This window comes from Aegilops tauschii, chromosome 4 (assembly GCF_002575655.3).
Source record: "Aegilops tauschii subsp. strangulata cultivar AL8/78 chromosome 4, Aet v6.0, whole genome shotgun sequence".
Lineage (NCBI taxonomy): Eukaryota > Viridiplantae > Streptophyta > Magnoliopsida > Poales > Poaceae > Aegilops > Aegilops tauschii.
Window position 1 is genome coordinate 58,456,147 of NC_053038.3, and position 288,358 is coordinate 58,744,504.

The following is a 288,358-nucleotide window of genomic DNA, read 5'->3' on the forward strand; positions in this document are numbered from 1 at the left end:
AACCCTCTCACTCGGGAGGCTTAGCTGCGGTCCTGTACTCGCCGAATTTACAAAAATACTCCGTGCTGCGTCACAAGTACAACGTCCGCTCCATCCTGATCCGCAAGGACGACGAGTTGCAGGTCGTGTGCAGCACCCAGTGCTCATATTCGTGGCCCTCTTGTTGGAGCTGCGTCACAAGTACAACGTCTGCTCTATCCCGATCTACAAGTACGACGAGGTGCAGGTCACGCGTGGCACCTAGCGCTCATGTCTGCGACCCTCTCGTCGGAGCTGCGCCACAAGTACGACATCTATTCGAGTGAAGAATCAAGTTTCACTCGGAGTTAAGAGATCTTATAGTGGTAAAGGAAAAGCAACCATATTCAAAGAAAAACCAAGTTCAGATAAATCCAGCAAGGTTCAGAACCACGAACAGAAGTACTCGGGCGTCAGGCCCGAAGGAGTTTAACGGTTACAAAATCACTCAGCATACTGAGGAAAATAAAGATAAGGCATCAAGTTTTTTCACTCGGCAAGAGGAGGGCTAACCGGCTCGACGAACTCGTCCAGGTCGATTCCATCTGCAATAGGAGTGGCAGCGTCAATGAAGGTTTCCATGAAGGATTGGAACTGAAGCTTCTTGGTGTTGGCAACCTTGATAGCCGCCAGCTTTTCTTCTTTGACTTCTTTGCAGTGGACGCGGACCAGAGACAGGGCCACTGATACGTCTCCAATGTATCTATAATTTTTTATTGTTCCATTCTATTATATTATCTGTTTTGGATGTTTAATGGGCTTTAATAAGCTCTTTTATATTATTTTTGGGACTAACCTATTAACCGAAGGCCGAGTGCAAATTGTTTTTTTGCCTATTTCAGTGTTTCACAGAAAAGGAATATCAAATGGAATCCAAACGGAATGAAACCTTCGCGAGGATCTTTCTTGGAACAAACGCAATCCAGGAGACTTGGAGTGGAAGTCAGAGACACAACGAGGTGTCCACGAGGCAGGAGGGCACGCCCAGGGGGGTAGGCGCGCCCCATCCTTGTGGGCCCCTCGTAGCTCCACCGACCTACTTCTTTTGCCTATATATACTCTTATACCCTGAAAACATCCAGGGGAGCCATGAAACCACTTTTCCACCGCCACAACCTTCTGTACTAGTGAGATCCCATCTTGGGGCCTTTTCCGGCGATCTGTCGGAGGGGGATTCGATCACGGAGGGCTCCTACATCAACACCATAGCCTCTCCGATGATGTGTGAGTAGTTTACCACAGACCTTCGGGTCCATAGTTATTAGCTAGATGGCTTCTTCTGTCTCTTTGGTTCTCAATACATAGTTCTCCTCGATGTTCTTGGAGATCTATCCGATGTAATACTCTTTTGCGGTGTGTTTGTCGAGATCCGATGAATTGTGGGTTTATGAATTTGATTATCTATGAATATTATTTGGTTCCTCTCTGAATCCTTATATGGATGATTTTATATCTTTGCAAGTATATTCGAATTATCGGTTTAGTTTGGCCTACTAGATTGATCTTTCTTGCAATGGGAGAAGTGCTTAGCTTTGGGTTCAATCTTGCGGTGCTCGATCCCAGTGACAGAAAGGGAACCAACACGTATTGTATTGTTGCCATCGAGGATAAAAAGATGGGGTTTATATCATATTGCTTGAGTTTATCCCTCTACATCATGTCATCTTGCCTAATGCGTTACTCTGTTCTTATGAACTTAATACTCTAGATGCACGCTGGATAGCAGTCGATGTGTGGAGTAATAGTAGTATATACATAATCGTTTCAGTCTACTTGACACGGACGTGATGCCTATATTCATGATCATTGCCTTAGATATCATCATAACTATGCGCTTTTCAATCAATTGCTCGGCGGTAAGTTGTTCACCCACCGTAATACATGCTATGATGAGAGAAGCCACTAGTGAAACCTATGCCCCCCGGGTCTACTTTACATCATATAAGTTTCCGATCTACAATTCTAGTTTACTATTTACTTTGTAATCTTTATTTTCCAATCTATACAACAAAATACCAAAAATATTTATCTTATTATCTTTATCAGATCTCACTTTTGCAAGTGGCCGTGAAGGGATTGACAACCCCTTTATCGCGTTGGTTGCAAGGTTCTTAATTGTTTGTGCAGGTACTAGGTGACTCGCGTGTAGTCTCCTACTGGATTGATACCTTGGTTCTCAAAAACTGAGGGAAATACTTACCGCTACTTTGCTGCATCACCCTTTCCTCTTCAAGGGAAAACCAACACATGATCAAGAGGTAGCAAGAAGGATTTCTGGCGCCGTTGCCGGGGAGATCTACGCTCAAGTCAAGACAAACCAAGTACCTATCACAAACTCTTATCCCTCGCATTACATTATTTGCCATTTGCCTCTCGTTTTCCTCTCCCCCACTTCACCTTTGCCGTTTTATTCTCCCTTTTTCGTTCGCCTCTTTTCGCTTGCCTCTTGTGTGTTCATGTGTTAGATCATTTATTTCGCCGGCATGGCTAGTCCTTCTATCATTGTTAATACTCCCGATAATGAAGTTCTTAATTTTAAACAAAGGGAGGGAGAAAATCTAAAAGATGCTTGGTATGGAATTTGCAATGCTCAAAATAGATCTACTAGGAAGCAATCTACTTCCATTCTTTCGCAATTTTTACGTGGGCATCACTCCTTGGATTAGATATATTCTTGATACCATTACCGGAGGGAATTTCTTGGGTAGCCATACTTTTTATTGTTATAATGCTATGATAGATTTGTTGGGCCCACCACCTCTATTGATTAATGGAACTATTTTAACTTTGGAACATGTTATGCAAAGGCTTGATATTATTGAAAATAAAATTGCCACTGTAGAGTTGATCGAGAATTTGAGTAAAAAGATCCACAACCAAATTACCCAATATGGATCTAAGGTAGGAGTTACTCTGATTTTTTTAGAGAAAAGGAACCCATAGTTAATGAAAAAATAGATCAAGATTCCACTAGAATTGATAAACTTGAGGATATTATTATCAACTTAGGGTCTGCCTTTTCTACTGTTAGAAACACCTCAAACCTTCCTCCTACCAAAGTTGCCAAGTTTATGTATGTTCCTAAAAATAAGGGTGAATCTTCTAGTAAGGAGAATGAAGATCTCAAATCAATAAGTATTCACCCAAACTTTTTCACTATCATTAAGGAACCTTTTGTTCCAAACAAATCTCTTGACTTCTTGCCTAAGAGTTTGATCATCAATAAAAAGAAAGAATTTCCTAAGGGTTATAAGTGTTCAATTGAAGAATTGCCTAGTAAAGATGACAATACCTAGATATATTCTTGTTTTTATGCCTAGCTAGGGGCGTTAAACGATAGCGCTTGTTGGGAGGCAACCCGATTTTATTTTTATTCCTTGCCTTTTGTTCCTGTTTAGTAATAAATAATTCATATATCTTCTGTTTAGATGTGGTTTTATGTTTTAATTAGTGTTTGTGCCAAGTAGAACCTTTGGGAAGACTTGGGTGAAGTCTTTGCGATCTTGCTGTAAAAAACAGAAACTTTAGCGCTCACGAGATTAGCTGCCATTTTTTACTGGAGAGTGATTTTAGGTTGATTCTTTTTGAATATGATTAATAGACAAATTCCTCACGTCCACCAATTTATTTCAGAATTTTTGGAGTTACATAAGTATACGTTTGATACAGATTTCTGCAGACTGTTCTGTTTTTGACAGATTCTGTTTTTCGTGTGTTGTTTGCTTATTTTGATGAATCTATGGCTAGTATCGGGGGGTATGAACCATAGAGAAGTTGGAATACAGTACGTTTAACACCAATATAAATAAAGAATGAGTTCATTACAGTACCTTAAAGTGGTGATTTGTTTTCTTATACTAACGGAGCTCATGAGATTTTCTGTTTAAGTTTTGTGTTGTGAAGTTTTCAAGTTTTTGGGTAAAGATTTGATGGATTTTGGAATAAGGAGTGGCAAGAGCCTAAGCTTGGGGATGCCCAAGGCACCCCAAGGTAAAATTCAAGGACAACCAAAAGCCTAAGCTTGGGGATGCCCTGGAAGGCATCCCCTCTTTCGTCTTCGTCTATCGGTAACTTTACTTGAGGATATATTTTTATTCACCACATGATATGTGTTTTGCTTGGAGCGTCTTGTATGATTTGAGTCTTTGCTTTTTTGTTTACCACAATCATCCTTGCTTTACACACCTTTTGGGAGAGACATACATGAATCGGAATTTATTAGAATACTCTATGTGCTTCAGTTATATCTTTTGAGCTAAATAATTTTGCTCTAGTGCTTCACTTATATCTTTTAGAGCACGGTGGTGGTTTTATTTTATAGAAATTATTGATCTCTCATGCTTAACTTATATTATTTTGAGAGTCCTTTAGAACAGCATGGTAATTTTCATTGGCTATAAAATTAGTCCTAATATGATAGGCATCCAAGATGGGTAAACTTCCATATAGAGTGCATTGAATACTATGAGAAGTTTGATACTTGATGATTGTTTTGAGATATGAAGATGGTGATATTAGAGTCATTCTAGTTGAGTAATTGTGAATTTGAGAAATACTTGTGTTGAGGTTTGCAAGTCCCGTAGCATGCACGTATGGTAACCGTTGTCTAACAAATTTGAAGCATGACGTGTTCTTTGATTGCTTTCCTTATGAGTGGCGGTCGGGGACGAGCGATGGTCTTTTCCTACCAATCTATCCCCCTAGGAGCATGCACGTAGTGCTTGGTTTTGATGACTTGTAGATTTTTGCAATAAGTATGTGAGTTCTTTATGACTAATGTTGAGTCCGTGGATTATACGCACTCTCACCCTTCCATCGTTGCTAGCGTCTTCGGTACCGTGCATTGCCCTTTCTCACCTCAAGAGTTGGTGCAAACTTCGCCGGTGCATCCAAACCCCGTGATACGATACGCTGTATCACACATAAGCCTCCTTATATCTTCCTCAAAACAGCCACCATGCCTACCTATTATGGCATTTCCATAGCCATTCCGAGATATATTGCCATGCAACTTTCCACCGTTCCGTTTATTATGACACGCTCCATCATTGTCATATTGCTTTGCATGATCATGTAGTTGACATCGTATTTGTGGCAAAGCAACCTTCATAATTCTTTCATACATGTCACTCTTGATTCATTGCATCCCGGTACACTTCCGGAGGCATTCACATAGAGTCATATTTTGTTCTAAGTATCGAGTTGTAATTCTTGAGTTGTAAGTAAATAAAAGCGTGATGATTTTTATTATTAGAGCATTGTCCCATGTGAGGAAAGGATGATGGAGACTATGATTCCCCCACAAGTCGGGATGAGACTCCGGACGAAAAATAAAATAAAATAAAATAATAAAAGAGGCCAAAGAAGCCCAAATAAAAAAATGAGAGAAAAAGAGGGAAGGGGCAATGCTACTATCCTTTTTCCACACTTGTGCTTCAAAGTAGCACCATGATCTTCATGACAGAGAGTCTCTTATTTTGTCACTTTCATATACTAGTGGGAATTTTCCTTATAGAACTTGGCTTGTATATTCCAACAATGGGCTTCCTCAAATGCCCTAGGTCTTCGTGAGCAAGCAAGTTGGATGCACACCCACTTAGTTTCTTTTGTTGAGCTTTCATACATTTATAGCTCTAGTGCATCTGTTGCATGGCAATCCCTACCCCTCGCATTGACATCAATTGATGGGCATCTCCATAGCCCGTTGATTAGCCGCGTCAATGTGAGACTTTCTCCTTTTTTGTCTTCCCTACACAACCTCCATCATCATATTCTATTCCACCCATAGTGCTATGTCCACGGCTCGCGCTCATGTAATGAAAAAGTTTGAGAATACTAAAGTATGAAACAATTGCTTGGCTCGTCATCGGGGTTGTGCATGATGAGAACATTTTGTGTGACGAAAATGAAGCATGGCCAAAGTATATGATTTTGTAGGGATAAGCTTTCTTTGGCTATGTTATTTTGAGAAGACATAATTGCTTGGTTAGTAAGCTTGATGTATTATTATTTTTATGTCAATATTTAACTTTTGTCTTGAATCTTTCGGATCTTAACATTCATGCCACAATAAAGAGAATTACATTGAAAATTATGTTAGGTAGCATTCCACATCAAAAAATTTGTTTTTATCATTTACCTACTCGAGGACGAGCAGGAATTAAGCTTGGGGATGCTTGATACGTCTCCAACTTATCTATAAGTTTTGATTGTTCCATGCTATTATATTATCTATTTTGGATGTTTAATGGGTTTTAATATGCTCTTTTATATTATTTTTGGGACTAACCTATTAACCGAAGGCCCAATGCAAATTGCTGTTTTTTTTGCCTATTTCAGTGTTTCGCAGAAAAGGAATATCAAAGGAATCCAAATGGAACGAAAACTTCACCCTTGTGGGCCCCTAGTAGCTCCACCGACCTACTACTTTTGCCTATATATACTCTTATACCCTGAAAACATCCAAGGGAGCCACGAAACCACTTTTCCATCGCCGCAACCTTCTGTACCCGTGAGATCCCATCTTGGGGCCTTTTCCGGCGATCTGCCGGAGAGGGATTCGATCACGGAGGGCTTCTACATCAACACCATAGCCTCTCCGATGATGTGTGAGTAGTTTACCACAGACCTTCGGGTGCATAGTTATTATCTAGATGGCTTCTTCTCTCTCTTGGGTTCTCAATACAAAGTTCTCCTCGATGTTCTTGGAGATTTATCCAATGTAATACTCTTTTGCGGTGTGTTTGTCGAGATCCGATGAATTGTGGGTTTATGAATTTGGTTATCTATGAATATTATTTGGTTCTTCTCTAAATCCTTATATGCATGATTTTATATCTTTGGATGTCTCTTCAAATTATCGGTTTAGTTTGGCCTACTAGATTGATCTTTCTTGCAATGGGAGAAGTGCTTAGCTTTGGGTTCAATCTTGCGGTGCTCGATCCCAGTGAAAGAAAGGGAACCGACACGTATTGTATTGTTGCCATCGAGGATAAAAAGATGGGGTTTATATCATATTGCTTGAGTTTATCCCTCTACATCATGTTATCTTGCCTAATGCGTTACTCTGTTCTTATGAACTTAATACTCTAGATGCATGCTGGATAGCGGTCGATGTGTGGAGTAATAGTAGTACATGCATAATCGTTTCGGTCTACTTGACACGGATGTGATGCCTATATTCATGATCATTGCCTTAGATATCATCATAACTATGCGCATTTCTATCAATTGCTCGTCAGTAATTTGTTCACCTACCGTAATACATGCTATCATGAGAGAAGCCACTAGTGAAACCTATGGCCCCCGGGGCTACTTTACATCATATAAGTTTCCGATCTACAATTCTAGTTTACTATTTACTTTGCAATCATTATTTTCCAATATATACAACGAAATACCAAAAATATTTATCTTATTATGTTTACCAGATCTCACTTTTGCAAGTGGCCGTGAAGGGATTGACAACCCCTTTATCGTGTTGGTTGCAAGGTTCTTGATTTTTTGTGCAGGTACTAGGTGACTCGCGTGTAGACTCCTACTGGATTGATACCTTGGTTCTCAAAACTGAGGGAAATACTTACGCTACTTTGCTGCATGACCCTTTCCTCTTCAAGGGAAAACCAACGCATGCTCAAGAGGTAGTAGCCACATCAGCGCCGCAGCGAGCGGATGACTTCTTCCACGCCTGCACTCGACCAGGGATGTCATTAAGTCGAGTCATCAGAGACTTAAGGTCATTCTGGAATGTGATGCCTGGCCGGAGCTCCGTGTCGATCCGCAACACCGCCACCTTCAGTCGAGCGAGGTAATCCATAACATTGGTGAGGCGAGATTCCAGTCGCATCATATTCATCGCAGCTTCATCCTTGATGGGGGATTTGATGGGGTCCAGATTTGTCTCAATCCGCCCAGTCTCTTCCTCGAAGTTTTGGCAGAATTATGCACGCACAGAAAAACAATGAGTCGACCGTCATACGATGAATCGACAGTCGCAGAGCAGTCAGAAAAGGGAAAGTACCTTCAAGCATGAGGAACATCTTCTTAGCAAGGCCCCCCAGATAAGTCTCCAGTTCGTCCCTCCTCCGAGTGAGATCTGGGACTTTGTCAGTCAAAGCCACCTTGTCCTTCTTCAGCTGCACAACTTCCTTGTTTGCTTCACTAACGACAGTCTTGAGCTTGGCATTTTCTTCTTCTAATTTGCCGACTAAAGCCAGCTTCTTGTCGGCAAGATCAGTTTTCTCCCGCGCCGTCTTCTGAGCTGCTGCGAGGTCGAGGTCCTTCTGCTCCAGAGCCTGCTTCATTTTGTCTAAAGAAATAACATTCTTCAGACGAGCTTGGAGTTGTCTGTTTCCACTACATACATCTGTTCGAGTGGAGTCACTCGGTTCAAAAGGCAAAAAGAAAAGATGGCAAAGCAAACAGTCGACAAGTTGTTACCTCCCATGGCAGTTGCTTCATCCTTAGCTTTCTGCAAATTCTGCTTGGCCAGTTCCAGATCAAGGTTGAGCTGAATTTGTTTTTTCTCAAATTCAGCGAACTAGGCCCCGAGCTCACAAGATTTCTGCAGTCAGCAAATAAGACACGTCAGTCGACACAAACAAGGATCGATTGCTTCCGAGAAATAAGATACAAGTTCTAGTCATATGGCAAAAAGAGTTCTAAGACTACTGCCGAATCAAACATTCGACAGTAGTCTCGGGGACTACACCCAGTGGGTGCACTTGCCGTGCCCCCACTGGTTCGACTTTCCACTCGACATGGTCCGCCCAGTCGGAGTAAAAAAAAACAGCAACACTTATTCTCAGACCACCGCCGACTGCCCGCAGTCGACCGCGGTGTCGGGGACTACACCCAGTGGGTGCACTCGGCGTGCCCCCACTGGTCCGGATCCCACTTGGCACGAGCTGTCTAGACCGAGTGGAAGAACGGTAAAGAGACATTTGACAAAGACCCCCGCTGAATCAAACATTCAATGATGATCTCGGGGACTACACCCAGTGGGTGCACTCTGCGTGCCCCCACTGATTCAAGGATACACTCGACGCGACATAGTCGACTCAAGTGAAAGAACTATTCCGCAAAAGTTAAAGCACCCAGTGGGTGAACGGATGCAAGGTGCAGACTCATGATAGATGCACATTAAAGGTTTCAAAACGCTCATCCACAGACATCTTATGAGTAATAAAGCAACAGTTTTCAAGTACCATATCCTAACAGAGCAAAGATCAAGCTGAAAGATCAGTCGAAAATCAACTCACCTGGACATTGGTTTGAAGAGCAGAGCTGGCATCGTAGGCAGCCTTGCTAGCTTCGTGCACCACCTTCATTTGCTCCATCATAAGGCCTGCTTGGCGTATAGCTTCCTTAGCAGCGCTCACTGGGTCCTCTGGGACATGATGGGTAACAAAGAGCGGAGTTGGTGGGACAGTCGAAGCAGCCAGGGGATCCGAGGCATGGAGTTGCACGGACGGGGCAAGGACTTGGGCGGTCGATGCCGAAGGACGATCAGTCGACACACGATCGACAAAAGAAACAGAAGCCCGAATTGGATCTTCGGATTGCTGGATCACTGGTTCTGGCACTGATGTCGACTGAGGTACCTTGCTGGTAGGCACCCTCCTGCTCGAAGTCCTGCCCTTTCTTCCCGTGGTCTTCTGAGGTACATCTTCATCGTCACCTAGAAGATCAATGACATTTGGTGGTGCTGCAAAAGACTCGACCGCAAGAGATCAGTTGACCGATAGTACAATTGACAAAATGAGGGTAAGATTGTAGAGTTGTACCCGCGTTGGAAGTGGCCGCGTCTTCAGTGTCCTCATCATCATGATCCTTGTAAATGTCCATGGAGGTCCCAGAAGTAGCAGCGCTGAAAGTTTCAGAACTCACTCGGTCAAGCGAGAGAATGAGTCGACGGTAACATAGAAGTTCCCAAACGACGCTAAAGCAAAGAGAGAAAGCAAAACACCTACGCAGAAGTGACGGGAACATTGATGTCGCTTGAAGCTACGTCGGTTTTTCCTCAAAGAGGAAGGGATGATGCAGCATAGCGGCGGTAGGTATTTCCCTCAGATATGAAACCAAGGTTATCGAACCAGTAGGAGAACCAAGCAACACAACGTAAACAACCCCTGCACACAGATAACAAATCCTCGCAACCCCGCGTGTTAAAGGGGTTGTCAATCCCTGTTGGGGAACATAGTAATAATTCAGAATTTCCTACATGTCACCAAGATCAATCTAGGAGATACTAGCAACGAGAGAGGTAGTGCATCTTCATACCCTTGAAGATCGCTAAGCGGAAGCATTACAAGAATGCAGTTGATGGAGTCGTACTCGCGGCGATTCAAATCGTGGAAGATCCGATCCAAGCACCGAACGGACGGCGCCTCAGCGTTCAACACACGTACAACCCGGGGACGTCTCCTCCTTCTTGATCCAGCAAGGGGAGAGGAGAAGTTGAGGGAGAACTCCGGCAGCACGACAGTGTGGTGGTGGACCTTGCGGTTCTCCTGCAGGGCTTCGCCAAGCACTATGGAGGAGGAGGAGGAGGTGTTGGAGGAGGGAGGGGCTGCGCCAGGGGAAGGGGTGCGGCTGCCCTCTCTCTCCCTCACTATATATAGGGGGAAGGGGGAGGAGGACGCACCCCAGGGTTTCCCTAGGGGAGGGGCAGCGGCCACAGGGGAAACCCTAGATGGGTTTGGGTGCCCCCACCCCTAGGAAACTTGCCCCCAAGCCGGGAGGGGCGGCTGCCCTAGGGGAGGCGCCCCCACCTCTCCAGGTTACGTGATATGGGGTGGGAGGGGCGCACAACCCCTTAGTGGGCTGGTGTGCCCCCTCCCCTTGGCCCATAAGGCCCCCAACGCTTGTCGGGGCCTCCGAAACTCCTTTCGGTCACGCTGGTCGTCACCCGGTACTCCCAAAACAATTCCGGACTCCAATACCCTTCGTCCAATATATCATTCTTCACCTCCGGACCATTCCGGTGTTCTTCGTCACATCCAGGATCTCATTCGGGACTCCGAACAACCTTCGGTAACCACATACTATTCCCATTACAACTCTAGCGTCACCGAACCTTAAGTGTGTAGACCCTACGGGTTCGGGAACCATGCAGACATGACCGAGACACCTCTCCGACCAATAACCAATAGCGGGATATGGATACCCATATTGGCTCCCACATGTTCCACATTGATCTCATCGGATGAACCACGATGTCGGGGATTCAATCAATCCCGTATACAATTCCCTTTGTCCATCGGAATGTTACTTGCCCGAGATTCGATCGTCGGTATCCCCATACCTCATTCAATCTCGTTACCGGCAAGTCTCTTTACTCGTTCCATAACGCATGACCCCGTGGATAACTCCTTAGTCACATTGAGCTCATTATGATGATGCATTACTGAGTGGGCCCAGAGATACCTCTCCGTCATACGGAGTGACAAATCCCAGTCTCGATTCGTGCCAACCCAACAGACACTTTCGGAGATACCTGTAGTGCACCTTTATAGCCACCCAGTTACGTTGTGACGTTTGGTACACCCAAAGCATTCCTACGGTATCTGGGAGTTGCAGAATCTCATGGTCTAAGGAAATGATACTTGACATTAGAAAAGCTCTAGCAAAACGAACTACACGATCTTGTGCTATGCTTAGGATTGGGTCTTGTCCATCACATCATTTTCCCAATGATGTGATCCCGTTATCAACGACATCCAATGTCCATGGTCAGGAAACCATGACCATCTATTGATCAACGTGCTAGTCAACTAGAGGCTCACTAGGGACATGTTGTGATCTATGTACTCACACATGTATTACAGTTTTCGATTAATACAATTATAGCATGAACAATAGACAATTATCATAAACAAGGAAATATAATAATAACCATTTTATTATTGCCTCTAGGGCATATTTTCAACAGACTCCCACTTGCACTAGAGTCAATAATCTAGTTCACATTGCCATGTGATTAACACTCATAGTTCACATTGCCATGTGACTAACACCCAAAGAGTTTACTAGAGTCAATAATCTAGTTCACATCGCCATGTGATTTAACACCCAAGAGTTTACTAGAGTCAATAATCTAGTTCACATCACCATGTGATTAACACTCAATGAGTTCTAGGGTTTGATCATGTTATGCTTACGAGAGAGGTTTTAGTCAACGGGTCTGCAACATTCAGATCTGTGTGTTCTTCGCAAATCTCTATTTCATATTGTAGATGTTGACTATGCTCCACTTGGAGCTATTCCAAATGGTTGCTCCACTATACGTATCCGGTTTGCTACTCAGAGTCATCCGGATAGGTGTTAAAGCTTGCATCGACTTAACCCTTTAGGCCAAACTCTTCATCACCTCCATAATCGAGAAACATTTCCTTATTCCTAAGGACAATTTTGACCGCTGTCCAATGATCCACTCCTGGATCACTCTTATACCCCCTTTGCCAGACACGTGGCAAGGCACATCGCGGTACACAGCATGGCATATCGTATAGAGCCTATGGCTAAGGCATAAGGGACAACTTTCGTCCTTTCTCTTTCTTCTGCCATGGTCGAGCTTCAAGTCTTAACTTCACACCTTACAACTCAGGAAAGAACTCCTTCTTTGACTAATCCATCTTGAACTCCTTCAAGATCATCTCAAGGTATGTGCTCTGTGAAAGTCTTATCAGGCGTCTTGATCTATCTCTTATAGATCTTGATACCCAATATGTAAGCAGTTTTACACAGGTCTTCCTTTGAAAAACTCCATGCAAAACAACCCTTTATGCTTTCCAGAAATTCTACATCATTTCTGATCAACATTATGTCATCCACATATACTTATCAAAATGTTGTAGTGCTCCCATTCACTTTCTTGCAAATACAAGTTTCTAGCAAACTTTGTATAAACCCAAATGCTTTGATCACCTCATCAAAGCGTATGTTCCAACTCCGAGATGCTTGCTCCAGTCCATAGAAGGATCGCTGGAGTTTGCATACCTTTTAGCATCCTTAGGATCGACAAAACCTTCTGGTTGTATCACATACAGCCTTTCCTTACGGAAACTGTCAAGGAAACTTTGTTTTGACATCCATTTGCCAGATTTCGTAAATGAAAATGCAGCAAGTGCTAACATAATTTTAACAGACTTTAGCATCGCTATGATTGAGAAAGTCTCATCATAGTCAACTCCTTGAACTTTTTGGAAACTTCTTTGAGACAAGTCGAGCTTCATAAATGGTGACATTACCATCAGCGTCTGTCTTCTTCTTAAAGATCCATTTATTCTGAATGGCTTGCCGATCATCGGGCATGTCCACCAAAGTCCATACTTTGTTCACATACATGGATCCTATCTCGGATTTCATGGCTCCTAGCCATTTTTTGGAATCCTGGCCCACCATCGCTTCTCCATAGCTCATAGGTTTATCGTTGTCCAACAACATGACCTTTAAGACAGGGTTACCACTCAGAAGTTGTACACACCCTTGTCGACCTATGAGTTTCGATAGTAACTTGATCTTAAGCTCCATGATCATCATCATTAGCTTTCACTTCAACTGAGGTAGGTGCCACAGAAACATCTATCTGTGCTGCGCTACTCTCTGGTTGAAGTAAAGGTTCAACAACCTCATCAAGTTCTATCTTTCTCCCACTCAATTATTTCGAAAGAAACTCTTTCTCGAGAAAGGACCTTAGCGACAAACACTTTGCCCTCAGATCTGAGATAGAAGGTATATCCAATCTGTTGGGTAACGTAGTAATTTCAAAAAATTTCCTACGCACACGCAAGATCATGGTGATGCATAGCAACGAGAGGGGAGAGTGTTGTCCACGTACCCTCGTAGATCGACAGCGGAAGCGTTATCACAACGCGGTTGATGTAGTCGTACGTCTTCACGATCCGACCGATCAAGTACCGAACGCACGGCACCTTCGAGTTCTACACACGTTCAGCTCGATGACGTCCCTCGAACTCCGATCCAGCCGAGTGTTGAGGGAGAGTTTCGTCAGCACGACGGCGTGGTGACGATGATGATGTTCCACCGACGCAGGGCTTCGCCTAAGCTCCGCAACGGTATTATCGAGGTGTAATATGGTGGAGGGGGGCACCGCACACGGCTAAAATATCGTATATCAAGTGTGTCCTTGGGGTGTCCCCCTGCCCCCGTATATAAAGGAGCAAGGGGAAGAGGGCCGGCCAAGGGGAGGTGGCGCGCCCAAGGGGGGAGTCCTACTCCCACCGGGAGTAGGACTCCTCCTTTCCTTGTGGGAGTAGGAGAAGGGAAGGGGGAAGGAGAAAGAAGGAAGGGGGCGCCCCCCTCCCTAGTCCAATTCGGACTAGCCCATGGGGAGGGGTGCGGCCACCCTTTGAGGTCTTTCCCTCCTTTCCCGTATGGCCCATTAAGGCCCAATACGAATTCCCGTAACTCTCCGGTACTCCGAAAAATATCCGAATCACTCGGAACCTTTCCGAAGTCCGAATATAGTCATCAAATATATCGATCTTTACGTCTCGGCCATTTCGAGACTCCTCGTCATGTCCCCGATCTCATCCGGGACTCCGAACTCCTTCGGTACATCAAAACTCAATAAAACTATCATCGTAACGTTAAGCGTGCGGACCCTTCGGGTTCGAGAACTATGTAGACATGACCGAGACACCTCTCCGGTCAATAACCAATAGCGGGACCTGGATGCCCATATTGGCTCCCACATATTCTACGAAGATCTTTATCGGTCAGACCGCATAACAACATACGTTGTTCCCTTTGTCATTGGTATGTTACTTGCCCAAGATTCGATCGTCGGTATCTCGATACCTAGTTCAATCTCGTTACCGGCAAGTCTCTTTACTCGTTCCGTAATACATCATCCCGGAACTAACTTATTAGTCACAATGCTTGCAAGGCTTATAGTGATGTGCATTACCGAGTGGGCCCTGAGATACCTCTCCGACAATCGGAGTGACAAATCCTAATCTCGAAATACGCCAACCCAACAAGTACCTTTGGAGACACCTGTAGAGCACCTTTATAATCACCCATTTACGTTGTGACGTTTGGCAGCACACAAAGTGTTCCTCCGGTAAACGGGAGTTGCATAATCTCATAGTCATAGGAACATGTATAAGTCATGAAGAAAGCAATAGCAACATACTAAACGATCGGGTGCTAAGCTAACAGAATGGGTCAAGTCAATCACGTCATTCTCCTAATGAGGTGATCTCGTTAATCAAATGACAACTCATGTCTATGGCTAGGAAACATAACCATCTTTGATTAACAAGCTAGTCAAGTAGAGGCATACTAGTGACACTCTGTTTGTCTATGTATTCACACATATATTATGTTTCCGGTTAATACAATTCTAGCATGAATAATAAACATTTATCATGATATAAGGAAATATATAATACTTTATTATTGCCTCTAGGACATATTTCCTTCAGTCTCCCACTTGCACTAGTCTCAATAATCTAGTTCACATCGCCATGTGATTTAACTTCAATAATTCACATCACCATGTGATTAACACCCATAGTTCACATCTCTATGTGACCAACACTCAAAGGGTTTACTAGAGTCAATAATCTAGTTCACATCGCTATGTGATTAACACCCAAAGAGTACTAAGGTGTGATCATGTTTTGATTGTGAGATAATTTTAGTCAACGGGTCTGTCATATTCAGATCCGTAAGTATTTTGCAAATTTCTATGTCTACAATGCTCTGCACGGAGCTACTCTAGCTAATTGCTCCCACTTTCAATATGTATCTAGACCGAGACTTAGAGTCATCTAGATTTAGTGTCAAAACTTGCATCGACGTAACCCTTTACGACGAACCTTTTGTCACTTCCATAATCGAGAAACATATCCTTATTCCACTACGGATAATTTTGACCGTTGTCCAGTGATCTACTCCTAGATCACTATTGTACTCCCTTGCCAAAATTAGTGTAGGGTATACAATAGATCTGGTACAGAGCATGGCATACTTTATAGAACCTATGGCCAAGGCATAGGGAATGACTTTCATTCTCTTTCTATCTTTTGCCGTGGTCGGGCTTTGAGTCTTTACTCAATTTCACACCTTGTAACACAGGCAAGAACTCTTTCTTTGACTGTTCTATTTTGAACTACTTCAAAATCTTGTTAAGGTATGTACTCATTGAAAAACTTATCAAGCGTCTTCATCTATCTCTATAGATCTTGATGCTCAATATGTAAGCAGCTTCACCGAGGTCTTTCTTTTGAAAAACTCCTTTCAAACACTCCTTTATGCTTTGCAGAATAATTCTACATTATTTCTGATTAACAATATGTCATTCACATATACTTATCAGAAATGCTGTAGTGCTCCCACTCACTTTCTTGTAAATACAGGCTTTACCGCAAGTCTGTATACAACTATATGCTTTGATCAACTTATCAAAGCGTATATTCCAACTCCGAGATGCTTGCACCAGTCCATTGATGGATCGCTGGAGCTTGCATATTTTGTTAGCACCTTTAGGATTGACAAAACCTTCTAGTTGCATCATATACAACTCTTCTTTAATAAATCCATTAAGGAATGCAGTTTTGTTTATCCCTTTGCCATATTTCATAAAATGCGGCAATTGCTAACATGATTCGGACAGACTTAAGCATAGATACGAGTGAGAAACTCTCATCGTAGTCAACATCTTGAACTTGTCGAAAACCTTTTTGCGACAATTCTAGCTTTGTAGATAGTGACACTACTATTAGCGTCCGTCTTCCTCTTGAAGATCCATTTAATCTTAATGGCTCGCCGATTATTGGGCAAGTCAATCAAAGTCCATACTTTGTTCTCATATATGGATCTTATCTCAGATTTCATGGCCTCAAGCCATTTCCCGGAATCTGGGCTCATCATCGCTTCCTCATAGTTCGTAGGTTCGTCATGGTCAAATAACATGACCTCCAGAACAGGATTACTGTACCACTCTGGTGTGGATCTCACTCTGGTTTACCTACGAGGTTTGGTAGTAACTTGATCTGAAGTTCCATGATCATCATCATTAACTTCCTCACTAATTGGTGCAGGAGTCACAGGAACAAATTTCTGTGATGAACTACTTTCCAATAAGGGAGCAGGTACAGTTACCTCATCAAGTTCTACTTTCCTCCCACTCACTTCTTTCGAGAGAAACTCCTTCTCTAGAAAGGATCCAAACTAAGCAACGAATGTCTTGCCTTCGGATCTGTGATAGAAGGTGTACCCAACTGTCTCCTTTGGGTATCCTATGAAGACACTTTTCTCCGGTTTGGGTTTGAGCTTATCAGGATGAAACTTTTTCACATAAGCATCGCAACCCCAAACTTTAAGAAACAACAACTTTGGTTTCTTGCCAAACCACAGTTCATAAGGCGTCGTCTCAACGGATTTTGATGGTGCCCTATTTAACGTGAATGTAGCTGTCTCTAATGCATAACCCCAAAACGATAGTGGTAAATTGGTAAGAGACATCATAGATTGCACTATATCCAATAAAGTACGGTTATGACGTTCGGACACACCATTATGCTATGGTGTTCCAGGTGGCGTGAGTAGTGAAACTATTTCACATTGTTTTAACTGAAGGCCAAACTCGTAACTCAAATATTTTACCTCTGCGATCATATCGTAGAAACTTTTATTTTCTTGTTACGATGATTCTCCACTTCACTCTGAAATTCTTTGAACTTTTCAAATGTTTCAGACTTGTGTTTCATCAAGTAGATATACCCATATCTGCTCAAATCATCTGTGAAGGTCAGAAAATAATGATACCTGCTACGAGCCTCAATATTCATCGGACCACATACATCTGTATGTATGATTTCCAACAAATCTGTTGCTCTCTCCATAGTTCCGGAGAACGGCGTTTCAGTCATCTTGCCCATGAGGCACGGTTCGCAAGCATCAAGTGATTCATAATCAAGTGATTCCAAAATCCCATCAGTATGGAGTTTCTTCATGCGCTTTACACCAATATGACCTAAACGGCAGTGCCACAAATAAGTTGCACTATCATTATTAACTTTGCATCTTTTGGCTTCAATATTATGAATATGTGTATCACTACGATCGAGATCCAACAAACCATTTTCGTTGGTGTGTATGACCATAGAAGGTTTTTATTCATGTAAACAGAACAACAATTGTTCTCTAACTTAAATGAATAACTGTATTGCAATAAACATGATCAAATCATATTCATGCTCAACGCAAACACCAAATAACACTTATTTAGTTTCAACACTAATCCCGAAAGTACAGGGAGTGTGCGATGATGATCATATCAATCTTGGAACTACTTCCAACACACATCGTCACCTCGCCTTTTACTAGTCTTTGTTTATACTGCAACTCCCGTTTCGAGTTACTACTCTTTAGCAACTGAACCAGTATCAAATACCGAGGGGTTGCTATAAACACTAGTAAAGTACACATCAATAACATGTATATCCAATATACCTTTGTTCACTTTGCCATCCTTCTTATCCACCAAATAGTTGGGGTAGTTCCGCTTCCAGTGACCAGTCCCTTTGCAGTAGAAGCACTTAGTCTCAGGCTTAGGACCAGACTTAGGCTTCTTCACTTGAGCAGCAACTTGCTTGCCATTCTTCTTGAAGTTCCCCTTCTTCCCTTTGCCCTTTTCTTGAAACTAGTGGTCTCGTCAACCATCAACACTTGATGTTTTTCTTGATTTCTACCTTCGTCGATTTCAGCATCACGAAGAGCTCGGGAATAACTTTCGTCATCCCTTGCATACTATAGTTCATCACGAAGATCTACTAACTTGGTGATGGTGACTAGAGAATTCTGTCAATCACTATTTTATCTGGAAGATTAACTCCCACTTGATTCAAGCGATTGTAGTACCCAGACAATCTGAGCACATGCTCACTAGTTGAGCGATTCTCCTCCATCTTTTAGCTATAGAACTTGTTGGAGACTTCATATCTCTCAACTCGGGTATTTGCTTGAAATATTAACTTCAACTCCTGGAACATCTCATATGGTCCATGACGTTCAAAACGTCTTTGAAGTCCCGATTCTAAGCCGTTAAGCATGGTGCACTAAACTATCAAGTAGTCATCATATTGAGCTAGCCAAACGTTCATAACGTCTGCATCTGCTCCTGCAATAGGTCTGTCACCTAGCGGTGCATCAAGGACATAATTTTTCTGTGCGGCAATGAGGATAATCCTCAGATCACGGATCCAATCCGCATCTTTGCTACTAACATCTCTCAACATAATTTTTCTCTAGGAACATATCAAAAATAAACACAGGGAAGCAACAACGCGAGCTATTGATCTACAACATAATTTGCAAAATACTATCAGGACTAAGTTCATGATAAATTTAAGTTCAATTAATCATATTACTTAAGAACTCCCACTTAGATAGACATCCCTCTAATCATCTAAGTGATTACGTGATCCAAATCAACTAAACCATGTCCGATTAACACGTGAGATGGAGTAGTTTCAATGGTGAACATCACTATGTTGATCATATCTACTATATGATTCACGCTCGACCTTTCGGTCTCTGTGTTCCGAGGCCATATCTGTATATGCTAGGCTCGTGAAGTTTAACTTGAGTATTCCGCGTGTGCAACTGTTTTGCACCCGTTGTATTTGAACGTAGAGCCTATCACACCCGATTAACACGTGGTGTCTCAGCACGAAGAACTTTCACAACGGTGCATACTCAGGGAGAACACTTTATCTTGAAATTTTAGTGAGAGATCATCTTATAATTCTACCGTCAATCAAAGTAAGATAAGATGCATAAAGGATTAACATCACATGCAATCAATATAAGTGATATGATATGGCCATCATCATCTTGTGCTTGTGATCTCCATCTCCGAAGCACCGTGTTCGTGATCTCCATCTCCGAAGTACCGTGTTCGTGATCTCCATCTCCGAAGCACCGTGTTCGTGATCTCCATCTCCGAAGCACCGTCATGATCACCATCGTTACCGGCGCGACACCTTGATCTCCATCGTAGTATCGTTGTCGTCTCGCCAACTAATTGCTTTTACGACTATCGCTACCGCTTAGTGATAAAGTAAAACTATTACATGGTGATTGCATCTCATACAATAAAGCGACAACCATATGGCTCCTGCCAGTTGCCGATAACTCGGTTACAAAACATGATCATCTCATACAACAAATTATATCACATCATGTCTTGACCATATCACATCACAACATGCCCTGCAAAAACAAGTTAGACGTCCTCTACTTTGTTGTTGCAAGTTTTACGTGGCTGCTACGGGCTTAGAAGAAACCGTTCTTACCTACGCATCAAAACCACAACGATAGGTTGTCAAGTTGGTGCTGTTTTAACCTTCGCAAGGACCGGGCGTAGCCACACTCGGTTCAACTAAAGTGAGAGAGACAGACACCCGCCAGTCACCTTTAAGCAACGAGTGCTTCGAACGGTGAAACCAGTCTCGCGTAAGCGTACGCGTAATGTCGGTCCGGGCCGCTTCATCTCACAATACCGCTGAACCAAAGTATGACATGCTGGTAAGCAGTATGACTTATATCGCCCACAACTCACTTGTGTTCTACTCGTGCATAGCATCAACGCATAAAACTAGGCTCGGATGCCACTGTTGGGTAACGTAGTAATTTGAATTTTTTTCCTACGCACACGCAAGATCATGGTGATGCATAGCAACGAGAGGGGAGAGTGTTGTCCACGTACCCTCGTAGACCGACAGCGGAAGCGTTATCACAACGCGGTTGATGTAGTCGTACGTCTTCACGATCCGACCGATCAAGTACCGAACGCACGGCACCTCCGAGTTCTACACACGTTCAGCTCGATGACGTCCCTCGAACTCCGATCCAGCCGAGTGTTGAGGGAGAGTTTCGTCAGCACGAGGGCGTGGTGACGATGATGATGTTCCACCGACGCAGGGCTTCGCCTAAGCTCCGCAACGGTATTATCGAGGTGTAATATGGTGGAGGGGAGCACCGCACACGGCTAAAATATCGTATATCAAGTGTGTCCTTGGGGTGCCCCCCTGTCCCCGTATATAAAGGAGCAAGGGGAAGAGGGCCGGCCAAGGGGAGGTGGCGCGCCCAAGGGGGGAGTCCTACTCCCACCGGGAGTAGGACTCCTCCTTTCCTTGTGGGAGTAGGAGAAGGGAAGGGGGAAGGAGAAAGAAGGAAGGGGGCGCCCCCCTCCCTAGTCCAATTCGGACTAGCCCATGGGGAGGGGTGCGGCCACCCTTTGAGGTCTTTCCCTCCTTTCCCGTATGGCCCATTAAGGCCCAATACGAATTCCCGTAACTCTCCGGTACTCCGAAAAATATCCGAATCACTCGGAACCTTTCCGAAGTCTGCATATAGTCGTCCAATATATCGATCTTTACGTCTCGGCCATTTCTAGACTCCTCGTCATGTCCCCGATCTCATCCGGGACTCTGAACTCCTTCGGTACATCAAAACTCAATAAAACTGTCATCGTAACGTTAAGCCTGCGGACCCTTCGGGTTCGAGAACTATGTAGACATGACCGAGACACCTCTCCGGTCAATAACCAATAGCGGGACCTGGATGCCCATATTGGCTCCCACATATTCTACGAAGATCTTTATCGGTCAGACCGCATAACAACATACGTTGTTCCCTTTGTCATCGGTATGTTACTTGCCCAAGATTCGATCGTCGGTATCTCGATACCTAGTTCAATCTCGTTACCGGCAAGTCTCTTTACTCGTTCCGTAATACATCATCCCGCAACTAACTCATTAGTCACAATGCTTGCAAGGCTTATAGTGATGTGCATTACCGAGTGGGCCCAGAGATACCTCTCTGACAATCGGAGTGACAAATCCTAATCTCGAAATACGCCAACCCAACAAGTACCTTTGGAGACACCTGTAGAGCACCTTTATAATCACCCATTTACGTTGTGACGTTTGGTAGCACACAAAGTGTTCCTCCGGTAAACGGGAGTTGCATAATCTCATAGTCATAGGAACATGTATAAGTCATGAAGAAAGCAATAGCAACATACTAAACGATCGGGTGCTAAGCTAACGGAATGGGTCAAGTCAATCACGTCATTCTCCTACTGAGGTGATCTCGTTAATCAAATGAAAACTCATGTCTATGGCTAGGAAACATAACCATCTTTGATTAACAAGCTAGTCAAGTAGAGGCATACTAGTGACACTCTGTTTGTCAATGTATTCACACATGTATTATGTTTCCGGTTAATACAATTCTAGCATGAATAATAAACATTTATCATGATATAAGGAAATATATAATACTTTATTATTGCCTCTAGGGCATATTTCCTTCACAATCGTCTTCTTTGGGTATTCTATGAAGACACAATTTTCCGCTTTGGGTTCGAGCTTTTCTGGCCGAAGCCTATCGACATAAGCATCGTAGCCCCAAACCTTAAGAAACAACAACTTAGGTTTCTTGCCAAACCATAGTTCATACGGAGTCGTCTCCACGGACTTAGATGGTGCCCTATTTAAAGTGAATATAATTGTCTCTAATGGGTAACCCCAAAATGATAGTGGTAGATCAGTAAGAGATATCATAGATCGCACCATATCCAATAGGGTGCGATTTACGACATTTGGACACACCATTACGCTATGGTGTTCCAGGTGGCGTCAACTATGAAACTATTCCACCTTGTCTAAAGTGATTGCCAAACTCATAACTCAAATACTGTCCCCTTGATCATATCGTAGGAACTTGATCTTCTTGTTACGATGATTCCCAACTTCACTAAGACATATGCTTCATTAAGTAAATATACCCATATCTACTCAATTCATTGGTGAAGGTGAGAAAATAACGATATCCACCGCATGCATCAACACTCATCGGACAGCACACATCAGCATGTGTGATTTCCAACAAGTCACTTGCCCATTCCATTATTCCAAAAACGGGGTTTTAGTCATCTTGCCTATGAGGCATGGTTCGCATGTGTCAGGTGATTCAAAATCAAGTGACTCCAGAAGTCCATTAGCATGGAGGTTCTTCATGCGTTTTACACCAATATAACCTAAGCGGCAGTGCCACAAGAAAGTGGTACTATCATTATCTATTCTACATCTTTTGGCATCAATGTTATGAACATGTGTAACACTACGACCGAGATTCAATAAACCATTCACATTGGGTGCATGACCATAGAAGGTGTTATTCATGCAAATAGAATAACCATTATTCTCTGACTTAAATGAATAACCGTATTGCAATAAACATGATCTAATCATGTTCATGCTCAATGCAGACACCAATGCAGACAACATTTATCTGGGTTCAACACTAATCCCGAAGGTAGAGGGCGGGTGCGATGGTGATCATATCATCCTTGGAAAAACTTCCAACACACATCGTCACCTCGCCCTTAGCTAGTCTCTGTTTATTCTATAGCTTTTGTTTCGAGTTACCAATATTAGCAATTGAACCGGTATCTAATACCCATGTGCTACTAGGAGTACTAGTAAGGTACACATCAATAACACATATATCAAATATACTTTCATTGAAGTTGCCAGCCTTCTTATCTACCAAGTATTTGAGGCAATTCCGCTACCAGTGACCGTTCCCCTAATAGAAGCACTTCGTCTCGGGTTTGGGTTCTTGGGCTTCTTCACTGGAGCGGCAACTGGCTTGCCTTTCAGGAAGTTTCCCTTCTTGCCCTTGCCCTTCTTTGAAACCAGTGGTCTTGTAAACCATCAACACTTGATGCTCCTTCTTGATTTCGACCTTTACAGCCTTAAGCATGACGAACAGCTCAGGGATCATCTTCCCTTGCATGTTATAGTTCATCACGAAACTCTAGCAGCTTGGTGATAGTGACTGGAGAACTTTTGTCAATCACTCTCTTATCTGGAAGATTAACTCCCACTTGATTCAAATGATTGAAGTACCCAAACATTCTGAGCACATGCTCACTAGCCGAGCTATTCTCCTCCATATTGTAGGCAAAGATCTTGTCAATGGTCTCAAACCTCTCAACACGGGCATGAGCCTGAAATACCAATTTCAGCTCTTGGAACATCTCATATGTTCCATGGCGTTCAAAATGCTTTTGGAGCCCCGACTCTAAGCCGTAAAGCATGGCGCACTGAACTATCAGGTAGTCATCAGAACGTGTCTGCCGGATGTTCACAACATCCACAGACGACGCCAGGGGGGTTGGCACACCGAGCGGTGCATCAAGGACAGAAGCTTTCTGTGTAGCAGTGAGGACAATCCTCAGACTACGGCCCTAGTCCGCACAATTACTTACAATATCTTTCAAGTTAGTCTTTCTCTAGGAACGTATTAAAACAAGGAGCTAAAGCACGAGCTATTAATCCACAACATAAGTTGCAAAGACAATTTAGACTAGGTTCATGAGAATTAAGTTCATCTAATCAAATTATTTAATGAACTCCCACTCAGATAGACATCCCTCTAATCATCTAAGTGATACATGATCCGAATCGACTAGGACGTGTCCGATCATCACGTGCGACGGACTAGTCATCAATGGTGAACATCTCCATGTTGATCGCATCTACTATACGACTCATGTTCGACCCTTCGGTCTCTTGTGTTCCGAGGCCATGTCTGTACATTGTAGGGTCGTCAAGTCAACCTAAGTGTTTTGCATGTGTAAATCTGGCTTACACCCGTTGTATGCGAACGTTAGAATCTATCACACCCGATCATCACGTGGTGTGTCGAAACAACGAACCTTTGCAATGGTGCACAGTTAGGGGGAACACATTTGTTGAAATTTTAGTGAGGGATCATCTTATTTATGCTACCATCGTTCTAAGCAAATAAGATGTAGCCATGCCAAACATCACATGCAAATCATAAAGTGACATGATATGGCCAATATCATCTTGCGCCTTTGATCTCCATCTTCGAGGCGCGGCATGATCCCCTTCATCACCGGCATGACACCATGATCTCCATCATCGTGTCTTTGTGAAGTTGTCTCGCCAACTATTACTTCTACTACTATGGTTAACGGTTAGCAATAAAGTAAAGTAATTACATGGCGTTTTTCATTGACACGCAGGTCATACAATAAATTAAGACAAGAGGCGGCATATTCAGTATGTGGCCGTATTTACCTTATAACAGTTTGGAAGTAAAAGTAGCTAATTTAGCTGTGATTGCAGGTATATTGACGGGCTGTCCCGAAGAGGAGGTGTCCGGGTCATCAAGTGATCTTCTGCAAGTGCTGTCGCAATTGCACGAGCAAGCTCGGCAGGCAATGCGGAGTGTAGCCAAGGCCTTATGGCCATCCGCCTCCCCTCCAGGGAGTATGGAGAAGCTTGTAGAGCTGTTCATAGGGAGCGCGGCGGCGTATCCGACTATGGAAGATATCGGCCTGCGGAGAGGGTGTGCGAGAGGCTTGGGCCATGGTAAAAACGCGGTATACCAAGCTGGATCCGAATCACATGGCCCGGGTCGGACCGCTAGGGTCAAATGGGGAAGAGATTCCCGTTAGTTTAGTATATGACCATGTAGAGGTGGCTGCTAGATATTCCCAACAGGATTGTAAATTAGACCGTTTGGACGGCATAGAGGAGGAAGTTTTTAAGTCCTAAGTGACTATGTACTTTCCTTCTAGCTGGATTGTAAAACATTGTCATGGCCGACCTTTTCGCTTCGACCTCTCGACCCGAAGGTGCGGAGTGTTTCCGAATACCTAAGCGGCAAAATAAACCGAGGTATGCGTGGAAACCAGGCGTAGGGGTCATAGTTGCTTGAACAGACAAGTTGTATCCGGCTAGTTATGTTATATTACATTAAAATTGTAAGAAACATCTTCCAGAGAGAATAGTTCCATTAAGGGTTCCTTTCCCTGGGTGTGCATGCATTTATGTGCATGTCCGGACTGTGATGAGAAAATCACAGTGTGTATAACTTCTGGGGGTTCACAATGGAACGAGTGCAAAAACATCTTTAGTCCACCGACCGAATATTCCCTTAATAACGCTAGCTTTCGGCTTCACCCAGTCTGAGGTACACATCCGGATGACCCGGCAGTAACAATCGCAGAGGTGCTCCCTTTATGCCCTAGCCGAACTAACGTGAACGTAGGGCATAAGCACAAGAGCCAGGCAACCCAGCTTGGCCAAAACTTAAGTCATATCGATGCATATAATGGCAAAGAAAAGGTACATATGGGAGAAAATGCATATGTGATGAGCTTGATGCTCAGAAAATAGTAACAGCAAGCTTCTGTCCAAGAAGCCCCCAGGTATAATGGACGCACATACTTGAAGATGTATGCGTCAGGGGTGCATGGTCTAACCGCACGAAAGCTTTTAAGGCTAAAGAGAAAAAACAAAAAGAGAGAAAAAATGATGCAAACAATAAGAGGAAGGAGACGAACAAATAGTTCGGTGCTAGGCATACAATCTTCGGAGTCTGGCCGCATTCCAGGGGTTCGTCTCTAGTCGATTGTCTGACGCATCACGCAAGCGGCACGCCCCTCCGATGAGAACTTCGTCGGTGATGAAGGGACCCTCCCACTTGGGCTTGAGTTTGTCCTTTTTCTTCTCCGATAGGCGTAGAACGAGTTCGCCGACGTTGTAAGTTTTGGCCCGCACTTCTCTGCTTTGATACCTGCGAGCCTGCTGTTGATAAAATGCGGAACGGGCTTTTGCGACGTCGTGCTCCTCCTCCAGGGCATCTAAGCTGTCCTGCCGATCGAGCTCGGCCTCTCTCTCTTCGTACATGCGCACTCGAGGTGAGTCATGAATAATGTCGCAGGGTAATACTGTCTCTGCGCCGTACACCATGAAAAAATGTGTGTATCCGGTAGTGCGATTGGGCGTGGTCCGCAGCCCCCAGAGTATGGAGTCGAGCTCCTCAACCCAATGTTTGTCCGATTCCTTCAAAGACCGCACTAGTCTGGGCTTAATGCCGCTCATAATGAGACCATTGGCTCTTTTGACTTTACCGTTTGTCTGTGGGTGATAGACAGAGGCGTAATCGAGCTTGATGCCCAGATTGGCGCACCCGGTTTTCACTTCGTCGGCTGGGAAGTTGGAGCCGTTATCGGTGATGATACTGTGCGGAACACCATAACGGTGTACAACGCCGGGTATGAATTCCATCACCGGCCCAGATTCGGCCGTTTCAAATGGTTTGGCTTCTGTCCACTTAGTGAATTTATCCACGATGACCAGCAAATATTTTTCTTGTGCCTTCGTCCTCTAAGGGGTCCAACCATATCCAGTCCCCAGACCGCAAACGGCCAAGTGATGGGGATTGTTTGTAGGGCAGTGGGGGGGGCATATGGCTTTGGTTGGCGAAGAGTTGGCATCCAACGCAACGTTGGACAAGGTCCTGTGCATCTGCTCGGGCCGTCGGCCAATAAAACCCTGTACGGAAGGCCTTGCTAACAAGGGCCCGAGCTGCGGCGTGGTGCCCGCCAAGACCGGCGTGAATCTCAGCCAGGAGCTGCCGCCCCTCCTCCTCGGAGATACATCTTTGAAGGACTCCGGTATCACTTTTCTTATAGAGTTCTCCGTTGTGATCCTCAGGAAGTTCCTTCCTATTAAGGTAGGCCAAGAAGGGTTCGGTCCATGGGGCAATGACCGCCATAATGAAATGGGCCGACGGTGTTATTTCGGTGGCTGAGCCGCCAATGATATCTGTGTGTTCGGAATCTGGAGCTGTCTTCGGATCCAGACTAGTGTTGACGCCTTCCCCCTGCCACACCACGGATGGCTTAGAAAGTCTTTCCAGAAAGATATTAGGTGGGACCGGGTCGCGCTTGGCGCCAATACGAGCGAGAACGTTCGCCGCTTGATTACTCTCTCGGGCCACATGATGAAACTCGAGCCCCTCGAACCGAGCCGACATTTTTAGGATGACATTACGATAAGCTGCCATCTTTGGATCCTTGGCATCGAAATCTCCATTTATTTGAGATATTGCCAGGTTTGAGTCGCCGCACACCTCCAGGCGTTGTATGCCCATGGAGACAGCCATCCGGAGACCATGCAATAAGGCCTCGTATTTGGCTGCATTGTTCGAATCTGTGTATAGTATTTGGAGTACGTACTGGACGACGTCTCCAGTAGGGGACATTAAAACGACGCCCGCTCCTAGCCCCGCCAGCATTTTGGAGCCATCAAAATACATAACCCAATTGGAATATGTGGTGTACTCTTTAGGGAGTTCGGCCTCTGTCCATTCGGCGACGAAGTCAGCCAGTACTTGGGATTTAATAGCTCGACATGGTTTGTATGTAATATCAAATGGAAGGAGTTCAATGGACCATTTGGCAATCCGGCCCGTGGCATCACAGTCGTTTATAATGTCGTTAAGTTGTACTTCGGAAGCCACCGTGATCGAACACTCCTTGAAGTAGTGTCAGAGCTTTCGGGTTGCCATGAAGACCGCGTATGATATCTTTTGATAATGGGGGTACTGGGATTTGCATGGTGTAAGGACAGTGGATATGTAGTATACTGGCTTCTGAAGAGGGAGTTTGTGTCCGTCCTGTTCTCATTCAACGACGAGCACGGCGCTCACCACCTGATGTGTTGCCGATATGTATAATAACATGGATTCACCGACGTTTGGCGCGGCCAGGATTGGGTTGCTCGCTAGAAGGGTTTTTATCTCCTCCAGTCCGGCTGTTGCCGCATCCGTCCACTCGAAGTGATCGGTTCGCCGTAGAAGGCGATAGAGTGGCAGTGCCTTTTCTCCCAATCTGGAGATAAAGCGGCTTAGAGCTGCCACGCAACCCGCGAGTTTTTGGACTTGTTTGAGGTCCGTTGGCGTGGCCAGTTGAGACAGAGCTCGAATTTTGGCTGGATTTGCTTCAATTCCTCTATTGGAAACGATGAAGCCCAGGAGTTTTCCAGCGGGGATGCCGAAAACACATTTTTCCGGATTGAGCTTAATGCCATACGCGCGGAGGTTGTCAAATGTGAGACGTAAATCGTCTATTAGTGTTTCGACGTGCCTAGTTTTGATGACGATGTCGTCCACATAAGCTTCAACTGTCTTGCCGATCTGTTTCTCCAGGCATGTTTGAATCATGCGTTGGTACGTGGCGCCGGCGTTCTTGAGCCCGAAGGGCATGGTGTTGAAGCAGAATGGCCCATATGGGGTAATAAATGCCGTTGCAGCTTGATCGGACTCCTTCATTTTGATTTGATGGTATCCGGAATATGCATCAAGGAAACATAGTGAGTTGTGTCCCGCGGTAGCATCGATGATTTGATCAATGCGGGGGAGGGGGAAGGGATCCTTAGGGCAAGCCTTATTGAGGTCTTTAAAATGGACGCACATGCGCCATGATTTGTCCTTCTTTCGTACCATCACCAGGTTTGCCAGCCAATCCGGATGTTTTATTTCTCTGATGAATCCGGCCTCGATTAGCTTGGCCAGCTCCTTCCCCATAGCTTGGCATTTGGGTTCGGAAAAGCGCCACAGTGCTTGTTTGACTGGTTTGTATTCCTTTAATATATTGAGGCTATGTGCGGCCAACTCGTGTGGGATTCTGGGCATGTTAGAAGGGTGCCAGGCGAATACATCCTAGTTTTCACGAAGGAAATCCCATAGTGCGGCGTCGACCGCTGGGTCTAGTTGTGCTCCAATGGATGCTGTCTTCTTGGGGTCCGTTGGGTGGACCTGGAATTTGACTATTTCTTCTGCCGGTTTGAAGGAGGTGGATTTGGGTCGTTTGTCTAAGATCACATCGTCCCTATCCACCGTAGAGCGCAATGCGGTTAATTCTTCGGCCGCGAGGGCTTCAGATAATGCCTCAAGGGCCAGGGATGCGGTTTTGTTTTCGGCGCGGAGTGTTATGTCTGGATCACTGACAAGAGTGATTATGCTGTTTGGTCCAGGCATTTTGAGCTTCATGTACCCGTAATGAGGTATAGCTTGGAAGCGTGTAAAAGCGTCTCGCACCAACAAGGCGTGGTATCCGCTGCTGAAAGGAGCCACTTGGAAGGTGATTTCTTCAGACCGATAATTCTCCGGCGTGCCGAATACCACGTCAAGTGTGATTTTTCCCGCACACCGCGCCTCCCGACTGGGAATGATTCCTCGGATGGTTGTGCTGCTTTGCTCGATGTGGCTTCTGTTTATTTCCATCTTGTGGAGTGTATCCTCATATATGAGGTTTAGTCCGCGGCCGCCGTCCATGAGGACCTTGGTGAGTCGAAAGCCGTCCATGATGGGACTGAGGACTAATGCGGCTGGTGGTCGGACTGTCCTGTATTTTGGTTCGTCACCGGCATGAAAGGTTATAGCCGTGTCATTCCAAGGGTTTATCGTGGCGATTCGACAGACTTCGGCGAGGTCGCGTAGTGCCATTTTGCACTTATTGTTTGAAGCGAATGTCTCGAAGACCGTCAATACTCTGGGTCATCGTCTTCTGGAGGGTGTTGCTCTGGGGTGTTTTTGGTAAGGATGTCCTCGCCGCTCTTGGCTACCTGCCGGAGTATCCAACATGCTCTAAGGCTGTGGGTTGGTATGGTGTCCGGTGTTGTGTGTATTTTGCATGGGCCATCGAGCCATCCCTCCAGAACGGTTCCGTGCCGCGTAATGGGTTTATATTTCTTGGCTATTGGACTGGGCGTGTCGCGGGGATACGCCATTTTCTATTGGACCAGCGGTTGAGTTGGGACCGATGGCGCCCAACAAGCTGCCTGATCCCTCTAGGCGCTTTCTATTATGCTGTAATTCTGTATGATAGTTGCCAAGTCACCGAAGTGTAGTATGCGGCGACGATTAATGGCGTTGAGGATTCCTTTGTTCATGCAATTGTTGCAGAACGCTGATATCGCGTCCTCGTCGCGGCAATCTTTAACCTTGTCCTTGACAAGGAGGAATCTGGTCCAGAAGTGGTGGACCGTTTCCTGAGACTGCTGTTGTATGCTCATGAGAGCGCTTATGTCTGGGTGGGTGGGTGGAATTGGATCCGGACCCTGACCCGATCAATGATCCGGAGACTGAAGGTTTCCCAGACTTAATAGTCCGGGCCCCGGAGTATCTTCTGGTTGCTTATGCCCCCATCCGATCCTATGTTCGGAAGGCCGGTCACCTCCTTTTGCTGATGGGTATCCGGCTCTGCGGGGTCGGTGATCCGAACATAGTCCGTCTTCAGTATAGGGGAAGAGTCGCCGTCTTGCTCCTCGACTACCGCTATCTGGTGGGTGACCGGTGGAGATTTGATTTCTCTTTGGTCGGGTTTAAGCCCGATCCGATCGTAATCTGTGGCGATTCCCAGGACGGCGATACGATCAAGGAGCTTGTTTAAAGACCAAAACTCCACCGGATCCATCTGCTTGGAGTGCTTGGGGTCGATAAGAAGAGGATTTTCGATGGCCCGAGAGGTCATCATTGGCTTAACGGCCGAATGGGCGGTCATGGTAAAGCCGCCCAGCCGGAGGGTTTGGCCTGGGGCCAGTTCTCCTCTGGCGGTGATATTGTCTTTAAGGACGAGGCGAGTCATCGATCCTGTCGTCGACGGCACAGTGGAACTCTCAATGAAAGCACCAATGTCGGTGTCAAAACCGGCGGATCTCGGGTAGGGGGTCCCGAACTGTGCGTCTAAGGTCGATGGTAACAGGAGACAGGGGACACGATGTTTACCCAGGTTCGGGCCCTCTCTATGGAGGTAATACCCTACTTCCCGCTTGATTGATCTTGATGAATATGAGTATTACAAGAGTTGATCTACCACGAGATCGTAATGGCTAAACCCTAGAAGTCTAGCCTATATGACTATGGTAATGATTATATCTCCCCCTCCGGACTAAGTCCTCCGGTTTATATAGACACCGGGGGGATCTAGGGTTACACAAGGTCGGTTACAAAGAAAGAATCTACATATTCAGTCGCCAAGCTTGCCTTCCACGCCAAGGAGAATCCCATCCGGACATCGGTGCAGTCTTCGGTCTTCGTATCTTCATAGCCCATCAGTCCGGCCCATGGCTAACAGGCCGGATGCCCGAGGACCCCTTAGTCCAGGACTCCCTCAGCCGTTACCCCCAAAATTTGGCCATATCCGCCCCGAAGGTTCGGCGGCTCTGATCATCGATCCAATTATTGATGGGTTCCATCTCACGAAAGTCCTTGTGGACGGCGGCAGTAGCCTTAATCTAATTTACCAAGACACTGTCCGCAAAATGGGCATCGATCCTTCAAGAATCAAGGCCACCACAACTACCCTCAAGGGAGCAGCACCCGGCGTAGAAGCTCACTGCACGGGCTCCATCACATTGGAAGTTGTTTTCGGTTCGCCGAACAACTTCCGAAGCGAAGGCTTGACCTTTGATATTGTCCCGTTCCGCAGTAGCTGCCATGCACTTCTGGGGCGTACCGCTTTTGCTCGTTTTAACGCGGTCCCACTCTACGCCCGTGCAAAACTTAAGATGCCCGGTCCATGTGGTGTCATACCAATAAATGGAAATACAGAACACTCCCTCCGTACAAAGGACCATACTACGGCTACTACAGCCGAAACACAAAGCGGCCTCATCAAGTCGCATATCTCATCGGCCATTAAGCCGCCGGTCTCTATTAAATGGAACCGAACAACCTCAGAGCTGGATTAGCAGTTCGGCCTCCGTCGTTCGCCTCATATACCCGCGAAGTTTGTACCGCGCATACATAATTATGTACTTAGAATATCCTGGTCATCGGCGGAGGCACAATACGGGCAGGCCTACAAACACTCCCAATAGCCTCCTTTTCTTTTCTAACTATTTTTTATCTTTTACCACAGGTGGCTCAAAGACTGGTCATCTTACGGACTCTTTCGGAGTTCGGCTTCGTACACTTACCCAAAGGCTATTCCTGTTAAGGAGTCCTTTCACCGAGGCAGGGCGGCGCAGACGTGCGAACAGGAGGTCCAATTAATTTTTCATAGACTGCACTCTCTATTTCGAGCCTGGAAAGTGCCTTCTCCCTCAGCCTTCGACCACCGGCATGTCAAATAGCCTTGGTCGTGGCGTTATTATCTGTAAAATGGCAATTGACATATCGATCAGGTTCCAGTGAGCATAATCCGTATTCAGTATTCGCTTTTTCTAAAGAACTGAATTTTGCTTCTTCGGTTGTTTCACACACGCACCTCGGCACAAATTGCCAGGGGCTCAATATAGGAACAAATGAATTGCCGGCAAGTCCGAACAGCTTCATAGCACACTTCGGCGTCACGAGTTTGGCCTTATATGCATCAGCTTTGAATCATGTCTTTGGTCAATAGTTGGGTTGCCCGGCTCCTGTGCTTACTACCTTACGTTCCGCTCTATCGGCTAGGGTAGTAAAGGGAGAACTACTGCGATTGTGTCCTGGTTTATGCGGATGAGCACCTCAGTAGAGAAAGCTGAAAACTGACTGTCATGATGCGGCTAGAGCTGGTCAACCACTCGATGACTTATCAGAATCTTTCGCGATTCCTTCCGTATTACACGAAGGACCGTTCTTCTGGTCACCTATGTAATGCACCGTATTCGGATAACTGCGTACATACCAGGGGCTATATCGTAGACCCACCATCAAACTCCTATGGCTAAGTGAAAGTGTTAAAGCCCTATGGTCCGATTGCCTAGTTCGCCGCATTGACACCTCCTTCACGGAACAAAACATTGGTTCAAGAGTGATCAAGTGTTTTTCCGAACACCCCCGTATTTTATGCGAGGGGGCTGAAGCCGACGATTGGAAAACTTTCAGATCATACAAAAACGGCCGCACAGGAGGAGCCAAAATGTTTAGGCATAGCCTTAAAATATATTTACATTGTTTTTACAATTTCAATACATTTCACTCGAATATCATATCTTTCGAGCACTGACCCTCTATCAAGCGGGCACCCTCTAAGACATCCTCAAAATAATGCTCTGGCGTGTGATGGTCCTTGCTCTTGGTGGACTTTTCGCTGCAATATCGGTGGCCTTCATCTTCGCCCAGTACGCCTTGACGCGGGCAAAGGCCATCCGTGCACCTTCAATGCACGTTGACCGCTTAACGGCGTCGATACGCGGCACCGCATCAAGTCGCTGCACCAAACCGACATAACTATTCGGAATTGGCTCAGTCGGCCGCAGCCGGACCACGACATCCTTCATGGTAGAACCGGATATCTTGTGGAGCTCGGCCCACTGGGCCATCTGTTAGTTCAGCAACAGTGGGTGCGTTGGCGTGCCGAATTGTGACCAGAAAAGCTTCTCCATTGCATACCCTTCCTGCGCTTGGTAAAATTGCGCCGCATCGGAGGCGCTCTTCGGCAAGTCCAAAAATGCGTCTGGAGAGCTCCACATTTGATTAAGCGGGGCATACTTCGGATCACCAAATTTAGTCTGTAATAAGAAAGGCTTACTGGCTGCTATCTCCCCAGCTTGCCGGATCTCCTCCCGGGCCGCCCTAGACTCGGATCGTGCTTCTCTCGCCTCTTGTAAGGCCTTGTCGAGATTGGCTGCTTTGGCTTTGTTATCCCCTCGAGGAATTCGCACCGGACAGTGGCTTCCTTTAGCTCGCGCGCCATAGTAGACATTCTCTCCTCGCACTGGCGCCGAGCAGCCTGCTCGGCTTTTAACTCATCAGCTGCCTTCTTGGCAGCCACATTACTCATCCGGGCTTGCTCCTTGGCTCGGGCAAGTTCAGTCTGAAGGGTCTCCACTGCGGCAGCACTATCTGCAGTTACACATGTCTCAGTATATAATTCTAGCTTCGTGCTCATGTTATTACACATACACACACTGACCGCCCCAACATACCTTGTGCCTCGTCGAGCCGCCTAATAATAAGCATGATGTCGTCATCCGCCACATCAAGTTTTTGCTTCAGACCTGCAACCTCTGTAGCGTGGGCAGTCGTCATGGAAGTAACAGATCGTGTTTCAATTCATTAGATTATTTCCTGGGCATATCTTTTTCGATCCTCTGATTGCCTCCCTTTGGACACCAACCAGAGTCTCAAGGGCTACTATCTATACACAGGTGCATCTTGCGTGTAGAGCACAATCGAAAATATAACATTACGTACCTCGAAGCCTCTTAGCAGGCTCATGAGGGCTTCATTCAATCGGCTTTTCGCGGACGGAATCCTCTCAACCACTGTACCCATTAACGTATGATGTTCCTCTGAGATGGACGAATATCGCAACATGTCCATCGGTGTATCCGGCGCCTCCGGATTCCTGGAAGCAGCTGTGGGAGTATGGACTCCCTTTGAAAGGATAGGTTTGCTCGACCCTAGAGTCATCTCCGACTGTAAACTGGATAGTCCGGGGCCTGTATTGTTGGTCCCCGTAAGGACCGCACACCCCTGACCCCGGGCGGCCAAAGTTTCACCTTGGGGCGTTGTCTTCATTATCCTCGGTTGATCGGGAGAGACCCTCCGGGACGACACCTCGAAGTCGTCCGCCCTATTGGGCGAGGATGCTTGTGGAGGTGTCTCGCTTTCCATCATCTCCAGAAGAAGATCCCCCGAGGAAGAGGATTGTTGAGGAAGACTGTGTGCCGGACTGCAAAACATATATTCTAAATGTTACCCTTGTAACAGGAAAAGGAATGGGATATGTTTAAAAGACCTTTATTCACTTACGGAGGAACTATGCGACAACGTCGCCTTCCGAGCCCGAACCGCTTGACAGTGGCGTCTTACCTCGCTTAGGAGCCTTCACCTCCCAACCTTCGGAGGCGGCCCTTTTCTTACCATGGGGAGAAAGGATGTCAGCTTCTCCTTCTCTTTTGTCTTCGAAAGAGGGAGCCTTAATCTCCCCGGACACAGTGTTTGGTGTACCTTCGGAATGGAGGCTACCTTTGGCCTTCCTACTCTCCTCATTGTCCTCTTTCACCGGCACCTGTTATGGTGCCGGGACCAGCATCCTTGTTAGCACAGGACTAGCTGAGTCTTCGGGAAGAGGGGCCGAACACCTAATTCGCTCTGCCTTCTCTATCCAGCCCTGGAAGAAGATGGTTTTCTCAGTATCTTATCACGGGATATTCAACTAAGCTGTGTTCAGGAGTCAAGTGCTTACCGAGCTATCCGGATGGTTGCAGTCGAGGCCGATGTCCTCGGTGGTGTCCGGTCATTGTTTTCGTGTCCCAAAAAATAACTTCCACATTCCTCTGTGCGTCGCGCCGAAGAAGTGCGGAAAGGTTCGTGATCCTTCTGGATTAAACTCCCACATACGGAGGGGCCGTCGCTGGCACGGGAGGACCCGGCGGACTAACATTACTTGAATCAGGTTGATGAGATCAGTGTCCTTCTCAAGGATACTCCGGATGCGGCTCTGTAGAGTCTGCACTTCGTCGATTGATCCCCAGTCCAACCCCTTATTGATCCATGATGCAAGCTGAATTGGAGGGCCAGATCAGAACGCAGGTGTAGCTGCCCACTTGGTACCACGGGGTTCAGTGATGTAAAACCACTCCCGCTGCCATAAGTCGGAAGATTTTGTGAAGGATCCTTTTAGCCAAGAAGTGTTGATGAGTTTGCTCACTGTAGCACCACCGCACTCCGCTTGTTTCCCATCAACTACCTTCGGCTTCACATTAAAGGTCTTGAGCCACAAGCCAAAATGTGGGGGAATACGGAGGAAGGCCTCGCACATGATAATGAACGCCAAGACATGAAGAAAGGAGCCCGGAGCTTGATCATGAAAATCTAGCCCATAAAAGAACATGAGCCCTCGAACAAAGGGGTGGAGAGCGAACCCTAGCCCTCGGAGAAAGTGGGAGATGAATACGACCCTCTCGCTGGATCTGGGAGTAGAAATAACCTGCCCTTGAGCAGGAAGCCTGTGGGGGATTTGCGCGGTCAGGTATCTTGCCGCCCGGAGCTTCGCAATATCCTCCTCTTTGACAGAGGAAGCCACCCACCGACCTTGAGGGCTGGGTCCGGACATGACTGGGAAGCTCGAAGCAATTAAATTGAACCTTGGGTGCTAGAGCTTGAGGTTGGAGAGGTTGAGGAAAGGGTTGGCGTGAAGAAGCAAGACGGGTCTTAGTCCCTTTATAAAGGCGATGAATATCGAACGCCTCCACTACAAGAAAATACACTTCCGTGATGATACGTGTTTGTCACAGTAGGTCGCGTTTTTTGTCATGCATGTACATCCATGACGATTTTATGACAGAATCAAGATAGTCATACCTGTGCTGTCGTAGAAGTGTTCCATGACATTACCAAAATTATCATCACGGAAGTGCCCACTTCCATGATGATAAATCGCGCGTCACAGAAGTGCTTTCGTCAAGGGTGACTGACACGTTGCATCCACCGTAACGGAACACCGTTAAGCTATTGGGTCCGGTTTTGGATCCGATAACCCGTTAACAGCCCGGACCAATGGGGATTTTCCACGTGTAAAATCATCATTGGCCGGAGGAAACACGCGTTGCCTCACCGTTGGGACAGATGTCATACACTCATTGGACAGGAGGCGCCTATGATAGGTCGACACGTGGCATGGACCAACAGTGGCCCATTCCGGTGAAAAAGGCCTGCCTAGTAAAAATTAGCAGGCTGGCCCATATAAGGCCTACTTGTGTCAGGTCCATTTAAGCCCACGGCCCATACGAGATGTGCCAATTCGGCCTGTCAACGGCCCGTTAAAGATTTGACACCATTGCAGCCCATCGTCAGTTCGAGCCCGTTAACAGCCCGCTATATATTTGGGCTCAATATCGACCCGATGAGATTTCAGCCTGTTAACGGCCCATCCAGTGGATGGGCCAATTTTCACGGTGTACATCTTTCGGCCTTTTAGCGACCCATTTAAGTGTTGGTCCAATTTCCGGCTCGGTGTGTCTTTCAGCTTGTTGACGGCCCATATATCTGTTGGGCCATTTGCAGTCGGACCTGAGTTTTTGCCTTTTAACGGCCCATGCCCTTCATGGTCCAATACCAGCCCGGTTTCTCTTTTGGCCTGCTAAAGGCCCACAACACAGTTGGACCATTTACAATACGACCTGACTTTCGGCCTCTTAGCGGCCCATGCTCTTCATGGTCCAGTACAAGCCCGCTGTCTCTTTCGGCCTGCTAAAGGCCCACAGTATAGTTGGGCCATATGTAGCCCGAACTTAGTAACGGCCCGTGAAATCAATTGGGCCCACCTGTTGCCCGCTTCGATGTCGGCCTGTTAACGACCCGGGAGTTAAGAGGGCCGACCATTTACTTTTGGCCTGGTAACGGCCCATTAACTTAATGGGCCCACTAAAGTTCGTACATGTCTTTAGGCCAAATTAGATAATTTGAGCCCATTACGACGAGCAATTATGCACAGGACCAAAACCGATCAAGCAAAGGTACGACATATAGGAAAAACGTTGCACATCCAGCATATATTACAGGAAATTACATCCACTGGGCAATCAAAGATTGATGCCAGTGCAAATAAATGAACAGAACCTAACGATCTAGAACGTCACAATCTGCAACCTCAGCACGGATGACGCCCATAACATGTGGGCAAGTTCTTGCTGCTTTGCTACACTGTCTCTGAAAACATTGATCAGTTGTTGTGTTGCATGAATCTGCACCTCTGATTCCTCCACCATTTCCATCATTCCTTCAAACATTAATTGGTTCACAAACATACATTTTCTCTATTGCATTCGAGACAGAGGATACTAAACAGATTCAGATGGCGATTTTGGCAAGCTTGTATTATTGATAGCGGAGAGTGTCTGGACCACTGCATCATAACATAAATTAGGAGGGGAACCAAATAGATTAATCATGAGTTAGTGCCATATTACCTAGCCTAGATTTATTGGAAAGAAACAATGGGGTTGCCTTGCTGCTTTCAGAGTTTGTCTTCTTAGCTTCAGCAGCCTGCACCAAATTAAGACACTAGCATTGCTATCATTAACCAAGTCAGATAACAGGAAAGCAACATTGGCACAGCGAACGTTTGGGCAACTAGCCAACACCAAATTAACACAATATGGCACAACTATCATGAGCCAGGTAGGGTAATACAAAAGCAACATTGACACAATGAATGAATGGGCAACCAGAGCAGCACTACAATTTGGTAATGTGCATGATATGAGATAGTACACTCATGCAGCTCAGTATGCAAAACTACCAGGCAGTTTTCTTTACAAAAATCAACATTGGCGCCTTTAACATTTCGCTACAACTAATTTTAGATCAGATAAAGGTTGGATTCACGCCGATTAACAAAATACATGCTGATGTAAAAATATAGTGATATACAACAGGTACTTACATCAGCATTGGAGCACAGAGAATTCCCGCAAGATATTTTCCTCGAATACAATCCCAATGAAGGAAGTCTTCTATCATTTAACCTTATTTTCTAAAAGAGAGATGGGTAAGAAACATGTAGAAAATATGATCAGAATGCTATAAAATTTCATGATGCGAGGATATGCACACGCTTCTTAGAATGGAGTTGTCATTCTTTTGCTGGACTAGAGTGGACTAGTTCTTTGGCCACTGGAATCTGCTTATTATCAGTGGGAGTTGGATTTCTCTGTGCTGGAGCAGTATCTATGAAAAATGGAGTTGGTTTATTATCTCCTGGCGTTTGGATCTTTTGCAAAGACCTAGTTTGTAACCCTTTAGATTCTAACATAGCCATCTTCCCCTTGCATGCCTTATATAGAAGAATGGTGCTTCAATTATAAAACATGCTACATCAGAGATGGAATAGGTACTGAAGAATAGAAAGGCATGACATATTGACATGTATTCCCTCCATCCGGAAATAAATGGATGGGTCTAGGCGTATTGCAGTTCTAGATACATCCAGTTTTATCCATTTTTGCGACATGTAATCCAGACGGAGGGAGTATGATGTAAGAGCTAGGGATACGACAGGACAACACAGTAAAAAAAACTAAAAACCCACTGCAGAACCAAAGTAATCAAACCCACTGATATGACATAGTACACTCATGCTGCTCAGGATGCAAAACTACCAGGCAGTTTTCCTTACAAAAATCAACATTGTGGCCTTTAATCATACATTTTGCTACAACTAAATTTAGATCAGATAAAGGATGGATTCACGCCGATTAACAAAATACATGCTGATGTAAAAATATAGTGATATACAATAGGTACTTACATCTGCATTGGAGCACAAAGAATTCCCGCAAGAATCTTTCCTCACAGACGATACCAGTGCAGAAATTCTTCTATCTGTTAAGCTTATTTTCTAAAAGGGAGATGGGTAAGAAACATGTAGAAAATATGATCAGCATGCTATAAAATTTCATGATACAAGGATACGCACACGCTTCTTAGAATGGAGTTGACATATTTTTGCTGGACTGGAGCGGACTAGTTCTTTGGCCACTGGAATCTGCTTATTATCAGTAGGAGTTGGGTTTCTCTGTGCTGGAGCAGTATCTATAAAAAAATGGAGTTGGTTTATTATCTCCTGGCGTTTGGATCTTTTGCAAAGACCTGGTTTGTAACCCTTCAGATTCTAACATAGTCGTCTTCCCCTTGCCTACGTTGTATAGAAGAATGGTGCTTCAATTATAAAACATGCTACAACAGAGAGATGGAATAGGTACTGAAGAATAGAAAGGCATGACATATTGACATGTATTCCCTCCATACGGAAAAAATGGATGGGTCTAGGCGTATTTCAGTTCTAGATACATCCTTTTTATCCATTTCGGCAACATGTAATACAGACGGAGGGAGTATGGTGTAAGAGCTAGGGATACGATAGGACAACACAGTAAAAAAACACTAGTTGAATGTAAAACTGTATGCTAGCGGAATACGTACAGAAAAAACTATGGCAACATACACGTGTATGATTGGGAAATTAAGATGGCATTGCAACAGAGCACTAGAACAACACTTCAATGTAAAAAAAACATGGTATGCTAGACAGATGAAGTACATACTGATGAATAACAATGCATAAGATATTCAAAAGCATGATGTCCAAATTAAGCAGATGGCACTGCGATAGAGTAGAATGACAGTACTTGAATTTGAAAACATGTTATCATGCATGGAATAGGTACTGAAAAACAGGAAGGCATGTGATAACCCACAAGTATAGGGGATCAATTGTAGCCTCTTTCGATAAGTAAGAGTGTCGAACCCAACGAGGAGCTAAAGGTAGAACAAATAATCCCTCAAGCTCTATCGACCACCGATACAACTCTACGCACACTTGACGTTTGCTTTACCGGAAACAAGTATGAAACTAGAAATACTTTGTAGGTGTTTTTGGATAGGTAAGTGATACGTCTCCAACGTATCTATAATTTTTGATTGCTCCATGCTATATTATCTACTGTTTTGGACATTATTGGGCTTTATTATCCACTTTTATATTATTTTTGGGACTAACCTATTAACCGAAGGCCCAGCCCAGAATTGCTGTTTTTTGCCTATTTCAGAATTTCGTAGAAAAGGAATATCAAACGGAGTCCAAACGGAATGAAACCTTGGGGAACGTGATTTTTAGGAAGAATATTATCCAGGAGACTTGGACCCTACGTCAAGAAACAAAAGAGGAGGCCACGAGGTAGGGGGCGCGCCTACCCCCCAGGGCACGCCCTCCACCCTCGTGGGCCCCCTGTTGCTCCACCGACCTACTCCTTCCTCCTATATATACCTACGTACCCCCAAATGATCAGATACGGAGCCAAAAACCTAATTCCACTGCCGCAACCTTCTGTACCCATGAGATCCCATCTTGGGGCCTGTTCCGGAGCTCCGCCGGAGGGGGCATCCATCACGGAGGGCTTCTACATCAACACCATAGCCTCTCCGATGAAGTGTGAGTAGTTTACCTCAGACCTTCGGGTCCATAGTTAGTAGCTAGATGGCTTCTTCTCTCTTTTTGGATCTCAATACAATGTTCTCCCCCCTCTCATGGAGATCTATTCGATGTAATCTTCTTTTTGCGGTGTGTTTGTTGAGACCGATGAATTGTGGGTTTATGATCAAGATTATCTATGAACAATATTTGAATCTTCTCTGAATTCTTTTATGTATGATTGGTTATCTTTGCAAGCCTCTTCGAATTATCAATTTGGTTTGGCCTACTAGATTGATCTTTCTTGCAATGGGAGAAGTGCTTAGCTTTGGGTTCAATCTTGCGGTGTCCTTTCCCAGTGACAGTAGGGGCAGCAAGGCACGTATTGTATTGTTGCCATCGAGGATAACAAGATGGGGTTTCTATCATATTGCATGAATTTGTCCCTCTACATCATGTCATCTTGCTTAAGGCGCTACTCTGTTTCCATGAACTTACTACTCTAGATGCATGCTGGATAGCGGTCGATGAGTGGAGTAATAGTAGTAGATGCAGGCAGGAGTCGGTCTACTTGTCTCGGACATGATGCCTATATACATGATCATACCTAGATATTCTCATAACTATGCTCAATTTTGTCAATTGCTCAACAGTAATTCGTTCACCCACCGTAAAATACTTATGCTCTTGAGAGAAGCCACTAGTGAAACCTATGGCCCCCGGGTCTATCTTCATCATATTAATCTTCCAACACTTAGTTATTTCCTTTGCTTTTTTACTTTGCTTTTATTTTACTTTGCATCTTTATCACAAAAATACCAAAAATATTATCCTATTATATCTATCAGATCTCACTCTCGTAAGTGACCGTGAAGGGATTGACAACCCCTTATCGCGTTGGTTGCGAGGATTTATTTGTTTTGTGTAGGTGCGAGGGACTCACGCGTAGCCTCCTACTGGATTGATACCTTGGCTCTAAAAAACTGAGGGAAATACCTACGCTACTTTGCTGCATCACCCTTTTCTCTTCAAGGGAAAACCAACGCAGTGCTCAAGAGGTAGCAGTAAGCAAGAAAGTAAAGAGCGACTAAATAAAAGCTAGGGGCTGTTTAGATGAAGACACAACTAAATTATTTTTAGTAGAGAGCTTTTTGTTACGAGAAAGTTATTTGTCCCTAGGCAATCGATAACTAGACCGGTAATCATTATTGCAATTTTATTTGAGGGAGAGGCATAAGCTAACATACTTTCTCTACTTGGATCATATGCACTTATGATTGGAACTCTAGCAAGCACCCGCAACTACTAAAGATCATTAAGGTAAAACCCAACCATAGCATTAAAGCATCAAGTTCCCTTTATCCCATACGCAAACAACCTACTTACTCGGGTCTGTGCTTCTGTCACTCACGCCACCCACCATAAGCAAATCATGAACATATTGCAAACCCTACAGCGGGGATCCCTCACGCTTGCGCGACACGGAGAGCACCATAGGACAACACCAATAATAAAACATGCAACTCAAACCAATCTTGATTATCAAATAACCCATAGGACAAAACAGATCTACTCAAACATCATAGGATAGCCATACATCATTGGGAAATAATATATAGCGTTGAGCACCATGTTTAAGTAGAGATTACAGCGGGTAAGAGAGAGGTTACACCGCTGCATAGAGGGGGGAAGAGTTGGTGATGATGGCGGTGAAGTTGTTGGTGAAGATTACGGTGATGATGATGGCCACGGCAGCGTTCCGGCGCCACCGGAAGAGAAGGGGAGAGGGGGCCCCTTCGTATTCTTCTTCCTTGACCTCCTCCCTAGATGGGAGAAAGGTTTCCCCTCTGGTCCTTGGCCTCCATGGTGTGGGAGGGGCGAGAGCCCCTCCGAGATTGGATCTATCTCTCTGTCTCTCTCTGTTTCTGCGTTCTCATCTGCTGCCCTTTCACCGTTTCGTATATATATGGAGATCCGTAACTCCGATTGGACTGAAACCTTCGCCGTGGTTTTTTTTACCAAAAATTAGCTTTCTTGCGGCTGAAGAAGGGCATCAACCACCTTACGGGTGGCCCACGAGGGTCAGGGGCGTGCCCAGGGGGGCAGGGGCGCCCCTGCCACATGGCCACCTCGGGCACCGTCTCGCGTGGATTTTTCTTCCGGAATTTTCCAAATATTCCAAAAATAAGCTCTGTCCGTTTTAATCCCGTTTGGATTCCGTTTGATATGGATATTCCGCGAAACATAAAACATGCAACAAACAGGAACTGGCACTGGATCAATATGTTAGTCCCAAAAATAGTATAAAAAGTTTCCAAAAAGTATATGAAAGTTGAATAATATTGGCATGGAACAATCAAAAATTATAGATACGACGGAGACGAATCAACATCTCCAAGGTTAATTCCTGCTCGTCCTCCAGTAGGTAAATGATAAAAAAGATAATTTTTGATGTGGAATGCTACCTAGCATAATCTTGATCATATGTCTAATCATGGCATGAATATTAAGACATGAGTGATTCAAAGCAATAGTCTATCATTTGACATCAAAACAATAATACTTCAAGTCTACTAATAAAGCAATCATGTCTTTTCAAAATAACATGGCCAAAGAAAGTTATCCCTACAAAATCATATAGTCTGGCTATGCTCCATCTTCACCACACAAAATATTCAAATCATGCACAACCCCGATGACAAGCCAAGCAATTGTTTCATACTTTTGACGTTCTCAAACCTTTTCAACTTTCACGCAATACATGAGCGTGAGCCATGGACATAGCACTATAGGTGGAATAGAATATGATGATGGGGGTTATGTGGATAAGACAAAAAAGGAGAAAGTCTCACATTGACGCGTCTAATCAACGGGCTATGGAGATGCCCATCAATTGATGTCAATGTGAGGAGTAGGGATTGCCATGCAACGGATGCACTAGAGCTATAAGTGTATGAAAGCTCAGACTGAAACTAAGTGGGTGTGCATCCAACTTGCTTGCTCATGAAGACCTAGGGCATTTGAGGAAGCCCATCGTTGGAATATACAAGCCAAGTTCTATAATGAAAATTCCCACTTGTATATGAAAGTAATAACTCAAGAGACTCTCTATATGAAGAACATGGTGCTGCTTTGAAGCACAAGTGTGGTAAAAGGATAGTAACATTGCCCCTTCTCTCTTTTTCTCTCATTTTTTTTCTTATTTTGGGCCTTCTCTTTTTTTGGCCTTTCTCTCTCTCTTTTTTATTTTTTTCCGTCTGGAGTCACATCCCGACTTGTGGGGGAATCATAGTCTCCATCATCCTTTCCTCACTGGGGCAATGCTCTAATAATGATGATCATCACACTTTTATTTACTTACAACTCAATATTACAACTCGATATCTAGAACAAAGATATGACTCTATATGAATGCCTCCGGCGGTGTACCGGGATGTGCAATGATCTAGCGTAGCAATGACATCAAAAAAGGGACAAGCCATGAAAACATCATGCTAGCTATCTTACGATCATGCAAAGCAATATGACAATAAATGCTCAAGTCATGTATATGATGATGATGGAAGTTGCATGGCAATATATCTCGGAATGGCTATGGAAATGCCATGATAGGTAGGTATGGTGGTTGTTTTGAGGAAGGTATATGGAGGTTTATGTGTGATAGAGCGTATCGTATCACGGGGTTTGGATGCACCGGCGAAGTTTGCACCAAATCTCGAGGTGAGAAAGGGCAATGCACGGTACCGAAGAGGCTAGCAATGATGGAAGGGTGAGAGCGCGTATAATCCATGGACTCAACATTAGTCATAAAGAACTCACATACTTATTGCAAAAATCTCTTAGTCATCGAAACAAAGTACTACGCGCATGCTCCTAGGGGGATAGATTGGTAGGAAAAGACCATCGCTCGTCCCCAACCGCCACTCACAAGGAAGACAATCAATAAATAAATCATGCTCCGACTTAGTTACATAACGGTTCACCATACGTGCATGCTACGGGAATCACAAACTTCAACACAAGTATTTCTACAATCCACAACTACCCACTAGCATGACTCTAATATCACCATCTTTATATCGCAAAACTATTGCAAGGAATCAAACATATCATATTCAGTGATCTACAAGTTTTATGTAGGATTTTATGACTAACCATGTGAATGACCAGTTCCTGTCATCTCTCTAAATAGATATAAGTGAAGCATGAGAGTTTAATTCTTTCTACAAAAGATATGCCCACGCTGTAACAAATATAATTGAAGCAAAAGAGCATTCTACAAATGGCGGTTGTCTATGTAAAGAGAAACAGGCAATCCAAGCTTCAAATGATATAAGTGAAGCACATGAATCATTCTATAAAGCCATACTCAAAAGATATAAGTGAAGTGCAATGAGCATTCTATAAATCAACCAAGGACTATCTCATTCCAGCATGGTGCATAAAATAAAAATGAAAACTAAATGCAAAAGACGCTCCAAGATTTGCACATATCACATGAATGAAACGAATCCGAAAACATACCGATATTTGTTGAAGAAAGAGGGGATGCCTTCCGGGGCGTCCCCAAGCTTAGACGCTTGAGTCTCCTTGAATATTTACTTGGGGTGCCTCGGGCATCCCCAAGCTTGAGCTCTTGCCTCTCTTCCTTCTTCTCACATCGAAACCTTCTCGATCATCGAACACTTCATCCACACAAAACTTCAACAGAAAACTCGGTAAGATCCGTTAGTATAATAAAGTAAATCACTACTCTAAGTACTGTTGCAAACCAATTCATATTTTGTTTTTCATTGTGTCTACTGTAATATAACTTTTTCATGGCTTAATCCACTGATATAAATTGATAGTTTCATCAAAACAAGCAAACTATGCATCAAAAACAGAATCTGTCTAAAACAGAACAGTCTGTAATAATCTGAACATTCACCATACTTCTGGTACTTTAAAACTTCTGGAAAAATTAGGAAAAATAAACAATTTGTATATAAAGACATTGCAAAAATAATCAGAACCATTTGACGTTCCAGTAAAAAATTAAAAATCGCGCACTACAGCCAAAGTTTTTGTCCTGCACCGTACAAACCAACAAGTATTGTAAACATCCTAAAGGCAAACCTTGGCAAATTATTTTTATAATACAATGGAATTGTACATGGGGATAATTATTTTTGTTGAAAATTTTCTGTAATCAAGATTCACAAAGTTGCCGTGAGCATGAACAAAGTTCAAGGAGCTCTCCCACTTCAACAATGCTTGTCTTTCTCACTTTCACTTTCCTTTTGGAAAAGTTTTGGGTTCCCGTCTTTATTTTTGTTGTTTTTAAACTATACAAAAGAACTCAACAGAAATAAATGACTCTCTAAAACTTCCGGGTTGTCTCCCTGGCAACGCTTTCTTTAAAGCCATTAAGCTAGGCATATAGTGCTCAAGTAGTGAATCCACCCGGATCCCAAGGTATATCAAAGCCAATTTTAATTAGCAATGCTTTGGCATTTAGTAGTGAGCACAAAGCAACATATATCAAGCAATGACAAAGTCTAACTCTCTTCCTATGCATCGGCATGTCATAAAAGAACAATTCATGCACACAAAGTAAAGGCCAACGCATAGTATAAACAGTTTCTTGCCATTTTATCGTGTTGGAAACATGGAGAGGCGGAGATGTAGTTCCTCTCTCATAATAATTGCAAGTAGGAGAAGCAAGCACATGCATATTATATCTATCAAAATCATCATGTGCAACGGTAAAAGGCAACCCATCAATATAATCCTTAATAAAGGCAAACTTCTCCGATATAGTGTACTCGGGAGAATTCAAGAAGATAATAGGACTATCATGCGTGGGTGCGATAGCAACAATTTCATGTTTAACATAAGGAACTATAGCAAGTTCATCTCCATAAGCATAATACATATTGGCATCTTGGCCACAAGCATAGCAAGCATCATCAAAAAGGGATATTTCAAGAGAATCAACGGGATCATAACAATCATCGTTGCAATCATCCTTCGGTAAGCACGAAGGGAAATTGAACAATGTATGAGTTGAAGAGTTACTCTCATTAGTAGGTGGGCACGGGTAGCTAATCCGCTCTTCCTCCTTTTGTTCTTCGCTCTCCTCATCATCTTTTTCATCCAACGAGCTCACAGTTTCATCAATTTCTTCTTCCATAGACTCCTGCAAAATATTAGTCTCTTCTTGGATAGCGGAGTAGTCCTCAATATATGGTTCAACATAGGCATTAGAAGCATAATTGTCATAGCAATATTTAAGAATGGCAAAATTTTCAGATTTGTAAAGAGTAGCATCATACGTTTCAATCAAAGAGGCAATTTCATAAGCACCCTTAAAAGCAACAAATTCTTCAATTTGTTCAATATCATAGTAATTATAAACACCCTTAGCATACGAAGATAGTATTCCATTATCAATAAACTCACATTGGTAGGGGAGGTGTTTCTTAGGGTTTTCAGAACAACAAGTAACATCATACATATAACATAAATTCCAAGCATAGCATTGTAAACGATGAATTTGACCCAATAGAATTTTCCCCTTTTCAGATATTCGGTGTCGTGTATAAGAAGCATGCTCATCTAAAGATTTGCCCTCAACTAAGCTAGTTGGGGTTTCAGCACGAGTACATAGGGATCGAAGATGATCCAAGTAAAAAGCTTCAGGAGTGTGATAGATTTTGAGTGGTTCTTCAACCATTGGTTCAGTAGGTACAACTAATTTTTTGGTATTTTGCGTTTCCTACCCATAACTAAAGATATAAAACAACTAAGAACAGCAAATAAAAATTACATAGTGATAAAGCAAACAAGCACACACGAGAATATTCACCCCACGCTATTGCTCCCCGGCAACGGCGCCAGAAAAAGGTCTTGATAACCCACAAGTATAGGGGATCAATTGTAGCCTCTTTCGATAAGTAAGAGTGTCGAACCCAACGTGGAGCTAAAGGTAGAACAAATATTCCCTCAAGTTTTATCGACCACCGATACAACTCTACGCACACTTGACGTTTGCTTTACCGGAAACAAGTATGAAACTAGAAGTACTTTGTAGGTGTTTTTGGATAGGTAAGCAAGAAAGTAAAGAGCGAGTAAATAAAAGCTAGGGGCTGTTTAGATGAAGAAACAAATAAATTAGTTTTAGTACAGAGCTTTCTGTTACGAGAAAGTTATTTGTCCCTAGGCAATCGATAACTAGACCGGTAATCATTATTGCAATTTTATTTGAGGGAGAGGCATAAGCTAACATACTTTCCCTACTTGGATCATATGCACTTATGATTGGAACTCAAGCAAGCATCCGCAACTACTAAAGATCATTAAGGTAAAACCCAACCATAACATTAAAGCATCAAGTCCCCTTTATCCCATACGCAAACAACCTACTTACTCGGGTCTGTGCTTCTGTCACTCACGCCACCCACCATAAGCAAATCATGAACATATTGCAAACCCTACAGCGGGGATCCCTCACGCTTGCGCGACATGGAGACTACCATAGGACAGCACCAATAATAAAACATGCAACTCAAACCAATCTTGATCATCAAATAACCCATAGGACAAAACAGATCTACTCAAACATCATAGGATAGCCATACATCATTGGGAAATAATATATAGCGTTGAGCACCATGTTTAAGTAGAGATTACAGCGGGTAAGAGAGAGGTTACACCACTTCATAGAGGGGGGGAAGAGGTGGTGATGATGGCGGTGAAGTTGTTGGTGAAGATTGTGGTGATGATGATGGCCACGGCAGCGTTCCGGCGCCACCGGAAGAGAAGGGGAGAGGGGGCCCCTTCGTCTTCTTCTTCCTTGACCTCCTCCCTAGATGGGAGAAAGGTTTCCCCTCTGGTCCTTGCCTCCATGGTGTGGGAGGGGCGAGAGCCCCTCCGAGATTGGATCTATCTCTCTCTCTCTCTCTCTCTCTCTCTCTCTGTTTCTGCATTATCATCTGCTGCCCTTTCACCGTTTCGTATATATATGGAGATCCGTAACTCCGATTGGACTGAAACCTTCGCCGTGATTTTTTACCAAAAATTAGCTTTCTTGCGGCCGACGAAGGGCATCAACCGCCTTACGGGTGGCCCGACAGGAAGCTTTTGAAAACGCAGTGCACCCAGGTAAATAAGGAACAAGATGAATACAGAAGTTAAACGAGCATCCCACACCCGAAAGGTACCCCACATAGGCCTTCCCCGAGCTAATGATAGAGGCAAGAACACTTTCCGGCCAAGTCCCATTAATTGATCATAACGATATCGTGGAAATGCTGAACGAGGGTCAGGGGCGTGCCTAGGGGGCAGGGGCGCCCCCGGCCTCGTGGCCACCTCGGGCACCGTCTCGCGTGGATTTTTCTTCCGGAATTTTCCAAATATTCCAAAAATAAGCTCCGTCCGTTTTTATCCCGTTTGGATTCCGTTTGATATGGATATTCTGCGAAACATAAAACATGCAACAAGCAGGAACTGGCACTGGGCACTGGATCAATATGTTAGTCCCAAAAATAGTATAAAAAGTTGCCAAAAAGTATATGAAAGTTGAATAATATTGGCATGGAACAATAAAAAATTATAGATACGACGGAGACGTATCAGCATGACATATTTACATGCATGATCAGCATGCTAAGCACATGGCATTGCAACAGAGTAGATACACTCCAGGACATTATATGCATGTTGTACCCATATCACGAGCCAAGTTAGAGCAAGGACCTTGTGGGGTGAAGAGGATTCAACATCTTTCTGCAAGTCTTCTGAAGAACTGTCTTTACATGTTCCATCATATTGGGTATCATTGACATCAAGTTTATTGGCCTTTACATTGCTCCGTGAGGTTCTTGTGGATATATCAGTGTGTGCAATTATATCTGACATGCATGGAAGACAACTAGTAGTTAGATTTATGTAATGAGTGCCTGTAGGAGACGACATAAATAGTAGGACTGGGGTTAACTAGCAGCAACAAGTCTCAAAAACTAAAGGGAGAACACGGATGAAAGCTACATAATATGTATCGTTTGTACTCGAGATTAACTAGATGGCACACAAAAGTATTAAAGAACAACATAGGTAATACTAGAAGTGGTATAATACTATAATCACCAGCCTGTGGGATAGCATTGGCTGATGGATGATAACAATGAACAGCGTTACCTAAAGAACAAGCATCTTAGCTGAACTATGGAACAGCGTTAACTCCTGAACAAGACCTGTAAGAGATCAGCATGAATATACAGTGAAATGTGATAATCTATTTTCCATGCTTAGATGAATAACAAAGCCGTAAATGTTGCACACAAGTAAGATGAGGGTACAACCTATCTGGCCGCCATCCATAGGAGTGAGCATCATGTGCTGACTTGTCGATGGCCCTGCAGTTGTTGTGGCTGTCCATGTCGGGCTTGCGCATTCGATGCAGGGAACTGTTGAGTGGGGACTATAGCCCCCTTCTGGTGTATGCTTCCCTTGTTGGAGCAGCTGCGGTGAGTCGGAAGACGGTGTGGTTGAAGATGCAGATAACGTATAATGTTAAGAACGACACTTCTCTTTGATCTGAAGAAATACACTAAGAGATCAACAGCAAGGTACGAGAGTGGTCACACGTCGGTTGACTGAAGACTAAATTGGGGTCACGCGATTTCATTTTATTTTGGTACTGTCCGATCTACGCCGGATGGCTTGATGGCCGTCTTGTGCCTCCCGGCTGACACTATTAGGAATCTTCCCCGAAGAGCCAGCGACCAACGGCAGAGCAGCCTGCCTCCGCCAAAACCCCGCTCCAATGCAACTCTAAAACGACCAATGGCTTGGTGGCCCCAGCCAAAACCCCGCTCCCCGCCCCACCGCACTGCCGTGGTTGCGCCGCCCCCTGGCCAATCCACAAAGACTTCCCGTCATCCAGATCCGGCGGCGGCAGTACCTTCAACCCATGCAACTCTAAGCTAGCCATCTAAGCACTGCTTCCACGGCGAACTTGCGGCAACGCACCCTTACATTAGACACCAGCCAACCGGCAGCCTAGGAGCTCCGCCGCCTCGAGGGGTGCTGCTTCCCATTGGGAATCGATTGGCCCATAATAAAAATTCAGACAACTGACGCCTAAATAAAGTGATTTGAGATGAGGGTGCAACCTAACTGGCGGCATGGTGAAGTAGGCAGGTCCAGCTGCCGAGTCGGTGAGGCCGGCACGGTTGCGGTGGCGACCGGCTGCAGGGAAACATCGATGTCGCGACGGTCGACGGCTACGGGGAAGCAGCGCCGGGTCTCTGGACGGATCCAAAGTTGGAGCCGCTCCGGTGCCGTGAACAACGGCGGGGGTGAATCGGCTCCAGTATGGTTCACGCGGCCGTCGTCGAGGCAGCTCCACAGCATGGAGTAAGAGGCACACGACCCAGTGCATTACGACAAATGGACAGCGTCTCCGGTATTAGGGAGGAGGGCGGCTGTGAAATTGGTGCGGTGGGGGCGCCATGGAGGAGGGGCTGAGGTTTCGCGGCTCGGGAGAAGGGACCTTCCAGCGAGAAGGTGATTTGGCGCCCACGAGATATGAATGGGGGGATTGGGAGGGGAGTGGAACCATGTTTTACAGACGAATTTGTCTGAAATGTGAGAGGGAGTTACAGTTCTACCCCTGCCTTTAGGCTTCTCGGCTTGGGTCTGTGTACTGAGGGTCGGGGATAGTAGAGTAACTTTGCTTCTCCCCAAATAGTGGGCGGGAGTGATTTCGGGCAAGGAGGGCGTGTTTTGAAATATAGTGGGCGCAAGCGATTTCAGGCGAGGAGAGCGTGTTTTGAAATAGTGGGCGCGAGCTATTTCGGGCGAGGAGAGCGTGTTTTGCCGACCATGGTTTATGAATTATTCAGCACATGTCATTTCGGCCGAGGAGAAGGCGTGCTTGGATGAAGTTACGAACCTACCCTCGATGTACAACGGGCCAATTGATGCGTGTCCCACATAGGACGGTAATTTCGTGTCTCCCATTTCTTTGCTCGGGCGAATTCCACCGAGCAGAGGATGTTTAACGGTTCGTTCAAAATTTGGGAGAACGAGCATCCACGTCTACCTTACCAAGTCGATTGGAATCAAATTTTGAAATATGAGCTTGCCACACTACAAAAAAAGACACATCCGTGACATTTTGGGCCGAACGAACATTTTTTCTGTCATACTTATGACACTTCTATGACGATAATTGTGAAAAAAACCCGGTATCATCATAGATGTGGTGGGGTCATACTTCTATGACAAAAAATCATGACAGAAAATGGGCTTTTTGTCCTGGGCGGGCCGGAGACGCAGCTGCATGACATTCTTTGGGCCGTCCATGACGGAAAAAACCGTGTAGAAGCGAGGGTGAGGAAAATATCGGGGTGTTCCCGGTTACGGTGGGTGGTCGCGGCCGTGCGATGCGCGTTTCTCTCGTACACGCACACGCGTGGGTGCGAGGCGTTGGGCTCTAACTGAACCTGAGCGAGGCGTTGGGCTCCAACTGAACCCGAGCGATTGCACTGCAGGCTACGCGTTACTGAACCCGAGCGATCGATCGATGGCTGTTAACTGAACCCGATTGAGCGATTCCTTCGCTACTGTTGCTAACTGAAGCCGATCGATGCTGCCTCTGGATGAACAGTGAGCGTTGCTGGGGGTTTGGATGAACAATTCCCAGTGGGGGTGGATGAACAGGACCCCATGGTGTTGCCTCTGGATGAACAGGACCCCGATCGATCAAGCCGGTTGGGGCTGGATGAACAGGACCCCGTGGAGGGCAGGATGAATAGGACCACCCCGTGGAGGGCAGGATGAACAGTAGACGGTGGAGGGCTGGATGAACAGTAGCCCGTGGAGGGGTGGTTGAACAGGAGCCCGTGGAGAGGGCTGGTTGAACAGTAGCCGGTGGAGTAGCGGGCGGTGGAGGCTGGATGAACAAGAGCCCGTGGATGAACAGTCGCAGGTGGAGGCTGGAGGAGGTCGACGGTGGATCAACAGTAGCCCGTGGAGGCTGGAGGGGGTCGACGGTGGAGAAGAACAGTATCCCGTGGAGTCCCGTTTTGCGGTACGCCACACCCCTCCCGATGAACAGGACCCCCGTTTCGACCTTAGCGCTCCAACACAAGTCCGTTTCCTCCGTTTTGCGGTACGCCACACCCCTCCCGATCAACAGGACCCCCGTTTCGACCGTAGGAGGTCCGTTTCCTGCGTTTTGCGGTACGCCAGACCACTCCCGATGAACAGGATCCCGTTTTGAACGTGGCCGGTCGAACACAAGGCCGTTTCCTCCGTTCCGCAGTACGCCAGGCCTCGTTTCCATCGGCTGTTCCGTCCAAGCCCTCTTGATGAACACGACGACGCATTCCGTTCTGACCCAGCCGGTTGGCTCCCCATGAACACGACGGCGACGCTGTTTCTCCGTTCCGACCTAGCCATGTACACGAGCCCTGGCCGTACGTATGCGCGAGTAGGCGTTCGAGACCCTGCCCGTATGTACGTACGTGGCCATATTTTCTTTCTTGCACACTGGCCGTTGTACGTACGTGTACATGCTACGTGCGCGCCTCTACATCGACCAGTATGTACGTACACGTTCGCGACCAAAATGACAATGGTACGTACGCTTCGACCAGGTGGGTCCTGAATGTCAGGCACTTCCTTGCGTGCGCACATGTAGCTGGTGGGTCCTAGTAGTCAAGGGGGCGAATCGTTTTTTTTACCTGCACGCACTTCCTTGCGTGCGAAGATGTAGCTGGTGGGTCCCAGCAGTAAGGGGGAAACGTTTTTTTGCGAGATACAGTGGCCCGTCCGGTGGGTCCCCGCTGTCAGGTGGAGGAATATTTATTTTGTGTGTAATAAGGAGGCATTTCCTTGCGGCGGCCGTGGACCCAGCTGCCAGCCTTTCCATGTACAGTACTCTTCCGATGGAAGTCGGTCATTGACCACATTGACCATGCCGTGCCAAGAGCACCAAGGCGGTGGACGACGGCGAGGCCTAGGAAGGGGACGACGCGGAGCCAGGGAGGACGCGGCAGTGGAAGCCCGCGCGGAGAGGAGTACGAGGGTTCACTGGTTCGGCTGCGGTGTGAGGCTGCCATCGCCGCAGGGCCTGGGCAGCGGTAGGAATAGTAGGGGGCGGTGAGGCCTCCGCGGCAGCACAGCCGGCCACGGGAGGTAGGAGCATGCGGCACGACCGGCGCTGCTTTGGGCGGCTGGAGCAAGAAGACCAGAGGTTGAAGAAGCACAACGACCGTTGGATGGACATCATACGGTCACTGGAGCTAGAATCGTTCATATTGACTAAGTTGACAAAGCACTCCTCCCCGTCAACTTAGTAGGCCCACAAGTCAGCCACCCACCAATGTGGGTCCCAACTAGCAGGGGGAGTATTCATTTTTGTGTGCGTAATAAGGCGACACTTCCGGTGGGTCCTAGCTGACAGCGGGGGAATGTTTTTTTCGTGAAATACGGTGGCCCGTCCGGTGGGTCCCAGCAGTCAGGGGGAAACGTTTCTACGCCAAATACGATGGTCCGTCCGGTGGGTCCCTGCTGTCCGGTGGAGGAATAATTATTTTCCGCGTAATAAGGAGGCACTTCCTTGCGGCTGCCGTGGACCCAGCTGTCAGCCTCTCCACGTACAGTACTCTTCCGATGGAAGTCGTTCCTTGACCACGTTGACCACGCCGTGCCGAGAGCACCAGGGCGGTGGACGATGGCGAGGCCTAGGAAGGGGACGACGCGGTGCCGGGGTAGATGCGGCAGTGGATGCCCACGCGTAGAGGAGTATGAGGGTTCACTGGTTCGCTGCGGTGTGAGGCTGCCGTCGCCGCAGAATAACAAGGGGTGTGGGTGAGTACAGGGATGGTCTGGCCAGCGGTGGGAGTAGTAGGGGGCGGTGAGGCCTCCGCCGCATCGCAGCCGGCCTCGAGAGGCAGGAGCACGAGGCACGACCGGCACTGGTTTGGGCGGCTGGAGCAAGAAGACCAGAGGTTGAAGAAGCACTACGGCCGTTGGATGGACATCGTACGATCACTGCAGCTAGAATCATGCATATTGACTAACTTGACAAAGCCCTCCGTCCCCGTCAATTTAGTAGGCCCACAAGTCAGCCTGCCACTATACTGGGTCCCGGCTAGCAGGGGGGTATTCATTTTTTGTGCGTAATAAGGACGCACTTCCTTGCGTGCGAAGATATAGCTGGTGGGTCCGAGCTGTCAGCGGTGCTAACTTTTTTTGCGAAATACAGAGGCCCTTTCGGTGGGTCCCAGATGTCAGGTGGAGGAATCATTATTTTGCGCGTAATAAGAAGGCATTTCCTTGCATGCGACCGTGGACCCAGCTGTCAGCCTCTCCAGGTACAGTCCACTTCAGACGCATGTCAGTCGTTGACCACGTTGACCAGGCCGCGCCGAGAGCACCAGGGCGGTGGACGACGGCGAGGCCTAGGAAGGGGACGACGCGGAGCCGGGGTAGATGCGGCAGTGGATGCCCACGCGTAGAGGAGTATGAGGGTTCACTGGTTCGCTGCGGTGTGAGGCTGGGTGAGTACAGGGATGGTCTGGCCAGCGGTGGGAGTAGTAGGGGGCGGTGAGGCCTCCGCCGCATCGCAGCCGGCCTCGAGAGGCAGGAGCACGAGGCACTGGTTTGGGCGGCTGGAGCAAGAAGACCAGAGGTTGAAGAAGCACTACGGCCGTTGGATGGACATCGTACGATCACTGGAGCTAGAATCGTGCATATTGACTAAGTTGACAAAGCCCTCCGCCCCCGTCAATTTAGTAGGCCCACAAGTCAGCCTACCATTATACTGGGTCCCGGCTAGCAGGGGGAGTATTCATTTTTTGTGCGTAATAAGGACGCACTTCCTTGCGTGCGAAGATATAGCTGGTGGGTCCGAGCTGTCAGCGGTGGTAACGTTTTTTTTGCGAAATACAGAGGCCCTTTCGGTGGGTCCCAGATGTCAGGTGGAGGAATCATTATTTTGCGCGTAATAAGAAGGCATTTCCTTGCATGCGACCGTGGACCCAGCTGTCAGCCTCTCCACGTATAGTCCACTTCAGACGCATGTCAGTCGTTGACCACGTTGACCAGGCCGCGCCGAGAGCACCAGGGCGGTGGACGACGGCGAGGCCTAGGAAGGGGACGACGCGGAGCCGGGGTAGATGCGGCAGTGGATGCCCACGCGTAGAGGAGTATAAGGCTTCACTGGTTCGCTGCGGTGTGAGGCTGCCGCCGCCGCAGAATAACAAGGGGTGTGGGTGAGTACAGGGATGGTCTAGCCAGCGGTGGGAGTAGTAGGGGGCGGTGAGGCCTCCGCCGCATCGCAGCCGGCCTCGAGAGGCAGGAGCACGAGGCACGACCGTCACTGGTTTGGGCGGCTGGAGCAAGAAGACCAGAGGTTGAAGAAGCACTACGGCCGTTGGATGGACATCGTACGATCACTGGAGTTAGAATCGTGCATATGGACTAAGTTGACAAAGCCCTCCGTCCCCGTCAATTTAGTAGGCCCACAAGTCAGCCTGCCACTATACTGGGTCCCGGCTAGCAGGGAGAGTATTCATTTTTTCTGCGTAATAAGGACGCACTTCCTTACGTGCGAAGATATAGCTGGTGGGTCCGAGCTGTCAGCGGTGGTAAAGTTTTTTTTGCGAAATACAGAGGCCCTTTCGGTGGGTCCCAGATGTCAGGTGGAGGAATCATTATTTTGCGCGTAATAAGAAGGCATTTCCTTGCATGCGACCGTGGACCCAGCTGTCAGCCTCTCCACGTACAGTCCACTTCAGGCGCATGTCGGTCGTTGACCACGTTGACCAGGCCGCGCCGAGAGCACCAGGGCGGTGGACGACGGCGAGGCCTAGGAAGGGGATGACGCGGAGCCGGGGTAGATGCGGCAGTGGATGCCCACGCGTAGAGGAGTATGAGGGTTCACTGGTTCGCTGCGGTGTGAGGCTGCCGCCGCCGCAGAATAACAAGGGGTGTGGGTGGAGTACAGGGATGGTCTGGCCAGCGGTGGGAGTAGTAGGGGGCGGTGAGGCCTCCGCCGCATCACAGCCGGCCTCGAGAGGCAGGAGCACGAGGCACGGCCGGCACTGGTTTGGGCGGCTGGAGCAAGAAGACCAGAGGTTGAAGAAGCACTACGGCCGTTGGATGGACATCGTACGATCACTGGAGCTAGAATCGTGCATATTTACTAAGTTGACAAAGCCCTCCGTCCCCGTCAATTTAGTAGGCCCACAAGTCTGCCTGCCACTATACTGGGTCCCGGCTAGCAGGGGGAGTATTCATTTTTTGGGCGTAATAAGGACGCACTTCCTTGCGTGCGAAGATATAGGTGGTGGGTCCGAGCTGTCAGCGGTGGTAACGTTTTTTTGTGAAATACGGAGGCCCTTTCGGTGGGTCCCAGATGTCAGGTGGAGGAATCATTATTTTGCGCGTAATAAGAAGGCATTTCCTTGCATGCGACCGTGGACCCAGCTGTCAGCCTCTCCACGTACAGTCCACTTCAGACGCATGTCGGTCGTTGACCACGTTGACTAGGCCGCGCCGAGAGCACCAGGGCGGTGGACGACGGCGAGGCCTAGGAAGGGAACGACACAGAGCCAGGGAAGACTCGGCAGTTGTTTCCCACGTGGAGGGGAGTACGACTGTACGACGGTTTACTGGTTCGTCTGCCGTCGCCGGAGAATAACAGTAGGTGTGGGTGAGTAGAGATATGGCTAGGCCAGCGATGGGAGTACGGTGGGGCAGTGAGGCCTGCGCGGCAGCACAGCCGGCCGCGGGGAGGAGGGAGCAGGCAGTCCCGCTGGCGCTTGTTTGAGCGGCTGGAGCAGGAAGAGCAGAGATTGAAAAAGCATGACGACCGTTGGATGGACATCCAACAGTCACTACTTGTGCGTCAACCTTTTTTTAGGAAAGCCTCAAATCTGTGGAAAATAGCATACAGCCCATCTGCCATTATTTCTAATAATTTATAGCCCGTTTGCTAATTGTTAAGGTTTTTTTGGAGCCCATATTCTTTTTGTTAGCATTACAGCCCATATTGTGGCCACGGTTAAAAAATTATACGAAATATTGCATATTTCGGTGCGGTCCGAACTGTTTTTAATCCCGAAATTTCGAGACACATTCAAACTGATTTTAAAAATAAATGTATATCAATATAAAATCCAAGAAATTATCCACGCATAAAAATTAATGCTATTTAAAATCTTGAAATGAAAAAAAGAAATTTGAAAGTAATTACCGGTTTGATGTGTTTTAAAAATGTACAGCCCATTTCTCATTACTGATAGGCCATTTTCTCGTCCAGCCGAATGAAGCTCTCCTCGTCTTGAAAGATTTGCAGCCCAACAGGCCTGACAAAGCGACTGACTTGGCAAATCACAAAAAACTGGGTTAGCCATTTTCAGAAAGAAAGAAAACTACTGGGCTGGTCTGTGGTAAATATAAAAGAGAAGGCTATCTAGACAAGCCATAGTGCCCCGCACAGCCCAGTTGACACCCTGCTTCCGTCTGAAAAACAAATTAGATAAATGCCACAACAAATATGGCGATTCATAAAAATGCCACTGCAATTTCCAAACTTTGAAAAATGCCACTGCAATTTTTGCAAACTTTGGAAAACGCCACTGCAATTTGCAAACTTTGAAAAACGCCACTCCAGACTTCGAAAAATGCCACTGGAAATGGCATGAAATGGCATTTTTCAAAGTTTGGAAATTGCAGTGACATTTCTCAAAAACACCAGATTTGGAGTGGCATTTATCAAATTAACCCAAAACAAAAATAACTGGGCGAGCTGCTGGGTCCCTGGTGTCAGCCGCTCGTTGTGCAACTCTCTCGTTTATTGACTACGTTGACAATGGCATGGTACCCAGATGTCAGAAATCCATTAGGAGGAGCCATTTTTATTGGATTGAAATAAGGAGGCACTTTCTTGCGTACTGCCATGACCTTGGCGGGTCCCTGCTGTCATCCTCTCCACGTACAATCATCTCCTGATTGTGTACGCGTCAACTTGGTAGGCCCACAAGTCAGCCTCTAAACCCGTGGAGGACAAATACAACCCATTTAAAAAAATAACAACCCATTCCATATGTTCAAACGGAAAGTTCAACATTCAGAGCAAAGTAACAGGTCTGATCCACATATAGAGTACTGAACTTCCACGTTGACAACCATCATAGCCAACTTAACTATCTACTCCCACTAATACTCTAGTAGCATACAAGTACTAACTTACTCTTAGCTAACTAGACGATGCCGGCCGCCATCTGCGGTACACGCTAAACGCCGGCATCGGCGTCCTCCGCCTCGCCTCGGACTTGCCAGAGGTGCGATAGGGCGCGTTTCTCGCGCGCGTTGGCCCTTTCCATGCCGGCATGGTCCACCGAAGCTTCGGCTTCTAAGCGGGAAACCCACTTGACGACCTGGTAGTAAAAATCAGCGTCGCGAATGCGTTTGTGCCCGACAGCCTCCAGGGCTATTTGCCGGGCGCCGGCCTCCATGTAGTTGGCCCAGTTGCGGGCACTCTGCTCACCACTCAGAGCGTCGGTGCACTGGTGCTCCATGTCCCGCTGGTGGCGCAAATCGGCGATACGCTGGTCCTCCGCCAAGCGGTCGCGCTCCAACAACTCCTGCTCCTCCGCCAGGCGGTCGCGCTCCAACAAGTCCTCGATCTCCGCATTGCCATCTAAAGACCAATAGAATGCCTCCTCCCTCCGTCTGCCTTCCGGTGAAAAACCGAATACTAGTTCCGGCGGTGACCGCCTCCGGCCTCGTCTATCGCGGACGGGTGGGGGCATGGCGGACGTGGCGAGAGCGAGGATAAGTGGCGAGCGACGTCGGACCGGTGGGGGCTTATGAGGATAGGGCGAGTTGGGTGATGGTGCCACCATAGAAGGCTTGGAAATAGTACTTATAGGCAGAAGGTAGCGCGACAGTCATTGGAATTCAATGCATAATTAAGCAGGCATGGCTTAGCGCGCCAGCTTGCCCTGGAAAACTAGAGAAACTGAAATTCTGACGGTGCCGTCCTGTCCCGTCCGTGCTGGGTCGCACGTCGGCATGACGGTCAAATGAGTGCACTCAAATCATCTCCCTCCTTGTCAATAATGATTCCAAGGATTTAAAGCACATCTTTTTTCGCATCAGTTAGCTGCCTCAATTACGGCCGGCTGCATGTAGGCACTCAAAATCGCTCGCAGCCAGTACGCGGAGCAACATGCAACGAGTCGCAGCCGAGGGCATTAGTTGATGGACTTTAGCTGGGAGATAAGGCATTTGCGAACGTTTTCGCTGGCAGTTTCTTCAGATCCGCATGGCATTTTATTTAGAGCAGCTTGTTAGTTTCTTCATAGGTAGGCATTTTTATTCAAAAAACTGCCACTTTGGATCTTGCGTCGCAACTAAAACAGCTAGGAGCGCATTAGTAGGCTAGCTAGTGATCGATCAGTAACTTGGAAACACTGAGTGAACAAATATAAGGAACTATTAATGCATCTCAATGATTCACAGATCATATACAAATATGTAGCTCCAAAAGCAAAGGTTAGCCACACCTAGAACCAACTAGTACGATTCCCACACATAAGATCAACATGTTAATGCATCTCAATGATTCACAGATCATATACAAATATGTAGCTCCAAAAGCAAAGATCTAGAAAAAACATATGTTCTTCCTACTAACATGGATGCTTCTCTTGGCCAAAATTCAGTACAGACTGAAAGACAAATTTGTTTGTGAAGTCTACAATTCCTCTTGCAAACGTAAGTGGTTTCACCAACAGCTGGAACCATGAGAATGAACCACACATGATGGAGGAACATCCACTGCAATATGATTTGGTCTTCTCTTGAGCACACGGCGAGACTATATTCGGAATACAAACTTTAACTTAGGAAAAATGATGCCCATTGTATAATCATACCAAAGCAATGAAGCACCTAATGTTGGCCAATAAATAGTACAGTACTGCTTTTCTGCAGTCCATGAAGTGACTATCCAATCTTTCTGTGTCTATTTTCAAATGGCACTGCATGCAGTGACTATACTATTCTCTTGTGCAGTTCAACCAAAATTGCGGTCACTTTGTGTGTTTGCCAAATAGCAACGGGCAGACACCTCTGTCTGCACAAATATCAAGCAGCTAGTAAACATATACCCCACCTTGTATTTTTGGTTTAAACATGTCTCTTCCGCTTAGCATCTGTCATGTTTTGCACTGGACAATTTGTTACAGTCATGTTTTGCCCTGGACAATTTCATACTGAATTGATTTGCTTGTTCAGAGCAAAAATATCGCGCCTATTCTTCATCAGACCAAGGATATCCATGTTCGCAGTGATGGAAGAGGTGAAATCGATCAAACCAAAATTGAGCATCCAATCATTGAATCCTGTCCTGCACCTCCAATTTAGGTCCACCCTGCCAATAAATTCACATGCAAACCACTAGTATTACTATCTAATGACAGTACAAAAAGAGTAGCAAGATAGTAGCAAACAATGTACCTTCTTAATGAACAGCTCATAGTGCCAGCAATTGGATATAAAGGTTTGGAAGAAAACATGCTCCTAATGTTGAACCAGTTGGAGTTTTTGTGCAGTTCCACTAAAATCGAGCATCCCAGTTTGCATAGATATTGGAAGTGTGATTACTATAAAAGTGGCACTAGTTGAAGCATAGACTCACAAATATAAGCATTCCAATTTCTTAATGGGAAAAGGTAGCAAGACTGTTTCTAACCACCCGTTTGAAGGAATAAATAAGGCAACAGAGGCTGATGTCAGAAAGGCATATATAGTTCTTTCTAAAAGACTGATCGATTCCTGACCTTTCCTCTTCTTTTAAGCATATTTTGTGCAGTTCAACTAAAATAAAATGCCATCACCGCCTTGACAATTCAGTGACACTGTACAAAAGGAAATGACTTAACATTACATCATGATGTCAGGTATATAGTCGACAAGCATTAGAGACAAACTTACAGACCTCCTCCGATAACATAATGAACATTAATTTTAACAAAGGTGTGACTAGCTTTACCGGGATAATTTGAGTGAACTCTACACCCTCTATTCCTTAATACAAGACGTTTTCGCAGTTCAATTTAAAGTACCCAAACATTTACTAGTATTTACAAAAACAGGTAGTAGTTTTCTTGAGCACATATCTGGGAAAACTTGACACTGTACAAAAAAATTAACTTATTTCATGAAAGTGAGGTATGTAATCTATAAGCATTAACAGTGCAAAAATCTGAAGGTAGTAACAAGTTTCATCGTTGGTATACTGGCTGTGCAACAGCATTAGAATGCCTTAGCTGAAAAATCTTTAATACATCCACAATCAACAGCTAACCCTCAAACAATCCAGTGACTTTAAATGACATTGCTTAAATTTATCGGTGGCATTAGACTGAGTGCGGCATTAGTTAAATGTGGCATCACTTTAGAAGTAGCATTGCTTGACTTGACTGCTGGTGTTATACTAACAGCAAAAAAGTGACACTAAGAGCATGGGAGGCCCATTTGGACAGTGGTCGCACCAGTACGATGTACCTCCACGGACGCATAGAGTGGTGAGGTAGGTATGGTTTCCCAGAGCAACAAATATCCAGACAGCACATGTGGATTACGTCCCATTTTTGTTATGTTTAGCCACCTTTTTCCTATGTGAGGACAACAAACCGATCGACCTGGTCATTCTCTATTGCGTTGTCATGCCTTTCTACCCTTCTTCAACCAAGAGACACGAGACTCATTCCTTAGCTACTGATTTTCCCCTTTTCAACCTAGATGCGGGTTCGATGCCTACTCTCTTGGACAGTACAGTCTCCCTTCCTTTCCTTATTCAACCCAGACATGGATTAGTCTGCATGAAGTAGGGTTTCCTTTAATAGTGCAAATTAAGGTTTTCGTCTGCGTGACCAGCAGAGCAGAGGATAGCAAATTGGGAAGATGGTGGAGTGGAAAAAGATCCACATGCAGCGACATGGCAGATGGGGCAATAGAACAAGGGTATGGTTCCGAAAAGAGGTAGCATACCTGAGGGTCGGCGGGAAGTGGCTTCGCTCGTGGTCCTTGTCCTCCGCACGCACTACGGCGGCGAGCTTGGGGACGGAGGCCATCCCGCGCGGGCGCTAGGTCCGAGAGGACGGCCTTGTCGTCAGTGCGTGACCTCGCTCGCCGACGACGAGTGCGTCAACACTGCACGTCCTTTTCTTCCCCGGCGGATCTGTGACCACCGGGGAGGAGGGAGAGAGAGAGGCCGTCTTTTTTAGATCTGGAGAGATGGTGATAGTGTGAGAAGCAAGTGGGCAGCCCTTAGCAAGAAAGCTCTGAAGCTCCAGCCTATATATCTTTTTTATACTACTAGTACTAGAGGTGGAGTAGTGGTAGAGTAGTTTATGTTTTCTCTACAAACAGTACCAGTTAGTCGTGCTTCAAAACTAAACGACACGCCATTAAAAAAATAAAGTCGAGAAATAATGCGGCACCTCGGGCCAACGCGGCCAGATCGCGTTTTGCACGAGAAATTACACACCATGTCTCGTTGACATGTGGTCCCGTTCCAACATGTCAATGAGACGACGGCGAGTCCTTTTGTACAATTTCCGAAAGGACGTGTAGGCCGGGGCGCCACTTCGTGTACCGTGGCAAACTGGCAACCGTCCATCGACTCTTCACCTTTCCCTCTCGATTTGGAACTGTTGTCGCACGCTCTTCCTCCCTCCTCCATTTGCCTTCACCCTTCCTTCTGCCATTGTTCGATCGTCTTCTCCATGGAGGGAACAAGCCAGAAACGACCCCGTTATTCTTGCCCCGATCTGAAAGATGACGTGGTGGGGGAACTCATTGATCGGTGCGACGTCATTACCTCGGCTAGGATGGCAGGTTCGTTCAAGCCCATTCACGACTGAGCAAATAACATCATTACAAGGAACCCAAGGGTCCAGGAGCGGTTTGATCTCCCTTATCTTCTTCGCTATAAGCCTGTTCGCATGGGCGCGGACGACGGAGGCCTCGCCTTGTGAAAGTTGATGCCGCTTGATAATGATACGTGTGATGTCAAGATGCCATCGCTTAAGGGTAAGTCCTGGGCTGGCGCAAATGGAGATTGGTTTGTTTATATTGGGTACAATTGCGAGTGGGAACTTGTGAATGTGTACACTCGTCAGCGGATTCCACTTCCAAAAATCTCAGAGTGCCCTGAGGTTGAGCACACAGATGATCTACGTACGTTCAAATACGATCATGGTGACTGTCGGCTACTGAAGATCGCAATTTGTCGAGTTCCCAACCGCTCTTGGAATTACAAGAACTATCAAGTTGTTGCCATCTTCGACAAGCTTGTTGCCGTCCTTCGTGGTTCGACTGGATGGATATTGCTCAAAAATCAGTTTCTATACACGGATGTGTACTGTGATGCAATTGAATACGAGGATCTTGTGTTTGCTGCCACCACTCGTGGCACTGTTTTTGCATGGGATCCTCGTAGTTTCGGTACGTTTGTCTTCCACCGTAATTATAATTGTTTCATCGACATGCATGCGGGTTAGCAAGTTTCCCTTTACTAATTAACCTTCTTCTTGTGTTTCCAAGGTCCTGTGAACATTCCACCACCTATACTTGAAAAAATTTATAAGCAAGGGGGAGATGACGATGGTGATGATCACGAGCATGAGGAGGAGCAGAACTTATATACTCAGTGGCACCTGGCAACTAATTCCGATGGATCACCTCTTCTTGTCTGTATACAGTGCACTCAAACTGTTACTACTAAGGAAGCAGGTGTTGTCTCCCATGGTCGCCCTCTCCTAACCTATTCCAACACCCGTTGCATGGTATTCAGGACGGATACTAGCGTGCTAGCGCCAACACCTTCTCCCTAGTTCAGTATTGATAGTCTTGGAGCAAACTCGCTCTTCCTTGGACCAAACTATCCAATGATGGTGAAAGGCGATCCAATTGTTGTTGACACAACGTTACTACCATTTATGAGAAGCAACTGTATCTATACCTTGGACATTTCGGTGGTTCCCTACCCTGGTAATGATATATGCCGCTTCAGCCTGGATGATCAGTCCAGCGTTGCTCTTGATATTGACAATAGCTGGCCCTTCCCAGAGCACCTATGGTTCAAAGCAAGCGTTTGCAACGCCGAGGATTGGTTGAGTTGAAGTTCATTTCATTGCTTGTTATTTGTTGTGTGATGAAAACTTTAGTATTTGCTAGAATGTTTTGTTGGAAATAATCTATAATCCAACATGTATCCTCGTTGTCTTTGTGTGTTGGTGACTTATTGTATTTAATGAATGGTACATTTCAGTTGGAAATGCATGTCATAGACTCAATTTATGAATGGTTTTTGAGTCACTTCTTGGAGTGTGAGTACCGTAGTAGTATAGCCAGCATCCGGTTAGTATATGAAGTTGCCACATCACGTAGAGCCAACGTAATATTGGAGTATGCTAGCCCTCCACCGACGCGCCGCTTCAAATGGCGGAGGAAGTGAGAGGTCGCGTCACCTTGTGTCCAGATCTGAGATGCCACGTGTACCAGATGAATGACTCCAAGTTCGACCACCGTGATGCTAGGTGCGAGCCAAGGAACACTGTTGGAGAGACCGCCCTCATAATTTTCCTACATTGGTCGTTTGATTCATAGGATAGAACGCTATAGGATTTTTTTCCTATGTAATCATGTTTTAATTGGCAATCTGGCATCCACTCCAACTTTTGTTTCACTTCCTTTGTTCCTACGAAGAGAGTACTTGCTCTAAATGATGTGCTGCTGCAAGAGCCGCCTATATTAATTAACCATGCTCTAAAAAGGTGGACCAGCTTTGGCTATAGTAGTACTGTACTAGGTTAGTAGGTGACCTTGCGCTTGGCTCTTCTCCTCTTCCGGAAGTCGAACAATAATGATGGTACTACAGTAGTACTTCTGGCAATCTGACACCAAATGAACTGCTGCACGTCCACCGCTTGTAAGCAAAAGTTTCTCCTCGTGCTGCGAGCCACCGCGCACGCGTTGGCAAGGGAGAAGGCGTAGTAAGCAAGCTTCTCGTCGTTCTGCGAGTTACCGAGACACATCAAAGTTATTTATTAGTACTCTCTTCAAAAAGGGCCAACCATGTCCATGGCTACCATCCCGTGCTCTGTCATTGAGTACGTGCACTATTCACTTGCCATCAAGGAGAAAAAATATTGCGTAGTACTAGGTGCCATCGAAGTGCACGACTCACTTACGCACTGCATATCTCCATTTTCTTGCATGACACGCCACCTTGATGCTAGATGTCCCGCATGTCATGGAGGCATATAGTATGGTTTTGTAAAATGGAGGCATATAGATGTCCCGCGTGTCGGCAACAGGATGAACAAAGCTCATGTCTTAAACGAAAGAGTGGAAGAACATAGATTCCCGACGATCGAGAAGGAGCTTCAAACCTCGGGGTGGAGTGTCTGCACTCATAATATTTTATATTATTTAAAATCAACCAAATCTTTCCACGTTCCTATACCATTCTATAGTATGAGAATAACTTTGAACGTAAGCCATTGATTCACTCTATCCAATTGTCATAGTTGGAAAATCCAAACAAAACCAAGCATTGGATCAACTCTTTTTTCGAGATCAACTCTTTTAGCACTTAGATTGTTGCCGCCTGCCCACCTAGCCCACCTATATATCTGCTCACGTGTGATGACCACTGGAGCTATCCACTCAGATTGTATGTAAAAAAATAAAGGTCGATAACTAATGCGGCACCTCGGGCCAACGCGGCCAGATCGCATTTTGCACGAGAAATTACACACCATGTTTTGTTGACATGTGGTCCCGTTCCACCTCGAATCCTCGATACTACTACTACTATAAGGGGGTGTTTGGTTCCAGGGACTTTTTTGGGACTTTTTGCTAAAAGTCCTCAGAAGCACCTCCTTGAGAGTCTTTTTAAAAAAGTCCTAGGACTAGAACCAAACACCACCTAAGTAGTAGGAGTAGTAGGGTTGCATGGGCCAGAACAAGCATTCACGTCCAGGAGTACGACACACGCCACCAGCACGACTTCCATCTGACACCATATTTCTTGGAGTCCGTGCTACAGCAATCTCTTCAACCTCGTCGTTTCTCTAACTCAGCCATCGCGCGGCGGGCGAGGTGGGGGTTTGCCGATAGTTGGTTTCCTCAACTGCGGTCCCACTTGTAAGGCCAACTCCAATGCACGACCCCAAACGGACCTCCGTTTTGCCCAGATTATGTCCGTTTGGGTAGGGCAATGGGGTCGTGTCCGGGCGATTTCTCGGATGCGGTGGTCGTGCGCCGAACACGCGACCGCATCCCGGCCGCGTACTTTTTTCTTTGCAAACACATATCTTTTTTTCATCATTGATTTTTTGGTACATGGAAATACATCACCTTTTGACTAGAAAAGCAAGACCAAAGAAAACAAGAACCACAAGAATACATTTTAGAAGATATCCAACCTCCATAACTGCTCTTGTAAGTTGGATTATTGCCTTCTCGATGCATTCATTGTTGATCTGCGGAGGCTCGATCTTGCGTGCTTCTTTCTTCTTCGAGTGTAAAGAAGTAGACGTGTCTAGCCTCTATTCTATCGAAAAGTGCACTAGTCCCATCTCTAGCCTCTATGCTAGCTAAAAGTGCTAGAACATCTACTAAATTGCGCTCTATCAATATATCGTTGTACTCTTCCCAATACCAAAACTTGCATCCATTCTACACAATAAAATTTTAAGTTAGCACAACTAGTCTAATCCGAGAGCACAACCGAAGATTTGGTCAAGTTCTTCCTCCTTTTGCTGACACGTGGGACATCCAGCATCCGGGTCGTGTTATGCAAGAAAATAGAGTGGTAGGTGAAGCCACGTGATGTGCATCTTGGGTTAAACTATAAATAGAATCTTACTACTGTTGAGTTACGCCAAAAGCGGCCACCGAAGATCTTTATTGGATTTGTTTTTCATCACCAGCACGCCGAGGTGAAATATGTGCAGGTTCAGTGGGTCCTCTTGCGTTTTCACTGACATGTGGAACGCATATGAGCAAACAGACGATGGGCTCGGCGCGTCTGCTGGCTGGCTGAGAAGAGAGATAGAGGAGGGCTGAGCACGGACTCTAGGAAATTTGTTCTACGTAACCAGCACCTCGATATAGTGGGGTGGCATGGGCCATAACTAGCATTCATGTCTAGCAGTACGGCACACGCCACCCACACGAGTCCGATCCGGCACCAATTTTCTTGGAGTCCGTGCTAGCTACAACCATCTCTTCTCCCTCCTGTTTTCTCAGCCATCGCGCGGTGGGCGGGGTGGGGGTTTGCCGATAGTCGGTTTGCTCAACTGTGGTCCCACTTGTAAGTGAACGCATTCCCCCTTGGGCGGCGTGCCGGACAAACCGTGTGGGGGTGCGGCGAACACGGCAGGCTTTTCCTTTTGAACTTGTAACTTTTAAAATTTGGTTCTGCTCCCTGGGGCGACCGATAGATAGAAATAACGATTTTCCCTAGAGTAATGAGAAGTTTGGTTCTGGCGCGGTTCATGCATGGAGTACGTAGGAAAATTATGAAGTTGATACGAAAGGTAAAATAATTACTAGTAGTACCATATACTACTACATGGATTTGACGGAAAGATAAAGATACATACGGATCCATCAACGACATCCTCACGCCCTAGAGCACCGGGTCACCAACCGACGTGTGAGGAGCAGCGGCATTGGCGGCAAGCTCAACGTGCTTCTGAACAATGTCGTCCAAGGTTGCCCTGCGGTCCAAGAAGGCCAGTGTCCTATCGTCCTCCTCTTGCATGTAGTAGTCCTTGTGGACAATTTGTGCGTAGACGTGGGTGAGTATGTCGATGGTGTCTTGCTGCGCCAGGCGCTGCACGGCGAGCGCGACCTCGAGGTGGACATTCTCCGGCGCGACGGCGGGCAGTCGCAAGGCCACCAGTGTGTCGAAGAGGTTGTCACTATAGATGCCGTTGAGAGTGGCAGGCATCGCAGAGCCTGGGCGCGTGGGTTGGAGGCGTACATCAAGGTCGTCCGCGAGCTTCTTGACGACGGTGAACTTGTTGAGGAAGCCAACGAGTACCTCGTCGAACAAGGAGACGAAGCTGTCGTCCAAGCGGCCCCTCGCCCTGGCGGCCTCAAGCACTACCTGGAGACGTTCCTCGGTGCCGGGCCGCTGGCCGGCGTCGTGGACCATCTGGCACAGCCGGCTGATGCTCGCGCTCATCGCCTCCATGGGTCTAGCTTCTAGTCAACTGATCTTGCGATTGGAGTGATCACTCTTGCCCTTGGGTGCGTAGGTGCGTAGGATTTCGTAGATTGGACTGGCGGGAGCCTTTATATGAGAAGTGCAGACTGCGTTGAATTCACGTGTGTGTTGGCCATCTACTCCTCGCCCCTCTACTACACCCGCCTTTGGCTGTATGACAGGTTGGCCAGCCACTTGTTGGGCCCACGTGTCATACACCCAAAGGCAGGTGCAGTAAGTCAATGAAGTTGCGTCCTCCTCCGTGCCCGTGCATGCTTTCAATGACTTGAGACTACTAAACATCACATGCCGTGGTTAGTTCATTGCATGTAATCCAATTAAGTAGCAAAAAGACATTAAGTTACCTCGCCGATAGGAATAAAACAATACACCATGTATTTATTTACAGAGGGAGTAGTACATTTTTTGTGACATGCATTACTAGATATTGCCAGTCAAATACTAAATCCAGATGGACGTGGTAGTACTTCTAAATCCAGACGGTGGTGCTAGTACTAGTAGTAGTAGTACTACCAATGTAGTAGCACTGTACTACCCGTTGGTCAAATTATTACGTGCTGCTCCTCACAGTGAAGTGACAAGACCCTACGCCAGAGATGACACCTGAGTATAGGCGCCGTGTTCGGCATACCATAGTCAGCCTCACCATTTGCAGTCACTATCATCATGGCTATAGACCTAGCCTGCTTACAACTAGCCGTGTTCGACATAATTTCCCGTGCGTAGATGCCCGTGCATTGCACGGAACACCAAGATTGGGGGGTGGACGGCGCCGGCAGCGGCCATCGCACCAGATTTTTCCATGGCCTTCTAGATATGGTGGGGAGGAGATAAGGCTGATTGTGAGAGACAAGGAGTTGTTTGTAAATAGGGAACAAGTGCGGGCATCTTTTTGCAAAACTGGAGAAGTTTGGTTTGTATGCGTCAGATCTAGATCCGACGGCTATTGGTGAAAGATGGCAGGCACAACATCATCACCAACTCAGGACCTGTTTGATTCGCAGGATTTTGAAAACGCAGGAATAGGACACGGCAATATGACAAGTTTCAAACTGATATTACAAATGTTAGGAGTAATGCTGCACCTACGAAGAGGGAATTACTAGGAAGTTTACGTAAGAACTTTCGTTACTTTAGGTGGATGCAGCATTATCGTACAAACTAAAATCCACCACCTTGACAAGTCACTAATGGGCAAATAAGTTTTCGAGTCTCTGGCCACTTGATGTTTCAAAAACAAATTCAGCTTCTGCAGAGACATTGTCATTTAGGCTTAGATGCTAGCGGTGATCAGCACGCCATTCATTGTTGCGCCAGAGAACGCCAAACCCATTACAATGAGCACACTTGCCTCCAGAACAAAGAACCTGGCCAATTTAATCTCAGATGTGCTGCCTCGGTAGTCAATCAAATCAATTTCTGTAAGATGGAGATCAAGGCATTCGATGAGATTGTTATAGTGCAGCACATTTTTCACTTTCGGGTCTTTTTTTATCTGCAAAAGAAGAGTACATATTAGAGCAGCTGGCTGTATAAGATTGCCGTGTCATCAAGAGGTACCAATATCATTCACTCATACGATAGGGTTGGCTGGCTAGTGATATTTTTTCACTCTCTCTCTCTTTCTCTTTCCTCTCATTTACCTAGGAGTACGTGAAGAGCTTGGGCATTTGTTGCCTTCCGCTATGTGGCCGATGCCATAATACGCATCGATGTCAAATAAAAAGATTTTGGCACCGCTCCCGCGATGTGAGAGAGTTGGCACCGCTGTGCACACAGACCCACATGTATAAACAAATCAATAAAAGCAATTACACCAGCCTCTCACTCTCCCAAACATGTGTTTTTTTATTGCCTCAGTCCTCTCTCTCCCCCACGCAAGTGTTTTTTCATTGCGTGAGTTAATTTGCCACCGGAGCAAAGTAGGTGATCCAGATTGGGGCACCAGGTGAGCAATGGATGGGCATCGATGCCAAATGCATCACAAGTGAATTTGGCACGTGTTTTGCCCTACATAGTGGAGGGTCGTTATAGCCCACTTTTGTACTACCTCTTATTTAGTATAAAATTTTGACCATATATTCATGTAAGAAAATGCCAATGCATGCCACTAAAAATTACACCATTTGAACTTATGTTCAAATACGAATCCAATGATATAGTTCTTAGTGACATGCATTAAAATTTTGTCAGTTAAATCTATGGTCAAATTTTGATACTACAAAATAGGAAGAGTAAACCAGGACAGAGGTAGTACTTGCTCTTAGGGTAACCATAGAGTTACTGGAGTAGTCTAAGTTACTTTCCACTATGACTAGCCTAGGCTACTATAGTAGTACAACAAAAAAATGATGCAGGTGATCACGTGAGAAAAAATACTAAAAACATTTCTTTCGGTGCAGTGCGTAGATGCAGTTTTGAACACTACACTTGTCATCGTAATTTGGGAAAATTACGAAAAATTTGAGCTACGTTGTGATTACCGTTTACTAATAGGAAAGAAGTTTCACCTCGATGAGTAGCTTCTCCGTGCACGAAAAGCATGTAAGGAATCCAACAACTTGATCTAGATTGGGGCCGATAGATTTTATTGCCAAGATCTTTACTGTGCGCATAGACTGGGTCAAGCTTGTGGGAATCATTTTCTGGAAGACGGTCATAAATACATCAAGAAGAAATTTAAAAATGTGAATTTCAAGAAGACACAGAAGAAGATGAGTGTTGTACCTGAACGATTACGGATCCAATAAAGAGTTCGGAGAATTTGGCACACGAGTGCACCAACGCTGTCAATTTCGGCGCATCAATGACCCTGATTTTTGTTGGACCTTCTAGATCTGATACAAGCAATCTCTCAAGGAAAGGCGCATTCTCGATGACCATAACATGGAACAGCTGGAGTGATCTCTACCCAATTGATGTCTTGTTGCGGGGCCACCAAGACACATAAATCCATCGGAGATTCGTCGAGGCGATGTGGAGGCTAATGAACCCGTGGATCTGCTCAAGACGAAGGTACTCGAGCACAGTACAGCTGCGGAGCAGGTGCTCCATAGCCTTCTTCGAGATGACAACGTCGAAGAGGTCGAGCTGCTTGAGTTGAGGGAGAAGAAGGGCGGGCGCGGCATTAATCTGGGGAAGATAGCAGGAGCTGAAGCTGGCGTGGCGCAGCGTTGGCGCGAGGCGGAGCGCGGACGGCAGCAGAGAGCGACATCATCCAACTTCAAAGCTGAGCTCCTCGAGCTGATCTAGGGCGGGGGATAAGAACCACTCGTCGAACTTGGGTTGGACCTTGCAGTTGATACTGAACATGCGGATGTCAAGGCGTCTGGCTGGCCCAGGGTGTGATGAAAGGATCTTGGAGATTGCGTCCATGCGTTTGCAATCCCCGTCGCAGAGGCAGCTGTCGACGGTGAGGTTGAGGGGGACGCGGCGCCAGAGGGGGCGCCACCGCCGGGAGAGTAGGGTGGTCCGCACGGCAGATTTGGTGGGGAGGAGGCCGATGATGACGAGCAGCATGTCGTCGGGGAGGCTGCTGATGAAGTCCAGGCTCGCCGGATGCGGTTTTGGCTCGAGCCGCCTCTGCTTGTCGGCTGCCTCACCGTCCATCTCAACCAGCGGCGATGCCGATGTACACGTCTGCTGGTGTGTGTTGTGTGCTGGGTGTGCGCGAGTGCGTCCTTCTGTGCATGCCGCCGCGCAGTGGTGAATTGTGCGCGAGTGCGTCCTCCACGCGGAAGAAGTGTGTCCTCAATGCGCCCTCAATTTACTAGCGTGCGGGGTGCTACCCCGAGTGGTTTCAACTTTGTTTACTTCACCACGTATCAGATGGGCCTCTAGTTTACTTATTTTCACCCACTGCCACATGGGCCAACACACGAAGATACAGAACACGAGCTGACAAAGCAGCATGTGGACTGGTTGACCGGTCAACTAAAAAATATATGGAGCTATAAGCTGACACAGTGAGCGTATAATCCGTCGGTATAGAGTGTTCATGTGAGAGGGGAGGCCCGTGAGAGATAGCACAGAGAGAGAGAGAGAGAGAGAGAGAGAGAGAGAGAGAGGAAGAGCTACTCCCTCCGTTTGATAATGTAGTTCCAAACTAGAGAGAGAGAGTGAAATAGAAAGAGTGAGTGAAAAAGTGTGTGTGCGTGTGTGAAAGAGACATGGACAACACTCGATAAAAGTCGAGAAAAAACGTGTGTGTCTTATGCAAACATATCACGCATGCTTCTTCGACAACGGAAGCAAGGTGAGGAGATAGTGTGTGGTTGTTTGCAACCGAGAGAGCAAGACCCCTAGCACGTGGCCAAGAGGGGTCTGACAAACAAGGGAGAGAGGTCGAGAGAGACGTACGGAGAAAATGCAGACATGGGGAGGAGAGAGTGTATGTTTGTCATAGAGAGATCCCCTAGAGATCGTGATGGGACTACATGGGTGGGAGATAGAGTGACAAGGTGTGTGCGCGATAGAAGATACCACGAGAGATATCGAGATAGGCGTATGGATGGAAGGAGACAATACGTGTGTTCCTGATGGCTAGTGAGAGATACTCATACTTAGGGGGGGAGTGCTTGCGCCTATGATGGAGTGAGGGATTATGGTACTTATTAGGGAGGTGCGTGTCACATAGAGAGAGAACAAGGGTGAAGAGTGTTGGATGGGTCTATATGTATAGCGCGAGCGAGACATGTGTATGTGTGAACCAGGGAGATATAAAGTTTGAGAGAGATTGAGGAGCCCCAATAAGGCTGAGTGGTGCGTCAAATAGCTGAGAGGGGAAAAGAGATATTCCATCCGCTCGATAATGCAGTGCATGTAATTTTTTAGAAGTCAAACTTTGGAAACTTTGATCAGGTTTACACAAATGTTATTTATATCTTCAATACCAAATATACATCATACGAAACTACATCTCATGGTGAATCTACTGGTATATGTTTGCCGTTCCAGATGTAATTGTTTTTCTCCACGTACATGGTCAAACTTTGTGATGTTTGACTTTTCAATAAATCAATATGCTATGGACCGAGGAGAGTGCCTAAGTCGAGAGGGATCAAGTGCGTGTGAAGGAGAATGAGTAAGTGTGCAAAAAGAGTATGTGTGTGAAAGAGAAAGTGACAACAAACGATAAATTAGAGAGAGAGAGAGAGAGAGAGTGTGTGTGTTTTCGTTTCTTAGGCAAACATATCACGCATGCATCTCCCAAGATAGAAAAGCGAGGCGAGGAGATACATGAAGATAGCTAGTGTGTGATTGTTTGCAACGGAGAGAGACACCCCTATAGCACATGTCCAATAGAGGTCTGGCCAACAAGGAACAAAGGTCGAGAGGGACACATAGAGAACATGGACACATGGGGAGGGCGAGAGGGTGTGTTTGTGATAGAGAGCCCCCTCGAGATCGTGAGGGGACTATATGGGTGGGAGATCGAGGGAGGTGCGTGCGCGATAGAAAGATGCCCCGAGAGAAATCGAGATAGACCATGCACATGTTTGTGATGGAGACTAAGATTAGCTAGTCATATACATATAGGGGGACTACGTGTGCCTACAATTGAGCGAGAGACCATCATACTTGGCTAGCTAGGCATGAGATTGTGTGTGTGCGCGTGTGAGATGGAGAGAGAACGAGGGAGAGAGATAGAGTTTTAGATGGGCCTATCGAGTGCGAGTGAGATATGCATGTGTATGTGTGACCCAGGTAGATGGAGAGTTTGAGAGAGAGAGGGGGAAGAGCTCCAAGACGACAGAGTGCTGCGTGAGAGAGTTACGGGCAACGAGCCAAGGAATTTGTGTGCGTACGATGAGTGCACCCAAGATATCTAGCTTGGACTAGAGAATCATACATAGTGTGCGAGAGAGACCTATAGATGGAGTATATATGCATGCGAACTAGAAAGACCCCCCCCCCCCACGCACACACACAAAGAGATAGAGAGATGGAGAGAAACAGAGAGGACCAACAAGGTTTGTGTGTTGGATGCGTGCGACAGAATTGAAGATTGTTGGCGAGAGAGAGAGAGAGAGAGCAGGAGTCCGGGAGAGGGGGAGGTCGCGTTTTATGCATCAAAGACTGATATAAACCATGTTTCGATATAAACTTGCATTCAAATATTTAAATTGGAGAACATGTTGTCTGTAATCCACACATGAACGGATATATGCGTATATCAAACAAGTTCATTAATTTGACTTTCAACATGTTCATGGAGTACTATAATACTGTACAACATGCTATTCGATTGAGGTGTTCAATTTTTGATTTAGTTCACTATTTTGACCTGGTGAACGAGCTATTTCATTGAATCGAGATATTTCATTTTGGGTTTGATTCCCGTTTTTAGTGGGTCAACTATTTGTCATATAGTAAATCGCTAGCAACGAGCATGTAAAAACAATTACTCCCGAGCATCATCTCTTCATCTAAAAAAGAAGTGGCAAGCTAATATTTCTAAATTTGATTCGAATTGACTTGGTAAGTAGACGTGGATGCTCGTTCTCCCAAATTTTGAGCGAACCGTTAAACATCCTCTGCTCGGTGGAATTCGCCCGAGCAAATAAATGGGAGACGCGAAATTACCGTCATATGTGGGAGACACATTAATTGGCCCGTTGTGCATCGAGGGTAGGTTCGTAACTTCATCCAAGCGCGCCTTCTCCTCGGCCGAAATGACATGTGCTGAATAATTCATAAACCATGGTCGGCAAAATACGCTCTCCTCGCCCGAAATCGCTCGCGCCCACTATATTTCAAAACACGCCCTCCTCGCCCGAAATCGCTCCCGCCCACTATTTGGGGAGAAGCAAAGTTACTCTACTATCCCCGACCCTCAGTACACAGACCTAAGCCGAGAAGCCTAAAGGGAGGGGTAGAACTGTAACTCCCCCTCACATTTCAGACAAATGCGTCCGTAAAACATGGTTCCACTCCCCTCCCAATTCCCCCCCATTCAGACCACGTGGGTGCCAAATCACCTTCTCCCCAGAAGCTCCCTTATCCCGAGCCGCGAAACCTCAGCCCCTCCTCCATGGCGCCCCCCACCGCACCAATTTCACAGCCGCCATCCTCCCTAATGCCGGAGACGTTGTCCATTTGCCATTGTGCACTGGGCCGTGTGCCTCTTACTCCGTGCTGCTGGAGCTGCCTTGACGACGGCCGCGTGAACCGTACCGGAGCCGATTCACCCCCGCCGTTGTTCACGGTGCCGGAGCGGCTCCAACTTCGGATCCGTCCAGAGTCCCGGCGTTGCTTCCCCATAGCCGTCGACCATCGCGACATCGCAGTTTCCCTGCCATCGGTGGCCACCGCAACCGTGCCGGCCTCACCGACTCGGCAGCTGGACCTGCCTACTTCACCATGCCGCCAGATAGGTCGCACCCTCATCTCAAATCACTTTATTTAGGCGTCAGTTGTCTGATTTATTCTGGGCCAATCGATTCCCAAAGGGAAGCAACACCCCTCGAGGCGGCGGAGCTCCTAGGCTGTCGGTTGGCTGGTGTCTAACGTAAGGGTGCGGGGCCGCAAGTTCGCCGCGGTAGCAGCGCTTAGATGGCTATCTTTGAGCTGCGTGGGTTCAAGGTACTGCCGCCGCTGGATCTGGATGACGGGGAGTCTTTGTGGATTGGCCCCGGGGCAGCGCAACCATGGCAGTGCGGTGGGGCGGGGAGCGGGGTTTTGGACGGGGCCACGGACGGCGGAGGCAAGCTGCTCTGCCGTTGGTCGCTGGCTCTTCGGGGAATTTTCCTAACAGTGTCAGCCGGGAGGCACAAGACGGCCATCAAGCCATCCGGCGTAGATCGGACAGTACCAAAATAAAATAAAATCGCGTGACCCCAATTTAGTCGCAGTCAATAGACGTGTGACCACTCTCGTACCTTGCTGTTGATCTCTTAGTGTATTTCTTCATATCAAAGAGATGTGTCGTTCTTAACATTATGCGTTATCTGCATCTTCAGCCACACCGTCTTCCGACTCACCGCAGCTGCTCCAACAAGGGAAGCATACACCAGAAGGGAGCTATAGTCCCCACTCAACAGTTCCCTGCATCGAATGCGCGTGGCCGACATGGACAGCCACAACAACTGCAGGGCCATCGACAAGTCAGCACATGATGCTCACACCTATGGATGGCGGCCAGATAGGTTGTACCCTCATCTCACTTGTGTGCAACATTTACGGCTTTGTTATTCATCTAAGCATGGAAAATAGATTATCACATTTCACTGTATATTCATGCTGATCTCTTACGGGTCTTGTTCAGGAGTTAACGCTCTTCCATAGTTCAGCTAAGATACTTGTTCTTTAGGTAACACTGTTCCATAGTTATCATCCATCAGCCAATGCTATCCCACAGGCTGGTGATTATAGTATTATACCACTTCTAGTATTACCTATGTTGTTCTTTAATACTTTTGTGTGCCATGTAGTTAATCTCGAGTACAAATGATACATATTCTATAGCTTTCATCCGTGTTCTCCCTTTAGTTTTTGAGACCTGTTGCTGCTAGTTAACCACAGTCCTACTATTTATGTCGTCTCCTACAGGCACTCATTACATAAATCTAACTACTAGTTGTCTTCCATGCATGTCATATATAATTGCACACACTGATATATCCACAAGAACCTCACGGAGCAATGTAAAGGCCAATAAACTTGATGTCAATGATACCCAATATGATGGAAAATGTAAAGGCAGTTCTTCAGAAGACTTGCAGAAAGATGTTGAATCCTCTTCACCCCACAAGGTCCTTGCTCTAACATGGCCCGTGATATGGATACAACATGCATATAATGTCCTGGAGTGTATCTACTCTGTTGCAATGCCATGTGCTTAGCATGCTGATCATGCATGTAAATATGTCATGCCTTCCTAATTTTCAGTACCTATTCCATTCATGATAACATGTTTTCAAATTCAAGTACTGTCATTCTACTCTATCGCAATGCCATCTGCTTAATTTGGACATCATGCTTCTGAATATCTTATGCATTTTTATTCAACAGTACGTACTTCATCTGTCTACCATACCATGTTTTTTTACATTGAAGTGTTGTTCTAGTGCTCTGTTGCAATGCCATCTTAGTTTCCCAATCATACACGTGTATGCTGCCTTAGTTTTTTCTGTACGTATTCCGCTAGCATACAGTTTTACATTCAACTAGTGTTTTTTTACTGTGTTGTCCTGTCGTATCCCGAGCTCTTACACCATACTCCCTCCGTCCGGATTACATGTTGCCGAAATGGATAAAAAAGGATGTATCTAGAACTGGAATACGCCTAGACCCATCCATTTTTTTCCGGATGGAGGGAATACATGTCAATATGTCATGCCTTTCTATTCTTTGGTACCTATTCCATCTCTCTGTTGTAGCATGTTTTATAACTGAAGCACCATTCCTCTATACAAGGCATGCAAGGGGAAGAAGACTATGTTAGAATCTGAAGGGTTACAAACCAGGTCTTTGCAAAAGATCCAAACGCCAGGACATAATAAACCAACTCCAGTTTTCATAGATACTGCTCCAGCACAGAGAAACCCAACTCCCACTGATAATAAGCAGATTCCAGTTGCCAAAGAACTACTCCGCTCCAGTCCAGCAAAAGAATGTCAACTCCATTCTAAGAAGCGTGTGCGTATCCTCGCATCATGAAATTTTATAGCATTCTGATCATATTTTCTAAATGTTTCTTAACCATCTCTCTTTTAGAAAATAAGCTTAACAGATAGAAGAATTTCTGCACTGGTATCGTGTGTGAGGAAAGATTCTTGCAGGAATTCTCTGTACTCCAATGCAGATGTAAGTACCTGTTGTATATCACTATATTTTTACATCAGCATGTATTTTGTTAATCGGCATGAATCCAACCTTTATCTGATCTAAATTTAGTTGTAGCAAAATGTATGATTAAAGGCCACAATGTTGATTTTTGTAAGGAAAACTGCCTGGTAGTTTTTCATCCTGAGCTGCATGAGTGTACTTTCTCATATCTGTGGGTTTGATTACTTTGGTTCTGCAGTGGGTTTTCAGTGTTTTTTTACTGTGTTGTCCTGTCGTATCCTTAGGTCTTACATCATACTCCCTCCGTCCGGATTACATGTCGCAGAAATGGATAAAACTGGATGTATCTAGAACTGAAATACGCCTAGACCCATCTATTTATTTCCGGATGGAGGGAATACATGTCAATATGTCATGTCTTTCTATTCTTCAGTACCTATTCCATATCTGCTGTAGCATCTTTTATAATAGAAGCACCATTCTTCTATATAAGGCATGCAAGGGGAAGACGGCTATGTTAGAATCTGAAGGGTTACAAACCAGGTCTTTGCAAAAGATCCAAACGCCAGGAGATAATAAACCAACTCCATTTTTCATAGATACTGCTCCAGCACAGAGAAACCCAACTCCCACTGATAATAAGCAGATTCCAGTGGCCAAAGAACTACTCCGCTCCAGTCCAGCAAAAGAATGTCAACTCCATTCTAAGAAGCGTGTGCGTATCCTCGCATCATGAAATTTTATAGCATTCTGATCATATTTTCTACATGTTTCTTACCCATCTCTCTTTTATAAAATAAGGTTAAATGATAGAAGATTTCCTTCATTGGCATTGTATTCGAGGAAAATATCTTGCGGGAATTCTCTGTGCTCCAATGCTGACGTAAGTACTGTTGTATATCACTATATTTTTACATCAGCATGTATTTTGTTAATCGGCGTGAATCCAACCTTTGTCTGATCTAAAATTTGTTGTAGCAAAATGTTAAAGGCGCCAATGTTGATTTTTGTAAAGAAAACTGCCAGGTAGTTTTGCATACTGAGCTGCATGAGTGTACTATCTCATATCATGCACATTACTGAATTGTAGTGCTGCTCTGGTTGCCCATTCATTCATTGTGTCAATGTTGCTTTCGTATTACCTTACCTGGCTGATGATAGCTGCGTCATATTGTGTTAATTTGTTGTTGGCTAGTTGCCCAAACGTTCGTTGTGCCAATGTTGCTTTCCTATTATCTGACTTGGCCAATGATAGCAATGCTAGTGTCTTAATTTGGTGCAGGCTGCTGAAGATAAGTAGACAAACTCTGAAAACAGCAAGGCAACCCCATTGTTTCTTTCCAATAAATCTAGGCCAGGTAATAAGCCAATAACTCATGATTAATATGTTTGGTTCCCTTCCTAATTTATGTTATGATGCAGTGGTCGAGACACTCTACACTATCAATAATACAAGCCTGCCAAAATCGCCATCTGAATCTGTTCAGTATCCTCTTTCTCGAATGCAACGGAAAAAATGTATGTTTGTGAACCAGCTAATGGCTGAAGGAATGATGGAAATGGTGGAGGAATCAGAGGTGCTGAGTCGTGCGACACAACAACTGATCAATGTTTTCATAGACAGTGTAGCAAAGCAGCAAGAACTTGCCCACATGCTTATTGGCGTCATCCGTGCTGAGGTTGCAGATTGTGACATTGTAGATCGTTAGGTTCTGTTCATTTATTTGCACTGGCATCAATCTTTGATTGCCCAGTGGATGTACTTTCCTGTAATATATGCTGGATGTGCAACGTTTTTACTTGTATGCTGTACCTTTGCTTGACCGGTTTTGGTCCTGTGCATAATTGCTCGTCGTAATGGGCTCAAATTATCTAATTTGGCCTAAAGACATGTACGAACTTTAGTGGGCCCATTAAGTTAATGGGCCATTACCAGGCCGAAAGTTAATGGCCGGCCCTCTTAACTCCCGGGTCGTTAACAGGCTGACATCGAAGCGGGCAACAGGTGGGCCCAATTGATTTCACGGGCCGTTAACAGTCCATTACTAAGTTCGGGCTACATATGGCCCAACTATACTGTGGGCCTTTAGCAGGCCGATAGAGACAGCGGGCTTGTACTAGACCATGAAGAGCATGGGCTGCTAAGAGGCCGAAAGTCAGGTCGTATTGTAAATGGCCCAACTGTGTTGTGGGCCTTTAGCAGGCCGAAAGACAAACCGGGCTGGTATTGGACCATGAAGGGCATGGGCCGTTAAAAGGCCAAAACTCATGTCCGACTACAAATGGCCCAACTCATTTATGGTCCGTTAACAGGCTGAAAGGCACACAGGGTCGGGAATTGGCCCAACAATTAAATGGGTCGCTAAAAGGCCAAAACTCAGGTCCGACTACAAATGGCCCAACAGATATATGGGCCGTCACCAGGCTGAAAGACACACCGGGCCGGAAATTGGCCCAACACTTAAATGGGTCGCTAAAAGGCCGAAACTCAGGTCCGACTACAAATGGCCCAACTGATTTATGGGTCGTCAACAGGCTGAAAGACACACCGGGCCGTAAACTAGCCCAATATTTAAATGGGTTGCTAAAAGGCCGAAAGATGTACATTGTGAAAATTGGCCCGTCCACTGAATGGGCCGTTAACAGGCTGAGATCTCATCGGGCCGATATTGAGCCCAAATATATAGCGGGCTGTTAACGGGCTCGAACTGACGATGGGCTGCAATGGTGTCAAATCTTTAACGAATTGGCACATCTCGTATGGGCCGTGGGCTTAAATGGACCTGACACAAGTAGGCCTTATATGGGTCGGCCTGCTATTTTTTACTGGGCCAGCCTTTTTCACCGGAATGGGCCACTGTTGGGCCGTGCCACGTGTCGACCTATCATAGGCGCCTCCTGACCAATGAGTGGATGACATCTGTCCCAACGGTGAGGCAACACGTGTTTCCTCCGGCCAATGATGATTTTACACGTGGAAAATCCCCATTGGTCCGGGCTGTTAACGGGTTATCGGATCCAAAACCGGACCCGATAGCTTAAAGGCGTTCCGTTACAGTGGATGCCACGTGTCAGTCACCCTTGATGAAAGCACTTCTGTGACGCGTGATTTATCGTCATGGAAGTGGACACTTCCGTGATGATAATTTTGGTAATGTCATGGAACACTTCTACGACAGCATAGGTATGACTATCTTGATTCTGTCATAAATTTGTCATGGATGTACATGCATGACAGAAAACATGACCTACTGTGACAAACACGTATCATCACGGAAGTGTATTTTTTTGTAGTGCCACTTCTTTTTTAGATGGAGAGAAGATGCTCGGGAGTAATGTGTTTTTACATGCTCGTTGCTAGCGATTTACTATATGACAAATAGTTGACCCACTAAAAACGGGAATCAAACCCAAAATGAAATATCTCGATTCAATGAAATAGCTCGTTCGTCTATTGCGTCTCCTTCCATCCATACGTCTATCTCGATATCTCTCGGGGTATCTTCTATTGCGCACACACCTTGTCACTCGATCTCCCACCCATGTAGTCCCATCACGATCTCTAGGGGATCTCTCTATGACAAACATACACTCTCTCCTCCCCATGTCTGCATTTTCTCCGTACGTCTCTCTCGACCTCTCTCCCTTGTTTTTCAGACCCATCTTGGCCACGTGCTAGGGGTTTTGCTCTCTCGGTTGCAAACAACCACACACTATCTCCTCACCTTGCTTCCGTTGTTGAAGATGCATGTGTGATATGTTTGCATAAGACACACACGTTTTTTTCTCAACTTTTATCGAGTGTTGTCCATGTCTCTTTCAAACATGCACACACACTTTTCTCACTCACTCTTTCTATTTCACACCCACTCTCTCTCTCTAGTTAGGGACTCTCTCACGTCCATAAGCATATGGATGTTTTGAAAAGTCAAACCTCAGAAAAGTTTGACCAGGTATATGTGGAGAAAAACATTTACATCTGGAACGATTATTAGATTCATCACAACATGTACTTACTTCATACTATCATTTATCTTTGGTATTGTAGATATAAGTAATTTCTTTATAAACTTGGTCAAAGTTTCAAAAGTTTGACTTTAAAAAAAATGTTGGAACTACATTATCGAACGGAGGGAGTAGCTCTTTCTCTCTCTCTCTCTCTCTCTCTCTCTGCTATCTCTCACGGGCCTCCCCTCTCACTCGAACACTCTATACTGACGGATTATACACTCACTGTGTCAGCGTATAGCTCCATATATTATTTAGTTGACCGATCCACCAGTCCACATGCTGCCTTGTCAGCTCGTGTTCTGTATCTTCGTGTGCTGGCCCATGTGGCAGTGGGTGAAAATAAGTAAACTAGAGGCCCATCTGACACATGGTGAAGTAAACAAAGTTGAAACCACTCGGGGTAGCACCCCGCACGCTAGTAAATAGGGGGCGCATTGAGGACACACTTCTTCCGCGTGAAGGACGCACTCGCGCACAATTCACCACTGCGCGACGGCATGCATAGAAGGACGCACTCGCGCACACCCAGCACACAACACACACCAACACACGTGTACACCGGCGTCGCCGCCGGTTGAGATGGACGGCGAGCCAACCAACAAGCGGAGGCGGCTCGAGCCAAAACCGCATCCGGCGAGCCTGGACTTCATCAGCAGCCTCACCGACGACATGCTGCTCATCATCATCGGCCTCCTCCCCACCAAATCTGCCGTGCGGACCGCCCTTCTCTCCCGGCGGTAGCGCCCCCTCTGGCACCGCGTCCCCCTCAACCTCACCGTCGACATCTGCCTCTGCGGCGGGGATTGCAAACACATGGCCGCAGTCTCCAAGATCCTTTCATCGCACCCTGGGCCAGCCAGACGCCTTGACATCCGCATGTTCAGTAACAACTACAAGGTCCTACCCAAGTTCGACGAGTGGTTCTTATCCCCCGCCCTAGATCAGCTCGAGGAGCTCAGCTTTGAATCTGGACGATGTCGCTCTCTGCCGCCGTCCACGCTCCGCCTCGCGCCAATGCTGCACCGCGCCAGCTTCAGCTCCTGCTATCTTCCCCAGATTAATGCCGCGCCCGCCCTTCTTCTTCCTCAACTCAAGCAGCTTGACCTCTTCGATGTTGTCATATCGAAGAAGGCTATGGAGCACCTACTCCACAGCTGTACTGCGCTCGAGTACCTTCGTCTTGAGCAGATCCACGGGTTCATTAGCCTCCACATCGCCTCGATCAATCTCTGATGGATTTATGTGTCTTGCTGGCCCCGCAACAAGATATCAATTGGGAAGAGATCACTCCAGCTGTTCCACGTTATGGTCATTGAGAATGCGTCTTTCCTTTAGAGATTGCTTGTATCGGATCTAGAAGGTCCAACAAAAATCAGGTTCATTGACGCGCCGAAATTGACAGCGTTGGTGCACTCGTCTGCCAAATTCTCCGAACTCTTTATTGGATCCGTAATCGTTTAGGTAGAACACTCATCTTCTTCTCCGTCTTCTTGAAATTCACATTTTTAAATTTCTTCTTGATGTATTTACGACCGTCTTCCAGAAAATGATTCCCACAAGCTTGACCCAGTCTATGCGCACAGTGAAGATCTTGGCAATAAAATCTATCGGCCCCAATCTGGATCAAGTTGTTGGATTCCTTACATGCATTCCGTGCACGGAGAAGCTACTCATCGAGGTGAAACTTCTTTCCTATTAGTAAACGGTAATCACAACGTAGCTCAATTTTTTCATAATTTTCCCAAATTACGATGAGAAGTGTAGTGTTCAAAACTGCATCTACGCACTGCGCCGAAAGAAATGTTTTTAGTATTTTTTTCTCACGTGATCACCTGCATCGTTTTGTTGTTGTACTACTATAGTAGCCTAGGCTAGTCATAGTAGAAATTAACTTAGACTACTCCAGTAACTCTATGGTTAACCTAAGAGCAAGTACTACCGCTGTCCTGGTTTACTCTTCCTATTTTGTAGTATCAAAATTTGACCATAGATTTAACTGACAAAATGTTAATGCATGTCACTAAGAACTATATCATTGGATTCGTATTTGAACATAATTTCAAATGGTGTAATTTTTAGTGACATGCATTGGCAATTTCTTACGTAAATCTGTGGTCAAAATATTATACTAAATAAGAGGTAGTACAAAAGTGGGCTATAACGGCCCTCCACTATGTAGGCCAAAACACGTGCCAAATTCACTTGTGATGCATTTGGCATCGATGCCCCTCCATTGCTCACCTGGTGCCCCAATCTGGATCACCTACTTTGCTCCGGTGGCAAATTAACTCACGCAATGAAAAAACACTTGCGTGGGAGAGAGAGAGGACTGAGGCAATAAAAAAACACTTGTTTGGGAGAGTGAGAGGCTGGTGTAGTTGGTTTGATAGATTTGTTTATACGTGTGCGTTTGTGTGCACAGCGGTGCCAACTCTCTCACATCGCGAGAGCGGTGCCAAAATCTTTTGATTTGACATCGATGCGTATTATGTGGCATACTTTTGCGAAATATGGAATCGGCCACATAGTGAAAGGCAAAAAATGCCCAAGCTCTTCACGTACTCCTAGGTAAATGAGAGGAAAGAGAAAGAGAGAGAGAGTGAAAAAATATCACTAGCCAGCGAACTCTATCGTATGAGCGAATGATATTGGTACCTCTTGATGACACGGCAATCTTATACAGCCAGCTGCTCTAATATGTTCTCTTCGTTTGCAGATAAAAAAGACCCGAAAGTGAAAATTGTGCTGCACTATAACAATCTCATCGAATGCCTTGATCTCCATCTTACAGAAATTGAGTTGATCGACTACCGAGGCAGCACATCTGAGATTAAATTGGACAGGTTCTTTGTTCTGGAGGCAACTGTGCTCAAGGTAATGAGGTTTGGCGTTCTCTGGCGCAACAATGAATGGCGTGCTGATCACCGCAAGCGTCTAAGCCTAAATGACAAAGTCTTCGAAGAAGCTGAATTTGTTTTTGAAACATCAAGTGGACAGAGACTCGAAAACTTATTTGCCCATTAGTGACTTGTCAGGGCGGTGGATTTTAGTTTGTACGATAATGCTACATCCACCTAAAGTAACGAAAGTTCTTACGTAAACTTCCTAGTAATTCCCTCTTCGAAGGTGCAGCATTATATTTGTAATATCAGTTTGAAACTTGTCATATTGCCGTGTCCTATTCCTGCGTTTTCAAACAGGTCCTGAGTTGGTGATGATGTTGTGCATGCCATCTTTCACCAATAGCCGTCGGATCTAGATCTGACGCATACAAACCAAACTTCTCCAGCTTTGCAAAAAGATGCCCGCACTTATTCCCTATTTATAAACAACTCCTTGTCTCTCACAATCAGCCTTATCTCCTCCCCACCACATCTAGAAGGCCATGGAAAAATCTGGCGCGATGGCCATTGCCGGCACCGTCCACCCCCCAATTTTGGTGTTCTGTGCAATGCACGGGCATCTATGCACGGGAAATTATGTCGAACACGACTAGTTGTAAGCAGGCTAGGTCTACAGCCATGATGATAGTGACTGCAGACGGTGAGGCTGACTATGGTATGCCGAACACGGCGCCTATACTCAGGTGTCATCTCCGGCGTAGGGTCTTGTCACTTCACTGTGAGGAGCAGCACGTAATAATTTGACCAACGGGTAGGACAGTGCTACTACATTGGTAGTACTACTACTAGTACTAGCACCACCGTCTGGATTTAGTAGTACTACCATGTCCATTTGGATTTAGTATTTGACTAGCAATATCTAGTAATGCATGTCACAAAAAATGTACTACTCCCTCTGTAAATAAATACATGGTGTATTGTTTTATTCCTATCGGCGAGATAACTTAATGTCTTTTTGCTACTTAATAGGATTACATGCAATGAACTAACCATTGCATGTGATGTTTGGTAGTCTCAAGTCATTGAAAGCATGCACGGCCCACATCTCTCATTGGTTGATATGTCACGAAATAAGAAACGAGGAGGGAGTTAATGTACCGTGCCTAAGTGTTTTGGGATTATTTGGTTTTTGTAAGGTGACTTACACAACATTTTTTGTTACATGCATTAATATTTTATTAGTTAAGTCAAAGGTCAAAACTTTGCGCAAAATGCAATGGGGCCAATAAACCAGTAAACATCAAAGTTCTCTTGTTTGGCCCCAACTAGAGGTCCGGTGAGATGACTATACTGCACCGGCACGGAGGGGGACGCAGCTTCATTGACTTACTGCACTTGCCTTTGGGTGTATGACACGTGGGCCCAACGGGTGGATGGCCAACCTATCATATAGCTAAAGGCAGGTGCAGTAGAGGAGAGAGGAGTAGATGGCCAACACGCAATTGAATTCAACGCAGTCTGCACTTCTCATATAAAGGCTCCCGCCAGTCCAATCTACGAAATCCTACGCACCTACGCACCCAAGGGCAAGAGTGATCACTCCAATCGCAAGATCAGTTGACTAGAAGCTAGACCCATGGAGGCGATGAGCGCGAGCATCAGCTGGCTGTGCCAGATGGTCCACGACGCCGGCCTGCGGCCCGGCACTTAGGAACATCTCCAGGTAGTGCTTGAGGCCGCCAGGGCGAGGGGCCGCTTGGACGACACCTTCGTCTCCTTGTTCGACGAGGTCCTCGTCGGCTTCCTCGACAAGTTCACCGTCATCAAGAAGCTCGCGGATGTCCTTAACGTACGCCTCTAGCCCACGCGCCCAGGCTCTGCGATGCCTGCCACCCTCAACGGCCTCTATGGTGACAACCTCTTCGACGCACAGGTGGCCCTGCGTCTGCCCGCCGTCGCGCCGGAGAATGTCCAGCTCGAGGTCGCGCTCGCCGCGCAGCGCCTGGCGCAACAAGACACCATCGACATAATCACCCACGTCTACACGCAAATCGTCCACAAGGACTACTACATGCAAGAGGAGGACGATAGGACACTTGCCTTCTTAGACCGCAGGGCAACCTTGGACGCCATTGTTCAGAAGCACGTTGAGCTTGCCGCCAACGCCGCTGCTCCTCACACGTCGGTTGGTGACCCGGTGCACTAGCGCGTGAGGATGTCGTTGAAGGATCCGTATGTATCTTTATCTTTCCGTCAAATCCATGTAGTAGTATATGGTACTACTAGTAATTATCTTACCTTTCGCATCAACTTCATAATTTTCGTACGTACTCCATGCTTGAACCGCGCCAGAACCAAACTTCTCATTACTCTAGGGAAAATCGTTAGTTCTATCTATCGGTCGCGCCATGGAGCAGAACCAAATTTTACAAGTTACAAGTTCAAAAGGAAAAGCCTGCCGTGTTCGCGTCGCACCCCCACACGGTTGGTCCGGCACGCCGCTCAAGGGGGAATACGTGTTGTGTTGCATTTTCACTTACAAGTGGGACCGCAGTTTAGCAAACCGACTATCGGCAAACCCCCACCCCGCCCACCACGCGATGGCTGAGAAAACAGGAGGGAGAAGAGATGGCTGCAGCACGGACTCCAAGAAAATTGGTGTCAGATGGGACTCGTGTGGGTGGCGTGTGCCGTACTGCTAGACATGAATGCTATTTATGGCCCATGCCACCCCACTATATCGAGGTGCTGGTTACGGAGAACAAATTTCCTGGAGTCCATGCTCAGCCCTCCTCTATCTCTCTTCTCAGCCAGCCAGTAGATGCACGGAGCCCATCGTCTGTTTGCTCATATGCGGTCCCACATGCCAGTGAAAACGCAAGAGGACCCACTGAACCTGCACATCTTTCACCTCGACGTGCTAGTGGTGAAAAACAAATCCAATAAAGATCTTCAGTGGCCGCTTTTGGAGTTACTCAAGAGTAGTAAGATTCTATTTATATTTTAACCCAAGATGCACATCACGTGGCTTCAACTACCACTTTTTTTCTTGCATGACACGACCTAGATGCTGGATGTCCCACGTGTCGGCAAAAGGAGGAAGAACTCGACCAAATCTTCGGTTGTGCTCTCGGATTAGACTAGTTGTGCTAACTTAAAATTTTATTGTGTAGAATGGATGCAAGTTTTGGTATTAGGAAGAAGAGTACAACGATATATTGATAGAGCGCAACTTAGTAGATGTTCTAGCACTTTTAGCTAGCATAGAGGCTAGAGATGAGAATAGTGCACTTGTTGATAGAATAGAGGCTAGACACGTCTACTTCTTTACACTCGAAGAAGAAAGAAGCACGCAAGGTCAAGCCTCCGTAGATCAACAATGAATGCATCGAGAAGGCACTAATCGAACTTACAGGAGCAGTTATGGAAGTTGGATATCTTCTAAAATGTATTCTTGTGGTTCTTGTTTTCTTTGGTCTTGCTTTTCTAGTCAAAATTTTGGTGATGTATTTCCATGTACCAAACAATCAATGATGAAAAAAAGATATGGGTTTGCAAAGAAAAATGTACGTGCCCGGGATGCGTCCGCGTGTTCAGCGCACGGCCACCGCATCCGAGAAATGGCCCGGACACGACCCCATTGCCCTACCCAAACTAACGGAATTCGGGTAAAACGGAGGTCCGTTTGGGGTCATGCGTTGGAGTTGGCCTTACAAGTGGGACCGCAGTTGAGCAAACCGACTATCGGCAAACCCCCACCTCGCCCGCCGCGTGATGGCTGAGTTAGAGAAACGACGAGGTTGAAGATATTGCTGTAGCACGGACTCCAAAAAATATGGTGTCAGATGGAGGTCGTGCTGGTGGCGTGTGCCGTACTCCTGGACGTGAATGCTTGTTCTGGCCCATGCCACCCTACTACCCCTACTACTTATAGTAGTAGTAGTATCAAGGATTCGAGGTGCTGGTTACGTACAGCGAACACATTAACATATGGCCCACCTCACATGGTGGTCAAATTTCCTGGAGTCTGTGCTAGGTTAAAAAGTGTTCTTTGTGAGGATGGGTGGCTGGTCTCAAGTTTAAAACTTGTTGTATTACGTACGTCGACGTAGAGATAGTGCAACATGTGAAGCTAGTACAAATAGTGTACTATTGTTGATTGGCCTCATCCGATAACCTGTTGCAATGCACGTACAATTATGTATTCCGAAAATATTTTTTGCCCCGTCGCAGCACCCACTCAGAGAAGCGACTCGAAAGCCATACATAATAGTAAGTTTATCACAGGCATATCATTTTATTACATACAACAGGTCATCAACCCACAACGACAACGAGGATACATTATAAATACTAAGGTTTTCATCCCACAACAAATAACAAGCAATGAAATGAACTTCAGCTCAACCAATCCTCGGCGTTGCAAACGCTTGCTTTGAAACACAAGCAATTCTCTGGGAAGAGCTAGCTACTGTCAATCTCGAGACCAACGCAGGACTGATCATCCAGGCTGAAGCGTCCTACTATATCACGACCAGGGTAGGGAACCACCGCAATGTCCGACGTATAGATACAGTTGCTTCTCATAAATGGTAGTAACATTGTGTCAACAACAATTGGATCGCCTTTCACCATCATTGGATAGTTTTGTCCATGGAAGAGCGAGTTTTCTCCAAGACTATCAATACTGTACCAGGGAGAAGGTGTTGGCGCTAGCACACTAGTATCCATCCCGAATACCATGCAACGGGTGTTGGAATAGGTCCGGAGAGTGCGACCATGGGAGACAACATCTGCTCCCTCAGTAGTAACATCAGTAGTGGGCTGTATACAGACAAGAAGGGGTGATCCATCAGAATTAGTTGCCAGCCGCCAGTGAGCATATGGGCCCTGCTCGTGATCATCACCATCGTCATCTCCCCCTTGGTTATAAATTTTTTCAAGTAAAGGTGGTGGAATGTTCACAGGACCTTGGAAACACAAGAAGAAGGTTAATTAGTAGAGAAGGGAAACTTGCTAACTCGCATGCATGTGGATGAAACAATTATAATTACGGTGGAAGACAAACGTACCGAAACTACAAGGCTCTCATGCAAAAACAGTGCCACGAGTGGTGGCAGCAAACACAAGACCCTCGTATTGAATTGCATCACGAAACTGATTTTTGAGCAATATCCATCCAGTCGAACCACGAAGGACGACAACAAGCTTGTCGAAGATAGCAACAACTTGATAGTTCTTGTAATTCCAAGAGCGGTTGGGAACTTGACAAATTGCTATCTTCCGTAGACGATAGTCACCCTGATCGTATTTGAACGTACGTAGATCATCTGCGTGCTCAACCTCAGGGCACTCGGAGATTTTTGGAAGTGGAATCCGCTGACGAGTGTACACATTCACAAGTTCCCACTCGCAATTGTACCCAATATAAACAACCCAATCTCCATTTGCGCCAGCCCAGGCCTCACCCTGAAGCGAGGGCATCTTGACATCACACGTATCGTTATCAAGCGGCATCAACTTGCACAAGGCGAGGCCTCCGTCGTCCGCGCACATGCGAACAGGCTTATAGTGAAGAAGATAAGGGAGATCAAACCGCTCCTGGACCCTTGGGTTCCTTGTAATGATGTTATTAGTTGAGTCGAAAATGGTCTTGAACGAACCTGCCATGCTAGCCGAGGTGATGACGTCGGACCGATCAATGAGTTCCCCCACCACGTCATCTTTCAGATTGGGGCAAGAATAACGGGGTCGTTTCTGGCTTGTTCCCTCCATGGAGAAGACGATCGAACAATGGCAAAAGGAAGGGTGAAGTCAAATGGAGGAGGGAGGAAGAGCGTGCGACAGCAGTTCCAAATCGAGAGGGAAAGGCGAAGAGTCGGTGGATGGTTGCCATTTTGCCACCGTACACGAAGAGGCGCCCCGGCCTACACGTCCTTTTGGAAATTGTACAAAAGGACTCGTCGTCGTCTCACTGACATGTTGGAACGGGACCACATGTCAACGGAACATGGTGTGTAATTTCTCGTGCAAAATGCGATCTGGCCGCGTGGCCCGAGGTGCCGCATTAGTTATCGACCTTTATTTTTTTACATACAATCTGAGTGGATAGCTCCTGTGGTCATCACACGTGAGTGGATATATAGGTGGGCTTGGTGGGCAGGCGTCAATAATCTGTAAGTGCTAAAAGAGTTGATCTCAAAAAAAGAGTTGATCCAATGCTTGGTTTTGTTTGGATTTTCGAACTATGACCATTGGATAGAGTGAATCAATGGCTTATGTTCAAAGTTATTCTCATACTATAGAATGGTATAGGAACGTGGAGAGATTTGGTTGATTTTATATCACTGAATAATATAAAATATTATGAGTGCAGACGCTCCACCCCGAGGTTTGTTGCTCCTTCTCGGTCGTCGGGAATCTATGTTCTTCCTCTCTTTCGTCTAAGACATGAGCTTTGTACATCCTTTTGCCGACATGCGGGACATCTATATGCCTCCATTTTACAAAATCATACTATATGCCTCCATGACACGCGGGACATCTAGCACCAAGGTGGCGTGTCATGCAAGAAAATGGAGATATGCAGTGCGTAAGTGAGTTGTGCACTTCGATGGCACCTAGTACTACTACGCAATATTTTTTTCTCCTCGATGGCACGTGAATAGTGCACGTACTCAATGACAGAGCACGGGATGGTAGCCATGGACATGGTCGGCCCTTTTTGAAGAGAGTACTAATAAATAACTTTGATGTGTCCCGTCAACTCGCAGAACGATGAGAAGCTTGCTCACTACGCCTTCTCCCTCGCCAACGCGTGCGCGGTGGCTCGCAGCACGAGGAGAAACTTTTGCTTACAAGCGGTGGAGGTGCAGCAGTTCATTTGGTGTTAGATTGCCAGAAGTACTACTGTAGTACCATCATTATTGTTTACCTTCCGGAAGTGGAGAAGAGCCAAGCGCAAGGTCACCTACTAACCTAGTACAGTACTACTATAGCCAAAGTTGGTCCACCTTTTTAGAGCATGATTAATTAATATAGGCGGCTCTTGCAGCGGCACATCATTTAAAGCAAGTACTCTCTTTGTAAGAACAAAGGAAGTGAAACAAAAGTTAGAGTGGATGCTAGATTGCCAATTAAAACATGATTACATTGGAAAAAATCCTATAGCATACTATCCTATGAATCAAATGACCAATGTAGGAAAATTATGAGGGGGGTCTCTCCAACAGTGTTCCTCGGCTCGCACCTAGCATCACGGTGGCCGAACTTGGAGTCATTCATCTGGTACATGTGGCATCTCAGATCTGCACACAAGGTGACGCGACCTCTCACTTCCTCCGCCATTTGAAGCGGCGCGCCGGTGGAGGGCTAGCATACTCCAATATTAGGTTGGCTCTAGGTGATGTGGCAAATTCATTTACTAACCAGATGCTGGCTATACTACTACGGTACTTACACTCCAAGAAGTGACTCGAAAACCATTCATAAATTGAGTCTATGACATGCATTTGCAAATGTACCATTCATTACATACAACAAGTCATCAACACACAACGACAACGAGGATACATGTTGGATTATAGATTATTTCCAACAAAACATTCTAGTAAATACTGAAGTTTTCATCACACAACAAATAACAAGCAATGAAATGAACTTCAACTCAACCTATCCTCGGCGTTGGAAACGCTTGCTTTGAAATATAGGTGCTCTGGGAAGGGCCAGCTATTGTCAATATCGAGAGCAACGCAGGACAGATCATCCAGGCTGAAGCGGCATATATCAGGACCAGGGTAGGGAACCACCGCAATGTCCGAGGTATTGATACAGTTGCTTCTCATAAATGGTAGTAACGTTGTGTCAACAGCAGGTGGATCGCCTTTCACCAGCATTGGATAGTTTTGTCCAAGGAAGAGCGAGTTTTCTCCAAGACTATCAATACTGAACCAGGGAGAAGGTGTTGGCGCTAGCACACTAGTATCCATCCCGGATACCCTGCAACGGGTGTTGGAATAGGTCCGGAGAGGGCGACCATGGGAGACAACACCTGCTACCTCAGTAGTAACAATCACAGTGCACTGTATACAGACAAGAAGAGGTGATCCATCGGAATTAGTTGCCAGGCGCCACTGAGTATATAAGTTCTGCTCCTCCTCATGCTCGTGATCATCACCATCGTCATCTCCCCCTTGCTTATAAAAATTTTCAAGTATAGGTGGTGGAATGTTCACAGGACCTTGGAAACACAAGAAGAAGGTTAATTAGTAAAGGGAAACTTGCTAACCCGCATGCATGTGGATGAAACAATTATAATTACGATGGAAGACAAACGTACCGAAACTACGAGGATCCCATGCAAAAACAGTGCCACGAGTGGTGGCAGCAAACACAAGACCCTCGTATTCAATTGCATCACAGTACTCATCCGTGTACAGAAACTGATTTTTGACCAATATCCATCCAGTCGAACCACGAAGGACGGCAACAAGCTTGTCGAAGATAGACAACTTGATAGTTCTTGTAATTCCAAGAGCGGTTGGGAACTTGACAAATTGCTATCTTCCGTAGACGATAGTCACCCTGATCGTATTTGAACGTACGTAGATCATCTGCGTGCTCAACCTCAGGGCACTCGGAGATTTTTGGAAGTGGAATCCGCTGACGAGTGTACACATTCACAAGTTCCCACTCGCAATTGTACCCAATATAAACAACCCAATCTCCATTTGCGCCAGCCCAGGCCTTACCCTGACGCGATGGCATCTTCACATCACACGTATCGTTAATAAGCGGCATCAACTTGCACAAGGCGAGGCCTCCGTCGTCCGTGCCCATGCGAACAGGCTTAGAGCGAAGAAGATAAGGGAGATCAAACCGCTCCTGGACCCTTGGGTTCCTTGTAATGATGTTATTAGTTGAGTCGAGAATGGTCTTGAACGAACCTTCCATGCTAGCCGAGGTGATGACGTCGCACCGATCAATGAGTTCCCCCACCACGTCATCTTTCAGATCGGGGCAAGAATAACGGGGTCGTTTCCTGCTTGTTCCCTCCATGGAGAAGACGATCAAACAATGGCAGAAGGAAGGGTGAAGGCAAATGGAGGAGGGAGGAAGAGAGTGCGACAGCAGTTCCAAATCGAGAGGGAAAGGCGAAGAGTCGGTGGACGGTTGCCAGTTTGCCACGATACACGAAGAGGCGCCCCGGCCTACACGTCCTTTTGAGAATTGTACAAAAGGACTCGCTGTTGTCTCACTGACATCTTGGAACAGGACCACATGTCAACGAAACATGGTGTGTAATTTCTCCTGCAAAATGCGATCTGGCCGCGTTGGCCCGAGGTGCCGCATTAGTTATCGACGTTTATTTTTTAATGGCGTGCCGTTCAGTTTGGAAGCACGACTAACTGGTACTGTTTGCAGAGAAAATATAAACTACTCTACCACTGCTCCACCTCTAGTACTAGTAGTATAAAAAAGATATATAGGTTGGAGCTTCAGAGCTTTCTTGCTAATGGCTGCCCACTTGCTTCTCACACTATCATCCTCTCTCCAGATCTAAAAAAGATGGCCTCTCTATCCCTCCTCACCGGTGGTCACAGATTCGCCGGGGAAGAAAAGGACGTGCAGTGTTGATGCACTCGTCGTCGGTGAGCGAGGTCACGTACTGACGACAAGGCCGTCCTCTCAGACCTAGCACCCGCGCAGGACGGCCTCCGTCCCCAAGCTCGCTGCCGTAGTGCATGCGGAGGATGACGACCACGAGCGAAGCCACTTCCCACCGACCCTGGGGTATGCTACCTCTTTTCGAACCATACCCTTGTTCTATTTCCCCATCTGCCACGTCGCTGCATGTGGATCTCTTTCCACTCCACCATCTTCCCAATTTCCTATCCTCTGCTCTGCTGGTCACGCAGACGAAAACCTTAATTTGCACTATTAAAGGAAACCCTACTTCATGCAGACTAATCCATGTCTGGGTTGAATAAGGAAAGGAAGGAGACTGTACTGTCCAAGAGAGTAGGCATCAAACCCGCATCTAAGGAACGAGTCTCGTGTCTCTTGGTTGAAGAAGGGTAGAAAGGCATGACAACGCAATAGAGAATGACCAGGTCGATCATTTTGTTGTCCTCACATAGGAAAAAGGTGGCTAAAGAGAACAAAAATGGGACGTAATCCACATATGCTGCCTGGATATTTGTTGCTCTGGGCAACCATACCTACCTCACCACTCTATGCGTCCGTGGAGGTACATTGTACTGGTGCGCCCACTGTCCGAATGGGCCTCCCATGCTCTTATTGTCACTTTTTTGCTGTTAGTATAACGCCAGCAGTCAAGTCAAGAAATGCTACTGCTAAAGTGATGCCACATTTAACTAATGCCGCGCTCAGTCTAATGCCACCGATAAATTTAAGCAATGCCATTTAATGTCACTGGATTATTTCAGGGTTAGCTCTTGATTGTGGATGTATTAAAGATTTTTCAGCTAAGGCATTCTAATGTTTTTGCACAGCCAGTATACCAACGATGAAACTTGTTACTACCTTCGGATTTTTGCACTGTTAATTCTTATAGATTACGTACCTCACTTTCATTAGATAAGTTAATTTTTTTTGTACAGTGTCACCAAAATGCCAAGGCGTTGATGTCATTTTAATTTGGTTAAACTGCACAAATAATTATGAAGACAAGAGGAAAGGTCAAGAGTGGGCACCTCCTCCTCCGGCTGTTCTCTTGATTCGTTCGATCAAGTTTTTATGTTTGATCGATTAACAATATTGGGATAGCAATTTTTAAGGTCCCCCCGAGTTCGAAATGATATTTACTTTAGAGGTACATGGTTTGCCATTTTTTTATACTGTCATTAGTTAATAATGCTAGTTACCTTCAGACTTTTGTATTTGGTTTAATGCTCATGCACAGCTAGTATACCAATGCTGAAACGTGTTACCTTTACATTTTGTATTGTTAATTCTTATAGAAATCTTCCAGTGCTAGAGTTTATTGAAATCTGTTCAGTAAAACCATTGTACTGTACCCTATAATAAAATAACTACTCTACTGTTGCACTAGCCACTGGATTAGTGCATATTTGTAGTATTCGAAATTTCGAATTGTGTTGCATTAGCGTATGGACATAAATAAAGTGTGGCAAGCTTTCCCAGATATGTGCTCAAGAAAACTACTACCTATTTTTCTAAATACTAGACGTTTGGGTACTTTAAATTGAACCGCGAAAATGTCTTATATTAAGGAACAGAGGGTGTAGAGTTCACTCAAATTATCCCGGTAAAGCTAGTCACACATTTGTTAAAATTAATGTTCATTATGTTATCGGAGGAGGTCTGTAATTTTGTCTCTAATGCCTGTCGACTACATACCTAACATCATGATGTAATGTTAAGTCATTTCCTTTTTTACAGTGTCACTGAATTGTCAAGGCGGTGATGGCATTTTATTTTAGTTGAACTACACAAAATATGCTTAAAAGAAGAGGAAAGGTCAGGAATCGATCAGTCTTTCAGAAAGAACTATATATGCCTTTCTGACATCAGCCCCTGTTGCCTTATTTATTCCTTCAAACAGGTGGTTAGAAACAGTCTTGCTACGTTTTCCCATTAAGAAATTGGAATGCTTATATTTGTGAGTCTATGCTTCAACTAGTGCCACTTTTATAGTAATCACACTTTCAATATCTATGCAAACAGGGATGCTCGATTTTAGTGGAACTGCACAAAAACTCCAACTGGTTCAACATTAGGAGCATGTTTTCTTCCAAACCTTTATATCCAATTGGTGGCACCATGAGCTGTTCATTACGAAGGTACATTGTTTGCTACTATCTTGCTACTCTTTTTGTACTGTCATTAGATAGTAATACTAGTGGTTTGCATGTGAATTTATTGGCAGGGTGGACCTACATTGGAGGTGCAGGACAGGATTCAATGATTGGATGCTCAATTTCGGTTGTATCGATTTCACCTCTTCCATCACTGCGAACATGGATATCCTTGGTCTGATGAAGAATAGGCGCTATATTTTTGCTCTGAACCAGCAAATCAATTCAGTATGAAATTGTCCAGGGCAAAACATGACTGTAACAAATTGTCCAGTGCAAAACATGACAGATGCTAAGCGGAAGAGACATGTTTAAACCAAAAATACAAGGTGGGGTATATGTTTACTAGCTGCTTGATATTTGTGCAGACAGAGGTGTCTGCCCGTTGCTATTTGGCAAACACACAAAGTGACCGCAATTTTGGTTGAACTGCACAAGAGAATAGTATAGTCACTGCATGCAGTGCCATTTGAAAATAGACACAGAAAGATTGGATAGTCACTTCATGGACTGCAGAAAAGTAGTATGTACTATTTATTGGCCAACATTAGGTGCTTCATTGCTTTGGTATGATTATACAATGGGCATCATTTTTCCTAAGTTAAAGTTTGTATTCCGAATATAGTCTCGCCGTGTGCTCAAGAGAAGACCAAATCATATTGCAGTGGATGTTCCTCCATCATGTGTGGTTCATTCTCATGGTTCCATCTGTTGGGGAACCCACTCACGTTTGCAAGAGGAATTGTAGACTTCACAAACAAATTTGTCTTTCAGTCTGTACTGAATGTTGGCCAAGAGAAGCATCCATGTTAGTAGGAAGAACAGATGTTTTTCTAGATCTTTGCTTTTGGAGCTACATATTTGTATATGATCTGTGAATCATTGAGATGCATTAACATGTTGATCTTATGTATGGGAATCGTACTAGTTGGTTTTAGTTGCGACGCAAGATCCGAAGTGGCTGATCTTTGCTTTTGGAGCTACATATTTGTATATGATCTGTGAATCATTGAGATGCATTAAAAGTTCCTTATTTCTGTTCGCTCAGTGTTTACAAGTTACTGATTGATCACTAGCTAGCCTACTAATGCGCTCCTGGCAGTTTTAGTTGCGACGCAAGATCCAAAGTGGCAGTTTTTTGAAAAAAATTGCCTACCTCTGAAGAAATTGACAAGCTCCTATGAAGAAAATGCCATGCGAATCTGAAGAAACTGCCGGCGAAAACGTTCACAAATGCCTTATCTCCCAGCTAAAGTTCATCAACTAATGCCCTCGGCTGCGACTCGTTGCATGCTGCTCCGCGTACTGGCTTCGAGCAATTTTGAGTGCCTGCATCCAGCCGGCCGTAATTAAGGCAGCTAACTGATGCCAACAAAGATGCGCTTTAATTGTTACAGGCCTTTTAAATCCGTGGAATCATTATTGACAAGGAGGGAGATGATTCGAGTGCACTCGTTTGACCGTCATGACGGCGTGCGACCCAGCACGGACGGGACGGGACGGCACAGTCATAATTTCAGTTTCTCTAGTTTTCCACGGCAAGCTGGCGCGCTAAGCCATGCCTGCTTAATTATGCATTGAATTCTGATGACCGTCGCGCTACCTTCCACCTATAAGTATTGTTTCCCGGCCTTCTCCGGTGGCACCGTGACCCAACTCGCCCTATCCTCATAAGCCCCCACCGGCCCGACGTCGCTCGCCACTTATCCTCGCTCTCGCCACGTCCGCCATGCCCCCGCCCGTCCGCGATAGGCGAGGCCGGAGCTAGTCACCGCCGGAACTAGTGTTCGGTTTTTCACCGGAAGGCAGACGGAGGGAGGAGGCATTCTATCGGTCTTTAGATGGCAATGCGGAGATCGAGGACTTGTTGGAGCGCGACCGCCTGGCGGAGGAGCAGGAGTTGTTGGAGCGCGACCGCTTGGCGGAGGAGCAGCGTATCGCCGATTTGCACCGCCAGCGGGACATGGAGTAGCAGCACACTGACGCTCTGAGTCGCGAGCAGAGCGCCCGCAACTGCCCCACTACGTGGAGTCCGGCGCCCGGCAAATAGCCATGGAGGCTGTCGGGCACGCACGCGTTTGCGGTGCCGATTTTTACTACCAGCTCGTCAAGTGGGTTTCCCGCTTAGAAGCCGAAGCTTCGGTGGACCACGCCGGCATGGAAAGGGCCAACGCGTGCGAGCAACGCGCCCTATCGCACCTCTGGCAAGTCCGAGGCGAGGCGGAGGACGCCGGTGCCGGCGTTTAGCGTGTACCGCAGATGGCGGCCGGCATCGTCTAGTTAGCTAAGGGTAAGTTAGTACTTGTACGCTACTAGAGTATTAGTGGGAGTAGATAGTTAACTTGGCGATGATGGTTGTCAACGTGGAAGTTCAGTACTCTATATGTGGATCAGACCTGTTACTTTGCTCTGAATGTTGAACTTTCCGTTTGAACGTATGGAATGGGCTGTTATTTCTTTAAATGGGTTGTATTTGTCCTCCACGGGTTTAGATGCTGACTTGTGTGCCTACCAAGTTGACGATTACACAATCAAGAGATGATTGTACGTGGAGAGGATGATAGCAGGGACCCGCCAAGGTCATTGCAGTATGCAAGCAAGTGCCTCCTTATTTCAAGCCAATAAGAAAATGGCTCCTCCTAATGGATTTCTGACATCTGGGTCCCATGCCATTGTCAACGTAGTCAATAAAAGAGAGAATTGCACAACGAGCGGCTGACACCAAGGAACCAGCAGCTCGCCCAGTTATTTTTGTTTTGGGTTAATTTGATAAATGCCACTCCAAATCTAGTGTTTCCGAGAAATGCCACTGCAATTTCCAAACTTTGAAAAATGCCATTTCATGCCATTTCCAGTGGCATTTTTCGAAGGCTGGAGTGGCATTTTTCAAAGTTTGCAAATTGCAGTGGCGTTTTCCAAAGTTTGCAAAAATTGCAGTGGCATTTTTCAAAGTTTGGAAATTGCAGTGGCATTTTTATGAATCGCCATAATTGGAGTGGCAGTTATCTAACTTGTTTTTGAGACGGAAGCAAGGTGTCAACTGAGCTGTGCATGGCACTCTGGCCTGTCTAGACAACCTTCTCTTTTATGTTTACCACAGACCAGCCCAGTAGTTTTTTTTTCTTTCTGAAAATGGCCGGCCCATTTTTTTGTGATTTGCCAAGTAAGTCGCTTTGTCAGGCCTGTTGGCCTGCAAATCTTTCAAGACGAGGATAGCTTCATTCGACTGGCCGAGAAAATGGCCTATCAGTAATGAGAAATGGGATGTACATTTTTAAAATACATCAAACCGTCAATTAGTTTCAAATTTCTTTTTTTCATTTCGAGATTTTAAATTGCATTCATTTTTATGCGTGGACAATATGTTGGATTTTATATTGATATACATTTATTTCTAAAATCATTTTGAATGTGACTCGAAATTTTGAGATTAAAAACAGTTCGGACCGCACCGAAATATGCAAAATTTCATATAATTTTTTAAGAGTGGCCACAATATGGGCTGTAATGCTAACAAAAAGAATATGGGCTCCAAAAAAACCTTAAGAATTAGCAAATGGGCTGTAAATTATTAGAAATAATGGTAGATGGGCTGTATGCTGTTTTCCACAGATTTGAGGCTTTCCTCAAAAAGGTTGACGCACAAGCAGTGACTGTTGGATGTCCATCCAACGGCCGTCATGCTTCTTCAATCTCTGCTCTCCCTGCTCCAGCCGCTCAAACAAGCGCCGGTGGGACAGCCTGCTCCCTTCTCCCCGCGGCCGGCTGTGCTGCCGCGCAGGCCTCACCGCCCCACCGTACTCCCATCGCTGGCCTAGCCATCCCTCTACTCACCCACACCTGCTGTTATTCTCCGGCGACGGCAGACGAACCAGTAAACCCTCGTACAGTCGTACTCCCCTCCGCGTGGGAAACAACTGCCGAGTCTTCCCTGGCTCTGTGTCGTTCCCTTCCTAGGCCTCGCCGTCATCCACCGCCCTGGTGCTCCCGGCGCGGCCTGGTCAACGTGGTCAACGACCGACGTGCATCTGAAGTGGACTGTACGTGGAGAGGCTGACAGCTGGGTCCACGACCGCACGCAAGGAAATGCCTCCTTATTACGCGCAAAATAATGATTCCTCCACCTGACATCTGGGTCGACCCACCGAAAGGGCCTCTGTATTTCGCGAAAAAAATGTTACTGTAGCTGACAGCTCAGACCCACGAGCTATATCTTCGCACGCAAGGAAGTGCCTCCTTATTACACAAAAAAATGAATACTCCCACTGCTAGCTGGGACCCAGTATAGTGGCAGGCTGACTTGTGGGCCTACTAAGTTGACGGGGATGGAGGGATTTGTCAACGTAGTCAATATGCACGATTCTAGCTCCAGTGAGTATACGATAACTTTCCCGCCTGCTTGTCGATGGATCACGCCATGGAGTACTAGCACTACTGGAAGAGATTGACGAGTTGGGAGGAGGATAGCTAGCTGTAGCACGGACTCCCGAGAACGTTTTACATGCATGTTGTGGCCGGCTATTGCGACCTTTGAATGCGGAGGAGTCGCGTGCACCGGGAAGTGACACGGGCGACGCTCTCTTGGCCGGCGCCAGTGAGAGGTCGCGTCCGCTCTGGCCAGGCATGAATGCGGCATTGACCATTTCGGGAGGGAAGCTCGCGCGGGTGATGAAGAGGGTTCGGGTCGGTCAGGCGCGGGCATGGCAGCGGTCCGGACGCCCGCAAACAAGAGATGTTCTACATTAATATTGCTCTGTATATAATTAACAACGTAAATAATGTGCCAGTTGGACAAATATGATTGGAGATGGAGATGGAGATGGAATTTTACGTAAGCACGGATATGCATGTCTATGTCTATGTGTGTGTGCGCGACGACTCTCGCGACCTGGAAGCGAGGGCGTATTTTTTTGATCGAGTTTTCTTTCTCGGTATGTTAAAAAATTGTACGGCACTTTTCGTTTCTTTTTCCCGGGAACGCGCGTATTCTATTTAAAACCACTGCTAAGGAGAGATTTTTTTACTCCATTGTATATATAGCCTCTTGTTGATAGGGTTTCTCGCGTCTCGCTCTCTCACCCTCTCCATATCAAAACAAGATGACAGTGTCCACTCTATCCCTCTCCTCACCGGTGGTCACAGATCCGGCCGAATCCCGTCCGCTGTGGGAGGTGAGGAGGTGCAGCGTTGACATTGTCGCCGTCGGCGATGAAGGAAGCCGATGCGCACCGTCCTCTCGGAGCCGGCGTTGGCACGGACGAAGGTCCTCCACACCCTTGTTCACTGTCGTCGAGTTGGCAGATCCCGCCCGCCCGCCTAAGCGACATCTCGCCCACCTGAGGTATAACTTCTTGTACTGGTCCAGCTCCCCAGGTCGCTGTATGCGGGTTTTTTCTATGCGACTACTCCCCAGCTCCCCATGTATAGTAGCTAGGGTTCGTCGGCTGGTCCAACATCACCTACTATTACAGAGGAAATGCCACTCGAAAAGTTGTCCTGGTTTATGCCTCGGTGGAGGTATACATGTTGTTTCGACCAAAAGTACATGGTGGTTGTGCGGTCATTGTCCATATGCTCCTATTGCTGCTGCTAATCTAATACTATCATTGGTTAAATGAAGAAATGTTTTTTTCTCGGGTATCCCATCAAGATAATCATGATGCTTCTGTTTATTGGTGTAATTTTCATTAATTCTTATTGACAATTGAGATGTCGTTGTTAATATTGTAACACTGCCAAAACAAAGTAACAACACTATATCCCTTTTTTATATTTTTGCAAACAGCGATGCGTATCTCCATACCCAGGCATGTCTTCCTCAATTTTAGTGGAACTGCACAAAATTGGATGGCCATTGTTGTTCCGCCTCACTGTCCTCTGCCAAGTGGTTCTTCCTTCCTCGAGCTTGATTAATGAGAAGAAACAGACCACAGTGAGGATTTGTCAAAATTCTTAGGTGCCTCACCCAAACTTGATGCCAAATGGATGATGCATCACCACGATGACCTATCGATGCTCATGGTTGCGCCTCATGGTTGCGTCGGCTCGTGAAGCTGATCGATTTTCCACGAAAAACAAGTTGTCTTCCATCAGTGCTCTTTGCTTCTTACCCACAAAGATGATATCCTTCATGAGTTCACCTTGGTTGCGTTGGAGACGCAGTCGTCTTTCACGTTGGTGCAATTTTATCATACAACTGTCTATGAACCAAATGTTTCCTCGAAGAAGGAACGACGTTGGTACTAAGGGCATAAGTTTTGTATTGATTTCTAAGCCTTCTCACAACTTTGTCTTCAGCTCCCCTGTAATTTTATTTGTCCAGCTATTAACTTTGATTAAAAAATGGTGTGGACTAAAAACCTGGATGGACGTAGTATCCCTCCATTTTTATTTACTCTGCATATTAGATTTGACTGAAGTCAAACTTTGTAAAGTTTGACCAAGTTTAGGCCGAACACAACAAACCATAATTATTGAGAGAGGGCATATTGTACATACTCTCAAACCTTTCCGATAATTGAAATTAAAATTCTTTATTTGCACACACTCTCACGCGTTTCTGATAATTTGGCGCATGTGTGGTTGTTCAATTAAGGGAGGGTAGTGTACCGCACGTGAAGGACAGGAAGTGCGACCAAGACGTGTGGATCGTTAGTTCATCGGAAGTAGTAGTTTTCTTCACTGGTACGTTAAATAAAGAGTTTGTTTCGTACTTACAAAATTTAAAACAATTGTTATGCAGAGAATAAGAAAACCACTCCGCTATATATTAGTAGTATACACGAGTACTATATGGACGCAGTTTCATGGACTTAGTGCACCTGCCTTTGGGTGTATGACTGGTGGGCCCAAAATGTGGCTGGCCCACCTGTCATACAGCCAAAGGCAGGTGCAGTTAAGGCACCGGAGCTCAGTCCGTAATACAGTATATATGTAGTACACTATATAAGCTGGAGCCTTAGCGCTTGTTCGCTAGGGTTTGCACTCTCCACACTCTCGCCAAACTACATATATATACACGCTGGAGGCTCGGCCTTCCTTTGCTAGGGTTTGCTATATTCACAATCTCTCACCCTCTTCGCCAGATCTAAACAAAATTGCATTGTGGCCTCTCTCTCTCTCTCCCCCTCACAGCTAGGGAAGGAGGCGTCCGGATCCCGTCGCACTGGGAAGGGGAGGAGGTGCAGCGTTCACTCTATTGCCTTCGGCGAGGGAGGAAATCCACTGCCGGCTGCGCTATTCCCTTTCACCCAGCGCATGTGTGGGAGAGCCACCGACCCCTTCTTCCTTGCTGTCGTATGTAGTGTGGGCAGATCCGGCCTCCTGCCGCACGCCTTGCCACATCCCGACGACCCTAAGGTACAAGTTTCTTTGAAACCGTCATTGCTCTAGCTGCATGCGGATCTTTTTTGATTCTGTAGTCGAATCTAGGTCTTGGTTCAAAGAGGAAAGAAGGATGCGGTGGGGTGGAGCATGAATCTAGGACGTGGTTCAATGAGGAAAGGAGGGAGGGAAAGTAGTATAGACTGGCTATCCAGCCGCTTTGTTGGTCGAAAAGGGGAAAAGGGGGTAACCCAGTACACACATCTGTAAGGAACCGATCTCTTTGTTGAAAAGGGAAAGAAACTGGGGGTCGGGTAGTTTGTGCAGGACTAGATTTGCTGCCCTCACATAGGAAAAAGGTTCAAAGAGAACAAATATGGGACCAACGCAGATATGCTGCTTGGCTACATACTCTGCATCACCCATTTGTACGTGTGGACGCACATGGTGCTAGCATGTCCCATGTCCCAAGTCCCATACAACTATTTTGCTGTTGTTAATCTAAGAATGCTGCTGGAAAATTTAAGCAATGCCACTGTTAAAAGTAAATTACATTCTTAACGAATGTTGTTTTAAGAGAATGTCTGTGTTAATATGAATCAATGCAACCGTTTTAGAAATGCTACTGTCCTACTTTGTTTTCTATCAAGATAAGTTAGATGCTTCTTTTTGTCGTCGTTTGTTTCGTCCTCCTTTATTGGCCATTAATTGTTTCCTTTTTTGCCTCTGTTAAAACAGGGATATCTATTCAACTTGTTGCTATAGCAAACTTAAATGTCACACCGGGGATGTTGCTTGATTTCAGTGCAACTGCACAAAACGAGATTGGATTTCCTATTCGTGTTGGCAGATTCGTAGGTGATCTTGTGTGCGTCATGTCAGGTTGGTACTTGCCTTCATCCACATGGTCGTGGAGTGTGTTTTGAGATGTTGTGCTACTTGTATTGGTACTGTTTTAAATAAATGTTGAATTGAAGCTATTGCATTGCTCTCGTTTCCCATTAAGTAGTGAACAAAAATGGTACCAACTCAGACATGATGCTTGTTGCTTTGTTACAACAAACTCTGCATCACCCCCTTTATAAGTAGATGGAAGCACATGGTGTTGTTGCACCCACTCTCCCTGGATCTGTTTATGCTTTTTCTTAATCTAATGCCGCTGGTAAAATTAAGCAATGTCACTCTCAGAATTAACTACTGAACTGTTTTAAGAGAATTTCTCTGTTAATATGAATCAATGCAACCGTTTTAGAAATTCTACTGTCCTATACTTTGTTTTCCATCAAGATAAGGTAGATGCTTCTTTTTGTGGCCACATATTTCATCCTCCTTTATTGGCCAGTAATTGTTTCCTTTTTTGCCTCTGTTAAAACAGGGATATCTATTCAACTTGTTGCTATAGCAAACTTAAATGTCACACCGGCGACTTTGCTTGATTTCAGTGCAACTGCACAAAACGAGATTGGATTTCCTATTCGTGTTGGCAGATTTGTATTTTATCTTTGTCGTCTCATGAAAGGTCAGTACAGGCCTTCATCCACATGATTGTGCAGTGTGCTTTGAGATGCTGTGCTACTTGTATTGGTACCGTTTTAAATAAATGTTGAAATTAAGCTACTGTATTGCTGTCTTTTCCCATTAAGTAGTGAAAAAATGGGACCAACCCAGACATGATGCATGTTGCTTTATTACAAGAAACTCTGCACCACCCCCTTTATAAGTAGATGGAAGCACATGTTGTTGTTGCGCCCACTCTCCCTTGGAACTGTTTATGCTTTTTCTTAATCTAATGCCGCTGGTAAAATTAAGCAATGCCACTCTCATAATTAACTACTGAAATGTTTTAAGAGAATTTCTCTGTTAATATGAATGAATGCAACAGTTTTAGAAATGCTACTATCCTATACTTTGTTTTCCATCAAGATAAGGTAGATGCTTCTTTTTGTGGCCGCATGTTTCATCCTCCTTTATTGGCCAGTAATTGTTTCCTTTTTTGCCTTTGAAAACAGGGATATCTATTAAACTTGTTGCTATAGCAAACTTAAATGTCACACCGGTGACTTTGCTTGATTTCAGTGCAACTGCACAAACGAGATTGGATTTCCTATTCGTGTTGGCAGATTTGTATTTGATCTTTGTCGTCTCATGAAAGGTCAGTACAGGCCTTCATCCACATGATTGTGCAGTGTGCTTTGAGATGTTGTGCTACTTGTATTGGTACTGTTTTAAATAAATGATGAATTGAAGCTATTGTATTGTTGTCTTTTCCCATTAAGTAGTGAACAAAAATGGGACCTACCCAGACATGATGCTTGTTGCTTTATTACAAGAAACTCTGCATCACCCCCTTTATAAGTAGATGGAAGCACCTGTTGTTGTTGCGCCCACTCTCCCTTGGAACTGTTTATGCTTTTTCTTAATCTAATGCCGCTGGTAAAATTAAGCAATGCCACTCTCATAATTAACTACAGAAATGTTTTAAGAGAATTTCTGTGTTAATATGAATCAATGCAACCGTTTTAGAAATTCTACTGTCCTATACTTTGTTTTCCATCAAGATAAGGTAGATGCTTCTTTTTGTGGCCGCATGTTTCATCCTCCTTTATTGGCCAATAATTGTTTCCTTTTTTGCCTCTTAAAACAGGGATATCTATTCAACTTGTTGCTATAGCAAACTTAAATGTCACACCGGCAACTTTGCTTGATTTCAGTGCAACTGCACAAAACGAGATTGCATTTCCTATTCGTGTTGGTAGATTTGTATTTTATGTTGGTCGTCTCATGAAAGGTCAGTACAGGCCTTCATCCACATGATTGTGCAGTGTGCTTTGAGATGATGTGCTACTTGTATTGGTACTGTTTTAAATAAATGATGAATTGAAGCTACTGTATTGCTGTCTTTTCCCATTAAGTAGTGAACAAAAACGGGACCAACCCAGACATGATGCTTGTTGCTTTGTTACAACAAACTCTGCATCACCCCCTTTATAAGTAGATGGAAGCACATGTTGTTGTTGCGCCCACTCTCCCCTGGAACTGTTTATGCTTTTTGTTAATCTAGTGTCGCTGGTAAAATTAAGCAATGCCACTCTCAGAATTAACTACTGAATCTTAGTTCAAAACTGCAACACTTGTTAGGGATTGGTGGGATTACCATTTTTTTGGCCGCATGTTTCATCCTCCTTTATTGGCCAGTAATTGATTCCTTTTTTGCCTCTGTTCAAACAGGGATATATATTGAACTTGTTGCTATTGCGACATTTTGCTTCGCTTAATTTTGGTGGAACTGCACAAAAGGAGACCGGATTTCCATATATGTGTTGAGATCTCTTTTAGGTCTTCCTCGTGAATCTTGGTCTTGAAAGGTCAGTACCGACTTTCCTCAGAATTAACTACTGAATCTTAGTTCAAAACTGCAACACTTGTTAGGGATCGGCGGGAGTACCATTTCTGTTAGGGATCGGCCGGAGTACCATTTCTGTTAGGGATCGGCCGGAGTACATGTTTAAGAAATGTATTGTTCAGATAATGTCTCTGTTATTATATATCAGTTACAGTGTTTTACGAATGGTACTATCCTGCTTTGTAGTTCTTTCTACATGTTTAACCAAGGTATTGTTAAGATAATGTCTCTGTTAAAATGAATCAGTCGCATTGTTTTAGGAATGGTACTTTTCTGCTTTGTCGTTCTTAATACATGTTGAAACAAGGCATTGTTAAGATTATTTCTCAGTTATTATGAATGAATCACACTGATTGAGAATTGCTACTCTCCTGCTTTGTTTCCCATTAAGATAAGGTAGATTAGTAGATGTTTTTCTTCTGGGAGTACAAGTCATCAACCGTTATTTCTCAGTAATTGTTTCTTATACCTATTGTTGCCTACAGGGATATCAAAATTAAAGCTCGGTTTTATTCCGACTTTGATTTTAGTTGAACTGCACAAAAGGAGCCAATGTGTCTAAGGAAAACTGCTGCATTAGTGGGTCATGTTGGTCTTACCACTTTGCAGAAAGAAGCAGTCACTGTTTGCGCTACATTACACAAGGTATGATCGAGAAGCTTTACAGAGTATTAGTAGACGCTGGTGACACGACTAGTCTGCAGAGAGCATAGGAAACTCTACAACACGTGGAGTGCACTGGGCAAAAAGTGCCCAAACAAGTACAAGAAGCCAGGACAGGACTCCAAATCTGTCAATGTCATTCTAAGCAACAATGATGGGGCATCTGGGTATGGTAATCTGTTTACCGTACTTTCAGTTTGTTAGTCCACTGATTGGTGGGTTGACACTAGGGCCAATATTCATGTGTGTGCTGATGTGTCTTTGTTTTCTTGCAGCATATAAATACGAAATCCACAGGGATGCTCAGCTTGATTTTAGTGGAACTGCACAAAATGTTCAGATGGTTTGTGTCCTCCATAATACTTCATCATGCACAATACATCGAATGGTTCTCTAATCATTCGTCGTCACCTTGAGCCACCGGACTATATGTTTGAATGGATCTGCCAGCGTCGACCATTAAGAAGGGTAAGAAGAAAGACAAAAAGAGAGATTGCTGCTTTACTTGTGGTTCGGAGGAACACTGGGGAAACAAGTGCCCAAACAAGTAACAAGAAGCCAGGACAGGACTCCAAGTCTGTCCATGTCATTCTAAGCAACAATGATGGGGCATCTGGGTATGGTAATCTGTTTACCGTACTTTCAGTTTGTTAGTCCACCGATTGGTTGGTTGACACTGGGACCAATATACATGTGTGTGCTAATGTGTCTTTGTTTTCTGGCAGCATATACATACGAAATCCATAGGGATGCTCAGCTTGATTTTAGTGGAACTGCACAAAATGTTCAGATGGTTCGTGTCCTCCATAATACTTCACCATGCACAATACATCAAATGGTTCTCTAATCATTCGTCGTCACCATGAGCCACCAGACTATCAGTTGACAAACTGATGACAAACCCTGCCTGTTCCACAATCATAAGCATTACATATTTTGAATGGGAAAAGCTTGTCAAAGTTTAATCATTGATGTTAGCAAGAAGACATCACTTTAATATATTGGAATTGGAAAACCTTGTCAATTTTTAAACATTGATGTTAACCAGAAGACATGCATTTGATATTTTTGAGTGGGGCGCCCTTTGCTGTGAGCAACGTCGATCTTTTTTTCCAATTCTTGTCTTCGGTTCAGAAGTAAATATTTACTCTGCTGAGATGCATAGTCACATGAATGTTGACTTATGTAAGGTATTTTAAGAGTTTGTTCTGAATGTTTTCTATGTAATGCAGGCCTTATCAGTTTGATTGCAAAGTTGAGCTTGGAATGCTGTGGCATGTGGCATCACGAGCTGTTCACCGTGCCTCCTGAGAATAATGCTTCATATTGTTTTGCATGTTGATCTAATGCCCGTGATTTGCATGTTAAGAAGATCATCCTCTTCTGTTGTTTCTGTGATTAAGAAGTTCAATGTCTTATGTTTCATTCAAAGCCTATACGACAACTCGGGCAGGTTACAGGTGAAACCATAAGTTCTTCCAACCAACTTATCATCTTAGGCCGTGATTGGATCGTCGTTTTCCAACCAAAACCGCTTGTAAAACTGACGCTTGTAAATAAAAGCGGATGGTCTCGGGCGAAGCGCTTGGTTGGTCGATTTCGACTAGTAAAATATACACTGGTCTCTCAAATTACATGCGTAACCCGCCGGTTTTACTTACAGACCTCGGGCCCTCGGTTTCATTACACCTGTATTTTACGCGTTGTTTCCGATGACGAGTAAATTACACTTGTATCATAATAAAGGTGTGAAATAAACCAGAGCTCCCAAGCGCATCCTTCCCGTTTCATGCCATCTCAGTCTCTCGAAGGTGCTCATAGGTGTCCGATGACCCTGGCTTCCTGAATGAGCAGCAGACGTTGTATCAGACCATCCGTAGGGCATGCGAGGCCCTCTCCGTCGTCTTTCGAGTTGTTGCGCTCGCCGTGGCGCCGAGCATTGTCAACATGGTCAACAAACATGAGGATTCAGGAGATGACTTTATTTTGACTGGATGACAGTAGGGACCCACTAGGGCCATAGCCGTATGTACGCAAGTGCCTCCTTATTATGTACAACTATTTTTTTTGCTTCCTCTTGGTTTCCTAACATCACGGTCCCACACCATTGTCAACCTATGTAGTCAATAAATGAGAGAATTGCACAAGGAGCGGCCGACAGCTGGGACCAAGCAGCTTGAGCAGTATTTGTGTTTTTGAGGTGTGAGCACTGCAGAGTTTTTCTTGAGTGATGTTTTCGTTGTTGTTCAGAGGAGAGCATGGTATTAACTGGGTGGGTTGTGGCCCGTCTAGCTCAGGCCAGATATCCAGCCCAGATATTAATTTTTTTCAAGCTGAAAATGGCTAGCCCAGCTATACTTTGTTTTTAGGAATACCCAGGCAAGGTCAACTTGTTATTCTCCGCCCCGGTGGGCTGCAAATCTTTCCTAGGAGGGATGCATTAGGCTTAACAGGAAAATGGGCTTTAATAAATATAAATGGGATGTAATTACAAAAACTAGGCAGTAACTATAAAAAAATGCACCAAACACGTAATTAGTTTATAAAATATTATTTTTGGATTTTGAAATTTTTAATTTCAATAATTGTTGCGCGCGCAATGTTTCATTGGATTTTTACGTAATACAAATTTATATTGAAATTGTATTTAATCTGACTAGAAATTTCGGGATAAAAATATTTCGGATCCCATGAAAATGTGGGAAATTTTTTTGAATTCTGTTTTGAACGGTTGGTTGAAATTATTAATCGTTGTCCTTGCTAGAAAATGGGATGTACTTTTAACAAACTGTAAATGGGCAGTAGTAAATTCCATTAGAATTCAAAAATGGGCTGTACATTCTTACAAATCGCAAATGGGCTATAATGTCGGTGTACAAACTAAGGGGCGCGCCTTTGTACCCCTTTACCTGTGCACGGGCAGTCGGAGCCGCGCCCACGGCCACACCAAGCAGAGCAGGGGAGGTGAACCAAGGTAACCGAAGACCAAGGCAGCTAGAGCAACGCCAAGAGCAAGGACGCAAAGAAGCAGAGGGGCGGAGCAGTTTCCCCCGGCAAGACCCTTGCCGGGGACAGCCTCAGCGGCCCTGGAAAGGCCCTTGCCGGGGCAGCACGCCCACACACCAATAGAGCGAGCCACCCTTGAGCCCACACCATCAACCACGTTGGGCCAGGGGTCGGGAGGCACCTTTGTGGTGGCATGCAGATCATTGTGAAGACAAGGAACACTCGAGATCGGATGAGGACTAGAAGACGACGACCCTCGGCAAGATCCTTGCCGAGGAAGGCCACTAGATCCCCGGCAAGGTCCGTGCCGGGGATGACAGCGCGCCATGGCAAGACCCTTGCCGGGCCACCCGGCAAGGCCCTCACCGAGGACGCCAGCAGGGCCACTGCCGGGCCCGCACCAACCAAGTTTCCACCGCTGTTCGCATGCAGCTGACATCTCAACCAGCTGAGCAGGCACCTGCGTGGCAACATGCAGCTCCCGGGCCAACTCGTCAAGCGCCTGCGTGGCGGCATGCAGATCTTCGTGGAGGCTCCACCACCGCGCCACCTCAGCTGCCTGCCTGCCTGCATGGCGCCGCATGCATCACTGGCCGGGGCGCGTGTTGAAGCAAGGAGGAGTGGCGACGGACGGGACGGGCCTCGCCCCTGTCCCCGATAAAGCTAGGGGACACCTCAGCGGCGCATTAAATGCGTCTTGTCCTGTAATACGAGCGATAAGCTCGCAATACTTTACGCCTTTCCACCTCCTGTATGCCACTGTAGCAGCCCCTTTCGACTATAAAAGGAGGCCCATGGCATACTGGAGAAGGATTCGGCTCTTTGGGACCGCGCACCCCACCATAGCTAGTTCGAGAGCTCAAGAACTCTCTGAAATACACCCACCAAAGCAGGACTAGGGTTTTACGCATCCTCGCGGCCCGAACCTGGGTAAACGATCCTTGTGCTGATTACTACTCCTGCTCTTCTCGCAACCCTGCGCCCCGGCAACCGTAGTAGGGATTCTTGTGATCCCATAGTTGTCGTTCCACACCGACATCTTTGGTGCGCCAGGTAGGGGGCGCAATTGTGAGAATCTGGTCTAGTAATTAGCCTAGCGGTTCTTCGTCGCCATGGCTCCCAAGAAGAAGACGGCCGCGGCGGTCGGCTCGTTGGGCGCCGGACGGCCCGTGCCAGTGCGGGCGAGCAGTGGGCCGGTCGCGGACAGGACCCGGGCCGCGGTCCGCGAGCACCAGCATCGCCTTGGCAGACAGAGCCTGGCGAGCGGCGTCGTTCGCGCGCTAGACGACTGGCCGCACGTCGCCAGATCCAAAGACGGAGCTGGGCCCCCCGCAGGCGGCGCGGGGCCCTCCAGGAGTGTCGTTGTGCCACCCCCGGGCGGCGCCGCGACCTCCAAGACGCCCACACCGGCGACCACTACGCGCTGTTCCCATGGTGTGCGCGACGAGCAGCGTCACCACGCCGGTGACCCTGGGGACCGCCGTGGGAAGAGCCCTGTGCGTCGTCCGCGGGATGAAGGAGTTCATCCTGCCCGCCGAAATGCTGGCGAAAATGGCGCACAGCCGCTGGGTCGTGGCGACGCTCCTTCTAACGTGGTTAGGAGTCGAAGCGCGCTGCGATCCACGCAGCTGTCGCCGCCGCCCACGCCAGAAGATGCTTTGGCGCGTGCGCAGCTGCTCCTCGACTTCCCTCCCGCTGCAGATAAGCTCGACGAGTGGAGGGCCACCAGCCGGAGCCTCGTCGCCGTCACCAACAAAGACGATCCGCGACCGGCAGGGCCCTCGGGTCGGCGCTCCACCGAGCCACCACATGCTGGCGCTGGGAGGACCGGGAGGGGCTGCAGCCACGGTGCACTCTCCTCCTCCTCGCCAGCCGCCGCGGGCGTCTGCCCATCAAGCCGACACTTGCGATAACATCTCTATAGCGTCGTCCGACCCGCGGACCCACCGCGACCAGCGCCAAGTTCTTTGAGAACGAGCTCACGAAGATGCTCGGACCACTATTGAGCACCGGCATGATACACGCCACCAGCCAGACAAGCGGGCGGGACCCGCCATGGACCACCCAGCACCGGGGGGCTCCGGCGGCCTGCCTTACGAGGTGGGCTGCCCGGCCTTTACCCGTGAGCTGCGGCAGTTCCTGTGGCCGTCCCACCGCACGTTCAAGCCTGACGTCGGCGAGAAGTACACTAGCAAGACCCATCCGTCCGAGTTCCTCAGCATCTACACCATCGCGATGCAGGCGGCCGGAGCTCGCGACGACAAGGTGCTTGCCAATTATTTCCCGCTGGCACTGAAGCCCAATGTTATGTCTTGGCTGATGCACTTGCCGGCGGATTCCATTTCTTCTTGGTCGGATCTGTGCCATGAGTTCGTTGGCGCCTTCACAGGAGGCCACCAAGCTCATGGCCAGGCCAGTGATCTACATATCATTCCCCAGAAGGAAGGGGAAACCTTGCGCAAGTACATCCAGAGATTTAGCCGGGTGCAGTATAACATCCCCAACGTTCATCCCGCCGCTGTGATCAGCGCGTTCCATCAGAACGTGCGCAACCGCAAGATGCGCGAAGAGTTGGCGATGACCAAGGTTAAGGATGTGGCCGAGCTCTATGTTCTGACCGATAGATGCGCCCGGGCCGAAGAGGGAAGGAAGTACCCCGGCGAAGACGCCGGCGCGGAAACTGACTCTACTGACGAATACATCGCCACCCCAACGAAGAAGGGACGGTGTCGCAAAAGGAAATGCAAGGGCAAGGCCATACTTGCCGTTGAGGGGTCTGACGACAGCGGCGCTGCCAAGAAAGTCAAGGCAGACGGCCCCAGCAAGGAGATTGCCGGGTGCGCCACTTGCCGGGCCTTAGCAGCTGCCGACAAGCCAGGGGGCTCCGGCAAGCAATACTGCAAGATCCACCGCACCAAGGGCCACGACCTCCAGAACTGCCGACAAGTTGAGCTGCTTGCTGAGAAGCAAAACGCTGAGTACAAGAGGCGGGGCAAGGAGAAGGGTCAGGACGGTGCCGAGGGATCCGGCAAGAAGCGTGGCGGCCAAGGAAGCCAGCCGGCAAGGACAACCAGCAAGAGAGGCCCGCCCGGGGCCGTGACAAGAAACAAGAAGACGATGATCACGACGAGGACGATGAGTTCGGTGAGCAAGAGTTCCAGAAGGCTACGAAGGCCATGTGCGTCAATGGTGGCGCCTCGTTGCATACTTCACATCGCCAGCTCAAACAGTGGGCGCGTGAGATTACAGTAGCGGAGCCGTCGTTCGATGCTCAGAAGCCGCTGAAGTGGTCCAGCACGCCCCTCATCTTTGACGCCGAGGACCACCCTAACCGCACAACCGCGGTCGGGTGTTTGCCATTGTTGGTCTCGCCAACGATACGCAACCTCAAGGTGAACAAGATGTTGGTTGACGGCGGGGCCGGCCTGAACTTAATCTCGCCTGTCGTGATCAAAAGGCTGCAAATTCATGATGGAGACCTCGAGGAAACGGGCACGTTTCAAGGGGTCAATTCGGGTAGGAGCCAGCCGAAGGGGAAGGTCACACTGCCCGTGATGTTTGGAGGAGAGTTGAACTACAGGACGGAGAGGATCATCTTCGACGTGGCCGAGATCCCCTTGCCCTACAACGGGATCCTCGGCCGTCTGGCACTAGCCAAGTTCATGGCGGCGTCACACTACGCCTACAACATGCTAAAGATGCTCGGGCTGTTGACGATCATCTCCGTCCCCTCCAACAAGAAGGACGCGCTGATTTGTGCCGACCGACTCTACCGGGAAGCAGTCGCAGCAGCTGCCGTCAAGGCACCTGCTCCTGCCGCTGACAGCCCTGGAGGGAAGAAGAAGCCCGGCAAGTCCTCTCGCACCCACTCCGGCAAGCACACCTCTTCGGAGTGTTGCGCTACCATCGACGACGTGCCAGAGAGCTCTACCGGCAAGAGCAATAAATCCCGAGCCGAGCCACCGCAGACCAAGAAGGTGTCCGCCAGGGAGGACGGCACGGGAGGGGCCTTCACCATAGGCCCTGCCAGGGATCATCACCTTCCCGCGGGCGAGTGTCGACGTGTTTTCATGGCAAGCGTCCGACATCCCCGGTGTTCCCAGGGAGGTGATTGAGCACCACCTAGCTGTCTGCCCTCATGCGCGGCCCGTCAAGCAGAAGGTCAGAAAGTAGGCTCTAGAGAGGCAGGAATTCATCACAGAGGAGATCAGGAAGTTGGGAGCGGCAGGTTTGGTGAGAGGAGTGCTCCACCCGACGTGTTTGGCCAATCCGGTAGTAGTGCGCAAGGCAAATGGGAAGTGGAGGCTGTGTATTGATTACACAGATATCAATAAGGCTTGTTCTAAAGACCCCTTCCCGTTGCCGCGCATCGACTAGATTGTTGACTCCATGGCCGGGTGCGATCTGTTGTCATTCCTCGACGCCTACTCAGGCTACCACCAAATCTTCCATACAAGAGAGGATGAAGAGAAGACAACATTCATTACCCCATGTGGTACGTATTGCTTTTTACGGATGCCTTTCGGGTTGAAGAGTGCTGGCTCGACGTTTGCAAGAGCAGTCCAAATTGGTTTTGAACCTCAGCTCCACAGAAATATGGAGGCATACATGGATGACATAGTGGTCAAAACCAAGGACGGGCCAACTCTTGTGCAAGATTTGGAAGATACATTTGCCAACCTGCGCAAGATCAACCTTAAGCTGAACCCTAAGAAGTGTGTCTTCGGCGTTCTGTCCAGCAAGCTTCTCGGATTCTTTGTGTCGCAACGCGGGATCGAGGAAAACCCAGACAAAATCAAAGCTATTGAGCAGATTGAGGCGCCCAAGCGGATTAAAGATGTACGTCGGCTCACTGGCTGTGTTGCCGCCATGAGCCGATTCATCTCCAAGTCCGCCGAGCGTGCCCTTCCCTTCTTCAAAATCTTGAAGAAGGCAGGCCCAGTGGAGTGGACCCCAGAAGCCGAGGCGGCATTGCGGGATCTGAAGAAATACCTTTCCTCTACGCCAATACTGGTTGCGCCTAAACCACAAGAGCCGTTGTTGCTGTATCTAGCGGCGACGAATCAAGTGGTCAGCGCTGCACTGGTGGCGCGGAGGGAGGTCAATGAAGAGGCAGTGGCGACGGCAGAACCAGCGGATGGCAAGCCAAGGATTCCCCCGGCAGGGCCTGATGCCAGCAAGGCAAGTGTCGGATGTGGGGTTCCGGCAAACCCTTAAGGTTCGAACACTGGGGTGCGCGCAATGTCTTTCCCTCCTACCGATCTACGCCCTAGCTCGCTAAGACCTCGCGGACGAACTCAACGAACTCGCAACACAAAAAGACACGAGGTTTATACTGTTTCGGGCCACCGTTGTGGTGTAATACCCTACTCCAGTGTGGTGGTGGTGGATTGCCTCTTGGGTGATGATGAATAGTACAAGGGAAGAACAGCCTCCTGAGGTTGAGGTGTTCTTGTGAGTAGGCTCTCGATCGGGTTGGATCAAGCTAAGATGAGATCGGATCCCCCCCCCCTTTTCCTACTATGGTGGCTAGCTCTACTTATATAGGCCCTGGTCCTCTTCCCAAATGTTGAGCGGGAAGGGAGCCAACAACGGCGGGCAAATTTGAAGAGGGATAGCTAGTACAAGCTATTCTGACAAAAGTGGTCTTCGTCTGCGAAAAGCTCTGGGGTGACGCCGTCTTGGGCTCCACGATGACCTCCGCCTTGCCGTCCCCCTGGTCTTGGTCTCGTTGCACCAATATGGCAACCTTTGCCTGATGCCTCGGTGCTCTTCGCCTGCGCTGGCCTCCTTAGAACCAAAGAGGAAATAAGGACGCTGCGCGCGCTGGCGCCCGCCTGGCACCCGCCTGGTGTCGTTCGTCATGGCTCACGTCACGAGAGCCTCATGAGGTTTGCCCCGCCTTGATATCGCCGCTCCTCGTGAGCCTTCCTGGCTAGGCCACTCCAGAGGAGGTCTTGTGTCGTCCGCCTCGCGAGGCTTGGACCCTCGTGAGGGTCTTGGATGCCTTGTTGAAGAATATGGGCCGTACGGCCTGTTGGCTTAGCCACGTAGTGGGCCGCAGGCAGGCAAGTCTGGGGACCCCTGTTCCCAGAACGCCGACAGTAACCCCCGGGCCCAAGGTGCGCTCGGGCTTGGCTTCGCGGCGAAGCCAAGGGTCAAGTTCGGAGCACCGCGGGCCCCAAAAAGCATGCGGCCTCGGTTGACGCATGGCGGTTGATTTGACGTGGGCGTCTCCGCTTCCCCGCGCTGCCTTTGAACCCGCCTAGCTATGCGGCCCACGTGGCCTACACAGTTATTCCTCCATTGTCTGTGCCTTGCCTCCCCAATCTCCCTCCTTCCTCGAGACTTTGTTTCTCTTCTCCAATCTGACTTGCGCTCCGCCTGCTCCATCACCATGGCACCGAAACAAGCTGAGAAGGGGAAGAGACCTCTATCTCTGCCTGTTGCGCCTCCGTCCTTTGCGCCGGCGCTCGGCCGGTCTTGTGTGCTCAACGACGAGGCCATGGACAAGGTGCGCCCGATGCTTGCCTCTAGCTTCAACGAGTGGGGGAAGACGGTGGTCTGGCCTGCGTCTCGCACTCGCACGGCTCAGGCGGCCACCGAAGTCCCAATCTTCATAGATGCCCTCTGGGCTGGCCTGATTCCTCCCTTCTCCGCCTTCTTCAACGCGGTGCTTGAGCATTATCAGATCCACATGCTGCATCTCAACCCTCAGTCTGTGACTCTTCTTGCCTTCTTCACCTTTGTGTGCGAAGCTATGGCTGGCATAGCCCCTTCTGTGGCCCTCCTTCGCCATTTCTTCTCATTGCATTTGATCGACCCCCAACGATGCTCGGGATGCGTGAGCTTCCATGCCGTGGCTGCAACGGCGGGCGAGGGGATCGACTTCAAGCTTCCTCCACCCACGAGCGAATTCCGGACACGATGGGTGTTCGTTGATGCCGGCGTGCTCAGTCCTCTGCTTCAGGCTCCGTCGGGGCCCGCTATTCCTAACTCCGGCTGGAGCCATCAGCGGCTCACGAGCCCCGGCCTTGCCCACGCCTGGCTCAGGTTGAGGTTGCTGAAGGATCGCGGCGTAACTGCGCCGATGGTGGTGAAGGAATTCGTCCAACGCCGGGTCGCTCCACTTCAACGCCATTCTCGCCCAATGTGGACCTTGCTGAGCAGCCAGGACCACATGAGGTTTCAGGAGTCTGGGCTCCTCCTCGGGACGCGGCGAACAGTGCTCAAGGTCTTGACGGGCGTCCCCTTGCCGGCCGAACTGCCTGGGAAGAACTGTTTGTTGTACCGCTGCAAGAACAAGGATGAATTTGTAAAGAACATGCCTCTCTTCGATGAATGTGGGCCACGGCCGATCGGCCTGGAGGGGCCTCATGAGAACCCCGTCGTCGTGGTTCCCTTCCTTGCCCCTGATGCTGAGCTCACCCCAAGTGACGGCGCAGGTGGGCGAGCTCCGGCGGAGGCCGGTGGCTTGAGTGCTGGGGAGCACGTGCCGAGTGGTGATCCTGGGGCATCGTCCTCAGGAGCCTGCCACTTCCCTCCTGAGGCGTTAGTTGCTGAGGAGACGCTGCATGCGACTCCCGAGGCCAAGGCTCCAGGAGCCTCGGGAGGTCGTGGTGAAACGGTGCCCGGCTGTTTACCGCAACCGGGCACCCCTGAAGATATTCTTTCGAGCTCTTCTTCGGCCCCGCTGCGCACCGGCCGTCACGTCCAGCGTTTCGGTCGTCTTTGTGTGGACTTCGAGGAGCTCCGCAAGAGGAAAGGATCTCCCAGCGGCAGCAACATCTTTGGACCGCTGAAGCGGAGGAAGTACATCGTTGTTGACGTGTAAGTATCCTACTGCTGTGGCTCCTTGTGTGATGTTTTCGTCTCCTGGCGTCAGTTCTTCAGGGCTCCTTCCGTCGAAGCGGCTGCGCCTCCCGAGAATCGGCCTCCTCCTTCCTTGACTCCCCCATCGGCCTTGAGCGCTCCGAGTCCGCTTGTTGCCCCTGGAGCAGGGTTGGTTGAAGGGGCACTCCTGCCTTCCTGGCACGCTGAACCTGCGGCCTTGCCGCTCCTGCCCCTGGTCTGGCGTGGAGCTTGGCAGGCATGCCCAAGACTCCTCCGCTGGTCTTGGACGGCAATTGTTGGCTTCGATCTTCGGCTCCTCTTCAAGCAGCGAGCCCTGGTCGGCTTGGGCTCCTCCTGAGGACTGGTTGACGTCAGGCTCGACGTCAGCCCCCAGCCCCCTGCCTGGAGGGGGTGCACCACTTGGTGCCCCGCCCGCAGCCCCTGAGGCGGAGGACGAGGTGGGCAGAGCGTTCGGGCTTGAGCGCGGGCGGAGCGTGGTTCATCACGAGCTCTTCCAGGAGGCGATGGGCGCGATGCGTCGACTTGGTGAAGAGCTCGCGAGTGTCGATTCGCGTCTTGAGGCTGAAGGTCTCCAGTTGGCGGAGGAGCGGTGCAAGCTGAAGGTGGCCATCAACCTCGGCCGCTATCAGCGTGACCTTGAGAACGCGAAGCCCGAGACGTCTCTCAAGGTTTCCCGTGAAGCCCGCTCACGAGCCTTGGAAGAGGCTCGTGAGGCTGACCGCCCGCCTAGAGGCCTGATCTGCCAGAGCTCGCCAGCTTGTGGAGGAAAGGGGGCGTGGCCTGCTCGAGCGCGCTTTCTCCCGTGTCTTCAGCCACCTCCTGAATGCCGACCCCAACTTTGATTTCGACGCCGCCATCGCCCCCGTACCCACGGCTGTCCTGGGCGACCTAGCGCGTTGGGTTGAGGATAATGTGGACGCGTTGGTCAGGGCCTTCACTTCGGAGGATGATGCGGTGGTGGTCGTCGCAGATGAAGGTGACGTGGTTGACGACAGTGACGGGGGCGTTGCCAATGGCGACGACGATGCCGATGAAGATGACGATGACGCGAGTGACGCATCCGCGGATGACGCAGCGAGCGATATTTCTGGCTGATCCCTTGTTCTCCTGTCATTTCATCCTGTGCACAAACTCGGGCGTGGCCCTTGGAAACTTGTAAGAGCATTTTGAGAGGGGGAGCCCCTCATGTAAGAAAATTGCAATTTTTACTTTCCCATGCGATGTGAGTTTGTGTCCTTGTGGACTTGTGAATCCTAATGCGAGTTTTCTGCCTTGGTTTACCTTAGTCAGCGCCAGCTTTGAGCTGGGCTGCGACGTGTCATGTTCCTGAGAACCTTGCGGAGCTCGTCGCCCCGTCAGAAGGGGCTCCACGAGAGGTGAGCACCAGTTGCAGTGTTAGCGCGCGCTTGGCATGCGCGTGCTTCGCGCAGTCCCGCTCACGAGGAGCTCGTGAGGGAAAGGCGACCGACATGAGTCCCAAACAAAACGAGATCCAGAAGGCAAAAAATTGCTCAAACGAGAAAAGGCTCCCCCCGCGCGCATCGATAAAAATTCGGCTTCAACTCAAATCCAGATCCAGAAAGCAAAGCTACAGAAAGAGAGATCCAAAGCAAAAGGCCGCGTCCGGCACCTAGTCTAGTCTTCTGGTCTTCAAGTCTTCTCACCAGCGCGGAGCTAAGTGCTGCCACTAGGCATGGGAGGGAGCCCCAGGGCCTGAGGCCAGCACCCCTGAGACTCCAGGGCGTGTACAGCCCCAACTCATTATTACCTGAGAGTGTCACGGGCGGCGAGCTTCACAGGCACTGGGCCTTCTTCACACGTACCAGCCTTGCTTCATATCGCCAGACGAGGGCCCTGCCTTGCGCCACTCTTGACCTCCTCTGAGCCGACCGGTCACCAGGACGACACAAAGGAGGGAAAGAGGACGCCAGCGGTTCCCTCGGCGACCACAGGTCCTCTGCCGGGGGAAGGGTTGTCGAGGCCTCCCCGGTAGAGGGCCTACCTCTGGGTGTCGCTAGGCGTCGCGCGCCGCGGGGTGGAGCCTTGCTCCTGGCTCCCTCCCGGCGGCCCCCAGCGTGTCTCCCTTGTTGGAACGGGTGCCGCCATGCCAAGGTCGTCGATCGACGCTGCAACCTGAGTCATCTACAGCCCATGGTTAGCATAAGCTTGTTCCTGAGAGATTAGCAGTACCCTGTAGTTGTCGTTGCCGGCGCGACTATCGTGGTTCTCCGTTGGTTCTTGAAAGGCTTCGGCTCCTAGCGCCCCCTGGTGCGTACCCTTGGTCCATCATGCGGGGCACGTAGGCTTCCGGGGCCGTTACCCCAAACACCTCGCCGTGGTGCCCGACGCTCCATGTTGCTCCGCCCATGGTGGCGTCCTGGGGATGACAATACGTCATCCTGCTGGGACCATGGAGGGCGACGCTTGCGCCCGTGCTTGTCGAGGACGGCATGGGGGAGTCGGAGCCCCCTACGCCGCCGACCGTGCTAATGTTGATGAAGCCCCCGGGCGTAGTTGATGGCGCGCGGATGTGGTGAGGTTCGCCGCGCGGCCCTGCAGTGGCCTGGGGAGGAAGCCGATAGCAGAAGGGTGGTGCTCCTGACGCCGCTGCATCCAGCAGCTCGGCAACACGTTCTAGCAACGTGTCCCGGCCGCTTTCCATCATCCTGCACCGCAGCAGCTCCCTTGCCACGGTGAGCGCTGCCCGCATGTTTTCTTGCTCCCGCCGTGAGTGTGGCGCCGTTGCTGCGGCATGGCTCGCTGCTCTTGTCGCGGCCCGTACCTGTCGTGGGGTGAGGGTGGATGACGCCTGGCCGTGCTGCCCGCGCCCGGCGGGCTTTGGCGACGCCCGTGCCGCATGGAGTGCGGGGTCGAGACCTTCATGGGCAGGCGGCGCTGCCCGGGCTGGCCACGCTGCCCAGCGGTCGGAGTCGGCCCTTGAATCGCCAGACATCGTGGCTGGGGAGCATCGGCGAGCTGGTTGGCGGAGAAGAAGCTCCGGCGCACCCCTACCTGGCGCGCCAAATGTCGGATGTGGGGTTCCGGCAAACCCTTAAGGTTCGAACACTGGGGTGCGCGTGAAGTCTTTCCCTCCTACCGATCTTCGCCCTAGCTCGCTAAGACCTCGCGGACGAACTCGACGAACTCGCAACACAGAAAGACACGAGGTTTATACTGGTTCAGGCCACCGTTGTGGTGTAATACCCTACTCCAGTGTGGTGGTGGTGGATTGCCTCTTGGGCTAATGATGAACAGCACAAGGGAAGAACAGCCTCCTGAGGTTGAGGTGTTCTTGTGAGTAGGCTCTCGATCGGGTTGGATCAAGCTAAGATGAGATCGGATCCCCCCTTTTTCCTACTATGCTGGCTAGCTCTACTTATATAGGCCCTGGACTTCTTCCCAAATGTTGAGCGGGAAGGGGGCCAACAACGGCGGGCAAATTTTAAGGGGGACATCTAGTACAAGCTATCCTGACAAAAGTGGTCTTCGCCTGCGAAAAGCTCTGGGGTGACGCCGTCTTGGGCTCCACGATGACCTCTGCCTTGCCGTCCCCCTGGTCTTGGTCTCGTTGCACCAATATGGCAACCTTTGCCTGATGCCTCGGTACTCTTCGCCTGGGCTGGCCTCCTTAGCACCAAAGAGGAAATAAGGACGCTGCGCGCGCTGGCGCCCGCCTGGTGCCGTTCGTCATGGCTCACGTCACGAGAGCCTCGTGAGGTTTGCCCTGCCTTAATATCTCCACTCCTCGTGAGCCTGCCTGGCTAGCCCACTCCAGAGGAGGTCTTGTGTCTTCCGCCTCGCGAGGGTCTTGGATGCCTTGTTGATGAAGATGGGCCGTACGACCTGCTGGCTTAGCCACACAGTGGGCCGCAGGCAGGCAAGTCTGGGGACCCCCGTTCCGAGAACGCCGACAGCAAGGCCCCCGGCAGAGTCTGATGCCACCGAGGCAGTGCCTGCGCAGTTAGTTGAGGTGGTGCAGAAGAAGAAGATGATGCAGCACCCGGTTTACTTTGTCAGCTCCCTCTTGCAGGGGCTAGGTCGAGGTACTCTGGTGTGCAAAAATTGCTCTTCGGCCTCCTTATGGCCTCGAGGAAGCTGCGTCATTACTTCCAAGCCCACGAGATCACTGTCGTCACTCGCCTCCCATTGCAACGGATACTGCATAACCCAGACGCAACCGGAAGGATTGTGGAATGGGCCTTGGAGTTGTCAACTTTTTGTTTGAAGTTTGAAAGCACCTCGACAATTCAGAGCAGAGTCCTGGCGGAGTTCATTGCAGAATGGACCTCAACGCCCGACGAAGAAATCCAAGAGACTGCTCTCCCCGGCAAGGAAGCAGACCGCGACTGGATCATGTACTTTGATGGGGCTTTCTCGCCGCAAGGCGCCGGTGCCGGGGTGCTGCTCGTCGCACCCACTGGAGAGCACCTCGAGTATGTGGTCCAGATGCACTTTCCTAGGGAGATGTCCACCAACAACACTGCGGAGTACGAGGGGCTGCTTGCCGGTCTCAGGATCGCGGCGGACCTCGGGGTTAAGAAGCTCATCGTCAGGGGCGACTCGCAGCTTGTTGTTAGACAGGTCAACAAGGATTACCAGAGCCCGTTGATGGAGGCTTCCATAGATGAGGTGAGGAAGCTGGAGGAGCGCTTTGATGGTATCCAAGCGGAGCACGTCCCCCGAGTGGAGAACGACATCGCCGATTACCTGTCAAAGCGTGCTGCATTCAAGCTACCTATGGAACCAGGTACCTTTTTGCTCTGGTTGACTCAACCATCCGTCGAACCATCAACGGGGCAGAACAAGCGGAGGAAGTCAGGTCCCGGCAAGTACTTTCCTACCGAACCCCCTGGGGCCGCCGGCAAGGGTGCTGCCGCGGACACTGAGCCTGCCAAAGGGCAACTGGCTCCGACAGGGCGTCAAGCCCTGGCCATGGAGACAGCCGCGCCCATGGCTAAGGAAATGCCTTTGGTCCTTGCCGTCGAGCCCCAGGCTCCGGTGTGGGCGCAGCATACTGTCTGATTCCTCCAAACAGGGGAACTTCCTGAGCAGCAAGAAGAAGCGGAAAAAGTAGCCCGCCGGTCCGCCCTGTACCAGTTCGTCGACGACGTCCTGTACAGGAGAAGGCCGAACGGCGTGAAATTAAGGTGCATCCCCCGGGAGGAAGGACTGGGGCTATTGGCAGAGATACATGGAGGCATATGTGGCTCCCACATAGGGTCGAGGGCCCTTGCCGAGAAGGCGTTCCGGCAAGGTTTCTTCTGGCCCACCGCCCTCCAGGATGCGACGGCACTAGTAACCAAGTGTGAAGCGTGCCAGTTCCATTCAAAGAGACTTCATCAACCAGCTCAAGCCCTCCAAACAATCCCTCTCTCCTGGCCATTCTCGGTCTGGGGGCTCGACATACTGGGCCGCTTCCCCCGTGCTGTCAGGGGCTTTGAGTACTTGTACGCCGCAATCGACAAGTTCACAAAGTGGCCAGAAGTGGAAGCAGTGAGAAAGGTGACTTCTCAGTCAGATGTCAAGTTTTTCAAGGGACTGGTTTGCCGTTTTGATGTGCCGAACAGACTCATCACCGACAACGGCACGCAGTTCACAAGCCACACCTTCATGCGATGAATTCAAGACCTCGGCAGCAAGGTCTGTTTTGCTTCCGTGGCACACCCCCGGAGCAACGGCCAAGCACAGAGGGCGAATGCTGAAGTGTTGCGAGGCCTAAGAACAAAGACTTTTGACAAGCTGCACAAGAGTGGAAGGCGCTGGATTGATGAATTGCCGGCGGTTCTTTGGTCGATCAGGACGACGCCAAATCAAGCCACCAGCCAGACACCTTTTGCCCTGGTATACGGGGCGGAAGCAGTTCTCCCCATGGAACTCATATACGGGTCACCTCGAGTGCTCGCTTATGATGAGCTTGAGCAAGAGCAGTTGCACCAAGATGACGCGACGCTCCTTGAGGAAGATCGTCTTCAGGCGGCTGTGAGAGCAACACGCTACCAGCAAGCCTTGCGCCGCTACCATAGCCGCAAGGTTCATGCCCGGAGCTTTGAGGAAGGCGACCTTGTTCTTCGGCGTGTTCAGTCGGCCAAGAATTCCAACAAGTTGACGCCAAAGTGGGAAGGCCCTTATCGGGTAATACGAGTCACCAGGCCCGGCGCAGTCCGCCTGGAGACCGAAGATGCTGTCCCAGTGAGCAACTCCTGGAACATCGAGCATCTTTGCAAGTTTTACCCATAAGGCGCGGCTTGTCGGGCCTCCCAGCAAGCCACCTTTTGTACAAGCTTTGCCGGCAAGGCATGTAACCCTTTGTACAAAGCCAGGCGCAGACCCTGAGCATAAATAAATGAAGCACTGGCGCCCTAAGTTATAGCATGCACGCTAGGTCGAGTCTCTTCCTTGGTTAGGGTTGATAGTGCTTAGCGGCGACTAACCCCTAGCCTAGAGGTCGAGTGCGCGTCTCTCTGTTCTTTTCTGTCCTCTTTTGGTTCGCAGGGCACATGGGCACTTCTGCTGAGCCACTTGGAAGAAAAGGCACGGACCGGAGTCCTAACCCCGGCAAACCAAAGTTGCCGGGGGCTGCAAGTACAAGGATCCAACCGCGGCGAGATGAGGTTGCCGGGGGCTGCAGATCCAGATAAGTCTTTTATCCTCTGTCATGCATTTCGTTATGAAACTGGGATATGTGAAACCTCGTTTTATTTCTAGGCCACCGTGCTCCTCTTTTCTATACCCAAGGATTATCTCCTGCGCCCGGATTTGGTTGTAGTCGCGGCGGTAAGGAAATAGAACGAGGAGTCTAAGCCCGCTTCATCCCCGCCTCCGCCAAGGGCGCGAGAATGGTCGAGCGAAGTGGGGGGACGGCAAGGCCTGTTGCCGGTTGGAAGACGTTTATCTTAAATAGTAACAAGGATTCGCTCCTTGTCGTGGGTTCCATCCACGAACGAAAACCCCCGGCAAACACCCCTTTTTATTAAAAACATCCCGTACAGGTACAGTTCATATGAGATGAAAAACATGAACAAGGGGGATTACAAGCTTTAAATTTAAAAATGCCTGAGGGCTTACAGATTAAAAAAGAGATAAGATGCCCGTAATCCCTTTCTTGTCCCTCTCCTCAGGAGGCAGGTCAAGGAGGCAAAAAGGGCAAAAGGGGCGCCTAGGCGAGCTACGAGCAGCAGAAAGCACCAAGAGAACACCTCGGTGGCCGCCCACGGATGGGCCGGTGATGACGGTGCCGGGAAAGGAGCTGGAAGACGAGGCGGCAGGACCGGCAATACGCGATGAAGGCGTCGGTGCCCGCGTACTCCGAGTTGACGGCCTTGCCGCCCGCCCTCTTCCTCTTCCGCAGCCTCCCGACGCCAGCCACCCAAGGAGACGGCCCCGAGAAGTTCAAGGAGCTGGCCCCTCCCCCGGCAAAACTCTGCCGAAGGAGCGGCCAGGTGCAGATGCTGCTGCCGCACCGGCCCAGGCGCGGGGCGTCCGACGCCTAGTCGGACTCGTCCCCGTCATCTGCCCCGCTGTCCTCCTCATCGCTTTCGCTCGAGGAAGAGCTTCCGTCATCGGAATCTCCGTCAGAGGAACTCTCCACGCAGCACTTCAGGCGAGTCCCGAAGTCTCTGAAGACCTTGACGGAGAGCAGGCCGTCCTCCATTAATTTGAAGTAGAGGACGAGCCCCGCCGTCAGGCTATGGATGCGAGCGAACGTCTTCCATCCACGACGGAGGTACATGACCCGAGGAGCCGGGAAGTCGACGTCGACTCGCGTGCCCCCATTCCTGCAGCCCCTCATGTGCAATCTGAGGGGTTGGGGCGGGTCACGCTCCATCTCTCGAGCGAACGGGACAGGAAGACGAAGACGGCGACACGGAGGTCGGCGCAGCCTGATGAAGAACTCGCGGGGCTCGTCTCCGACATGGCCTTCCATCGGAAAAGGCATCATTGGCGGGGGCGAAGCCGGCGCGCCTCCCCGTCCTCCTCTTCCCCGAGCACCACAACCTCTGCCCCGGCCTCGCCCATGGCCTCGCCCCGTCCCCCTTCCCCTCGCGGCCGGCTCCACCACCGCGGGCTCAGGAGGAGGAGGGACGCGCTATCGAGTAGCGACCCTCGCCGCCACCGTCGAGGGACCGAGATTCCCTTTCTCCATGGCGAGTGAAAGGAAGAAGCACAAGGAGGAGGAGATAAATGACAGAAGAGTGCAGGATGCCATCCCCCCTTCCCCCTCCTTATAGATGGGCGGGGTCGGGGCTCGGCCGCCCCGCTCGGCCAATCTAGCCACCAGGGGCGCTGGGAATCGAGACCGACCCGCTGCCCCAATCAACGACGACCGTTTTCCCGCCTCCACCGCTTGCCACCCCAAGCGCATGAAGGACGCGTGGCGAACGTGCAGAATCAAGGGGATGGGTGAAGCGACCTCTCCCCGCCCCGTGATCGTGGGGTGTGGACGCCTTGAAGACTGCGACCTGGCCCCACGCAGTAACTGAGCCGCGCCTCCACGCCTCCCTCTTTTTATGGGGAAGACGCGAGCCACCTCTTTACCATGATATGATGCATGCATGCGGAAACTGCACCACGCATGCCGCCCACGTCACGCGCACCCCTCCACGCCGCGCCACGCCGCGCGCGGGTCATGGGAAGCGCAGCGTGCGAAAAGTTTTACCGCGGTAAAAACCGCCCCGCCTGCCCGCGCACCGTTTTGGGCCTGGCCCAACAACGTGTCGCGCTTATGTGTGGCCCAGGCCCGGGGGCTCCTGTCGGTGTACAAACGAAGGGGCGCGCCTTTGTACCCCTTTACCTGTGCACGAGCAGTCGGAGCCGCGCCCACGGCCACACCAAGCAGAGCAGGGGAGGTGAACCAAGGTAACCTAAGACCGAGGCAGCCAGAGCAACGCCAAGACCAAGGATGCAAAGAAGCAGAGGGGCGGAGCAGTTTCCCCCGGCAAGACCCTTGCCGGGGACGGCCTCAGCAGCCCCGGCAAGGCCCTTGCCGGGGCAGCACGCCCAAACACCAAAAGAGCGAGCCACCCTTGAGCCCACACCATCAACCACGTTGGGCCAGGGCTCGGGGGCACCTTTGTGGTGGCATGCAGATCATTGTGAAGACAAGGAACACTCAAGATCAGATGAGGATTAGAAGACGACGACCCTCGGCAAGATCCTTGCCGAGGAAGGCCACTAGATCCCCGGCAAGGTCCTTGCCGGGGACGACAGCGCGCCACGGCAGGACACTTGCCGGGCCACCCGGCAAGGCCCTCACTGAGGACGCCAGCAGGGCCACTGCCGGGCCCGCACCAACCAAGTTTCCACCGCCGTTCGCATGCAGCTGCCAGCTCAACCAGCTGAGCAGGCACCTGTGTGGAAACATGCAGCTCCCGGGCCAACTCGTCAAGCGCCTGCGAGGCGGCATGCAGATCTTCATGGAGGCTCCACCACCGCGCCACCTCAGCTGCCTGCCTGCCTACATGGCACCGCATGCATCACTGGCCGGGGCGCGTGTCGAAGCAAGGAGGAGTGGCGACGGACGTGACGGGCCTCGCCCCCGTCCCCGATAAAGCTAGGGGACACCTCAAGGGCGCATTAAATGTGTCTTGTCCTGTAATACGAGCGATAAGCTCGCAATACTGTATGCCTTTCCACCTCCTGTATGCCACTGTGGCAGCCCCTTTCGACTATGAAAGGAGGCCCTTGGTATACTGGAGAAGGATTCGGCTCTTTGGGACCGCGCACCCCACCATAGCTAGTTTGAGAGCTCAAGAACTCTCTGAAATACACCCACCAAAGTAGGACTAGGGTTTTACGCATCCTTGCGGCCCGAACCTGGGTAAAGGATCCTTGTGCTGATTACTAATCCTGCTCTTCTCGCAACCCTGCGCCCCGGCAACCGTAGTAGGGATTCTTGTGATCCCATAGGTGTCGTTCCACACCGACATATAAGTTCTCTGCCACACACTTGTGGCCCTACTAAGTTGACGCATCCCCTAAAAAAAGCAAGTTGACACGTATGCAAGTCTTTGTCAACTTATAGTCAACACACGGTTCTAGCAGCAGTGGCCGTTGGATGTCCATCCAACAGATGTCGTGCTTCTTCTTCAATCTCGGATATTCTAGCTTCAGCCGCCCAAAAAATGATTCCTCCCCCTGGCATCTGGGGCGCACCGTTTCGGAAGCTGACCTGTGGGCTTACTAAGTTGACGCGTACCAAGGGCTTTGACAACTTAGTCATTATAAATGATTCTAGCTGCAGTGACCGTACGATGTCCATCCAACGGCCGTCATGCTTCTTCAACCTCTGGTCTTTTTGCTCCAGCCGCCCAAAGCAGCACCGGTCATGCCGCCTGCTCCTGCCTCCCGTGGCCGGCTGTGCTGCCGCAGAGGCCTCACCGCCCCCTACTACTCCCACCGTTGGCCAGGCCATCCCTCTACTCACCCACACCCCCTGTTATTCTGCGGCGACGGCAGCCTCACACCGCAGCCGAACCAATGAATCCTTGTACTCCTCTCCGCGTGGGCATCCACTATCGCGTCTCCCCCGGCTCCGCGTCGTCCCCTTCCTAGGCCTCGCCGTCGTCCACCGCCCTGGTGCTCTCGGCATGCCGTGGTCAACGAACGACATCCATCAGATGTGGACTGTACGTGGAGAGGCTGACAGCTGGGTCCACGGCCGCACACAAGGAAATGCCTCCTTATTACGCGCAAAATATTGATTCCTCCACCTGACATCTGGACCCACCGGAAGGGCCTCTGTATTTCACGAAAAAACGCCCCCCCCCCCCCCCCGCGCGCGCGCTGACAGGTCGGACCCACCAGCTATACCTTCGCACGCAAGGAAGTGCCTCCTTATTACGCACAAAAAAATGAATACTCCCCCTACTAGCTGGGACCCAGCATAGTGGGAGGCTGACTTGTGGGCCTACTAAGTTGACGGGGATGGAGGGCTTTGTAAACTTAGTCAATATGAACGATTCTAGCTCCAGTGACCGTACGATGTCCATCCAACGGCCGCAGTGCTTCTTCAACCTCTAGTCTTCTTGCTCCAGCCGCCCAAAGCAGCGCCAGTCGTGCCGCCTGCTCCTGCCTCCCGTGGCTGGCTGTGCTGCCACGGAGGCCTCACGGCCCCCTACTACTCCCATCGCTGGACAAGCCCTGCGGCGATGGCAGCCTCACACCGCAGCGGAACCAGTGAACCCTCATACTCCTCTCCGCGTGGGCATGCACTGCCACGTCTTCCTCGGCTTCGCGTCGTCCCCTTCCTAGGCCTCGCCATCGTCCACCGCCTTGGTGCTCTCGGCGCGGCATGGTCAATGTTGTCAACGACCGACTTCCATCGAAAGAGTACTGTACGTGAAGAGGCTGACAACTGGGTCCATGGCCACAGCAAGGAAGTGCCTCCTTATTACGCAGAAAATAATGATTCCTCCACCTGACAGCAGGGACCCACCGGACGGGCCACCATATTTCGCAAAAACACGTTTCCCCCTGACTGCTGGGACCCACCAACTACATCTTCGCACGCAACAAAGTGCGTCCATATTACGGGCAAAAAAAATGATTCGCCCCCTGACTGCTGGGACCCACCAGCTACATCTTCGCACGCAAGGAAGTGCCTGATAGTCGGGACCCACCTGGTCTAAGCGTATGTAGCGTTTTCATGCTAGTCGCAAACGTGTATGTACATACTGGTCGATGTAGAGGCGTGCACGTGTCGTAGTAGAGGCGCGCACGTGTCGTAGTAGAGGCGCGCACGTAGCATGTACACGTACGTACAGCGGCCAGGGTGCAAGAAAGAAAATACGGCCACGTATGTACATACAGGCGGGGTCTCGAACGCCTACTCGCGCATACGTAGGGCCAGGGCTCGTGTACACGGCTGGGTCAGAACGGAGAAACTGCCTCGGCGTCGTGTTCATGAGGAGGCAACGGAATGAGTCGTGTTCATCGCGAGGCAACGGAACGCGTGTTGTTCATCGGGAGCCAACCGGCTTGGACGGAACAGCCGATGAAAACGAGGCCTAGCGTACCGCAGAACGGAGGAAGCGGCCTTGTGTTCGACCGGCCACGGTCGAAACGGGATCCTGTTCATCGGGAGGGATCTGGCGTACCGCAAAATGGACGAAACGGACCTCCTACGGTCGAAACGGGGTCTTGTTGATCGGCAGGGGTGTGGCGTACCGCAAAACGGAGGAAACAGACTTGTGTTGGAGCGCTGTGGTCGAAACGGGGGTCTTGTTCATCGGGAGGGGTGTGGTGTACCGCAAAACGGGACTCCACGGGATATTGTTCATCTCCACCGTCGACGGCCTCCACGGGCTACTGTTCATCCACCGTCGACTGCCTCCACGGGCTCCTGTTCATCCACCGTCGACCTCCTCCAGCCTCCACCTGCGACTGTTCATCCACGGGCTCCTGTTCATCCAGCCTTTGTTGGGGAACGCAGTAATTTCAAAATTTTCCTACGCACACGCAAGATCATGGTGATGCATAGGAACGAGAGGGGAGAGTGTTGTCCACGTACCCTCATACCGAAAGCGGAAGCATTATGACAACGCAGTTGATGTAGTCGTATGTCTTCACGATCGACCGATCCTAGTACCGAACGTACGGCACCTCCGCGATCTACACACGTTCAGATCGGTGACCTCCCGCGAACTCACGATCCAGTAGAGCTTTGAGGGAGAGCTTCGTCAGCACGGCGACGTGATGACGGTGATGATGAAGCTACCGGCGCAGGGCTTCGCCTAAGCACTATGATGATATGACCGAGGTGGATTATGGTGGAGGGGGGCACCGCACACGGCTTGGAACAATAAACTTGTGTGTTCTAGGGTGCCCCCTGCCCCCGTATTTAAAGGAGCAAGGGGGCGGCCAGCCTTGGGGCACGCCAAGGAGAGGGGGGGAGTCCTCCTCCTAGTGGGAGTAGGACTCCCCTTTTCTAGTCCAACTAGGAAGGAGGAAGGGGGAAGGAAGGAGAGGAAGAGAGGGAGGAAAGAGGGGGCACCACCCCCCTCCTTGTCCAATTCGGACTCACAAGGGGGGCGCGCGGCCATCCCTAGGCCCTCTCCTCTCTCTCCCACAAGGCCCATGTTGGCCCATTATATCCCCCGGGGGTTCCCATAACCCCCCGGCACTGCGATAAATATCCGGTGACCCCCGGAACTCATCCGGTATCCGAATATAGTCGTCCAATATATCAATCTTTATGTCTCGACCATTTCGAGACTCCTCGTCATGTCCATGATCACATCCGGGACTCCGAACTATCTTCGGTACATCAAAACACATAAACTCATAATACCGATCATCACCGAACGTTAAGCGTGCGGACCCTACGGGTTCGAGAACTATGTAGACATGACCGAGACATGTCTCTGGTCCATAACCAATAGCGGAACCTGGATGCTCATATTGGCTCCTACATATTCTACGAAGATCTTAATCAGTCAAACCGCATAACAACATACGTTGTTCCCTTTGTCATCGGTATGTTACTTGCCCGAGATTCGATCGTCGGTATCTCAATACCTAGTTCAATCTCGTTACCGGCAAGTCTCTTTACTCGTTCCGTAATGCATCATCCCGGAACTAACTCATCAGTTACATTGCTTGCAAGGCTTATAGTGATGTGCATTACCGAGAGGGCCCAGAGATACCTCTCCGACAATCGGAGTGACAAATCCTAATCTCGATCTATGCCAACTCAAAAAGTACCATGGAGACACCTGTAGAGCACCTTTATAATCGCCCAGTTATGTTGTGATGTTTGGTAGCACACAAAGTGTTCCTCCGGTATTCGGGAGTTGCACAATCTCATAGTCATAGGAACATGTATAAGTCATGAAGAAAGCAATAGCAATATACTAAACGATCAAATGCTAAGCTAACGAAATGGGTCAAGTCAATCACATCATTCTCTAATGATGTGATCCCGTTAATCAAATGACAACTCATGTCTATGGTTAGGAAACATAACCATCTTTGATTCAACGAGCTAGTCAAGTAGAGGCATACTAGTGACACTCTGTTTGTCTATGTATTCACACATGTACTAAGTTTCCGGTTAATACAATTCTAGCATGAATAATAAACATTTATCATGATATAAGGAAATATAAATAACAACTTTATTATTGCCTCTAGGGCATATTTCCTTCAGTCTCCCACTTGCACTAGAGTCAATAATCTAGATTACACAGTAATGATTCTAACACCCATGGAGTCTTGGTGTTGATCATGTTTTGCTCGTGAGAGAGGCTTAGTCAACGGGTCTGCAATATTCAGATCCATGTGTATCTTGCAAATCTCTATGTCTCCCTCCTTGACTTGATCGCGGATGGAATTGAAGCGTCTCTTGATGTGCTTGGTTCTCTTGTCAAATCTGGATTCCTTTGCCAAGGCAATTGCACCAGTATTGTCACAAAAGATTTCCATTGGACCCGATGCACTAGGTATGAGACCTAGATCGGATATGAACTCCTTCATCCAGACTCCTTCATTTGCTGCTTCCGAAGCAGCTATGTACTCCGCTTCACACGTAGATCCCACCACGACGCTTTGCTTAGAACTGCACCAACTGACAGCTCCACCGTTCAATATAAACATTTATCCGGTTTGTGACTTAGAGTCATCCGGATAAGTGTCAAAGCTTGCATCGACGTAACCATTTACGACGAGCTCTTTGTCACCTCCATAAACGAGAAACATATCCTTAGTCCTTTTCAGGTATTTCAGGATGTTCTTGACCGCTGTCCAGTGATCCACTCCTGGATTACTTTGGTACCTCCCTGCTAAACTAATAGCAAGGCACACATCAGGTTTGGTACACAACATTGCATACATGATAGAGCCTATGGCTGAAGCATAGGGAACACCTTTCATTTTCTGTCTATCTTCTGCAGTGGTCGGGCATTGAGTTTGACTCAACTTCACACCTTGTAACACAGGCAAGAACCCTTTCTTTTCTTGATCCATTTTGAACTTCTTCAAAACTTTTTCAAGGTATGTGCTCTGTGAAAGTCCAATTAAGCGTCTTGATCTATCTCTATAGATATTAATGCCCAATATATAAGCAGCTTCACCGAGGTCTTTCATTGAAACACTCTTATTCAAGTATCCTTTTACGCTATCCAGAAATTCTGTATTATTTCCAATCAACAATATGTCATCCACATATAATATTAGAAATGCTACAGAGCTCCCACTCACTTTCTTGTAAATACAGGCTTCTCCAAAAGTCTGTATAAAACCATATGCTTTGATCACACTATCAAAACGTTTATTCCAACACCGAGATGCTTGCACCAGTCCATAAATGGATCGCTGGAGCTTGCACACTTTGTTAGCATCCTTTGGATCGATAAAACCTTCAGGTTGCATCATATACAACTCTTCTTCCAGAAATCCATTCAGGAATGCAGCCTTTACATCCATTTGCCAAATTTCATAATCATAAAATGCAGCAATTGCTAACATGATTCGGATGGACTTAAGCATCGCTACGGGTGAGAAGGTCTCATCGTAGTCAACTCCTTGAACTTGTCGAAAACCTTTCGCAACAAGTCGAGCTTTGTAGACAGTAATATTACCGTCATCGGGAAAGTCAACCAAAGTCCACACTTTGTTCTCATACATGGATCCCATCTCAGATTTCATGGCCTCAAGCCATTTCGCGGAATCTGGGCTCATCATCACTTCATCATAGTTCGTAGGTTCGTCATGGTCAAGCAACATGACCTCCAGAACAGGATTACCGTACCACTCTGGTGCGGATCTTACTCTGGTTGACCTACGAGGTTTAGTAGTAACTTGATCTGAAGTTATATGCTCATCATCATTAGCTTCCTCACTAATCGGTGTAGGAGTCACAGGAACAGATTTCTGTGATGAACTACTTTCCAATAAGGGAGCAGGTATGATAACCCACAAGTATAGGGGATCAATTGTAGCCTCTTTCGATAAGTAAGAGTGTCGAACCCAACGAGGAGCTAAAGGTAGAACAAATATTCCCTCAAGTTTTATCGACCACCGATACAACTCTACGCGTGCTTGACGTTCGCTTTACCTAGAACAAGTATGGAACTGGAAGTACTTTGTAGGTGTTGTTGGATAGGTTTGCAACATAACAAAGAGCGCGTAAATAAAAAGTAGGGGCTGTTTAGATAAAAACACAATAAAGTAAATATAGCGAGTGTGAAAAAGTGGTGGTAGGAGTTGCGAAATTGTCCCTAAGCAATTGACTACTTTACTAGACCGATATCAAGTTTTATGTGGGAGAGGCCACTGCTAGCATGTCATCCCTGACTTGGAATTCTATGCACTTATGATTGGAACTATTAGCAAGCATCCGCAACTACTAACATTCATTAAGGTAAAACCTAACCATAGCATTAAGATATATTGGTCCCCCTTCAATCTCGTATGCATCAATTTCTATGCTAGGTTGAAGCTTCTGTCACGCTTGCCCTCCAATACATAGTCCTATTAGCATACAACTAACCCTATGGTGTGATCCTCGCGCGCGCTCATATGATGGGCACCAAAGGACAGCAACATAACCACCAGCAAATTAAATCAATCATAGCAATTCATCAACCACCGATAGAACAACGAAAATCTACTCAGACATCATAGGATGGCAACACATCATTGGATAATAATATGAAGCATATAGCACCATGTTCAAGTAGAGGGTACAGCGGGTTGCGGGAGAGTGGACCGCTGTAGATAGAGGGGGGAGGTGATGGAGATGTTCGTGAAGATGGCGTAGGTGTTGGTGAAGATCGCGGTGATGATGATGGCCCCCGGCGGTGTTCCGGCGCCACCGGAAGCGAGGGGGAGAGAGCCCCCCTCCTTCTTCGTCTTCCTTGACCTTCTCCCTAGGTGGGAGAAGGGTTTCCCCTCTGGTCCATGGTCTCCTTGGTGTGGGAGGGGCGAGAGCCCCTCCGAGATTGGATCTGTCTCTCTGTTTCTGCGTTCCCCTGATTCTGCCCTTTCACCGTTTCTTATATATATGGAGATTCGTAACTCCGATTGGATTGAAACCTTCGCCCAGATTTTTCTCCGAAAAATAGCTTTCTTGCAGCCAAAGTAGAGCAGCAACCGCCTTACGGGGGGCCACGAGGGGGCCAGGCGCACCCCCCTGCCTCGTGACCACCTCGGGCACCGTCTCACGTTGATTCTTCTTCCGGAATTTTCCAAATATTCCAAAATTATTCTCCGTCCGTTTTTATCCCGTTTGGATTCCGTTTGATATGGGGTTTCTGCGAAACATAAAACATGCAACAAACAGGAACTGGCACTGGGCATTGGATCAATATGTTAGTCCCAAAAATAATATAAAAAGTTGCCACAAGTATATGAAAGTTGTATAATATTGGCATGGAACAATCGAAAATTATAGATACGATGGAGACGTATCAGCATCCCCAATCTTAATTCCTGCTCGTCCTCGAGTAGGTAAATGATAAAAAAGTTAATTTTTGATGTGGAATGCTACCTAGCATAATCTTGATCATGTATCTAATCATGGCATGAATATTAAGACACGAGTGATTCAAAGCAATAGTCTATCATTTGACATAAAAACAATAATACTTCAAGCCTACTAATAAAGCAATCATGTCTTTTCAAAATAACAAGGCCAAAGAAAGTTATCCCTACAAAATCATATAGTCTGGCTATGCTCCATCTTCACCACACAAAATATTCAAATCATGCACAACCCCGATGACAAGCCGAGCAATTGGTTCATACTTTTCAACGCGCTTCAGCTTTTTCAACCCTCGCGCAATACATGAGCGCAAGCCATGGACATAGCACTGTAGGTGGAATAGAATAATATGATGGGGGTTATGTGGAGAAGACCAAAAAGGAGAAAGTCTCACATCGACGCGGCTAATCAACGGGCTATGGAGATGCCCATCAATTGATGTCAATGTGAGGAGTAGGGATTGCCATGCAATGGATGCACTAGAGCTATAAGTGTATGAAAGCTCAAACTGGAAACTAAGTGGGTGTGCATCCAACTTGCTTGCTCATGAAGACCTCGGGCATTTGAGGAAGCCCATCATCGGAATATACAAGACAAGTTCTATAATGAAAATTCCCACTAGTATATAAAAGTGATAACTCAAGAGACTCTATATGAAGCACATGGTGCTACTTTGAAGCACAAGTGCGGTAAAAGGATAGTAGCATTGCCCCTTCTCTCTTTTTCTCTCATTTTTTTCTTTCTTTTTCTTTTTTGGGCCTTCTCTTTTTTTGGGCCTTTCTCTTTTTTTTCTTTTTTTCGTCCGGAGTCTCATCCCGACTTGTGGGGGAATCATAGTCTCCATCATCCTTTCCTCACTGGAGCAATGCTCTAATAATGATGATCATCACACTTTTATTTACTTACAACTCAATATTACAACTCGATACTAGAACAAAGATATGACTCTATATGAATGCCTTCGGCGGTGTACCGGGATGTGCAATGATCTAGCGTAGCAATGACATCAAAAAATGGACAAGCCATGAAAACATCATGCTAGCTATCTTACGATCATGCAAAGCAATATGACAATAAATGCTCAAGTCATGTATATGATGATGATGGAAGCTGCATGGCAATATATCTCGGAATGGCTATGGAAATGCCATGATAGGTAGGTATGGTGGCTGTTTTGAGGAAGGTATAATGAGGCTTATGTGTGATAGAGCGTATCGTATCACGGGGTTTGGATGCACCGGCGAAGTTTGCACCAACTCTCAAGGTGAGAAAGGGCAATGCACGGTACCGAAGAGGCTAGCAATGATGGAAGGGTGAGAGTGCGTATAATCCATGGACTCACATTAGTCATAAAGAACTCATTTTCTTATTGCAAAAGTTTATTAGCCCTCGAAGCAAAGTACTACTACGCATGCCCCTAGGGGGAAAGATTGGTAGGAAAAGACCATCGCTCGTCCCCGACCGCCACTCATAAGGAAGACAATCAATAAATACCTCATGCTCCAACTTCGTTACATAACGGTTCACCATACGTGCATGCTACGGGAATCACAAAACTCAACACAAGTATTTCTACTAATCCACAACTACCCACTAGCATGACTCTAATATCACCATCTTTATATCGCAAAACTATTGCAAGGAGTCAAACATATCATATTCAGTGATCTACAAGTTTTATGTAGGATTTTATGACTAACCATGTGAATGACCAGTTCCTGTCATCTCTCTAAATAGATATAAGTGAAGCAAGAGAGTTTAATTCTTTCTACAAAAGATATGCCCATGCTCTAACAAATATAAGTGAAGCAAAAGAGCATTCTACAAATGGCGGTTTTCTATGTGAAGAGAAACAGGCAATCCAAACTTCAAATGATATAAGTGAAGCACATGAAGCATTCTATAAAGCCATACTCAAAAGATTTAAGTGAAGTGCAAAGAGCATTCTATAAATCAACCAAGTACTACCTCATAACAGCATGGTTCATAAAAGAAAAGTGAAAACTAAATGCAAAAGACGCTCCAAGATTGCACATATCGCATGAACGAAACGAATCCGAAAACATACCGATACTTGTTAAAGAAAGAGGGGATGTCTTCCGGGGCATCCCCAAGCTTAGACGCTTGAGTCTCCTTGAATATTTACTTGGGGTGCCTTGGGCATCCCCAAGCTTGAGCTCTTGCCTCTCTTCCTTCTCCTCACATCGAGACCTTCTCGATCATCGAACATTTCATCCACACAAAACTTCAACAGAAAACTCGGTAAGATCCGTTAGTATAATAAAGCAAATCACTACTCTAAGTGTTGTTGCAAACCAATTCATATTTTTTTTGCATTGTGTCTAATGTATTATAAATTTTTCATGGCTTAATCCACTGATATAAATCGATAGTTTCATCAAAACAAGCAAACTATGCATCAAAAACAGAATCTGTCTAAAACAGAACGGTCTGTAATAATCTGAACATTCACCATACTTCTGATACTTGAAAAATTCTGCAAAAATTAGGAAAAATAAAAAATTTGTATATAAAGACAGTGCAAAAAGTTTCAGAACCATTTCACGTTCCAGTAAAAAATTAAAAATCGCGCACTACAGCCAAAGTTTCTGTCCTGCACCGCACAAACCAACAAGCATTGTAAACATCCTAAAGGCAAACCTTGGCACATTATTTTTATAATACAATGGAATTGTACAAGGGGATAATTATTTTTATTTAAAATTTTCTGTAATTAAGATTCACAAAGTTTCCATGGGCATGAACAAAGTTTAAGGACGTCCCCCACTTTCACAATGCTCGTCTATCTCACTTTCACCTTTCTTTTTGAAAAGTTTTGGATTCCCCTCTTTATTTTTTTGTTTTTAAACTATATGAAAGCACTCAACAGAAATAAATGACTCTCTAAAACTTCCGGGTTGTCTCCCTGGCAGCGCTTTCTTTAAAGCCATTAAGCTAGGGATATAGTGCTCAAGTAGTGAATCCACCCGGATCCCAAGGTATATCAAAGCCAATTTTAATTAGCAATGATTTGGCATTTAGTAGTGAGCACAAAGCAGCATATATCAAGCAATGACGAATTCTAACTCTCTTCCTATGCATCGGCATGTCATAAAAGAACAATTCATGCACACATAGTAAGGGCCAATGCATAGTATAAACAGTTTCTTGCAATTTTTTCGTGTTGGAAACATAAAGAGAGGCGGAGATGTAGTTCCTCTCTCATAATATTTGCAAGTAGGAGCAGCAAGCACATGCATATTATACTCATCAAAATCATCATGTGTAGTAGTAAAAGGCAACCCATCAATATAATCCTTAATAAGCACAAACTTCTCCGATATAGTGTAGTTTGGAGAATTCAAAAGGATAATAGGACTATCATGTGTGGGTGCAGTAGCAACAATTTCATGTTTAACATAAGGAACTATAGCAAGTTCATCTCCATAAGCATAATTCATATTGGCATCTTGGCCACAAGCATAGCAAGCATCATCAAAAAGGGATATTTTAAGAGAATCAACGGGATCATAACAATCATCATAGCAATCATCCTTCGGTAAGCACGAAGGGAAATTAAACAATGTATGAGTTGAAGAGTTACTCTCATTAGAAGGTGGGCACGAGTAGCTAATCCACTCTTCCTCCTTTTGTTCTTTGCTCTCCTCCTCATCTTTTTCATCCAATGAGCTCACGTTTCATCAATTTCTTCTTCCATAGACTCCTGCAAAATATTAGTCTTTTCTTGGACAGCGGAGACTTTCTCAATAAATGCATCAATATCGGAATTGAATTCATAATTGGCATAGCAATATCTAAGGATAGCTAAATTTTCAGATCTATAAACAGCATCATAAAGATTTTCAAACTCTTTGAACATAGATTCAATTTCATAAGCACCCATAAAAGCAACAAATTCTTCTATTTGTTCCACATCATAATAATCATATATACCATTAGCATAAGAAGCCAAGGTTTCTTTGTCATTAAATTTTCATGAAAAGGGAAGGTGTGGAGACTTCATCCTAGAGCAACAAGTATAATCATATCTCAAGCATAGTTGCCTAGCATACCACTTCAACATATGAATTTGATCCCATAATAGTTTCCCTTTTTGAGTCAAGCGATAATCCCTAAAGTATTCACGTTGATCCAACGTGTCTCCCATTACATAGTTGAATGGGGTTTTCTCAGGATTATCAAAGTAGTACATAATATCTTTCACATAACCAGCATCGAGGGTTTTAGGAGGTTCCCCATCTCCATGAGTAGCAAGTACCACTAATTTTTTTTGGTATTTCGTGTTCCATATCCATAACTAAAGATAGAGAACAACTAAGAACAGCAAATAAAAATTACTTAGTGATAAAGCAAACAAGCACACACGAGAATATTCACCCCACGCTATGACTCCCCGGCAACGGCGCCAGAAAAAGGTCTTGATAACCCACAAGTATAGGGGATCAATTGTAGCCTCTTTCGATAAGTAAGAGTGTCGAACCCAACGAGGAGCTAAAGGTAGAACAAATATTCCCTCAAGTTTTATCGACCACCGATACAACTCTACGCACGCTTGACGTTCGCTTTACCTAGAACAAGTATGGAACTAGAAGTACTTTGTAGGTGTTGTTGGATAGGTTTGCAACATAACAAAGAGCGCGTAAATAAAAAGTAGGGGCTGTTTAGATAAAAACACAATAAAGTAAATATAGCGAGTGTGAAAAAGTGGTGGTAGGAGTTGCGAAATTGTCCCTAAGCAATTGACTACTTTACTAGACCGATAGCAAGTTTTATGTGGGAGAGGCCACTCCTAGCATGTCATCCCTGACTTGGAATTCTATGCACTTATGATTGGAACTATTAGCAAGCATCCGCAACTACTAACGTTCATTAAGGTAAAACCCAACCATAGCATTAAGATATATTGGTCCCCCTTCAATCTCGTATGCATTAATTTCTATGCTAGGTTGAAGCTTCTGTCACTCTTGCCCTCCAATACATAGTCCTATTAGCATACAACTAACCCTATGGTGTGATCCTCGCGCGCGCGCTCATATGATGGGCACCAAAGGACAGCAACATAACCACCAGAAAATTAAATCAATCATAGCAATTCATCAACCACCGATAGAACAACGAAAATCTACTCAGACATCATAGGATGGCAACACATCATTGGATAATAATATGAAGCATAAAGCACCATGTTCAAGTAGAGGGTACAACGGGTTGCGGGAGAGTGGACCGTTGTAGATAGAGGGGGCAAGGTGATGGAGATGTTGGTGAAGATGGCGTAGGTGTTGGTGAAGATCGCGGTGATGATGATGGCCCCGGCGGCGTTCCGGCGCCACCGGAAGCGAGGGGGAGAGAGCCCGATCATCACGTGGTGTCTCGGCACGAAGAACTGTTGCAACGGTGCGTACTCAGGGAGAACACTTATACCTTGAAATTTTAGTAAGGGATCATCTTATAAAGCTACCGCCAAACTAAGCAAAATAAGATGTATAAAAGATAAACATCACATGCAATCAAAATATGTGACATGATATGGCCATCATCATCTTGTGCCTTTGATCTCCATCTCCAAAGTACCGTCATAATTTCTATCGTCACCGGCATGACACCATGATCTCTATCAACGTGTCGTCATATGGCCGTCTTGCCAACTATTGTTTTGCAACTATTGCTATCGCATAGCGATAAAGTAAAGCAATTACATGGCACTTGCATCTTATACAATAAAGAGACAACCATAAGGCTCCTGCCAGTTGCCGATAATTTCAAAAACATGATCAGTTCATACAACAATTTATATCTCATCACGTCTTGACTATACCATATCACAACATGCCCTGCAAAAACAAGTTAGACGTCCTCTACTTTGTTGTTGCAAGTTTTACGTGGCTGCTACGGGCTTAGCAAGAACCGTTCTTACCTACGCATCAAAACCACAACGATTTTTCGTCAAGTATGTGCTGTTTTAGCCTTCATCAAGGACCGGGCGTAGCCACACTCGATTCAACTAAAGTTGGAGAAACTGACACCCGCCGGCCACCTGTGTGCAAAGCACGTCGGTAGAACCAGTCTCGCGTAAGCGTACGCGTAATGTCGGTCCGGGCCGCTTCATCCAACAATACCGCTGAATTAAAGTATGACATGCTGGTAAGCAGTATGACTATTATCGCCCACAACTCATTTGTGTTCTACTCGTTCATATAACATCTACGCATAGACCTGGCTCGGATGCCACTGTTGGGGAACGCAGTAATTCCAAAAAAAATCCTACGCACACACAAGATCATGGTGATGCATAGCAACGAGAGGGGAGAGTGTTGTCCACGTACCCTCGTAGACCGAAAGCGGAAGCGTTATGACAATGCGGATGATGTAGTCGTACGTCTTCACGATCGACCGATCCTAGTACCGAACGTACGACACCTCCGCGATCTGCACACGTTCAGCTCGGTGACGTCCCGCGAACTCACGATCCAGTAGAGCTTCGAGGGAGAGCTTCGTCAGCACGACAGCGTGATGACGGTGATGGTGAAGCTACCGGTGCAGGGCTTCGCATAAGCACTATGACGATATGACCGAGGTGGATTATGGTGGAAGCGGGAACGGCACACGGCTTGGAACAATCAACTTGTGTGTTCTAGGGTGCCCCCCTGCTCCCGTATATAAAGCAGCAAGGGGGGAGGCCGACCGGCCTTGGGGCGCGCCAAGGAGAGGAGGGAGTCCTCCTCCTAGTGGGAGTAGGACTCCCCTTTCCTAGTCCAACTAGGAAGGAGGAAGGGGGAAGGAAGGAGAGGGAGAGAGGGAGGAAAGAGGGGGCGCCGCCCCCCCCCCTCCTTGTCCAATTCGGACTCCCAAGGGGGCGCATGGCCAGCCCTAGGCCCTCTCCTCTCTCTCCCACAAGGCCCATGTTGGCCCATTATATCCCCCGGGGGTTCCGATAACCCCCCGGCACTCCGATAAATATCCGGTGACCCCCGAAACTCATCTGGTGTCCGAATATAGTCGTCCAATATATCAATATTTATGTCTCGACCATTTTGAGACTCCTCGTCATGTCTGTGATCACATCCGGGACTCCGAACTATCTTCGGTACATCAAAACACGTAAACTCATAAAACCGATCATCACCGAACGTTAAGCGTGCGCACCCTACGGGTTCGAGAACTATGTAGACATGACCGAGACATGTCTCTGGTCAATAACCAATAGCGAAACCTGGAAGCTCATATTGCCTCCTACGTATTCTACGAAGATCTTTATCGGTCAAACCGCATAACAACATACGTTGTTCCCTTTGTCATCGGTATGTTACTTGCCCGAGATTCGATCATCGGTATCTCAATACCTAGTTCAATATCGTTACCGGCAAGTCTCTTTACTCGTTCCGTAATGCATCATCCGGCAACTAACTCATTAGTTACATTGCTTGCAAGGCTTATAGTGATGTGCATTACCGAGAGGGCCCAGAGATACCCCTCCGACAATCGGAGTGACAAATCCTAATCCCGATCTATGCCAACTCAACAAGTACCATCGTAGACACCTGTAGAGCACCTTTATAATCACCAAGTTACGTTGTGACATTTGGTAGCACACAAAGTGTTCCTCCGGTATTCGGGAGTTGCATAATCTCATAGTCATAGGAACATGTGTAAGTCATGAAGAAAGCAATAGAAATATACTAAATGATCAAATGCTAAGCTAACAGAATAGGTCAAGTCAATCACATCATTCTCTAATGATGTGATCCCATTAATCAAATGACAACTCATGTCTATGGTTAGGAAACATAACCATCTTTGATTCAACGAGCTAGTCAAGTAGAGGCATACTAGTGACACTCTGTTTGTCTATGTATTCACACATGTACTAAGTTTCTGGTTAATACAATTCTAGGATGAATAATAAACATTTATCATGATATTAGGAAATATAAATAACAACTTTATTATTGCCTCTAGGGCATATTTCCTTCAGCCTCCACCATGCGCTCCTCCACCGGCTACTGTTCAACCAGCCCTCTCCACGGGGTCCTGTTCAACCACCTCTCCACGGGCTACTGTTCATCCCGCCCTCCACCGGCTATTGTTCAACTAGTCCTCCACGGGGTCGTCCTGTTCATCCAGCCCTCCACGAGGTCCTGTTCATCCACCCCTCCACCGGCTCGATCGATCGGGGTACTGTTCATCTAGCGGCAATGGCCTCTACTACCATGGGGTCCTATTCATCCAACCCCCCACCGGGAGCTGTTCATCCAACCCCCCCCCCCAACAACGCTCACTGTTCATCAAGGGAAGGAGGCAGCAGTGTTCGATCGGCTTCAGTTAGCAGTAGTAGCAAAGGAATCGCTCGATCGGGTTCAGTTAACAGCCATCGATCAATTGCCCGGGTTCAGTAACGCATAGCCTGTAGTGCAATCGCTCGGGTTCAGTTAGAGCCCAACGCCTCGCACCGACGCGCCTACGTGTACGAGAGAAACGCGCATCGCTCGGCCCCTGACCACCCACCGTAACCAGGAACTCCCCGATATTTTCCTCGCCCTCGCTTCTACCACGGTTTTCTCCGTCATGGACGGCCCCAAGAATGTCATGCAGCTGCGTCTCCGGCCCACCCAGGACGAAAAGCCCATTTTCTGTCATGATTTTTTGTCATAGAAGTAGGAGCCCACCACATCTATGATGATACCAGGTTTTGTCACAATTATCGTCATAGAAGTGTCATAAGCATGACAGGAAAAAATCGTTCACCCCAAAATGTCACGGATGTGTCTTTTTTTTGTAGTGGAGGGAGGAGAGAGCAAGAGAGGGCGGAGGAGGAGAAGGGGGCCACCGGAGAGGGAGGAGGAGGAGGGGGCCGCTGGCGCGCGGAGAGGGAGGAGAGAGGAGGGCCATGGGAGGACGGAGAGAGGAGGGCGGCGAGAGGAGTAGGAGGGTGGGAGGGAGGGAGGGCGGCCAGAGGAGGAGGGAGGGAGGGAGGCAGATACCTTGGGTCGTTGGCGGCGACGGCAGGCGACATGCGGCGAGTGAGAGTGTGTGAGGGAGAGTGAGGGACGTGCGTGGGTTGTGGATAAGGTAAGCTTAGTAGTAGTGTTGTTTAGGAACAAGCGCTACTGCTATTTAGCAGTAGCGCTCATCCCAGGACAACGCTATTGCTATGTACAACAGCAGTAGCACTTTTTAATTAGGAGCGCTACTAGTATACCTACACTGCCATGCAACCATTGTCAACTATAGTAGGAGTGTTTTTTTATTACAAAAGCGCTACTGCTACATGAATAGTAGCAGCTCTCTTCAGAAACAAGCTACCGTTCTTTAGCAGCAGCGCTTTCCTACAAAAAGCGCTACTACTACGCTCCTGTGTATAAGCATTTCCCTAGTAGTGATTTGTTATTTTTGTGCAGGTGCCGTTCACGTAGTGTTACGTGGTTCTCCTACTGGTTCGATAACCTTGATCTCATCACTAAGGGAAATATCTATCGTTGTTGTGCTGCATCATCCATTCCTCTTTGGGGAAATACCACGTAGTTCTAGCAGACATCACGCTCCTCCAACTTCTTCATGACGATATTCTTAAGGGGTGTTAGTCCTCAGTTTCGTCTCATTTTGGTCATTTGATGACAAAGGGGGGATCTGATTTAGTCTTCAAGCGGGTCATTATATGGGCTTTTTTTTAAGTCACAACTCTTGGACTTTGTTTGATTCGCTCTTTGATGAGTTGTAACTTAAATAACTATTAGTGCTCTGACTCTTTTGCTACATTTCATATGCATGCTCTGATCCTTGATATATATAATCATGCATGCACAATTTCGTCATACACCAATTTTCATCATGCATTCAAATTCTTCAATATGTTATGATCATGCATGATTGGATTCTAAGATATAGGGGGAGATCTCCACAATTCCAACCTGCTATGTGCATTTGCAATCCAACGCAAATTCTTCATATGCACATCTTTAGGGGGAGTTCCTCAATATGTTGTAACCAATTTCTTCATACTCTGTTCTTGCACTTCTATTATTTTACTCCCCTTGAAAACTTAACCAATTTGTCATCAATCACTAAAAAGGGGGATACTGTAAGTGCATCAAGTGCTCCTGTCGGGGATATACCCCGCGGTATGACCCGGCCGAAGTCATAACCCGGCTGGGACTTGGTAAACCGGCGGATGGTAAATCGGCAGACAGTTAAGACAGACAGTCAAGACAGATGGCTAAGACAGGCGGTTAATCGGCAGGTGGTAAACCGGCAGATGTTAAGTCAGATGATAACTCGGTAGGTGTTAAGTCAGATGATAAACCGGCAGGAAGTCATAACCCGGCAGACCATCATAACCCGGCAGACCATCATAAACCGGCAGACCATCATAAACCGGCAGACAGTCATAACCCGGCAGACAGATGATAACTCGGTTGACAGTCATAACCCGACAGATAGAGTCGCCTGGGGTTATGAAGCCCGAGACGTTATGAAGCCCAAGACGTTAAGAAGCCCATGAAGAGAAGTCAGAATAGTTTAAGTCTTAATCCGAGTTGGACTCTACATGTAACCCGCCCCTTCAACATATATAAGGAGGGGCAGGGCACCCCAAGAGGGGGGAGACAATCTGAGGGCTAGACATAACTAGGAGAGCCGGTTTACGACGACTCCCTCATGATGATAATGAGACCTAGCCACAAACAGCATGTAGGGTTGTTACCGGATGATGTTTCCCGAGGCCCGAAGTTGTCTAAACTCTTGTCTTGTGTTGCGTCTCTCGATTCTGCTCAACCCCTCTCAAGCTACCACATAGATGCGTTGGCCTCACGACTAAGTCCTCACACTAGGACATCTGCCATGACAATTCCACGACAGTTGGCGCCACCGTGGGGCTAGCGCACGGTGGTTTTGAGTTCTTGAAGGGATCTCCCTAGGGATCAAGGAGTTTGCGTTTTTTCGGACGAAGATTTTACTATCCATGAGATTGAATTCAAGAAAAGTCAACTACCGTTTGTCGGAGCAAGCGGTCAAGTCACAAATCGCCAACACCGTTGTTTTCCGCTACGGCGTGTTTCGCCGGCGTCTTAAAGTCTTGGTCGGCAACTCAACCAACATGGTTAGAGTCACCAGTTTTGTTCAGCATCAGCATTGGTTCACCGAGTCTGATGGAAGCAAATCATCAAAATGTGCAAAGCCAAGTCCCAATCAAGCCATCAGCGGAGACTACGGATCGAACACTATTTGTGAAGATCAATAAGAAATTGATGATTAACGATACGTCAGGAAGATCAACGCATCGTTCCACGATCCGAGAGCGCATTGTCTGCCAGCTCGGACTCCTCGGAAGACCCGCCCCATTGGCAACCCGGACGAGGGTTATCCAATGACCACGACCCGGAGCCGGATTAGAACACGCGCTCGGTCTCTGCTATCGAACCGCCCTTGCCTCCGCCTTGTTGACGGATCGCCGCTGAACCGCCGTACGCCTGAGTCGCTGATGCCGCCAGGGTTGGCTTTATTTCCGCCTTGCCGCGAGCTAACATCGCCTGTGCCCTCTGCTGGCTCACACCACTACACGCCCCATCCGCGCAACTCGCGCTAAAACGCCGTCGTCGCCTCCGAGCAACTCAGCCCCGAGTCACCGCTGGTTCGGGCCAAACCGGCCGTCTCTGAGCCGCCATATCACCTTTGTGGTGATTTGCCGCGCCGGCTGGCCTCGAGTCGCCACTTCCATGGCCAGCCACGCCCTCCGCCGGACTCTGCTTCGTCACGTGATGATCCTACCGTGAGCCGGCACCGTCAGTGAGCTGCCCGCCGCAGTTGCGACTCGTCCTTCCTCAAACCGCCGGAATCCTCTGTTGTTGAGCTAGCCCTCTGCGGCCTCGTCGATACGCTGCACCTCGAGCTACCGACGCACATCACCGGCCACCAGCGAGTTGCCCGCCTCTGATTCGCCTTGCGCCGGCCCCGCCGGGCTGCGTCAAACCGGCTGCCCGCTTCTGAACCACCGAGGCCGTGACCCGCCGACCTCAGCTCTGCTGAGCTCACTCGCTACTGCTGCTCCCCACGCGCCGGTTCACCACAGTTGTGAGCTGCTGTCGTCCATGCGCGCCGGCTCACCGACCACGCCCGCGCCCTTGCCCCTCCTCTGTCTGGCCCAGTCTTAAGTCGCCGGTGCGCTGCCTCTGTCCCCAAGGCCGGTCTAACCTTCCAGTGAGTCGGTTCTGCCGCCACAAGTCACCGCCACCAAGTTGCCTCGCCGGCATGTCGAGCCGCCCCAGCCACGCCGCCTCGCCTCAGTTTCCATCCGCCTCCATCAAAAGCCGTCACCGGACTATCGCTGCTCCTCCGTCGTCCGCGCCAGGCCGAGCCGCCCCGGATCGGTTCCAAGTCGCCGCAGCCACCGCGACCTTGAAAACATTGCCGCTCCGTCTCGAGTCGCTACTGTTACCATGGCCAAATCGCATCACTGCGGGTCACCAAGTCGCCAGCTTCCGACTCATCATCGCCACGATCGTTGGGGATCGATTCAGACTCTGCCGGTTTGCTGATTTGCCTCCGCTTGCGAGCCGCCCGGATTGCCTCTGCCGTCGAACCGCCGGTGCGCCCTTGCTGTCGTACTCCGGAGCCGTTTCACTTCTGCTGTTTTCTCCTCGACGACCTGCTGCCCGCCTTAACTGTAGCGGGAGACCTGCCGGTCGCGCAAAGCTGCCTGCACACCTCCACCTCGACGATCTTGCCTCTGCGGCCTCAAGCCGCCCGTCGTAGCTCCTTGCTCGGTTATCCGTGAGCCGCTTTACCACGACCACGTTTCAACTCTGCCGTGACTCTACCACACGCCCGGCCACGTCCGCCTCGACGAACTACCTCGAATCACCTTCAAATTGAGCCGCCATTCGCCTTCACTGCAGGCTCGCCGGCGTGCCTTCATCGACCGGCCTTGAGCCGCCTCCACTGCTCCTGCCGCCTCCGCTCACCGCAAGCCGGCCCTGCTGTCGCCGGTTCACCTCTGCCGACGTCACCGCAAGCTACACCGGCCTCGCGCACTCCTCCGACGTGGTCTCAGTGAGCCGCCGACGCCTCTGATGGGCCCCTGCGACCGTCGTCGGCTCATGTGCCTACTGAGCCGCCCTGGCCCCTGCTCTAAGACACTACCCCAAGTCAACGCCGCCGCTCTGAATCGGCCGCGCCTTCACCTCATTGCACGACCTCGCGGCGCGCTGAACCGCTGTGCCTGTTTCTGAGATTTGCCTCCGGGTCATCCAAAGCCGTTTGCCATCTGCAAACATCAGGACCATTATTCATTATAAATGTGGTTTATACCATGGATATGGAGCACGGATTGATAATATTCCGCCTGGGGATAATCCGGGACATATCACATGATGAGTGGACGCACACAAGTTGCTGCCCTTGTGGTTCGGTCCACATCGGCTTGCTGGGATCGTGTCTGCTCGTTGTCAATGGACGTGCACAAATCGCCGCCCCCGAGGCCTGGTCTACATCAACACATCGGGCCGCATCTGATTGCATGAGCTATTTATTGAATAAAAAGCCAGTCACTGCTTGGGTAGCCCGGTTCTTCTTCCAACAAATTGGGGGGAAATTGTCATATATTATCAGCCGCCGTCTGCACTGGGTGGATCAGTAGGCATGCGCACAAGTCGCCGCCACTGCAGTTTGGTTAATTTCAAGCAGCCAGTTGGAAGTAACCATTGGCCGAGTTACTGACATGGCTCGTATGGGATCATTTATAACCCGCCGCAGTCACCTCAACCTTCTGTGGATTTACATCGCGTTATCAAACCAATGATATATACCTTCTGCTATGGTCAAGTACGGAGAATCTCAAGAAAACTTCTTGAGTCATCTTAAGACTCGGGGGCTACGATGATATGACTCAGCAAGTCCTGCCAGTTTCAGCAAATTCAAGTGCCCCAGGATGTTGAAGGGAAAGATAACCCGGTCCCGGAGGCTACTGTTATATTGATGAAAATTTAAAGGCCGTCAGAAATATTCCGGCTCACAATGATGCTTCCGGTTTATAGTCCATTTAAGGGAAATCCCGTCTCCCACACAGCACTGAAGCTCTTAGTATCTGGTTCAAATCCCGTTTAAGAGCAAACTATCTCTTGCAAAGCTCTGACGCTCTCAATATCCGGTTCAAAATCCCGGTTCAAGAAGAATTTATCTCTTGCAAAAAGTTAAAGGTTGCCGAAGAGGACCTGTTGCCATGATGCGCGGTTCAAACATGGGTATCCTGCCTTATTGGCTTATCATATTATTGATCACATGGGGGCTTTGTCGTATTTGAACCATAGCTACACCTCTTGATCGCCGTAAGGTCACCAGGGAAATCACTTGGGGGCCAAAGAGAGTGTTGCAAAAGCACAACTCAAACATAGGCACCCACTGAGCACAGCTCAAAATATTGCTCGGGGGCTCTTTGCTTCTCAAAGAACAAAGAGTCTACACCCTTGTAATAGGCTATCAAGCCAGGCTTGGAAGCCAGGTGTATTCACCTAAAACCCCGGGTTATCATGCCTTTTTTAAGTAAGCCACTCCGTCCAGGTAATCCTGGTATGACCCGCCGAACGTTTGGCAAGTCAATCTTATACAGACCCTGAACTTGTCAAAGTTAAAACAACGATTGGTTAATGTGAGGTCCATCTTAAAAGGCTTTGTAAAATGGTTTAACTCAGTGGCCTGGCAGCCCATGAAAAGCCTTGATTTTGGGCCCGACAGCCCATGAAAAGCCTCGTGTCTTCCCATGATTTTATTCGACAATTTCTCTCTTTTTAAGGTTTACAACACTATGATGAAACGGTGTTCATTGACCCGGCCTGGTTTTTGACTATAAGTCGCCAGTATAACATAAACCGGTGTTTATTGACCCGGCCTGGTTTTCGACTATAAGTCGCCAGTATGAGAAAAGGTAATTATCCGGTGTTTATTAACCCGGACTGGCTTTGGACGTTAAGTCGCCAGTATATATTGGGATTGCGCCATTGGAATCATGCGCTTATAAATCATTGCATTATATTATTCAAATCTTTAATAGCCAACATGGCTGGATTTTTACTATGGTTATCAATAACCAGTATTATGATTGGGGTTTTCAAAGTCGCTTTAGCGCAATGGATATTATTTTATCGATGGATATGATTTATTCTACAATAAAAGGAATAGTCCCGAGTCGTTGCAGGCTTATGACCTGGCACTTGTGGGCTACATTATTCAAGTTGAGATTACATCAAATATGCAAGTCCCATGTCACTGCCAGCATGCACCATGGCACTTGGGGGCTAATGCAAAGTCATTTTTAATGTCCTTATTGAAGACCCGGCTCATCACATCATAATGAGCCGGTCCTTGGGGGCTACCAATTGCTCTTGTTAAAAATTTAAGGTACACAAGCTTTAATCCATTATATTGAATAGTTAATTGTTCAGTTGGTAAAGCACAAAGCTCTTAACCTTGTGGACGTGGGTTCAAGCCCCATGATGGGGGTTACATCATATGTTGTTCTTTTCAATGAAGTTTATATAAGGTCCCAGCTCAATATTATCTTACTGAGTCGGCCCTTGGGGGCTACATGTTGCTGTTAAAGTTTACATGATCATATTTTCAAAGTCCCTGCTCATTATTTGCATAATGACCCAGCCCTTGGGGGCTACACTGGTTGAAGTTTTTATGAGCATCAAGCAGTTACAAGTCCCAGGTTGCTGCAAGCATGACAACCCGGCACTTGGGGGCTACATATGTGGAATACTCAGTTATGACTGGTGATTGAGATGAACAGCCTGGATTTCTTCAAGTTTGTGACATTCATATTGAAGCAAGTCTTAAGTTGTTACTACGTTCCCTCCCTAAGACTTGCGGGCTACAAGTGATATGCATATAAGAGGTATATTTTTAAGCTTGATGTTAACAACGATTATGACCCGGTGCCGTCAATATTCATAAACCGGTAATTTTGGCAATGATAAACCGGCAAGTTCTACATCCTTAAGTTGGCTGAAGATTAGATGAGTATTTCAAGGACCAATATTTTCGTTAAGCATTGGGAGCTGAGTTAAATGAATTATTCTTCATAATATTTCTCTGCGACAAACCAATGTCAGCAAATTGATTATGAAGCTGGCCGATTGACCCGGATTTTCTAGAAAAAGGAAATGACAAGGACTTAAGGATGATCAGGATCAGTTTAACATGGATAAATCCAAATTAAACTGGGGGCTAATGTCGGGAATATACCCCGCGGTATGACCCGGCCGGATTCATAATCCGGCTGGGACTTGGTAAACCGGCGGATGGTAAACCGGCAGACAATTAAGGCAGACAGTTAAGACAGACAGTCAAGACAGATGGCTAAGACAGACGGTAAACCGGCAGGTGGTAAACCGGCAGATGTTAAGTCAGACGATAACCCGGCAGGTGTTAAGTCAGATGATAAACCGGCAGGAAGTCATAACCCGGCAGACCATCATAACCCGGTAGACCATCATAAACCGGCAGACCATCATAAACCGGCAGACAGTCATAACCCGGCAGACAGATGATAACTCGGTTGACTGTCATAACCCGACAGATAGAGTCGCCTGGGGTTATGAAGCCCGAGACGTTATGAAGCCCAAGACGTTAAGAAGCCCATGAAGAGAAGTCAGAATAGTTTAAGTCTTAATCCGAGTTGGACTCTACATGTAACCCGTCCCTTCAACATATATAAGGAGGGGCAGGGCACCCCAAGAGGGGGGAGACAATCTAAGGGCTAGACATAACTAGGAGAGCCGGTTTACGGCGACTCCCTCATGATGATAATGAGACCTAGCCACAAACAGCATGTAGGGTTGTTACCGGATGATGTTTCTCGGGGCCCGAAGTTGTCTAAACTCTTGTCTTGTGTTGCGTCTCTCGATTCCGCTCAACCCCTCTCAAGCTACCACATAGATGCGTTGGCCTCACGACTAAGTCCTCACACTAGGACATCTGTCGTGACAATTCCACGACAGCTCCCTTAGTGGTTTTGGAGTATTGAAGAGAAATAGATTGAGGGACTAATGTGTTTGTGAGTGTACACAGGAGTTATAGTCCCTGAAGGTTTGGTTTAACCCATAGAAGACGACTCCTAAAAATGTATTTCTTCAAGTGAAGAATTTGGTGATGAAATTGGTACGACCTTTGAAGAAATTGATGTAAAGAATTTGAATCTTGAAGACTTTTGTTTTTGCAGTTTCATTTTTCTTATTTGAGTCATAGGAAAATCCGTATTGTTAAAGGGGGTCTAGGTGAAACATATTTCACATTTCCAAAGTGATGCTCAAACATATACTTACTCTAGTGCTTCGAGTGAAGCCTTTGGAAATCTTCGGAACAGCTGATGAATTTGCTAGCGACGGTGATGAAGTTCATCTCGTCGCTGACGAATTTCCTAGCGATAGTGATGACGTTCATCTAGTTGCTGACAAATTTGGTCATGCCGAGGAGTTAGGATTTCGCCAGTGCGATCTGCCTATTTTGAGGAAATTGAGTGCCCCGGTGAATTTGAGAGTTCAAATTTCCAACTATTGTTGTGCCGCGTGCCAGCTGTCGAGTAGATCCTTATCCTAATAACGGTCATATCAGAGAAGGGCATTTATGACAATTCATGTCGGGTTACCCCCTGGCTATAAATAGCCGCCCCCACAACCACTTGTTGGTTGGCTACTCTAGAGAGAACTTGACACTTGTTATCTGAGAGCAACCCATCTTCTGATGACTTTGAGGAAATCTAAGTGAGGGAAAATCCAACTAGAGCCAAAGTGATTGAGCATCACTGGAGAGATTGATCTATGTGATCCGACGCCTGTTATCTTTTAAGATTGTCATTCTTTCACACGGTTAGGCGTCAAGTTTTGAGCTCCCAAGAGTCATTGTAGTGCGACAGTTAGGCGTCAAGTTTTTGACCTCACTAATATGTGGAATTTGTCATCTGGTCTTAACGTGGCCGTATTAGTGAGGTCAAAAAGCCTTGCAATGAATCGCAAATGGTTTGGTTGATGTGTGTTTTAGAAAAGTTTGGCCAACCATGTCCCGTGTGTAACTCACGATTAAATGGAGAGGTTTACAACATTGTGGACGTGACATGACATGGACCATGTCTTACAGCATTGGTCATATCAAGTTAATGACCCGCACATTTCAACTTGCCTAGTCACGATCACGACCAGTTCTCACGGTACTAACACATTTCTCCAGATGGGGCTTGATGGGGCCACAGCATCACGGCGGTGGCGGCTCGAGGACGCGCCCGTGCTGTGGATGGGTGGCGGGGACCGGCGGCCACGGGATCCGGCCATGACCACAACAATAGGGTGCGGGAATGGTGGGGGATTCGTCGGCGGTTAGGATTGAGGAGGCGGATCGAGGCAGAGGAGGCGTGGGGAGTTTTACTCCTAAGTGGAACGGTGGAGTAGATATACTGGGCAGATTTTCGACAATGAGAATATATTAATATCGCGAAAATACCAATTACACCCAGCCTGTGCAACAATATTGTCATAAAGACATTACGGATACACACAGCCGAAAAACAAAAATAAGAAGAAATAAGAAATATCCTGCTAGAGTGACTAATTCCTTGTAGCTGCAGCACGAACCACCATCTAGACAACACCTGAAGTCCAAACTCTTTAAAAGCGACGCCTTCAAGAAGAAAACAGTGCATAAGCATTATCATCGCCAGATCCTAAATAAACGCTCGAGTAAATTTTATACTCCTGTATCGGTTTTAGGAGATCGGATAGGTCTCGGTTAGGAGAGTAAAAACGAATTTTTACTCCTTTAATTGGGGTTTTACGGGATGGGCTAGAATTGGCCCTCTTGCTACGTCTTCACTTGGCGGCGCGACTCTCCCGCGTCCGTTGATCGACAGCAATACATGGCCTGTAACACCTCATCTTCAAAGTTGCGAGCCGAAAGGCCTTTAAAATTGACAGCACACAAGCTCGAGTCTGTCACATCACATCATATATACTAGCACCTAGCTACGGTTTCTCCCGTTCGTCCCGATCACTTTGCTCTTTAATTACTTTCATGCCTCGGCCTAATAAGGGAAGACTAGCCAGCTATAGCGAGCACAGTTTGGAGTTGCACAATTTTTGTGTGTTGGCATTGCATATGCAGAGTCGTCGAAGATAGCTGGCAGCCTAGCAGCACACACTCGCGAAAACTAAGCTGGGGATACATCTTTCCCGAAAAAAAAAAGACTGGGAATTCATCTGAAATACTCCAGTTTGCTTCGCTTTAGATCCGTATATATATCATGTATACTAAGATAAGTGGCAAAGGCAAAGCGACGAGAAGACGCCGGTCCCTTCCCCCTCCCCACCCCTCCCGGTCGCTCCCGCGAGCGACGCGGAGGGGAAGCCCTAGCCGCCAACCTCCGGCCTCCCTCCCACCCCTCCTCCCCCCTCGCCACCGCGGCGGCTGTGCGGAGGACCCTGTGGTGGCGGTGCTTGCGCGGGCGTGGGCGCGGGCGGGTGCTCCTGCTCGTGCCGCCCCGGATCTGTGGCGGCGTCCGCTGCCGGGTGGCGCACCGGCTCCCTGCGGTGGGTAGCCGGGGATGATGCGGAAGGCCGCCGTGTCTGGCTGCGTGGGAAGCAGGCTAGCGGCGGGCACGGAGCTGGCTCCGAGGGTCTCCCCATTGGCCCCTTTGAGCGGATCTGACGGCGGCGACCTCCTCCCCTACGCCTCTTCTTGCCTCGCCGGTCTGCGAGGCGGGCATCCGTGTGCCCGGTGCTCGTGGATGGTTGGGGATGGAGGGTTGGTGGGTTTGGACCGGGGGAAACCCTTGGTCTGCGGCTGCGTTCACGGTACCGGCGGCGCTCCGGCGTCTCCTGTTGGGGCGGCATCGAGGTTCGTCCCCCACCCTCTTCCTCCGCGACCTGGGCGAAAGCCCAAACTCTCCGGTTGGGTGGTGATGGTGCTATGGCGTCGTTGTCCTTCTTGAAGGCGCCACCTTTGGTCGGCGGATGGGTGGTCGAGGCTTCGCAGGTGGGGGGGGGGGGGGGGGGGGGGGGGGGTTGTCTTCCTCAGTGGTGTTCCTGCTCGGCTGCTTTCGGTCAACGTTAATTCGGGCTGCGGCGGTGACGAAGTATGGGGTGTGGCGGTGCGAGGTGAGGTGGCCGTGCTTGCAGTTCTCTCCCCGGCATCCTGTTGGCCCGGCCTTCCGCTCGGGTGAGCGGCTTTACCCGCCGACGGCGTGGCGCCCTACGGTCCGGGGCGAGGGGGCAGAAGCCTTCTTCGGAGGTAGAGACGGCTTGTGGTTCGACGTTGGTTGGCCTCGGCGGAGTTAAGGATGTGTGGTCTCCTCCGACCGCGGGTTCTGCCTTGTCCTAGTCGTGTCGTAGTCCGGTGTCTTGTATCTTTACCGTTCTTGCTTTTTTTTCTTTTGTTTTGTTGTATGACCCGTTGTATGCTGGTTGTGATGCTTTATATATAAAGCGGGGGAAACCCTTTATCGTACGAAGATAAGTGCACGCGTACACGCACACAAAGATAGCTAGGCAAAGCAAAGCTATATATGGCCTACGGATCGAATAAATGTACTACTTCTACATAACCATAGCCAAAGAAAACGTATAATTAGTTTCCAAATCCCAGAGATCGCCGGCGGCGGCGTGATCCCACTCCAGTATCATCTTGGCGTGGCCGTGGAGTACCCGTACGTCATGCATGGGCGGCGGCGGCGGCGTGATCCCACTCCTAGATCGCATGCAGACGGAACATGGTGATGATGACCGGCACGGTGAAAGCCGATGCCAGCACGGTGAGTATGCCCGATGCCCAGAACCGATCGCAAGCATGGGAAGGTAGCAGTGCGCACTGCCTCATGGTCTTGTCCACGTAGTCTACCACCCCCAGGGAGCTCCCCCCAGCAGCGAAGAGGGCGTGCAGCATGACCTGGATGCACACGAGCGCGAACATCGATCGATAAGAGTGAACATCACGCAGCATCGCAGCTCGAGTATAATCAACTGAATCAGAAATGAAATATTGAAGATGCATGCTCAAGAGCACATAATTAAGTAGTAGTAGCACGTACCAAACCTACGGCCACAAGCGCCGACATCATCCAACGTTCGGCCGGCAGTGGCTGGTGTAAGAAGGCCTGCGTGCCATCGTAGAGCAGCCGCGCCGAGTTCAAGATCAGCTCCGCCGCCAACACAAGCTTGAGGAATCTGCATTAGGATAAATTAATACGTACGTTCGAGCATGCATGCATGCTAGTAGTATTTAATATAGTTTTTTTTGAAACGTCACGGGGGGCAGAAAAGACTGCCCACCTGAATTTTCATATAATTAGCTCAAGAAGAGCCTGACATACAAGGGAGAGAGAGAGAGCGGTAGGTGTAGGGAGGCCCTGACACCCTTACAATCCCAGCGGGGACCGGGAACTGAGAAACTACGGCAAGGCAGCAAAGCGCTGCACCCACGATTCTAAGATCGTTTTACATATAGTGCGGGAGCATCTCCATTTCCAGAGAGAGACATCGGCAGCGATGCAGCGCACCACTTCTAGGGGAGGGAGGTCTTGGTTGCGAAAAACCTTGGCGTTTCTGCTCTTCCAGATGTTCCAGAGGATAGCGATGCAGACAGTGGACCGTATGCGGGGGGCACCCGGCAGGCCTGCATTCGAGGCGTAGAAGAGGCCCTCGACAGACTGGGTGGCCGCTGTCCCCGGAGCAACTAGGGCCCATATGGCACTGGCGTGTGCACAGCCGAACAGCAAGTGCTCCAATGTTTCATCCTGACCACAGAAGGCACAGGCGGCCCCGTCAATGATGTGTCTTCGATGGAGCAGGGCAGCACAGGGAAGACGCCGGTGGTGGCACAACCAAAAGAAGAATTTGCACTTGCCGGGGGCGAAGCTGCGCCAAATGGTGGGCGCGAAGTTGTCCGGTTCGTGCACCGCCATGGCAGCCCGATACGCCCCTCTGGCTGTGAACACAGCCTCGCTGACCCGCAGCGAACGAACATCCTGCACGCCGTGGTGCAGGGTCACCCCTCTGAGCTCTTCCTTGAGACGAGCAAGTTCAGAGCAAGCAGCGGAAGAGAGCCGGGGGCGCAGCTGAGCGTCCAGCCCCTGCAGGGCAGCAGCAACGCACGTGTTGGGGCGCACAGAGTGCGAGAAGAGTGCAGGAAACCGGAGCTCGAGCGTTGTCTCACACAGCCAAAGATCACACCAGAAGGCTGTGTGTTCTCCGTTCCCCACCACGCACGCTGTGCACTCCCGGAAGAGCGGCAGCAGCGCCAAGAGGGACTTCCATGTGGGGGTGTCTAGGCGGCCGGCGTCACCCAGGTCACGCACACCGGCCCACCCCATACTGGGAGGAGAACCACGTTTGCCAACCGGCTTCTGGGGGGGCATGGATCTTGGCGAGCAGCTTCATCAGCAAGCACGAGTTCTGAAGTCTCATGTCCCGGACGCCAAGTCCGCCCCGGTCGCGTGGTTTGCAAACTTCAGACCAGGCAATTTTGCATTGAGCTCCGTTGACTATGGAGTCGTTAGTCCAGAAGAAGGCTCGGCATTTCTTCTCAAAGCTGGCGTGTGTGCCTTCAGCCAATTGAATGGAACCCATGGCGTAAGTAGGCAGGGACGTGAGGACCACGTCGACCAAGGTCCATTTGCCAGCAGAGGATAGCAGCAAACCACACCACCCAGCTAGCCATTTATCCACCCTTGCAATTAGCGGATAGAAATCAGCCAGCTTGAGTTTAGACAAAGGCAGCCCCGGTATTGTTGTGGGAAAGCAGCCACGGGGCATCCGAAAACAGCAGCAAGCTGGCATGCCATCTCAGGCTCTACGTTGATGGGGACAAAGGTGCATTTGTCAAAGTTGAGGGCGAGACCAGTGTTGGCCGCGAAGGTGTCCAGCACCCTCTTGAGCTTGGCGACTTGGTCTGGATCAGCTTTAAGAAGGATCAAGGTGTCGTCTGCATATTGAAGGATGGGGCACGGGAGCGACGGCTCCAGGGGGTGTTGAAGGCCTCCTTCGGCACCGATCGCCAGGATGAGGCGTTGGAGCACATCCGCTACCAGAATGAAGAGGTACGGGGATAAGGAGTCTCCTTGTCGCAGGCCTTTTTGCATTCAAACCATCGCGCGGGCACTCCATTGAGCACAACAGCAGACCTACTGGAGGTGTTTAGATCACTCACCCACTTGCGCCATCTGGTCGAGAATCCTTTCGCCTCCAAGATACGGTCCAGAGCAACCCAGGAGACGGAGTCAAAGGCTTTTCTAAAGTCCAGTTTGAGCACGATTGCCGGCAGCTTCCTCTTGTGGCAACACTGAACCCCAGGTATTTAATATAGTGTGTATACTATATAATATGGAGCATGTATTACGTAGAAGTGAGAAAGATGGTAATATGTAATAAGTATATATCAACGCGCGCACATACATGAAGACGGAGAAGCCCAGTTCTTCTGCCATCAAGACGTAGGTCAGACTCGCCACCTGCAGAATGTTGGCGACGGACCTGCAGGTGAACACCGTGATGGCCAGTGACCGTGGCGCCAGTGCCATCCTTGGCCTGCATGCATGTGTATGAGAGAGAGAGAGAGAGAGAGAGAGAGAGAGAGAGAGAGAGAGAGAGAGAGAGAGAGAGAGAGAGAGAGAGAGAGGAGAGTTCACCTCAGACGTCTTTCTCGGTCTGTTTTGGATGGATGGGTGGCTTTGGATGGATGTTAATATGTAGCAAGTATATATATATCAACGCCACGATTCTGTGATGGATGGGTGGCTTTGGATGGATGTTGTCCCTTGGATGTTGTTTCAACGGTGGATGAGAGGGGGCCAGTTACAACGTGAGTCACTGGATCTTGCGTAACAGTCAAACTTTGTGCCTATCATCTTGTGGCACGTGTTCCTGTGCCCAGAAAGCCTCTGTCTAATTCTTGTCCCTGAAGCAATTTCGTTCTTGTCCCTTTTAATCTGATTTTTATTTGAGCCACAGTCAAGAACGGGGCGGACGGAGCGGGCAAGGCATTACACCCTCGAGTTCCTCCCAGCCAAAACAAGCCCGACACTCATCTTTGCGTCTCACTCTCGCGTGGAAAGCCATCTAGGACAGCTTGTGCTCACGCAATGGCAAGTGAAAAAGCCTAGAGAGCAAAGCAGCAGTAAAAGCAAATGCCAAATGCCTTGCTTTTGCCTTAAGCTTCCAAAGCGTGTATTCCAGAAAGCTACTTGGGTCGTGTGATCCGTGTACTGAAATGCGTACTACTTTTGCAATTACCTTTTTCCCTTTGAGAAAACAGGGTTAGTTTATTTTTTTAATTATCTTTTTGAAGAAAGGGTTAGATTATTTTAGGGGGTAAAATAACTTCATTCTTTCTTTTTTGAGAAAAACAACTTAATTGAACCAAAATGTTCATCGGAGTACAAATAATGCACGGCGTGCTAGCAAACCACACATGACGGCCAAATACAGTCTTGCTAAGTCTCAGTCCATTGAGATTTTGTTAAGTCTTAGTCGATGATATATCCATGAGATCTTACATTGAGATCCATGTAAAAAAAATCAGTTTTTTTGTCTCTTGCATGTTATGTCACTCGACTGAGACTTGGTTAAATCTCAATCGACTGAGACATAGCCACACCCGGCCAAATATTAAGGTAATCGCACCTTTCAAATTCAGAGAGCTCCTCGTTAGGGCAAGGCGTCGAATTGTACTCCAGCACTCGCCCGCGCGTTTCATTGTTAGGCCTAGTGCAACGCTTATCTTTTCTTCATGTTGGCGTATACGACGCACATGCTCCTTTTTTTTGTTCAGGTTCCCCTTCGTTCTATTGCACGTGTTTCGTTGGCCTCTTTTGTTTCATCTCCTCCACAAAAACCAACGTCTAGTTTCAAAAAAGTGGCTATTAGTTTTTTGATAGTTTTAAGTATGTGAAATCAGAAAATGTAAAAAAAATCATGAATTTAATTTTTTTTAATTCTGAAAACGTTCAAGAAATTGGAAGAAGTTCCTGAATTTGAAAAAAACATCCATGAATCTTTTTTAATAATTAGGAGCTCGAAAAAATCTGGATTCAATATTTTTTCATAAATTCAGGAAAAATTCAAAACATCATGAATTTGAAAATGTCCACATATTTGAAAAATGACAGTGAAATTTAAAAATGTTCACGGACTCGCAAAAGGTTTGCAAATTTTAAATAAAAGTTCAGGAATTTGAAAAAGTTATTGAATTAAAGAAAGTTCATCAATTGGAAAAAAATCACGAATTCGAATAATGTTCATGCATTTGAAGAAAGTTCACGTGTTTGAAAAGACGTCAACAAACTCAAAAAAAGTTCACAAATTCATTTTTTTACGAATTTGTAAAAAAACATAAAAAAAATCAAGACCAAAAATTTTAAAAGTTGTCTAATTTTGTTAAACAAATTTTAATAAATAGAAATTTTTGAAAAAAAGGACCATGATTTGTAATTTTAAAAATCTGAAAAAAGTTCAGAAAATTGAAAGAACAAAGTCCATTTTACTACAGTGAATAAACTTGGTGGTTCATTTTATCCCTTGATGTTTTTTTTTCAGTTCCACTACCCCTCAACTATCTCGTACCGGTCAAAAATCATCTTGGATGGGTTTCCTCGGGTGGTTTGCTGACGTGGACGAGGTCAACGTGGTATTTGACTAGTGGGGCCCGTTAATCAGCACAACATAGAGCCCCTCTCATCTTCTACCTTTGGACAGAAGGATGCGTGCGTGGTCACCGCACGCAACACGCACCCCCTGCCTCCTGCTTGCCGAAGGCCAGCCGAGGAGAGGATAAGGCTTCCCCAAGCTGTCTCCAGGTCGCCCTCTACCTCTAAATCGAATCAATTCCCCGAAGGCCGCTCCATTTCATCGCCATCGCCGTATTCATCTTCAACCTCGACGAGGGTCGCCGTCGCTGGAGCGAAGCAGATCTGGCGGACTGGGCCAGCGTGGCAGAACAGTTGCAGAGGAGCTGGTCCAAGGCGGTTGTGGCCCATGCACGCGCACAATCTGCATGAGGCAGGCGCTGGCGAGGTAGAGGAGCTTGCACGGCGGCGGTTGCATGGTCCACGCAGGATCCGAAGCAGGTGACCGACGGGGACGGACGGGGATCTGCGACAGGGCGGCGGGATCCAGGTGGAGAGCGCTCGAGGCCGACAGTGATGGTCGTCTTGGGTGACCAGTTGGCTCTCGGGTGCACTGATCTGTGGAACGGGGCAGCGGCCCTAGCAGTTAGAGAAAGGGGAGAAAAAGAGACAGGAAGGAAGGAGCACGAGAGGTAGCCGAAGGTGTCCAGGTCCGATGAATATTAGCCCTGCGTGACGAGGGAGGCCTACCCGTACGTCAAAACTGTCATTGAACAGTGCCACATCAGCAGCCAGTAGAGGCAAACCACCTAGGGCTGATTTTGACTGCTATGGGTTTGTTTAGGGGGGTGAAGGGAGCAGAAATATAGGACACGGGGTTATCTGAATCGCCAACTTTTTTAAAGTAGTAAAATGGACTTTTTTCAAATGAAAATGACGTATTAGGGGAAAAGGGGAAAAGGAATAGAAAGGCATAAGAAAACTAAAAACCTAAAAGAAGATATAAACCCAGCCCCAATAAATGAAATGAACCAGCGCAAGAAACTGTTGATAACCTTTTGGAAGGTCGCAAAACTGGTGAAGGGGAGTCCGATATGGGCCGGCTCGTCTAGGATGTAGCCGAAAAGGGTCGTGGGCACTGCTTATGCACAACATTGTATCTCGCGCTTTAAGTTTCAAATAGTATTTGCCTCAAATTCATCGCCCATTCATTTCAGGGCATCGTGTTCTAATGAATAACCCGCACCATCGTGTGCTTCGGCGAAATCACTAGTTAAAGAGTACTCTTTTCAAAGGTCATTCCCAACTTCCCATGTTGCGATAAGTGGCGTACTTCATGTCCATCACTTGTCGCAAACTGCGAGTTTTCCCTTTTTCGTAGATTCGTTTGTTCAAAACGTTGTATCTCTTAAACCGTGTGTCCAAATCTCGAACCGTTTTCACCTTTGAATACTTGGATTCCTCGCGTCGAGATCTTCAAAACTAGATCTTATGTTGATAGGTTTCGACGAACTTTTTTCCATAAAAAGCCAAACTTAGAGCACTTTTTTTCTTTTTGAAGAGGAACAACTATGACTCTCGTGAACGCAAATTTGTGCTTCCACGGGAAGCAAATCCATTCCGAGAGAGAGAGAGAAAACATAATTTTTCTTTTGAGCGGTTGTGCCTCTTGCGGAAGCAAATCCGTGTCTCCACGGAAAGTAAATCTGCGCTTCTCATAAAAAAATGAATTTTTTTTATTTTTCGAGAGGCCCGACTCTCGAGAAGCAAATTAGTGCCTCCAGGAGAAGTAAATCTTTGGCTCTCGCAGAAGACAAAAAAAATATTTTTTTTCCTTTTCCGAGAGGCACGACTGTATCTCTCGTGGAAACAAATGCATGCCTTCACGGGAAAAAAATATGTGCCTCTCGCGGAAGAAAATAAAAACGCACTTTTTCCTTTTTTGATGGCGCAAGCAAATTCGTGTCTCCACGAGAAGTAAATATGTGCCTCTTGCGGATTAAAGAAAAAGAGTGTGTTTTTTTTCTTTTCTGAGATGTACGACCGTGCCTCTTGCGGAAGCCAATTCGTGCCTCCGCGATAAGTAAATTTATGCCTCTCGCGAAAGGAAAAAAATAAAAACACGTTTTTTTTCTTTTCTTGTGTCTCTCGCGGAAGCAAATCTATGCCTCTTCAAGGGAAAAAACGTGTCTTTTGCTCATTTTTTCCCCCAAAACCGAAGAAAAATCATCTAAAAGTTGAAAACACATAAAAAAATATAAAAAATCTGAAGGAAACGCCAGCACGCGACAGGTGGCGGTGGCGGAGAGCATGCCAAGTGGCGTGCTCCCAGCCCACTAAAAATGACCCTTGCTGGACTCTCCAAGCAGTACTCATTGATTAGTTGCTCTCGGACTTCGGCCCGCTGTTTCTTCTCGGGTTTGCTTCCGAATAGTGAGAAAAGTAGTAGTTTTAGATGTGGGAACTAACGGCCCAGCACATTAATGTATAAGGCATTTCGGTTCCGGCCTTGCTACACCTGCAACGAGAACCCTATACGGCGCATAGGTCGCTGGGTATCGACTTAACACGTACCCCCCTCGAGCGCTGGAGTTTGTCTCGGCCGGCTCATTAACGGGATTCACTCTCCACGGGTTTTCCCTGAACCGGTTTTCTGCTTTTTATTGTTTCGGTTTTTATTTCTTTTTTCTTTTTTCTTTTTGGTTCATTTTTCTGTTTTCCTTTTGTTTTTTTTTCTTTTTATGTTTTTCCTTTTCTGTTTTTCTTCTTGTTTTTTCAATTTGTGAAAGTCTTTTAAATTCATGATTTTTTCTGTTTTATTTCCCTTTTTAGTTTTAATTGCAAATATCCTTTTCAAATCCATGAACAATTTTTGAAATTGTGAACAGTTTTTTGAAATCATGATCAGATTTTCATATACATGAATTTTCTTTTCAAATTACGTATTTTTTTAATTTTCACTATCTTGCGAATTTCTTTATAAATTCGTGAACATTGTTTTGTTCATGGAATTCAAAAAATCTTCATCAATGTAACAGAATGTTCAACAATTCAAAAAATGTTCATCGAATTCATATTTGTTCATCGGATTTAAAAAATGTTCATCAAAAGTCAAAATTTGTTCATCGAATTACAAAAATGTATATCAAATTACAAATTTGTTCATAGATTTTAAAAAATGTTCATTTAATTAAAAAATTCATTGATATCAAAATTTGTTCATCCTTTAAAAAAATTGAAAACAAATTTTGTTCAGAAATTTAAAAAAATATTCATTTAATTCAAAATGTGTTCATCTTTACCTAATATTAAAGGACGGAGGCTTTCATAGTTCTCCACACGTCGTGTGTTTATATCCGTTAATTTTGTGTAAACCTCAATGATTGACGGTTGAGATTTAAAAGGAGGAAGAATTTTTTGGCTAAATAGAACGATTCACACGTTTTATTGGGCAAGCATGCCCTGGATAAAAGAGCTACTGAAGCATGCTAGTTCGATTCGGTTTCCTTCCTGTATAAGAATCGTAGAGACCGTTTTTCCCTCCCGCAAGGCTAGGGTTTCTCTTCCTCTCGGGCGACTCCGTCGCCCCTGAGTCTCCCATCCAGATCGATCCCCTCCCCGCGAGTGGAACCTCGATCGGCCATCCCTCGATCCTCCCCCTCCTCGGTAGCGATGGATCCTCTCGCGGACGCCCTGTCGGGCACCAGCGCTGGCGGCGGCTCCCTCGGAACGCCGGACCTTGGAGATTTCATGGAACAACTCAACCTGGAAGAGGAAGATTTTGATGATCTAGTGATAGATGAGGCTGATCCGGAGATCAATGACAGCGTGAGATGGCTCGCGCTGGCTAGGGTTCATACCGATAAATCCTTCAGCCAAGCGGCCTTCTACAAGGATATGCGTGCGGCTTGGAACCCTGCGCAGCCGGTAAGGTTTCGCCCGGTGTCCGAAGCTTTTTGTTGTGCAAGCATCATGCTTGGGAGATTGGGAACGCATGATGTATCAAGGGCCTTGGCTCTTCAGGAATTTGCTTGTGTTGATGGTTCCATATGATGGGTTCACAAAGGCAGAGGAGGTGCCCATGGTGTTTATGCCAATTTGGCTACAGATTCACAAGATTCCAGAGGGTTTCTGCAGGAAGAACATTGTGGAAAATCTGCTAAAAAACTCAGGTGAGATCTTGGAGATGAGACTAAACGGAAATACCCGTGGTGACTACATTAGGGTTAGGGTTCGGCATGACGTTCGCCGGCCTCTCACCAAGTATGTCAGTATTGTAAGGGGGAAAGAGCACCAAGTCTATTTGGTGTGCTATGAGAAATTGGCGCGCTTCTGCAGTGTATGTGGGCTCATTGGTCATGACTGCAAAGAGTGCGGATCAGGTGTGCATGAGGAGAAGGACAAAAAGTATGGCTCTTGGCTCTATGCGGATGGATTGAATAAACCCCCGTCCAATGATAGTTTTGGCCGGGGAAGGAGTCAGAAGCAACCTACACCTCAATCTCAAAAGCAGAAGTCGCCTGGAAAGACAGTGGTCGATCCGGACATCCTAGATATGGCTACAAGCCCAGCCAAGGAAGGACACATATCCAAGCATGGAGACCCGGCAGCTCGCAAAAGACTCTCTATGGATGATGTAGCACCAGGGGCCAATGCCTTGGCAAGGCCGAGTGGTCTGTTGACGCTCACACAAGGGAAGGGTGAGGATGGAGAACATGCCTCGCCTACCAGTAGCACTAGCAGCAAGAGGGCTCGTGTTGACTCAAGCGGTGTGTCAGGTGATAGATCAGCGGCCTCCTTCGAGGAGGACCGCCAGATGCAATGAATATCCTAGTTTGGAACTGCCGGGGGGAGGGGGGGGGGACCGCCGGACAGTTCGTGAGGTGTTGGCCCTCTCTAAAGCCAATTCCCCGGGGCTTGTTTTTCTCTCGGAAACAAGACATGCCTCTTCGAAGATGGAGAAACTAAAGTGGAGATTGCAGATGAAGGGTTTTGCTGGTGTCTCGAGTGATGGTCTCAGTGCAGGACTTGCGCTCTTTTGGGATGAGAAGTTGCAAGTGACAGTGTTGGATTCATGTGCACGGTACATTGACGTGCGGATTGTAGATGTGGCAAGTGACAAGATTTGGAGAACGATGTTTGTTTATGGTGAACCTTGGGCTGAAAACCGTCATCTCATGTGGAGTTCACTCTCCCAGCTCCGTGCGCTCTCGTCGGAGCCGTGGTTAGTGTGTGGCGACTTCAACGAGGCGATGTGGCAGCATGAGCATATGTCTAGATCCCAGCGCTCTGAAACTCAGATGGGGCTATTCCGGGACTGTTTGTTGGCATGCGAATTGTGGGACCTCGGTTTCTCGGGGTATCCTTTTACATATGATAATGGACAACTTGGTGAGAGGAACGTGCGAGTTCGCCTTGACCGGGCATGTGCGTATGAGAGTTGGAGGGAGCTTTTCCCAGCCGCGCAAGTTGTTCACCTGGCATCTTCATGTTCTGACCATTGCCCGATCTTGGTTCAGCTTGCTCTCGTGGATCCGAGGAGGACTAGAGCCTCTCCTCGGTATGAGATCATGTGGGAACGCCACCCGGCGCTGTCAGAGGTGGTGGCGAGTAGATGGAGGAAGAGTAAACCAGCCGGCAATCTGGCGGCCGTGCAGGACGCCCTGCATGAAATGATGAATGGCCTTCGGGCGTGGAGTATGGAGAACTTCGGTCATGTTGCTACAGAATTGGAGAAGTTAAGGGCCGAGTTGACTGATTTACAACTAAAAGATGCGGATAGAACGTTGATCCGTCAGAAGATGTTTCAGCTTGATGAGCTGCTATACAGGGAAGAGATGATGTGGTTACAGAGATCGCGCATTGCGTGGCTGAAGGAAGGAGAAAGGAACACGGCATACTTGCATAGGCGAGCTTTGTGGCGTGCGCGAAGGAATTACATACAGAGACTACGGTGCACTGATGGATCGTGGTGCTCCTCTCCATCGGACATGGAACGCATGGCCACTTCCTACTTCAAGGAAGTTTACACCAAAGATCTGACTCTCACACCTGATGTCGTGCTCAAGGCTATTGAACCTAAGGTAACTGAACAGATGAACGCCATGTTGAGAGCGCCGTTTTCTGAGGAGGAAGTGTCGAACGCCCTGTTTCAAATCGGCCCGCTCAAAGCTCCGGGCACGGATGGCTTCCCGGCAAGGTTCTATCAACGGAATTGGGCAGCTCTAAAATCTGAAATCACAACTGCAGTGTTGGATTTCTTTGTCTCTGGCTCCATGCCAGAAGGGGTTAATGATACAGCGATCGTCCTCATTCCGAAAGTCCCTCATCCCAAGGAGCTCAAGGACTTCAGGCCAATCAGCTTATGCAATGTAATTTACAAACTGGTTTCTAAATGTTTGGTTAATCGTCTCCGTCCCTGTCTGCCGGAGCTGATTTCTGAGAACCAAAGTGCTTTTCTTACAGGCTGGCTCATCTCGGATAATTCTATTATTGCATTCGAGTGCATCCATCACATACAGTCTCTGAAGAGTAACAGTCGGGCGGCCTGCGCGTACAAACTCGATCTCTCGAAGGCGTATGATCGGGTCGACTGGGACTTTCTGGAGAAGGCGCTTAGCAGATGGGGTTTTTCGGAGCAGTGGATTGCCTGGATAATGACGTGTGTTAAATCAGTCTGATATCCGGTTAAACTTAATGGGAAGCTTTTGGAAGTTTTTTCACCATCGAGAGGCCTTCGACAAGGTGACCCATTGTCTCCGTTTTTGTTTCTCTTTGTTGCTGATGCGTTATCTGCTCTCCTGTCTAAGTCAGTGAATGAAGGAAGCTTAAACGGGGTGAGCATTTCTCGGGGTGCACCGGAGATATCTCACCTCCTCTTTGCGGATGACACCTTGCTATTTTTTGAAGCTTCAGGCCAGCAGGCGAATGTTGTTAAAGGCTTGTTGAACACTTATTCCTCGGCGACGGGTCAACTTATAAACCCCGAGAAGTGTTCCATCCTTTTTTCTAACAATTGCGTTGGGTCAGTTGCGGACGAGATCAAGAATATATTGGAGGTAACACGGCAAGTGTTTGAACCAAAATACCTTGGACTTCCGGTTCCTGAAGGAAGAGTTCATAAGGGGCAATTTGAGAGGCTACAAGATAGATTGAGGAAAAGACTGATTGATTGGAGTGAACAATACGTTTCAGTTGGAAATAAAGAGATTCTTATTAAAGTCGTGGCTCAGGCGATACCCACCTATGTTATGAGTGTGTTCAAACTACCGGCCTCAGTGTGTGATGATCTAACCAAGATGATGAGGCAATATTGGTGTGGGGTGGAAAATGGCAAGAGGAAGATGGCATGGCTAAGCTGGGAGAGGATGATGTTACCCAAGGCCATGGGGGGCATGGGATTCCGAGACATGAGAGCTTTTAATCAAGCTTTTCTTGCCAAGCAGGCCTGGCACCTACTGGATAGCCCAGACAGCTTATGTGTGAGATTATTGAAGGCTAAATATTACCCAAGGGGAAATTTGCTTGACACTGTTTTTTCATCTAATAGTTCGGCGGTGTGGAAAGGTATCGTTCATGGACTTGAGCTGGTGAAGAAAGGCATTACATGGCGCGTTGGCAATGGCACAATGATAAAGACTTGGAGAGATGCTTGGATTCCTCGTGGACACAATTTCAGGCCGGTCACTCCTAAAAGGAATTGTCGTTACAATTGGGTGGCTGATTTCTTGAATGAGCATGGTGCATGTGTTGGGGAACGTAGTAATTTCAAAAAAATCCTACACACACGCAAGATCATGGTGATGCATAGCAATGAGAGGGGAGAGTGTGTCCACGTACCCTCGTAGACCGAAAGCGGAAGCGTTAGCACAACGCGGTTGATGTAGTCGTACGTCTTCACGATCCGACCGATCAAGTACCGAACGCACGGCACCTCCGAGTTCAGCACACGTTCAACTCGATGACGTCCCTTGAACTCCGATCCAGCCGAGCTTTGAGGGAGAGTTTCGTCAGCACGACGGCGTGGTGACGATGATGATGTTCTACCGACGCAGGGCTTCGCCTAAGCACCGCTACGATATGACCGAGGTGGATTATGGGGGAGGGGGGCACCGCACACAGCTAAGAGATCCAAGGGATCAATTGTTGTGTCTCTAGGGGGTGCCTCCCTCCCCGTATATAAAGGAGTGGAGGAGGGGGAGGGGGCCGGCCACCCTTGGCGCGCCCCATGAGGAGTCCTACTCCCATCGGGAGTAGGACTCCCCCCCTTCCATGTTGGAGTAGGAGAGGAGAGGGAAGGAGAGAGAGGGGGGAAGGAAAGGGGGGCGCCCCCCCTCCTTGTCCAATTCGGACTTGGGGGGGGGGGGAGGGGCGGGCGGCTGCCCCTTGGCCGCCTCTCCTCTTCCACCACTTGGGCCCATGAGGCCCAATAACCTCGGGGGGGGGGGGGTTCCGGTAACCCCCCGGTACTCCGGTATTTATCCGATAACCCCCGGAACCATTCCGGTGTCCGAATATAGTCGTCCAATATATCAATCTTCATGTCTCAGCCATTTCGAGACTCCTCGTCATGTCCGTGATCACATCCGGGACTCCGAACTACCTTCGGTACATCAAAACACATAAACTCATAATATAACCGTCATCGAACTTTAAGCGTGCGGACCCAACGGGTTCGAGAACTATGTAGACATGACCGAGACACGTCTCTGGTCAATAACCAATAGTGGAACCTGGATGCTCATATTGGCTCCCACATATTCTACGAAGATCTTTATCGGTCAAACCGCATAACTACATACGTTGTTCCCTTTGTCATCGGTATGTTACTTGCCCAAGATTCGATCGTCGGTATCTCAATACCTAGCTCAATCTCGTACCGGCAAGTCTCTTTACTCGTTCTGTAATACATCATCCCGCAACTAACTCATTAGTTACAATGCTTGCAAGTCTTAAGTGATGTGCATTATCGAGTGGGCCCAGAGATACCTCTCCGACAATCGGAGTGACAAATCCTAATCTTGAAATACGCCAACCCAACAAGTACCTTTGGAGACACCTGTAGAGCACCTTTATAATCACCCAGTTACGTTGTGACGTTTGGTAGCACACAAAGTGTTCCTCCGGTAAACTGGAGTTGCATAATCTCATAGTCATAGGAACATGTATAAGTCATGAAGAAAGCAATAGCAACATACTAAACGATCAAGTGCTAAGCTAACGGAATGGGTCAAGTCAATCACATCATTCTCCTAATGATGTGACCCTGTTAATCAAATGACAACTCTTTGTCCGTGGCTAGGAAACATAACCATCTTTGATCAACGAGCTAGTCAAGTAGAGGCATACTAGTGACACTCTGTTTGTCTATGTATTCACACATGTATCATGTTTCCAGTTAATACAATTCTAGCATGAATAATAAACATTTATCATGTAATAAGGAAATAAATAATAACTTTATTATTGCCTCTAGGGCATATTTCCTTCAGTCTCCCGCTTGCACTAGAGTAAATAATCTAGTTCACATCGCCATGTGATTTAACACCAATAGTTCACATAACCATGTGATTAACACCCATAGTTCACATCGTCATGTGACCAACACCCAAAGGGTTTACTAGAGTCAATAATCTAGTTCACATCGCTATGTGATTAACACCCAAAGAGTACTAAGGTGTGATCACGTTTTACTTATGAGAGATGTTTAGTCAACGGGTCTGCCACATTCAGATCCGTATGTATTTTGCAAATTTCTATGTCAACAATGCTCTGCACGGAGCTACTCTAGCTAATTGATCCCATTTTCAATATGCATCTAGATTGAGACTTAGAGTCATCTGGATCAGTGTCAAAATTTGCATCGACGTAACCCTTTACGGCGAACCTTTTGTCACCTCCATAATCGAGAAACATATCCTTATTCCACTAAGGATAATTTTGACCGCTATCCAGTGATCTACTCCTAGATCATTATTGTACTCCCTTTGCCAAACTCAGTGTAGGGTATACAATAGGTCTGGTACACAGCATGGCATACTTTATAGAACCTATGGCTGAGGCATAGGGAATGACTTTCATTCTCTCTCTATTTTCTGCCGTGGTTGGGCTTTGAGTCTTACTCAAATTTCACACCTTGTAACACAGGCAAGAACTCTTTCTTTAACTGTTGCATTTTGAACCACTTCAAAATCTTGTCAAGGTATGTACTCATTGAAAAAACTTATCAAGCGTCTTGATCTATCTCTACAGATATTGATGTTCAATATGTAAGCAGCTTCACCGAAGTCTTTCTTTGAAAAATTCCTTTCAAATACTCCTTTATGCTTTCCAGAAAATTCTACATTATTTCCGATCAACAATATGTCATTCACATATATTTATCAGAAATGCTGTAGTGCTCCCACTCACTTTCTTGTAAATACATGTTTCTCCAAAAATCTGTATAAAACCATATGCTTTGATCATACTATCAAAGCATTTATTTCAATTCCGAGAGGCTTGCACCAGTCCATAAATGGATCGCTCGAGCTTGCACACTTTGTTAGCTCCCTTTGGATCGATAAAACCTTCAGGTTGCATCATTTACAACTCTTCTTCCAGAAATCCATTCAGGAATGCAGTCATTACATCCACTTGCCAAATTTCATAATCATAAAATGTGGCAATTGCTAACATGATTCGGACGGACTTAAGCATCTCTACGAGTGAGAAGGTCTCATCGTAGTCAATCCCTTGAACTTTTCAAAAACATTTTGCAACAAGTCGAGCTTTATAGACAGTAACATTACCGTCAGCGTTAGTCTTCTTCTTGAAGATCCATTTATTCTCGATGGCTTGCCGATCATCGGGCAAGTCAACCAAAGTCCACACTTTGTTCTCATACATGGATCCCATCTCAGATTTCATGGCCTCAAGCCATTTTGCGGAATCTGGGCTCACCATCGCTTCTTCATAGTTCGTAGGTTCGTCATGGTCTAGTAACATGACCTCCAGAACAGGATTGCCGTACCACTCTGGTGCGGATCTCACTCTGGTTGACCTACGAGGTTCGGTAGTAACTTGATCTGAAGCTTCATGATCATCATCATTAGCTTCCTCACTAATTGGTGTAGGTGTCACAGGAACCGGTTTCTGTGATGAACTACTTTCCAATAAGGGAGCAGATACAGTTACCTCATCAAGTTCTACTTTCCTCCCATTCACTTCTTTCGAGAGAAACTCCTTCTCTAGAAAGGATCCATTATAAGTAATGAATATCTTGCCTTCGGATCTGTGATAGAAGGTGTACCCAACTGTCTCCTTTGGGTATCCAATGAAGACACATTTCTCGGGTTTGGGTTTGAGCTTATCAGGATGAAACTTTTTCACATAAGCATCGCAACCCCAAATTTTAAGAAACTACAATTTTTGGTTTCTTGCCAGACCAAAGTTCATAAGGTGTCGTCTCAACGGATTTAGATGGTGCCCTATTTAATGTGAATGCAGTTGTCTCTAATGCAGAACCCCAAAACGATAGTGGTAAATCGGTAAGAGACATCATAGATTGCACCATATCTAATAAAGTACAGTTATGATGTTCGGACACACCATTACGCTGTGGTGTTCCAGGTGGCATGAGTTGCGAAACTATTCCGCATTGTTTCAAATGAAGACCAAACTCATAACTCAAATATTTTTCTCCATGATCAGATCGTAGAAACTTTATTTTCTTGTTACGATGATTTTCCACTTCACTCTGAAATTATATGAACTTTTTCAAATGTTTCAGACTTACGTTTCATCAAGTAGATATACCCATATCTGCTCAAATCATCTGTGAAGGTCAGAAAATAATGATACCCGCTGCGAGCCTCAACACTCATCGGATCGCATACATCAGTATGTATTATTTCCAATAAGTCAGTTGCTCGCTCCATTGTTCCGGAGAACGGAGTCTTTAGTCATCTTGCCCATAAGGCATGGTTCGCAAGCATCAACTGGTTCATAATCAAGTGATTCCAAAATTCCATCAGCATGGAGTTTCGTCATGCGCTTTACACCAATATGACCTAAACGGCAGTGCTACAAATAAGTTGCACTATCATTATTAACTTTGCATCTTTTGGCTTCAATATTATGAATATGTGTATCACTACGATCGAGATCCAACAAACCATTTTCATTGGGTGTATGACCATGGAAGGTTTTATTCATGTAAACAGAACAACAATTATTCTCTAACTTAAATGAATAACCGTATTGCAATAAACATGATCAAATCATATTCATGCTCAACGCAAACATCAAATAACACTTATTTAGGTTCAACACTTAATCCCGAAAGTATAGGGAGTGTGCGATGATGATCATATCAATCTTGGAACCACTTCCAACACACATCGTCACTTCACCCTTAACTAGTCTCTGTTCATTCTGCAACTCCCATTTTGAGTTACTACTCTTAGCAACTGAACTAGTATCAAATACCGTGGGGTTGCTATAAACACTAGTAAAGTACACATCAATAACATGTATATCAAATATACCTTTGTTCACTTTGCCATCCTTCTTATCCGCCAAATACTTGGGGTAGTTCCGCTTCCAGTGACCAGTCCCTTTGCAGTAGAATCACTTAGTCTCAGGCTTAGGTCCAGACTTGGGCTTCTTCACTTGAGCAGCAACTTGCTTGCCGTTCTTCTTGAAGTTCCCCTTCTTCCCTTTGTCCTTTCTCTTGAAACTAGTGGTCTTGTCAACCATCAACACTTGATGTTTTTCTTGATTTCTACCTTCGCCGATTTTAGCATCGCGAAGAGCTTGGGAATTGTTTCCGTTATCCCTTGCATATTATAGTTCATCACAAAGTTCTAGTAACTTGGTGATGGTGACTAGAGAATTCTGTCAATCACTATTTTATCTGGAAGGTTAACTCCCACTTGATTCAAGCGATTATAGTACCCAAACAATCTGAGCACATGCTCACTGCTTGAGCTATTCTCCTCCATCTTTTAGCTATAGAACTTGTTGGAGACTTCATATCTCTCAACTCGGGTATTTGCTTGAAATATTAACTTCAACTCCTGAAACATCTCATATGGTCCATGACGTTCAAAACGTCTTTGAAATCCCGATTCTAAGCCGTTAAGCATGGTGCACTAAACTATCAAGTAGTCATCATATTGAGCTAGCCAAATGTTCATAACGTCTGCATCTGCTCCTGAATTAGGTCTGTCACCTAGCGGTGCATCAAGGACATAATTATTTTGTGCAGCAATGAGGATAATCCTCAGATCATGGATCCGATCCGCATCATTGCTACTAACATCTTTCAACTTAGTTTTCTCTAGGAACATATAAAAAATAAAACAGGGGAGCTAAACGCGAGCTATTGATCTACAACATAGATATGCTAATACTACCAGGACTAAGTTCATGATAAATTTAAGTTCAATTAATCATATTACTTAAGAACTCCCACTTAGATAGACATCCCTCTAATCATCTAAGTGATCACGTGATCCAAATCAACTAAACCATAACCGATCATCACGTGAAATGGAGTAGTTTTCAATGGTGAACATCACTATGTTGATCATATCTACTATATGATTCACGCTCGACCTTTCGGTCTCAGTGTTCCGAGGCCATATCTGCATATGCTAGTGTAAGTGCATCTAGTGCCCCTTAGTGATTTTGGTGTATTGAAGACTTATAGGTTAAGGGACTAATGCATTTGTGAGTGTACACAGGTCTATAAGTCTATGAGGAGTTTGATAATTACAGAGATAGTCGACCCCTAAAAATGAAGTTCTTCGACTGAAGACTTTGGTATTCTGAAGACTTTGAAAGTGAAGAAATTGGTGTAACCTTGAAGACTTGGTATTCATTTGAGGAACATGAAGCATGAAGACTTTTGTTTTCGTAGTTTCATTTTCTCTTTCTTGAGTCATAGGAAACACCGTACTGGTTAAAGGGGGTCGAGGAAATAATAAGGAAAAATTTCCAAGTGATTCTCAACTCAAAATCCTACACCTACCAATCCCTTCGAGTGAAACCATTGGAAATCTCATACAGTTCAGTCATATTCTTCAGTGACAGAGACGAAGTTCTTCTGGTCTCTGAGGAATTTGTTCTGACTGAGGAGTTAGGAATTCGCGAGTGCGGATTGCCTACACTGTGAGGAACATGATAGCCCTGAGGAATTAGACACTCAAAATTCCGACTGTTGCTGTGCTACGCGCCAGCTGTCCCAAAATATCTTCCCACCTAACGGTCATATCACTGAAGGGCATTTATGTCTTATCATGTCGGGCTGCTCCCTAGGCTATAAATAGCCGCCCCCTACAACCACTAGCTGGTTGGCTGCTCCGAGAGAAACTGACATTTGTCATTTGAGAGCATCCCATCCTCCGAGGACTTTGAGCGAAAATCATCAAGTGAGGAAAACCCAAACCCAAACACCTACAAACCCAAAGTGATTGAGCATCACTGAAGAGATTGATCCTGCATGGATCCGACGCTTGTTACCTTTGAAGACTGTGCTTCTTCCAGACGGTTAGGCGTCATGGTCTAGAGCATCCAAGAGGAATTGTGGATCGCCGAGTGACCGAGTTTGTGAAGGTTCGGAAGTCACCTGAAGACTTACCACGAGTGATTGGACGAGGTCTGTGTGACCTTAGTTCAAGGAGAATACGGTGAGGACTATGTGTCCGGGACTGTGTGTCCTCAGGTTTAAATACCTAGCCGCTCCAACCAGATGTACAACTGAGACAGCAGTTGGAACTGGTCTACCAAATCATTGTCTTCACCAAGCTTACTGGTTCTATTTCCTCAACTCTTTCATTTCCTCATTACTATGTTGTGTTCTTGTCATATCTCTGTTTGAAGACTTTGACAGAAGACTTTCTCAATTTCCTCAGTTCAATTTCTTCAGTTTGTTTGTCTTCATCCTGTGCTATCCTGTGTTTACGCTTTCTGTACTCTGTGTTTGTCTTCATTTCATCATGATGACCATGCCTATGTTCTGCTATGCTTACTCTTGAGTACTTATTCCGCTGCAAGTAGTTCTTCGCTAAGGAATTTCCTCACCCGCAAATTCCTTAGTGAAGAATTCATAAAAATCACCTATTCGCCCCCCTCTAATCGATATAACACACTTTCAATTGGTACCAGAGCAAGGTACTCCCTTGTTCTGTGTGATTTTGGTTTAACCGCCTGGAGTTTTAGTTATGTCGACCGCAGGTATGATCAAGGTCTCTGCTGGGTGTCCTACCTTCGATGGGACAGACTACCCCTACTGGAAGAATAAGATGCGAATGCATCTTGAGGCAATTGATAACGATCTCTAGTATGTTGTGGAAAATGGTGTTCCCTCTGTCTCACCCTCACTGAACGCCACTGATGTGAAGAGATTCAAGCAACTCGATTCTCAAGCGAAGAATATCATATGTGGCCATCTAAGCAAAGGACAGTATGGAAGAGTGAGTGCTTTGGAAACTGCTAAGCTTATCTGGGATAGGCTGTCCAAAGTGAATGAAGGAGTCTCAACTCAGCGTGACTCTCGAGTTGATGTTCTTCGCAATCTCTTCAACCGCTTCAAAAGGCTCGACAATGAAAATGTTCAACAAACCTTCGATCGCCTCACTGACATCTCAAATGAGCTTCAAGCGCTTGGTGCCACTGACATCACCGACCATGAGGTGGTGAAGAAATTGTTGAGATTGCTTGATTCCTCATTTGATACTCTGGCATTGATGATACAAGAACGTGCTGATTACAAGTCACTTGATCCCGCTGATATCCTCGAAAGGCTAAATACTCATGAGTTCCAGCTTGCTGAAAAGAGAGACCTCTATGGTTTGAGCTATGGCAGATCACGTGCACTGAAGGCCAAGGCAGTTTCTGAGTCTTAAGATGAAGACTCTGGCAGCAGCCCTGGTGATCCTGAAGAACTGAGCCAGGAACTAGCACTGCTCGTGAAGAAATTTCAAAAGTTCTCAAGACGTGGTCGCTTTGGAAGATCCTCAAGGAGCAATGATTCCTCATCCAGTGACTACAAGAAGAGGCTTTGTCACAAATGCAAGAAACCTGGATACTACATTCAAGATTGTCCTCAGTGGGAAAATGAATCAAAGAAGAAGAAAAACAAGGATTACAGTTCTGATGATGTGAAGAAAAAGAAGAAATCCTCAAAATCTTCATCATCAAAATCCTCAAAGTCTTCATCTCACAAGAAGAGCAGCTCCAAGAAGGCTCGGGGATTCATTGGCTAGGAAATGGACTCTGAAGCTAAATCTGAGGAACATGAGGAAGAGGAGGCATCTGAGGAGTCCGAGTCTGGAGTAGCGAGTCTAGCTCTCGCTACTGCATTCATCAGCAAGTCTATCTTCAACTCTAAAGAAAATGGCTTCACCAACAAGGTTGATGAAGGCAATGATGACTACGCTCCCACCTATTGCTTCATGGCAAAGGGTGCCAAGGTACTCAAATATACCTCCTCTGAATCTAGTGAGAATGAATCTGATGAAAACCTCAAGCCTAGCTGTCACGACCGGTTTTTCAATAAAATATTTATTGAGAGACCAATCCCTTTTACGGACCAGTAAAGAAGAATTCCTTCTCACTGGTAGACAATATCTTGGTCACAGAAGAAAAATACCAGGAGTACTGAATATAGTACAAGGTTGAGCGGAGACTGCTCAACAATTTATTACATGAACGGCGATAAAACATAGCGGCGGATAGGGTGGCATAACTACTAACTCACGATAACCACGGTGGTGGAAGTATCACAGCGGAGTGGGTGATATGACTCCTGAAAACTACAGCTCTTCGAGCGTCGGAGTGAGGCTCGAGGAGACTTATTGCGGGTGGCGGAAGCGTTTATAATACAAGTGACCAATATCCAAGATCGCACAGGACTGACTGGGACTCCTCTAGGCGTCGGATGCACTATCAAACTCTTCATCCAAGAGATCGCCTTCGTCAACATCTGGCCAAATCAACAAGCCAGGTGAGTACTATGAAAGTACTCGCAAGACAGTTCGGACATAAGATATAACAAATGTAAACATGAAACATATGAACAGATTGACAAGTGCGTTCAGACATAGAGATAATAATGCATGGGAAAAATAACAGAGAAGTCGGGCGGTAATCCTCCCGAAATCCCAAAATAAATACTGGGTGCCAAATGAGGGTCTGAGTGACTCCTCGAGAGGAAACTGCAAGAATAGTAATACCGATGCCAAACGAGGGTCTGAATGACTCCTGAGAGGAAACTGCAAGAATAATAATGCCACAGTCGGGCGTCAGGGCGACACCACATAAAGGGCTTATAACAGAAAAATAAAAGACAAACATGCCACAGTCGGACGTCTGAGCGACATCACATACAGGGCTTATATTGAAAGTGAAAGGCAAACATGCCACAGTCGGACGTCTGAGCGACATCACATAAAGGGCTTATATTGTAGCTCAATAATTCAGTAGCTCGAGAACATAAATTATTACAAGTACGAGACAAATATAAGGTTAGTCCATCCATAGGAATAACAATTAAATTGGGTTTACCACTGAGCTTGTTCACCGGGGATACATTTTCACGAGGATAGATATGGATATACTGATCACCCTACTTGATCATGGATACGATGACTTGGAAGGATTTGACTCTGCAGAGTTTGTACTTAACCACAGCCAACGGATTTCAGTAGTCACGGGGACTAGTTCCGTTTACGGTGTTTTGGAAGAAACACGTCTAACCAGTACACACCCATTCAACATTCCAAAGCCAGGGATCACCCTCGGCAACGTTCAAGAAAAACCTTGAGACGGGGAGGCTACAACCTCGCGTAGCATGGGATCAAATTTCTATACGCGCGCTCTAAGGGGGTGCCCCCCCTCTCGGTCCCAACCGGAAACACCCATGCCCCCTGACCGGATGACTGGCTTTAATCCAGGGCCATGGAACCATCATCCCGGCCCCTCTGTTTGGTGTGTACACGGAAAGAGGTTACCAACTTACTAAACCGCATCCTGGCAAAGAAACATGTGGTAGCACGGAAGGGAAAAGAACGATAACGTGACTCCGTCCACGTTAACGTCGGAATTTGTCGGATGACGCAAGGCTGGTATGCTACAACAGTACCACCTTGCTGCCCTTCATGTCACCACATGATTAGGCCATCTCTCACCAAAGATCATCACAACTTTGGAACATGCGGGTAGTTGCCTCACAAGCATCGAGGTACTCACCGACACTCATGTGCCACGCACAAACTTCCACGCGAACATGCAAAACACTTATCATATCAAAGGTTCAAACATGCTTGCCTGGTTCGGAGAAGTCGGAGTCTAGCTCGGCGAAGTTCGCGGCTCCGTCACCTCTCCCGGAACCTACGGCATAACGAAAACGGGCACTAACGTGAAAACCAACGCATGCATAAAAACTTCTCCAAAAAATTTCCAAATAAATTCCATAAAAAACTAGACAAAATTTTAAGACTGTTAGAAAAAGAATCATTCAAAAATCACTTTTTATTAAAAAGTTATGAAGGTTTCTGTCCAGGGACTCATCTGTAATGAAACAGAAAGGTTCCAGGGGTTTAACTGAGAAAACAGAAAACGGTTTGATTAGAAATGCGCAAGCCCACAGAGAAAATGTACTCTGCCCGAAGGCGCCAACAGAAAACGGTTCGAGGGAGAAGAGAATAGAGGCTGACAGGGGGGGTCCACATGTCAGGTTTAAAAAAAACCTCGCCGGCGCCCGAAGACTGCGGTGGTCGTCGGCGTCGAACCATGGCGAGTCAGGGAGATCGGAGTGTACCAAGAGCTTCAGCGTGTCCTTCCGCGTCGGTGGGTGGTGGACTTGGTCGTCGGAGAGCGCCACGTCGACGGCGACACTTTCTCCGGCGGACGGCGGCTCGGGTGATGGTGGAGAACTCCGGTGGTGTGCTGCAAACTTCGAATTGAAGCGCGGGTCAGAAGGAGGGATGCACTAGAGGGCTACTGGTAAGAAATGGGAGGCAGAGGTGCACGCACGGGAGCGAATCGAGCTGGATCCCGTGGCGGATCGCGGCGGCCGGAGTTGAGGAAGGAGACCTCCTCGGGGTTCTTCCAGTGGCTAGGCAGGGTCTTGGTGGAGTGCAGAGGTGGTGTGGGCTCGAGTTGAAGCTCGGGGCCTCTATTTATAGGCGGATCGAGGGGGTGGCCGTGAACGGAGAATCTCCGGCGAGCAATTACGGCGATGTAGTGGATTGGCAGGGGGTTTAGGTGGCCAGGCAGCATCTGTGGAAGTTACTGGTGTCGTTCCCCCGCAAATCCCGGTTGGTCTTGGTGTAACGGCGTCGGTCCACGGTGGGGTGGCCGCACGGGCACGTCGGCGGCGGAGAGCGCGCTCCGCGCCCAGCGGTTCACGACGAGGCTGGCAGCGCGCACTGGGGAGTGGAAGGCCACGCGGCGATCTCCGGTGGCTTGGGCGGTGCTGGGTGGCACCGTCTGCGCCGCGCCTCTCTCTGGCGGCCGCAAAGCCGCCGCCTCGTCGGTCACGGGGCGGCACACCTCCTCCAGCACGTCGCCGACGTCCGCAAGGCTCCAGGCGCTCGTGCGGTGCATGGACAAGGGGGAGGGGACGGGGAGCAAGGCGACATCGGGGCACTGTCGAGATCGACAACAAGTTCTGAAGAAAACGACAGTAGATCACTGAACTGTTCTCTGAATCTCTGAACTTGACATTGACAATGCTCTGCAGGTGTTCGACAGAATGATTTGGCAAGAAGAAAATTTTTCCTGGGGCTGGGACTTGGTGAGGTGACCACTCAATGCACCCAGAGGCTGCCTGATTTTACTCAGAATTTTTGGAGAAGGATTTGAATGAATTTCATCAAATTTGACAAATCTGGTCCAAACTTGCAGCAAGTGTAGTTTGAAAAATTTGAACTGAAGACCAGTGGATCTTCATGGATCTTGGTTGAGGGTTCAAAGGACTAGGAAGGAAAAAAGGTTTGGGGGCACAAATCAAAGCAGAAATAGTAGTTCCTTTGTAAACCTCCAAGGGCTAGAATAGAGGGCAGAAATTGTTTGGATAAGATTTAAATGGAAAATAATTATATGGAGAGGTCCATCTTGCTGGATTTGAAGTAGATCATGATCCAAAAATGAGGGAAGGTTTAGGAGAGTGGATTTGCACTAAGGCCATGGCAAGAGAGATTTGTTGAAAGTGGTAAAGGATTATTCCAAAAGCTATAGAGTATTTTCAAAGAAATTTTCGAAAGACATTTTTCTCAAGTGAAAAGCATTTTGGTTTGAGTCCAAATAAAAAGCAAGAACCTCCAAGATCAAAAACAAGTCTTGGGGGAATCCAAATAAAACTCTTGCCATAAAAATTTTTTTGAAAGGGAGGGTTCTTTTGAAGAAAAATTTAAATCACCTCCCTCAAGTCAAATATTTTTTTTGAAAAATCCAAATAAAATTTTGGGTGTCACAACACCTACCCCCTTAGGAAAAATCTCGTCCTCGAGATTTCAGCTGATCCTTGAATAGATATGGATACTCTGCCTGGAGAAAATCTTCCCTTTCCCATGTCGCTTCATCCTCAGTGTGGTTGCTCCACTGAACTTTGAAAAAATTTGTTGTTTTCTGTCGGGTCCTCCGTTCAGACTCTTCCAAAATCTTTACTGGCCGCTCTCTGTAGGTGAGGTCTGGTTGCACATCAATGCTTTCATGGGACACATGCTTTTCCGGGTTACTCATACATTTTCTCAATTGCGAGACGTGGAACACGTCATGGACGTCTGACAGCTCCTTGGGTAGGTCTAGTTGGTAGGCTACCGTGCCTCTTCGTGCAATTATACGGAATGGTCCAATAAATCTCGGGGCTAGCTTCCCCTTAATTTTGAACCGTTGCAGGCCCCTCATAGGTGACACTCGTAGGCATATAGAGTCACCGGGTTCAAAGCTGACCTCACGATGTTTTTGATCGTAGTAGCTCTTTTGTTGGCTCTACACGGTCTTGAGTCTGTCCCTGATCTGCTTGACTTTCTCCTCGGCCTCTTTAAGCATGTCTGGGCCGAAGATACGGCTGTCACCTGTTTCTGACCAATTCAGTGGGGTACGACACCTCCGTCCGTACAATGCTTCAAAGGGTGCCATTTGCAAGCTGGCTTGGTAACTGTTGTTGTAAGCAAACTCGGCATACGGCAAACTCTCTTCCCAACTGGACCCATAGGTGAGCACACAGGCTCTCAGCATATCCTCTAGGATTTGGTTTACACGTTCCATTTGTCCATCAGTCTGAGGGTGGTACGTTGTACTGAAAGCTAGCTGCGTGCCCAGAGCTTGTTGCACGTGATCCCAAAATTTGGAGACAAATTGAGTGCCTCGGTCGGATATTATAGTTTTTGGGACTCCATGAAGACAGACTATACGAGAGAGATAAAGCTTGGCTAGCCTTTGTGTGGAGTAGGTTGTCTTCACGGGGATGAAATGGGCAACCTTGGTTAGTCGGTCTGTGATGACCCATATGGCGTCATTTCCGCGTTGTGATCGAGGTAATCCGACAATGAAGTCCATTCCTATTTCATCCCATTTCCACTCCGGTATCCTGTTTGGCTGGAGTAGCCGTGCTGGCTTTTGATGCTCGGCCTTGATGCGCTGACATGAATCGCAACAAGCAATAAATGTGGCTATATCTCTTTTCATACCGTTCCACCAAAATCTTTCCTGAATGTCCTTGTACATCTTGGTTCCTCCAGGGTGGATCGAGTATGGAGCGGTGTGGCTTTCGGTTAAGATTTGTTGCTTGAGTTCCTCAATGTTAGGTACGCAAAGTCTGTCTCCGTACCATAATATTCCTTCACTGTCTGTGACGAACTCTGAAGCCTTACCAAAGTTCATTTTCTTCTTTATACCTTCGATGCTGGGATGTCCCTGTTGAGCCTTCTTAATCTGTTCCACTAGGGTGGGTTGTATCTCCAGATTTGATACGGTGCCCTTAGAGACTAACACCATGTTGAGCCTAGCGAACTCTTGCTGAAACTCAGGCCTCAAGTTTTGCGGACCGTCATTGTCCGGGCTAGGGTTTCGACTAAGGGCATCGGCCACTACATTTGCTTTTCCTGGATGGTAGTGAATGCCGACATCATAGTCCTTGACCAATTCCAACCAGCGTCGTTGGCGTAAATTTAGCTCTGGCTGTGTGAAAATATATTTGAGGCTCTTATGGTCCGTATATATTTCACAGCGATTTCCCAACAGAAAGTGCCTCCACTCCTTGAGTGCATGTATGACTGCTGCTAGCTCCAAGTCATGTGTTGGGTAATTTTCCTCATGTTTTCGCAGCTGCCTGGAGGCATACGCGACAACTTTGCCATCTTGCATTAGTACACATCCGGGGCCTTTTCGGGACGCGTCACAATATACTTCAAAACTCTTGTGTATGTCTGGCACTGTTAATACCGGTGCGGTTGTCAGATTCTTCTTGAGTTCTTGGAAGCTTTTCTCGCATGCTTCCGTCCATACAAATTTCTTGTCCTTCTTGAGCAACTATGTTATTGGTTTTGCCACAGTGGAGAATCCTTCAATAAATCTTCTGTAATATCCGGCCATTCCCAGGAAACTCCGCACATCTGTAACGTTGGCGGGTGGCTTCCAGTCAAGTATGGCTTTGACTTTTTCTGGGTCTACGGCCACGCCTTCTTGGTTCAATATATGGCCTAGGAAACCAACCTGCCTTAGCCAAAACTCACACTTGCTAAATTTGGCGTACAACTGATGTTTCCTTAATTCTCCCAAAACAATTCTGAGATGCTCAGCATGCTCTTCTGGTGTCCTTGAGTATACCAGAATATCGTCGATGAATACCACAACAAATTTGTCCATGAATTTCATGAACACTTTGTTCATGAGGTGGACGAAATATGCGGGGGCGTTTGTTAGTCCAAAAGGCATCACTGTGAACTCATATAACCCATATCTGGAAGTGAATGCTGTCTTGGGGATATCTTCTGTCCGTACTTTCAATTGGTGATATCCCAATCTCAAATCAATCTTTGAGAACACCTTGGCTTGTGCGAGCTGGTCAAACAAATCATTTATCCGTGGCATCGGATATTTGTTTTTGATGGTGACCATATTGAGAGCTCGATAGTCTATACACAATCTCAGTGTCCCATCCTTTTTCTTGGCGAATAATACTGGCGAACCCCATGGTGAGGAGCTGGCTCGAATAAATCCTTTGTCCAATAATTCCTTTATCTGCTTCTTCAACTCCACCAATTCTGAGGGTGCCATTCTATAAGGTTTCTTATAGATGGGGGCGGTGCCAGGTGCTAGTTCGATGCTGAACTCTATCTCTCGGTCTGGTGGCATGCCTGGTAGTTCTTCAGGAAATACGTCAGGAAATTCGCATACCACTGGAACTTTTCTCAGTTCTGAAATGTCCACTTTGTTCAGTTTGGTTGCCGTGACCGCGGCCTTTCTTGAGCTGTAACCTTTATTGTTTTGCCATGATGGTGAGTGAGAATCACGGTCCGATTGAAACAGTCAATGAATCCTTTGTTGGTGGTCAACTAGTCCATCCCTAAAATGACATCCAGTCCTTTATTCTCCAACACGATGAGATTTGCTTGGAACTGTAGTCCTTCGAACTCAATGACCACTCCTTGGCAGTAATGCTGAGCGATTTGCTTATTTCCGGGGGACTTGATGATCATAGATTTTTCCAAGGGGAGTATCGGAAAACCATGTTGCAAAACAAAACTCTTCGAAATGAACGAATGGGAAGCTCCAGAATCAAACAAAACCGTGGCAGGTACTGTGTTGACAGGGAACGTACCGAGCACGATGTCTAGGGCATTCTGCGCTCCTTCCCTGGTCACATGGTTCAGGTGACCCTTCCTGTGGTTGTTGTTGGGATTGAAATTGTTGCGCTTGGGGGCTGGATTGTTTCCACCATTGTTCGGCTTGGGTACCGAGTTCCTTGGTTTTGGGCACTGTTTAGCATAGTGCCCTTCTTCTCCACAAGCATAGCATGTGACCCCTGGACGGTACGTGAACTCTTTGTCCCTGGCATGAAACTGTCTGACGGGCCTTGGATCAGTAGTCGTGGGTCTCCTTGCTTCTGTCCTTGGAACCTCAGTCTTGCTTCGGTTGCTGCGAGCAAGAGTCGTCTTGTCCCTCTTTCGCTTATGGATATCTTCCAGACTACGGCGCTCATTCTCCAAGGTAATGGCCTTGTCCACCAGAGTTTTAAAATCCGGAAAGGTGTGTACAATCAGTTGGCATCTTAGTGCTGGTGCCAGGCCGTCCAGGAATTTTTCCATCTTCCTGTTTTCTGTCATATGCTCGTCGTAGGCATATCGAGATAGCTGGGTAAACTGACCATTGTATTCTTTCACTGACATGCCTCTTTGCTTGAGATCGTCAAATTCTCTCTTCTTGATTTTTATGATGCTCCTGGGGATGTGTGCCCCACGGAAGCCTTCCTTGAACTCCTCCCAGGTGATGTTGTGTTCACTGGGGTGCATGTGTAGGAAGTTTTCCCACCATGCTGCAGCTGCTCCAGTAAGGTAGTGTGGTGCATAAAGCACCTTCTCATGATCTGAACACTGAGCAATAATCAGCTTCCTTTCGATGTCGCGAAGCCAATCGTCGGCTTCTAGCGGCCTATCGGTGCGAGCAAACGTTGAAGGGCGAGTCTTCTGTAACTCAGATAACTTGGAATGAGGCTGATAGGGTTCATGGTGGTTTCCCATATTGATGACGTGATTCATCATCTCTTGGTGCTGTTGCTGGCTTTGTTCGAAGAGACAGCATACTTGAGACAGGGCTGCTTCGCTGTCCTGTTGACTGGACTGGCCCTGAGTGAAGTTGTTGCTAGTCTGTGTCCCATAAACTTCTTCTGGCTGATTGGGCATGGAGCGAGTCCATGGGCGAGACATTTTTCCAGTCTGGGGTATTATTTAGCGAAAACCCATGAGAAGAACTGTGTGGCACAAGGAAAATCTTGCAAACGCAACAATTTTAAAAGACCTCAAGGTTTTCAAGAAAACATAAACGATTTTGCACGGAGAAACGACTGCTTAACACAAATCTTACACGCAAAATACAAACAAATGATACAGCACTCAGGATGTGCGTACACAATCCTGACATGTTATTTAAACTAGCGTACTCCTCCGGAAAGTAGCAAACACACTAATACAAACTAGCGTACAGAGAAAACACATCATACAAGCAGACATAACGCGTGGCTACTCGGAGCTCTCAGTCGGAGATGGTGACGATGTCCTTTCCCTTGCCGAGGGCAAGACTCGGTGGTCCAGGAGAATCAACCTCCACCTCCTCTCTGGCAGGCTCCTGGCGCGTAACACTGCGCTACAGTGATGGCGCGGGGGCGACAGGTGGCAGTGCGGGTGCGGCGGGCGGTGCAGCTCTGACTGGAGTAGGAGCGATGACTCGGTCGAACTCCTCAGTGGTGGGCAGACGGCGAGCAGTAGCCAAAATGGCCGGTGCATATGAGGCTGAAGACGAGACGAATGTCAGAGGCGGTGCCGGGTGGAGAAGCTCCTTCCTGCTGGCAGGACCGCCCCGGACTAAGTCCATGCGGGCAGCCACAAGATCGTCTACGAGGTTGTCGAAAGATTCCTCCAGAGCCTTGAGATACTCCACAACCATCTCGATGGCTTCATCTCGCTCTCCCCGATGGCAGGCGAATGCATAGTGACAAGTATATGGCACATGGCATGGGAGGTAGCGGTAGCGACGAGTTCATCATAGGAAGGATGTCCCGAAGACGAGCTATCGCCTCACGGGCAGCCATCTGCATGGCATGCCTCTCCGTAGGCATGGCCCTTCCCACAAAACGGAAGTGGCGAGATGCAGAACGTCCTCCCTTGAATTGCACCACGGCTTGGTGCATAGACACGTCGTCGCTGAGCTTGTGCTGATAAAGCGTGAACTCCGGACGAGTCGCTGGCCCGATCGCGAGCTTGGTGATGGAGACGAGGAGTTTGAAAAACCCCTCGGGCACGTTCGTGAACACTCGAGTCTCGCAGTTGCTGCCAGCCATTTACAAAAGTAGGCAAAAATTCCGAGTAGTCATGTCATAAATTTATGATGACCAACAGAAAATAGCTACATTTGCAAAATGCTGAAAAAGCACAAAAGACGCTAATAACCGATTAGCGATCGCACCTAGTGGCTTCCTACAGTCAGCCTGGCTCTGGTACCAAGCTTGTCACGACCAGTTTTTCAATAAAATATTTATTGAGAGACCAATCCCTTTTACGGACCAGTAAAGAAGAATTCCTTCTCACTGGTAGACAATATCTTGGTCACAGAAGAAAAATACCAGGAGTACTGAATATAGTACAAGGTTGAGCGGAGACTGCTCAACAATTTATTACATGAACAGCGATAAAACATAGCGGCGGATAGGGTGGCATAACTACTAACTCACGATAACCACGGTGGTGGAAATATCACAGCGGAGTGGGTGATATGACTCCTGAAAACTACAGCTCTTCGAGCGTCGGAGTGAGGCTCGAGGAGACTTATTGCGGGTGGCGGAAGCGTTTATAATACAAGTGACCAATATCCAAGATCGCACAGGACTGACTGGGACTCCTCTAGGCGTCGGATGCACTATCAAACTCTTCATCCAAGAGATCGCCTTCGTCAACATCTGGCCAAATCAACAAGCCAGGTGAGTACTATGAAAGTACTCGCAAGACAGTTCGGACATAAGATATAACAAATGTAAACATGAAACATATGAACAGATTGACAAGTGCGTTCAGACATAGAGATAATAATGCATGGGAAAAATAACAGAGAAGTCGGGCGGTAATCCTCCCGAAATCCCAAAATAAATACTGGGTGCCAAACGAGGGTCTGAATGACTCCTCGAGAGGAAACTGCAAGAATAGTAATACCGGTGCCAAATGAGGGTCTGAATGACTCCTCGAGAGGAAACTGCAAGAATAATAATGCCACAGTCGGGCGTCAGGGCGACACCACATAAAGGGCTTATAACAGAAAAATAATAGACAAACATGCCACAGTCGGACGTCTGAGCGACATCACATACATGGCTTATATTGAAATTGAAAGGCAAACATGCCACAGTCGGACGTCTGAGCGACATCACATAAAGGGCTTATATTGTAGCTCAATAATTCAGTAGCTCGAGAACATAAATTATTACAAGTACGATACAAATATAAGGTTAGTCCATCCGTAGGAATAACAATTAAACTGGGTTTACCACTGAGCTTGTTCACCGGGGATACATTTTCACGAGGATAGATATGGATATACTGATCACCCTACTTGATCATGGATACGATGACTTGGAAGGATTTGACTCTGCAGAGTTTGTACTTAACCACAGCCAACGGATTTCAGTAGTCACGGGGACTAGTTCCGTTTACGGTGTTTTGGAAGAAACACGTCTAACCAGTACACACCCATTCAACATTCCGAAGCCAGGTATCACCCTCGGCAACGTTCAAGAAAAACCTTGAGACGGGGAGGCTACAACCTCGCGTAGCATGGGATCAAATTTCTATACGCGCGCTCTAAGGGGGTGCCCCCCTCTCGGTCCCAACCGGAAACACCCATGCCCCCTGACCGGATGACTGGCTTTAATCCAGGGCCATGGAACCATCATCCCGGCCCCTCTGTTTGGTGTGTACACGAAAAGAGGTTACCAACTTACTAAACCGCATCCTGGCAAAGAAACATGTGGTAGCACGGAAGGGAAAAGAACGATAACGTGACTCCGTCCACCTTAACGTCGGAATTTGTCGGATGACGCAAGGCTGGTATGCTACAACAGTACCACCTTGCTGCCCTTCATGTCACCACATGATTAGGCCATCTCTCACCAGAGATCATCGCAACTTTGGAACATGCGGGTAGTTGCCTCACAAGCATCGAGGTACTCACCGACACTCATGTGCCACGCACAAACTTCCACGCGAACATGCAAAACACTTATCATATCAAAGGTTCAAACATGCTTGCCTGGTTCGGAGAAGTCGGAGTCTAGCTCGGCGAAGTTCGCGGCTCCGTCACCTCTCCCGGAACCTACGGCATAACGAAAACGGGCACTAACGTGAAAACCAACGCGTGCATAAAAACTTCTCCAAAAAATTTCCAAATAAATTCCATAAAAACTAGACAAAATTTTAAGACTGTCAGAAAAAGAATCATTCAAAAATCACTTTTTATTAAAAAGTTATAAAGGTTTCTGTCCAGGGACTCATCTATAATGAAATAGAAAAGTTCCAGGGGTTTAACTGAGAAAACAGAAAACGGTTCGATTAGAAATGCGCAAGCCCACAGAGAAAACGTACTCTGCCCGAAGGCGCCAACAGAAAACGGTTCGAGGGAGAAGAGAATAGAGGCTGACAGGGGGGTCCACATGTCAGGTTTAAAAAAAAGCTCGCCGGCGCCCGAAGACTGCGGTGGTCACCGGCGTCGAACCACGGCGAGTCAGGGAGATCGGAGTGTACCAAGAGCTTCAGCGTGTCCTTCCGCGTCGGTGGGTGGTGGACTTGGTCGTCGGAGAGCACCACCTCGACGGCGACACTTTCTCCGGCGGACGGCGGCTCGGGTGATGGTGGAGAACTCCGGTGGTGTGCTGCAAACTTCGAATTGAAGCGCGGGTCAGAAGGAGGGATGCACTAGAGGGCTACTGGTAAGAAATGGGAGGCAGAGGTGCACGCACGGGAGCGAATCGAGCTGGATCCCGTGGTGGGTCGCGGCGGCCGGAGTTGAGGAAGGAGACCTCCTCGGGGTTCTTCCAGTGGCTAGGCAGGGTCTTGGTGGAGTGCAGAGGTGGTGTGGGCTCGAGTTGAACCTCGGGGCCTCTATTTATAGGCGGATCGAGGGGGTGGCCGTGAACGGAGAATCTCCGGCGAGCAATTACGGCGATGTAGTGGATTGGCAGGAGGTTTAGGTGGCCAGGCAGCATCAGTGGAAGTTACTGGTGTCGTTCCCCCGCAAATCCCGGTTGGTCTTGGCGTAACGGCGTCGGTCCACGGTGGGGTGGCGGCACAGGCACGTCGGCGGCAGAGAGCGCGCTCCGCGCCCAGCGGTTCACGACGAGGGTGGCAGCGCGCACTGGGGAGTGGAAGGCCACGCGGCGATCTCCGGTGGCTTGGGCGGCGCTGGGTGGCGCCGTCTGCGCCACGCCTCTCTCTGGCGGCCGCAAAGCCGCCGCTGGCGTCGGTCACGGGGCGGCGCACCTCCTCCAGCACGTCGCCGACGTCCGCAAGGCTCCAGGCGCTCGTGCGGTGTAGGGACAAGGGGGAGGGGACGGGGAGCAAGGCGACATCGGGGCACTGTCGAGATCGACAACAAGTTCTGAAGAAAACGACAGTAGATCACTGAACTGTTCTCTGAATCTCTGAACTTGACATTGACAATGCTTTGCAGGTGTTCGACAGAATGATTTGGCAAGAAGAAAAATTTTCCTGGGGCTGGGACTTGGTGAGGTGACCACTCAATGCACCCAGAGGCTGCCTGATTTTACTCGGAATTTTTGGAGAAGGATTTGAATGAATTTCATCAAATTTGACAAATCTGGTCCAAACTTGCAGCAAGTGTAGTTTGAAAAATTTGAACTGAAGACCAGTGGATCTTCATGGATCTTGGTTGAGGGTTCAAAGGACTAGGAAGGGAAAAAGGTTTGGGGGCACAAATCAAAGCAGAAAGGGTAGTTCCTTTGTAAACCTCCAAGGGCTAGAATAGAGGGTAGAAATTGTTTGGATAAGATTTAAATGGAAAATAATTATATGGAGAGGTCCATCTTGCTGGATTTGAAGTAGATCATGATCCAAAAATGAGGGAAGGTTTAGGAGAGTGGATTTGCACTAAGGCCATGGCAAGAGAGATTTGTTGAAAGTGGTAGAGGATTATTCCAAAAGCTATAGAGTATTTTCAAAGAAATTTTCAAAAGACATTTTTCTCAAGTGAAAAGCATTTTGGTTTGAGTCCAAATAAAAAGCAAGAACCTCCAAGATCAAAAACAAGTCTTGGGGGGATCCAAATAAAACTCTTGCCATAAAAAAATTTGAAAGGGAGGGTTCTTTTGAAGAAAAATTTAAATCACCTCCCTCAAGTCAAATAATTTTTTTTGAAAAGTCCAAATAAAATTTTGGGTGTCACACCAGCTACTCTAAACTTGCTAAGATTGCTGTAAAACAACAAAGGGCTTTTGAAAAGGTTCAAAACATGCTAGACAAAAGTGATGATATGTTGGGTGAAGAAATGGATCGCACTAAAACCTTGACTGAAAATCTTCAGAGACTTCAGACTAGGTTTGACAACCTTCAAGGTCATCATAACACTCTCTTATCTGATCATGAGAAGCTTTCTTATGAATTTCTTCAAAGAAAGCAAGATCTTGAGAAGCTAAGAGTGAGTTATGAAGATCTTCAGAAGGAGCGCGATTCATTACTTGCTCAACAAATCAGCGCTGCTCAGGAAGAATTTGTTCCTCCATGTTTGAAATGCATTGAACGTGAATCTGCTAATTCTTCACCTGAATGTTCAAATGCTTCTAATGCTACAAATTCTTCAACTGTCTCTGCTATCACTAATTCCTCATCTGAGGACATTGCTAGTATCACTAACGATGTAGGGCTGAAGGAATTGTACATGACAGGCATGTACAAAAGCCTCAAAGGGCATCAGACTCTTTGTGATGTGCTTAAAAAGCAGATCCTCAACAGGAAACCTAGGAAAGAGGGTATTGCCTTTGAGAGGAAACTCAATGCTGATGGTACATATTGGAAGCCTGAGCAGTACCCCAAAATCTCATGGGTTGCTGCAAAGGGACCTCCAGTTGATCCATCTAATTTTTCTGGCTATAGATGTGAATCTTCTCATTCTTCTGATGAGTCATTTGACTCCAACTATAAACTGTTTAAAAATCAGAATGGTGAAGTATTTTCTAGATATGTTGGCACTAACTGCAGGAACGGTTCTCCTATGAAGAAAATCTGGGTTCCCAAAAGGTGCCTTGAAAGTCTTCAGGTGAATGTCCTCATGACGAACCCCAGATCAAATTCTTCATATGGACCAAATTCTTCATATGGATCCAAGTCCTCATGTGGATCGAATTCCTCACGTGGATCATATTCCTCAAAAGGATCAAAGTCCTCATATGAACATCATCGTGCTAACAACTCTGTTTCGCAGGGAAGAGCTAAGGGCTATGAATATGAGCATTATTCTTCTAATCATTATGTTCATAAGTCCTCAAAGAATTTCACTGCTTATTCATATGCTTACCCTAACTCCTCTTATGTGAAACGAAATGGATTGGCTTCTATGCCACCTTTCTCGTATGGAGCTCGCAGAGTTATGAACTCTTTGCCACCCCTTCAGATGTGGGTGGTGAAGAAAAAGAACTAATCTCTTCTGCAGGGTCAGGTCTCCAAACGTGCTTGAACGTCTGAAGAATTTGCTGGAGACCTGAAGAGTGCCTGAAAGGACGCAGGCTAATCATGAAGAAATGAACTTTCATTTCTCACGTCCTCATACTATTTTAACTGTTGCATTGCTTGATGAAATTGGTCTGATGAATTGTGATGTCATATTCTTCACTGATGAAGTATATGAAGTTCGTAAGTTGTACTAATTCATCTGCAGGATGATCAACCCAAAGCCACTGAGTGGGTCCTTGATTGTGGATGTACAAATCACATGACTGGTGACAAGAACCTATTGATGGATGCTCCCGTATCTCCATCACATCTGAAGCATATCATCTTTGCTGACAAAGGCAAAAGTCAGGTATTGGGCCTAGGTAAGGTTGCGATCTCAAAGGATCAACACATGGACAAAGTCATGCTTGTTGAGTCCTTAGGATACAACCTCATGTCCATCTCAATGATTTGCGATCTTGATATGGTTGTTGTCTTTGGCAAGTATCGTTGTGTTGTGGTTATGGAAGCTGACAATTCCAAAGTCTTCGAAGGCTTTAGGAGAGGAGACTTGTATGTTGTTGATTTCTCTACAGGACCGCAACCAGCCGTGTGCCTACTTGCAAAAGCTTCAAAAGGCTGGCTCTGGCATCGACGACTTGGTCATGCGGGCATGAGGAATTTGCACACTCTTGCGAAGAAGAAGCATGTCATTGGCATTGAGAATGTCAAATTCCTCAAGGATCACTTATGCGGAGCCTGTGAAGCTGGAAAGATGACCAAGGCTAAGCATCCAGCAAAGACTATCATGACCACTACTCGACCATTTGAATTGCTTCATATGGATCTCTTCGGTCCTAACCATTACTCAGCAGTCACAAATGATGCATCTCTCTATGGCTTTGTTATTGTTGATGATTACTCTCGTTACACTTGGGTACACATTGTCACTTACAAACATGAAGTGCAGGAAGTCTTCAAACGATTTTCCTCGAGGGCTTCAACCAACTTCGGTGTGAAAATCAAGCACATCAGAAGTGACAATGGAACTGAGTTCAAGAATTGTGGTCTTGATGACTATCTTGATGAACTTGGTATTACTCATGAGTTATCTGCTCCTTACACTCCTCAGCAGAATGGCGTCGTGGAGCGCAAGAACAGAACTCTTGTTGAGATGGCTCGCACTATGCTTGATGAGTACAAGACGCCTTGTCACTTCTGGATTGAGGCAATTTATACTGCGTGCCACATCATCAACATTGTATATCTTCACAAATTCTTCAAGAAGACTGCCTATGAACTCCTCACTGACAAGAAACCCAATGTGAGTTATTTCAAAGTCTTCGGTGCTAAATGTTGGATTAGAGATCCTCATCACAATGCTAAATTTGCACCAAAAGCACATGAAGGTTTTATGCTTGGTTACGGAAAGGACTCGCACACCTACAGAGTCTTCAACAACGTTCTTCACAAGGTTGTTGAAACTGTAGATGTGCGGTTCGATGAAACTAATGGCTCGCAAAGAGAACACCTACCCTGTGTGATAGATGAACCAGTACCTGAGGAAACTATGATGTTCAAGGCTACTGAGGATGTCATTCCTACCGAAGAATCTGCTGAAGAATTCATTCCAGAACGTGAAGAACGTCGAGCTAATGCACCTGAAGAAAATACTGAAGAAAATGGTGTTGAAGAAAATGCTGATCAAATTCCTCGACGACAACCAGCTCATCCTCGCGTTGCAAAAGAAGTGCAAGTTGAAAAGATCATCGATGACATTGAAGCACCAGGTCCTCTCACACGCTTAAAAGCTTCACATTTATCTAACTTTTGTGGGCACTATGCTTTTGTCTCTATCACAGAGCCCACTAAGGTAGATGAAGCATTTCTGGAGCCTAAGTGGATTCAGGCCATGCAAGAAGAATTACATCAATTCGAGCTCAACAACGTCTGGGAACTGGTCAAACATCCAGATCCTCGCAAGCACAATATCATTGGCACAAAGTGGATCTATCGCAACAAGCAAGATGAAAATGGACTTGTGGTGAGGAATAAGGCATGGCTTGTAGCTCAAGGCTACACACAGGTTGAAGGAATTGATTTCGATGAAACTTTTGCACCTGTTGCTAGACTTGAGGCTATTCACATATTACTTGCTTATGCTAACCATCATGATATCACTTTATATCAAATGGATGTGAAAAGTGCACTCCTCAATTGTAAGCTTGAGGAAGAAGTATATGTTGCTCAACCCCCAGGTTTTGAAGATCCAAAGCATCCTGACAAAGTCTTCAGACTCAATAAGGCCCTCTATGGCCTCAAGCAGGCCCCTCGGGCATGGTATGATACTTTGAAGGAATTCCTCATGAAGAAAGGCTTCAAACCCGGTTCACTCGACCCTACTCTTTTCACTAAATCTTATGATGATGAATTGTTTGTGTGCCAAATATATGTTGATGATATTATCTTTGGCTGTACTGACCAACGTTATAGTGATGAATTTGCCTATATGATGAGTGAAGAATATCAAATGTCTATGATGGGAGAATTGAAATTCTTCTTAGGTCTTCAAATTCGTCAACAGCGCAATTGCATATTCATATCTCAGGAGAAATACCTCAAGGATGTACTGAGGAAATTCGGCATGCAAGATTGCAAAGGCGTCAAAATTCCGATGCCCACAAATGGCCATCTGTGCACTGATGAAAATGGTATTGACTTCGATCAAAAGGTATACCGCTCCATGATTGGTTCTTTATTGTATTTATATGCATCTAGGCCAGATATTATGCTTAGTGTTTGCATGTGTGCCCGATTTCAAGCTACACCAAAGGAATCACACCATAAGGCTGTGAAGCATATTCTTCGATATCTAGCTCACACACCAACACTTGGATTATGGTACCCCAAGGGCTCGGCTTTTGATCTCATTGGATATTCTGACTCTGACTATGCTGGTGATCGTGTGGACCGCAAGTCAACATCTGGTACATGTCATTTCCTCGGAAGATCTTTGGTCTGTTGGTCCTCGAAGAAACAGAACTGCGTATCACTGTCTACTGCTAAAGCTGAGTACATTGCTACTGGTTCTTGCTGTGCTCAATTGCTGTGGATGAAGCAAACTCTCAAGGACTACCGCGTCAACATGAAGAATGTGCCTCTCTACTGTGACAATGAGAGTGCCATCAAGATTGCTCACAACCCAGTTCAGCACTCGAAGACAAAGCACATTCAGATTCGTCATCATTTTCTTCGTGATCATGTGTTGAAGGGCGACATTTCTATTGAGCATGTGAAGACTGAAGAACAGCTAGCCGATATCTTCACAAAGCCCTTGGATGAGAAGAGATTTAGCAAGTTGCAGTGTGAGCTAAATATCTTAGAATCTTTGAATGTTCTTTGAAAAGGACACTCATCCTAACACTTATGCAAAATTGATGACTTAGATGTGCAACACATGAAGAAACGTTTTTCTTCAATCAATGAAGAATAACACTCTAAGTGTGAAGAAATTAACGAAGAATTTGATTCTCAGAACCCTACGACAATTGTACGCGGTGTCTGAAATCATCATTCTTATACGGTGGGTCACGCCACCACCAAAAGTTGAAAATCTTCAATTTGAGTTTTTCCTCAGTTTTTGAAATTCCTCAGTTGTTCATTTTCTTCAACTTTGCATTGTCTTCACTGTTTCCGTCGTGTTTCTTCATTGGCTATATATATATATATATATATATATATATATATATATATATATATATATATGAGTTTATGTCCTCTACAGCATTCACTTATGGCTAATTCTTCAAGTTGGTTTTTCTGCTAAGTGAATATGATCGGACCCTTCCCCCTCTATGCTATACTCAACCCAATCTATTCATAAATTCTTCATGTGCGTTCTATTTGAAACTCGTTCAAAATCTTCACTGTGTCCTTGTCAGCTGAAGAATTTGCGAACGAAACTTTAAAACTTATCTTATCCAAATTTTCGGCTTTGCCGCTCAAACCGTTCCACATCCCATGATAATACTTATCTATTCACCCACGATCTCACACGATCGCCACCTCTCAGTACGTGTGTGACACATGTCAAGTGAATGAGAAGGGTCAGGGGCACGTTCGTCCAAAATCTTCGGGCGAACAGTTTTTCACCGTGGCTATAAATACCCCCTCTCCCCTTCCTCACTTCCTTTACTCCGCTCGACCTCTCTCCAGCTCGAGCTTCTCAAAACCCTAGCGCCGCCGCTACTTCATCATCGCCGACGTACTCGCACCGGCCGCGGATTTCTTACCTCCGCCGCCGCCGTAGCCGTCTTCCTCTGCCGAGTTAGGGCGTGGAAGATCTGCACAGACGAACTTCTCATCTCTACCTCACAGTTCTTCGTGTTCTTCGTCCAGGGTAATTAAAAGTTACTTTTATTGCCCTCTTTGATTCAAATGATTTCTACAAAATCTTCAAGGGTGTTTATTCTTCAAATCCTCACACACTAAACACCTCACATGTCATCTGTTCTTGATTCATTTCTCTAAGCTTTAATTTTTCTTCAAGATTCCTCAATTGTGTGGATCTTCGATCTATACAACTCTGGAACCTAAGACAAAGAACGCTTAGTGAAATTCTTCAAGACTCATCTGGTCAAATTCCTCTAACTTGTTCTTTTTGAAAAATCTTCTGAGAACGCATATGACCTCTCCAAATTCCTCGCAACTATACTCTGTTCACAGGTACTCATGTCCGCTGCTGAATCTCTAGGTTCTCATCAACTTAACTCATTTGCAGCGTTCCTCGAAGAAAAGTTGCATAGTTCTTCAGAGAATTCAATTGTTCAAATTCCTCATCTGAAGAAAATGGCTGATGGAAAGAAGCCACAGAAAGGAAGAAAGAGGCCTGAGTTCAACACTGCATTTGAAATCCCTGAGGACATCTATGCTGGGTACTGCACACCCCCTGAGGAAGATAAAAATCAGCGTAAGGTGCGCATTCAGAAGATAGAGAGGAGATGGGCAAGAGAGTGGAGGGAGTACAGGTATGTGACTCCCAAGTACATGAAGAAATTCGCACTCAATCCTCCATGCCCAAGACCTCCGTTGGCACCTGGCCAAGAAGCTGATTCCACCAGCCTCAAGCGTGGTGAGGATTATCCTGATGAATGGGCCAAGCACCAGGCCAAGTTGGCCAAACAGGCAAAAGAAGCAGTGAGGAAATTCAACGAAGACTCTGCTATTGCTGCTGAGGCCTCTGTCAAGCCTAAGAAGGCCATGTCAAAGAAGCCTGTGCACAAGCCAAGTGCTTCACCTTCAATGCCCTCAAGGCCAAGTTCCTCAGCAATGCCCTCACGGCTAGTTCCTCATGCTGCTCCTGATCCTCCAAAGTCCTCAGCTGCTCCGACAAAATCCTCAGCACCTGTGCATCTCGCCACGTGCCAAAGGACGACAGGCATCTCTATTGCCTCAGGAGCTTCTGCAAGTTCCTCAGCTGCACCAAATTCCTCAGCTGGCCCCTCTCTACTGAAGAAGAAGACTACTGCTGGACGAGGTCCTCGACCAAGTCCTCACAAGAAGCAGGTCGCCTTCCAAGTACCGTCTGAAGAAGACGAAGCTGGTGATGATGAACTTGCTGAAATCATCAGAGATAGGCAAGTCAGGGCCGCTAGAGCCAAGGGCACAAATGTGCCTCTGCTTTTGGATCCAAAAGTTGATCCTCGATTACATTGATCTCTGGCACAAGGACCCAAACACTCCTATGCCTGACTTCAATCTGACTCCTGGCCAAAATCATATGCTGACTGCCTTCATCCAAGAAGAGAAATGGAAATTTGAGAAGGCCAGGCAGATCAAGAAAGCGCAGTACAGGAAGGAGAAATTCCTGAAGAACAACGTTATCTCTATGACAACTGATGATCTTGTGAAGATCCAGTCTGAAATCAAAGTCCCCAGCGATGATTTCAATGCTTACTATGCTGATTGGCAATGAGCCAAGGTCAGGTTTGTTAAACTGACTGAGAAGTTCACCTCCAATGTTGCAGCCCCATCGCAACAAGAAATTCCTCAGACTGAAGCATCTGCTCAGCCAACTGAAGAACATGCCTGCACCGTTGATGACATCTTCTGAAGAAAATGTGAGTTCCAGGGCTGATGACTGCATTCCAGCCGCTGATGAAATTGCCAGGGCATCCACTAGTGGTGCGCCTGAAGAAAATGAAGAGGTCAGGGCAACTGCATCAGTTGTGCCTGAAGAAAATCAACCACATTCCTCTGCTCCTCCTGCGCCTACCCAAACTCCAATTCTTCCATCTGCATCAGATGTGAAGAAGACCAAGGCTGCAGAGCGTGCAGCAGTGAAGAAAAGGAAAGCATCAGCTTCATCAGATTCTTCAGCTCCGAAGAAGATGAAGAAATTGACCAGCTCAGTTGCAAACCCCATTGATGCTGTTCCGATCTCAACCATGCCATCAAAGGACCTTGTTCCTTTTGATGAAGAATATGTGATCCCTAGCGGATCTGATGAAGAAAATCCTTCTGCTGCTTCGTCAGAGCAGATGGATGAAGAAATTGAAGTGGATGAAATCCCTTCAACTCCAGTTGTTTCCTCGCCTATGCCTCAGTTTACTGCTGAAGAGGCCGACGTTGAAGAAATAGAAGATGAAGACGTGGACATTGGCTGTACCACACCAGTGATGAATGATGACTTTTGGGAAAGTCAGCACCCCAACTCTCCACTCTTCACACCTTTACATCAAATTTCTCAGTCCCCTGTTGCTACTGAAGTACAAATGGGATCTGAAGAACCTCGTGCAACCCCATCTGTCCATGAAGAAATTCCAGCCACTAGTGCTGAAGAAAATGTACATGAAGAATTGAAGACCCAGGCTGTCACTGGAGTAGAAGCTGAAATTCCTCAGCCTGAAGAACCTGAGATTGCGATTCCTGAGGTGATAATGCAATTGACTGACACTCCTCAGCCCAAGCCAAAGGATCCATTCTCAAAGAAGTAGAAATTCAAGGCTGATGATTTCTTTGGCGAGCACGTGTTCTTCACTGACTACAATCCCTATGATTCTGGTCGTCTTAGAAGGAAGCGCTTTTGGACCGCCAGCCAGGCCAACTTCTATTCTTCACTGCTCTTCAACAAGGACAAAGTCTTCGACCATGAGCATATTCTTCATGTGGACATGGAATCACTGCCATGCTTCACTCCTGTCCTGAGTGTGCTTCATGACACATGCCTCCTCAACTTTTGCACAGACATAGTTGATTGGAATGAAGAACTCATTCTTCAATTCTACGCAACTTTGCACATCACAGGAGATCCTGATGATGTGAACTCCTGGGTTTTGGACTGGATGACCGAAAACACTCACTACAAAGCACCGGCCTCTGAATTACTTCACGCCCTGCCCATCAGTCCTCCACCTGAAGGAGCTCGTTGCCTATACCAAGAGCCTGAGCTCACTGCTCATTATATGCAAGTGCCGATGAAGCCATTGAAACCTAGTCAAGCCTCAAGGACAAAATTCCTCGTGAAGGAATTGCAGTATGTACCAAGGACAGTCTATCGCATTCTGACGAAGACTATGAGTCCAATCAAAGGCCACGACTCATCTGATGAGGAAATTGTTGGCATCATGAAGAATCTGGTATTCAACATCATTCATGGCATACCCGTCAATTATCATGATTTCTTCATGAGGACTCTGGCAAATGTTGCACTTTCTCCATTTGAGTTGAAGCCTTATGCCCCATGGATTATGAGATTCATCCGAACAAGGTCTTCACTCAACTACAAGGCTGATTTTCAGAATCACCTCAGCTACTTGCCCCCAATTGAAGTCCTCAAGCGGACTTATTCTTCTGCTAATGAAAAGGGCAAGGCACCAGCTGTTATAGATGAAGGCATTCGTCCATTGGATGGTCAATTTCGCAAGGCTGCATCTTATTCCACCAATGATGACTCTGCCACTCATGATTCTGCTGCCCATGCCTCCAAGCCAAATCCTCAAGCTACTGCTCCTCGTGTGATGACTGACCGTGAACTTATGCTAAGTCTTCACCAAAAGGTGGATCGAAACCATAAATGGGTTAAGCGTCGGTTTGGTTCAATTCTTCACAACATGACTGCTACACATAATGCAGTGACGAAAAACCATTACTACCTCCATGAAGTCTTCGGTCGCACCTGGGCTGTTCTGTCTCACATTTACAACGAAGAAGATCTGAAGAACATGGGTCTCAAGGAGGACTTTGACTGGTCTGCACCTCCACCGAAGAAATACAAGAAGGTCAAGGTTCCTTCCTTGCTGGCCAGCTCCTATTCTTCATCGCGCGAAACTAATGAGCATGAAGACTTGGACGACACTGCGGCAGGCCCTACATCAACAAATGACCCCAACAACGCTGACGCTCCTTCATCAACTTGATATTCTTGAGGGGCGTTAGTCCTCATTTTCGATCCTTTTGGTCATTCGATGACAAAGGGGGAGACATTTGAGTTAGTCTTCAAGAGGGTCTATCTTATATGGGTGTTTTTTTGCTAAGTTACAACTCTCGTTCTTCTGATGACTTTGCTGGATCGAGTTGTAAACTTAAACTCTATGGTGGCCTGATACTTTTGCTGTTTCTTCTGCATGCTTATTCCTCGTTAATGTTATTGCACGCATGTTGAATTACATCAGTCACCATATTTCATCATGCATTTCAAATTCTTCATATATTATGTCAAATGCGTGTATGAATTACAAGATATAGGGGGAGATCTCCATGATTCTACTCTTCAAGTGTGCATTGCTTCAAGAGCAAATTCCTCACTATGCACATTTTCAGGGGGAGTTCTTCTATATCTTGCAATCAAATTCCTCAATATCAGTATTTACACGTCATATGATTATCCCCGTTGAAAACTTAACCTATATTGTCATCAATCGCCAAAAAGGGGGAGATTGTAAGTGCATCTAGTGCCCCTTAGTGATTTTGGTGTATTGAAGACTTATAGGTTAAGGGACTAATGCGTTTGTGAGTGTACACAGGTCTATAAGTCTATGAGGAGTTTGATAATTATAGAGATAGTCGACCCCTAAAAATGAAGTTCTTCGACTGAAGACTTTTGTATTCTGAAGACTTTCTGAAGACTTTGAAAGTGAAGAAATTGGTATAACCTTGAAGACTTGGTATTCATTTGAGGAACATGAAGCGTGAAGACTTTTGTTTTCGTAGTTTCATTTTCTCTTTCTTGAGTCATAGGAAACACCGTACTGTTAAAGGGGGTCGAGGAAATACTAAGGAAAAATTTCCAAGTGATGCTCAACTCAAAATCCTACACCTACCAATCCCTTCTAGTGAAGCCATTGGAAATCTCATACAGTTCAGTCATATTCTTCAGTGACAGAGACGAAGTTCTTCTGGTCTCTAAGGAATTTGTTCTGACTGAGGAGTTAGGATTCCCAGTGCAGATTGCCTACACTGTGAGGAACATGATAGCCCTGAGGAATTAGACACTCAAAATTCCGACCGTTGCTGTGCTATGCGCCAACTGTCCCAAAATATCTTCCCACCTAACGGTCATATCACCGAAGGGCATTTATGTCTATCATGTCGGGCTGCTCCCTAGTCTATAAATAGCCGCCCCCCTACAACCACTAGCTGGTTGGCTGCTCCGAGAGAAACTGACATTTGTCATTTGAGAGCATCCCATTCTCCGAGGACTTTGAGCGAAAATCATCAAGTGAGGAAAACCCAAACCCAAACACCTACAAACCCAAAGTGATTGAGCATCACTGAAGAGATTGATCCTGCGTGGACCCGACGCTTGTTACCTTTGAAGACTGTGCTTCTTCCAGACGGTTAGGCATCATGGTCTAGAGCATCCAAGAGGAATTGTGGATCGCCGAGTGACCGAGTTTGTGAAGGTTCGGAAGTCACCTGAAGACTTACCACGAGTGATTGGACGAGGTCTGTGTGACCTTAGTTCAAGGAGAATACGGTGAGGACTGTGTGTCCGGGACTGTGTGTCCTCAGGTTTAAATACCTAGCCGCTCCAACCAGATGTACAACTGAGATAGCAGTTGGAACTGGTCTACCAAATCATTGTCTTCACCAAGCTTACTGGTTCTATTTCCTCAACTCTTTCATTTACTCATTACTATGTTGTGTGCTTGTCATATATGTGTTTGAAGACTTTGACGAAGGCTTTCTCAATTTCCTCAGTTCAATTTCTTCAGTCTGTTTGTCTTCATCCTGTGCTATCATGTGTTTACGCTTTCTGTACTCTGTGTTTGTCTTCATTTCATCATGATGACCATGCCTATGTTCTGCTCTCTTACTCTTGAGTACTTATTCCGCTGCAAGTAGTTCTTCGCTAAGGAATTTCCTCACCCGCAAATTCCTCAATGAAGAATTCATAAAAATCGCCTATTCACCCCCCTCTAGTCGATATAACGCACTTTTAGCTAGGCTCGTCAAGTTTAACCTGAGTATTCTGCGTGTGCAAAACTGGCTTCCACCCGTTGTAGATGGACGTAGAGCTTATCACACCCGATCATCACGTGGTGTCTAGGCATGACGAACTTTGGCAACGGTGCATACTCAGGGAGAACACTTGTACCTTGAAATTTTAGTAAGGGATCATCTTATAAAGCTACCGTCGAACTAAGCAAAATAAGATGTATAAAAGATAAACATCACATGCAATCAAAATATGTGACATGATATGGCCATCATCATCTTGTGCCTTTGATCTCCATCTCCAAAGCATCGTCATGAGTTCCATCGTCATCCGCATGACACCATGAGCTCCATCATCTTGATCTATATCAATGTGTCGTCACATGGTCGTCTCGCCAACTATTGCTCTTGCAACTATTGCTATCGCATAGCGATAAAGTAAAGCAATTATTTGGCGCTTGCATCTTATGCAATAAAGAGACAACCATAAGGCTTCTGCCAGTTGCCGATAACTTCAACAAGACATGATCATCTTATACAACAACTTATATCTCATCACATCTTGATGATATCACATCACAACATGCCCTGCAAAAACAAGTTAGACGTCCTCTACTTTGTTGTTGCAAGTTTTACGTGGCTGCTACGGGCTAAGCAAGAACCGTTCTTACCGACGCATCAAAACCACAACGATAGTTTGTCAAGTTAGTGCTGTTTTAACCTTCTCAAGGACCGGGCGTAGCCACACTCGATTCAACTAAAGTTGGAGAAACTGACACCCGCTAGTCACCTGTGTGCAAAGCACGGCGGTAAAACCAGTCTCGCATAAGCGTACGCGTAATGTCGGTCCGGGCCGCTTCATCCAACAATACCGCCGAACCAAAGTGTGACATGCTGGTTAGCAGTATGACTTATATCACCCACAACTCACTTGTGTTCTACTCGTGCATATAACATCTACGCATAAAACCAGGCTCGGATGCCACTGTTGGGGAACGTAGTAATTTCAAAAAAATCCTACACACACGCAAGATCATGGTGATGCATAGCAACGAGAGGGGAGAGTGTGTCCACGTACCCTCGTAGACCGAAAGCGGAAGCGTTAGCACAACGCGGTTGATGTAGTCCCTTGAACTCCGATCCTGCCGAGCTTTGAGGGAGAGTTCCGTCAGCACGACGGCGTGGTGACGATGATGATGTTCTACTGACGCAGGGCTTCACATAAGCACCGCTACGATATGACCGAGGTGGATTATGGTGGAGGGGGGCACCGCACACGGCTAAGAGATCCAAGGGATCAATTGTTGTGTCTCTAGGGGGTGCCTCCCTCCCCGTATATAAAGGAGTGGAGGAGGGGGAGGGGGCCGGCCACCCTTGGCGCGCCCCATGAGGAGTCCTACTCCCACCGGGAGTAGGACTCCCCCCCCCCTTCCATGTTGGAGTAGGAGAGGAGAGGGAAGGAGAGAGAGGGGGAAAGGAAAGGGGGGGCGCCGCCCCCCTCCTTGTCCAATTCGGAGTTGGGGGGGGGAGGGGCACGCGGCTGCCCCTTGGCCGCCTCTCCTCTTCCACACTTGGGCCCATGAGGCCCAATAACCTCCGGGGGGGTTCTGGTAACCCCCCGGTACTCCGGTATTTATCCGATAACCCCCGGAACAATTCCGGTGTCCGAATATAGTCGTCCAATATATCAATCTTCATGTCTCAACCATTTCGAGACTCCTCGTCATGTCCGTGATCACATCTGGGACTCCGAACTACCTTCGGTACATCAAAACACATAAACTCATAATATAACCGTCATCGAACTTTAAGTGTGCGGACCCTACGGGTTCGAGAACTATGTAGACATGACCGAGACACGTCTCTGGTCAATAACCAATAGCGGAACCTAGATGCTCATATTGGCTCCCACATATTCTACGAAGATCTTTATCGGTCAAACTGCATAACTACATACGTTGTTCCCTTTGTCATCGGTATGTTACTTGCCCGAGATTCGATCGTCGGTATCTCAATACCTAGCTCAATCTCGTTACCAGCAAGTCTCTTTACTCGTTCTGTAATACATCATCCCGCAACTAACTCATTAGTTGCAATGCTTGCAAGGCTTAAGTGATGTGCATTACCGAGAGGGCCCAGAGATACCACTCCGACAATCGGAGTGACAAATCCTAATCTCGAAATACGCCAACCCAACAAGTACCTTTGGAGACACCTGTAGAGCATCTTTATAATCACCCAGTTACGTTGTGACGTTTGGTAGCACACAAAGTGTTCCTCCGGTAAACGGGAGTTGCATAATCTCATAGTCATAGAAACATGTATAAGTCATGAAGAAAGCAATAGCAACATACTAAAAGATCAAGTGCTAAGCTAACGGAATGGGTCAAGTCAATCACATCATTCTCCTAATGATGTGACCCCGTTAATCAAATGACAACTCTTTGTCCATGGCTAGGAAACATAACCATCTTTGATCAACGAGCTAGTCAAGTAGAGGCATACTAGTGACACTCTGTTTGTCTATGTATTCACACATGTATCATGTTTCCGGTTAATACAATTCTAGCATGAATAATAAACATTTATCATGTAATAAGGAAATAAATAATAACTTTGTTATTGCCTCTAGGGCATATTTCCTTCAGCATGGAATGTGGAACGGCTTCGGGAGCATTTTTGGGACATGGATGTTAGGGAGATCTTGAAGATTCGCACATCTCCAAGGAACGGGCAAGATTTCATCGCTTGGTCTCCGGAGCGGCCTGGACAATTCACTGTCCGTAGCGCATATCATCTAGCTACGGAGGTCCAGTACTCAATGCGACTCAGCTCGTCAAGTAGCAACTCTTCAGGTCAGAGGCCCATTTGGCAGCGGATCTGGAGCGCTCAAGTACCTCTGAAGATGAGAATTATGGCGTGGAAGGCTGTCTCGGGGGCTCTCGCTACAAATGAGTGCAAGAAATACCGGCACATTTCTACTAGAGATGGTTGTCCGGTGTGCGGCCGAGAAAAGGAGACTAGCTTTCATGCTCTAGTATCCTGTGAGCATGCGAGGAGGATATGGGCTCAGATGAGAACAGTTTGGCGACTGCCGAGCCAAGAGTTTCATCATGATACAGGGAAGGAGTGGCTCTTAAACGTCCTAGCAAACTGCGATGGTCACATGCGGGATTACACGATTATGTTGATATGGAGGATCTGGTCTCTACGATCGGACCTTACACACGGGAAGGATGCTCCTCCCGTAACGGCAACGTCGGACTACCTTCAAAGCTATATGGATTCCTTGAACCTATGTAGCAGATTCTCCACGGAAGAAATTCTCAAAGGGAAAATGCCAATGGTCCGGGAAGCAACCGTCGAGGTCCCTAACCCTCGAACCCCTCTTCACTGGCCGCGGCCGCCGACGGACTGGGCTGCGCTCTCGGTGGAGGGGGCTTTCATGCAAGAGGACGGATCGGCGGCGGCGGGTATGATACTACGGCGTCATGATGGTAGTGTGATCTTCGCGGCGTACAGGTGCATCTTCAACTGTAACGACGCATTGGAGGCGGAATTACATGCAATAATGCAGGGTATGGCCTTGGCCCTACAGCATTCGTCCTTGCCAATTGTAGTTCAGTCAGACTCATCCATGACACTAACTGCAATTACCGGGGACAGCTTGTCCAGGTCTGCTTATGGGCATTTGGTAGCAGAGATCAGGTTTCATCTAGAGGCTCGAGAGTTTGTTCCATCAAAAATCAAGCGTGAGCAAAATAGGATAACACATCGGTTGACATTGTATAGTCGTACAGAGTCTACTACTGCTGTATGGCTGGGGAGGAGCCCACCTTGTATTGAGGATTTGGTGCCTCTCGATTGTAACCCTATGCATATGGAATAAAACTCTTTTTCTATCGAAAAAAAAGAATCGTAGAGACCCAAGTGGCACTTAAAGAAGAGGAATAACCTGAGGGGTCCTACAAGGTTCCGTTCGCGAGGTCGAGCGTCGCCTCGACCCTCGCCATATCCCCGGCGTCTGTCTTGCTGTGTGATCTCTTCCGACATAGAATTTGATGTCGCCACCAGCGATCTCGGCCAGAAGCCCGACACGCACCAAAGTCTTAGCCCCGACGGGTGGTGCGGGCGCGTGCTTCCGGTCCGACGGCCGATAGACTCGAAATTGGGCGCGTGGTGGTCGCACTGGCACCCAACGAGGAGCTGCTGTGTTGCTTTTGCTTTATCGACGTCCCGTCCCCAACCCAGCCGTCCTCCACTCCTCCGGTCGCGGGCATGTGGAAACGTGGCGCACGGCGCAGCACTGGGCCGGAGGACCGCAAGGATAGCACGTGGGGTAGGCGACGGGAGGCCCTGGACAGCCAAAGCTCTGCGGACAAATTCCTTCGCATAGGAACTTCAGGCTTTGGTCGGATAGATAGCAGCAGAAGCCCACACGCACGAATGCACAATGTTGCATTATCATTGATTGGACGGACGCATATGACGATGCAAGACTTTGGTTCTTTCTACAGATCCGGCTGCTGGCAAATCCCACCAGACCGTCCCTTGGCAGTTTCAGCGACACCCCAACGCGCTGCATTCTTCCTCGAGTGGAGACCCCCGGTGTGGGCGTGCGCGTCCAGCAGGTGTGCCATGGCAAGGAGGCCCTTGAGGAAGCGGTCAGCCAGGCGGAGGAGTACGTTGTTCACGAGTGTGCGGCCGGCGCGGCCCATCACACGGATGAGGCACACTTAGGCGGTGTCCCAACCCACGCGAAGGAAACTCGGTGATCAGTGATTTTCTGCCACAACGCACAGAGACTCGACGACCGTGGTTGTCCTGCCTCCACGCGAGTCATCGGCCGGTGCGTGCCAGTGAAATGAGCCGCTGCTCTCTGAGTTGCTGAGTTCCGACTCGCCTGAATGTTTTATTTTGGAGCTTCAACCAAACCTACAAATTGAGATGAATATTCAGAGATACAAGTAATAGAACTGCCAATTATTCCGAAGAAAGATTTTATTTTGTGTGTTGGGGCCTTGGGGGAACGCTGCCTGTATGATTCTTCATTCATGTTAACGCTGAAAGTCCAACATTGTCGGACAAGCCTGGTAAAATTCCTCAATGGCTTCAATACTGAGGAATGTCGTACTATATGTGGAATTGGAAAGAGCAGATTTTATACAAGTTACAGCCATGCAAGACAAGTCATGGCACAAGACGCCAATGGTGGAGGGAGAGCCGCTGTTTGCAGAAGGGAGGCCATGGTGTGAGACGCCGCTGGCAGAAGGCGAGTTGCTGCTGATGGAGGGCCCATCGCAGCGGTGGGAGTCCAATCGCTGCTGACCTGAACGGACGATACTTGTGGGCGGAAGGCAGCGGCTACGCCGGTGGATGTCTGGAAGCTGTTCGCAGCGCTCGATCGAAGACGAACCCGATCAGGATTCTCACGAGCGCACAAAGATTCGAGGACTTATTCACCTACTAGATATGGTGAATAAAAGAGAGGGAGTTATCTGCTAATTGGTGTTCAAATAGCCTGCTAGAGACTCATCTCCATGTTGTTCGTCTGATCTCTGATGGTCCACGACAGAAATTTTCTTATCTTCACAGAAAACCAGTTTTACTTGATACCACGCCACTGATATATGTACACACTGCCAGTTGCAGCTGATAGTAAGATGCTACTCAATTTGACAGGTAAAGTGCTAATACACAACGACATGGATGCGATTGCATGGTCGCCCTGGCCATATCCGCCTCTCCAAACTGGATATTTTAAAATATTCAAAAATCTTATTGAGACTATTGATAGTGCTCCTCTACTATTCGAAGGTAATAGACGGCGTTGCCTCGGCCATGTCTGCATCTCATAACTGAATGTTATGTCTGAAAATATCCAAAAATATTGAGACTATTGATAGAAGGTAATGAATAGTATTTAATGTGATAATTTTCCATTTGAATCCACTACTCTTCTTGTGATAGATTTGTTAACGGAAAACTTGCCCGTCTTTGTAGAGTCATTGTGTTATTTTTCAGTTGAAGACATTGAACACTGTCTAGAATGCAATCAACTAGGACGTGCTTCATACAATATTTAGGGGTGGTCAAAACCATGTCAAGTGTTACAGTGTGAGTTTTCTCTACCTTAATTACATAAGTGTCACTTATCTCATCTCCACGGCGAAAGGTCATCAATCCATGTATTGATTATTTGTTATTAACCAATTTAATATTTTTCTTGAGTAGTGTTAATTACTGTCATAGATGGATGCATCTAGATTGTTAGGGAGAGGTGTTATCGGTTTATTGCAGGGAGAGAGCAGTAACGATGTCCATCATTTTGTTCTCAAGGTGGTGATGTGATATAATTTTTGTTTTATCTGATGTGTGATATAATTGCTAACATTTATTCAGTGCAAAGATTAGTGGAGTAGTGCAGACTGACGGACTCGTATTGTCCGGCATAAGGAACATACCCGAGAAACACATTAATCACACATGATACTTTGTGGCCTTTTGCCCTTTTAATTTAGAAAAGGTTGAATCACTGAAATATGTGCATGCTTTTTTGCTAGTGAAATATAAAAAAAATGTTTATAATTATCAACACATTGTTCATTAAAATTCAAAACATGTTCATTTTTTTGAATCGCAAACATTTCTTATGCAAGAAAGTTTTTGAAAATTCACAATTCAAAAATGTTTTTAAATTTTAGAACCAATCCCGTATTATTTGAATATATAATAAAACAAAAAACAGAAAATGAAAATTGAAAAGTAAAAACAAAAACGAAAAAAGGGGGCACCCCTCCCCTCGCATGGTCGGCCCAACAGGATGATCATGGGGTCGCGAGGGTACATGCTGCCGCGACTGGGGGCACCGCACGTGTGGTATAGGGATTCTCTGACTGCAATCAGGGACTGAGCCAGAAAAATTGTATGATGGGGGCCTTTTGCTGCTGCTTCACGGTTGGGCCTGAACCGCTAAAATACAATTATTTGTTGCCAAAATGTCATTTTTTTAGGAAACTGTAAACCTTTATTAAGTATCAATGGTCATAGAAATACAGATTATATCGGGCATAACAGAGAGCCACACATGGCGCCCAAAAGGTAAAGTAGAAGCCGCCTTAGCGAGAGGGTGAGCTTCTCCATTGTGCTCCCGCTTCTCGTGAATGATCTTGTGCGCTCCAAATAACGTCCGGCGATGACTAATTTCTCGGAGGATGATGGCATAGCGACAAGGAGTCGTAGTGTTGATATTTGCTACCACTTCAGCACAATCAGAGGCAATGCAAAAAGAGTTAATATGAAGGTCTGTAGCAAGAGCTAGTGCTTCGTTGCAAGCTTTCACCTCGAGCGTCGCCGGGTCGACGAGGCCGTCGAAAACGATTGCGGAAGCTCCAAGGTAATTGCCATACTTGTCCCGACAGACTACTGCTGCTGCCCCGCGGGAACCACTCCTGGAGATACCACCGTCGACATTAAACTTCGCGTCATGCTCATCAGGTGGCAGCCAACCCGTTCATGGAACCAAAGGTGAAGACGTATGTTGGATACCCGATGTTACATGCAGGCCCCTGATGTATGCATGCATGCCCGTGTGTTGAACATTGTACATATCCTTAGGCAAAACTGAAGAATGAACAGGAACAGCCTCCAAGTCCTCCAGAATTTTTTTGACGAAACAGGAGGTGTTCATAGGGCTCTGAAATTGTTCATCATGTATAGCTCGTCTGCTAGCCCACCAGATTGCCCACATAGTCACCAGCATACGCGTGATAATGTCCGAAGGGACCGTGTCCAAAAGCCAGAACATCCATAGTTTGCGTCCTCTATACGGTTTGAAATGATCACTTCCATTAGCTCGTCATCCGCTAAAGCCCACACACATCTAGCCATCCGACAATCAAAGAGGGAATGTCGCCATGAGTCAAAAGATGAGTTGCATATAGAGCATACCGCCTTATCTGCCATCTTCCTGTGATACCGGACATCACCCGTGGGGAGAGACGTTTGAGCGAGCCGCCAAGCAAAGACTTTGATTTTTGATGGTACATTCATGCCCCACAACTTCTTCCATGAGTTCCGGCCGGCATCCACACGGGAATGGCCCGGTACATGCTCTAGCCAGTCGGTTCGCTGTTTTTTTGTTGCTGAAAGCAATCTGTAAGCAGATCTCACAGTAAAGTGCTGGAATTTTGTCTATTTTGGGTCTAGCCCAATAGCAGTTTCAGAAACTCCTAATAAATCCTAGAGGCCCATGCAGCCCATTCGTGCAAGGCAAGAGGTGGAACTAAAGTTTAGTCCCACATTGCTAGTTTCGAAGGAGTTGGACCTCTTTATGAGGGAGGCTCTTTCTCCACATGTATGAGGATGAGAACAAGAGGGACATCCACCCGCGCTCCTCCTCCGCCGCCCGCCTCACCACGCCTCGTCACGCCGCGCCGCGCCGCGGGTTGCGGGAATGAGCCGATGTCTAAATTTTTGCCACGCACGACGGGTATACGAAAGCTGAAACGTTTTGCTGTAGTGGAGATTGAATACGAACGGCGCACCTCTTCGCCTGCTGCCTGTTCGTTTCGTCTCCCGCGTTCCCTTCAGCTCCCGGCGTAGCCTCTCGCCTCCTTCTCTTGCGCCTATAAAAGGGAGGTCGCTCCTCTCAGAGAGACGCACCAGAACATCTTCTTCCTCTCGCCACAAGTTCCTGAGTACTGCGTGTTGGGGAACGTAGTAATTTCAAAAAAAATCCTACGCACACGCAAGATCATGGTGATGCATAGCAACGAGAGGGGAGAGTGTTGTCCACATACCCTCGTAGACCGAAAGCGGAAGCGTTAGCACAACGCGGTTGATGTAGTCGTACGTCTTCACGGTCCGACCGATCAAGTACCGAACGCACGGCACCTCCAAGTTCAACACACGTTCAGCCCGATGACGTCCCTCGAACTCCGATCTAGCCGAGTGTTGAGTGAGAGTTTCGTCAGCACGACGGCGTGGTGACGATGATGATGTTCTACCGACGCAAGGCTTCGCCTAAGCACCGCTACAGTATTATCGAGGTGGACTATGGTGGAGGGGGGCACCGCACACGGCTAAAAGATCAAACGATCAATTGTTGTGTCTCTAGGGTGCCCCCTTGCCCCCGTATATAAAGGAGCAAGGGGGAGAGGTGCGGCCGGCCGGAAGGGGCGCGCCAGGAGGAGTCCTACTCCCACCGGGAGTAGGACTCCCTCCCTTTTCCTTGTTGGACTAGGAGTGGAGGGGGAAAGAGGAGGGAGAGAGGAAGGTAAGGGGGGCGCCGCCCCCCTCTCCTTGTCCTATTCGGACTAGGGAGGAGGGGCGCGCGGCCCTGCCCTGGCCGCCTCTGCTCTCTTCCACTAAGGCCCACTATGGCCCATTAAGCCCCCGGGGGGTTCCGGTAACCTCCCAGTACTCCGGTAAAATTCCGATTTCACCCGGAACACTTCCGATATCCAAACATAGGCTTCCAATATATCAATCTTCATGTCTCGACCATTTCGAGACTCCTCGTCATGTCCGTGATCACATCCGGGACTCCAAAAAACCTTCGGTACATCAAAACATAAACTCATAATATAACTGTCATCGAAACTTTAAGCGTGCGGACCCTACGGGTTCAAGAACTATGTAGACATGACCGAGACACGTCTCCGGTCAATAACCAATAGCGGAACCTGGATGCTCATATTGGCTCCCACATATTCTACGAAGATCTTTATCGGTCAGACCGCATAACAACATACATTGTTCCCTTTGTCATCGGTATGTTACTTGCCCGAGATTCGATCGTCGGTATCTCAATACCTAGTTCAATCTCGTTACCGGCAAGTCTATTTACTCGTTTCGTAATACATCATCCCGTAACAAACTCATTAGTTGCAATGCTTGCAAGGCTTAAGTGATGTGCATTACCGAGAGGGCCCAGAGATACCTCTCCGACAATCGGAGTGACAAATCCTAATCTCGAAATACGCCAACCCAACAAGTACCTTCGGAGACACCTGTAGAGCACCTTTATAATCACCCAGTTACGTTGTGACGTTTGGTAGCACACAAAGTGTTCCTCCGGTAAACGGGAGTTGCATAATCTCATAGTCATAGGAACATGTATAAGTCATGAAGAAAGCAATAGCAACATACTAAACGATCGAGTGCTAAGCTAACGGAATGGGTCAAGTCAATCACATCATTCTCCTAAAGATGTGATCCCATTAATCAATTGACAACTCATGTCTATGGCTAGGAAACATAACCATCTTTGATCAACGAGCTAGTCAAGTACAGGCATACTAGTGACACTCTGTTTGTCTATGTATTCACACATGTATTATGTTTCCGGTTAATACAATTCTAGCATGAATAATAAACATTTATCATGATATAAGGAAATAAATAATAACTTTATTATTGCCTCTAGGGCATATTTCCTTCAGTCCCACTTGCACTAGAGTCAATAATCTAGATTACACAGTAATGATTCTAACACCCATGGAGCCTTGTTGCTGATCATGTTTTGCTCGTGGAAGAGGCTTAGTCAACGGGTCTGCAACATTCAGGTCCGTATGTATCTTGCAAATTTCTATGTCTCCCACCTGGACTAAATCCCGGATGGAATTGAAGCGTCTCTTGATGTGCTTGATTCTCTTGTGAAATCTGGATTCCTTCGCCAAGGCAATTGCACCAGTATTGTCACAAAAGATTTTCATTGGACCCGATGCACTAGGTATGACACCTAGATCGGATATGAACTCCTTCATTTGCTGCTTCTGAAGCCGCTATGTATTCCGCTTCACACGTAGATCCCGCCACGACGCTTTGTTTAGAACTGCACCAACCGACAGCTCCACCGTTCAATGTAAATATGTATCCGGTTTGCGATTTAGAATCGTCCGGATCAGTGTCAAAGCTTGCATCAACGTAACCATTTACGATGAGCTCTTTGTCACCTCCATAAACGAGAAACATATCCTTAGTCCTTTTCAGCTATTTCAGGATGTTCTTGACCGCTGTCCAGTGATCCACTCCTGGATCACTTTGGTACCTCCCTGCTAGACTTATAGCAAGGCACACATCAGGTCTGGTACACAGCATTGCATACCTGATAGAGCCTATGGCTGAAGCATAGGGAACATCTATCATCTTCTCTCTATCTTCTGCAGTGGTCGGGCATTGAGTCTTACTCAACTTCACACCTTGTAACACAGGCAAGAACCCTTTTTTTGCTTGATCCATTTTGAACTTCTTCAAAACTTTGTCAAGGTATGTGCTTTGTGAAAGTCCAATTAAGCGTCTTGATCTATCTCTATAGATCTTGATGCCCAATATATACGCAGCTTCACCGAGGTCTTTCATTAAAAACTCTTATTTAAGTATCCCTTTATGCTATCCAGAAATTCTATATCATTTCCAATCAGCAATATGTCATCCACATATAATATCAGAAATGCTACAGAGCTCCCACTCACTTTCTTGTAAATGCAGGCTTCTCCAAAAGTCTGTACAAAACCAAATGCTTTGATCACACTATCAAAGCTTTTATTCCAACTCCGAGAGGCTTGCACCAGTCCATAAATGGATCGCTGGAGCTTGCACACTTTGTTAGCTCCCTTTGGATCGACAAAACCTTCCGGTTGCATCATATACAACTCTTCTTCCAGAAATCCATTCAGGAATGCAGTTTTGACATCCATTTGCCAAATTTCATAATCATAAAATGCGGCAATTGCTAACATGATTCGGACAGATTTAAGCATCGCTATGGGTGAGAAGGTCTCATCGTAGTCAATCCCTTGAACTTGTCGAAAACCTTTTGCAACAAGTCGAGCTTTATAGACAGTAACATTACCGTCAGCGTCAGTCTTCTTCTTGAAGATCCATTTATTCTCAATTGCTTGCCGATCATCGGGCAAGTCAACCAAAGTCCACACTTTGTTCTCATACATGGATCCCATCTCAGATTTCATGGCCTCAAGCCATTTTGCGGAATCTGGGCTCACCATCGCTTCTTCATAGTTCGTAGGTTCGTCATGGTCTAGTAACATAACCTCCAGAACAGGATTACCATACCACTCTGGTGCGGATCTTACTCTGGTTGACGTATGAGGTTCAGTAATAACTTGATCTGAAGTTCCATGATCATCATCATTAACTTCCTCACTAATTGGTATAGGCGTCGCAGAAACTGGTTTCTGCGATGAACTACTTTCCAATAAGGGAGCAGGTACAATTATCTCATCAAGTTCTACTTTCCTCCCACTCACTTCTTTCGAGAGAAACTCCTTCTCCAGAAAAATTCCGAATTTAGCAACAAAAGTCTTGCCTTCGGATCTGTGATAGAAGGTGTACCCAACAGTCTCCTTTGGGTATCCTATGAAGACACATTTCTTCGATTTGGGTTCGAGCTTATCAGGTTGAAGCTTTTTCACATAAGCATCGCAGCCCCAAACTTTAAGAAATGACAACTTTGGTTTCTTGCCAAACCATAGTTCATAAGGCGTCGTCTCAACGGATTTTGATAGTGCCCTATTTAACGTGAATGCGGCCGTCTCTAAAGCATAACCCCAAAACGATAGCGGTAAATCAGTAAGAGATATCATAGATCGCACCATATCTAGTAAAGTACGATTACGACGTTCGGACACACCATTACGCTGTGGTGTTCCGGGTGGCGTGAGTTGCGAAACTATTCCGCATTGTTTCAAATGAAGATCAAACTCATAACTCAAATATTCTCCTCCACGATCAGATCATAGAAACTTTATTTTCTTGTTACGATGATTTTCAACTTCACTCTGAAATTCGTTGAACTTTTCAAATGTTTCAGACTTATGTTTCATTAAGTAGATATACCCATATCTGCTTAAATCATCTGTGAAGGTGAGAAAATAACGATATCCGCCACGAGCCTCAACATTCATCAGACCACATACATCTGTATGTATGATTTCCAACAAATCTGTTGCTCTCTCCATAGTTCCGGAGAACGGCGTTTTAGTCATCTTGCCCATCAGGCACGGTTCGCAAGTACCAAGTGATTCATAATCAAGTGGTTCCAAAAGTCCATCAGTATGGAGTTTCTTCATGCGCTTTACAGCGATATGACCTAAACGGCAGTGCCACAAATAAGTTGCACTATCATTATCAACTCTCCATCTTTTGGCTTCAATACTATGAATATGTGTATCACCACTATCGAGATTCAACAAAAATAGACCACTCTTCAAGGGTGCATGACCATAAAAGATATTACTCATATAAATAGAACAACCATTATTCTCTGATTTAAATGAATAACTGTCTCGCATCAAACAAGATCCAGATATAATGTTCATGCTGAACGCTGGCACCAAATAACAATTATTTAGGTCTAAAGCTAATCCCGAAGGTAGATGTGGAGGTAGCGTGCCGACCGCGATCACATCGACTTTGGAACCATTTCCCACGCGCATCGTCACCTCGTCCTTAGCCAATCTTCGCTTAATCCGTAGCCCCTGCTTCGAGTTGCAAATATTAGCAATAGAACCAGTATCAAATACACAGGTGCTACTGCGAGCATTAGTAAGGTACACATCAATAACATGTATATCACATATACCTTTGTTCACCTTGCCATCCTTCTTATCCGCCAAATACTTGGGGCCGTTCCGCTTCCAGTGACCAGTCTGCTTGCAGTAGAAGCACTCAGTCTCAGGCTTAGGTCCAGACTTGGGTTTCTTCTCCTAAACAGCAACTTGCTTGCTGTTCTTCTGGAAGTTCCCCTTCTTCTTCCCTTTGCCCTTTTTCTTGAAACTGGTGGTCTTATTGACCATCAACACTTGATGCTCCTTTTTGATTTCTACCTCCGCAGCCTTTAGCATTGCGAAGAGCTCGGGAATCGTCGTATCCATCCCTTGCATGTTATAGTTCATCATGAAGCTCTTGTAGCTTGGTGGCAGTGATTGAAGAATTCTGTCAGTGACGCTATCATCCGGAAGATTAACTCCCGGTTGAATCAAGTGATTGTTATACCCAGACATTTTGAGTATATGCTCACTGACAGAACTATTCTCTTCCATCTTGCAGCTGTAGAACTTATTAGAGACTTCATATCTCTCAATCCGGGCATTTGCTTGAAATATTAACTTCAACTCCCGGAACATCTCATATGCTCCATGACGTTCAAAACGGCGTTGAAGACCCGGTTCTAAGCCGTAAAGCATGGCACACTGAACTATCGAGTAATCATCAACTTTGCTCTGCCAGACGTTCATAACATCTGGTGTTGCTCCTGCAGCAGGTCTGGCACCCAGCGGTGCTTCCAGGACGTAATTCTTCTGTGCAGCAATGAGGATAATCCTCAAGTTACGGACCCAGTCCGTGTAATTGCTACCATCATCTTTCAACTTTGCTTTCTCAAGGAACGCATTAAAATTCAACGGAACAACAGCACGGGCCATCTATCTACAATCAACATAGACAAGCAAGATACTATCAGGTACTAAAGTTCATGATAAATTTAAGTTAAATTAATCATATTACTTAAGAACTCCCACTTAGGTAGACATCTCTCTAATCCTCTAAGTGATCACGTGATCCAAATCAACTAAACCATGTCCGATCATCACGTGAGATGGAGTAGTTTCAATGGTGAACATCACTATGTTGATCATATCTACTATATGATTCACGCTCGACCTTTTGGTCTCAGTGTTCCGAGGCCATATCTGTTATATGCTAGGCTTGTCAAGTTTAACCTGAGTATTCCGCGTGTGCAACTGTTTTGCACCCGTTGTGTTTGAACATAGAGCCTATCACACCCGATCATCACGTGGTGTCTCAGCACGAAAAACTTTCGCAACGGTGCATACTCAGGGAGAACACTTATACCTTGATGATTTAGTGAGAGATCATCTTATAATGCTACCGTCAATCAAAGCAAGATAAGATGTATAAAAGATAAACATCACATGCAATCAATATAAGTGATATGATATGGCCATCATCATCTTGTGCTTGTGATCTCCATCTCCGAAGCACCGTCATGATCACCATCGTCACCGGCGCGACACCTTGATCTTCATCGTAGCATCGTTGTCGTCTCGCCAATCTTATGCTTCTACGACTATCGCTACCGCTTAGTGATAAAGTAAAGCATTACCGGGAAATTGCATTGCATACAATAAAGCGACAACCATATGGCTCCTGCCAGTTGCCGATAACTCGGTTACAAAACATGATCATCTCATACAATAGAATTTAGCATCATGTCTTGACCATATCACATCACAACATGCCCTGCAAAAACAAGTTAGACGTCCTCTACTTTGTTGTTGCAAATTTTACGTGGCTGCTACGGGCTTAGCAAGAACCGTTCTTACCTACGCATCAAAACCACAACGATAGTTTGTCAAGTTGGTGCTGTTTTAACCTTCGCAAGGACCGGGCGTAGCCACACTCGGTTCAACTAAAGTTGGAGAAACTGACACCCGCCAGCCACCTCTGTGTAAAGCACGTCGGAAGAACCAGTCTCGCGTAAGCGTACGCGTAATGTCGGTCCGGGCCGCTTCATCCAACAATACCGCCGAACCAAAGTATGACATGCTGGTAAGCAGTATGACTTATATCGTCCACAACTCACTTGTGTTCTACTCGTGCATATAACATCAACGCATAAAACCAGGCTCTGATACCACTGTTGAGGAACGTAGTAATTTCAAAAAAATTCCTACGCACGCGCAAGATCATGGTGATGCATAGCAACGAGAGGGTAGAGTGTTGTCCACGTACCCTTGTAGATCGAAAGCGGAAGGGTTAGCACAACGCGGCTGATGTAGTCGTACGTCTTCACGATCCGACCGATCAAGTACCAAACGCACGGCACCTCCGAGTTCAGCACACGTTCAGCCCGATGACGACCCTCGAACTCCAGCCGAGTGTTGAGGGAGAGTTTCGTCAGCATGATGGCGTGGTGACGATGATGATGTTCTACCGACGCAGGGCTTCGCCTAAGCACCGCTACAGTATTATCGAGGTGGACTATGGTGGGGGGGGGCACCGCACACGGCTAAAACATCAAACGATCAATTGTTGTGTCTCTAGGGTGCCCCCTTGCCCCCGTATATAAAGGAGCAACGGGGAGAGGTGCGGCCGGCCAGAAGGGGCGCGCCAGGAGGAGTCCTACTCCCACCGGGAGTAGGACTACCTCCCTTTTCCTTGTTGGACTAGGAGTGGAGGGGGAAAGAGGAGGGAGAGAGGAAGGTAAGGGGGCGCCGCCCCCTCTCCTTATCCTATTCGGACTAAGGGGGAGGGGTGCGCGGCCCTGCCCTGGCCGCCTCTCCTCTCTTCCACTAAGGCCCACTATGGCCCATTAAGCCCCCGGGGGGTTCCGGTAACCTCCCGGTACTCCGGTAAAATTCCGATTTCACCCGGAACACTTACGATATCCAAACATAGGCTTCCAATATATCAATCTTCATGTCTCAACCATTTTGAGACTCCTCGTCATGTCTGTGATCACATCCGGGACTCCGAACAACCTTCAGTACATCAAAACATATAAACTCATAATATAACTGTCATCGAAACTTTAAGCGTGCGGACCCTACGGGTTCGAGAACTATGTAGACATGACCGAGACACGTCTACGGTCAATAACCAATAGTGGAACCTGGATGCTCATATTGGCTCCCACATATTCTACGAAGATCTTTATCGGTCAGACCGCATAACAACATACGTTGTTCCCTTTGTCATCGGTATGTTACTTGCCCGAGATTCGATCGTCGGTATCTCAATACCTAGTTCAATCTCGTTATCGGCAAGTCTCTTTACTCGTTCCGTAATACATCATCCCGCAACAAACTCATTAGTTGCAATGCTTGCAAGGCTTAAGTGATGTGCATTACCGAGAGGGCCTAGAGATACCTCTCCGACAATCGGAGTGACAAATCCTAATCTCGAAATACGCCAACCCAACAAGTACCTTCGGAGACACCTATAGAGCACCTTTATTAGCACCCAGTTACGTTGTGACGTTTGGTAGCACACAAAGTGTTCCTCCGGTAAACGGGAGTTGCATAATCTCATAGTCATAGGAACATGTATAAGTCATGAAGAAAGCAATAGCAACATACTAAACGATCGAGTGCTAAGCTAACGGAATGGGTCAAGTCAATCACATCATTCTCCTAATGATGTGATCCCGTTAATCAAATGACAACTCATGTCTATGGCTAGGAAACATAACCATCTTTGATCAACGAGCTAGTCAAGTAGAGGCATACTAGTGACACTCTATTTGTCTATGTATTCACACATGTATTATCTTTCTGGTTAATACAATTCTAGCATGAATAATAAACATTTATCATGATATAAGGAAATAAATAATAACTTTATTATTGCCTCTAGGGCATATTTCCTTCACTGCGCTGCTGCTACGTTCTTCCCCATCCCGACTTGCGGCGTGCACCGCAGGTCGGGACAGTAGGCCTCCGAAACCGCACCTTTTGAGTCCTGTACGGGAGAAGGGTGACAAGGTTTTTGGGGAGAGCTCAGCGCGACTACTGACTTCTTCGTCACGGACGCTCCGGACTCCGACGACTACTTCCCCGACGACGACTTCTTCCCCGACGTCGACAACCTCCTCGATGACATGGCTGGCGAGGACACCGACCCCAAGACCGGTGCATATGCTCCCATTCCGTACGTTCTCATACTCTTTCTGTTAGAGGTTCTGTCACAACTTCTTGCTCTAGTGTCTGTTCTAGATGTGATCGATTCTAGTTCATATATACAGATGCTATTCACCTTCTCTCTGTCGAATTGCATGACTTGTTTTATCTTTGCTATATTAGTCATTGTTTATCTAGTATTTCTGTCAATAAAATCATTCGGTAAATTGCTCATATTTCCAACAATCCAAAAACCTTATTATAGGCAATTTACCCCGAGTGGTTTTGCTGCTTCCATGAGACCTCCTATGTTTGAGGGTATCCACTATAAGAGGTGGTGCGTGAGAGCAGTCTTATGGTTTCAAACCATGAGTTGCTATGATGCCACTCTTGGCAAACCTGAAGGAGAGCTTGATGCTCAGCAGGCACAAGCTTTTCAGAAAATGGATACTCTGTTTAAGGCTGCTCTCTTGAGTGTTCTTGGTGAGAACATAGTTGATGCCTATGCTTCAATTGATAATGGAAAAGATATGTGGGATGCACTCGAGGCCAAGTTTGGGGTCTCGGATGCTGGCACTGAGCTGTACATCGTGGAGCAATTCGATGATTACAGGATGACTGAAGAGCGCTTCGTGGTTGAGCAAGCTCATGAGATACAGTCATTTGCTAGAGAACTTGAGCACTTCAGTTATATGCTACCGGACAAGTTTGTTACCGGAGGTATCATCACTAAGCTTCCTCCTTCGTGGAGGAACTTTGCTACCTTACTAAAGCATAAGAGACAGGAGTTTTCCGTCTCGGATCTCATTGGCACTCTTGATGTTTAAGAAAAGGCGAGAGCAAAGGACACACGTGCTCGAGGTATTGAGGGAGGATCTAGTGCCAATCTGGTACAGAAGAAGAACTTCCAGCCCCACAAGTTTAAGAACAGGGGCAAGTTTGATGGTAAAGCAAAGTTTGATGGAAAGAACAAGGTTGTGCAACACACGAACTTCAAGAAGAAGAATGACAAGAAGAAAGGTGTTTGTCATGTGTGTGGGGATCCTGATCATTGGGCTCCTAGTTGCCCTAATCGCTATGACAAGCGTCATCCCGGGAAAGGCGGCAAGACCGCTAATGTTGTCATTGGAGACACTGACATGAAGGATGCTGGGTATGGTATATTTCCCGACACGGGTGCTAATGTGCATGTATGCGGTGATATTTCCATGTTTTCGTCTTATCAGACTGCAGGGACTTCAACCGTGCTAATGGGAAATAGTTCAAGTGCTTCTGTTCGTGGTGTTGGCACGGTCGATCTGAAGTTTACTTCGGGGAAGATCGTGCGGCTGAAGAACATGCATTATGTCCCCTCCATCAATAAAAATCTTGTTAGCGGATCTCTTCTGTGTAGAGATGGCTACAAGCTTGTCTTTGAGTCGAATAAATTTGTAATATCCAAGTATGGAACCTTTGTTGGTAAAGGCTATGAGTCAGGAGGCATGTTTCGTTTATCCTTATCAGACGTTTGCAATAAAGTTGTTAATCATATTTGCAACAATAGTGAATCAAATGTGTGGCATTCACGTCTTTGTCATGTTAACTTTGGTTGCATGTCACGACTAGCGAAGTTGAACTTAATCCCTAGTTTCACCACTGTCAAGGGATCCAAGTGTCAAGTGTGTGTGCAAGCTAAGCAACCTCGTAAGTTTCATGTGACTGCGGAAACGAGAAATCTTGCACCACTAGAACTCATACATTCATATCTATGTGAAATGAATGGTGTTTTGACAAAAGGTGGAAAGAAATATTTCATGACGTTAATTGACGACTCCACTAGATACTGCCCTGTGTATCTTCTGAAATCTAAGGATGAGGCTTTGAACTTTTTCAAGATCTATAAAGCTGAAGTGGAAAACCAACTTGATCGAAAAATCAAGAGGCTTAGGTCCGACCGTGGCGGAGAGTATTTTTCCAATGAATTTGATGCTTTTTGTGCGGAACATGGTATAATCCATGAGAGGACGCCTCCCTATTCACCTCAGTCAAATGGGGTGGCCGAAATAAAGAACCGTACTCCAACATATTTGGTTAACGCCATGTTAGACACATCGGGTCTCTCCAATGCATGGTGGGGGAGGCGATATTGACTACATGTCATGTCCTAAACCGAGTTCCCACAAAGAATAAAGAGATAACTCCATTCGAGGAATGGGAGAAGAAAAGATTAAAACTCTCTTATCTACGAACCTGGGGTTGTTTGGCGAAAGTAAATGTGCCAATTCCAAAGAAGCGCAAGCTTGGACCAAAGACCGTGGATTCTGTTTTCCTGGAATATACTTTTCATAGCATTGGTTATAGATTCTTGGTTGTAAAATCTGAGGTACCTGACATGCATGTCGGTACGATCATGGAGTCGAACGATGCGACTTTCTTTGAAGATATCTTTTCCATGAAGGATATGGCTACCTCATCTAATCAGGAGATGCCTAGTTCATCGAATCAGGAACCAGCTACAATTACCGAACCTGCCATTTTGAGGACACTTTGAAAGTCCCGTGGAGGAGAACAATGAAGTTCCTACTAGGAGCAAGAGACAGAGGACTGCAAAGTCCTTTGGTGATGATTTTCTTGTGTATCTCATTGATGATACTCCCAGTTCTATTTCAGAGGCCTATGCATCTGAAGATGCTGACTACTGGAAGGAAGCGGTTCGTAGCGAGATGGATTCCATCTTGGCGAATGAAACTTGGGAGATAACTGATCGTCCTTATGGGTGCAAACCTATAGGATGCAAATGGGTATTCAAGAAGAAGCTTAGGCCTGATGGTACTATTGAAAAGTACAAGGCACGGCTCGTGGCTAAGGGTTATACCCAAAAGGAAGGTGAAGACTTCTTTGATACTTACTCACCTGTGGCTCGACTGACCACTATTCGAGTTCTACTTTCACTAGCTGCCTCACATGGTCTTCTCGTTCATCAAATGGATGTTAATACTGCTTTCCTAAATGGGGAGTTGGACGAGGAAATTTATATGGAACAACCAGATGGGTTTGTACTAGATGGTCAGGAAGGAAAAGTGTGAAGTTGCTGAAGTCTTTGTATGGACTCAAGCAAGCACCCAAACAGTGGCATGAGAAGTTTGAAAGAACTTTAACAGCTGCAGGCTTTGTTGTAACCGAAGCTGACAAATGTGTGTACTATCGCCATGGTGGGGGCGAGGGAGTTATCCTTTGCTTGTATGTTGACGACATACTGATTTTCGGAGTAAATCTGAATGTTATTAAGGAGGTCAAGGATTTCCTATCTCGCTGTTTTGAGATGAAGGATTTAGGAGTGGTTGATGTCATTCTGAACATCAAGTTGTTGAGAAACGATGATGGTGGGATTACATTGCTTCAATCCCATTATGTGAAAAAGATCTTGAGTCACTTTGGCTATAGTGACTGCAAGCCCTCTCCAACACCATATGATGCGAGTGTGTTACTTCGGAAGAATCGAAGAATTGCTAGAGATCAATTGAAATATTCTCAGATTATTGGCTCGCTTATGTACTTAGCCAGTGCTACAAGACCTGACATCTCTTTTGCTGTTAGCAAACTGAGTTGGTTTGTCTCAAAACCAGGAGATGTGCATTGGAAAGCTCTAGAGAGAGTTTTGCGTTATTTGAAAGGCACTGCGAATTATGGAATTCACTACACCGGGCACCCAAAGGTGCTTGAAGGGTATAGTGACTCAAACTGGATCTCAGATGCTGATGAGATAGAGGCCACGAGCGGTTATGTATTCACTCATGGAGGTGGCGCTGTTTCTTGGAAGTCTTGCAAGCAGACCATCTTAACGAGGTCAACAATGGAAGTAGAACTCACAGCACTAGATACAGCTACGGTCGAAGCAGATTGGCTTCGTTGGCTCTTGAATGACGTGCCGGTTGTTGAGAAACGTGTACCAGGTATCCTTATGAACTGCGACAATCAACTGTAATCACCAAAGTGAGCAGCTCAAAGGATAACATGAAGTCATCAAGACACGTTCAGAGAAGGTTGAAGTCTGTCAGGAAAATGAGAAACTCCGGAGTTATTGCATTGGATTATATCCAAACGTCAAAAAATCTAGCAGGACCTTTCACTAAGGTTCTATCACGTAATGTGATAGATAATGCATCCAGGAAGATGGGTATGAGACCCACAATATGAGTTGTTCACAGTGGTAACCTAGTCTATGTGATCGAAGATCCCATGAATTAGATGTGGAAGACAAGCTGTTGGTCAACTGAGAGGAGAGTATCCTTACTATTAACAATACCACTCCATGAAGATGCAATACTCTCCTAATCTGCATGGCAGGTTGATGTATATCTTAATGTGCTCTAAGTGGCTCATTGAAGCAGAGATGTCGTCCTGCAGAACATCTTTTGAAGAACGCACCTATATGAGTCTGATTGTTAAACGTCGCAATCTATGAGAGTAGGGTTCTCTCTAGTAACTCATGAAAGGTCTTGGAGTATGACGCATAAGCTCCACCCGCGGGGAAGACCCACGGTAGCCATGTATCGGTCAAGGCTTTATGTGAAGCTAGATTCACAGAAAACTTGCAGTTCAAGGCCCAGTCCACTGTTCAAGTTGCTTACTAGTGTAGCGTAGAGTTCTAGGTGGAAGTTCAACTTAACAGTCTCCACTGTAGTACCGGTATATAAAACAATGTTTTGGAACCAAAGGCAAATTTTGTGTGCCTCTGGGATCTGGTGGGGGATTGCTGGAATTTTGTCTATTTTGGGTCTAGCTCAATAGCAGTTTCAGAAATTCCTAATAAATCCTAGAGACCCACGCAGCCCATTCGTGCAAGGCAAGAGGTGGAACTAAATTTTAGTCCCACATTGCTAATTTAGAGGGAGTTGGACCTCTTTATAAGGGAGGCTCTTTCTCCACATGTATGAGGATGAGAACAAGAGGGACATCCATGCGCGCTCCTCCTCCGCCGCCCGCCTCGCCATGCCACGCCACGCCACGCCTCGTCACGACGCGCCGCGGGTTGCGGGAACGAGCCGATGTCTAAATTTTTGCCACGCATGACGGGTATACGAAAGGTCATGCGGAAGCTGAAACGTTTTGCTGTAGTGGATGCTGAATACAAATGGCGCACCTCTTCGCCTGCTGCCTGTTCGTTTCGTCTCCCGCGTTCCCTTCAGCTCTCGGCGCAGCCTTTCGCCTCCTTCTCTTGCGCCTATAAAAGGGAGGTCGCTCCTCTCAGAGAGACGCACCGGAACCTCTTCTTCCTCTCGCCACAAGTTCCTGAGTACTGCGCTGCTGCTATGTTCTTCCCCATCCCGACTTGCGGCGTGCACCGCAGCTCGGGACAGTAGGCCTCCGAAACCGCACCTTTTGAGTCCTGTACGGGAGAAGGGTGATAAGGTTTTTGGGGAGCGCTCAACGCGACTACTGACTTCTTCGTCACGGACGCTCCGGACTCCGACGACTACTTCCCCGACGATGACTTCTTCCCCGACGTCGACAACCTCCTCGACGACATGGCTGGCGAGGACACCGACCCCAAGACCAGTGCATCTGCTCCCGTTCCGTACGTTCTCATACTCTTTCTGTTAGAGGTTCTGTCTTGCTCTAGTGTCTGTTCTAGATGTGATCGGTTCTAGTTCATATATACAGATGCTATTCACCTTCTCCCTGTCGAATTGCATGACTTTTTTTATCTTTGCTATATTAGTCATGCTTTATCTAGTATTTCTGTCAATAAAATCATTCGGTAAATTGCTCATATTTCCAACATAAAGACCCCTCTGTTTTCATAATGCCATGACCAAAAGTCCTGTACTCTCGAGCTGAGAGGGATATTCATAATTATCTCCTTGTCCATGTCAAGAAAGTGTTCATCAAGCTTTGCTACATCCCATGAAGCGGTACTGTGATCAATAAGATCTGTAACTTTCTGTGGTGGGTTCAAAGACTTGCAACAAATTGGCCGCAACATGTGATCCCTAGGAAGCCAATTATCAAGCCAAATATTGGTATCTTCCCCGTTGCTGATACGTTTTATAAGTCCCAACTTGAGTGTGTCTCTTCCCTCCACTATGGACCGCCAAACCTGCGAGGGATTATTACCCAATTCCGCCTCAAGTAGTGTGTGTAGGGTAATAGACGGCCTTGAGGATCCGGACACTTAGAGAAGTAGGGTCCTGTAGAAGACGCCACGCTTGACGTGCAAGCAAAGCAAGGTTAAAAAGCTCAATATCACAAAACCCATACCTCCCATAAATTTGGGTTGTGTCATGACTTCCCATGAAACCCAAGCTGTCTTCCTTTCGCCCTTTTTAGATCCCCACCAAAATTTTCTTAAGAGTCCATTGATGTGTTGACACAGTCCTCGGGGGAGCTTGAAACCAGCCATAGAATATGTTGGAATTGCTTGAGCAATGGATTTAATCAATACTTCCTTACCACCTACCGAAAGTGCTTTCTCCATCCATCCTTGCACCTGTTTCCAGATCCTATCTTTCAAATGTTTGAAGGAGCCCTCCTTGGCACTTCCCACGTCAGAGGGGAGACCCAAATACTTCTCCGACAACTTTTCATTCCGCACATCTAGAATTTGCTACACATCTTGTCTCAACGAATCAGAACAACCCTTACTAAAAAAGATAGAAGACTTATCTTTATTCACTCGCTGTCCAAAAGCATCACAATATTTTTTTCAGCAAAGAAACAACCCTTGTAGCCATGTCAGGGGTAGCATTAAAGAAAAGTAGACTATCATCTGCAAAAAGGAGATGGTTCACTTCTGGAGCCTCATGAGCCACTTTGATGCCATGTATCATCTCATCGGGATTAGAAGATTTAAGCAAGCAAGAAAGGCCCTCCACCGCCAACAAAAACAGGTAAGGTGAGAGCGGATCACCTTGTCGCATCCCCCTTGACGGTTTAAATTCCTCCAGCTTGCCTCCATTAAACATTATTGAGAAAGATACCGAAGTAACACATCGCATGACAGAGTCCGTGAAGCGTGGGCTGATCCCGAGTTTCAACATAACGGCCTTCAGATATGCCCACTCCAGCCTATCATAGGCTTTCATCATATCAAGCTTCAATGCACAAAACATGTTACTCTTCACCTTCCTTGTTTTCATATAGTGCAAACACTCATAAGCGGAGATAAAATTGTCAGTAATAAGACGGCCCGGTACAAATGCAGATTGTTCTTCAGAGATGATGTCGAGGAGAATGAGTTTGAGCCGATTAGCCAATACCTTCGATGCAATCTTAAAGATCACATTGCAAAGACTTATCGGTCGAAACTGTCCTAGATTCTTTGGACTTGCAATCTTGGGAATTAAAACAATTAAAGTCTTGTTAATCTCCTCCGGGGAATCATCACCACTAAGAACGCGCAGCACCATATCAGTCACCTCATCACCACACAAAACCCAATGTCGCTGAAAAAAGTGTGCGGGAAACCCATCTGGGCCAGGAGCCTTTGTGGGAAACATTTGAAACAACGCTGTTTTAACCTTGTCATTGCTAAACGGTGCATTGAGCTTACTGTTCATGAACCCGTCAACTTCCATAGGTATATGAGAGAGCACCTCTTCCATCCCGATGGTACTCTCCGAGGTATAAAGATGCTCATATTAGTAGCTCTAACAATGTATTTTATCAATGTTGGCCCGGGCCAGGGCCCTAGCTCGCCCCCCACTGCCTCCGTCACTGCCTGCAATATCATTTGCCTCTTTATGAAGGTGATCCCCTATTTATCATGTTGGTTTTTTTGGGAAATTTATCATGTAGGTCGACGTTTATCAATCAAACGTGCCCCCGCCTCCCGTGGTGGTCGCTAGGTGAATTTGGGCCGGCCCAACTAGCATAGGCTCCCCTTCCGGTTCTAGAACCTTACTAGACCGGTTTATGTGTTATTTTTTGGTGCTTTTGTTTTTTATTTCTTCTTTCATTTTTGTTTCTTGTTCATGTTTGATTTTTGAAATTCAAAAATTATCCATAATTTTTTAATAAATGTTTGTTTTTGGTAATTAGTAAACATATTTTGAATTAACAAACATTTTCTTAAATTTGATGAACTAATTTTGAATCCACAAATATTTTTACCAAATCAGTAATATTCGTGAACATTGAAACATTTTTTAAAAACTTGTGATTTAATATTCGTGAACATTGAAAAAAATTGGGATTTTTAAAATTTTGTGAGCCTTTTTTATATCCCGAACTAGATTTATGGAAGCAGAAAATAAAAAAAAGAAACGGAAAATATATTTTTTGAAAGAGATGCCCCGCAAATGGGTTGCCCGAAAGGGCGTGTGGGCGGTGCATGTTTCAGCTCTTTCCATCACACCGGTCGATAAATAGGAGGTCCCTTTTCGAAAGTCGTGCAATAACTGAGCAAGAAAATGTTATCTTCATCAGAAAATGGTTTTTTGAGAATGAAAAGGAATTTTGTTGATCCTCCAGCATCTGCATCAAGTAATACTTCCTTTGTACATAAATGTAAGACGTTTTATGGAAGGAGTATTTTTCTATGAAGCAGCATCTGCACGAAGTAATGCAATACTGTTACAGACTGTCCGCTCATGAAAAAGTGAGATATATTCAAAGTTATGAGATTTTTAGATTTAATTACGATCGTCTGGACGAACCAACGTGTAGTTAGATGGTTAGGAGGACGGTATTATCCCAGTCCACCAGGATTCAAATCCTCGTGCTCGCATTTATCCTTGAATTTATATCAGGATTTCTGGTGATACACGTTTAGTAGGAGAAGACGTTCCCGTCAACTACGAGTCGTCTAAGATGACTTCGTAAAATCTCAAGATGACGTGTCGGCTCAGTTTTCAGAGGTGCTCATAGGAATAGGGTGTGCGTTCATAGGGGTGAGCGTATGCACATATATATGAGCTCTTGCGTCTGTATTATGTTAAAGAAAGTTACGATCGTTTGGACATTTCTTTTTTCGTTGGGTCTGAACAATTCTTTGAAGATCGTTCATGCACCAAACTTTGAAACTCTCCCTCAAAAAAGAAAACGAGAGCAAACTCAATTTATAGATAATAATGTAAATTATACTCCCTCCGTTACAAAATATAAGTCCTTTTAAAGATTTCAACAAGTGACTACATACGAAGCCAAATAAGTGAATCTATACTTTAAAATATGTCTACATACATTCGTATGTTGTAGTCTATTTAAAATGTCTAAAAAGATTATATTTAGGGACGGAGGGAGTACAATCATAACATCAACATGCATGTAAACCAAGTACCCAACAAATAACACCATCAGACCTGTAGAGACGCACGCTATAAGACACATGAGAGACCATTCTACCCCTGTGGAACCAAAACTGTAAACTAGACAGGCCTCTCCTTGTACCACTACGTACTACGTGAACAAGACACGACACGAGCCATGCACTTGCAGAAAAAATAAACACCTACACACATAACCCAGCAGACACATGCATGAGCCATCACGTACGCCACGCACACAACTACTGACCACTCTCACAGTTTGTCACATTATCTGGGCCCCGCCATGGAACATGCCATTGCCGCCGACCTGTGCCACCGCCGGTGCAGGAGAGAACTCCGGCGCCCACATGGCAGCCGCCCCGCCGCCGGATACTTTCCACGTGTCCACATTGCCGTTGTCCAAGAACGCGGTCGGCCAGAGCATCGGCGCCGACGTCCCTGCATGGCCGCCCCGGAGCCCGAGGGAGTGCAGGCCAAACTCCCCGGCGCTGCCTCCGAGCCCCACCTGGCTCAGCCCGGGCAGGCCGAGGCCGAGGTCGAACCCGACGCGGCCCTCGAACAGCGGCGCCGCGCCGAGCGCGAACAGCGAGCTGAGAAGGCCGCCTTGCGGAGCCTGCTGGGAGTGCGACTGCGCCGGCATCGGCGGCGGAGGCGCGCCGAAGTGGACGGGCGGGCGGCGCATGGCCTGCTGCGGCGCCGGGCGCAGGCGCTTGCGGGTGGAGCCCCCGATGGGGACGTTGCGGAGGGAGCCCCCGAGCGTCCAGTAGCGGCGGCAGGCGCGGCAGAAGTGGCGCGGCTGCGACGTGTTGTAGTTGTTGTAGTAGCAGAACTTGGTGTCGTACGACGCGCACCGCGGGCACTGCTCCCGCGCCGCGCCCGAGGGCGTGTTCGGGTTCGCCGCCGCCGGCTGCAGCTGCATCAGCTGCTGCTGCTGCTGCTGGAGGCACGCCATGTCCGTCGCGGCCATCGTCGCCGCGGCGTCGTGCTTGCAGTTCTGGGGATGGGCGAGCAGTGCCTGCTGCATGGGGGCCAGCTGGTGCAGAGGAGCTTCCATGGCGTCCGAGGTTGGCCCTGCAGGTGCAATGTGGGTGTGTGGATGCTCGTATTATGACAATGGAGCTCGAGCTAACTTGGCTAGATACCAGTGAGTTTTGCTGTTTTGGGATTGAAGTGCGAGGGCGTATATATACACGGCGTGAGCAAGAGCCAGTGAGTGAGTGAGTGAGTGAGAGAAGGTGTGTGGACAGTGCGGGTGTTGGATAGGCGTTGTAGGTGATGGTACGGTGGGTGACAGAAGGCTGAGGGGATGAGTACGCAGGGTGCAGGGACTGACCACGTAGAGTTGCTTTCGATCTTTGCAGGACAAAGGAATCCTGTGAGCTACCTGAATGCTGACGTGTATGCTCCCCGCACCAGACAGTTTTGAAACCCAACAGTAAAAATAAATGGCTTTTCTCCCATTCTATACAGAGTTTTGCTTGCTTACTACTGCTACGTAGGAGCTCTGCCACGCTAGTAACACAGCACCATGCTACTGCTAGCTATACTACTGTTACCATCTGCAGCGTGTTTCTGCCTCTGGCTTTTATTGAATCGATCACTCTAAAGTCGAAACTTCGAAAGGCGAGGCAGATGGTAAAAAAACTGGACAAAAATTTACCACTCTCCACGTCTACACTCGTTAAAATCTAACTGTACACAGAGTTAATGTAAGTCGCCGCGATTATTTTTCTTAGACTACCCACAATGGGTATTAACATAGAATAGTAACATGCCTATATTACTAATCTATATTATTACCTTTATAGTGGGGAGTAACATATATGTGGTAACATACAACACTTTATTTATTAGGCTATAGACTCATCTTGCCTTGATATGTGTGATGTTACTCTTACTACTAGTAAGACTACCCACAATGGGAGTAACATAGGTAGTAACATCACATATATCTAGATAAAATAGATGATGTGGCAAGCAATAAATGAAGGAAGATAGTCATGTAGTAACATAGTTAGTTACTACTAGTATGAGTAACATCACACATATCAAGACAAAATGAGTCTATAGCATAATAAATGAAGTGTTGCATGTTACCACACATATGTTACTCCCCACTATAGTAACATGAGTATGTTACTACTCTATGTTACTACCCATTGTGGCTAGTCTAAATAGCTATGTTACCGCATGCCTCTCTTTCTTCATTTATTGTTTGTCACATCATCTATTTTATCTAGATATGTGTGATGTTACTATCTACGTTACTTCCATTGTGGGTAGTCTTAGGCCAACTCCACCGCGCGACCCCAAACGGACGTCCGGTTTGGCCGGATTTTGTCCCTTTGAGGCGCCGATGGGTTCGCCCGTGTCCGGTCTTGTCCGTTGGCTCGTGCGTGCGCCCATCGCGCGGCCACACCCCAAATCACGTCCGCGTTGAACATGATTTAAAAAACAGAAAAACGTAAATAAAATGACTAAAAAAAGTAAATAAGCGCAGTTTAATAAACATAAAACTTAGTTAGGGTCGCCACAGCCACAAAACGGCCCAGTTTCACGTCCAACTTGACATAATTAAACATCAAAAATAAAATAAAAAACAGCCGCCGCCAGCGCGCTCCTGCCCGTGCCCGTCGATGCCGTCGCCGTCGCCATGTTTAGTGGCCGCCGGCGTCGTCGTCGTCGCTGACGAGGTCCACGTAGGCCGGCGGCGTCCAGAGGTGGGCCGGCGGTGCGTGGTAGACGGGGGCAGGCTGGACGGCGGGAGGTGCCTGCACGACCTCCTCCCGTGGCGACGCCTCCCGCTCTCCGGTGACCGCGGCGGCGTGGGGCACCAGTTCACGCCCCCCACGGCGTCGGCCATCTCCGGCGCGGTGCACGACCAGCTCCATTGCTGGCCCACCAGGCCGGGGTGGAACGCGGCCACCGGCTCCGCCTCCATCGCCTCCTCCGTCCTCTCCTCGTCCTTGACGGCCACCATCTCCATCTCAGGGAAGGCGACGTCACCGGCGGCAGAGAGTGCCATCGCCTCCTCCAGGCCGTGCCATTGGCGCTCGTCGTGCGTGTTCATCGAGTCCTCCATGACACGCTGCATGAGCCGGGCCTCCTCCTCCGCTGTCATGCGAGGAGGTGGAGGTGGTGACGGAGACGGGGAAGGCGACGGCGTGGGCGTGAAGCCGCGCACCCGCGTACGCCCGCGCACCTCTCGACGTGGCCGCCGCGGCCCCGACACCGTGCCGGCGAAGTAGGACGCGCGGCGTGTGTCGTGCTCGTCCTGGAGCCATGTGTCCCAAAGCACAGAGTCGGGGCCGTACCTGTCGTCGTAGTACAGGTCGTCGGGGAGGAGGCGGCGGCGGCGCTCGATCTCATCGTGGCGCGCACGGCCGCTCGCCGGCACCGGCGGGATCGGCACACGGTCGGCGCTGAGGTGCCATCCGTTGGGGAGGTGGACGTCGCTCCACGGGACCGGCGTCCTCGTATCCCAGTACCGCCGGCACACGTCCGTCGCGAGGTACTACCGGTCGCGCTCGTCGGCGGGCCTAGGGTTGATGGTGAAGGGGGCCGGCGCGGGGGCTCGAAGGGAGGAGCGCGGCGGTGACGCGGGCTCCTCCTTCTTCACGGAGCCGCGGCGGCGCCCCGAGGAGGAGCCGGCCTCACAGTCATGCTTCCCCTTGCGGTTCCAGAAGCCCATGGCTTCGAGGTGGCCGGCCGGTGAGCTCGAGGATAAGGGAGGGCTAGGGTTTGGCGCTGTCGGGTTTTGAGGAGGCCGCGGGGTGGCGTGGGGCAGTGTGGACGACGACCGGTCCACGGTTCCCACTTAAAGAAGGACGGCGACCTTTCGATGTGCGGATGACAGATGGGGCCGCCCGCTCGTGCGCATTGATGTGGACTGGTGGGAGGTAGGTGGCCGCCTGCCACGCGGCCCCGATGCGGACGAGGCGCGCGTCCGTTTGGTGTTCGCCGCGACCCAAACCCGGCGCAAGTTTGCGCTCGAAATGGGTCTGCCCGGACACAAAACGGACAAGATAGGTCCGGGCCATCGCGCGCTGGGCCGTCTCGTTTGTCCTTTTTACCCCTAACGGACGGGGCCGGACAGGATGGGTCGCCCGGTGGAGTTGGCCTTACTGCATTGGCAAGGCGACGGTGAGATCTTTGAGTTCAGGGCCTTTCTCTCTGAATCGCATTTACCTTTACCCGAAACTAGTTCGGCGAGATGGCAGGGAGATGGAGGAAGATGCATGTGAGAACCTAGGGAGCCGGGCACGTAAAGAGGACAAGGGTTCCCGGACCGAGGCGGCGGCAAATAGGCGCCTACCTTAGATCCATAGCCCTGGCCCGAGCTCAGCTGATGTGTTCCTGTCGCTGCCATGCCATGCCGGTGCCCCCCGGCGACCGCGACCAGGACTCCGCGCCTCCGCTCCACGCCGTCGATCGCATGCAGCAGCTGGCCCCGCGTCGCGCCTGCGCCGGGCAGCGGCAGCAGCCTTTGACGCGCCCTATCACATCTGATCGCCGACGACTCGTCCCTCTCCCTTCCCCGGGCCACGCCACGCCGAGACAAGCCGGGCATACGCCGGCGCCGACTCCGATGTGTCCGCCCGTCCCCATCGCGCCTGCCCGACTGACCGCGGACAAGTATTCCAGCGCGCGGGGCCCCTGCATGGGCCGGTCGGCATGCGGCCTTGGCTCCTTGCGCTTGGATCGCACCGATGTGCATATGCATGATGTTCCTTCCCGTACGTACTGTGCATATGCATTATGCATATGCCGAGCCCGGCACGCCGGCCGGCCGACCGGCCTAGCCCTGCGTCTGCATGCGTGAACAGCGCTATATGTGCGCAGTACGACATTCGCTGTAGTACGTCGGAGGATGTCACGTTCCGGCAGCTAAGCTAGACTACAAGCACATGTCTTGCTGTTGTTGCTGCTGCGCGATACACACTGGACTCTACACACTGTGTGCCTACGGGTTAGAAGCATGGCTCAAAAGCTCGAGATGGCTGGTCCTGTTCCTCTCGGTAAGCCGTGAAAGTGCAAAATCCAAAGTGAATTTGTTGATTAGCAGGTCACTGGATCATTGCTCCTGTGCCTTTAGTTGGTTCTCCTGAGGTGAACGCGGAGTTGCATAATCGGCCAATAATTGCTTCGATTTGGCTGTGCTCTCTGTGTACCCCCCTCCATGGAATTAGCGCCAGGGGCATGCCACAGATTAACTCGATCATTTCCCTTACGTGTGGGTGTGGTATGTAATGCCAGATTCTGACCTTTCCTTGTGCAGCGCCTGTGCTTCGATCGGCAGCAGGCAGCGTTGTAGTACTGTGTATGTGTATGGAGAATAGCATACGCGCATGGTTTTGGCGGAGGAGTATTCACTGGGGTGGGGCTTAACCGGGAAAAAATCCTATGCGACCGGGTCGCATACAGCTGCTCGTGAGACCTTCTCCCGCGTGCGACACCTGGCATTACGAATCCTAAAGCAGCAGCATCTCGTTCCCCACTTCCCCGTTTCCAAATCTCTCCAACGAGTCAACGACCCAAGCTGCAGCCTGCTCGTCACATCGCCGCCGGTGTGCTCCTCGACGCCAGGTACACCACCCCAGCACGGCGCGTTCCATCCCCGCCGGCAGTACTCACGGCACCGTCGTAACTGCTCTCCACATTTGGCCACGGGGATGCCCCTCGATGCCGGCCGGGCGTGACTCCTTGCTGGTGGTGCTCCACTCCCGTCAGAAGTAGCCAACTGCTAGTCCCCGACGGCCACGACCATGCTCGTGGGCGCCTGCACTTGCGGCACCGCCGACTCAATAAGAATTTTCCCTGTATATTGTTGGTGCTTGATTTGAGCTGTACAATACTGAACAAAGGCAGTTTTTTTTCCCTGTATATTGTTGGTGCTTGATTAGAGCTGTAAATCTGGGATGTTTTGTTCAGTTGATCACAAATATAACAAGTAGGACAATAAATCTGCAAATACCAGGAACTTTTATTCACAATGTACTCCCTCCGTCCCAAAATTCTTGTCTATCTAGACAAGAATTTTGGGACGGAGGGAGTACATAAATTCATTTATACAGAAAAGCTCCATGATCTCATCAGCCATCCTATATTACTTGACTTCAGAATAAAATTCTGAAGAAAAATGGACAAAACATCAGCTATCCTAAACAACTTGACTTGACTTCCTGATTTTGTTGTTTTGCTGACTGAAACAACATCTCACATACATTTGTAGAAAGCACTGAATCATGACCCACACAGGCATGCACAACAGTAAATCGAGCCGGAGATCTGCCGATCGTTTTGCTGTTTCTTCTATCTTCCTTTTGCCATCATGCATGTTGCCCGTCTTTCGTCAGTGTCGACAGAACATCAAGCTCTGCATTTTCGTCAGTGTCCAGCACCATGTGTCAAGATGCAGCCAGCAGCAGCAGGTAACAACTCCAACGCCGAGTTGCCAGGCCACAGCCGGCGGAGTAAAGCAGTAGGTGGTGCCGTGAGCGGGGCGGATGAGGAGCATGGCCGTGGAAGGAGCACCAGTGGCTAGCGACGCAGCGAGCAGAGGAGTTGCGCCTCCATGGGCGAGCTGCCGGGGCGTCGATGAGCATGGTTGTGGACGGCGTGGGAGAGCAGCGGAGACGGGCTCGGTACTTCCGCGACAGAGTGAGCAGAAAAGTTGCGGCGGCGGCGACGGCGGCGAGCGAGCGTAGGGCGGCGGCGAAGGAAAAGGGATTAGGGATTTGGAAAACGGGGCGGCTGCAAGTCGGGAATGGAAACGGGATTCATGTTGCTTTGAGATTCGTTTCTCCAGGTGTCAGGCGCTAGACAGGGTCTCACGTTCGGCAGCGTACGACCCAGGTCGTATAAGATTTTCTTCCGGCTTAACCAAGGCACCGAGACTACCCATAATGGGAGTACTCCCTCCATTTCACAATGTAGTGCGTCCGCACTTCCTGAGATCTAAATTTGATCATAAATTTAATCAACGAGATCGACCGTTCGCGTTTCTCGATATGAATTCAGTAGTAATTTTTGCCCCCGCCGTAGTCGGTCTCGTTGATTAAATGTATAGTCAGACTTAGATCTTGGGAAACGCGATCATACTACATTGTGGAATGAAGAAAGTAACATAGATGACACCTAAGAAAAAAATGATGTGACAATTAATTAATAAGGAAAGAGACAACTTGAGTAGCATAGCTGGTTACTCATACTATGAGTAATATCACACGTACCAAGACAAGATGATCTACAACCTAATAAATGAGGTGTTGCATGACATCACACATATATTACTCCTCACTATATGGATAGTAATATAGACTAGTAACATATGCATGTTACTAGTCTAACTTACTTCCCACCATGGGTAGTCTGAGCAATGGGTATCCACGGTGGTGTCAGTTTTCGGTAACAGTTTGCTAAAGCACATCTATGTGGCATAAGTATTGCACATCTAAATCCTAAGTCATTGATCTTACATGAAGAAGATTCCTGTCCTTCCTATAAATTGGTGCTAGCTGCAATAATGCTACACCTACGTACATCCTATTAAAGGCTTCTCCCTCCATCTCAGTTTAGAGTAAGTACAATAATGCCTAGTCAGCTGGCTATAACAGTTGTCACGAAATGAGAATCCTACATGGAAGAGAGAATAAAGAAGAGAGAGAGAGTGGAGCCGGTGCTTGGGCCATCGCCCAGCTGTAGCACGGCACACGAGAAGAAGAGCTTTCCTCCCAATAGCATGTATGCTTTAAATAAGTAAATATTAGTAGAAGCCATCGGATAGCCGGTCTAATAGCCAGTCTATTATACTAGTGGGCTCTTATGATGGTTTTAAGTGACATGGCACATCTATATAGCCAGCAGCAGGCTCTCTTATTAACCATGCTCTTACAAGTCTTGCACGTGTACCTAGGTCATTAATTTGACCAGCTTAATAAGAGGCATACATTACAAAAAATATATCATTAGAAACTTTAGATATTCTATTTTCTAATTATATAATCTTTATGCTAAACAATTTATTTTATATAAGTTAAATTGACGACCTAGATAGACGTGCAAGCCTTGTAAACTGAGATGGAGGGAGTACGAAACTTCCATCTCAAACTAACCTTCCTGCTGAGTTCAATCAGGGTGAACCCCAACCACTAATCCCGATCAAATTAAATACATCCACATCAGCCTTTACGTAAAATGCTCATGTAAGTTTTCATAGGTCTAACATTACTCTGTCAGCTGCGACGAAAATGCTACACCTACAAGCAGCTTTTACTTAATCTACGAACACTAATCAAACCACCTCGGAATTTCAGGGTGGGCCCATGCCCTCAACTAATACTCCCTACGATCCAAAATAAGTGTCATGGATCGGAGGAACAAGAACCATGACATTTATATTTCTAGCAGGAGTACTAGATGTAGCAGGTGACTCATGATTTTCAGTAAACTCAGTTTCTTTAGCTTTAGCAATATGAGCATATAATTCACCAAGTGGCAACAAAGTAGAAGCATCATTAATAACAGAAGCTGAGCCTATTGTTGTGACATCTCAGTATGTGAAGTAGGTAGTGGTGTCAAAAGCTAGCTCAAAACGGTAGGTGAATCAAGAGTAGAGCTAGTTGGCAGTTTCTTACCTTCCCTTGTCCTAGAGGGCATGATCTTGACCTTAGAATCTTTGAGATTCTTCATAATGAATATAAATTGCAGCTGGTAATTGACTCCCAACTAAACTTAATCAATAGAACTATGCTCCCTGGTAGTGGCGCCAAAAAAATAGTCTTGATGATCCATATGTATAGGGGGTCGCAATAGTCTTCAAAGGTAGTATTTCACTCAAATCTATCAATTCGACATAAGGAGAGTCAAAAAAATATAAGCCTTAACAGTTGAGTTATCAATTCAATTACACCCGAGAGATAACTTTTCTTGAAGCAATTTATTATTAGCATGGTAATATGCTAGTAATGATAGAATTAGTGGTGAAGTAACAATAGCATCAGGTGTAGTAACAAGTTTGTTGAACAGTAGCAGTAGTGAAGACAGTAGCAGTAAAGTGTAGGTACAGAGTGGCCATGGATATTAAGATGAGATTCAATATGTAGCTGTCACAACATAGAGCGACACATACTAGCTCTAATTCATCAATCATATGTAGGCATGTATTCCGTATATAGTCAGACATGCTTGCAGTAAAAACTTGCATGTCATCTTTTGTCCTACCCTGCCATGGTAGCGGGGTCCTAATGGAAACTATGCGTAGTTAAGTCGCTCCTTTTAATAGAGAATTAAAACAAAGCATTAACACATTGTGAATACATAAACTCCTCAAGTTAAAGTCATCCCCGTCGATATCCCAATCATTATCACCTGGGACTCTGGGGTTCAGAACAATAACAGGTGCATACAACTTGCAGATAAGATCAAGAACACAAGTATATTCATGAAATATAATATGTTCAGATATGAGGTCATGGCACTCAGGCCCTAGTGAAACTACAAAAAAAAAACACTTCAGTGATGATACGTGTTTGTCACGGTAGGTCACGTTTTCTGTCATGCATGTACATCCATGACGATTTTATGACAGAATCAAGATAGTCATACATGTACTGTCGTAGAAGTGTTCCATGACATTACCAAAATTATCATCACGGAAGTGTCCACTTCCATGACGAAAAATCGCGCGTCACAGAAGTGCTTTCGTCAAGGGTGACCGATACGTGACATCCACCGTAACGGAACGCCGTTAAGCTATCGGGTCCGGTTTTGGATCCGATAACCCGTTAACAGCCCGGACCAATGGCGATTTTCCACGTGTAAAATCATCATTGGCTGGAGAAAACACGTGTCAGCTCCCCGTTGGCACATGTGTCACTCATCCAATGGGCGAGATGCGCTTATGAAATGTTGACACGTGGATCGGCCCAAAAGTAGCCCATAAAGTTTAAATGGGCCGACCCAACTAAAGGCCCACAAGATTTTGCGGTCCATAATGGGCCGGCCCAGCAAAAGGCCCACGAGATTTTGCGGACCATAATGGGCCGGCCCAGCTAAAGGCCCACAAGATTTTGTGGGCCATAATGGGCCGGCCCAGCTAAAGGCCCGTGAGATTTTGCGGACCATAATGGGCCGGCCCAGCTAAAGGCCCACAAGATTTTGTGGACCATAATGGGCCGGCCCAGCTAAAGGCCCACGAGATTTCGCCGACCATAATGGGCTGGCCCAGCTGAAGGCCCAAAAGATTTTGATGACACTAGTAGGCCGGCCCATTAACAGGCTGCCATGTTTTGGGCCAAATGTCGGCCCATATTTGATCAGGTCCATTAACAGTCTGCCACGTTCCGGGCCTAATAAAGGCCCATATGAGATCCGGCCCGTTAAAAGCCTACCACGTTCTGGGCAAAATTATGGCCCAGATCAGGTCCGGCCCTTTGAGAGGCTTTGGGCTAAATTATGGCCCATATCAGATTCGGCCCGTCAACTGGACGCTATACTTTTGGGACCACTTGATAAAGGCCCATTTAGTAATTCGGCCTGATATTAGTTTCGGCCTGTTAAAGGGCCGTTTAACATTTCGGCCCTATATATATTTTGACCTGTTAAGAGCCCGTCATATAGTTGGGCCTAACTACGGCCCCGTTTGCATCCAACCTGCTCACAAACGATAATCTGATTGGGCCAAACAAGGACCGAGACAATTTTGGCCTGTTATAAGCCCATGATTTGATTGGCACAATCATGGGCCGGGGTCTTGATACGTCTCCAACGTATCTATAATTTTTGATTGTTCCATTCTATATTATATTCTGTTTTCGACATTAATGGACTTTATTATACACCTTTATATTATTTTTGGGACTAACCTATTAACCGGAGGCCCAGCCCAGAATTGCTGTTTTTTGCCTATTTTAGAGTTTCGCAGAAAAACAATATCAAACGGAGTCCAAACAGAATGAAACCTTCGGGAACGTGATTTTCGGAACGAACGTGATCCAGAGGACTTGGACCCTACGTCAAGATATCAACCAGGAAAGCACGAGGTAGGGGGGCGCGCCTACCCCCCCAGGCGCGCCCTCCACCCTCGTGGGCCCCATGTTGCTCCACCGACGTACTTCTTCCTCCTATACATACCTACATATCCCCAAACTACCAGATACGGAGCGAAAAACCTAATTCCACCGCCGCAACCTTTTGTACCCGTGAGATCCCATCTTGGGGCCTTTTCCGGAGCTCCCCCGGAGGTGGCATCGATCACGAAGGGCTTCCACATCAACACCATAGTCTCTCCGATGATGTGTGAGTAGTTTACCTCAGACCTTCGGGTCCATAGTTATTAGCTAGATGGCTTCTTCTCTCTCTTTGGATCTCAATACAAAGTTCTCCACGATTCTCGTGGAGATCTATTCGATGTAATCTTCTTTTGCGGTGTGTTTGTTGAGACCGATGAATTGTGGGTTTATGATCAAGTTTATCTATGAACAATATTTGAATCTTCTCTGAATTCTTTTATGTATGATTGGTTATCTTTTCAAGTCTCTTCGAATTATCAGTTTGGTTTGGCCTACTAGATTGATCTTTCTTGCAATGGGAGAAGTGCTTAGCTTTGGGTTCAATCTTGCGGTGTCCTTTCCCAGTGACAGTAGGGGCAGTAAGGCACGTATTGTATTGTTGCCATCGAGGATAACAAGAAGGGGTTTGTATCATATTGCATGAGTTTATCCCTCTACATCGTGTCATCTTACTTAAAGCGTTACTCTATTCTTATGAACTTAATACTCTAGATGCATGCTGGATAGCGGTCGATGTGTGGAGTAATAGTAGTAGATGCAGGCAGGAGTCGGCCTACTTGTCGCGGACGTGATGCCTATATACATGATCATACCTAGATATTCTCATAACTATGCTCAATTCTGTCAATTGCTCAACAGTAATTTGTTCACCCACCGTAATACTTATGCTCTCGAGAGAAGCCACTAGTGAAACCTATGGCCCTGGGGTCTATCTTCCATCATATTAATCTTCCAACACTTAGCTATTTTTATTGCCTTTTATTTTAATTTGCATCTTTATCATAAAAATACCAAAAATATTATCTTATCATATCTATTAGATCTCACTCTCGTAAGTGACCGTGAAGAGATTGACAACCCCATTATTGTGTTGGTTGCGAGGATTTATTTGTTTGTGTAGGTGCGAGGGCCTCGTGCGTGGCCTCCTACTGGATTGATACCTTGGTTCTCAAGAACTGAGGGAAATACTTACGTTGCTTTACTGCATCACCCTTTCCTCTTCAAGGGAAAACCAAAGCAGTGCTCAAGAGGTAGCAAGAAGGATTTCTGGCGCCGTTGCCGGGGAATGTACGCAAAAGTCAACATACCAAGTGCCCATCACAAACTCTTATCCCTCGCATTACATTATTTGCCATTTGCCTCTCGTTTTCCTCTCCCCCACTTCACCTTTGCCGTTTTATTCTCCCCTCTTTTCCGTTCTCCTTTTTCTCGTTAGATCTTTTGTTTGCTTGTGTTACCATGTACCTTCTTTTTCCTTGCATCTTCGCGTGCTAAAAGTTTATGGATCCTCATCCACTTGCTAATCTCTTTAAGAGATCCAATTATTATGAACCTATTGCTAGTGAGTTGAGTGCACTAGATTATCTTTATGAGGTTTTGCTTGAAATTCGTGAATCTGAAAATTGTGATGAAGTGCTTTATAAAGTGATTCACGATAGATCTTTGGATAAAAGGCATGCTTGCAATGATCTTATCATAAATTCTATCAATGTCAATTGTGCTAATAATATGCAAAACCCTAAGCTTGGGGATGCTAGTTTTGCTATGTCTACTACTTGTTGCAATGATCATGATTGGGGTAATTCTTCTTATGATCTTGAAAATTTATTTAGGCCCCATGATGAATATGAGATTGATAATAGTGTTTGCAATAATATTGAAAGTGGGTTTGGAAGAGTGTCAACTTTAGATCCCACATATTTGGAGAATGTTCAATCTTATGGTATTTTTGATAAAAGTGGGTTTGGAGAGGTCATGACTTTATCTAATGTTAATCCCACTATTTTGGAAGAGTGTCAACTTTGCATACATGTGGATCGTGTTAAGCATATGTTTTGTGATAGATATATTGTTGAATTTGCTTATGATCCTACATGTAATTATTATAAGAGAGGAAAATATGGTTGTAGAAATTTTTATGTTACTAAATTACCTCTCGTTATGTTGAGATTGCTATTGTTTCTCACTTCTTCCTTGCATATGCTAGTATTTGCTTGTCTTGATAATTTGTTTGCCTATAAGATGCCTATGCGTAGGAAGTATGTTAGACTTAGATGTGATTTTCACATGTTTTATGATGCTCTCTTTGTGTTTCAATTACTATCTTTTATGTGAGCATCATCGAAATCTCAATGCCTAGCTAAAAAGGGCGTTAAACGATAGCGCTTGTTGGGAGGCAACCCAATTTTATTTTATTTTAGTTTTTTGCTTTTTTGCTTCTGTTTAGGAATAAATCTTTGATCTAGCCTCTGTTTAGATGTGTTTTTATGTTTTAATTAGTGTTTGTGCCAAGTTAAACCTATAGGATCTTCTTGGATGACAGTTATTTGATCTTGCTGAAAATTCCAGAAACTTTCTGTTCACGAAAATAATTGTTAAAAATCACCAGAACGTGATAAAATACTGATTCCAATTGAAGTAGATCAATAAACAAATTATCTAGGTCGTCCGATTTTGGTGGATTTTTCTGAGTTCCAGAAGTTTGCGTTAGTTACGGATTACTACAGACTGTTCTGTTTTTGACAGATTCTGTTTTTCGTGTGTTGTTTGCTTATTTTGATGAATCTATGGCTAGTAAAATAGTTTATAAACCATATAGAAGTTGGAATACAGTAGGTTTAACACCAATATAAATAAAGAATGAGTTCATTACAGTATCTTGAAGTGATGTTTTGTTTTCTTTCGCTAACGGAGCTCACGAGATTTTCTGCTAAGTTTTGTGTTGTGAAGTTTTCAAGTTTTGGGTAAAAGATTTGATGGATTAAGGAACAAGGAGTGGCAAGAGCCTAAGCTTGGGGATGCCCATGGCACCCCAAGATAATCGAAGGACACCAAAAAGCCAATGCTTGGGGATGCCCCGGAAGGCATCCCCTCTTTCGTCTACTTCCATCGGCAACTTTACTTGGAGCTATATTTTTATTCACCACATGATATGTGTTTTGCTTGGAGCGTCTTGTATGATTTGAGTCTTTGCTTTTTAGTTTACCACAATCATCTTTTCTGTACACACCTTTTGAGAGATGCACACATGATTCGGAATTTATTAGAACACTCTATGCGCTTCACTTATATCTTTTGAGCTATATAGTTTTTGCTCTAGTGCTTCACTTATATCTTTTAGAGCACGGCGGTGGTTTTGTTTTATAGAAACTATTATTCTCTCATGCTTCACTTATATTATTTTGAGAGTCTTAAACAGCATGGTAATTTTCTTAAATTGGCAAATTAATCCTAATATGTTAGGTATTCAAGACTAGTAAAAAACTTTCTTATGAGTGTGCTGAATGCTAAGAGAAGTTTGATGCTTGATGATTGTTTTGAGATATGGAGGTAGTGATATTAAAGTTGTGCTAGTTGAGTAGTTGTGAATTTGAGAAATACTTGTGTTGAAGTTTGCAAGTCCCGTAGCATGCACGTATGGTAAACTTTATGTAACAAATTTGAAACATGAGGTGTTCTTTGATTGTCCTCCTTATGAGTGGCGGTCGGGGACGAGCGATGGTCTTTTCCTACCAATCTATCCCCCTAGGAGCATGCGCGTAGTGCTTGGTTTTTGATGACTTGTAGATTTTTGCAATAAGTATGTGAGTTCTTTATGACTAATGTTGAGTCCATGGATTATACGCCCTCTTACCCTTCCATCATTGCTAGCCTCTTCGGTACCGTGCATTGCCCTTTCTCACATTGAGAGTTGGTGCAAACTTCGCCGGTGCATCCAAACCCCCGTGATATGATACGCTTTTTCACACATAAACCTCCTTATATCCTCCTCAAAACAGCCACCATAACTACCTATTATGGCATTTCCATAGCCATTCCGAGATATATTGCCATGCAACTTTCCACCATTCCGTTTATCATGACACGTTCATCATTGTCATATTGCTTTGCATGATCATGTAGTTGACATCGTATTTGTGGCAAAGCCACCGTTCATAATTTTTTCATACATGCCACTCTTGATTCATTGCTATCCCGGTATATCGCCGGAGGCATTCTTATAGAGTCATACTTTGTTCTAGTATCGAGTTGTAATCATTGAGTTGTAAATAAATAGAAGTGTGATGATCATCATTTATAGAGCATTGTCCCAATAAAAAAAAGAAAGGCCAAATAAAAAAAGAAGGCCAAAAAAGGGGGGGACAATGCTACTACCCTTTTTTCACACTTGTGCTTCAAAGTAGCACCATGATGTTCATGATAGAGAGTTTCTTGTTTTGTCACTTTCATATACTAGTGGGAATTTTTCATTATAGAACTTGGCTTGTATATTCCAACAATGGGATTCCTCAAATGCCCTAGGTCTTCGTGAGCAAGCAAGTTGGATGCACACCCACTTAGTTTCTTTTGTTGAGCTTTCATGCATTTATAGCTCTAGTGCATCCGTTGCATGGCAATCCCTACTCCTTCATTAACATCAATCGATGGGCATTTCCATAGCTCATTGATTAGCCGCGTTGATGTGAGACTTTCTCCTTTTTTGTCTTCACCACATAACCCCCATCATTCTGTTCTATTCCACCCATAGTGTTATATCCATGGCTCACGCTTATGTATTGCGTGAAGGTTGAAAAAGTTTGAGATTACTAAAGTATGAAACATTTGCTTGGCTTGTCATCAGGGTTGCGCATGATGAGAGCATTCTTGTGTGATGAAAATGGAGCATGACTAAACTATATGATTTTGTAGGGATGAACTTTCTTTGGCCATGTTATTTTGAGAGGACATAATTGCTTAGTTAGTATGCTTGAAGTATTATTACTTTTATGTCAGTATTAAACCTTTATCTTGAATCTTTCGGATCTGAATATTCATACCACAATTAAGAGAATTACATTGAAATTATGCCAAGTAGCATTCCACATCAAAAATTCTGTATTTATCATTTCCCTACTCGAGGACGAGCAGGAATTAAGCTTGGGGATGCTTGATACGTCTCCAACGTATCTATAATTTTTGATTGTTCCATGCTATATTATATTCTGTTTTGGACATTAATGGGCTTTATTATACAATTTTATATTATTTTTGGGACTAACCTATTAACCGGAGGCCCAGCCCAGAATTGCTGTTTTTTGCCTATTTCAGAGTTTCGCAGAAAAAGAATATCAAACGGAGTCCAAACAGAATGAAACCTTCGGGAACGTGATTTTCGGAACGAACGTGATCCAGAGGACTTGGACCCTACGTCAAGACATCAACCAGGAAAGCACGAGGTAGGGGGGCGCGCCTACCCACCCAGGCGCGCCCTCCACCCTCGTGGGCCCCACGTTGCTCCACCGACGTACTTCTTCCTCCTATATATACCTACATATCCCCAAACTACCAGATACGGAGCCAAAAACCTAATTCCACCGCCGCAACCTTCTGTACCCGTGAGATCCCATCTTGGGGCCTTTTCCAGAGCTCCGCCGGAGGGGGCATCGATCACGGAGGGATTCTACATCAACACCACAACCTCTCCGATGATGTGTGAGTAGTTTACCTCAAACCTTCGGGTCCATAGTTATTAGCTAGATGGCTTCTTCTCTCTCTTTGGATCTCAATACAAAGTTCTCCACGATTCTCGTGGAGATCTATTTGATGTAATCTTCTTTTGCGGTGTGTTTGTTGAGACCGATGAATTGTGGGTTTATGGTCAAGTTTATCTATGAACAATATTTGAATCTTCTCTGAATTCTTTTATGTATGATTGGTTATCTTTGCAAGTCTCTTCGAATTATCAGTTTGGTTTGGCCTACTAGATTGATCTTTCTTGCAATGGGAGAAGTGCTTAGCTTTGAGTTCAATCTTGCGGTGTCCTTTCCCAGTGACAGTAGGGGCAGCAAGGCACGTATTGTATTGTTGCCATCGAGGATAACAAGATGGGGTTTATATCATATTGCACTAGTTTATCCCTCTACATCATGTCATCTTACTTAAAACGTTACTCTGTTCTTATGAACTTAATACTCTAGATGCATGCTGGATAGCGGTCTATGTGTGGAGTAATAGTAGTAGATGCAGGCAGGAGTCGGTCTACTTGTCGCGGATGTGATGCCTATATACATGATCATACCTAGATATTCTCATAACTATGCTCAATTCTGTCAATTGCTCAACAGTAATTTGTTCACCCACCGTAATACTTATGCTCTCGAGAGAAGCCACTAGTGAAACCTATGGCCCCCGGGTCTATCTTCCATCATATTAATCTTCCAACACTTAGCTATTTTTATTGCCTTTTATTTTACTTTGCATCTTTATCATAAAAAATACCAAAAATATTATCTTATCATATCTATCAGATCTCACTCTCGTAAGTGACAGTGAAGGGATTGACAACCCCTTTATTGCGTTGGTTGCGAGGATTTATTTGTTTGTGTAGGTGCGAGGGACTCGTGCGTGGCCTCCTACTGGATTGATACATTGGTTCTCAAAAACCGAGGGAAATACTTACGCTGCTTTACTGCATCACCCTTTCCTCTTCAAGGGAAAACCAACGCAGTGCTCAAGAGGTAGCAGGTCTATTTAGGCCTGCTGCCGGCCCGTGAGCTGTTCGGCACATTTCAGGCCCAACCTACTTTTCAACCTCCTAAAATCCCATTGAGTTTTCTTGGGAAAATAGGGCCGGCGGTTTACTCGGCCTATTAAAGGCCCGAATCTACTAGTGGGCCAGTTTACATTTAGGTCTGTTAACGGACCAAGATGACGGGGCCCATTATGCAGATCATACATAGTGATTTGAATGACGGCCCGATTAAGTACCGTAATTTTACAGTTTGGCCGGTTTACTACGAAGACAGGATATATATACAGTAAAATAACTGCAGCGTCGTGAATAAGAAAAAAACCTAGACTATACAATAAAGAAATTACGGCATATTACATCCACTGGGCATCAAAGTTCACCACTATGATAATAAAGCACAAGCAGACAGCAGATTACATACACTGGGCATCAAAGATCGCCACCAGTGCAATTAAACACGCCGACAAAATAATATACAAAACCGACAGCACTTCAATAGAGTTCAAGAAAGGTTAGCCTTGCTCGGGAGTTGCAACGCAAGCAGCTGAGCAAGCTGATGAGACTGCACTTTTTGACACTTATATCCTCCTCACTCTGAAAGATAAACAAGCTGACAGATGACAGGTTTTGGACATATAAGTATCAGTGCTGACAATTCATCACATTTCTTACTGACGAATAAAGTGACACAATTTAAAATAGCATTAACACAATATGGTATTGTTCAGGTCAAGACATGGCAGGAAATGACATTGTGAAGGAGTTGGCAGCTTCACGACACCATTGGATTACAGATCAAGAACTCATAAGTATCAATGGTTAGAGTGCTGTCAATTTATCCCATTTCAGATTGGCAAAATAAGATCACTTGCTCTGTATAGTTTAATTTACATGGTATGAAGAACGAACTTGGTTGTACAACTGAAAACTTAAATTGAGAAGGACAAACTTTTGTTTATGAACTACTGCCTCCGTCCCATAATATAAGAACGTATTTTACACTACACTAATGTCAAAAACGTTCTTCTAGTGTAAAAAACGTTCTTATATTATGGGACGGAGGGAGTACATAATAAACTTAAACACACTATTTGATGCAAACACCAAAAATAAACAGCTGTTGCAGTCATGCCTAACCAAATATACACAACAAAGTTTGAAGGCTTGAGAAGGACAAACTTACATTATTGGTGAAGGCAGGCTCTATAAAGCCCTTGTCCATGCTGATGGGGGGGGGCAATTCAAGAAGTTTACCACAGAATCTTCTTCATAAGCATTGCCTTTATTCTACATTTTGTTAAGAGTAAATATAGATGTGACAATATAAGAAAAAATGGAGAATATTTAAGATAAGATGAAGAGTGATGCTACATAACCAAGTAGCTATAAATGTAAGTACAACGATACAGGCAAAAGGTACAGCCAAGAGCAATGCAGAGCTAAATTTCTTCAGTACCATCGGTGTTATCCAACCTTATGGTAAGAGTAAATATAGATCTTATGTGTAGAAAATGGAGGGCAAAGGAAAATAAGCTGCAGAGTGATGGTACATGAACAACTACCTGTCAATATAAGTACACTTATAAAGGACAACAGGTACTTACAAGAACAATGCAGAGCTAAAAAATTTCATTGGCATTGGATATATTCTACACTAATGTAACCATTCATACAGATCAGATAATTTGGAGCGAACAATTGATAAGCAAGCTATCATGCATACTGCTGTCACATAATGAACCAGGTATGTATGCAAGTACAGTGATATAGGACAACAGGTACTAACAAGAGCAAAGCAGCGGGCAACATATTTGTGATATCCTATCGTTCTTTTCAAACCGGAATTCTTTTTCGAGCAGATTTCCTGCAAAAAAGATCCGTAAGGCACATGCGGAAAAGTAGAAGTTCAAATTGTCATGCGATATCATAGACAGTACCTCATCCTCGGAATGAGACCAGTGCATAACAAGGTTTTTCCATTCAATGTCTTCTAAATTTAGCGCATGAGACTTCACCAGAAATTCATTTATAGACTTGCCATCAAAGTGTGATTTCCTCAGGTAACACCGATACTGCTGCGATGCTTCCTTGAAAAGCGCAAGCAAGCTTTGCTCGTCATGACTATCCAGATTGACCCTCGCCTACTTACAACAATGTAATGTAAATCATTGATGTGTTCAATCAGCAGAAAATAGGAAAATAATCACCATGAATAATAGCACTTACACGTAAGTGGGACAGGAAGATGTGAAAATGGTGTTTGTCTTCACTATAATCTTCCCATGATGGGAATATATGCACGTAGTCCCTAACAACATTGAAAGCATTGTCTTTTAAATTGGGACTAACTGGAATGGGGTTCCAATCTGTAGCAATTGGCCGTCTCTGTAGTTGGGATAGGTCTTCGGCCGGTGGACTTGCTGTACTTTTTGCTGGAGTGGGATTTGTCTATGGTACGGCTGGTGCAATGGCAACTGAAATTGGCATACCTTTTGCTGGAGTGCAGGTCCTGTGCAGTGGGGCTTGTGGTGTGGCCAGTGAAGTATGGATACAGTTGCTAGAGTTGGTCCTATGTTTTGTGTCACTAGTTGTACAGCCAATATAAGTGGGGTGCTGTCTGTTTTCTCTGGCACAACCATGTTTTTCAAGGACTTTGCTGGTGCTCCTTCAGGTTCGGCAATCACCCTCTTCCTTTTTGATGTCTGATGCACAAGAACAACATTTGAGTGGAAAAACATGGTATGATGACAGATGGAATATGTATTGATAATGGATGGGCATGGCATCTCGACATATATGATGAGTAAACTAAGCAGATGGCAGTGCAACAAAGTAGAAGAAATGCAAGACAACATATGCAAGATACGCGCAATCAATAAAACCTTGCCAAATTAGAATATGCACCTTGATGGGTGAATAGGACAGGCCATCTGCCTTTGACTCCTCGAGGTTAGAATAGTCATTAGGACCATATTCTTAACAAGAATCAACAGGTGGGGAGCGTATGAGTTTCATTGCATCCAGAATGGCACTCAATGCCTTGGTGCCAATTTTGTAAGTCATTGCAGTGTTTAGCTTCAAGAGTGGACTGCTGCTAGTGCGACACAAGGCAGCTACACAGATCATAGTGTAGATATAATGGGAAAACCGTAAGCATCAGAGTAAAATCAGCAAAGTGGAACTTGCTGGAATATATGTGCTAGTATTGCTGGTACGGCTAGAAAGGCTTCGGATACCAGCTCTCTTCAACTGAAGGTGCGGTACTGTTAATATCAGTGTAACTCTCAAAGGCGACACAGCTCCCCGCATTTCCTTGCTATTCTTAAAGGATTCAAGTGGGCAGGCCACTACAAATCCTATTCCCATGTTTACAAAATCCTACGAATCAAAGAGGCCCGAAGAGTTCAAAGTGTCCATCACAACCGACCGTATAGACCTCTACACTGCAAATGTCCCTGCTCATCTTCACTACAAGGAACATACTGTACTACTATCATACTCCCTCCGTTCCAAAATATAAGTCTTGGCAGAGATTTCCACTATGGATCACATACAGATGTATCTAGATACATTTTAGAGTGTAGATTCACTCATTTTGCTCCATATGTAGTCCATGGTGGAATCTATACAAAGACTTGTATTTAGGAACGGAGAGAGTACTTATTAAAGAAGAACGGAAGAGGAACAAGCTAAAGAAGAGCATGCAGATTTTGGATAATAAAATGTTCGTTGCGCAGTGCCCACACATGATGAACCAGAGCGCATTAAGAAAGCAACTCCCTGCTGTCTCTCTATATGTGGTGCACGTGCTTTTCGAAAGTAAAGTAGGAACATTAGCTGACCAATTAAATGTTATCTGTTTTAGTAATATCAGCATCATATCAGATTCGTACTTGAGCAACAAGTTTGGAATTATGAGTGGCACGTTGTTTAGCTTGATGGATTCAGGAGCAGTGCTAAGCAGGTACGATGATGGTACTGAATATAAAGGCATGTCTGCATGCAAGTCGCGTGACTTTTGTCATTTGGGTCAGTCGACCATTTCAGGCGGTTGGATGAAGATCCTACGTCTCCTAACCCTTCTTCTTCCTCGTCTCTGATTCCTCCCATACAGAACACCGCACGGGCCGCCGGCCGGACCACCGGCCCCCACCGCCTATGTTCCTCCGCCACCCCCACCCCCACCCCCGCCCCCGCCCCCGCCCGCATCGAGTTTTCTTCATTCGGCGAGGCCCCACTACCGCCCCCACAACCACCGTCCCCACCCGAGCCCCTTCGTTCACACCGGCAAACTCCGGCGAGCTCTGAAAAATTGACTGACCCAATTTTGAAATTTAGTCTACTGTGATTTAACTAGTGTGGAATATATAAGGGGAAAACCATAAGCATTGGGAGTATAGTGTTGAGCGTGCTATGGCGGATCTGAAGGTGCAAACCGGACAAAGGCAACTTTGCAACCAATGTTTGCTTTCAACTAGCAAGTAAGTGATGGACAAGAAATCAGAGTAATGCAGTGGCGATCTATTTTCTTGCTGCGATAAATAAGTTGAGCAGATACGAAAGAATACCGCCTCTGGTGCGGCGCCGTGTATGCATCTGCTGAGAATTTGACGGTGCTGCGGTAGCGATGGCTGTTGGTGATGACCCACAAGTATAGGGGATCTACCGTAGTCCTTTCGATAAGTAAGAGTGTCGAACCCAACGAGGAGCAGAAGGAAATGATAAGCGGTTTTCAGAAAGGTATTCTCTGCAAGCACTGAAATTATAGGTAAGAGATAGTTTTGTGATAAGATAATTTGTAACGAGCAACAAGTGACAAAAGTAAATAAAGTGCAGCAAGATGGCCCAATTCTTTTTGTAGCAAAGGACAAGCCTGGACAAATTCTTATATAGAGAAAAGCGCTCCCGAGGACACATGGGAATTATCGTCAAGCTAGTTTTCATCACGTTCATATGATTCACATTCGGTACTTTGATAATTTGGTATGTGGGTGGACCAGTGCTTGGGTGCAGCAACTACCAAAGAAGTATTAAGGTAAACCTAACCATAGGATGAAACATATGGATCCAAATGAGCCCCTTACGAAGCAACGCATAAACTAGGGTTTAAGCTTCTGTCACTCTAGCAACCCATCATCTACTTACTACTTCCCAATGCCTTCCTCTAGGCCCAAACAATGGTGAAGTGTCATGTAGTCGACGTTCACATAACACCACTAGAGGAGAGACAACATACATCTCAAAAATATTGAACGAATACCAAATTCACATGACTACTAATAGCAAGACTTCTCCCATGTCCTCAGGAACAAACGTAACTACTCACAAAGCATATTCATGTTCATAATCAGAGGAGTATTAATATGCATATAGGATCTGAACATATGATCTTCCACCAAATAAACCAACTAGCGTCAACTACAAGGAGTAATCAACACTACTAGCAACCTACAAGTACCAATCTCAGACTTAGAGACAAGAATTGGATACAAGAGATGAACTAGGGTTTGAGAGGAGATGGTGCTGGTGAAGATGTTGATGGAGATTGGCCCCCTCCCGATGAGACGAGCGTTGGTGATGACGATGGCGATGATTTCCCCCTCCCGGAGGGAAGTGTCCCCGGCAGAACAGCTCCGCCAGAGCCCTAGATTGGTTTCGCCAAGGTTCCGCCTCGTGGCGGCGGAGTCTCCTCCCGAAAGCTTGCTTATGATTTTTCTTCGAACGAAAGACTTCATATAGTAGGAGATTGGCACCGGAGGGCCACCAGGGGGCCCGCTGGGCGCGCCCCAACCCCGTGGCCAGGGTGTGGGCCCCCTCTGGTATTTTCTTCACTCAGTATTTTTTATTATTTCCAAAAATAACTTCCGTAGAGTTTCAGGACTTTTGGAGTTGTGCAGAATAGGTCTCTAATATTTGCTCCTTTTCCAGCCCAGAACTCTAGCTGCCGGCATTCTCCCTCTTTATGTAAACCTTGTAAAATAAGAGAGAATAGGCATAAGTATTGTGACATAATGTGTAATAACAGCCCATAATGCAATAAATATCAATATAAAAGCATGATGCAAAATGGACGTATCAACTCCCCCAAGCTTAGACCTTGCTTGTCCTCAAGCGGAAGCCGATAACGATAAATATGTCCACATGTTTAGAGATAGAGGTGTCGATAAAATAAAATACGGACATGAGGGCATCATGATCATTCTTAGAACAACAACATATATGGATATTGTCATGTGATTTCTTATGCTCAAGTAATAATCTATTCACAATGTCAAGCATGAATTGGAAACTTCATTGAGAACTAACAAACTATAATCTCAGTCATTGAAGCAATTGCAATTTATCATAACATCAGAAAGAGTCAATATAAGATCTTTTCTGCAAGTCCACATACTCAACTATCATTTAGTCTTTGACAATTGCTAACACTCACGCAATACTTGTGATTACGGAGTTTTAATCGGACACAGAGAAAGATATGGGCTTATACGCCTCCCAACCTTTTACCTCAAGGGTAATGTCAACAATAATAGTTCATGCTAACTTACATCCAATTGGATATATATATCAGGATCTTTCCAACACACTGTGCTTGCCAAAGGATAAAATGTAAAAAGGAAAGGTGAAGATCACCATGACTCTTGCATAAGGTAGAAGATAAAAGTAAAAGATAGGCCATTCGCAGAGGGAAGCAGAGGTTGTCATGCGCTTTCAGGGTTGGATGCACAAAATCTTAATGCGAAAGAATGTCACTTTATATTGCCACTTGTGATATGGACCTTTATTATGCAGTTCGTCGCTTTTATTTCTTCCACCTCACAAGATCGTATAAAGCTTATTTCCTCCACACTAATCAATCATACATATTTAGAGAGCAATTTTTATTGCTGCACCGATGACAACTTACTTGAAGGATCTTACTCAATCCATAGGTAGGTATGGTGGACTCTCATGCCAAAAACTGGGTTTAAGGATATTTGGAAGCACAAGTAGTATCTCTACTTGGTGCAAAGAATTTGGCTAGCATGAGGGGGAAAGGCAAGCTCAACATGTTGGATGATCCATGAGAATATACTTTATCTCAGATATAAGAAAAACATAATCCATTACGTTGTCTTCCTTGTCCAACATCAACTCTTTAGCATGTCATATTTTAATGAGTGCTCACAATCATAAAAGATGTCCAAGATAGTATATTTATATGTGAAACCTCTCTTTCTTTATTACTTCCTATTAATTGCAACAATGACCAAAGCTATGTTTGTCAACTCTCAACAACTTTTAATCATCATACCCTTTCTATGTGAAGTCATTACTCTCCATAAGATCAATATGATCTCTTTGTTTCTTTTTATTATTTTTCTTCTTCTTTTATTCACTCAAGATCATGGCAAAATAATCAAGCCCTTGACTCAACACTAATCTTTATTATATATAGCTCACAGACTCGATTACATAGAGGGATCATAAAGCAAAGCTCAAAACTAGATCATACCAAAAACTTTATTCTACTAGATCAAGATATTACTAAAAGGATCGAACTAAGAAAACGGTAAAGATAGGAGTGTGATGGTGATACGATACCGGGGCACCTCCCCCAAGCTTGGCGGTTGCCAAGGGGAGTGCCCATACCCATGTGATTATATCTCTTTCTTCGGTGGTGGTGGTGTGATATTCTTGGCGATGATACTCCTCAGGATACGATTCTCTTCCTCGAGCTTATTGAGTTGCTGTTTGAGATATAGTATCTCCTTACGGAGCTTACCCGTGATGGTTAAAGCTCCTTGCACCCATGGATGTTGCATAGCTGCGGGGGAATAAGTAACACTCTTTTTTATATTCTCGTAAGAAAGAAATCTAACATTGGAAGGGATAACCGAGTTTGGAATAGCCGAGCTCTGTAGTTCCCCCATCGTGAATCCAGCTTGGTGGCGAGAAGTGACTTCTTGATCCTCCTCAAATCAGCCTCCATCTCTTCCTCCGTTGCTGGCCCAAAGTGGTCAGCATCGCTGTTTGTCCTTGATCTCGATGCCGGATGAGACACCTGGCTCTCCCCGACTGACTCTTGAGAAGACATCTTGCTCTAATCTGCAGCAGCAACAGCTCGAAACAAAAACAGATGATATTTGCGTGATACGAGAGTCAAAATCTTCGGGAGATTATATAATGAATTTTTACCGACCGAAATACGTATTGTGCAAGAAAACAGAGTCCGGAGAGCGCACGAGGTGCCCACGAGGCAGGGGGGCGCGCCCTCCACCCTCGTGGAGGCCTCGTGTCCTTCCCGGACTGCTTCTTATTTTTCTATTTTTCTAAATATTCCAAAACGGAGAAAAATTGCCATTGGAACTGTTTTGGAGTCGGTTTACTTACCGTACCACATACCTATTCCTTTTCGGAGTCTGAAGCGTTCTGGAAAGTGTCCCTTATGTATTCCTCCGGGGTTACGGTTTCAATAACATTGGTTTCAACATTTATAGGATTACCTGAGATATAATGTTTGAATCTTTGACTGTTCACCACCTTCGGATTTGTGCCTTCGAAGTTGTTGATTTTTATGGCACCGGAACGATAGACCTCCTCGATAACGTAAGGACCTTCCCATTTAGAGAGAAGTTTTCCTGCAAAAAATCTTAAACGAGAGTTGTATAATAATACATAATCACCTACATTAAACTCACACTTTTGTATTCTTTTGTCATGCCATCTTTTAACTTTTTCTTTAAACAACTTGCAAGTGGCGATCTATTTTCTTGCTGCGATAAATAAGTTGAGTAGATACGAAAGAGTACCGCCTCTGGTGCGGCGCCGTGTATGCATCTGCTGAGAATTTGACGGTCCTGCGGTAGCGATGGCTGTCGGTGATGACCCACAAGTATAGGGCATCTATCGTAGTCCTTTCGATAAGTAAGAGTGTCGAACCCAACGAGGAGCAGAAGGAAATGATAAGCGGTTTTCAGCAAGGTATTCTCTGCAAGCACTGAATTTATAGGTAAGAGATAGTTTTGTGATAAGATAATTTGTAACGAGAAACAAGTGACAAAAGTAAATAAAGTGCAGCAAGATGGCCCAATCCTTTTTGTAGCAAAGGACAAGCCTGGACAAATTCTTATATAGAGAAAAGCGCTCCCGAGGACACATGGGAATTATCATCAAGCTAGTTTTCATCACATTCATATGATTCGCGTTCGGTACTTTGATAATTTGGTATGTGGGTGGACCGGTGCTTGGGTGCTGTCCTTACTTGGACAAGCATCCCACTTATGATTAACCCCTGTTGCAAGCATCCGCAACTACAAAAGAAGTATTAAGGTAAACCTAACCATAGCATGAAACATATGGATCCAAATGAGCCCCTTACGAAGCAACGCATAAACTAGGGTTTAAGCTTCTGTCACTCTAGCAACCCATCATCTACTTATTACTTCCCAATGCCTTCCTCTAGGCCCAAACAATGGTGAAGTGTCATGTAGTCGACGTTCACATAACACCACTAGAGGAGAGACAACATACATCTCATCAAAATATCGAACGAATACCAAATTCACATGACTACTAATAGCAAGACTTCTCCCATGTCCTCAGGAACAAACGTAACTACTCACAAAGCATATTCATGTTCATAATCAGAGGAGTATTAATATGCATATAGGATCTGAACATATGATCTTCCACCAAATAAACCAACTAGCGTCAACTACAAGGAGTAATCAATACTACTAGCAACCTACAAGTACCAATCTCAGACTTAGAGACAAGAATTGGATACAAGAGATGAACTAGGGTTTGAGAGGAGATGGTGCTGGTGAAGATGTTGATGGAGATTGGCCCCCTCCCGATGAGAGGAGCGTTGGTGATGACGATGGCGATGATTTCCCCCTCCCGGAGGGAAGTGTCCCCAGCAGAACAGCTCCGCCAGAGCCCTAGATTGGTTCCGCCAAGTTTCCGCCTCGTGGCGGCGGAGTCTCGTCCTGAAAGCTTGCTTATGATTTTTCTTCGGACGAAAGACTTCATATAGCAGGAGATGGGCACCGGACGGCCACCAGGGGGCCCACGAGGCAGGGGGCGCGCCCACGGTGTGGGCCCCCTCTGGTATTTCTTCCGCTCAATATTTTTTATTATTTCCAAAAATAACTTCCGTGGAGTTTCAGGACTTTTGGAGTTGTGCAGAATAGGTCTCTAATATTTGCTCCTTTTCCAGCCCAGAATTCTAGCTGCCGGCATTCTCCCTCGTTATGTAAACCTTGTAAAATAAGAGAAAATAGGCATAAGTATTGTGGCATAATGTGTAATAACAGCCCATAATGCAATAAATATCAATATAAAAGCATGATGCAAAATGGACGTATCAGTCGGCAGCGTGGAAGCAGATCTAGGAGGGTAGACAGTGGCGGCGGGGCGCGGTGGACGAGACGGTCGTAGGAGCGGCGCCGGCAAGGTGGACGACGGCGGGGATGAAGCGAGAGGACGGGATGCAAGGATCCCGGTCCGAAGCCGTGGATGAGAGAAGTCGATCTCTTGTAATGGACGGCGGCGTCGGGGTATCAGCTCCGGCATGGTGGAGGAGGACGGCGGTGGATGGGGTGGCGGGCGGAGGAGGCTGGGGTGGAGAGGGTGTTTTGGCGCCCACGGAGTACAAATGGGGAAATGGAGGTAGAGAGGAAGAGGGGAACCATGTCTTCAGGGCGCGCTTGTCTCAAATGCGAGGAAATTTACAAACTTAGCCCCCGTTTCAATTTTCCTACATCACAGCAATATTAGTTGGTTGGGGATAGGATGGTAATCTCGCATACACCGAATATTTGCCGACAAGAGTTTGTTTTTGGCGCCCACCGTGTATGAATCAGGGAGGGAGTTGATTTCGGCCGAGGACACACTGTGTTTTGGCGCCCACCGTGTATGAATCCAGGTGAGAGGCGGTTATGTCATGTTTGAGTGAAATTACAAACCTACCCCTATCGAAAGCTATAGAAACACTAAAAAAAGACACATCCGTGACATTTTGGGCCGAACGAATTTTTTTTCTGTCATACATATGACACTTCTATGACGATAACTGTGACAAAACCCGGTATCATCATAGATGTGGTGGGCTCCTACTTCTGTGACAAAAAATCATGACAGAAAATGGGCTTTTCGTCCTGGGCGGGCCGGAGACGCAGCTGCATGACATTCTTTGGGCCGTCCATGACGGAAAAAACCGTGGTAGAAGCGAGGGGGAGGAAAATTTCGGGGAGTTCCCGGTTACGATGGGAGGTCGGGGGCCGAGTGATGCGCGTTTCTCTCATACACGTACGCGCGTGTGTGCGAGGCGTTGGCTCTAACTGAACCCGAGCGAGGCGTTGGGCTCTAACTGAACCCGAGCGATTGCACTGCAGGCTACGCGTTACTGAACCCGAGCGATCGATCGATGGCTGTTAACTGAACCCGATCGAGCGATTCCTTCGCTACTGCTGCTAACTGAAGGCGATCGATTGGATCAACAGTGAGCGTTGCGGGGGGGGGGGGGGTTGGATGAACAGTGAGCGATGGCGTTGCCTCTGGATGAATAGGACCCCGTGGTGTGGAGGGCTGGATGAACAGTAGACGGTGGAGGGGTGCCCGTGGAGGGGTGGTTGAACAGGACCCCGTGGTGTGGAGGGCTGGATGAACAATAGACGGTGGAGGGGTGCCCGTGGAGGGGTGGTTGAACAGTAGCCGGTGGAGTAGCGCGCGGTGGAGGCTGGATGAACAGGAGCCCGTGGAGGCTGGAGGAGGTCGACGGTAGCCCGTGGAGGCTGGAGGAGGTCGACGGTGGAGATGAACAGTATCCCGTGGAGTCCCGTTTTGCGGTACGCCACACCCCTCCCGATGAACAGGACCCCAGTTTCGACCGTAGCGCTCCAACACAAGTCCATTTCCTCCGTTTTGCGGTACGCCACACCCCTCCTGATCAACAGGACCCCCGTTTCGACCGTAGGAGGTCCGTTTCCTTCGTTTTGCGGTACGCCAGACCCCTCCCAATGAACAGGATCCCGTTTCGAACGTGGCCGGTCGAACACAAGGCCGTTTCCTCCGTTTTGCGGTACGCCAGGCCTTGTTTCCATCGCCTGTTCCGTCCAAGCCCTCCCGATGAACACGACCACGCATTTCGTTCCGACCCAGCCGGTTGGCTCCCACGCGTTCCGTTGCCTCCCGATGAACACGACGCATTCCGTTGCCTCCCCATGAACACGACGCATTCCATTGCCTCCCCATGAACACGACGACGACGCTATTTCTCCGTTCCGACCCAACCATGTACACGAGCCCTGGCCGTACGTATGCGCGAGTAGGCATTCGAGACCCTGCCCGTATGTACGTACGTGGCCGTATTTTCTTTCTTGCACCCTGGCCGCTGTACGTACGTGTACATGCTACGTGCGCGCCTCTACTAGGACACGTACGCGCCTCTACTACGACACGTGCGCGCCTCTACATCGACCAGTATATATGTACGTACACGTTCGCGACCAGAATGACAACGCTACGTACGCTTCGACCAGGTGGGTCCCGACTGTCAGGCACTTCCTTGCCTGCGAAGATGTAGCTGATGGGTCCCAGCAGTCAGGGGGGCGAATCGTTTTTTTTGCCCGGACGCACTTCCTTGCGTGCGAAGGTGTAGCTGCTGGGTCCCAGCAGTCAGGGGGGAATCATTTTGTTTTTTTTTGCCCGGACGCACTTCCTTGCGTGCGAAGATGTAGCTGGTGGGTCCTAGCAGTCAGGGGGGCGAATCGTTTTTTCTGGACGCACTTCCTTGCGTGCGAAGATGTAGCTGGTGGGTCCCAGTAGTCAGGGGGAAACGTTTTTTCACGAAATACGGTGGCCCGTCCGGTGGGTCCCCGCTGTCAGGTGGAGGAATAATTATTTTGCGCATAATAAGGAGGCACTTCCTTGCTGCGGCCGTGGACCCAGCTGTCAGCCTCTCCACGTACAGTCCACGTCCGATGGAAACCATTCCTTGACCACGTTGACCACGCCGCGCCGAGAGCACCATGGCGGTGGACGCCGGCGAGGCCTAGGAAGGGGAAAACACGGAGCCGGGGAAGACGCGGCAATGGATGCCCACGCGTAGAGGAGTATGAGGGTTCACTCGTTCGGCTGCGATGTGAGGCTGCCGTCGCCGCAGAATAACAGGGGGTATGGGTGCGTAGAGGGATGGCCTGGCCAGCGGTGGGAGTAGTAGGGGCGGTGAGGCCTCTGCGGCATCACAGCCGGCCACGGGCGGCAGGAGCAAGCGGCACGACCAGCGCTGCTTTTGGCGGCTGGAGCAAGAAGACCAGAGGTTGAAGAAGCACTACGACCGTTGGATGGACATCGTACGTCACTAGAGCTAGAATCGTTCATATATTGACTAAAGTTGACAAAGGCCTCCGTCCCAGTCAACTTAGTAGGCCCACAAGTCAGCCTCCCACCAAGGTGGGTCCCAGCTAGCAGGGGGTATTCATTTTTTTGTGCGTAATACAGAGGCACTTCCGGTGGGTCCGAGCTGACAGCGGGGGAATGTTTTTTTTTCACGAAATACGGTGGCCCGTCCTGTGGGTCCCAGCAGTCAGGGGGAAACGTTTTTTTTCGTGAAATACTGGTGGCCCGTCCGGTGGGTCCCTGCTGTCAGGTGGAGGAATAATTATTTTCCGCGTAATAAGGAGGCACTTCCTTGCGGCTGCCGTGGACCCAGCTGTTAGCCTCTCCACGTACAGTACTCTTCCGATGGAAGTCGGTCGTTGACCACATTGACCACGCCGCGCCGAGAGCACCACGGCGGTGGACGACGGCGAGGCCTAGGAAGGGGACGACGCGGAGCCGGGGAAGACGCGGCAGTGGAAGCCCGCGCGGAGAGGAGTACGAGGGTTCACCGGTTCGGCTGCGGTGTGAGCTGCCGTCGCCGCAGAATAACAGGGGGTGTGGGTGAGTAGAGGGATGCCCTGGCCAGCGGTGGGAGTAGTAGGGGGCGCTGAGGCCTGCGCGGCAGCACAGCCGGCCACGGGAGACGGGAGTAGGCGGTCCCGCCGGCGCTGCTTTGGCGGCTGGAGCAAGAAGATCAGAGATTGAAGAAACACGACGGCCGTTGGATTGACATCCAACGGTTACGTCTGCTAGAATCGTTTGTTGACGTATATAATAACTAAAAAAATCTTGCATACACGTCAACTAAACAGGCCCACAAGTCAGACCACTCCCTCTTTTTTTAATAATTTATATATAGCTCATGGCAACTTCTTATGCAATTTATTGCAGTCGTTTTTTGGTTGGCCAGGGCCAATTTCGCATATTTCTGTGGGTTCCAAACTATTTTTAATACCGAAATGTCGAGCCAGATTTAAAGTACTTTGAAGATATATTTAAATTAGGTTAATGCCGAGTGAAATAGGAATCTGAAAATGTGAAAAAATTCAGAAATTATAAAGTAATTGCCAATTTGTCATCTGTTTTTATATTTACAACCCATTTCATATTACTTTCAAGATTTGCAGGCGTCTTGAAAGAGTTGCAGCCCATCAGGGCGTAGAAAAATAAGTAGGACTGGATTGGGTATTCTTCAGAAAAAATAAACTGGGCTCATTTTCACAAAGAAAAAATAGCTGGGCTGGTCACATGGTGAACATAAAATATAAGCCTGGGCTAGACGGGCCACAGCCCAGTTCAAACCCTGCTCCGTCTCAACAATACCAAACAAAAAAAATACTACTCGAGTAGCTACGTCCCAGGTGTCAGCCGATCTTGTACTGTTCTCTTGTCTATTGACTATATACGCTCACAATGTCGTGGGTCCCAGATGTCAGGAAAACACTAGGAGGAAGCATTTTATTTTTCCATACGCTGACGTGGTGGGCCCCTACTGTCATCCTCTCCACGTACTTCTGCCGATTCCTGTTGTTTGTTGACCATGTTGACAACGCGAGAGGGTGGCGCCACGGCGAGCGCACCAAAGCGCGCGGAGGACGTCGGCGTTAACGATTTAGGAGACGGCGGGGCGGCGATGCGTGCGCTGAGGCGCAGCCAGCCGTGGGAGGCGGAAGCAGGCGGCCCCGCCGGTGCTGGTTTGGTTTTGGCAGCTGGAGGAAGACAGGACCGAAGAAACACGACAAACTATAAAAGTAGCAGGAGTACTTAACAACCTTAACTGAAACCAGCAGGGGCACTTAACAACCAAAGCTGAAAGCAGTATGAGTACTTATACAGGTTCAACCGTACAAAGCACGCCTCGAACAGTGCTACTTTGCCTACAGTTAACCAAGGGTGAGGCCGCCAACCCCAGGACAAGGCCCAGGCGCCACCCCGCGCATCCACAACCTTCTGAAAGCGGCTTCATCTCGCAACGTGGTCAATAAACAGGATATTCGCTTTAGAGCCATGGAAAAGCATCAACATAATCTTCTGTCCTATTCTCCAAGATGGACGGGCCTTCATTATTTGAGACCACCCATGAATAAGTATCTTTTCACCTCCAAGGGGAATTGAGTAGGTCGACATAAACATCATGTTGTGACCAAGCGCAAGTCTGACCCGACCATGGTCAGTCATCTGTATAGGAACAATAGAAATCGACAGTTCCTGTTTCAAGAAGATCACAACTGTAAAACTGTGTATAAGCAATAGTTTATGAACAACATATATAACAGAAAACAGCTCGTACCATAAGTTTCTCGACACAGTTGGACCTGTTCAACGAGTGCAGCAGTGGCACACATATCCCACGTGGCCTTCCACCATTGAAACGCCCCACAAGGACCTCAAGACGATCAATAAAGTGTAGGAACTTGTGGATGTCGATCCAGTCAACTTCAGTGCCATTAGTAACAGCCGAGTTATTACAGAGTAACAAACGAGCAGCCTGCTTAACTCTGAAAAAACCTACACGTGCCACCAATTATAAGAAAATATTAGTTAGAAGTAGCATCTTCGTGATAGATTCGTTGCTACTTCTAAAGTTAAATTGTGATTACTTAGACAGAATAGGTGGATTAAGAAGTAATCAAGGCAACAAGCAAGAACCAGATACAAAACTAACATGGATGAACAATTGGAACAACGTCGGGGTGGAAGATCGCAGCGAAGATGAGACCAGGTTCTGCTATTTCCATCAACATTCGTGCGCCAACTTTCAGTCCGTAACACTTGAGAAAGTTTATCCAAGTTCGGCCATAAAAAAGCAGCGATCTTCTTGGTTCATGAACCCAACTCGGAACTTATATCCATGGCTTGTCTGCACTGTGACCATTAAACTAGTGTATTCAGTTATGGCAAGGCCGAGCATCTTGAGTACATGTGTTCTGGCACAGCAAATAATACACTGCAGGAAAAATAATATGAGAACACAGCATGTTCAAAAAACCCCCACCCTCCCAGATAGAAAAGAGGATTCTAGGAACATACTGTGCGCGTTTCAAAATGCTGTGTTAGGATGAGAAGGAACAAGTGTGGCGTCTCGCCGAGGGCGCAGAAACCTGTAGGGTACTCGCACTTTGGGCACTGCAAATGAAACACACTAGATTCAGTAGGAAGAAAAATGCATGAACGGCGGCGGCTGTCATCCTAGGATTACCTGCGACCAAGGGACTTGGATTTATCGGGGATGGATGAAGAATTCGTACCTGGTTCCCCATGAGAAAACCCTATGCAATCGCCGAGAGGGGTTTTTCTCTGAACAAGCAGACGAGGGAGAAGGGGATTCAGGCCCAGTGAAATATTGCCGCTTCGTCCGTCCAACTTACTGCTAAAGCTGGAAAGGGGGGTTGTGATTTGACGGCTCATTGGGCATTACTGCGGCGCTACGACCGGGGTGTGTCTACCGTGAAGTTGTGCCCTCTAATTTGTGCATATGGCACATGGACCCCGTTGCCGGTTGCCCCACATATCAGCGAAAGGAAGTAGAAAGACATGAGTAACTAGTTACACATATATATATATATTTTGACAGAGAGATACTCCCTCTGTAAAGAAATATACAAATCTTTTATATCACAGGCTCACCTTGCCGAGAAATATACTCCCTCTGCAACGCACGGGCATTATGGGGGTTTAGCTTTTTTTATGGGGTTTCAGCTGAGAATATAATACTCAGATAGGCTCACGGTTCTGGACTTTGGGCCGCAGGCCGACCCTGCATGTTTGGGGGCCCATGTGTTCTACCTCAGCGCTTTTCATATTGCAAGCGGTCGATACGGCGCTGGTTTTAGATGCTGTCGCAAGGCGAATACACAAAATTGAATAAAGCACGGCAGCTGTTGGAATGAAATCGAACGACAGTTCCTAACCAGCAATCAGAGTTGCAATTCTATCAACGATATACCATGTTATAAATAATACTGTCGTACTACGTATACACACAGGACACTTGTTTCACCATGCCAGATTATTACATCAAAATCTCTTAGAGGATAGATCAGTTCGGCAGTTGCGTGCTGCTACTGAAGAATTTCAAAGTTGATTTGGACCAGCTCTCCTTGCCGAGAAAGTTCGATTTTGACATCATCCCCTACCGCAAGATATGATTTAGATTTGAACCTTGACCATCCTTTAGCATCAATCATCATGCGACCATCCTTCGTACTTACGGTGTATTGAGCAGGTTCATTCACACCAAGGCTGCGCATGGTAAGAGAAACTTGGGCGCGGTCGCCCGGATTGTTGAACGACTACCTTGTTGCTCTAGGAATTCTCTGTTTGCAAACAAGAAGACATACCCAAACAGTTAGATCAACACAGTGAATCATGTGAAACAACATGGAAAGAAAAAAGAACGAAGCACTTGGGCGGCCAATGCTTACCAAGAAGGTGGACATGTCGGTTTTTGTAAGGACTTTGGTATATGAAGTGCGAACTGCAGCCCAGTCTGTTGCCAGTGCAACTGCATGGGCCGGAGCAGATGCAAGTGCAAGTGTTGGTGCAGGTGCCGAAGCCGCCGCTGCTGCCGGAGATGGTGCTCCTTGTAGAGCTGGTGCCGGTGTCGGAGCAGGTGCCGGTGTCGATGCCCGATCCTCCGGTAGATCAGACTGATCCGCTGACGCGATCGTTACCCAATCCTCAGCTGGATCAGACTGAGCTGCTGCCGCTGTCAGTGCTAGAGCAACTGCCGGTGCTCGATCTGCGCGAGAAAGCGGCGATCGTGTCTGGTCTGCTATGATCAGCTTTCTAACTTGACTAGGATCCGTGACCGTGATCCAGTTTTTTTCTTCATTTCTTTTAAACGCGAGAAGGACTAATTGTGGCGTTTTTGTTAAACCAAACTGCAGTTCATCATAGGGATTCAGCTTGTACTCAAACAACAGACTGATCCAATTTTTTCCAGTAATATAAGTGATGGACAATGCCTTCGTTACTGACACGACATAAGAAGTGAAACCTGCAAAAATAGCCATCGTAGAGCAAACCAAACGGTTTATTCTGTGATGACTGTCACATGGCAAAACCTGCATCGTAAAATTGCAGGAAAAGAAAGAAAACATGACATTAAATCAATAAGATTTACTTGATGTGACACGAGTGAATCCTTACCAGGAAATCACTATGTTGAAGTACTAAACAGAAGATTGATCGTCCAACTACGGATGGCATGCAGGGGCCTCGCCTACTCCCACAAGCAGGACAGTCCAAAGGTCGTGACAAATTGTATGGACCGAACATCCATGGGACTGGAAATCCTGGTGGGTGCGATAAACCCTGCAATGCATACAGATATTGGAGTGTAACCATAATTGATAAACCGTCCTCACAAAAAATATGATCTGGATACTTCAAAATATACAGACTGAATTGAGTGGACAGACATTAACATAGACATTAACATAGACCGTTCACACACCAAAAGCGGCATTACTAATAAACAATACAGGGTTCACAAACACAAATCAAGTACTGAACAATAGTACTTACTACAGACAAGCAAAGTTGCACTAACTAAACTCTGCAGACTATTTCTTGCCACCGACCTACGTGATGAACCCCGCATAACTGACTAGGCCATGGACTTTGTGTGAGATGTCTACATGAACCATCACCATCTTGTCAACCTTGGAGAACCTAACAGAGTGGTCTTTCCACTCATAAACATGATGATGAAGACAGGCCGCATCAGATTTGTTGGGAAGCTTTACAAGACCCACACCCTTCGTAATCGAAGGCACAGCCAGGAAATTGTTGTGGTCAAGTACAGCCTCGAGAACACGCCCGACAACAATGCTACAGGAAAACACTAGTTCAGGACACGTGGCGACAAGGACACAGCAGCTGGATAGTTCAGCAGTAGAACTCATCATCAGGTCTTCCAGTTCACACGGCATAAATTTGAGAACTTTATCTCCACCGCGGACCTGGTTCTAATTCAAACAGAAACCATATTTTATTACTACCTTCGTTCAGAAATATAAGATAATTTTCGAAATTATACTCCATATATGACTACATATACGCACAGAAATGAGTGAACAAAGACACTAGAACATGTCTTCAAAGGCATGAGAGCAGAGGGATTACATGCAATATCCATAACACAAGTTACTGAGGCAAATATACCCTTTTAAAAGGTAGCATTGATGTTCATAAAGTACTCCCTCCGTCCCAAAATTCTTGTCTTAGATTTGTCTAGATACGGATGTATCAAGTCACATTTTAGTATTAGATACATCCGTATCTAGACAAATCTAAGACAAGAAATTTGGGACAGAGGGAGTAGTTGAAAGTAATCTATAAGAAACCAGTGTCAACCTCTCGCATGTTTTGGTCAAAAGAGGAATTTGGAACCGTCATTTGGCACACTAAAATCACATGCAAGATCACCCAGAAAGTTGTACTACCAGTACTAGTACTGCGTGTTAGATGAAAAAACACGATCAAGATCGAGAAAAAGATCGTCAACAAGAGACATTACCTGGACTTGCTTAATGAGGGATCCCGGAGAGGGGGGCTTGGACAGGGTGATGGCTTTGAGCTTGTCTGTGGTAGTCTCGGCGGGGTGCTTGCGCTTCTTCTTACCATGAGCCTCGACGGTTTTGGCCAGAGCCATAGACATCACGTCGGCCGGTGCTTCGGCGTCCATCCAAGAGAGGAAGCTGAGAGAGAAGAGTGAAAGGAGGAACGAGATGAGGGAGAAGCGAAGCGAGTGGGGGTTTTCTTCAAGAGAGGAAGCTCAGAGAGAAGAGTGAAATGATGGTTGCTTCGTCCGTCCAACTTACTGCTGGAAAGGAGGGGGTTTTGTGATTTGACGGCTCATTGGGCATTACTACGGCGGTTCGATCGGGGTAGTCTACCGTCACTCTATTACGGAGTAATTTAGTGCATGGCTGGTGGACCCAGGTGCTGGCTGTCCCACACATCGGCGAAATTGAGTAATTTAGTGCATGGCTGGAGGAGGATCCGCACGGTAGAGCGTGTCCACTATTTTTCTGAAGAAAAAAATGATTATAGCAAGCGTTTCCACTCTTACGACGGAGGAGTGCGAAACATGGCAGCCACTTGAACATACACAGTGCTCCTACTACTAGGCATGTGCAGTGGTTCACACGTCAGTACTACACAATCTTGTTGCTAGTGTAGTAAGATATGACGATAACAAATGATGTTGCGCGCATGTCAACTACTCCTATATGTAACATAGTACCGCTTTTTCGACTGTCCGGTCGAGAATGAACGATGAGATCAATGTTAACAGAACTAGGTCCACATCGCACGGAGAGTACGGTGCTACAGTACTCCACGAAACATGAACCATATGAAGCACGAATAGTGTTAGGCAGGGTGTATGAAGGGTGCACGGGATGGGAGCAAAAGTTCCCTTCTCGACCCACTTTTGGGTGTTTGGCAGAGTGCATGAAGGGTGCATGAGTCCACACTAGTAGGTTGACAAAAATACACGAAGAGGAAACAACTATATTGAGATGAGAATGCAACCAAACACACCCACACGCTTTGTGCTACAGTGATTGATCTGCACCATCTGAGTTTGATCCAACAGCCATGTTGCGCTGAGACATAGAAATGCCCATGCAGAGGGCGCCTAAACACCACCGAAGTCCCTCTGCTTCTCGAGGCGCACAATGTTGGTGATGCAGGGTGAACCGCCTGCAGAGCCAGATACCGGTCGACGGGAGCCAGCTCGTTAAAGACAGCGTCCAATGGCACGAATGGATTCCGGTGACGGAGCCCTGAAAGGATTCGCCCGACAACGGCGACGGCAGCCTGCAACCCCTCCTTGTCCAGCTCAGCACCGACCATCGCGCGGAGATGGCTCAGCTCCTCGGAGATATAGGTGAAGAAGGAGACCTGGTCAGGAAGCCGCAGCTCGTTGAAGTCGACCGAGTGGTCGAACGGGTTTAGCCCGACGGCCGGCATCGTCATGCTGGCACGGCGGTAGGCATCGTGCAGCCGCAACACGTGCGTGGAAACTTGGTTCACCAAGTGGCTGAGGCGATCCTGGACCTCGTCACGATCGGCCCGCTCGCGCTCCAGCCGGCTCCCCTGACGGCCTATCGTATCTCCCGCTTTCTGTAGCAACGCCGCCGACGCCTCGAGCATCTTTGTGGTGGACGCCTGCCACTTTTCAAGCTCTGTGAACTCCCGCACATAACGGAGGAGCATGGCACTCCTCTTCTCCTTGAGCTCACGGAGCTCCATGTCCTTGGCCCTGAGCTCTGCATCCTTGGCATGGAGCTCCTGTGTCAGGCGCCTCATCTCGGACTCGGTGATCTGCTGCGCCGCCATGGCACCAGGTAGAAGCAATGGGGAGAGGAAGCAAAGCGGGCGAAACGGCTGAAAGGCAATGCAATCTACGAGAAGGCGGAGGGAGCGGGGAATCTTTTGGTTTTCACCACGGTAAAACACCAGTCGACGACTTCTCACATCAGGGAGCAGTGGGTTTTTACAGGCGGAGTCATCGTGACTAATTGCTGCCGCGCCTGCTCCTGTCAATCAAAAAATTAAAAATCCTGCCGCGCCTGCTCCCGTCAATCAAAAAATTAAAAATCCTGCTGCACCCAAACACCAGAGCAACACCGCGGTGGATATTTAAATTTACCTGCCGGCAAGTAGATAAAAAAGGGGTGAAAAAACAAATGTGGCGGCGGCCTAGCTAATCGGTCGAACTAGCCCAACTAGCTAGCCACTGTGCTTCACCGATGTACTCGGCGGGAAAGGTGGTCTTTCGTGATTTGACGACTCATTTACTTGCTTCAGCGCTACGACCGAGGAGGACCCAGAAAAAGCGCGGTAGGGCGTCCCACGTCAGGAAGAATATATGCGTGCACCACCCTGGAGGACCCCGAAACCGCGCGGTAGGGTGTGCCACGTCTCGACACGGAGGAAAAATGTGCGTGTAAAAATATACTGTATCAGACATAGTACCTATGGTTCGACCTCGGGACCCAGCCAGTCGGTCGAAAACACCCCACTAGCCACACAGCTTCATCATGCAAATGTGGCACGGAGGATAGATGTGGTTAGCTCCGTCTCGACCAGCCACAACGTTTCTTGTTCTAGGTGATTCTTCTATTTTCCAAGCTTTTTTTAGTTGTAATAACACCACGGCAAGCTAGCGCCGCTCTTCGTGTGTGGCCGTGCAAAGGTTAGACGATGGAGAGAAGAGAGATTGAGATCGCAGACCTAGGACCCACCAGTGAGACAACGGTCATGCACGTGTTGACGAGGCACTCCCTCTACTGTGCTCAACGCAAGTACTGTATAAAATCAAGTTATGGGACAAAGCCAACAACCGTTTGTTTTTTCAGGCTATCGACTTACGCTTTGTAGTCTAGGTTGCCAGTTTGAATCTCGTCTTTCAGATTTGTTAGTTTTAGGTCCAAATTTGATTAATGACAAGTGGGACCCCCGTGTGTTGTTCCGATATTTCAGTGTAGGATGGTTTTTTTGAACAAACACTTTGCGCGGTTAGACAAGTAACGGCACGAGTTACACGTATTTTGCAAGTTTACGAACAAAATGACAGCGGCATAGAATATCACATCCACCCCGCAGCTTAGATACTATGGTGATACGAGTTTTTACACCGTTGGAAGTGAGATCCAATGGCTTGGGAGTAGTCTTTGTAATTATGCACAATTTCCAAACTCTCCAAAGGTTTTTTTGCAAATAAAACATTCAGGCCTCGTGTGTGCCGCTGCATCTTCGATCCAACGGCTCCCCGGTGCTCATATTAGGTGCTCCCCGTAGCTTAATTACCCGCTACGGTGATATGAGCATCTAGGTCGTATGATCAGTGATCAGATGGCACATGCGTAGTACTTGTACTTTCTGCGCATTTCTCAAATTCTATCAGCCGTATATTGCAAAAACATTCAAACCTCCTACCATGGGCCGTTAGATCTCAGTGAACTCGTATCACCATAGAATCTACGGTGCAGGAGCACCTCAGACTCTCCCGTGCGAGAAAGCATAAGGTGCTATCGCAGCTTGGATGCTACGGTGATACGAGCTGGGAGGTCGTTTGATCTGAGATCCAATGGCATCTGAGCAGTCTTTGTGCTTGTAAGCAGTGGCCGAACTCTTTTGGGGATTTTCTGCAAAAAACCATTTGAACCACCGAGGAGGTGTTGGGTCACAAATCCAACGCCTCCGAAGAGCTTGTATCACCAAAGCATCTAAGGTGTGGTAGCACATGATATTCTTACATACAGGAGAATATGATGTCCTCCTTCATCTTAGATGCTACGGTGATACGAGCTTCGAGGTTGTTGGATATGGGATCAAAGGGCATCTAAGTAGTTTTTGTACAAATTGTGTGCAATTCTCAAACTCATCAAGGTTTCCTGCAAAAATATTAAGACACATCATGTGAGCTGCTATATCTCAGATCTACAAGCTCCAAGCAACTCGTATCGGCATATAGCATCTAAGGTATGGGGGCACATGATATTCTCCCGGGGAGGAGGGGTGGGGGGGTGCACAACCAATCGATGGTTGGGAGGGTGGGGACAAATATAATCTAAACAACCCTAAACAGAGCTCCACAATTTTATCTAAGGTCGAGGGGTTGACCCCCGACAATCATAGCTCCGCCTAAACACAACATTTGCATGTACTGTAGTACTAGACTTAATATTCATGTTTCAGTTTGATGTTCATTTTAAATATTGAACTGAGGACCATGGATGTCTTACATTTTACTCCCTTCGTTCCTGAATATTAGTCTTTTTAGAGGCTTCAAATGGACTGGCACATACGGATGTATATAGACGTATTTTAGAGTCTAGATTCACTCATTTTGCTCCGTATGTAGTCACTTGTTGAACTCTCTAAAAGACTAATATTTAGGAATAGAAGGAGTATTTTTGAATTCGTGTCATACATGCATGGTTTGGAAAAATAGATGCACTATACTTATTGGATTGTTGTTGTGTTCGTGCGTGTGTGTCTCTGTGTGTGTGTGTGTGTGGTCATATGCTTGATACATACAAAGTTTTCTCACCTCCATATTGTTCATCTTTTAAATTTGAATTTGCATTGGAAAACTTACTAGGGATACCATGAAATGTGAAATCCACGTTGAGATCACTATATCACAAACTCACTCTAATTCAACAACTCGTCATAAATCAATTACCACATTGAGATTAGTATTCGCAAGGAAAATACGGGTATTGTAATACACATAGATTCGTTTGGGAATTTAAAAGGTTCCTTTCGTATTCTCGAATGGTAGGACCCAACGGCGTACCAGCCAGACCTTGGCTCGTGTTGATCCTAAAAAAAACTGGGCTCGTGTCCTTCGGTGGCGTGCATGGTACGCACATTAGGCAACCCCAACCAGTCGAGCCTCAGCGTTTCAAATCGAAATATCTGGCGGCCAGAATTCCAGCCATAGGAAATTCCCCTCATGTCCCCGGTCCATAATGACTACCGATGAACAACGGAGGGATGCTTTAGTAACTAGACAACGTTACCTACCGTGCCGAGCACGGTTCAATTCCCTCGGTCGCCGCTCATCAAGGTCACCCGTCAACTGCATTGCCTAGTACTACTACTACACCAGGATGAGCACAGAATTGAGCCCGTTTGTTCGTGCCTAGTACTTGAGTTAATATATCAGGCAATGCACTGGTACGGAGGGATTATCCTTTTACTCTGCATATATAACTTGTTTGAAGTCTAACTAAGCAAAATGTTTGACCAACTCCTTTCTTAAGAAATACAACAGGACAGATGTATGGCTTGAAAATTTATTGCATGATACTGGTTATGATATTGTTTCGAATCCTGGATCTTAAATTTCAGAAAATCAAAAGTGAGCATAAATTCTTGAAACTAAGCATGGTCACGTGATATGGCACAAATATTACTTCGTAATTTTTTTCTTCCATTTGAGACAAGCTGCTTATGACAAGTTGCACAAATGAAGAGCCAAGGTATTTTGGAACAAAGACCTGTCACGTTAAGGCGAACGCTTTCACTATTGAAACCGTGGGCGTATACGTGCCGCCACGAGTCCCCGCTTCTCATCGGCAGGTGCCGTCCGAGCAAGCGTGCGAGTCGACGGGAGGCGTGCGAGCAGACCGCTGCGCCGGCTGTCAGGGAGGCGTGCGAGCAGACCGCTGTGCAGGCTCACCAGGAGGCGAGCCCTTTGACCAGGCTCCGCCGCCCACCATCGTCCCAACTGCTCCCACTTTTAATGTCGCCGGCGCCGCAGTTTAAAATCAACCCCGCACTACCCGGTATCGCTACAATCCTCTCTCTTCCTCTCCGATTCTCCTGTCGTCTACCTCCAACTAGCCTGACCTAAACATACGCCATGCCGCATCACGATGGTCTGCCCTTAGTGTTCCAGTTTCCTGAGGAAGACACCCAGCCGGAGTCTCAAGAACATAAGGCGCTTTGGGACGAGCTTAAACTGGCCTTGCGGGAAGACGCCTCGCCTGTCCCCGCTCCCGTTCCGGCTCCCGTCGCCCCGACTGCGCCAGCGCCAGCGCCCATCCCCGTGGCATTGATGGGCTGGGAGCCGCACATTGTCGCCGAGCTTGATCCCACGGGGTTCCACGAGGTCCCCGCCGACTTTCACGCGCCCGTGCACCTGCCAGCGCATGCACTGACGCGCACGCCCGTGCCGGTGCCCGTGCACCTGCCAGCGCATGCGCCTGCGCATGCACTGATGTGCGCGCCCGTGCCGGTGCCCGTGCACATGAATGTCTCCGCGACGCCGTTGACAGCGCCTGTCCCTGCGCGGGTGCCAGTGCCCCCCTCAGCGGCATGGATGGCCGTCGTCGACCGCTTCCTTGCACCAACGCCAGTCGCCTCCTCCCGCCAGTTGACTCGCTCCGAAGTCCAGAACATTTTGGCCTTCCTTGAAGCTAGGCCAACGTCCAGGAGTACTCCAACAACGGAGCAAGACGCCGCCGTCGCCGTCGGTCAGTGGCCCGACGACACACAGAGCACGGCAGAGGAGCCACTTCCCACCGCGAGACGCCCCCGCCACCGCCGCGTAATCTAAATTTGCCATGAAAAACGTTCGGATTGCCATGCTTAAAATCCGAACGTTTATCATTTCCGTTTATTTTATATCGATCATCGTATAATTTAAAGTCATCCGACAGACTGAACGAAATGTATGGTTTGATCGATTGAATGTTCTGCTAGAGCCGTATCAAATTAAATATAAAACGTCATCAAGCCACGTGTATTCCTTGTCATCCAACAACCTAGACTGCTTCAATGTCGAGCGCTCAACACGTTTAGCATGCAGTTAATTTCATGCCAAAAATAGTGCTAATCACATGACAACACGCAAATAATATCCTAGTAGTTAATATCCGCATGCACTTAATATACTTCCAAATTAACGTGCAGTGCACGTACACACTGACTAGTGCTGCTAGTACGTCAAACTGGTGCCGTGACTTGTGAACGCGTCCAGATATGGTCAACGGCAACATCGCCCGCGAGTTCTTCCTGTTTGCCCGAGCGTCTAAACGCAGAAGGGGAGGAGAGAGAGAGAGCACACGTGGAACCCACCAATAAGTGAAGGCGAATAGTACTAAAAATAATATTACATGTTATCCATTAATTAGGCTGTGGTAATATAAAAACATTATGTGAACAAAGGGGGTACAACAAACATTGCTATTCTACGTATGTTGCCTATTGACCTGCGGCTTGAAGGCCCGGTCGCATGTTCGATCCTCGTCCTTTATTTTTTAATTTGTATATGGGTCCAAATTTGTTTCATGACATGTGGGCCCCTCGGTGTGTAGTTTGTAGCACTTTAATTTGTGGGTCGAAATTTGTTCCATTCCAAGTGGACTATCGGTGTGTAGTTTTGTAGCTTATTTATAATAATTAAGGAGAACAACATAGTTTTTTCAATAATACCATGGTGCGACGTTGAAGGCGAGAAAGGACGTGCGAGAGAGCGATGACCGAGCCAGAGGGAAATCAACTAGGGGAGTTGCGTGGGTTGCAACGGTGTTTGGAGTAGTTGTGGGCCGAATGCTACGAAAATATAATCTAAACCGACCGGAATAAATGCCTACACAAATTAATCCAAGGTTGAAGTGCCCCTCGCAATGTAAATAGCTCCGGCTTTGCGAGGGATGGAGAGGTAGTAGCTTCAACGCGTGGAAGATACGGTGTGAGAAAGCGAGGTCAATCGAGAGACATATAGATAGAGAGACAAAGTGAGTGTGGTCCGACATTCATTGAACAAATATATATGCTCTGGAGAGATATTGTTCGATTGAGCTTTTTGGCAAGGGTGAGGGCTGTAAGATAGAGCTTGAGAGATGATCCAGTCACAGACGTGTAGATATATTTTGTGCGTGAGAGAAAGCAAGGTCAACCGATCACATAGGGTCGCCGTGCGATCGAAAGAGTGAGACGGGTTGGAGAGAGTGACCTAGATAGACGATGTGCGTGAGAGAGTATACAATGTGAATAGGTCGAATTGGGCTCAAACATGGTGATATATCGTTTTGTCCGAGAAAGAGCGAGGCCAATCGAGACATACAGAGAGAGAGAGATTGAGTGAGCGTGGCCCACCATGAGGTCGAAAGAGTGGCGGCGGCTTGGATGGACTGACCTAGATAGACAATCTGCGTGAGAGAGTATAGAGTGTGTCGATCGAGGCCCGAACAGGGAGATATATCATTTGTGTCTGAAAGAAAATGAGGTTAAACGAGACTCAGATAAAGAGAGCGAGATTGAGCGAGTGTGGCCCGCCGTGTGGAAGAAAGAGTGAGACAGTCTCGAGGGAGTGACCTAGACATACAACGTGCGTGCGTGCGCATGAGAGGTTGGGGGCTAGATAGGCAATGCATGTATTTAGCGCGAGAGGGTGAGAGGGAGAGGGGGAGAGAGAGAGCTCGGCATGGGGTGCAATGGCGGGTGTGTGAGGTAAATACATTTGGTAACAGAGTGGAAAAAGGGGTTGTGTAGTTGAGAGACTTAGAGATCGAAACATGGAGAGAAAGAATGAACGTGTGTTGGAAACCGATAGCTTCCTAAGGTGGTTAGGAGTGGAAGATTGACCGATACAGGAAGTATGTAGCGTTTGTGCGGGGGGGTGGGGGGGGGCTAAAAACAACATTTGAATGTACATGGTACGAGACTTAATATCGATGTTTCAATTCGGTGTACATTGTAAGATTTGAACCGAGGACCAGGCATACGGGTAATTATTTCGAATTCGTGCCATACTAAGTTTCGAAAAGTTGACATTGACTCAGTTTGTTGTGCTATTTTGTAGGTCATATGTTTGAATCCATCCAAAAGTTTTCTCACTACCATGGTGTTCATCATATACATATGAATTTGTATTAAAAAAGTAGCGTGGATACAGTGAAATGCCAAATCCACGTTAGAATTGGAGATCGCTACGTGACACACACTCTAATTCAAATAACTAACTATGTGACACACACTCTAATTCAAATAACTAATTATGTGACACACACTCTAATCCACGTTAGCGTGGGTACCGTTTCGATTTTTTTAAATAACTCATTAATTAATTTATAGTACTCCCTCTGTTCACTTTTATAAGACCTTGAAGACATTTCAAACAATGTGCAAAATAGTTCATTTTAAGTTGTCTGAAACGACTTACAAAAGTGAACGGATGGAGTATCTCGTTTCGAATGACTAATTATTGCAAGGAAAACACGGGCATGGTAATACATACAGATTCGTTTGCAAATGAAAGAAGATTCGTTTGCATTCTCAAATGTAGGCGCACCAGGCAGACCAGGGTCGTGTCGGGGTGGACGCTGCTTCGGTGCCTTAAAGGCAACTGCCTTTGGGTCACTGACATGTGGGCCAGCCACCTGTTGGGCCCACATGTCATGGACACAAAGGCAGGTGCCTTAAGGCATCGAAGCATAGTCCTGTCGGGGTGGTCGCGTGTGTTGGACGGACGCGTAGCACCCAGCCACCCACCCCCCTCCCCCCCAAAAAAAGGACGACGACAATATAAGTTCGCGCTTCTACGTTTCGGATTGAAATATCTGGCGGCCCCAATTCCAGCCCTGCAAAATCTCTCTTCTCCACCGTCCCCTTCGGCGCCCAGATTGCTCAAATCCCTAATTCGCCACCAACCCTCGAATCGCCCCTCGTCTCGTCTCTTTCCCCACCGTTCCCCACCTCTTTGCCGGACGACGACGAAGACGACGGTCGCGCTTCACCACCGCACCGGAGCTACCTCATCTACGCCCTCGTCCACCGCACCGGGTGGTCCACCGACAACATCGGCTGCCGCAACCGACGTGCCTCACAGACACCGAGTTCCACCACATCAGGTGCGCTTCACCGACGCCGTCTCCTAGCTCACTGGGGCTACTTCACCGAGCACATCGTCGCACCTCCGCCCCCCGAGGCCGTCGGGGCTTCACCAATGGTCTCGTCCACCGCATCGTAGCGCTCCGCTGCCACTCAAGATATGCATCCGTGCGCGGACAGCCAACGCCAGCGCATCACCCTCAACGGCTCTGAAGTGACCCGCACTCTAGCTAGGCGAGCAAGCCCAAACGCCGGCCCGAACTAGGTATCCACACATCACTCGCTTGTGCACTGTTCCGACGATGCTTAGATATCCTTTCACTGCTCTCTTAGCTTACACGCCTATGCAACTCTAACTTTAACTCTTATTTCTTCTGGAGATATCATCTGAAACAAGCAAATCCATTTTTTAGCGAAGCATGATGGCGCTACGGGATCTGGTACACATCCTGCACACCCGTATAACCTTGTAAGTATCTGTCCTCCGGTACAACATCAAGGTCGATTCCTCTTATTTGATCAACCATTCGCCGTGTCAAAAATGCAGAGGGGGATGCAAGGAGCACAAGGACTGCACATCCAAGCAAGTGGTAACATGGACTTGTACATGGAACATCCCAAGCGCAAGCAGAGCTGCAGTGAGCCTGTACAACGAGCTAGCGTAAGTCCCTGCATTTCATTTAATTCGTACTGGCATTCGTGTATGATTTGTGTGCAGTGGCTGATCCACGAATTCAAGTTACCAGGGGCGAACATTTAACTTAAAAAATATGAAGGCACTTGCACTCCGGAAATCAACATAACTTGAGAAATGTGAAGCTACATGCACTTTGAAAACCAGCTATTGTTCCAAAGTAGTTCAGATTATAAACACTAAATGATGCAAGCACCAAAAAACACAAAATGCAACATGGTGTACAAGGACTACAAACATGGTCTGTACCTGCTTGAATTATTCGTTCTCTGGCTGTCGAAGTGTAATTGCACGTATAACCAGTGCACAAACTGCATATCAATATATCTATCCTGCACAAGTATGCCAATAGTTTCAAACAACAGATTAGAAAAGTATTTATGCTATGTTGTCATGATACGGGGACTTTCTGGTAGATGGCCTCGACGTTTCCTCAAGCTATGAAAATGCACTATAATTTGCTTGTCATCAATGCCTGCAAATCTCTGTCTCTCTCAACATAGTAGATCATCATTAGACACTAAATCCTTCAATGAGCTTGCAAAATGCTTGCATTAGATCCCTCATTAGACACTATATGTTCATCACCAGGAGCATGTAAAATGTTTGCATCAAATCCTTCATTAGGAGTCTGTTCATTAGACACTTCAGGCTCAAGAACAACATGAGCTTGTATGTTTGCACCGGAAACTTGATTAGATACATCAGATTCAGTTAGTTCAGTATTGATTGGGGGAGTTATAAAATAAGTAGAAATTGGTTTCATTTTCTCATAGATTCCCTACATACAAGCAGTTTTACAACACCGTCAGGTTTAACTATTGGCTAGAAATTGAAGAGTTGAATTAGATATAATCAGGGATGTGATGTACCTGTTCGTTGCGCATGGTACTCTTGCAAGTTGCGACTGTCCGTTTGCGCAAGCTCGATGCCATGCCCGTGCTGCCGCCGCTGCCTCCCACGCAGGCTACACCCAGGGTTGGATCTTCATCTTCTTGTCCTTCCGTTTGCTTGAAGCCCGGCGACCGCCATCCAACGAGGGCGCGTGGAAGTGCTGTGTCGGTCTGTCCATCGGCGGCTAGGTTAGGAGCGAACAGACTGGAGGCTGGAGCGAATGAATTGGGATTTTTCCTGCTGTCGATCGATATGGGAGGCGCTCGTTTGGGCTGCGAGCCTGCTATACGGCCTGCCTTGCACTTATGTTATTGGCCCATCCAAATTGAAACATTTTTCTTCATTTTTTACATTGCCTGCTCGTGCGTTGGGACGAACAAAACTAGCATGGGCCAACCTGGACGACTCAAACTAGGTGCACACTTTTCAGCCACCTGAGGCGGCCGCCCATGCCAGCCCCTATGGTGGCGTCGCCCGTTTTTGCGTGTATGATTGGATAGTGAAAAATATTCCAGTGGCGCTTTTGATTTACCCACAGAATGGTTGAATTGCTTGTTTGTATGAACTGAGTTCGCCAATAATGTGAAGGATGCCAGTCTTTTCATCCGATTGTAGATTGCTTAGATCTCGATATGGGAAAAGTAATTGCATGAAATATACAGTAAAAGCCAGTGTGATGTGTTTGGCTACAACTAGTCTGACTACACGTCCTCATATAACATACCAAGGACGCACCATCTTACCAGATTAACCATTCGACTTACCCATGCAGTGTAGAAAGAAAGAAGTATTGGGACTGCGCATCCAAGCAATTGATGCCATGGACTCCTTCGTACAACCTTGTAAGCGAAAAAGAAGTTGCAGTGTGCCTGTACAAAGAACTAGCGTAAGTTCAGTTACCTGCTTCTCGGAATTTTAGTTAGCCACTTATTGCAAAATTGTTCAATTACGTTGCTTGGCTTAATTTAATTTGCTACTGTTAATCATATTGTAGACTGCGCCTATCTATGTGTTTGATACTTACTGTTAAGAATTACCTGTTTGCCTTAATTTAAATATCTACTTGTTTGTTTAACCGCTTTGCTGCTGCAACAACGGGTTACAATGATGTTAATAACTACTTTTCAGCATCCAATTGAAACTCTTTAATTCCTTGTTTGTTTAACTGGTTTGTTGTTATAACTCCCAGTTGAGATGTTTTGCTAACTTCAACTTTTCTGAATCCAATTGGAACTTTAATGGCAAAACAGGTTAGCCCAAGATCAAAGAGCAAGGTCCCCATGGACGTTGCATCATCCCACAGCAGTGGCACCGGCCCAATCATGCATTATGAATTGCCAACTGCTGATGCTCTAGAGGCTAAACTAGTGGTAGAAAGAGATTCTGCTTCTGCACTTAGAGATGAAGTTGACATGTTGAGGAAGCAAACAGCACAATCACAAGCAGTACTCAAGACAACCATTAAATATTTGGTGGATTTCAAAATGAAGCAAGCTGAGACTGACCAAATTGTTAAGGTCCTGAAGGAAAAAGGAAATTAAATTCCTACTTGGTAAATCATAGGTGAAATGTTCTTTCCATAGTTGAATAACCTTTGTGTCGTATGTTCATGTAATCAATCAAACCATTTGTTTTAGAGATCATGTAATAATTGTTTTTTTGTTTTTTGGTTTGTAATTTTATTTGAGCACAAGTCTCTATTAATTGATAAGACTCGGAGACATTTCATTTGGATTGCTGTGCCAGACCTACAAATATGCCAATCGGGCTGAATGTGCATTCAGCAATAGTAGTAGTATAGATGGACCATAAGTGGCACGCATCGGAAAGGGCCAAGATGCTGGCTAAAAAAAGGATGCTGTTGTAGCCAAAAAAAAGTACAGCGGCCTGGCTTATGTATGTTAGTTGATATTATTGATCCATATACTCTGTAAGTGTTTATATGTCTGTTAGTTCTGTACATTCTTGGTTGATTGAGTCGGTATTTGAATCTTGATACATCGCTTGTGTACATATCTAAATGGGAGTACACATTATGCTGCGTGTGACATTTGAGTTGGACATGAAGTGTTCCAAATATTCGAATTCACCTTAAACTGGATTCTAGTTTCTGAATTTGAGTATCGGCATTTGTAAACCATATTCATATATGACAGTGGAATACATCTTTGTCGTCCTTTTGAAGATATATAAAAACACATAGAATGATTTATAAAGATTCATATAGGAATACAAAATGGATTCGAATTTAGTTGCCAGGGTAAACGTGGATGCTTATTGTCCCAAAATTCGAAAGAAGCAGCAAAATGTCCACTCCTACGTCGGCTGCCCGAAGCCAAGTGTTTGGGAGATGGAAATTATTGTCTACCCATTACACGGACAATCCATCGGCCCGATTTCCACTGCTCTAAATAGGGGTAGGTTAGTAACTTCAATTAGACATGACACGACCGCCTCTGAGCCCATTCCGACACGGTGGGCGTCAAACATGGGCGACAAAACTCATTTGATTCAAGCTCGTCCGAAAGACCTCTGTTTCTCCCTCCATTCCCCATTCATACACGGTGGGCGGCAAAACAAACTCGACTCGGCCGAAATTGATGTAGGCAAATATTTTCAATAGGGGCAGGTTTGTAACTTCACTCAGACGTGACACAACCGCCCTACCTGTCAGCCCCGTTCATACACCGTGGGCGCCAACCATGGGCACCAACCACCCTCTCCTCGCCCGAAATCGCTCTGGGTAAATATTGGCGAGATGCGAGATATACCGTCCTATCCCCAACCGACGAGACGTCCAAATTTTAAACGGGGGCTAAGTTCGTAACTTTCCCATATTTCAGACAGGCGCGTCCCAAAAACATGGTTCCCCGTACCTATCCCTCCATTTTCCCATTCATACACCGTCCGCGCTAGAACACCCCATCCCCACACCAGCCTCCGTCCGCCACCCCATCCATCGCCGCCGTCCTCCACCACATCCATCGCCACCGTCCTCCACCATGCCGGAGCGCCTACCAAGACCGCGTCGTCCATTGCTAGAGATGGACGTTTCTCATCCACGGCGATGGACCAATAGCCTTGCATCGCGTCCTCTCGCTTCATCGGCGCCGTCGTCCTCTTTGCCGGGGCCGCTCACACGACCTTCTCTTCCACCGCAACGGGACTTATCCCCCGATGCACCCGTCTACCGTCGCAGATCTGCTTCAACGCCACCGACAGCCATCGCACCCCCGATGCCTACACGGCGCCGCAAGAGAGGTGGTACTTCATATCTCCTCAACTTTTTGATCTCAACCAGAAAATAGATCTTAACTTGGTTACTCTACTTTCTTTCCAGCTCTTAGAATTTAGTTCTTAGTTCGAAGCAAACAGTGGATGCTTATCATTTCTCCGGTTTGCAGCTTCAAATCTGCCATGGCAAAGCCATAATACGGTTTAATTGATCATGCTTAGGGTTTAATTGATCATGTTGGTTCCGTGGTGGTTTCTTTAATAGAAATCGGAGGGGAAACCCTCTTTTGCTAAAAAAATATGCTTAGAGTTTCCCCCTTTTATGATCACTATACGATCAGAATACATGCTTCGTGTCATAATAACACTGCTCCACCCATCAAGCTAAACAAGCTTAGTTGTTCAAATACGAATATGATATTGTAAAACAGAGTTGTTTAATTGGTCAGCTAAATGTTCCTAAATTAGTTTCGAAAATGCATGTTCGCCGCTCGGGTGTGTATCTCTAGAGGGTGCCCACGGTGGGCCGGCCCACCCTGGAATTTTGGGTCGTCCCAGGCCCCGATTCCCCTCTGTTCTGCTGCGCGCTTCCGATCTCTACTCGCCCCCAGCCGCCTGCCTCGCCGGCGACTTGCCGTCCCCGGACTACATGACTCTAGGAGGAGACGCCGGACTAACAGGAGGCCAGGAGCCGCTCGCCCAACAGCGTCACCGCTGCCCGGGCGCACCGCCGTGCCTACCTTCCCAGTCCGTTCAGGGCTCAGGCGTGCAGCACCCACCAAGCCAACCGGATTTATCCTGAGATACGTCCTCAACACTCAGCAGCCACTCCTCATCACCCATTTTCTAATTGATTCATTACTCATTAGGCAGGACTGTCATTAGGGTTTGTTGTGTGCTCAGTGCTACCTACACTTAATGGTTCAGATGTATTTCGGTAATCTTTAGTACCTCTAAAGTTCACAGGGTTTTCAAAATTCCGGCCCTCGGAATAGAAACTAGTCATTTTGGATTGTTGGTCGTAGTGACATTGACCCAGATTACTACTGCAAGCCAGGTTTGTTGACAATTTTACTTGTCTTTCTTACTCATTCGATATAATGTCCAACTATTCACGTCGATTAGTTGCAAACAATAAGTGCTAGACAAACTTCTTCATTCAGATTTTGGACGGTCTCTTACTGCAGTTACAATTCTGCATACTTGTCCTAGTAAGCTCACAAGTAAATGATTGATTCACTACGTACATCTATGCTTGCCTTGTCATATTTATTGTCAATATTCTTTTAGGGTGGACCACCCTGTTTCTAAATACTGGAACCATAGACATGAGTGAATAGTATTTCTCTATGTGATCTCTTCCATCATGTGTGGGTAACGAACACTGCATTGTATAGAAAGAAAGTGTCATTTCCAGCTTTTACATAGGTTTCGATATTTTACATGGAATACAATCTTCCTACTTGCTTTGTGTCGCACTACCAACACTCCACCCTTGAAGCTAAACATTACGCCACTCATAATTGCTTAGTTTATTTGTTCAAATATGAATTTCATATGATTCTATTGTTCCTACTTCAGTTTTGAAATGTGTGCCTGCCTGTTATAGAGACATAAGGGGTTTGTATTTCTGTGTGTGGTCTGGTCAGCACGGTTGGGGAGGTGAACTTTGCATATGCAGGGGTTTATAGGGAGACACTCTCCGAGTTGAATCCGCAATGCATTCCATAGATAATCTGACTACTTTTTATGTTTTCATGAATCTCAGATTCTGAACAACATCATAATGATTATGAGCTTGCGCGCATGAAAAGAATAAAGCAGAACAATGCCATGGCTGTCAAACTTGGCATTAAGGGAGTGAAATCAAGTCTGGATGCAATGCAATGCAAACGCTCTCCACCTACAGATTCATGCTCAGAATATGATCCTAACAGTGATTCTGAGCTAGAGGGAGACCTAAGTCAATGTAGCTCCCTAGTGGAGGAGTCAGAGGAAGATACCCGATCTTATTCACCCATCAAGGTACTTGCTCTAACTTTCCAAGGTTACATTGGTCGCACATATCTTGCAACTGATGCTTTGCATTGCTTCTACTTTGTTGAGCTGCCATTAGCTTAGTTTACACATCTTGTATGTGAATACGCCCTGCCTATCCATTTTCAGTACATATTCCATCAGTCATCATACCATATTTATCCATTCAAATGTTGTTCTTGTGTATCAGACGTTCAAAAGGAAGAGGGCGATTGCTGATCGTGGAGGAGCACAAGCAAAGTATTTGGAAAAGGTAGTGGCACCTGATAAATCAAATAGTCCATTAGGTGTAGTTGCAATATCACCTGACCCACAAAATACCCCAACTCTAGCAGACTCTAGCCCTACTACACTGGTCATTTCTGATGCCCCAACTCAGCAGACCCCAACTGCAGCAAACAGTATGATTATGCGAGTTGACATAGCACCAGCTGTACGATGGAAGACCCCCATTCCAGCAAAGAGTACACCAAATCCAGTTGCCAAATCCCTTTTCGAACCTGAGAGAGCCCCAATTGCAGCAAATAGGACCCCTGTTCCATTTCTTCCCAGTTTAGAAGACGAAGCTTATGTTGTTGTCAGGAACTTTGTGCGCATCTTTCCTTCATGGAAAGATTATACCGCAGACACAGAACAATTTCTAGTCTTCCTCCGCAACTTACGCGTAAGTAATGTACTAATGTTATTCATGGTCATTACTGCATATGTTTCTGCTGACAGAAGACACAAGATTTCATTCTTTGAAATAGGCGAGGAGCAAACTGGATTGTGATGACGAGCAAGGGTTGGTTGCGCTTTTCAAGCACTCGTTGATGAAGTATCGTTCCTACCTGAGGCAAGCGCACTTCGATGGCAAGCCTCTGAACGAAATTTCTGTAAAGTCTCCGGTGCTACATTTATCCGACGGTGACTGGAATAATCTTGTTACACATTGGTCTCGGCTGCAGCGTAAGGTACTGTCTATGATATCACATCACAATTTGAACTACATTTCTGCATTTGCCTTAATGCTTCACTTGTACGAAAACTGTTAGCAGAAGAACATTCGTTCTCAAGGGACCACAGAATCTCGCAACTATACTGCACACTGCATTGCTCTTGTGAGTACCTCTTGCCCTGTATGACCATACTTACTTTCATAGCAGTTTGATTATGTAGCATCACTGCACATGTTAGCCTCGTAATCGTCCATTTGGTGGACATTATAAGATCCGTATGGACTCTTACATAAATTTAGAATCAATCCAATGCTTTTAAAGAGGTTTAGCT

At 46.9% G+C, this 288,358-nt stretch overlaps 1 protein-coding gene across 1 annotated transcript; it reads right to left on the reverse strand.

Annotated features, from left to right (window-relative positions):
* Window positions 1-232,672: 232,672 nt before the first annotated feature.
* On the reverse strand, window positions 232,673-233,868 carry LOC109738338 (uncharacterized). Its single transcript, XM_020297438.4, has one exon. The coding sequence runs from the start codon at window positions 233,750-233,752 to the stop codon at window positions 232,961-232,963; it is 792 nt and encodes a 263-aa protein (XP_020153027.1). The 5' UTR covers window positions 233,753-233,868; the 3' UTR covers window positions 232,673-232,960.
* Between the last annotated feature and the right edge of the window lie 54,490 nt (window positions 233,869-288,358).

What these genes read in the sequence shown, in the direction of transcription:
- LOC109738338 (XM_020297438.4), bottom strand. Translation starts at nt 233,752, where the DNA reads ATGGAAGCTCCTCTGCACCAGCTGGCCCCCATGCAGCAGGCACTGCTC.